This window comes from Motacilla alba, chromosome 17 (assembly GCF_015832195.1).
Source record: "Motacilla alba alba isolate MOTALB_02 chromosome 17, Motacilla_alba_V1.0_pri, whole genome shotgun sequence".
NCBI lineage: Eukaryota > Metazoa > Chordata > Aves > Passeriformes > Motacillidae > Motacilla > Motacilla alba.
In genome coordinates this window covers 8,576,399-8,807,825 of record NC_052032.1, presented here as the reverse complement: position 1 = coordinate 8,807,825, position 231,427 = coordinate 8,576,399, and the positions used below count along the sequence as shown (strand labels likewise).

Genomic DNA, 231,427 nt, shown 5'->3' with positions numbered 1-231,427 from the left:
AGAGGATGATAAGACAGGGAGAACCCAGAGGATGTCCCAGCTGTAGTTCTGCTCAGGGCTTCAAAAGCAAGGCAAAGCTTTGTCTGTTCCTGTAATTCCCTTTGTGAGTGCTGTGAAATTGGGTAAAATTCCTCGCTTTTCCCCTTATCCTCTCTTTGTTATTTAGCAAATAAAGAGGTGATGTGTTCACTGGGAAAAAAACAAACCAAGTGGAAGGTTTACATTGCTTTCAATGACAATATTCCCATGGAATTCAGCTGTAGAGGTGATGCACAGGCAGCTGAGAGAAAGAGATAAAGGTGTGTGACAGCAAGTGCTCCCTGAACTGCACATGCCACTGCTTTGGCTTCCTGGAGACTCTTCCAAGCCAAGGCCACAGCTGTGGAATCAAAAGATGAAAGATATTTTAGCATCTCTTCATTACTGACAGTTTCTCCTCATGCCCAAGCCAGATAAATCACTGAGCTGGTGGCTGAAACACAGAACTGCTCCTGAAAGATTGTGGCTGGGCTGCTTTTGTATCTCAGTGAGTGCTGAGTTCCATCAGCTCTCTGGGCTATGTTAGAGCTTATTCAGCCAAATTCTTGCTGATATTAGAACACTTTGAAAAAAGGACTGAGCTGAGTTTCCTATTTGTAGTAGTTGCTTTAAAATCCAGTAATTCAGTCCTATTTGTAGTAGTTGCTTTAAAAAAACCCCCAAAAACCAAAAAAACAAACAACACTCCAGGGCATCTCCTCACCTTCCCCTGTGGGCTCACCCAGTGTTTGATCCTGCTCTCAGTCACACCTGAATGCCTCCTTTCAAGAGAGCAAGAGGCTTCATTTTTGGGCTCTATTTAGGGGATTTTTTTTTTAAGTTTCTGGTCTTTATGATTATAAGCAAAAACTTGATAATATAAAATGAATGAATACTAGAGTCTCAGGTGAAGCTTTTGCCCCTTTGTGGGCATCACTTATTTTAAGCACCACAAATTTTTAAGTGTAAGTGTTTGAAATCTGGGCTGTGACCACTCAGGTTCTCCAGGTTTTGGGTTTTCCGGAGGGAACAGTCTGATAAACCAACAGCAGAGGGCAAACGCAGCCTGCACACTGGAGCTGCAGCACCCACGTTTGGAGCCTCCCGGCCCCAGCTTCTGCCGGGACAACCCAGGTGCCGCCTTCGACAAAGACAGCCTGGACATGGGAGCAGCAGCAAAACTCGCACAACAGCAACAATTCACTTGCCTTTTCGTTGTCATTCTTTTTATGGAGCATCGGATGGGCTTCAGTGGGCTGTGATGTCCTGGACTGAGACTTGACAGTGCATTTCTTACAACCCCTCAAAATTACCTCTGCAAAGCCAGAAAACACATTTCTTCTTACCCTGCTTACTGCTGTTGTGGGTTGAATTTCAGTGAGTACCCCGAGAAAAAGCTCTGTATCCTCTTCTCCCACCCCACAGCAGAGCAGAGCCAGCTGGTGCTGTTCCATCAGCATTTTGGTTTATATTGAATCTGACTCCTTTTTCTGGTTTATATCTCCAATTATTCGTTCATTCTTTATAGCTGTAGAAGGCAGATTTGCCTCTAGCAGCAATGCCAGGATTGTGAGTGTTGGTTATTTCTGGAAAGCACTCCGAGGGTGAGGTGAGACACTGGCACCACCTCCTTCCATGCCCACGGATCCCTGTGGTCTCTGAGAATTCCTCCTGAAGAAACAGGCTCAGCCTAATCTTACAAATGCCCCTGCTCAGAGCCTGTGCCCAGACATCCCCAGAATTTCATCTTTTCAAGCCTAACCAAACAAGGAATTCCAGACTGGAGTCACCAAGTTCCCTTTTCAAGCTGTTCCAAGCCAATGTTCTGGCCTGATTAGAGGTTTCAGTGCTGGGAATGCAGAGCCTGTCCAAGAGGGAGCCGCAGCTATTCTGGGTGCACGAGTGATAAGAGCCCTAATTGCAGACCCAGGGCTCAGGGATGGAACCTCCAAGAGGGGAGAGAACACAATGTGCAGCCTCAGCAGTGGGAGGACAACGCTCAGGGAAGATTTGGGAAGATGGGGAGCTGTGAGAGCTGCCAGGAAAGCCCAGGGCTGGTCCCAGCCTGCTGGGATGGTGGCAGAGCCAAGTGGAGCAGGAATGTCTGTGCTGTGACAGGCAGAGCTCTCCTCAGGCAATGATTCTGGGTCCCTCAGGCCGGACTGGTGCCTATTTTGGCTCCGTATTTTCTCAGCAAGCTGTTGGAGCTGACAAGAGCCAGGAGAGTGACAGATTGCCACTGTGTTATGCTGCACATCTTGGAGTGTTAGACCACAAATCTGCTGAGAGATGAAGTGAAACCTATCACTGGGCCAAATCCCACTTCTGCAGAGTGTGAAACTCCCAAGCGAGGGAGCCGAGGGTGAGCTGAGGCAAAGAGGAGCAAATCCATCAGGATTTGTATTTTAGATCTGCAGGAGCAACACGAGCCAGTCGTGTACAGTTCTGTCCTGCTGACTCCACAGCTCCTGTCTCATGGAAGCAAGGCAGGAAGAGGCCCTGGGTTTTCACTCCTAAAGCATTTTAGAGGCACCAGCCCCCAAAACACTGAATTTCCCCTCCTGAGACACTCCAATTACCACCTACTCATTTAAGCAAATCAGACAATGAGCCGTGGCCTATTCAGAGCAGGTTTTACAAAGGAATTTTAGCTTTTTTTTCTGGATAGGATATTGCAGAATTTCTCACCTAAGAACCTGCCAAGGGAGGTTCTGCTGACCCCCCATGTGGTGTTATCCCACGAGGAGCACATGGTCTGGGTTTGAGTCTTCTTTTTCCCAACCAGCCCTTCCCCCTTGCACACAGATGCTGAATGGGGCAAGAAGTGCCCAGCTCTGCCACGCTGTGGCACTCAGAGCTCCAGTGTGGGTTTCTGGTGGTTTTGCAAGGCAAAGGCAAGTGGCTTTGGGGTTTACTCAACTCTGTACGAGGCTGTTTGGACTCTGAAGGTTTGTTTGATACAGACTCGTTTCCCAGAGGCTTCAGTTTCTGCTGCTGTGCGCTGCCACTCTTTAGGAAATATTTCACCCAGTAACCCACAAGGTCTAGCAAAATTCAGGAAGTGCAGATGTATGTGATCCAAAACCAGAAATTCCTCCTAAGTCTCAGTGTTTTGAAATTTTTGCACCCTCCAGATGTGCTCCAAGAATCTTACAAACAGCCCACAGCTCTGACAGCCACAACCCTTTATTCTCTTGCTGGTGCCTGCCTTTGTGGGAGTGTTGTGAGTCCCCTCACTTCTGGGAAACATGTCCAGCTAAAAGGAAAGAAAATGGTATTTCATTGTTGCTTTTTTACAGTGCCTGACTAAGCAATTTTTATGGTAAACCATCTTCACAGCAATTCTCAGTTAGCAAACAATCGAAACCCAAATGTAGGCTTCGATTGCAAGCTGGATGTGACATGAATTTTGGAGTGAGCATATGGAGGGAAGAGGCAGCTGGTAAAAAAACCAAGTGCACTGCTCTGAAGTCTGACAGGCCCCACTCCTGCACCCCCTGGAATCTGTGACAAAACACTCCCTGAAGTTAAAAGGGACAAAGATAAAGACACTTAATAAATTGGGATTTGATTTGAACCTGCAAGGAGCTTAGGGGACCACTAAGCTTTGAAGTCATTCTTAGCAGTACTTATCATCTCTCAAATCAGCTGCATTATAAGACTGAGACAAATGGGCTGCCCCATTAATGGTGCCATGTCACAGTTGCTGAGATAAGACACAGATTTCTTCCTCCACAGGTAATGTTGTGAGCTATCAGTGTTCATGTAAAACACCCAGAGACAGGGGAGGAGTCTGATTTTTTGCTGGTACCGCTGATAACATTTCCTCTTTTTTTGTTTTCAGTCCTAGCAGACGAAATTCCTAATTCCTTCCCACGCTGCTGGGAAGCAGCAGATCCTTTTCCCATGGGCTGTGCCATCCCCTCAGTGGCTGAGAACAGCTTGGATGCAGGTGGGAGGCTGCCACGAGGCTGCCCAAGCTCAGGGAAGGATTTGCTGCAACAGAGACACGCTGCCTTTGCTTGGCCGGCAGCCAGAAACACAAGGGAATATCAAGCTCGTATTTTCCTACTGATGTCCTAAAATAACAGGAGTAATGTGTGTCAGGATAGAACTCGACCTTCAGAATATCTGGATTTTATGCTGCCTGCCAAGTGGTGTCTGGCAAAGGGCAAGTGTTCTCTTGATGTGCTAAAATACAGATCCATCATCCAGTTATTGGGGGAAAGTGTGTTAAGATAGCAAATAGCTATCCATGGCCCATTTGGGTTTTTTTCCTATCAATAGGAGACTGTGTGAATGGAATCTGAAGTGAGAAGGGGGGGCTGCCTGCACGGTGCAGTGGAATGTGAGAGAGCACAGCATTGCCATGGAAACCTGCTGTAGTAAACGGGGCTCTCCAGCTGCAGGAGAGGATTTATAGTGCCAGGCGGGAGTGGGCAGTTTAAATCACCAATCTACAGGTAAAATGGCACATTTCCTTCCACCTTGTCTCCCTGCACTGCCAAGTGAGAAAGGAAGGGTACGTGGGTGGTGAGAATTACAGTACAGAGTGATGAGGTGTCTTAAAGCCTGACCTAAAACACTCAGGAGCTGTTGCAAAGATTCTTGTGCCTCTTGGTGGGGGCAGGAGCAGCTCTGTGTTCCCTGTGCCCCAAACCAGAGCAGCAGGCACAATCCCTGTGTCCAACAACCTCACAGGGATGAGAAGCAGAGTCCGTTCCCTGCTTGCATAACCCACAGACTGGAGACTCCACAGCTCAGGGATGCTCCCAATTTGTTCTTTTGGTTTGGAGCTGGGGAAGAGTCCATCTGCTAAAGCTCCCAAACCAGCCTGTCACACCTGTAAGTGAGACAAAATTTGCAGTGAGCCTCAAGCCCTGCTCTGTAACAAGGGATCAGATAAATGGGAATGATTTACTGTGTTCAGATGCCCCAATTTATTGGCACTCAAGCACAGTGATCTGTGCAGTGCTGTGAGACAGCGACAACATTATTTTTGCAGTGCTGCCTTCATCACCATGTATTGCCAGGTCCTGAGTGCCTGAGTCCATAATTCCCTGGATCAGACAGCACACACCTGTGTGTTCCCATTCCCAGCTAAGGGTAGTGCTTCAATCTGACTTATGTGGAACCACCATGGGGCCAGATTGGACTTTAGCTCCTCCAAGTTTAACCAATTTGCCTTTTTGCCCTATCCTGTAAACCTCAAAATCTCATTTACCATGCCTTTGTGTGACTGGATTGAAATAGGCAGGTTGCTGCACACCTGGCTATATTTGTGTCACTAAATAGAAGAAGTAAAATTCCTTTTGAGCTGGAAATTCAGAGTCCTTGGTGGCAAAGTCTCAAAGCTCTGTGCACTCTGTGAGGGTGTTTTATTGTGCTCCACTGCTTTTTCTTCACATGTTACTTCATTCTGCTTCAACCTTTCAACAAGGCATCAAACAACTACCAAGAATGGCAAGATTTAGCCTGTTCCTTCAACAAGAATGATGTGTTCAAAATCCAAACAGTCCAATCAGAATCGGGGAATTGGGTCCTCCTGTAACCTCTGCTGCTGCCTGTTTTGAGTCCTGCCCACACAGCAGATGCTGCCAGCCAGAGTCCCACTTCCCTACTGCATTTATTCCTCTCTGGAGTGCTCTCCTTGGGCTTTCAGCCTTCAAATTCCCTCCTGCCACCTTTCAGCTCTTTCTATCTACTCAGCAATTTGCAGGCCATCAATCTCAGTCCTGGCATCAGAGCTGCTCTGCCCTGTCCCAGCTGGGACACCAGCACAACTAGCAGAGGTTATGAGAGCAGAGGGGCTCTATAAACCCCACTTGCTAAGAAAAGCCCCTGGGGTTGCTGACCCTCTGCTCATAAATTCACCTGATTCCCCTGGATTATATTTTTTTCCCCACTAAATGCCAGTCCAAAGGAGTGTCAGTGGAGAAGCAGCAGGCTAAGCCAACACAACAGGCCATCTCCTGCCTTGTTATGCTCTGTCAAATCAGGTTGCTCTCAGACTGGCTGGATTTTCATTCCTGCTGTCCCCTGGGATGCCAGGCAGCACAGTCATTTAACCCAAGATCATTTCTGACTGACTGGGATTTGTTTGTCTGGCCTTTATTTTTTTTTTTTCCTCTCTGTCTCTTCAGAAAATCATGCAAACCATCAAAAACATTGCCTTATTATTGACAAAACGAATCTATATGGAGATAAGTGCAAAGGAAAACAGATACCAGTGCCTGCCTCCATCTCCAATGGAAAATAAACCCTGCTTATGTTGAAGGCTCGATTCCCTGCTGATGTAAAGTGCTGCAGCAACCAGAGCTCTCCCAGTTTATGTAAGCAGGGAAGCTGACCTGAGGAGTTTCTGTCTGCTTGCAGCAAAGGGTGGGTGTAGAGAAACAGCAGATCCTGGGCACTTGGAAATGATGGTTATTTAGGGGGCAAGGAGTGCCAGCACTATGCAAGAATTTGGTAGGAGAATGTGGGCTCGATGAATTTTTCTGCTAGGAAGGCGTTGAGTTTGTAGAGACCAAGATGAGGAGAGGGAAATGTGCTGTCCTGTCCCAGCCAGGACTGAAAGGGTTCCCACATGCCCCTTTTTGGTTCCTATGACAACATCACTTCTGGAGGGAAAGTCAGCAGCCAGGAGGGACAGACACTGCTCCAAGGGGCCACTGTGTGGCATTTGCTGGGTTCCCAGGATGAAGGAGGAAATGATGAATCTGACTCCATGTTCTTAGAAGGCTAATTTATTATTTGAAGATATTATATTAAAGAATACTATACCAAACTATACTAAAGAATAGAGAAAGGATATAGACAGAAGGCGACAAAGAATGATAATGAAAACTCATGAGTCCTTCCAGAGTCCTGACACAGCCTGACTGTGATTGGTCATTAAATTAAAACAATTCCCATGAAACCATTGAAACAACCACCTGTTGGATGAACAATTTCCAAACCACATTCCAAAGCAGCAAAACACAGGAGAAGCAAATGAGATAATATCGTTTTCCTTTTTCTCTGAGGCTTCTCAGCTTCCCAGGAGAAAAAGTCCTGGCGAAGGGATTTTTCAGGAAATGTGACAGTGACACCGCTGCTTTTGCTTTTCCAAGGAAAAGAGGGGATGGAGATGGACAGACAAACGCTGCTCTGCCAGCCTGAACCTCTCCCTCAGAAGCAGGGCTGTTCTTTCCCTGGGGACAGCCAAGGACACCAATGTTTGATCGCAGTGAGCACTTGGAGCAAACGCTCCCATCCATCCCCCGGGCGTGCGGGCCGTTCATCAGCCGCGGATCGATGCGCCACAGACACGGCTCTGCAACTGCCAGGGAAAACCTCAAATATCGCTGGAGAACCCTGATCAATGGGCAAAACGAGAAGAGTGTTTTTACAGCTAACAGGGCAGATTGTCTAATTAAAGATCTGGGTTAACACAAGCACTGGGTGAGCGCTGCAGCAGCCCCGGAATTTGTGTTGGAACTGCAGCATTTTTAGGCACAGTTCTTCCAGACACCACCTAATGCAGGCTGCGCTCTGCTCCTGAGAAGTTAATTGTGCCACTGTTTAATTACCCTCATTTAAAAATCACATCTTCTTTCCAGGCTGAATTTGCCTTGCTGCAAGTTCAGGGTGTGCCACTTTCTCCTGGACTAAAACACTTCCTCTTCCCAGGACATTTCTTGTCTATAAAGCTAACTCTCACCTAAGATTAAGTCAGACTTTAAATGTCACTTAAGCAAGCAGAACCAATTCACCTGAAATTTTGCATCACTCCTGTAGGTGATATTCACAGTTCTGGCTGCAATGGTGCTTTGATAAAATGTTGGCTTGATAAAAGTGTTGGGATAACACTGTAGCAAGAGTAAATCCTTTTGGACACACTATTCCTTCATCAGATAATTACTTTTTGATGCATGCTACTAATTTTTCCGTCCATTTAAAATAAGCTACATTGATTTTTTTTTTCTTCTTTTTTCGGGGTACTATTTTTAACAGAATGTCATGCAAGATTAAGTCAATTGCTTTGCAGAAGTCTAAATACATTACGTCAGCAGAATTATCTTTATTAGCGGAAATGATATGAAAGATTGCTTCTTTGATGAACAGTTTTCTGGAGCAAGGGATTGACATTCCTCAGCCCTTTTGACTGCCTCCCATATTAGCATTGCACCAGTATTGGATTCATGAGGTACTTGGGTAATCCCACTTAACTTTCATTCTAAAATATTTAATAAAATCCCAGAATCACAGATGGGTTTGGGTTGGAAGGGACCTTAAAGCTCATCCAGGGACACCTTCCCCTATCCCAGAGTGCTCCAAGCCCTGGAATGGGGCAGCCACAGCTTCTCTGGGCACCCTGTGCCAGGGTCTCCCCACTCTCCCAGGGAAGGATTTTTTTTGGGCCTTTGAAACTTTCCTTGTGTTCTGCTATTTGCTCAAAAAATCAGCATTAATGGTGTCTGCCAGTTACCAGTCCTAAAACGAGAATTATTACTTTTATAACCGATAAATAGAAATGAAAATTATTACTTTTATGCTGCTTAATGTTGCTAAAATATTATCCTAATATTCAACTGGAATGCTAAGAACAGCCTTACCTTCAAATGTAGAAGAAATGTAAGAAAATGTGGATAAACTGAGAAGAAATGTAGAAAAATGTGGATAATTGAGCAGAGCTGAGCTATAAATGGTGGTATTTTTGCACTGCCTTTCATTGCTGATTAGAAACTCGATGGGTTCAGACCCGAGCCTGTGGTTTGATGCAGTTTTGGTGATAACCAGAATGTGCTTCCTGCCACCACGTGCTGGTTTGGGGACAGGAGGGGCTCTGCTGCAGGGGCCTTGGTGACCTTGTGGTTGGTGACAGTGTCACTTCAGCAGCAACTTCTGCTCTGCCTGCCTCTGGTTCACTGAATTGTTGGGAGCTGCACAGAAACAAGTTCCACTCTGAGTGTTTGGAAAGCACTTGCAGAAGCTTGACTAAATAATGAAATTACGCTGCAAATATTGACAGTCTGTTTAAAAACAAATCCAAACATGCTTGTAATTAATGTCAGTACCAACAGTTACAACTTAAAAGGAAATAAAGCCCCCTTCAAAGGTGAAAATGTTTATTTCCCCCTCTGGGCTTTCAATTCTTAACACAATATAACTCTTCATTTCAGTCAATGCCAACAGGAGGTTTTCCCAGACTTCCAGCAGAAGAAATTGGGGTTTTGTCTGTTGACTCTTGGAAATTGAAGTTGGTTAAACAAATCCACTGCCAACATTGTAAATAGAAACTGATCATGACTGAGCTCTGGGATATTTGTCTGAGCAATAGAGCTTTGATAAGGTGCCTCCAAGAAGAGCTCCCTGGTGCTGCCATCAGGGCTTCCAAGGTCAGAAAAATCCAACATATTTCTGGTGAGCCCCAAGAGAGCCTCCCAGCACCCCGCTGGGTTCTTGGTGGAAGCTCTCTTGGAAGAGGCACCACCAGGCTGTTGAATTCTGCTGCAGGAGCAGAAGAGCTGCTCCCAGGCACTGAGAAGGGGTGGGAATTCACCAAGGGATGAGAAAGAAGCAGAAATGTTCCTCGAGGATGTCCAGCTTGCTGCAGACACCACTGGGTGCCAGGGTGAGGTCCTTAGGAAGCTGCACCAGAGAGGAGATGCTGGGGCACAGAGGAGGTTGGCACGAGGCAGAACTCTGCCACAGCATCAGCTCCCGTGCTTGAACCTGGCTGAGTTCAAAAGCCTTCCCAGGCACCCTGCAGAGTCATTCTGCTCTGAGGCAGAGCAGGATTTCAGGGGAGGAGGAGCTGCTGGGTGGTGGATCCAAGGCACACATGACAGTAGCACAAAGGCATCAGGACAGTCCCTTCTGGCCCTGCCAAAAACATCCCCATCTCCCCAGCAGGTCAGTGCCAGCCCACGGGGCTCCATCTCATCAAACTCTCCACGAGGCTGGGAGCAAGGACATTTTAAGAGTCTCTTGCTATTTATTTAATGAAGCATTTGCAGCCAAGCCTGAAGGCTGAAGGAAGCGGATGAGCTCTGTCGCTTTGTTTGTCTCCTCTGAGGCCCAGAGGAGCATTAATGAAAAGGAAATTCAGGGACATCAGAGACAAAGGATGTATAAATATGCACAAAGCAAAGGCCAGATCCTCAGGTGCACCCAAACACGAGGGGATGGAACTTGTGGGAATCACTGAGGTCTTGATGAGTGTTTTCAATGCTGGACCAGCAGAGAGGGGTGGGCAGGAAAGGAAAGGTGAGAGCTCACTGGCTATGTCCCTGCCCAGGTTCTGGGAAGGGCTTGGATCCAGCTCATCCACCCCTAAACTGGGCAGCTGAGCTCTCCTGAGCCCCTCTGTGCTCAGCAGTTGGGGCTGGTTCAGGAGTGCCTGCACACAGCTGAATTATTCAGAGGAGCTCGTTACTCAGAGCTTTTCCTGAATGTCTGTGCTCCAAGAGGTTTTTAAAAGAGACAATCACAGTCAGCAAAACAACTCTTCACTCTCAGATGATCCTCTTTATTTCAGGTATGAATAATATTCCTGGCTGCGAGTCTCTATTACAGGTTATCTGCAGATTGTAATAACCTTTTGTGCTTCTACTTTGGAGATAAAATAATGGTTCCTCACTGAGTCCTTCCCTCTGATCAGAGGAGTTTTGTTGCCTTAGGATCAGACTCAGTGCAAGGAAGGATTGTAAAAGCCCTTGAAAACTGTAATTTCTTTCCAGCTCCTGAAAAAACAACTGTGTGGCACAGCAGTTTTATTTAGACCTGTTCAATCTTTCAGCAGCATGGAGGCTTCTGTTCCCCAAGCACAGACATTGAACCTTGTTCTTAATTTGTTGTTTTAACTAAAGGAATAGCTAAGCACTCCTGCTGAAACCCATCCCTGCTCCCTCCCCACTCTGGGCTCCTCTGAGGAGGATGTTGTTGCAACTCATGTAATTATGCTTTATGAAAACCCCAAAGCCAAGGCAAACGTTCCTGCTTCAGACAGGCCGTGTGTGGCCCCCATTTGCACACCAGCCCTCAGACCCTCCAGGGGCATTTTTATTATTCCTTTTTTCTTTCATAAAGCCAGCTCCTCTCTCACCCATCCTCACACTGCTGTCAGGCTGATTCAAGCTCCTGTGCTCACTGCTCAGTGACACATTAGAGATCTCCAGCCATTGTTCTTTCCCCAGGAGGGATGGGTAGAAGTTATTTTGTTATCTCCACTTTACAAACTGGCATGAGGCAGCACCAACAGTGATGTTCCACAGGAGAGCAGCCCTGGCCAAGGCTGCACATCGTCCCCTCCCCTCCAGCTCTGTGTGCTGGGCAAGAGCTGGATCCAGCTGGAAAATACCCACTGTGAGCTCTCATCTCCTGCACGCAAAGGAAGCTACATCCACTGGGGTATTTTGTTTTTAAAACAGGTGCAAACTTCCTCCAAGAGAAGTTTATCTCCATATAAATTCACAGCTGTGAAACTGATATAAGCCAAGATGAAGTTTCTTCAATTTTGCTGTGTGGTTCTTTTTTAGGCTGGTTCAAACCCAGAACTTCCTTGCAGGCAATGTTTAGAGGGATTTAGAAAATGGAATGCAGGACAATAGCAAGGTGCTTTTGGAACCTGCCAGCTTGGGAAAAAGAAAAAAAAAAAGCCAGTGCAAAGTCTGGTGATTAATCACAGCTGCTGCCAGAAAGAGACGACAATTACAGTGCCAGTTCTGCTGTGATTTCAGCTGGGGTCTGTCAGCTTCGGAGCCTGAATTGCAGAGCTCTTCTTGCACACAAACCCCAGCAGAGGCCCCCAGCAATCCATTCAGTGAGCTGCAGGAGAGCTGCCGTGCTAATTAAGATAAATCTTTGTGTTTTGGAGGGAGTGCCTGGCTCTGGTGTGTCTGGATGATGAAGACATGGAGGCAGCAGAGGGATGTTCCCATGTCCTGGCAATTCTTAGCTGATGGGTAAAATTTACTGTTGACTTCTGTCTCTCTGTCTTCCCTTGAGCTTTCTGTGCCTTCCTGCTCTCAAAGCTGTCTCTTCCAAGTGGAAGGAAATGTGGCAATTTATAAAAGAAATGTTAAAAATTACCCAGGAAGTCTTAAGGATCCTGTTGCTTAGAGCTGGGATTCTGCCTGTTTGTAAGTGAAGGTGTAGGGACAGCCAGGAACAGGGAGGAACAAGATTTTGAGCTTTAAGATTGCAGAAAAAGATGCTGGAGGTGCAGGGGTGTGTAAGGTCAAAGGAAAATGAACCCTGCCTTGCCTTTGCTGGATTCTGGCCCGGCTGTGTTGTACCCTGCCCTGTTCTTCAGGATCCACTCCTCCTTTTTTCCATTCTGCAGCAGCCCTTTTAACAGCTAAAGATTCCTGCTCCACTTCTTGATCTTATCTGCACCGAACAAATCAATTCTCATGCCTTTCTCTGGTAGGTCACACTTGTCACATTCATCTGGAGCCTCTCTAATTGCTCGGGGTCCTTCCCAGCACATGAGCACACAGTTCACCAGAGGAATTAGTGGCATTTCTGAAGCACTGGGGTTTCTTTCTCTCTCTACTCTTGTCATTTTCCTGTTTCATTGCAGCTGAGCAATGGATCTGAGCTGTGGCCGAGGTCCAAGTGCTTGCAAGGAGCTTCTTGGCATGAACATGTAGGGTTAACCAAACCCAACCCACAGCAAAGTAATTGAATTATTTCATCTGATGAATTCAAATCTATTGTGACCTATTTGCCACTTGTAGGAGAAGAAAGAGAAGCTGAGTTTGTCAGATGATAAATTATCCATTGCAAATTCATGAGTTTGAAGGCCAGAGGGGACCATTACCCTCATCTCAGCCTGACCTCCTGCACAACCCAGGCCTGGAATGTGCCCGAGCCATTCCTGTGTCATTAACGTGGGGGTGACCCGCTTGCCCAGAGCTCTGTGGAACACCAGGGAACTGGCTGGAGCCCAAAATGGAAGCTGGCCTCCTCCCTCCTTTCCTCTGCTCTCCTTTCCAGCATTGTTTCTCCAAAGGGCAATTCCTCTGTCTTCCCACACTCGCTGAATGCCAGCCCAGCGCTGGGGCCCAGCTCAGCCTGGCATCCTCAGTGCCTGGGGCTGAGGAAGGGCAGCAGCAGCAGCACAGGCTGGGTTTCATCTCATGCACTCATGTCCTCGTCTGGAAGAGGGAGAGGCAAGGACAAACATCCCCTCTGCAGTGCCAAAATGGTTCCATGGCTGAGCAGTCCCATGTTTCCATGGCTTTGAAAAGCTGCTTTGCACCAGGATGTTTGCTGCTGTCAGTGAAACCACAAACCTGGGTAAAAACTGGCTGGTGTGAGGCTCAGTGTCCCAGCCTGCTCCTTCCAGTGGGGGTTCTGGGGCTGGTTACTCAGGGCGTTCCTTTTTTTTGGGATAATAAGGCACCCAGGACAGCACCACACCTCTGTGGGTGAGGAGACAGCTCTCAGCAGGATGCTTTCAGCTTTCTCTGCTGTGGTTTTTCTACAGAATTGAGACTATTCCTAAGCTGAGACACAGACACAGGTTTGTTTATGGGGTTTTGTTTCCAATTTAAATGCCCAATCAATTAGCTCTTGGGAAAGAGGCTTTTGTGGTTTGCTAGTGGGGTGTTATTGATGATGTTCTTTCCTGAGCAGGATCTGGGTTTACTCCTGAGAGGGGTTTTCAGCAGGTCCCCAGGGTGAAAGAGGCAGTAAACAGGCATGGCTCTGGATTCCCACCGACCAGAGGGCTCTGTGTGTGCAGAGCAAGCTGCTGGAACCCAGGGAAAGCCTCAGTTTAGAGCTGTGCTTATTTGGGGGTGGGTCTGTGATGATAATGACGTTTAATTTGCTGTTGCTGGGTAAGCAGCCCTAACTTTCAGCCAGGTTTCTGCTGAGTGACCAACTCCCTAACTTTTCCAGGAGCATCTCAAGCCTTGGAGAACAGAGGGAGCTGGACGCAGTGCTTGAAGATGACCTGCATCCTTCTCTAGGTGGCTGGGTGGAAAGAAATATTTAAGGCCCCTAGTTCCAACAGGACGTAGTTAACTGAAAGAAACTGCTGTGGGCTGGAGGGAAAATCCCTTTTCCCGGGGGATTCCTCACTAGCACAGAGAGCAGCCAGACTTCGCTCTGTGGCTGTGGCACAGCCCTGCCAGGTCCTGCCTGGTCCCAGCTGCCCATCCTGCCTGCCTCCAGGTGCGGACACTTTCGAAGACAAAAGGGCTATGGCCAAGCCGAACCCGAGGCTCGTTACGGCTTTCCAGAGCTCCAGCCGGGCAGGAACCAGCGGTGCTGCTCCGCTTTCCCGGCCATAACGCGCAGGTGAAGCGTCCGGGGCCGCTCCCAGGTGAGCGCTGAGGCACTGCCGGGGATGTCCCCGGGGGGAGAATGTCCCGGGGGGGATGTCCCGGGGGCACAGGGGGGCTCTGCCAGCCCGGGGGATGCCGTGTCCGGGTCGGCGCTCCCGTCCCGCGGCGGGACCCGCCGTGCCGGGCGGGCGGGAGGGAGGCAGGCCGGGTGACATCAGCCGGAGGAGGGGCCTGCCCGCGAGTTTCTTTGCTCGGTGCATCACTTCCCGGCGCTGCCATACTCCGCTGCCCGCTCCCCGCCGCGGGGCCGGCGCCCATGGCGAGCCCGCCCGGCGGGGACAGCCCCGGCTCCGCCGCTCGGCGCTTCCACTGCAGGTGAGCGGGGCGGCGGCGGCCCGGAGCGGGGACAGCCCGGCCCCGAGCCGCCAGCCCCGGGGACAGCCCGGCCCCGCCGCTGTGCCCAGCCCCGAGCCCCGGGAGCGGGCGGCGGGAGCGCTCCGGCGGCGGCAGCCCGGGGCTGTTGCACGCTGGGGATGCTGCCCGAGGGGAGCCGGGAAGGACGCGGCGCTCCCTCCGCGGGGCAGCCCCCGGGCTCCGGGCGGCTCCTTGGCACTGCCAGGCGGCTCCTCCGCCGGGGAGGGTGATGCTCGAGGCTCCCCGGTATTCGCATGGGAGGCTCCTGGTCGCGCTGCAGAGACTTCGAGTCTCAGCTTTAGAACAATTTACACAGGGCTGGGGGTGGGGGAATAGCTCCAGGTTGTTTGGCGTTCGTGGCAAGGCTCATTCTCTTCATTTAGAGCGAAACTGGAAAACACGACACCCGAAGAAGACTGAATGAGTGACTTTGAGGCCTTACAGCGTGGTTCATGCTGTTCACCATGGTGTTTCATTTCTCCTCTAGCAGTCTGAAGTGGAGGTGGTGCAGTGGCTGGACGAGAGGCTAAAAAAGCCAAGAATGCTTCAAGTGTATGGGATACAGTAGCTTCTCACCAATTCTCTTTGCAGGCTCTGCAGTAATTAGCACGGCAGCTAGTGGGTTGTCTGCTTTAATGAGTGTTGGTTCATTAGGGTGGGCAGCAGGTGTTTCTTGGTTCTGTTGCGTTGTAGAGTAACTCCAGGGATAAGGAGGCAGCAGAGTTAATATCATTGCTCTGCCTACTCTGAGGGAGCTAGAGCTGGGGAGAAACCTGCTGGATTTTAACCAGACTTGGGCTGCTTCTTTCCTTCTCGTTGTTTTTCATGGAAACTTTTCAGGGAGTGGATTTTGGTTACTTTTGCAAAGGAAATTTTAGCAGGAGGCTGCTTATCACAAATGTGTGCCTGCACATGAGCTCTGCTCCCAGCTGCTGGGGAACAGAAATGGGAAGCATTTTCCTGTGGCTTTTCTGGGTGGCTCTGGCAGGGCATGTGGTTTTACAAGTCTCTGCTGTGCCTTTTAGGCCTTGAAAACAAGTGCTGGTGGAGCCTCTGTCCCTACCGCCCTGCAAAATAAGTGGTAACTTAGTTTCTTCCGTAATTTCACTTTTGTTGCAGTGCAGAAACTTGAGGGTGAATTCAGTGGCTCTGTCTGGTGTGATGGGTGGAATCTCAGGTGACTGGGACTGAAAATCCAGTAACTGCTACTAAAACCTTAATATGTGGGGTTTTCTTTTTGCCTGGGAGCGTTGAGGTGTAAGAACTGCAGAAGGTACCTGTGCAGGCAGCAGAGCTGGGGAAGATATTTTCCTTCTAGGAAACAGGGTGAGGTGTGGAGAAACATACCAAAAATGAAAGTGTTTGTTCATTTTATTGCCTCCTTTAGTGGTTCCCTAAATTCAACCCCTCCTAAACAAAGGCATGTGCTCTGTTCTGCTGGCAGCAAATAATCCGGGTGCTGACTGGGCCAAACATCTCTATTTACAGAGACTGGAGCTAAAACTTGCTACAGCAGTCATACACCAAAACCCGGGGTGTTCCTGCCCTGTGCAGCTCTGTGACTGCATTTGCTCACGTTTCTGATGCCGTTTGCTACAGAGAACTGTGGAGTTTCAGGCAGGACTTGTTGGAAGCCCGGGGCTTTGGAAGGTGTGACTCTGCAGGGCTGGTGTGTCTGTGGGGTCAGCTCCTGGTGTGAGGTCACTGCTGGCGCTTGCTGGAATTGTCCAGTTCTGTGATTGTGCCCCTCAAATTTGAGCTGGACAAGTTCTATGTGAGCCTGAATTACTGCTTTACCTGGGGTTTTGGGCTGGTATTAATTCAAGTGCATTAATTCAGCTGTGTGTAACCTCTGAGGACTTGTTGGGCAGAATAGGGCTTGTTGGAGCTGTGAAATGCCTGCTGGCAGCAGCTGTCCTGCTCTTCTCCACTGCTCCAGGTGCTCTGACCTGCCCTTTTGTGCTGGCTGGCTGATTTTGAAGGTGTAGGAAGCACCAAATCCATCCAATGGGTCCCCTGGACTGTGGACAGTGACAAGCTCGTGCTGGGGACACATCCACCATTGCCCAGAGAGCTCCCCTGGATTTGGGCCCTTGTTTGAAAAGGCTACTCTGGAGATTCTGGGTCTGGGAGGGAGACATGGACACGTCCTGGGGAGACCCTCCCTGTCCTGCACTGACATCATGGAGAGGTTATCGATCCCACACAGGAAGAACAGTAGACAATGCTGCAGTCAGTCCAGAAATGAATTAATCTGCCCTGAGAACTCAGATAAAAGCACACCTTTCCCTTCCCTTGCTCTCTGCTCTCCTGCAGTGTCTGTTTTCCAAAGCACTCCTGGCTTTTGTGATGTTTACAAACTTTCCTTGATTGTGTCACAAACAGTCCCCATCTCACTCATTAGTGTCACCAGGGTGAGGACCTGAGCTGAATGTGCATCGGGCAATTAGAGACTGCTCTGAGCACCACAGAGCTCGGGGAGAGGAGGCTCCTTCCTCCTCTTCTGATGGGAAAAATGGGATGCAGAAATTGCTGGCCTTCTGACACGGAAGGCAGTGAGAGGGCACAACTCAGCCTGGTGGTTGAGGCAGAGTAAACTGGGGTTTGCAAAGCAAATTGGGGAGAAAATCCACTTCTGGGGTGGATTTGTTCCTTGTTTTGTGTGTCACCAAGGGATAACAATGCCATGAAATACGTGGTATTTTCCCCAGTTCTTGTAAAGTAAACTCGCACAACTTCTGAATCTGGACTTTAGATAAGGCTGACAGCTATTTTCTTTCCAAGAGGTGGTATTTAATTGTATCTGCCTGAGGTGAAAATTAGCACCAGCAGCAGTGCTGGGTTTGGCAAAGTGCAGTCAGCTTTCTCTGTGGGATTGGGGAAGGGCTCAGGTGCACTACCAGAAAGCTGGGAATGACCACTTGGTCTCTGTTTACTCTGTAGATTAAACTTGAAATTGCTTTTTACATTTCTGAATGCTGGTTCAGAGGTTTCTGAAAGATTCTGATTTTTCTTCTGTTGGCAGTTTCCACCAGGCAGAAGGATGTGCAAAACAGGACAAACATTTCTAAAATAGCTGTGCTGCATAATAGCTGGCCTGAGCAAAAATTACATGATAGCTTAGCAGGCAGTGTTGGCTTTGTTGACATCTGTCTTGGGATGTTCTGAACCTCTCACTTGTCCTTTCAGCACTGGTGTGTCATGTAGGCATCCCAAAGTGGAGCCGGGCAGGACATTGAGTGTCCACCTCAGCAGGGAGAGGGATCCTGCTGGGCACACCTGGGCCTGGGGCTTGGTGCTTTGCAGGTTTCCCCAGGATTTGGGGTATTCTTTTTTGGTTCTTCTGTTTCATTTTGTGGCATGTGGGGAGAGCAGCTGTGTCCCTGCTGCCCCTGGTCTCCTGTGGGACGGGGCTGTGCTTTGTGCCTGGCACAGAGTGGTCCTGCTTTGCCTCTGCCCTGCAGGTGCTGCTGCCACACTTCTTGTCCTCGGGGCATTGGCTGGGCTGTGTGCACATGTAAACGGAGCTGAGCTGATGCTCTGCCCTCTCCTGAGCTGCCTTGCACTTCCCTGATCCAGGTGCTGCTTGCTGTGCCTCTCCTGGGTGCCAGCAGTGCCTCTGGATGCTTGATCCCCAAACCCCGTGCCTTGTACGGGGTGTTTGTGCCCGGCAGACCAGAAAGAGAATGCTGTGCCTTGGCCACGTGTTTGTGGTCATTCCAAGTTTGCCTCTGAATCAGCTGAAGTCAAATCAGTTTGTGACTTGGCTGCGGCCTGAGGACACCCCTCAAAGGCAGTTTTCTGTGAGATAAATGTTAATAATCACACCAGAGCTGGGTCTGGAAGCAGCTGTCACCCGTCCCACCTGGAACGTTGGCTGTGGGGCAGGAGGGAGCTGTGCTACCCAGAGCTCCATGCCCAGCTGCTGAGGTGCCTTTTGCTGCCTGTTGCATTGGTCACTGGCTGCTTCTCTCCTGGGAAGGTGTCTCCAGGAGCTCTCGGCCTGCAGGAGAGGAGGGACACTGGAAAGAGTTCCTGTAGCAGGAGATTGGTGTTGGGATCCTGGTGACTGGTGCAGCAGTTCTGTTCACCCCATGAGTGGTGGGTCCTGTCAGAGCTCTGGCTGATACCACAGCATGAGCTGCTTATGGCACAGGAAAATCCTGTGTGTGATTAATTCCTGTTTTCCTGGAGGATGTGGCCAATTAGGGATCTGCTGCCCCTTATTTTCAAAGTTAGGGGAAGCAGTGCCTGTTACACCGAAGGATGAAAACGTGTTATGAAAGCTGAGAAATTGATTTGTTATAGAAGAGTGATTTGTTATAGAAGAGTGATTTGTTATAGAAGAGTGATTTCCTTTTTGGTTCTTCCTCTCTTGAGCCAAATGCAGCTGGACCATGCCCACTCTGGTGACTGGGGACAGGAACAGGCTGCACAGCTCCCTTGGCATTCCCCTCCTCCAGCTCGGGGATGAGGGTCCGAGACATTGGATTTTCTCCTGATATATTACATAAACCACAGGGGAAAGCCTTGTCTTGGTGGTGCCTTGAGGATGAACAAAGCCATAGCCAGAAGCAGAAAGGCTTAAAATTGGAAATGCTGGTAAAAGTCTGGGGAATCAACTTCTCTCCTCTGATCCAGGCCTCAGGCTTGGAGGGAGCATCTTCGGGAGGCAGATAGGAGGGGATGTTTTTAGGGGCTGGCAGTGATAGAATGGCTTGGTTTGTTAAAGGAAGTTCCTCAGGATGGAAGATCCTGCCTGGGTTCAGACCTGTGGAGTGTCTGTGTGTTCCTGTTGAAGCAGGAGGGCTCCGGTGTGCCCTGAGGGCTGACATTCCCACCTCTGCCTCTCTGTGCTTGGAGCTGGAGTGAGGCAGGGGGTCCCTGCAGGCCCACCCTGCTGCCACCTGCCCTGAGCCTGGCCTGTGTCCTGGATCCAGGCACTTCTAGTTGTGGCTCCCTTCATCTGTGCTGCTTTAGCACATCCCCAGGACACAGCTCTGTCCCTGCTGTCTTTGCTTTGAGCTCCCCACAGAGCAGATGCTGCTCTGTCCCAAGCCCCATCTCCCCAGCTCTCATGTTCCTGTTTTCCCCTCTGTGCTCTCTTGCCTCCTCTCCAGCAGATCAGACTTTGGTGCTGGAGAACACAAACTGTATTTCTGTTGTGGTATGTGGATTTCTTGCTGTCTCATGGTTTTGCTCTCGAGGTGGTGTCCAGACTTGCTTGAAGAACAGGTTTGAGCTCTGTCAGGTCTTACACTGCAAGAAGCCACCAGCAGCAAGTTTCTGAAAGTGGAGAGAGGGATTTTACTTAACTCTTGATGCTCCTCTGCTTGAAGAGCAATTTTATCTCCAAATTGCTCTCAGGTGTATCTGGTGCTGTCCCTCCCATCCCAGTCCTGCTCTCTGTGCCCCTTCCATCAGCCAGCCCAGCTTCCAGAATTCCACTTCCCTCTTAGAAAGTCCTTTGCCAGCCAAAGCCATGAAACCCAAATTCCTGCTGCTCTGGGCACACAGGCTGAGTATCCCAACCACAAAGTGGGGCTGTTGAATTCTGGGCCTGGGCTATTTATATTGTCAGTGAGAAAGCTTTTCATTGACCAAGCTGCTCCCTCCCTAAAGATACATTTAATTAAATGTTATTTGACAGATCTGACTTTCTAATTGGCTTAGATTTAACTGGTATAAATGGGATTTTTTTTTTCCACTGAAAGCTGAAGAAAATAGGAATCATTTTGCTGGAAGGCTATTTGCATTCAGAGTCACATCCATCTGTTGTTTAATGTAATAAGCTAATAGAATGGGAAAAAAAAAAGCCAAAACCCCCCCCCACACAAGGAGAAAGTCAACATCCCTGCCAATGCTGGGTGAGGAGAGGGTGAAAGGGACACGGCTGCCTCAGCTTTGGAGCTCTCTAAACAATGCCCAGCAATGTTATGCAACTGCCTAGGGAAGGAAGTGAAAAATTATCATTACAGTGCAGTTTCAAGGGCAATATTAAATGAGCAATTTGCAGCACAGCTCTGTACTTAAGTCACTTAACTCGCTTCTCCTGAGATAAAATTAACAGGGCTGGTTGAGGACAATAGCCATGACCTCTGCTCCCTGAGGAGAGGGGCAGAGACAGGCTCTGTTTAGAGCTGGATCTGAGGCATGGGACTGAGAGCCTTCAAAGTGGGCAGCCAAACCCAAAGCAATGTAATGGCCTGGTCCTGGAAGTGCCTGAGGGATCCCTGTCCCACTGAAGCCTGGAAAAGGGGGGACAAGAATCTGCTGAAGCACCTCACTGCTATCTGCCCTTCCTTATTTCAGTGGAAGGGATAAGAAGACCTTCTGCAAGGCCCTGGATGCTGGAGCAGCAACAAACCCCTGAACTGATCATTTGGAAAGTGGTGCTGCTGTCTGTTCAGTGCCTCCAGGGTAGGAGTAAATAGCTTAAAAATGTATTCCCAGTTTGCTTTCAGCAAGAGGATTTTGCCCGAGGATGGCAGGCGCTGGAACCACAGGTGTTTCCTTTCTGACTCTGAGATGAGACAGGATCCATCCAAAGAAGCTTCACCTTCTGCTGTGAACCATAGCTCTGTGCAGCTGCTACCCCTGGAGGGATTTTTGGAAGAGGAATATTGGATTGTCTTGGCTCCCCTCAAGCTTTTCTGTTACCCTTTGCTCTTCCACCCTCTGGAGCAGCCAGAGGGGCTCCTCGCTGGGAGTTAGGGGCTAATGCAAGAGAAAGGCCAAGAAAAAGGACTTAAATGAGAAAAACACTAATAACACAGCTCAGTGGAAGAGCTGTTTCATGCTCCACCTGGGAGCAGATGTTTTGTCTTGGAAGCTGCTTTTAAAAATGCATGGGCAGGGCTGGGAGCTGTCAGTTCTGTCTGCAGCTGGCTCTGAGCTGCACAGGATGACTGCTGGAGGCTGCTCTGAGCACCCAGGGGCTGGCAGGGCTCCCTTCCTGCCCTGGGCACCCTGCTCTGTTCCCCTCACACTTTCTGGCTGCCAGGGAGCAGAGCTGGCTCCTGAGAAAGGGAGTTCTTTCCTGGGTGCTGTGGCTGCAGGTCCAGCTGCTGATCTGTGATGGGGTTTGGGACAGATTGCTTGATCTGCAGCCTGTCCCTGGGAGGATTGGGAGAGCCAAAGTGATCTGCAGCCTGTCCCTGGGAGGATTGGGACAGCCAGAGTGATCTGCAGCCTGTCCCTGGGAGGATTGGGACAGCCAGAGTGATCTGCAGCCTGTCCCTGGGAGGATTGGCTTCTCTTGTAGGATTGCAGCAGAGGAGATCAGCTTTGCCATCGGGCAGCACAAATAATGAGTAGTTGAGTTGTAGTTGAGCTGAGTTCCCCGGGGGAAGCCCTCCCCCACTGCTGGGACAGTGGTCCCTGTGTGTGGTGGAGTTTCCTGCATGCCCTGATGAACAGAGCTGCACAAATGTGTATTTCCAGGTAGAACAGAGAGGTTTGCTGGACCAAGTGCCTTCCCAGTTCTGTTTCTGGGACTTTCCTGATGCTGCTGTGGTTTTGCAGAGCACTGGGTGTGTTTGCTCTGGGGGATGTCACAGCAGGTGCCATTTGAGTCTTCACCTGTGCCTGGCGGTGCCTCCTTGGGCACTTGGGTGTGAATTGCTGCATTTTGCTGTGCTCTGGAGCAGCTTCAGCCCAAATGAGTTAGTTGTGGGAGAAGTTTCTTCTGTGATCCACGCTGCAGAGTTGAGGTGGCTCTTTGTGCACTCCATCTGTGGAATATCCGTTCATGCCTGAGAGCTGGGAAGTGCTGATTAATCCTCATCTCTCTGGGGCTATTTGTTAATTACTGTTCTTCATGGTTTGTGTGATGGTGCTGAGTGGATCCTGGCAGGGTTGCATCCGTTCCAGGGCTTCAGAGTGCATGGTAAACACCAGTATTTTCTTGCAGCTTTTCTGGGAAATACTGTTCCTGTTTTCAAGGGTGGGAAATTGTATATAGCCTTCAGGGTGAAAGAGAACAGAGGTGGTAAAACTGGGAGCTGAATGTCCTGACTCCCACTCCTTTCCTTCAGCACTTCCTTACCCACGTCACAGTGAGGATAATTGTGCTAATTGTGAATTGGAGACCTTGGCTTTGTCCTTCACTGAGCCCTGCTGGGCACTGCAGCACTGGTGTCACGCGAAATTACAGTGGCTCTGCTGTTCTAACAGGGAGCAGAAAGTTGTTTAGGAGGAAGTTATCAGCTGGTGAATTAAATTCCAGGCTCTGCCTGTTTACAAGGTGTCCCTTGCAAAGGGAACACTGGAGAAGGAGCAGCCTGGGTGGCCCTGGGCTCTGGTCACTGAGAAGAGCCCAGAGCCAGGGCTTGAGGAAAGCAGAACAGCCCTGAGTGCTCAGGCACCTGTGACTCCACTCTCAGGCTTTGAGAAGAAAGCAGTTAATTTAAAAAGGAGAGAGGGACACAGAGCACTGTTCACTGTCAGAAAATCCTGCAAGTTCAATTGTGGGAGCGAGTGGAGCTGCCCTGCCTTGGGGGTGGTTGTCTTTTGGGGTATGGTGAAAGATGGAGGGAGAAAAGCCCAAATCTGTAGTTCCAGTCGGGCAGGAAGGATTTGGGATGGGCAGGAGCTGCCAGGGCTTTGAGGAGGGTCCTGTCCTCACTGTCCTTGTGCACTCACCATATCCCAGCTGGTGCTGCAGCAGCAACAGCCCCTTTTTTTAGCAGCTGTCTGCAGAGATTTGTATGGAGGAAATGCTCTGGGGATTGGATCTTGCTGCAAAACACAGAGGCCATCAGATTGAGCTTGTTTATCAGCCAAGCCTGCTGCAGCATGAAGGCAGGAATACAAACCACCAGCGACCAGCATATGGAAATACTGAGCTTCCTAAGCCATGGGTGCTCCTCTTTTTCCCCTGACAAACAAGCCCTTGTGATTTCCAGCTTGGGAAGCCCACAGGCCAACATCTCGTGGTGCTTGAGTGCAGATTTACAGCCATAAAAGCAGCTGAATGTCCTGGAATTGTGATCCTCCACGTGCACCTCCAGGCATTTCCTGGCCTCCGAGTTCAGCCGAGTGTCTGAGCTCCTGCACGGGTCTAAATAATAAAACATATGAGTTCACTGCCATGTGCCCAGAATTTTAAGGTTGCAGCCCTTGGCCAGCTCTTGTATGAATTACTTCCATCAGGGCAGTAATCCAGGAAACCCCGAGCACGAACTGCTTGGCTGATGGAAGTCTGTGGTTTGGTGCCTTCCTGGGTAAGCCAGGGGAGAAAGGAAAGCTGCTGTTTTCTGTGTGGTCATCCCTTTGGTGTGCCCTGCTGGGAGGGCAGGCAGGGAGAGTTCCAGCAGGTACCACAGGCTCTGAGGAGATGCTGGTCCACAGGGAGCTTCTGCAGTGTGCTCAGGTGTCTGGGGAGTTAAGAATGAAATGACTGAAAATACCCACATTTTCCTCTGCTGTCTGAAGAAAAGAAAAACTCACTCTGCTAGATGTTCTCTTCAATAAAACCATCCTTTGGCACCGGTGGTTTTGGCAGAAGGTTGTCACCAGCTGTGCCAGTGAGTGACCACTCTGCAGAGGGGACCAGCAGCAAATCTGTCACGTAAGGATGAGGAGTGAGCAGAGAAAAATGTTGAGTTGTGTTCCCTGCACTGAGCAAAGTGATTTTCCTGTGGTGGTGGAAATCCCTGATCGGCCCTGGGTGACTCAGGAATTCCCCTCAGGTTTTCTGGGGGCTCCAGCTCTGCTCTGTGGAGCTCCAAGCCCACGTGCTGAGGGCAGAGCTGAGCTGCCCAGGGCAGCTGTGTGAGCAGCAGCTCAGGAGGGGAAGGGAAGGCAGGAGATGCTTTGCAGCCCTGGCTCCAGACAGAACTGAGTCATTTGTCGAGGCTCACACTCTCAGAGCTGCTTGCCTGAGGCTGGCATGGCTCAGGCAGGAGAGTGAGGATGCAGCCATCCAGATACACACAGAGGAGAGAAAAGTAACAGCTCCCAACGTGTGACTGCAATGGAAGTCAAAAAAAACCCATCCCAAATTAAAGCCATGTGTGTTGGTGGATGGAACTGCTCCTGGAAGGTTCGTGGAGGCTGTTTGTGCAGCACAAATGCAGCAGCTCTGGAATGCCCTGGATCAGAACAGGCAGGCTCCTCCAGCACACGAAATCCCTGTGGGAACAGAGCTGCTCCCCCAGCCCACCACCCTTAGGGGTTAAGGTAAGAGCTGTCTTGTCAGCTGTCTCCTCCTCCCTGTCCCTGCTCCTGAAGCACATTTTCCATGCAGCCTGGTGCTGTGCCATGTGTTTTTTTCACTGCTGGATGATGATGATGTCTCTGTGCTGGAGCAGAGATTTTCTTGTTCTGCAGACATGCATAATTCAGTTGTCAGGATAAATGGGCTCCCTGGATTTGGGCGTGTGTGTGAGCCTGATGCTGGATCCTCCCTTCCCTCACCAGTGTGAGGCAGGAGGGGAGCAGGGAATTCTCCCAGAGCTCCAGAGCAGCAGCTTGTGGTGTGTAAACTCATTGCAGTACCTATGAGACTGCAAGAAGGATCTAAATTAAACCCAAAATAGGCCTGTGGAGAGGAGCATTCTTGCTGGATTTGGGAAGACTTTCCAAGAAACATGATGTTGGTACAAACTCCTCCTGGGGGAGAACAGGACCAGAGCCCACTTCACACATAAAGGATGTGATCGACATGACAAACTCTCCTCAAAATACATGTTTGCTGCTGTTTCCACCTGTGATTGAGCTGCACTGTGCCACAGTGTCAGGGCCAAACTGAAGTGGTGTGTGGGGAAGAGCAGGACCTGCCTCCCTGTGCTGGGTTTGCACAGAAACGTTTCCAGGGTGGATGTTTTCCATGGAGCCGCGCTGGGACAGAAGTGCTAAAAACCTGGGGGGATGTGGTGGAGGGCTCGGTCCCACGGTGCTGTGGAAGCAGTGAGAGCAGCTGGCAGGGCGCTGGAGAGTTCCCTGAGAGGCAGCAGACACCCAGCACAGTGCCAGACAGCAGGGCTGCTCTCTGAGGAGTGAAGCTCAGTGGAATTCTCACCTTGTGTGGGACCACGTGCCTTTCTGGGACTCCTGCCATGCTTGGTTTTGGGGGGGCTTCCCACCTGGTGGGATACACAGATTTTTCCACAGTGCCACAGAGCGCCCTGAAGTACTTTTGGTGCTGGTCTGCTGGGTTTGGGTTTGCACCGAGGAGCTGGAGGAGCAGTTTCAGAGATGCTGGCAAGGGTTGCAGTGGACACCTGGCTGATATTTGAGCTCCTGGGGAGCCTCTTCCCTTGTTCTTCAGACAGATGTGGAATTATCTTTACAAAATCTGGAGGGATGCCCCGTGGCTGTGTAACAGCCAGGGGGAAGGGCAGTGTCCAGTGTGAGCTCTTGTTCTCTTGGCATTCTAAACCCATGAGTGTCTCTGGGCTGATGCCTGATTTTTGGCACCACTGGAATTTTCAGGGAGAGCACAACAATGCTTCAAACAGCCCTCTGAGCAGGAGACAGCTGCAGAAAAACAATGTCAAATTGGTGCAATCTGCTGTGCTGCAGCTCTGCCAACAGCAATCTGTCCTGGTGGCTGGCAGTGCTTCAGCCCTGGCAGGAGCTCTGCCCACGTGCCCTGTGTGACCTGGGAGAGCCACCTTTGTGACTCCCTCTGCTCTGGGCACTCGAGGCTCTAATCACTGAGGGAGGGACTAGCACAGGCTCTCCCTGGCTGGATTTCACCCTCCTCACAGGCTTTACCAGGTGGTCATTTGAAAAAGAACTTGCTGCATGTTTGGATTCCCTGGATTTGTCTGGTTCCTGCTATTTGCTCTTCAGAGAGCTCTGCAGGAAGTACAAGGGCCAGGTTTGTGCTGGCTCTGTCACTGAGGTCCCATCCAAGCCCCTTTCAGGTGCAGGTGCTGAGCATCCTGAGCATTCTCTGGTGAGCTGGGGTGGCTCAGCCCCTCCCTGGCTCACAGCCTCCGTGGCTCGGGGTGGGGTGTGAGTTCTCTGGTGGATCCCAAAGGCTCCTCTCTCTCTTGGACTGGAACCCTTGGCTTGGGGCTGGCGGAAGGACATGAGACAGGAAGGGAGCAGAACCAAATTGGCTCTAGGCTGCTGTGGAGTCAGTGGAAAAAGCTGTGGTGTGAACTTTGTCGTGGTTTCCTTTCTGCTGCATCACGGTGACGATCCCGTGGCCGTGCCCCGAGCCTGGGCTGTGGTTTGCAGGGGCTGTGGGCAGGAAGGAGGCACCACATGGGGACTGTGTGCAGCCTCCAGCTGCTGCAGGAGCTTTGGGATGAGGTGGAACATGGGCAGGAACCTGGGACAGCCAGAGGTGGCTCCTTTGGCTGCCTGGGCTTGGCTGTAACGCAGTCCCTGGTGTTTCTGAGGCTTGGCAGCACCTTTTCCAAACACAGTTGTTTTCCTGCTGCAGGCGGGAGCAACTGGCAGGCTGGGAGAGGAAGGAGAAGTGGGGGCTGCAGCTGGAGAGGTTTCCAGGCAGCTTGAATGGAGAATAGACTGGGGCCTGTGAGAAAACAAGCCTTGCTTTCACTCAAGGTTGTGCAGGAGAGGAAACCTCACACAGCCTGTGCAGCTGCCCAGAACAACTGGCACCATTGTGCTGGTGGCACTTGTGGGGCTGAGCTTCACCCTGCCAGCAGCTGGGGGTGGCAGGACCCTGGGGCAGGAATTGGGGGAGGCTGGGATGGTCTCAGTCTCTGGTCCTCACCTGCTCCCCTGCCCTGTTGGATCCACTGGGATCCATGGGGACTCATCCCTGGCTCAGGCAGCCCCTTCTCCCATCCCAGGGACAGCATCCAGGCTGCTCCCATGGGAGCTGGCTGAGCCCCCGCTGGGTGTCTGGTGCAGTTTTAGAGAGGTGATGTCTGTAAATCTGTCATTTATTGTTCTTCTGAATTTGGAATGAGCTCCCCGAACCAGGACTTGCCCATTTTCAGTGTTAAGTTTGACCTGAAGGAGCTCCTCTATACTGGTGGGTAATGGAAGCTGAATGGCATAAATAAAATAGGTAACAAATAAATTGATTCTTTGCATTGTGTGGCTGTGCAGAAAGCAATTACTTGTTTTTCTAATGGATGTGGTAATTGCAACCTGCTGGATTCTGCAGCATGTTGGTTTAAATCACAGCATATATTTTAGTGAGAGATGTGTTGACCCAATTGCCAAAGTAAGTTTGTCATGAAAAGCCTCTCAGCCTGCATGTCCTCTCCTGCTCTCTGGCTTCTGGAAGTGACTGAAGGAAGCAGCACTTCACTGCTGGTGAAACCATCCCCAGAGTGCTGTTTAATGGCACTGTGATGGATTAACTCATTAAGGGTGCTGGTGTTGTACAAGAAAGCAAAATACCCTTGGAAAACTCAGGAAGCTCCCTTCATTGTGCAGAGTTCATTCCTCTGTGACAAAATAGAAATGTCTAAAACCCCGTCCTGTTGCAGGTGCTGGTTTGCCTGCTGCTCTGCAGGGCACGTTTCAGGGGTCAGGTGCTGCAGGAGCAGCCCAAACTGCTGGGTTTTGTGTTTCTGGAAAGGAAAGAGCATCCTCAGGCATCAGCATCATGACTCCACTTGTGTTTGGCAAGCTGGTGCTCCTGGCCTCTGCATTTATTTCTGTTTTTCTCACACGGCTGCTGGTGGTTGGGTTTGTGCCCTGCTGATGAGCTGGGCACAGAAATTGTGTTCCAGGCTCATTTTGTTCTCACTCTTCTTGACAGTGAGTTCTCCTGCATAGTTCTCCTTCAGAGAATTTGATCAGTTCATGCACTTGCTGGATTCGTAATAATTTTTTTTTCCATTTGGGAGTCAGAACATGTTTTAATGAATTAATTTTCAAATTGATATCTCCTTAATCATCACTTCCTCAGACCCTGCAAAGTATTTGCATCTTATAATTTAAGTGCTTTGAAACTGGCTATCAAGTGAAACTGTTAACCAGGCTGAGATGAAATTCACATTTGCACCTTAATCTTGTCTGAGCATTTTCAAGTGCTGGAAGTTAATTACATCCATGGTAGTCCTTTGATACTTGAGTAATTTTGGAGCACAATGACTTAAATTTCTGCACATTGCCTGTTAGAAATTTCACTCCTCAGCTGACACAGAAAAATTTCCTTGTGCTCTCTGTTCTTCCTGTGGGTCCAGCTGGATTTGTGGGCAGCATTTGGGTCATGGATGCAAGATAATTGCTGCCAGGGTATCATTTACTGAGAGCCCAAACCTCCCAGGCGTGGGTCAGGTTTCTGCAGGTCAGGGATCTCCTCAGCTCCTGGAGTTGGGGGCTTTTCTTTGGTTGTTTGGTTGCTCCCAGGTCAGGGATCTCCTCAGCTCCTGGAGTTGGGGGCTTTTCTTTGGTTGTTTGGTTGCTCCCAGGTCAGGGATCTCCTCAGCTCCTGGAGTTGGGGGCTTTTCTTTGGTTGTTTGGTTGCTCCCAGGTCAGGGATCTCCTCAGCTCCTGGAGTTGGGGGCTTTTCTTTGGTTGTTTGGTTGCTCCCAGGTCAGGGATCTCCTCAGCTCCTGGAGTTGGGGGCTTTTCTTTGGTTGTTTGGTTGCTCCCAGGTCAGGGATCTCCTCAGCTCCTGGAGTTGGGGGCTTTTCTTTGGTTGTTTGGTGTGGGGCTGAGCTGGGAGCATCCCTGCTGGAAGGAAGGGGCTGCACCTCGTTCACCTCTTTCCCCTTGGGAGGGAGGGAAGGCCTGGCAGAGGCTCTGGAAGCCAGGGCTCCTGGGTTCCTTCCCTTCCCTACAGCTGACTCACAGCAAGGCATAATTTTCCCTCTGAGCCCCAGCTGCCTTTTTGAAAAATGGGGTAATTGCTGCCCTCGCACCTCTGCAAAACATTTTGGAGTCCTTAGCTTGAAGTTTCTGCACCTACCGACTCAGAGTCATAAAAAAACCCCAGCAAATAACTCTGAAAACAGCAAATAACTCCCATCTGTCCTCTGCTCCCCCATCCCCACAGATCAAAGGCACGGAGGTTGTGTAAGCAGGGGAATCTGGATGACTTTTGCTTTCCAGCAGGCAGTGGGGAGTTTGGATTTGGATTTCTGACAATGACGCAGCTTGTTGGAGCCATTCCCCATTGAAATGGGGTCTTATTCAGCGCTGCTAATGAGAGGGTAAAGGCAGCTAAATACAGCTGTCTTCCTCAGTGTCATTTGGGATTTATTAGCAAATATGCAGTGGAATTGAATCCCTTGTAAGTACTCTGCAGCTAATGGTAGATAGCAATTAGCTGAAATGACTACTGTGGAGCACTGATGCTGCATCAGTGAGGGGACAGGCAATCTGGAGCCAGCACACAGACCCAGCAGCTTCCAGAGCTCCCTGGAGTTTTTCCCTCTGGAGTTGCTGTTCTGTGCCTGTAGCAAAAGCCTGTGGTGAAAATTTCTGGGTCTGGGTAATCCCCAGAGCTCCAGCCTGAGCAAACACTTCCCCAGCAGCAGCGAGTGTGTGGATATTGTTATTTTCAGCTCAGGGGTCACTGAAAGGACTCACTGCAATGCTCCTAGCAGTGCGAGTGTGCAGTGGGAACCCTCTCCCCTCCAGATGTGCAGGGCTCTGGCCCAGATGCTTGGAGCCAGTTCAGAAGTTGGGGAGGTGCAGCATTCATGGTCTCATCTCTGACCTTTTCCTCTCCCAGCTCAACAGGAGGTTTTGTTTCCTTCCCCTCACTGAGGTGAGGTGTAGGTCAGGGTGTCCCAGGGGTTCTGCCCTTTGGCTGCAGGGGAACCAGCTCCCGTGTGCTCTTTCCACCTTCCAGAAGTGCTTTGAATCAGGCTCATTTCGTGTAGATCTTGGTTGGTTTGTCACCCTCCCTGCCAGCCTGTGCTTGAGACAGAAACCTGCTTGTCGGGAGGGGATTAGTGCTGAGGATGTGGTGTGGGTGGGGAGTGAGGGGCTGTGCTGGCCACGTTCCACCAGATCTGGCTTTGGGAGAGAGATAATTGAGTATTTTCATTATTCTCCTGCCAGGTTGCTGCTGGGTGTGTTGGGGATGGAGGGGAGCAGTGTGGCTGAGAGGGACTGGATGATGGCTGGGTGCAGTCCTGTGGCAAGGAGGTGGCATTTGAGGGTAGGAAGCTGAAATCACCTGTATTTAGGAGCAAGGAATGGGTTTTTCTTAAAGATTGGAGCTCATTGGGAGCAAATGAGAGAGAGAGAGGCAGGTGTGGATGTGCTGGACCCTGCCTGGGGCAGAATAAACAGGGAAAACTGCCCCAAACCTTTGGGAGAGTGCTCCAGGCAGAGAATAGCAGTGCCTGAGGCTAAATGGATATAAATTCATCATGAATAACTCGGGCTGTGCCTCAGGAGGGTCTGGAACAGCTTTCCTCAGGTAGGAAAGGAAAGGAAAATATTCAGACCACTCGCCATCAGTGGAGGGGACACATCCCCAAGGGTCTGAGGCCACCTGGACCTGGTGGCTCAGAGCCATCAGCTCCCTCTCAGGTACAGGAGCCATGCAGGGCTGGGAGAGGAAATTGCTGAAGGGGAATAATTCCCAGCTTGATTGACTGGCAGCACACCCTTAAAGACAGTAATTATTGAAATGCATATTTAGTTCGTTAAGGCAGTGAATATGCATTTACACTGAGCACCTGGTAAATCTGATCCTTTTTTGGTTCAGAAGAAATGTTTAATTGCCTGTCACCAGCGCTCTGGAATTAGATTTATTTTTGTAAAAACCTAATCAGATTGCAAGTAAGATGCTAAAATCTGTTGCTTAACTAACTCAAATCAATAGAAATACAAAGGGGGTTTTTTTACTACTCTTGGTGGTTTTGATGGGGTTTTTTTCTGCTTTACCTTCTGTTTAAAAGCCTGGAGCTTTGAACTACACGAGGTCTGATTGGGAATGAGCTCTGCAATCGCCCCCACTAACATGAATCAAATATCTATAAATACCTTTCCTTTTCCCTTCTCTCCTTTTTTTAAAGGCAGTTTCACCTTGCAGGCAGGAAGAGTTTCTCTTGCCCTGTGACATTTGCAATATTTAAGGCACAGACAGGTGACCCCAGGCTGTGTCTGGTGACATGATAATTTTCTGTGTGCCCTGATGGAGTTGTTGTCAGCAGTGACAGGTTGCTGTGAGCAAGGCAGCCCTGAGCAGGGTGTTGGGAGGTCTGGGTGTGTGGTGTTCCCCCTCTGGGGACCTCTATCATCACCCAGTTATTATATCCTAATTATGGTGTTTGACAGCAGTCATGGTGATCACTGATGATGGCACTGGTGGCCCCTTGTGCTGTTCCCTTTATTCCTCACAGTGTCCTTGGCTTCCCCAGTCTCCTGGGAACTGTCTCTGCCTTCTCCAAATCGCTGAAAACATTTGATATGTGAGAATCTTTCTATTTTACCTTTTCCAGAGGCACATTTTTGCTGTGGAGTTCTTTGAACGAGCTTGCAGCAGGCAAAAGGCAATCCGTGCCCCAGCTCCTCATTAGCTGCTGCCTGACAGTGATGGGTGACCCTGGGAATTCTTGTTCAAGGCTGCTCCTCCCGTTTTCCTCAGCTCTTTCTGCCTTCACATCAGTTATCCTTTAAAGAAGGACTTAAGGAGGAGGGAGGGAGGCCCTGCCCATGTTGGATTGGGCAGAGGTTTCCTCCTGCCTGTCACCGCACAGTGGAAGGAGGACCTGAGTGTGAGCAGTGACATCCCTGCCTGGCTGGAGCCTGGCAGGTGCCACACTGATGGGGACCAAGTCATCTGCCAGCATCGTGCCACCCCCTCATTCCCCTGGCAGATTTCTGGGCAGATTGCTGAGTGCATTATTGGCCAAACACTGCATTTATGTGTGGCTCAGCCCCACTGCTTCCTTCTGCCAGTGCCTTTGGAGCTGTGGGTGTATGCTCAGAAAATGCACAGAGAGCAGGAGAGGTAGGGCAGGGCTTGCACCTTGCTGTCGTTGACTGTTTTCCCTTCACTGCCTGGTTCAGGGTTGTGCTTTCAGCTGTGTTTTATGGGCAGTTGAGCTGTGGGCTTTGGAAGCTTTTTAAAGTGGAATTTTAGTGTGCTTGAGTTTGTTCCTTGACCTTTAGTTGATTCCTCTGCCCTTGGCATTGTTTTCCTGCGTGCTTTTGAGCCTGAAGTGATTGAACTGCAAGCAGAGGTGCTTCCCAAAAGCAGCTCTGGAGGGCAGGTGGGTTTTACAGGTGGGTTGTGTTCCTGTTAACAATTGCAGTCCTTGTGTGTTGTCCAAGGCAGCGAAGGCTTGGCAGAGCAGGACGCAGGGAAAAGCCCCCTGTGCCTTGCCCTTGTTTGCTCAGGTCCCAGGCTGAGCAGTGATGTTAATTAGCTAAGTCAGATACTCTGCAGAGCAGCCTGTCCAAGGACAAACAGATTTTAATTAAGGGCTGTGTGCAGTGGAAGGTCATGTCACTGCCTTGTGCCTGGACAGTTTCTATGGGAACACCAGGAAAGCACCCACAGAGTGTGAGAGGGTCACAAAGTGGGCTCGGGGGCACAAAATTCACTTTGGGGTGTGGCAGAAATAGTCCCACCCCTGCAATGTATACCTGGGTTTTGTTGCTGTGGGAATGGGAACCTTCAGTTCAAGCTCTTAAAATCACCCCAAAAATTCCACACAAGCTGTACAGCAATGCCATGGATTTGGGAAATTGGTCTCCACCCCAGTTTTTTGGACTGTTTACAGCTGGTGAACTCAATTTCTCAAAGACGACCTGGATATTGGAAAGACTTTTGTTTGGGTTGAAATTCAAGCTCAAGTTAGTTTCCTTCTGTCTCTGCCACCTTCTAACTGGAATGCAGTGGTCGTGGCTCATTCCTGCATTTCAGCCCCTCTCAAGGTTCATCCCCACTGAGCTGCCTGAAGTTAATCCTGCTGATTTGAGCACAAGCTGTTTCTTGTCTGCCTTCAGTCCCAAAGCTCCTTTTGTTTGGGATGCATCAGCAGAGACTTGTCAATACCTGAAGATGATGCAGAATCCACAAACCATGGATGTACCTTGGGACTGATGAAGTTTCAGTGGGATCCCCGGGTAGAAACTCATTTTTACCAATTTTCCTGTGGTCTAGCAAGAGGACCAGCAGAGAGAAGTTAAATGTTTTTAATCCTGATATTTTTATTCCTGCTATGGAACAGAAGCTGAGGCAGGGACAAATGCTGCACTGGCAGCACAAGCAGCTTTCTTGTGTAAATAAAATAGCCACTCAAATGTGGGCTTAGCTTTGGAATGAAATGTTTGTGTGGGAGTTTGAGGTGGGAGCTCACAAGAGCTGCTTCACAACCCCCTTCTCCCTCTTGTGGCTTTGGGGACAGATGAACAGCAAGCCAGGAGAGGTCACAGGTGTGTTTGGAGGGAGAGTTTCAAACCAAGTCTTGTGCTATTTTTCTTTTGTTTGGCCAGCCCTTGTGGTTGTCCTGCTTTGGAGGCTGCCAGGTGTTGAGTGTCTGGAGCCAAAGGGAGCAGGGACATCAGCGGGGAGATTGCCAGGGAAATGGGTTTGCATTTCAGGCAGTTCCTGAACTGCTCCTGGAGGGGCTGCCTTTGCTTGCTGGCAGCTGAGGAAGCCCTGTGCTGCCTGTTTGTAGGAGAACACGTCAGGTTGTGCCCCGTGGTGGAAGGGGAGGCAGAGCTGGTGTGGGGTGGCAGGAGATGGGAGAGCAAGGCCTGGAGCAGCAGGAGCTGTGTCCTGGAGCTGCAGTGTGCAGGGAGGATGTCCTTGCTCTGCAGAGCCCCTGCTTGCAGGGCTGGGCTGGGCTGGGGCTCCTGGGTGGCTCTGGGGAAGCCTCTCCCAGGGCTCAGCAGGAGTCAGCTGGGCAAGCTGTGCTCTTGGGCTGGGTACCACAAACTTCCTCCCAGTGGTCAGAACAGACTAGAAACCACCTGTGGGCATTTGTTATCTTCTGACAGACCCTTGCTGTTCTGCCTCTGGACAAGGGAGCTTTGTATTTTTCTCAGCAGATGTCCACCTTTGACCTAGATAATTTTGACTTTTAAAAATCAATTGAGCAGAAAGAGAGCAAAGAGAAGCATCAGGATAGAGGAGCAGGAACATGCTGTGTCCATCCCCCTTGGGAAGGGGCTGGCTTTGCAGCTGGCAGGACATTTCCAATGAAAGCTTGGGATAGGTGTGGTCTGATGGGGTCAGCTGTGACTTAGGGAGGGCTTGGAGCACTCAGAGGGGAGTGTTTTCTCTCTCTTGAAGCAGTGACAGCGCTCTCTCTGACAGCTTGGGGCATGCCAGTGCCAAAGGTGTCAGAAAATGCCCGGGAGGAAAGCTGCCCTGGAGGCCAGTGTGCTGAGTGCCTGTGGAAAACGTGACAGCAGGAGAGTTAATGGAAAGCAGACACCGAGCTGGGAGCTGCTCAGCCAAGAAAATCTGCACAGTCCAGGCTTTTCTCTGATATCCAGGAAAAACCTGTTACCATTTGGCTTCCCTCTCTGTTACCCCAGGGAAAATGGTCCAGGTATAAATTCCTGGATACGTGGCTTCTGCAGCACCTGGAGGAAAGCAGGTGTTACTGCTGTGATGATTCCATGCCTTGGGGCCAGGAGCCCTGAGCTTCTTGTCCAGATTCCTGCCAGGAGCCCAGGGGCTGCCTTTGGCTGCTTGCAGATGTGGTCTGTAAATCAGAGAATCTTAGGATGGTTTGGGTTGAAAAGGACTTAAAGACCACCTCATCCCAAACCCCTGCCATGGGCAGGGACAGCTTCCACTTGAAGGTGGAATCTGGATGCTCCTGGCTTCTGACCCCAGGGGAAAAATTAAAGGTGTGCAATGAAGCAAACTCTGTTAGCACTGCAGAGCAGAGTGGGAGCACTGCAGCCACACTCTTCTGGAAACAATTCCCTTGGTTTTGGCAGGATGGAGGCGTCCTGCCTGGAGCTGGCCCTGGAAGGAGAGCGCTTGTGCAAGGCTGGGGACTTCAAAGCTGGGGCAGCTTTCTTTGAAGCAGCAGTGCAGGTGGGGACAGAGGACCTGAAGACTCTCAGTGCCATCTACAGCCAGCTGGGCAATGCCTATTTCTACCTGAAGGAGTATTCCAAGGCCTTGCTGTACCACAAGCACGACCTCACCCTGGCCAGGTGAGTGTGTCAGCACTGCTTCATCCTCATCAGACACAGCCCTGAGTGAGGATGGGTTCTGTGGGGCCTGAACCCAGAAATACACATCCCAAAGAGGCCCTGAGGGTGGTTGTCCTGTGGAGAACCTGGGACTCACCAAGGATGGGACGGCTGCCTTCAGAGCAGGGAGGTGGAGAAAGGGATGTGGATGTGGGGAGGGTGCCTGGAGCAAGAGCAGTGTCCACTTCTGTCCCCAGCACTCCCTGCAATGACCTGCAGTCATTACAGCAGTTCTGAAACAGTAAACTGGGAGCAAGAATCTGCCTTCAGACTTGTGGGAGCCTGTGGGAAGCTCTCCAGCCAGATGTCTGTGCTAAGCTGTAGCTTAAGTCTGCCTCCAGCAGATATTTTTCATTTGGTGAATTAAAGTCTCTGAGCTCTTTAACATCTTCATCTTGTAGAACCATTGGGGACCGAATTGGAGAGGCCAAGGCAAGTGGCAACCTTGGGAATACCCTGAAAATCCTGGGGCAGTTTGATGAAGCTGTGGTTTGCTGCCAGAGACACCTGGACATTTCTCGGGAGCAGGGGGACAAGGTAATGGTTCCAGCAGGAAATATTTCCTGGCTTTAAAAATAACCTGTCTGCAAGTCAGTAAATGGGATCTGCTGAAGGTGGGCTTTGGGAGGAGCTGCAGGGTGAAGCTCTCCTTTCTGGCTGCCATCACACATCTCCTGCTGCTGTGAGGGTGAAGATGGGACAGGACAGAGTGGGCTCATGGTTCTGAAAGATGGGACGGGACAGTGTGGGCTCATGGTTCTGAAAGATGGGACGGGACACTGTGGGCTCATGGTTCTGAAAGGTGGGACAGGACAGTGTGGGCTCATGGTTCTGAAAGGTGGGACAGGGCAGTGTGGGCTCATGGTTCTGAAAGGTGGGACAGGACAGTGTGGGCTCATGGTTCTGAAAGGTGGGACAGGACACTGTGGGCTCATGGTTCTGAAGGATGGGACAGGACAGTGTGGGCTCATGGTTCTTGCCATCTCTGCCCAGCAGTGGAGATGTCCATGCTGGGATGTGAAGTGTGTTACCTTGGTGTTTCCTGTTCTTCCTCCCTTTAGGTAGGTGAGGCCAGAGCTCTCTATAACATTGGGAATGTTTACCATGCAAAGGGCAAGCACTTATCCTGGAACACATCCCAGGACCCGGGCTACCTGCCTCAGGAAGTCAAGGACACACTACAGAAAGCTTCAGAATATTATGAGTAAGTATCCAAGCTTGGCCAGCCCCTTCTCCTGCAGGGAACAGGGCCACTGGCTGAGAATTTGCAGGTTGTAATAGATTAGGAATATTTCCTGAGATGCCGAGCTGTGTTGGCAAATTAATCTCAAGGAAGGTGAGGAAAGGTCTTTATAAAATCTGAGCTGAAATCGATGCTGGCATTGGCTTTGTGAAACTCTCTGTGGGTCGAATCGTGATCATGCAATGAAGTGCAGCAGCCTGCTGCTTGCCAGTGTCGGGAGGCTGAACTCCCAGCTCCTGTGGCCCCTGCTGCTCTCTGCTGGCCTCTGTGAGGATGGATCCCTGTGTGTCTCCATCCCTCTCACCCAAGGGAGGAGGCACTTTGAAGTCTTGGTTCTTCTCGAGGATCTGCACGTTGTCTCACTTGTCACAACCTTCCTTTTCCTAAATCATTTCAAAGATCAGGCATGTGCCACAAGGGAAGGTCACCACCTGAATTTGGAGCTTGTGTTTTTTCCCTTGTGCTTCAGAGTTCTGCATTTGTGATGCAGTTTTTTTAATAGGCTTTTGAAGTGAAGAGAGTGATAAGATCTTTTATCCCTTCCCTCATATCTGAGGATGTGATAGTGCCTATGAGCAGCTCGCCACCCTTTTTCCAAGGAGTGGTAGCATAGCCACAGGGTGAATTTGTGCCAGTGGTGAGTGCTCCACCATCCTCTGTGTGCTGAGTAAAGGGTAAAAACAAGATAAAGAAATGCCAGGAGGCTCCCAGAGCAGAGCCCTGCCATGGCACTGTGGGTCTGGCCTCTCTCCCTGCAGCAGGGCAGGGAAATCTTCTTCCTGTGGCCCTGGTGCTGCAGTGGGGCCGTTTCTGGTTTAATGTGGGATGGATCAGACCAGGTGTGTGAGCACAGGTGTGGTTCTGCACAGAGCCACCCGCTGCCTGAGGGGACAGAGCAGCAGGACCTGCACCCCTGGCTTGGCTTGAGCTGCGTGGGGAGTCCAGCACAGGCCACCGGCCTGTCACCTGTGCTTGGGGGGAAAATGCCTTCTCCAGGGCTGCCTCTCCCTCCGTTCTGTGCAAGTCCCCTGCAGGGCCGTGCCTCACGGATGTTCTGCTGGTTTCTTTCAGGAGGAACCTGTCCCTGGTGAAGGAGCTGGGGGACAGAGCTGCACAGGGCCGTGCTTACGGCAACCTTGGCAACACCCAGTACCTCCTGGGCAACTTCAGTGAGGCCATCGCCTTCCACAAGGAGGTAGGAGACACCTCTGCTCCCTTCCTGGGCCTGGCAGCAGCTTTCCCTCTCACCCCAGCCCAGCAAGCACAGGGAGATGTTTCCCCCAGCTGTTTTCCTCCTCCTGTGTGAGCCCCCGGGTCTGCCCTGTTGTACCAACTCACACCGAGCAAATCTTCCTCCAGTGCCACCAGCACCTCGTGAGCAGCTTGAGGGAAGGGTGCTGTTGGCTTGGAAACCACAGGAGGTATCCAAGGGCAAATTGCAGCTGGGTCTAGCAAGGTTTTTTTTCTGCTCTTAATTTGTCTCAGTCTAGATTTTAATAAATGCAAGCCATGAATTTAATTAAGCTGCTGAAAGAGCTGTTGATCAAGAATAAATGCAGCTTGTAGAACACGATAACTTTCTGCAGAGCTTTACAGGGAGGTGAGGTGACAAAGTCCCTGCCCCAATTCAAATGCAATTTAGCTTCTGTGGCAGAGTGTGTATGGGTTTCCTGGCAGTGGAGGGTGGAAATTCACTGCTCCTCTGGTTTTTGAATGCTGGGGGGACAGCACTGGGGTGTTGTATTTGCTGGGTGCCTCGTGGCAGGAAGGAATGATGAATTTGACTCAGTGTTCTTAGAAGGCTAATTTATTATTTTATGATACTATATTATATTAAAAATTCTATACTAAATTATACTAAAGAAGACAGAAAATATATTTACAGAAGGTTAAAAAGATGATAATGAAAACCCGTGACTCTTTCCAGAGCCTTGACACAGCTTGGCCATAATTGGCCAGTGAGTGAAAACCCACCAAAAAACCAATGAAACAGCCACCTGTTAGATAAACAATCTCTAAACACATTCCACATGAGCAAAACAGAAGAGAAACAAAGAAGAATTTGTTTTCCTTTTTCTCTGAAGCTTCTCAGCTTCCCAGGAGCAAAATCCTGGGCAAAAAGATTTTTCAGAGAATGTAACACTGGGGTGCAGCATCACTCCCACTTTTCCAAGAGCCTTTCCTGATGCTGAGCTGCAGAAGAGGGAGAGGTTTCCTGCTGCAGGTTCAGCACCTGGCTGGGTGGGAGCTTTGCAGCCCTGGGAGCTGATCCCCCGGGAAGATTGTCACTGTCATATTTTCTGAAAAATCCCTTCTCCTGGCAAGTTGAGAGGCCTCAGAGAAAAATGTAAACAATAATTTTCTGATTGGCTTCTCCTGTGTTTGGCTGCTTTGGAGTGTGGTCTGGAGATTGTTCACCGACAGCTGCAGGTTTGATTGGTGTCATGGGAATTGGTTTAACTTAGTGACCAACCACCATCAGCTGAGGGGTGAGATTCTCAATTCCTCCTTCGTCCTGGGCGCCTCACAAACACCACACGAGATGAGCTGCTGTGGGGTGAGTGCTGACTGAGCTGTGTGTGCTGTGTCTCTGCAGCGCCTGGCCATTGCCAAGGAGTTTGGGGACAAGGCGGCCGAGCGCCGGGCCTACAGCAACCTGGGCAACGCCCACATCTTCCTGGGCAGGTTTGACATCTCTGCTGACTACTACAAGTGAGTGCGAGGGGCTAAATCCTAAATCCTGAGCTGTCACAGCCAGCCCTCAGCCCCAGGGGCTGCTCCTTCCTGGGGATCCTGAGCTGTCACAGCCAGCCCTCAGCCCCAGGGGCTGCTCCTTCCTGGGGATCCTGAGCTGTCACAGCCACCCCTCAACTCCAGGGGCTGCTCCTGTAATCCTGAGCTGTCACAGCCAGCCCTCAGCTCCAGGGGCTGCTCCCCTAAATCCTGAGCTGTCACAGCCAGCCCTCAGCTCCAGGGGCTGCTCCTTCCTGGGGATCCTGAGCTGTCACAGGCTCCCCTCAGCTCCAGGGGCTGCTCCTGTGAGTCCTGAGCTGTCACAGCCAGCCCTCAGCTCCAGGGGCTGCTCCTTCCTGGGGATCCTGAGCTGTCACAGCCAGCCCTCAGCTCCAGGGGCTGCTCCTTCCTGGGGATCCTGAGCTGTCAGAGCCAGCCCTCAGCTCCAGGGACTGCTCCTGTAATTCTGAGCTGTCACAGCCAGCCCTCAGCTCCAGGGGCTGTGACAAGGGACCTGGGGTGGCAGGGCTGCTGTGGTGGGTGATGCAGGGTGTTGCTGCAAGGGGTGACCTCCCTGTGGCCTGGCACTGACCAGGGCTCTTGGTTCCCACTGTTCCCTGCAGGAAAACACTCCAGCTCTCCAGACAGCTCAAGGACCAAGCAGTAGAAGCCCAGGCTTGCTACAGCCTGGGGAACACGTGTACACTGCTTCAGGACTATGAGAAAGCCATTGAATATCACCTGAGGCACCTGGTGATAGCACAGGAGCTGGGAGACAGGTAAGGGAGAGCCTCAGGTGAGGGTGGAGAGCCCTGACCCTTCCCTGACTTCTGTTCTCCCTTGCTGGGGTTAAGCACCAGTGATGTGTGTGCTTGAAAGGCATTAGAAATCTCTGGGCAGCCAGTCCTTAGTCCAATCATCTGTCAAAACCATGGCCTGATTATCCTTTCTCGTGTCACTCAAACCTGGAGATGGTGCCCCCAGTGCAGTGTCTGTGTGGGCTGAGTGAGATTTTTAACAAGGTACTTCAAGAAGATGCATTGTGCTCAGTGCTGCTGCTGTGTTGTCCCAGGAGGGCCTCTCAAGAGCTCCTTTTTGTTCACAAAAGTTGTATTTCTCTTAAAAGCTGTGTGTTTAGGGCATACAAGGTGTGCCACTTTGCCCCGTTGCTCTGGGTTGATGCTGGAAACCTCCACGTACAGATGATGTTGCATAGAGAGAGTGGAGATGATGTATCTTGGTCTTGCTCCTCGTTCTTTAGGAGGCTTGACCTTTTAATTTTTCTTAAATTTTAATTTTTTTTTTGAGAGGTTGGTTCCTTTTTCCAGGATATTCCAATCCTGAGCCCTGTTGCAGCTGCAGTGACTTTGCAGCCAGCTCGTTGAGCGTGGTGCTGAATTCCCTCGGAGCCTGGGTGTCCTCCACTAGATGGAGCAGGGACATCAGGATGGGAGAGCTGTGCCACCACCCGGGCAGCCTGTGCTCAGGGCAGGCACAATCCCACCCAAGGGTGAATCATGCTGTGGGGGTGCAGGCCTGTGGGCTCCTGCATTTCTGGGAACACACCCTGTGAGCAGAAGGTATTGAACAGGGTGACAAGAAAAACGGTGGAATGCTGATCAACCCGCCCAAACCTCTGAAAAGGGAGTTGCAGTCATGCTGAACCTCCCCCTGCGCCCCCAGGTGCTTTTTTTATCCCTTCTCCCCCCACATCTGCTCGTGTGCAGAGCTGAGCAGGCTCTGGGGAGCAGGAGGCTCTGCCTGCTCCTGCAAACAGCTGCTGCAGCTCCAGGAGCCAGGCTGGGGCTCGGGGCTGCACAGGCTCCACATCCCCCTGCTCTCCCTGGCTCCTGGAAACCAGCACAGTGCCCTGGAGACCTCGTGGAGCTCTGTGCCTGTCCCTGCTGGGTGCAGGTTCATGCTTTCACCCTGGTGATGCAGTGCTGGGGCTCAGTGGAGCTGCTGCCTGCCCGCAGTGTTCTCTCCTTGCTGGTTCAGCTCTGGGCTGCTGAGGAGCCAGAGCTGGACGTTGCATTCTGTCTGAGAGGAGCCCTGGTTGTGTGAGGTGGAAGCTGGGCAGGAGCTCTGGCTTCTCCTCTCAGGCTGGGGCTCAGCAGTGAAGCCAAAGCCTCCTGGCCCTCGCTGCAGTGCTTGCACTTTGTCCCTGTGGGTGCAGTCCTGCTCCCAGGCTGTTCATCCCCGGTGTAAGAGGAGTTGAAGCTGTCCAGCACGCTTCATTTCCACTGCAGAACCTCTGTGGAGGTGGGAGCAGAGCAAGGAGCCTGGCTGTCAGCGCTCTCCTGAAGGCCCTGCTGGGCTTTGCCCAGCATTTCTGTGCTTTGACAGTTTCCTGTCCTGCAGGGTGGGAGAAGGAAGAGCCTGCTGGAGTCTGGGAAATGCCTACGTGTCCCTGGGGAGCCACGAGCAGGCTTTGCACTTTGCAAGGAAACACCTTGAAATCTCCCAAGAGGTAAGAGAAGCTGGTGCAAACCAGAGGGAACCTGTGATCCCTGGTGAGAGCAAGACTGTTTTATGCCAATAAATGATATTGATGCTCTACCTGCCCTGGAAAGCCCTTCTCTCTGTGCAGGTTCAGTGTTCTTAGGAACTGCAGAGCTTGGCTGGAAAACACTTTCTTGATGGGAGACTCCCAGCCTTGCCCTTAATTACAGCAAGTGTTTAAGCTGGGCTTGCTCTTAACCAAAGTTCTGGGTGAGACAGGACCTGGGGACTTGTCCACTGCCTGGCCAAAGCGTTGTGCAGTCTCCAGTCTGTCAGATCCCACTTTGCTGAGCGCAGGGAGATTCCAGCCGAGCTGGAGCTGCAGTTGGATGCTGTCCCTGGCTGCACACAGCCTGCAGCCAGCCCTGTGCCACTGCCACCCCTCTGGGGCGTTGTGTGTGCAGCTTCTCTGGTTTCACTTTGGCCTGGTCCAGCTTTCCTGCTGATTTCAGATGGCTCAGAAGTGCAGAAAGCCAGAATTCCATTGTTTGCTCTTTTCAGTGTGTTGAGGAAATCTGCTGTGGCCTCTTTAGTCTTCCCCAGATGAAGAAATTGCCCTCTTGAAGCCCTAATTGAAATCACCATCTGTAAGTGTGCTGGGTGTTCTCCTGCCTGTCTCTTAGGTTGGCTAAATCTCCGAGTAGGGCTGACACAGCAGCCTAATTACAGATTTAATTATACTTATCAGACACACTGAAGAAATACTTTTCTTTGGCCCTGTACATTTTAAAACTTTCCCTGCCCTGCTCAGGCTGGGGCTGAGTCCTCAGAGCCAGACATCAGCTGAGGGGCCCTGGGAGGATCAGCCCTGGTGCTCCTGGGGCCTTTGGGGGGTAGAGGGGAGACCCAGCAGGGTGGGGGGTCCCAGAGTTGTCATTGCAGGGTGCTGGCTGTGGCTCCAGCTGTGCCAGCAGTGGGTTCCCCATGGCAGGTGGCTGATGAAGTCCCCCATCATGAATCATGGAGCAGTGCAGGGACTGTCCCTTTGACAAGCACCAGGGTTTTGGCCAGGAGAAGCCTTGTGGAATTCAACCTTTTCAGGCTGATGTTCGTAACTCACTTCCCGTCACCTTCTTCCCAACAAAAATCTAATGGTGGCATTTGAATCCAAATGAAACCAGCTCAGGGCAACCACACTGGAAGCTGCTGCAGGTTGCTCACACAATCCTACTGGAATAAAGGATGTGTACCTAAAAACCCTGGAAGCTGCCCCAGCTCTGGGCCACTGCTCTGGAGTATTTTTGTCATGTCAGAGTGCAGCTCCTGAGAGGCTGGGGGCAGGAATCAGGGCTCTGCTGTGGTGTGTGTGGCAGGTCCTGCCCGGGGTCATTGTCCTCCTGCCTGTCTGTTGCTGGTTGTTAATAGGAGATGATCTGAAATGAGTGGGACTCAGGGAAGCACTTAATAAATGAGCATCAAGGACTGTAAGACCTAACATGGACATAGTCATTTCTCTGGAGATGATGTCAACAGCAAATCTCCTGTAATTGGCAGGGGGATTTATGCCTGCTGATAAGCCCTTTGATCTGCCTCCCTTTACTGGAGCTTGGGGCTTTGTCATAAATAATGTGGGGATTTATGGTTTTGTTCCATGCTGCAGACTATGGCAGGGGACACAAAAGAGCTGTTGCCAGGCATTTAACAGGAGTTGGCCTCTCCAGGGGAGCAGCCAAGGTCTTCCTCTGTCACACAGGCTGCTCTTCCTCTGAAGATCAGAGGCTTTTCAGGGTGACCTCTGTGGTGTGCAGCACAGCCGTTCCCTGGCTGGGTTAAACTTTGAGGAGGATGCAGTGATGTGTCCCACAGCTCCTCATTTTGGACAGATCTCTGTCCAAACGTGTGCCATCAGCTTCCTTGGCCTCAGGCCAGCGAGAGGTGGGAATTGGGGAAAACGTGGACTTCTGAAAGCATTTTTGGAGCATTGTGTGGGTGGATCACCAGGAACAGCTCGAAGTTGTATGGCCGTGAGCCAGGAGAGAAGGGCTTCCAGGGCGCTGGTGTGTGCCCACGTGGCTGGTGGCAGCGTGGTGTCTGGTGCTCAGTAACTATGGAAATACTTGAGGAAGGGGGCTGGGAGTTCCAGGGCTCTCTGCCAAGCCATGTGTGCCTACAGGACAGCCCAGATGAGCCCATTTAGGCTCAGTCCTGTGGCAGTGGGTGAGCTGAGCCCTCTCCGTGCCTTGCGCTGAGCTGTTCTGAGCTGCAGCACAGACCCTCTCCCAAATTATCCCTGGGGAATAGTTCTGGAGAGCTGTGCGGTCTCTCAGGTGTCTCTGTGTTTGATTTTGGGGTGCCACTGGCAAACCCTTGGCTGGGGGCTGTGTGCTTGGAGCAGCCCATGCCTTTAACCAGTGCCCTGTTGGTTTTCCTGCTGCAGATTGGGGACAGGAGCGGGGAGCTGACAGCCCAGCTGAACATGGCCCAGCTCAGGGCAGCCCTTGGCCTGGGCCCTGGGGACGAGGACCTGGCTGCAGCCCATCCCTACTCTGGCTACGAGGCACAAGGTGAGTTCCTGGGGTTTTGGTGGTGTTGGGAAGTCTCAGGAGTTGTGTGGTGTGGGGAGGGGAAGGCGTTTGCAAGCGGGCGGGAAATAGAAACGCTAGAGCAGAATAAGGCTGTGGAGTGAGTGCCTTCACCACAAAGGGATGTTTGCTCTGTGCTTTCCACAAGCTGCAAAGGCAGGAAAGGATCCCCAAAAAAGGGCACAGAAGGAGTTAATGGAATTAATCTGTGTTGGGAATGAAATTCCACGTGCCATGCAGCAAACTGGCTTTTGTGTCTTTTAAAGCTCTGCAGGGCTCTTTTCTCTGATTTGACTGATACCTGAGGCTTTCGGGAGAGACTGGCAGGGATTTTTGGCTGCTCTTGTTCTGATTAGCACCCGGTAACGAGCCCAGGGCAGGGGCTGGAGGCAGGCTGGGACCATCAGCACACACTGGGTGGCATCTCACCCTTGGAACACCTGCAGCAGTGCTGAACGTGGAAACAAGATGTGGCAACTCTTGGTCCCAGCAGCCAGAGTGGCTTTGCTGGGCTCTGGGTCACTCTCTGTGCTGCCAGGGAGCAGCGTAGCACAGACAGGTCACCTCAGTGCTGCCAGCCTGACGTGGGGACTGTCCTGGAGCTGCCCACGGGTGGGTGCCTGGCACTGCCAGCTGGCAGCTCCGTGCTGGGGCAGAGTTATTAATTCACACACCCTGCATCCCAGGAGGTGTGCACTGATTAAATACGACCTTGTAGCACGGGCACATTGCCCTGTGGGTAGCACTGCCGTGGAGGGGGTGAGCTGGGACTGAGGCACTGTGCCCTGGAGGGGAAGGAGGGGCTGGCTCTGTGTGTGTGCCCTGTGTTCATCTCACATTGATAACCTGCTGGGTCACTGCTGGAGCCTCTCTTGGCATTGGTCTCACATTGATAACCTGCTGGGTCACTGCTGGAGCCTCTCCTGGCACTGGTCTCACATTGATAACCTGCTGGGTCACTGCTGGAGCCTCTCCTGGCATTGGTCTCACATTGATGACCTGCTGGGTCACTGCTGGAGCCTCTCCTGGCATTGATCTCACATTGATGACCTGCTGGGTCACTCCTGGAGCCTCTCCTGGCATTGATCTCACATTGATGACCTGCTGGGTCACTGCTGGAGCCTCTCCTGGCAGGTGGAGGTGTGGGGAGGGAGCAGCATGTCCTGCCGTGCCCCACTGGAGCTGAGCTGTTGCCTCGAAGGCTGAGGGGGCCACAGCAGCTTCCCCAGGCTCCCTGTGCACCTCATCTCCTCTCGTAACTCCTGCAGAACTCACGCCTGGCATCTCCTCAGGGGCTTCCTTCTGGCGGGTTCCTCTGTTGTGAAAGGGGGAGAGGAAATGAGCCTCAGTGCTGGTGCTGTGTCTGGGTCAGGAAGGGTGGATGTGCCCCACGGGCTGCTCAGTGCCCTCTGGACATCCAGATGTGCTGTGTTAACATCTGGAGCCAGCAGTGATGATGCTGCCGGAGGCAGAGCCGTGCAGGTCTGTGTGTGTGAGATCCCTGGAGGATGGGGAAGGGCTGAGCAGCTGCAGCCAGAGCTCTGGGGGTTGCAGTGACCCCGTTAATCCGTGGTGCTGCTCGCATTCCCAAGGCTGGGGCTGTTTGTTGAGAGGAGGACAAAGTGTTCTTGGGAGGAAGACCAGCAAACAACTGGGATTTGCAGTGCAGGGAGAGAAGGATCTCGAGAGCAGATTTCCCTTCTCCAGGTCCTGGGAATCTGCTGGGGAGGTAAAAATCAGCTCTGTGATGTTGGGCTGGGGCCACAGGGAGGGAGTGTGAGGTCACACCTGGCTGAGCTCTCAGTGCTTTACAGGTGGGGAAGGGGCTGGCCCTGTCACAGGGGATGTGGAGAGGAGCCTCCCTCCTTGATTTCTCCTTAGCTTTTATCCTTTTCAGCTCTCTTACTCCAAACTTCAGTGGAGGATGAGAGGCCACCAATGTGTCTCGGAGCCCTTGAGGGGAGGGAGATGTATTTTGTGACTGCCATTAATTTTGGTACCCTCGTGTGCACCTCTTAAATGATTAGAAGAGCATAATTATATTATTAATAGCAGCAATTTCCAGCCAGAGGAACATCTGTTTCTGTAATAGGAAGCAGGTGAGAGAGTTGAGATTTGAGTTGGCTTCTGAACCAGCCGTGCCTTTTGATGTTGAGAAATCTCATGGTGAGGAGATCTTTCCATTCAGATTATTTTTCCTGCTTAAGGTTACAAAATGGCTGCATGTTCCTAAGGATGCTAAAACCCTCTGATTAGGCAAACGTGATCAAACACATCAATTTCATCAAGCAGGTACAATAAAGCTTCCTGGCAGAGGCTGGGCCAGGTTTTCACTGTGGTGTCCTTCACAGGTTCCTTCTTGGTCATTGCCCTTCCCTGGGCTCTGGGGGTGGAAGGAGTGCCTGATGTTTCTCTCTGCTGTTCTGGCTCCCCTTGCTGAGCTCTTGATGATTTTAATTAATATTCTGAGAGTATTTGGATGGCAGGAGACAAAGCTGGAGGCTGGGGAAGTGGGGCAGTGCTGCAGGAGTCTTGTGAAAGCAGCGACCTTGTTGAGAAAGGCAAACACAGAGAGCTTAAAGCAACAAACTGAAGGAAGCTGGAGAGGAGCTGGAACACGAAGTAAATAAACAGGGGCTGGGTTTGCTTCTCCAAACAACCAAAAATGTGGCCCCGAATAAATCTCCTTCTCTTTCACACACTGCAAGCTGAGAGTTGAGTACTGGTAGGCTTTGCCTCTGGAGAGAATGAAGGACTTTTCTGTGGCTCCGTGGGGTGGTTTTTAGGGGTGAAGGCAGCCAGGGTGAGAATGAGCCCTGGGGGATGTCCTGGGGTGCAGACAGACAGCACTGGTGCCTTTTTGCAGATGAGTTGAAGCTGCAGATCTGCTCTGTGAGGAGCTGCCTGTCCCCAGCGTGGACTGGATGAGCTGACCCTTCCTGGTCCCTGCCTGGGTGGGGAATCAGGGCTGGGGATCTGCCCTGAGCCTCTGGGGGATCCTGCCAGCTGGGAGGGGAGCACAGGGACAGGGATCCCCCAGGGGCTGGAGGCACACAGGAGCTCTGGCCCCCTCAGTACCTCTCCACAGTGAGAAATGGCTCTGGGCTGCTTTTCTTCTGCTCTCCTCAGCCTCAGCCGTGCCTGCTGGCAGCAGCAGAGGCAGGAGACACGAGACAACCTCTGCTGGCAGCTGGCAGTGGGTGGGGAGGGCTGCAGGTGTTCAGGAGGCGTTGGCGTGGGGATGCTCCCAGGGCTGGCTGCTGGCAGGGTTTCTGTGCTGTTTGCAGAGCACTGACACCACTGCCCTGCTGTGCTTGCTCTGAGGCAGGGGAGGGCTCAGCCCTGAGCCTGGCTGGGAGCAAACCCAGGGCAGTGCTGCTGGGCAGGGGGGTCTCACAGCTCTGAGTGATTGCGATGCTGGGCACGCCTGGTTTTGGTGCCATGGGCATCAGCTTTTCTCTAAGCAGGGCTGGAGTGAGGCTTATTTACAGGTGAAGCCGTGTCAGTTTGGGTCAAAGAAGGAGCCTGACCTCCCTCTCTGCTGACCTCCTGCTGAGAAGTGGTAGGCACAAGGCTGCCCTGCTCGTCTGGCGTTCCAGAGGCTCCATGTGCTCATCCCTGTGTGAGGCAGCCCTGCTTCAGGTTGTGTTCTGCAGTGGGCACAGCACCCCACTCCTTCCTGAGCCCTGCTCAGCTCTGTGGGGCTTTGATTGTGGGGCTCTGCATCCTCAGTGCAGTTTTGAGCTCATCTCCTCACAGGAATCTTTGAACCCTTGGATCAATCAGACTAGAATAGAAAAAAAATCTGCTTTTATGTTTCCCAGCCTGTTTGTTGTTGTGTTTGTTTGCTCGCTTTAAATATCTTTGAAGTTCCTAAAAAGTGTTTAGGGCTGATAAACCAGGCAGGATTGACCATCCCTCTGCTGATGCCAGCAGGGAGGAGGTGATGCTGCTCCCCCTGCCAGCCTGTGCCTGGGGCTGGGATGCTGCCCAGCCCACAGGGATGTTCCTTCCTTGCAGTTTGCTCAATCTTCCTGCAGAAAACTGTCAGCTGAGAGCTGTGGCCGTGTGAGAGCAGCATCTTGCTGACAGTGGGCCAGCCCTGCTCCCTCAGGCTGTGATTTCACTGTCTGGGAAGCATTTGCCTTCCCTGGGGCAGGGTCGGGGTCACATCCCCAGCATGGAACCTGCCCATCCCTTCCAGTCACACTGAGCCAGGGCAGCAGTTAAAGTGCTTAATGTTAAATCTCCTCAGCTCGATTGGATTTTTTATTTTTTTGGGGCTGCAGCTCAGCCTTTTTTTCATTGTGAAAATGAAAGCCCGAGGCTGTGCTGGTTAATTGTACCTGCTGAGGCAGGGGGTGATGGATGAGGTGCTGCAGGAGCTGAGTGGCTTTTGGCCAAGGGGAAGGAAGGGTTGCTGGGCTGGTGGCTTTGCTGTGCTCCCAGGGAGAGCTGGGGCAGATATTCCCATGTGCCTGCAGGGGAGGTGCCCAAAAGACCTGTCTGTGTGGCCCTTCTGGGAGCAGAGCAGGAGCTGCTTCCACAGGGGGATTCTGCACTCAAGGCTCAGGACTTCTCAAGGATGCCTCTTCTTTATAATGAGTTTTTTCTAAATCCTCTGCTGTTACAGCTGTGAAGTCATTCCAGCAGCACTGGTGGGGGGGATGAACCTCTGAGTCATTTGGATTTTAAACTCAGTAATTTAGCACTCGCTTCAGACTGCCCCAGTATTGGCTTTAGGAAGTTTTAAAATGCTCTTCCCAAGGATTTAACGTTCCTCTCTCATCCTGCTGTGTACAGGAGCCTCCTTCCCAGCATTGGTGTCAAATACAGCAGGAGTTCTTGGCTCACAGCAGAGGAAATGCTCCAGGACTGGAGAAGATGATGTTGTGCTACTGAAATTTGTTTTATCTTGATGCCAGGGGAGATGGCAAGTGCTGGAAAAGAGGATGAGGAACAGGCCAGTTCTTGAAGCCTGTGGCAGAGAAGGCACAACGTGGCTTGTGGCAAAGCCATCCATCCAGTCGAGATTAGATCTCTTGTTGTGGGGAGGGAGAACTTTTTGGAAAGCATTGGCTCTGGGAAGGCTGAAGTTCCATTTGGCTGCAGCTCCAGACTCCAGCAGCACTCCCAGCTCTGCTGTGCTGTCTGGTTCCTGAGTGCACCTTCCCAGACAGTTTTCCTTGGTAGGAAATGCCCTGGCTGTGATGCTGCTCTGGCCTAGGGCACAGCACTGCCCTGAGGAACAAGATTCCTCTGCTTGCTGTACCTTCTGTGCAGCACAGAGCAAGAAAAGACAAGAAGGAAGTTCTCTTTCTTGCCCAGGTAGAATTGCTTTTTCTCTCTTAAAACTTTCTGTATGGATGGCCACGGTGTGCCTTGGCATTGCTCTGAGCAGGGCAAGGCCAGACCCTCAGCAGAGCCCCTGTCATCCCTGGGGTGACCTCAGGACCATTCCTGGCAGGGACAAACCCTGGGACAGCCAGCCTTGGCTTGGCAAAAACCCCTGGCAGAGCTCAGGAGCCTGGTCCAGCGTGGGCAGCGTGTGCTGGGAGCTGCTGGCTGATCACAGGAGGAGGGATCGAGTACATCCCCCCTCTTTTTTAGAGGATTTTACTGTGGGTGTTTGATGGCTGCTAAGCTGCCACGTGGCTGCTCCTTCTCTGCCCTCCCTGAGTCAGTCTGGAGGACAGAATCGTGTCCTTGGGCTTGTCTGGCTGCTGGAGATGTTGCCCCTGTTAATTATTGCGTGTCACTTTTAGCTAAACCCCGGGTTTGATCTCTGCTTGCTCAACACCAGCTGATAATGGATGGTGGGAGGTCATGAGACTCTGCTGCATCCTGGAGGGAAAATCCTGCCCTCAGAAACAAGCCAGGTGCTGCTGCCAAGTCCATCTCACCTCTGTTGAGTTAGCCCTGGGGCTATGAGCCTCCTCCCAGCCTGCTCCACCCAGTTCAGCTGATCTCCCAAAAGATCCCTCTGTCCCCACAAGTGTTCCTCTCCGAAGCAGACGATTGCCTGGGGGGGTTATGGTTACAGGAGGCTGTGCCTGACATGGCCCAGCCTTCCCACAGCCTCCAGGCTTGTCTTTGTCGAGTGTTTCAGGGTTGGGTGCTCGGTGTTTTCTGCAAAAACCCCTCCTAAATATTTCATTCTTTCACCCAAATTGCCAATGTTTTATTTGCAAGTCACCCTTGGTTAGAGAAAAGCTAATGCCTGTTGCACATTTGGGGGAAAACTGAAATCAAAGATGTGCCCAACACCACAGCAATTACTCAAGAGTTGTAAGGCTACAAATAAGATCCCCTTGTATTCCAAGACTGCAGCTTTCCTACCTTGAGTTTGCTCCTACTGGGGGAAATAAATAACAAATAAGAAAAAAAGTAGCTCCCTTGTGCCATTTCTACTCTTTTTCCAGGTTTTACCTCTTCCATCTGCATGTGAGGGTTCTTTGGCCAGTGATCCAGAGATCTCCTCATTCCCTCTCCCCATCCGAGGAGCCTCTGTGCCAGCTGCTCACCCTGAGCGCAGGCAGGAAATGCCCCAGGGGTGGCTGTGCAGCACTGCTGTTATTGCTCTTATTGCTGTTATTTTCAGCCCGTTGCTCAGCTGTCAGACTGGATTCTGGAGCTGCAGAGCTGGGGTGACACAAACCCAGAGCATCTTCTGCCAGATCAGCCAGACGAGCACCTTGATGCAAAGAGAACTTCTCTGTATTGCCACAGTTCTGTGTGCAGCTGCTGTAAAGGAACAGTTTTGCCACAGAGGAGAAAACTGCAGGATTCTTGTTCTGGAGCAGGGCTTTGTTGTGCTCAGGGCCTGTTGGGAGGTTGAGATTTGCTTGTGCTCTGGATAAAGCTCATCAGTGCCTCCCAGCAGAGCAGGGATGTTCCTCCCAGGGATCGTTCCCATCCTTGTGGTTCCCAGTTCTGCATCCTCAGACACACAAGGATCCAGAGCTGTTGGGATTCCCTGCTCCTTCCCTGCCTGCAGGAGCAGGGTGAGCAGATGGCCCTTCCCATGGATGGGCACACAGCAGCTTGGCACCAGCATTTTATGGCCCAGTCATTGTAAATAACTGATATTATTTGCTTTATTTAGAGAAAAGCATTGTCCTACCCCAGTAGCAACTGGGAAAACAAATGCCACCATTTATCAGGCGAGTGCTGACAATAATAGAGGTCAAGTGGATTTATAGTGCCAGAACCCATTATGTGTTTGAAGACTAATTAAAGCCTTAAATGAGATGCTTGTCCTACTGGAGGATGCTTTTTTTTTTTTTTCCCTTCTTTCTTTTCCTGCTGCTGTGCTTGTTCTCCCCCTCCCCCTTCCCTCTGGAAGAGCTTTGCTGTAATAAAGGAGCACGAGGCTGACAGAGCTCCCCTGATGAGATGTCAGCAGTGGATGATTGGAGATGCTCTGGGAGCACTGGACCCTATCTCCACTGTCACTTCGGGGCTGGGAAGGGTTTCCAGAGCAGCATTCCACCCCAGACAACTGCCTTGGCTGCTCTGATGTAATTATCCTGAGCAATATTTAGAGCTGTCTGCCAGGATCAAGGTTCAGGTCTGTACAGAGAGGGGGAGGCACTGTCCAGGGCTGAGAGAACTCCCCCAAAAGCCAAGTCACTCTCCTGGTTAATGCAGGTACAGGGGGAAATGACCTTTTCCTGAGAACACAGCAAGTCCTGATGTGGGATTTGCTGTGTTATTTGGGGTGCCCAGCCCGTGTTCTGTGGGGCTGCTCACCCCGGAGTGCTGCAGGCACCGGGGGCTGATGCTGGCTCCACAACCTTTCCCTGTTGGTTTTCCATGGAGTCGCTGTCAGGTTGAATTCTGCCTGCTCTGGCACAGCCCCCCAGAGGGCTCCAGCCTGTTCCAGCTGCAGATACAGACCTGCTGCTGTGGCTGGGGAGGGAGGCAGCAGCTCCTGGAGCTGTGGGAGAGGGGGCAGAGCTGGGGCTTATCAAAGCACATGTCAGCCTGATGAGAGCTCCTGCCAGGGCTCCCTGAGTCGCTGCTACACAGGTTCAGCTCCATCCTGTCAACTGCACTCTCTCCACAGGTTCAGCTCCATCCTGTCAACTGCAATCTCTACACAGGTTCAGCTCCATCCTGTCAACTGCAATCTCTCCACATGTTCAGCTCCATCCTGTCAACTGCAATCTCTTGGAGATGGAGCCTGTGCATGCAGGAACAAAGCTCTGTCTGCCCAACTTGCCCTAGTGCTCCTTTCCATGAGATGATCCCATCACCATCCTTGATAAACCCTCCTTGTGTTCTCTGTGGCTGCAGATTAAAGACAAGAATGTGAAAACGGTCAAACTCACCTCAGCAACCAAATTGCAAAAGCAAAAAGTTGAAAAACATTTTTTAAAAAATCCCCTTGGTTCACGGTGCTGTTGAGATCGTAGATGGGGAGGAGGAGAAGATTTTGAAGAAAAATATTTTAAAAAGGTACAACACCCCTGAAAAGAGCAACATCCCAGGAGCTGCAGGAAAACAGGGCATGAATGCAGCCAGTCAGGAGCGTTGCTCAGCTGATGTTCACAAGAAGGTTTCAACTTGCTCTCTTTGAGACCTCAGTAAACCTCTGAGACAGAGAGAGCATTTAGAAAGGCCCCTGAGGTTTTTCCATTTCTCTGCAGCAGGCTTGGTAAACATGCCAATAAATGCTGGAGAGAGAGAGAGAGAGGGGAAAAAAACCCTCCAGAGGAGCAGACCTGGGCTTTGAGCTGCTCAATCCTTCACATCCCCAGCTGCTGCTGTGGATCAGCCCTGGGGAGAAGGAGGCAGAGCTCAGCTTTGGTTGAGCATTAAGTGGTGCTGCAGGTATTTCTGGGCAAAAGAAGTTGGGAGAGGCTGAAAGTTACACCTGGAGCCATCTGAGGGAATGGAGACAGAAAGTTAGAGGGACTCCTCCTGTCGTGGGATGCTTGTGAGTATGGAAAGCTCTGCTCTCCTGGAAGGTGGATGAGGATGTGTGGGATGAGAAGGGGAGAAGCTCCCACAAGTCTGGTGGGAGTTGCTGCTGGTGTGGATGCAGTTTCTTGTAGCCCTGGGTGATAGGGACCCTGCTAATGCTGCTTGTTTCAGTGTGGTGAGCGGGGACAGTGCCCCCAGCACTGGCTGGGATTTCTGGAAGAAACAGCTGAGTGGAATGAAGTTTTTTTGTAATTCTGAACTTCTTCCTGTCTCACCTCAAGTGTGTGCAAACCCCACACAGTCACAGACAGCCACCAGCATCAGAGCAAGAGAAAAAGATGAGTTGTTCTGCTGGGTGGACTCAGCTGCCTGTGTCTATTAAATTAACAGCAGGCAGGTTTGCTCTGCTCGGAGATTGATGGCTGCTGGCCAGCAGTTCAGTGCTCTGGGAACACACAAAAGCACCTGGGGATGGAGGTGTGTAATTAATGACTCTTTAGACAGCTGGAAATGATGTGTGTTTATCTAACTGGGCACGCTTTGCTGCTTTCTTGTTTTCCTGGAAGTGGCTGTTAAACGGAGCCGTGACGCACGCTCACTTCCAGGGCTGGGCTCACCTCTGGAACCCAAATGTGCCTCTGGAACCCAAATGTGCCTCTGATCAGGGGTTTGTAGGTGACTTTTTCTCCAGATCCACCTTGCTGCTGTAGGTTGTTCTGAGGGAAGCCACGGGCAGCTGTAGCAGCGTGCAGAGGGTGTAACTGGGAGCCCCTGGGAACAGCCCAGCACTGCTGTCCCCTCCTGCCTGAGCGACGTGGCAGCGCCCAAAAGTCCTTCAGCCATCTCACAGCCCTCTCCTCCATGCTGAGGGTGCTGGGAATGTGGCAGAGCAAAGGGAATTTTCTTCAGGGATGGGGTTGTTGGGCATCAGAAGGGGCTGCCCAGGGAGTCACCACCCCTGGAGGTGCTCAAGGACGACTGGACGTGGCACTCGGTGCTCTGGTCTGGGTGACAAGGTGGGAATTGGTTGGATTTGAGGTCTTTGAGGCCTTTTCCAACACAAATGTTCTGAGCTGCTGACAGGTGGGCCCCTGGCATTGTGTGGAAGGGATGGGTTTGGTGGGAGCACTGACTGCTCCTCATGACGTGTGCTCAGTGTCTGTTCTCCACCTCCAGCCCTGATGTCAGCCCCCCTGAACTCAAAGCCTGGTAATGAATCACCTTCAAACAAAGCTGGTGCTGGTGTGCTTTTTGGAGGAGAGAGGCAGGAATGTGCGGGAATGTTTTGCTGATTGGAGTCTTCAAGGCTGCAAGCAGTAAATCCCTTCAGGGCGGTGAGGCACAGACATCAACTTCAGGTCACTTTTGGCCGAGCTGTGATGTGAGTTTGGACCCTTGGGGAGGTCCCAGCTGGTCTGAGCTTGTATCTTGTGAAGCTGAGCTTCTCCAAGCAGTGTTGTCCTTGGAGTTGGTGCAGTTTGGATCCAGCTGTGGTGGCATCTGGAGCCCTGGCTGAGCTGGCTGTGCTGGTGCAGGATCCCTGGAGCCTTTTCCTGGTTAATCCCCATGCTCTGCTTTCAGCCAGCCTTGATTGGTGAATTTTGTGCCTTTTCTCTGGTAGGTTTGCCCAGCGAGCAGCTCTGTGGCCCTGAGCTCAGAGGGGCACTGCTGCTGGGCTGGGGGCGCTGAGGAACGGTGGGGTTGGGGAGTTTGCAGCTGCAGGAACCACACAAAGCTCTGTGTTTGTGTTCTCAGGGCTCAGCACAGGGATCATCCCTCCCCAGGATTTCCCCTCGAGCCTGGAAGGTGTCCCAGGACCCTGAGTGCAGAGTTTTGGGCTCTGCCCTGTGTGGGGTTGCTGGAGTGGGGTGTCGCGTGGGGATCAGCTCAGCTGAGCCTTCAGGAGCCATCAGGGAAGGGCAGAAGCTCTCCCAGGGATGGTGAAAGCATCCAGGTACCAAATTGTGCATCCGGGCTGTTTGTCAGCAGGGCAGGAGCAGCTGGAAGGAGGTTGAAGGGAGACTGTGGAGGTGAAGAGGGTTTGGAAACCAGGAGTGAACTGTGTTTCACCCACTCTGTTGTTGTTGGAATCAAACATCAAAATCTTATGAAATCTCAATTAAATACCATAAATCCTGCCAAGTTTTGATTCCTCTTTCAGGTTCAAGGCAAGATTTTGTTCCCCTGAAGGCTGGGCCTGTGATAGTTAGAACACATTTGCTCCTTCACTTAGTTCTCCAGCCTCTGTGACTGTAGAGAAGAGCTCAAAGTTGAGTCCCAGAAACATTCTTTCAGCTAAAAACATGATGATAAAGCAGAAAATCCACAGATGTATTAAATTGTCTCTTTGTTATGACTTTTCTCAATGCCAGTCCCATGACTTTTGTGGTTCAGGGTGAGGTTTGTAACTCCTGAATTCCAGAGACCTTGTCTGAGATCAGGGTCGTGGTGTGACCTGGCTGCAGCTCGATGGCCCAAGCCTCACACAGCCCTGTGACAGTGCTTTAAAAAGACCCAAAACAATAAGAAAAAAACCTCCAAATTTGAATCTCAAGGCATCATCCCACCCCTCTGACTTTTAGTTAACCAGAACAGAGGATCTGCCGTGCTTTGGGCTCTCTCTGTGTGACATTTGTGTGTTGGTGCCACCCCCCTGATGCGAGAGTGTTTGTTTTGCAGGAGCCAGGCCAAAGAGACTCCAGAGGAACAGCATGGACAGCTTAGACCTCCTCAAGTTCCCTTCTGAAAAGGTAAGCAAAGACGTCTGGACTCAGAAATTGCCAGTGGGAATCTGTGCACAGATTGCAGTTGGTTTGTTGTTGACTGGCTTCATTTGCAGGGAAATCTGCAATTAGCAGATATCATTGGAGTCAATGGGATTAACCAAAGAGGGTTTCTGGAGAGCTTGGAGGAGAGGAACAGCTGGTCTGACTAAAAAGGCACTTAGCACTCAAAGCTGGAAAGTCACTTCTGGGCTTTTTTTGAAAAAGCAGCCCTTTATTGGAAGGATCCTGGTGAGCAGCTTAGCCCCTGAGTGGCAGCCAGTGCCTGTCACCCCAGTGGAGTGACACGGAGATGGCACGGGAGATGGAGCCCTGCAGGAGGCAGAGGGTTTGTTCTGGGGGCTCCAGGGATTGCTTTGCTCCTGGGAATGTCAGATCCAAGCAGATCAGCGTTTCCTCGTGTCCCCAGGGCTGCTCCTGCAGCAGCTGGAGGCACTGAGCCCTTCCAGCCGCAGGGATCATTTCAGCCTCTCAGCAAATCCTGCTGCTGCTGCCCAGGGCTCGGCTCTGCCCACAGGGGCTGGCCAGGCCTGCAGCCTTGCTGCCTTTTTGGAATGTTTTTGGCACAAATCGTCCCCATTCACCCAGTGCTTTCCGGGCACAGCATTTCCAGAACTCTGTCACAGAGGGAAAAAGCTCACCCAAGCTGCAGGTGAGGGCAGGTGGTCAATGGGACACAACCTCAGGCTTGAGAAACCATTTAGGCACCTAAAAATCCCATTAAACACTGGGAAGGCCAGGCAAAAGCTCCTCCCTGAACGAACTCTCTTTGGAAAATAAATTCCAAATGTCCTGATGTATTTTGATCAATTCTCCCAGTGGCCCTTGGCTGTTTTGGCTTTTGCTGCTGTCACCAGCGTGACTCCATCTCCGGGTGTCGATGGCAGGGACAGCAGTGCCCAAGGTCAGGGGACATTGGCTGTCCCCATGAGAGCAGCACAACCCCGAGGGCTGGCCAGGGGCTGTGCTGGTGTGTGACTGGCTGTTCTGCTGATGGTTCCTGCTCTTTGCTCTAGGAGCTGAGCAGTGGCTCAGGCAGGGCCGTGCATTTCAGGGGCTCTGGGGGAGGATGGGGCAAGCAGGAGCTGTGGGCTCGGGTGTGAGCACTCCTGTTCCCCCTGCGGTGTCCTTGGCAGGGTGTGAGGTCACCTCTCCTTCAGAGTGCTCTGGATGCAGGTCCCCTGCTCTGTCCCACTGGGTTACAGCCCTGGGAGGGGCTCCTGTGCTTGGTGCCGTGGTGGGAGTGAGAAGGAGCAAGGAGTGAACCCATGGGGTGAGCCCTGACCTCTCCAGCATCCTCTCAGTGTTGTCCCTGCCAGAGATGCCTTCAAAGCCAGCACAGCCCCCCTGGTACCCCACTCCCAGGAGCCTCTGTCCAGTGCCTCTCACAGAGCTGGGGCACAGGAGCACCCACCTTGGTTCTCCTGAACGCTGCTCCCTGCTCACCCTGCTCCCTCCAGCCTGTCTCTCACTCAGTTCATCTCTGGTTTTGTCTCCCAGCCTCTTGTTTATTCCTTTGTGTACCAGACTAAGATCTCTTTCTCACACTCTGGGTTTCACCCTGAAGGTGCCCACGTGCTGAAATTGAGTCATCCCTCCTGTTGTCATGCACTGAGCCCTGTGAGGGCTCTAACCAAGGCTCTGCAAGGCACTCTACTTCTGATTTATATTCCTGTGGCTGCTTTTTAAGGTGTGGGCACTGGCCTGGCTGTGCTGCTGCCATCAACATGGCAATGAATCTCTCCTTCCTTCTCACCGTTCCTGTTTGGGATCTCTGTCACCTCTGTTTCCCCACACCTGGGGTGGCAGTCCTGTATTTCTGTCCTGTGTTTCAGTTCTGTGTTTCCATCCTGTGTTTCAATCCTGTGTTTCCATCCTGAGTTTCAGTCCTGAGTTTCTGTGGCTGTGTGTGCCCTGAGCTCAAGCCCCACGTTAACTGTGCCCCTGTGCCTCTCCTGCTCTGTGGGTAGGAGCCAACAGAGCTCCACCAAAACCCGAGGCTGGCGATTGCTGCAGTGACTGTTTCTTGCTTTCCCAAGGACCAGAATGGGGACAGCCACCACGTGGGAGAGCTGAAGATCTCAGGGAAGGAGTTCTTGTCGTTACCTGCAAGAAACAAGAAGCACCGGGAGCACCAGGGCGGCTCGGAGAGGAAAGCCCAGGGATCCCCTCTGGATGCTGGGCAGGTCAGAGTGCAGGTGCCACAGTCGGTAGGAAGATGATTTTAATCTCCAGTGCTGATCTGGGAGTTCCTCATCTTTGTTCTTACCTCATTTCCAGCTGGGTGTGGGGGTGGCAGTGGGGATTTTTGGCTGGAAGGGAGATTGTGTAGCTGTGCTCTGTTTGCTGGCTCTGGGGGCAGCTGTGGGTAAATCCTTTTGCCTTTTTGAGCCTCAGCACCACTGTCCTTTTAGCAGAGCAGTGGAACCAGTCTCCATCACAAACTGTGTCTCGGTGGTGGCATTTAAAACCTTCTCTTGAGGGACAGGAGCCTCGAGCTGATCTTATCTGAGTTTACGGTTGTCAGGATGTGATGCCTTGAATTCCAGAAGAGCACAGCAGTTTGGGTGCTTTGTGGAGCTTGAATTGATCAGCTCCTGGGGCTCGTGAGGAGTGGGATTGGTGCCTTCAAAAAGCAGAGCCCTTCCCAGGTGTTTGGCAAGCAACCCAAAGTGCTGGTTTGCTGGTTGCCTTTGCCAGATGTGGGACTGTAGAAGCTCTACCTCCTGTTCTGATCACGCTGATGGTCAGTGTGCAGAGTGGTCTCAGAATTCATCAGAGATGGTAGAAATCATCATCCAGGAGCTCTTCTTTGGGAGCAGCACAGATGGAGCTCATTTCCTCCAGAGCTGGCCCTGGTGTTGGTGATTTCCAGGTCACTGCTCCTGTGAGGGGAGCTCTGATCAGTCTGTGCTTGGCTCCCCGGAGGAGGGTGAGGATCCCTGTCCTGGGGATCTCCCCAGATGCCTTTCTGCTGTTTTTAACCTGACACTTCTGCTGGGTTTGGGCCCTTCCCTTCCGCTGGTGTTGATGTTTGTGGTGACACGTGGCAAACACAAATCCTGGGGAGCTTTCCCGCAGCTGTGCTGGGTTTGTTCCCAGCCCTGGAAGCAGGGCTCACACCCACCACGATGGCACGTTCCTGCATCGTGGGAGGGGGCTTGGAGGTGTTTGAACTCAGTGATCTCAAGCGAGAAAGCCCCACATCCTCAGCTTGTTGCCAGGAGAGACAAAGTGTAACAGGAGCCATCAGTGATCTCATGGGTGCTGGGAAGTGTTCAGGTTTTTGCTTTACACCGGGTCTCTAACACACCATCACAGTGCTGTGATCGTGCAGTGATTCCAGATGGAATCAATCCAAGCCACAAAAGATAGGCCTGTTTTGGTTTTTTTTTTCCTTGGCATTTAAGAAAAAGAGAAATGAAATATTTTCATGCTGGCTAAGAAAGAGTCAGAGCTGCAGAGCTTGGGATGAAGCCTGGCTGTGGAGTGGGGATGCTTGAAGGTAATTCTGGCTCTGAGTCCTTTGTTCCTCAGCTGTGGATCATGGGGAGAATACCTCCTGCTGTACCTGTGTGCATGAGTGTGTGGACACATCCTTTTTTTACCACAGACATTCCTGCCTTTCAGTTCTCTGGCCACTGGAGACTGAATTTTTACACTAACTGGGGTTTTTAAAATTTTTTTAGACTTCTCTGAGCTCATTCTCTGTTCCCAACAGTGCTTGTGGAAATGGTCTGCTGGGGAAAACATTTCCTGCAGCTCACCGGTGCAAACGTGGTCAGTGAGAAGGAAAACAAAGCTCATCTGAGCCAGAGAGGAGACAGCAGCATGGGGGCACACAAGGCAACACAAAGAGAGAAAAAAAACCACTTCTGCCAGAAATAGCCTTGTATTTTTAACTCAGACATTCAGCCAGAGACCAAACAAGAGCCACGCTCCATCAGGAGCTGGGGAAGGCATTCCTGAGGAGTGGAGCTGTGGGTCCATGGGCTGTGGCTGAAAAATGGCCCTGTGGGGCTTTGCCAACCACTGGTGGCCCCTTGGCAGCACACCTGGCGTTTGGGGAGAGGGCTCTGGGGACACAGCAGGGTCACTTCAGGGCAGCTTTACTGCTCCCAGCTTTGCCAGGCTGACTGCAGCACGGGCCAGACCTCAGGATGTTCAAAGTCAGCGTCGTCCTCTGGGTTTTGCCATGAGCAAAGCAACCCCTCTGTGTTCTGCTGTCACGGGGGAGTTGAAAAGCTGCAATTCCATCCATGGGAGCCTTTGCAGTCAAAGGGAGCAAACCCCACCCCAGTGGGAGAGAAGCTCTTCCTGGTCGGGCTGCTGAGACAACAACTCCCCCAGATTCCTCATTTTGCAAGGAAAAAAGCAACAATTCTCTTTAATCCATTGCTAAACTGTGACTCCTTAGAGGTGATCTCTGCAGGTTGAGCTGAGGTGTTTGTCTGGGGTGTCACAATCCCTGCTGGACACGGCAGAGGAGAACCCAGAGTGTGAGCAGGGGAAAAACCAACCCCAGGTCCGGCAGTGTGACCTCTGGGTGAGCTGGAGCTCCAGCCCGAGGGCAACTGCCCGTGGTGCCCTGAGCTCCATCCCAGCAGTGCCCTGAGCTCCATCCCAAGGGCACATCCAGGCCGGGGAGGCTCTGGGGGTGAGGTGACTCAGAGCTCCTGCATTCACCCCCATCCCTGCCTGTTGTTTACCTCCCTCCTCCCCAGGGTGTGCTGGGGTAATGCTGCTCTCCTGCCTCCCCCGGGGAGGTTCCAGGGGCGTGATGATGGCTGTGTGGAGTTGTTGGAGCTTGGGATGGCAGGAGCCCTGGTGGTTGTTATTAGCGCTGGTGATGATGCTGCTAATTACCGAGCTGCTGGGAAACTCCCCTTGGGAGGAGGCGGAGGGGAGGCAGGCAAAAGGGGAGTGAGCAGGGGATGGAGAGGAGCCTGTCCCTCCTGGCAGCTCGGTGGGGCCCTGAGAGGAGGGCTCAGCCTGCAGGAGAAGCCGTGGGGATGCTGGCATGGATGGGAGAAGCCATGGCCCAGCTGCTGAGGAAGGTAGGAGAGTGTGGCAGGTCCCCTGCGCCTCAGACCTTCCTGCCACTGCTCTGCAAGAGGCTGCTGGTGAATGTGGTGCTCATGCAGGAGGGTCCTGACCCTGCTGGGGCAGACAGGGGCTTCCTTACCCTTCCCAGGGCCCCCTGAAGTGGGGAGATTTCCCAGCCGTGGCTGGTGGTCGCTTGGAGGAGAAGGACCAGCCCTGCCAGGGTGTGGGGATGAGCAAGGACAGGGTCCTGTTCACCTGGGAGCCCAGGTGTGCAGCTCCCCTGGGGACGCTCAGGGCTGTGAGTGCCCTGAGGAGGATTTGGTGTGGAGAAGCTGATGAGGGTGAGGTGCTTTTGGTCACGTTTGTGCTCTGGTGCAGCAGAGCCCTGAGCTAAAGTGGCTGCACTGAAGCTCTGTCCCTGTGCCTGCAGCTGTGGGCAGCCAGATCCAAGTCCCTCCAAATGCCTCCCTGGGACTCGTGCAGTGCACACCTTTCTGCGTTTCCTCTCTTCTAAAAGGAACATCAAAGCAGGGCTTTTGTACTACATGAAACTTGCAGACATCAAAGGCTTGCTCATAAATTTAACCCCTCTCTCCACTGTGCTGAAGGTCAGAATGCTCCAGCCTGGGTTTGACTTGGTAGCAGATGTGTTTTAGGGGGTTATTAGAAGGTTACAGGAAGGATGGGATTTTTCTAACACTTCAGAAATACCAGAGATTGTGTCCCTCACCCTCCTCTGTGCAGAAAGGAGAGGGCCCATGGAAGAAAGGGGCTGTGTATTCTGGAAAAGACTTCCTGGGGACCTGCCCCAGTTCTGGTGTTTAAGGTCAGAGGTCTTTGAGCATCAGCCAGAGCTCAAGGGCTAAACCAATTTATTGTGTCAAGGTCCAACAGCTGGAGCAAAACCCACGGAGCAAGGTAAGGCTCAAGCCCACCCCTCTCTGGACCTGTGCTCTGGAAATGTCCTGATCCTTGGGACTCTCCCCTTCCAGGGAGGGACTCCTCACTCTCCAGAGCTGTCCCCCAGCCTGTCCTCAGCCAGGCCCATTTATAGTCAAGGGCAAGAGGAGCTGTGTGTGATTGCAGTGATGACTTGCAGGGATGGCTTGCTGATGTATTTAGACACTGAACGATTTTCAAGCACTCTGCATCGCCAAACATTCCCTGGGACAAATGTTTTTATAAGGCCTTTTTTATGAGGACAGTGGGAAGCAGCCATAAAAGAAAGGAATTTTTTGTAGGTCATACATCCCCGCCCCAGAGGCAGGTTGCCAGAGTTGTTTTGGTGTTTTTCTGTCTCAGGATTTTTTGGGGGATTGTTGGGTTGCAGGATGCTCGTGGTTGACCCTCTGAGGGTCAGCCCTGAGGGTGCTGGCAGGGAGCAGATCTGGAGGATCCTGCCTGTCCCTGCTGAACCAGGGCTTGTCCAGGCACCTCTTGGCTGTCAGGTGTCCCCATCCCTCCCCCGTGTCTTCACTGGGAGCTGCAGAATGGGCTGGATGGGTGCTGGGGTGCAGGGATGTGTCAGCCTTGGAGGCTGCCAGCCCCGCAGCCTCATTTCCCTGGTTGAATTGTGCTGTTTGAGGGGAGACTGGCACTTCCCAATTCCCTCTGGAGCTGGCATGTGGGGTTTACACCAGGCAGCTTTCCCTGCTCTGTGGGGCCTGTGCATCTTCCCTGTTTTAACATCAGCTTGGTCCCTGCTGCATCTCCTTGGTGTGTGAATGCCACGGCACAGGGGCAGTGCAGATCACACCCTCCCTCATCCCACAGCCTCCTGCTCAGCTGCAGGGCTGTAATTATGCCATTAGTGCTGGTCAGACTTTCTGCTGTAAACGTGCTCGGGGAGGAAGGGAGAAGCCCGAGCCAGGGAGAGAGGAAAGGCAGCTGCTGCTAAATTTAAGACTGTTCCTATGACACCTGGAGGCTGCTGTGGTGGTGTCGGTCCTCTTGGAAGTGAGCAGGTAAACACAGAGCCTTGTTCTCAGAGTGCTTTATCTCCCTCTTCAGCTGGGGGGACCTTCCAAAGTGCTCGGGGCAGGGAGGCTGTGCTGGTTCCTGGCTGGAGGCGGGATGTGCAGGAAAACCTGGAGAGCTCCAGCCTGACAGGTATGGGGAGGCTCTTCCAGGGATCTGGGCTGTTGGGAGAAGCAGTCAGGGGCGTCTCCCCAGAGTCATCTTGAATTGTCTGACCTGTCTTTCTCTGTGAGGCTCTTGCTGAGCTGTAGGGTCCCCTCATCTCCTGTTCTCTGGCTCAGGTGGGCTCCTTGCACAGATGCTGCACAAGCCGGGAGAGGTGTAAGAACTGCTCCCCCAAATCTGGAGATGGAGCAGAGCCAGAGCTCTCAGGAGCTCTGCAGAGCCCTGACAGTAACTCTTCTGTGGGACTTTGGTCATGGGAGGCAGGGAAATAAACGTGGGGATAGAAAAGCTCTGCAAAAAGTGGCTGCATGGAGAAGGTGGGGGGAGGCAGCAGCGTTTTCTGGCTTGTGCTGCCTCTGCTGCATTCATTGCCTCAGAGGCAAATTATCAGTTTCTTCCTTGAATATGAACAGCTGCCAGGTAATGAATTCCCCCTCTCTGTTTTATAATGGCATTAAAATTGGGATTTGCCTTAGTTTTCTCTGTAATTATCCAATGAGCCCGTGTGAGTGAGAGGGAGGCAGGGCAGAGCTGGCTCTGCTGCAGGCAAGTGTCGTGCCTGGGGGATTGAACCTGGGAATGGCCCTTCCTGAGGGGCAGATCCCAGGGATTGAACCTGGGAATGGCCCTTCCTGAGGGGCAGATCCAGGATTTGAATTCCAGGGATTGAACCTGGGAATGACCCTTCCTGAGGGGCAGATCCCAGGGATTGAACCTGGGAATGACCCTTCCTGAGGGGCAGATCCCAGGGATTGAACTTGGGAATGGCCCTTCCTGAGGGGCAGATCCCAGGGATTGAATTTGGGAATGGCCCTTCCTGAGGGGCAGATCCAGGGTTTGAATTTCAGGGATTGAATTTGGGAATGGCCCTTCCTGAGAAGGCAGGAGACTTCCCTGTGCTCCCTGGAGCAGGGCTGCTGTTGGCAGGGCAGTTGGGGCTGCAGGGATCAGTGTCCCTGCTCTCCCTGGCTTTGGGATATCTCTGCTGCTTGCACGCCCTCTCTGTGTGTTTTCCCTCCTCCCAGGCTGAGGTCAGGCTGTGGATCAAAGCTGAGCCTGTGGAAGGGAGATGGCAGACAGGATTTGTGCGAGCCCGTGCCTGTGCATCAGGCACACACGGGGCAGGGAGCCCACGGGCTGTGCCACGTGCGGGAGGCTGCCCAAGCCCTGCCATCTGCAGGGGTGACACCAAGGACACCCAGGCTCTGGCTGTTGCTCTGGCTGAGGATCAGGGACTTCATATTCCATCCTGAACTGGCTCCATGTGGAGGCCAGCTCTGGAGCCAGAAAACTGTGAGGAAAAGCCTCTTACCAGAGGAGTCTGCTCGAGGAAGGAGGTAAAAGCTGAGCTGCTTGTGCAAGGCCACCCAGCAGACTCATGCTGGAGGTCTGAAGGTCGATGAGCCAGGCTGGAGGTGACAAACCAAGCTCTCCAAATCCATTCTTGACTCACTGTAACTGAGTTTGCAGATATTGGCACTTTGAAGCCATAATTGAGGTCTGCTTTCCTCCTTGCACAACCTTTTCTCCCGGCAAACTGTCAGCCATCAAGTGGGATGAGACAGTAAAAGAGATGTTACACTCACCATTTCCTAGAAACTGTCACTTTAAAGGGAACAGCACAGGGAAAAAAAAAAAAAAGGATGAATTGAAGCCAAATCCAGAGTGATAAGCCTCCAAATGTTTGATTTCTCTCAAAATCTGTAACTTTTCATTCCTTTCTTGGGTCTCTGCTGTGCCTGGGGCACCTTGTACCTTCACAGTTCTGGCCTCTGGCATGAAATAAACTTCACATGGCAGAAGAGCTTGAGAAAAATCATAGCCCAGGTTCTCTTTGGATGTAAATCAGCCTAATGGGGCTTAAATCCCTGGAGCTGGGGGGACACCAGATGACAAGGGGGGCTCTGGTGACTCGGGGCTGTGTTTGATTTTCTTGCACAAGCATCCCTGAGCTCCCAGCTGTGCCAGGTGGGGTCTGCCACGGATGGATCCAGCAGGTCCCTGTGCTGGGAAGGGCTCACGGTCTGGCTGTGCTTGCTGGGGCTAAAGGATCCTTTCTGTGCCAACAACTTGTGTTTCTCTTTCTGTAAATTCCGTTGAAACCCGGGAAATGCTGCTGCTGTTCAGTTTTCTGGGGTTTACTGAAGGACAGAGCAGCTCTGTCTGAGCCTTATCTTTGACTGTGGCTGTTTCCAGCTGCTGAGCAGTGGAGGCTCCCCCAGAGGACACAAACACAGCTCAGCCCTGGGGCAGGTTTTGTCTGTTATTGCCCAGTTTTGGGGACCCCAGAGAGCAGCCATGGGGCATCATGCCCAGAGGCCACCCTGCTGCCTTCACTGGCACCAGGCAGCTCCATCCCTGCAGTTTGTGGGCAGGGAGGAGGCAGTGACCTCCTCAGGGGACAGGTTGTTCCTTAAGTCACTGCTTTAGGGTAGACACTGTCCCATCAATGCAGTCCTCTCCTCTGGATTCGGGGTGGCCTTGGGGCGAGCAGAGGCTTTGGGGTCTCTCTGAGCTCTCCTTGATCTGTGTCTGCCTGGGAGCTGGCTGAGGGTCCCCCATGGCTGCAGGAGAAGGAGGGTTTAGGGGCTATTTCTTGGAGGGTTTAGGGGCTGTTTCTTGGAGCTCTCCTGATAAAACCTGCAGTGGCAGCAGGGAGGTTCCCCTGCCCCCAGATAGGTGTGAAGGCAGCTGAGGGGGTCAGAATTAGAGGTGCAGGCAGCAATTCCCAGCTGGGCAGAAGCTGTCCCTGCTTTGGGCACTGGCTGCAGGCTGGGCACAGCCTGTGTCAGGTTAACGTGGCCTCTGCTCACACCTCACCTTCAGCATCCACATGTTCCATTTACTGTGCTATTTTTAAGCCTCCCTAGGCAGTTAACACCAATTAATCTAAAGGCCCAAATAATGGTTTTTCAGAGCCCCTGGCTCCTTCCCCTTGCCCGTGTGGCCCCAGAAGCCCTGGCAGAGCTGAGCCCAGTGAGGTGCTCCGAGTGCAGGGGTGGCTGGAGAGGCTCCCCTGGGGAGATGTGCAATTAGAGCAGGGCCCCAAACCATCCCATGGATCCAACTTTTCCAGCCTGGATCGTGCTGTTTGTGCCCCAGGGGAAGTTCCAGCTCCCTGCAGTGCTCGTTGCAGAGCAGTCAATGCAGCCCTGCCTGGGAGCCAGCAGAGCCAGGCACTGCGAGTGCCAGGGTGCAGGAGGTGCCACTCCCTGGGACCTGCAGGAAAGTCCCAGGAGGGATTTTTGCCTGTGTCTGAAGCCACTTGAATCCCAGTGCTCTCTGGGCACTGTCACGTGGAGCGAACCCCAAACAGGGTGTAGTTTGTAGTTTCATCCTGCCCTTTGCAGCAGCAGGTACCAGAGCAGGAGATGCTTTTGGCTGATAGGAGAAGCTGCTCCTGCCTTTGCATGTGATTTTTGTCTTGCCTGTTTCAACTCTCCTGAGCAGGTCAGACAGACCGTGGCTGCAGTGGCAAACCCACAGGTACCAGCCCCAGCAGGGCCAGGATTTCGTGTTTTGTGGGGTGCCTTGCACAACAAAGCCTTGATCTCGAAGGCGGCCTTCAGGCATTTCTGGGCTGGGAGTAAATAATAATTAAGATCTGGGTGTGTGCTGAGCAGGGGGTGTTTATGTGCAGGCTGGATGTGTTATGGGTGCTGATGTGGATGGGTGTGCACAGCTCCACGACCAACTTCCCCCATCCCCACCACCCCTGAGGAAGGTGCTGCATCTGCTCAGCTCCCTCTGAAAACCTCACCGTGCTCAGAGCAAGTAGGTGTCTAAATAAAAGTCTGATTCAAGGAAGCAGCGCAGTTTTGGCAATCCAGAGACAAGCAGGCTTTTTTTTGCAAAGAGTTTTCAAAGCAAACTGTCAGGAAGATCCAGCGTGAGGTGCAGGGAGTGCAAGGGATGGGGAGAGCAGGGCACCTCTGCAGCTGGAGCACGGATTGTCTCCATCACCGAAGAGGAGCTCACCTGCCCTGCCCTGTGGGGCTTGGAGTGGGGAGGTGGATAGAAAAAGTGCTCTATATATTAACCTTGTGCTAATTAACCAGGAATATGGGTTATAGCCTTTCCAGCAACGGAGTTATTTCAGTTTAGCAAATTAGTGCTGCTCAGCTGAGACTCCACAGCTGAGCGTGGTCCTGGTTCCCCCTCTCCAAATGCAGGGTCAGTCACTGCAGTGAGCTGCAGCCAAACCCCTGTGTTTTACTGCTTTGGGTGTGTGCTGGTGTGCACAGCCAGGCACCACAGCCCTGGGTGAGAGCTACACCCCAAAAACTTACTGCTTGTTGTCATCCACCTCCAGCCTGAGTTGTTCCAAGTAGTAGTTCAGGTTCACTCCCAGTTTTGGTGTTTAAGGGATCCCCCAGGTTTTTGATTCTGACCTCTGCAGCCACTCATCTTCTCCAGAGACTGACCTGGAGTGAGAATGCTCCTGCCTTGTGTCCCTGGTTAGTAAAGCAAGCTCCAGGTGCTAAATCCAGGCTGGTGTGTTGCTGTTGAATAGTGCCAGGGAAACCCAGCCTGGCGTGGAAAATGCTGTTAAAACCCACGTGGAAAAGTTGCTGCATTAACTGCAGAGGATTGTGTGAGTAGACAGAAGAGAAACCAGGAGTAATTCCCCCTGGTCTCAGCAGTGAGGGCTGGACTGACCTGTGATCTCAGGACAGGTTGTTGTGGAGCTGAGGAAAAAGAGTAAATCCTGTGTTAAAGTGGCTGTGGGACAAAGTGGCCCAGTCTGGTCACGGTGGCAGTGGCTTCCAGACAGTCACATCAGCCCTGCAAGCAGCAGAGGTGTCAGTAACACCTGAGGCAGACACCCCTGGGGCTCCCCCACATGCAATCAGAAATGATATTGTCACCTGCTGTGAGGCACAGCCCTGTGCTTGAGCCGTGTGGGGCAGCAGGGCACGGTCCCAGCAGGTCAGCACTGAGTGTATTTCGGAAGGAGGGAGCGTGGGTGAGTTATTTTGATTTTGTTTGGAACAATAAAACCCGAGTTATTTGAAATCTTAACAACAGAACCGGCTTTTAGCACCGGCGTTTATAGGGATGAGTGGGCGAGTTGTTTAAAGGGAAAAAAATCTTTGAAAACTGTCCAAGTGAGGGTGATAATTTCATGCTCCAAGGGAAGCGTGTGCACGTCCTGGGCCTGGGCAGGGTGTGGATGGGCTGTGCCGGGGGCTGGGCGCAGCACAGGGCAGGGCACACGTGTGCCCAAGGCACGCTCAGCTCCCTGAGCTCCAGCCTGACGTGGTAGGTGGTGTCTCTGCAGATCACAGATGTCTCGCTCATTATTCTTTGCTGCATCCTAAACTCAGAGGGAAAATGTCATTTCCTCATGTTGTTCCAAGCACCTCATCCCTCTGTTGTACCCCTTTTCTGCCTTTCCCCCTATACCAGCTGCAGGTTCCCCCTTTCAGAGCTCTCCAAAGGCGGCTCAGCTCCTCAGATCAGGGGCAGAGTCCCCGTCCTGGTTCATTGCCCCTCTCTGTCCATGGATCCCTGATCTCAGCCCCAGTGGGAATGGGGCTGCAGCACAGCACTGAGCTCACAGGAGCTGTGGCTGTGCCCTGCCCTCCCTCACCCTGCTCTTCCTCTTCAGTCTGGGCCGGGTACCGAGCCAGGAGTCCTGATCTCAGGTCCCACACAGTTCCCATCTTTCTCTGGAAAATACTGGGTGGCTCCTGGAAATGAATTTACTGGTGTGGGGCAGCATGGGCAGTTCCCCAGAGCTGTTCAGGTTAAAGTGATTTCCTACTTTTGCAGTGAAAAATGAGAATGAAGGAGGAGTGTGGACAGAGAGCCGAGAGCGCCAGTGGGGCTCTGTCCCCGTTTTGCCCCTTTGGAAAAGTGCTTTTCTTCCCAGTGCCCCACTTCACTGTCAGTAATTCCCATCTCACAAACGTGAGGTAAGAACAGCTCTTTGGCTGCTGCGTGGCATTTCCATCTTTCCCTGTTGAAAACCCTGTTGCAATTAGAAATTTCCCTCTGTCGAGCAGCGTTACATTTAAATCAAGAGATGCTTATGGCTGAGCAGCCTAGGCTCTTGCAATAAGACAAAAAAACCACACACATCTAATAATACAAGGAGCAGGAGGACTATCAGGAGCTAAAAATGGTCCTTCAGTATTTTGGTGCTTTGAATCCAAACGATCAGAGTGTGTGTGTGTGTGCACAGAGCGTGTGCTGCCTGTGCCTGCGGAGCCGAGCGTGTTTGCAGATGTAGTTTGGGAGAATCGATCCCAATCTATTTTTGAGGTGAAGTGAGTGTGGCGGGTGGGAGGTGAGGAGGTGGAAGGGAAGCTAAATATTCACGTAGCTGCACTGTGCGTTTAAGAGCATCATCTAATAACGGGAGGATCGTGGCAGCGAGGTGAGGGAGCCAGGAGAGATCTCCGGAGCCCCCCCATCGTGCCAGGGCACGGAGCGGCTCCGGGGGGAGGAGGTGGCAGCGGGGCTGTCGCTTTAAGCCTCGGCTCGCAGCCGGCGGGTCGCTGGAGCCGGCGACGTTCTTCGCATCGCCCGGCACGGACAGGGCTCGGCACGGGCAGGGCTCGGCACGGACCGCGCTCGGCGGAGCCTCGGGCGGCCGGAGCAGCCAGCGCCGCTGCCCGCGGACATGTGAGAGCCGGAGCCCCGCAGGAGCCGCTGCTGAGGTCAGTGAGGGAAACGGGGTTTGTCCTGGGTCCTTCTTCCTCTGAAATGAGAGCATCGGGAGGAAGAGGAGGAGGTGGATGCGGAGGATTCGCTCGGGCCGGGATGTGCCGTGGGTGCGCTCGGGGGTTGAAAGTTTTCAGGTAGCTCCGGTGGGAAGTTTTTATTGTTGATAGCGGCGCAGCTGCGGCGGTGCTTGGGCTGCTCGGTGTGCTGTGTGGCACAGCAGAGGGTGGGCGGTGGGTCCCTGAGCCACCGGGGGAGGGACACGGGGTGTCTGTCACCAGCCCTGCCCCGCGGGGGGATTGGCACTGAAAGGGAAGCGCTGTCCTGAGCAAACACCGGGCGAGTTGTGCAGCTCTGCTGCCTCTGAAGCTGGGAGGAGTGGGGACTCCAGCCGAGGAGCTGCTGGCTGGGGACAGGGACAGCCCCGCTCCGGAGCACAGGGACGCTTCTGCAGGCATTTCAGCTCCTGGTAAAACAGGCTGTGGATTTCAGCCAGGGATTTCCTTCCACTCCTCTCCTCCAGCCCCCGCTTGCCTCTCTGCAAACCTCCCCCTCAGAGCCTTTCTCCAGGTGAGGCTGGGAAGTTCACTGCCTGATGGTTTTGGGGTTTGGGGTTGTGGCTGTGCCAGAGGTGCAGCCCCCACGGTGAGTTCTGTGGGGTGAGGTGTGGGGTGGTGCAGGATAGAGAAAAGCCGCGTGCGGGGAACTGACAGACAGCCCTGGCTGAGGTGCTCCTGGCACTGGTGGTCACCAGCAGCACCAGCCCTGCTCCTGTCTGGAGATTTTGAGGTCGGCTGCCTTGAAAAGAGCAGAGGTAAGGAGCGGTGGCATGTGTGGTTCACGGGGGAGAGGCAGATAGGGCAGGGCACGTGGGCACAGATGTGTGGGAATGGATAAATGCCAGGGCAGGTAAGCCCTGCTTGGGCAAGGACACAGATTTCCAGGGACTGTCCACAGGGGAGAACTTGGTTCTGGGGACTGATTGCTGGGTCCTGTTACTGTGGGACATGGTCAGGTCACTTCATCTCCAGGTTGTGTCCTTCCTGGGATAAGCTGGAATTGTGGTGGACACATTTAAATGCCGAGGCGGCGCGCTCTGAGGGGGTGACAGTGACAGCTGCTGAACCCGCCGCCCTCCTCGCTCGTCCCTGACCTGGGCACTCACCAGGCACCTTCAGGCAGCAGCTCCTGAGCTGGATATTCTGTACCAGACCCACCAGGGTCCATCCACCCCTGGGTCCTGCCTGCAGGTCCCAGCCAGCTGTCCCCTGGGAGCACTGCACAAAGCTGGAGTGAGCAGCCCTCGAGCCTGACGGCTCCATCCTGCACTGGCTCAGGGCTGCAAGAAGCTGAGCCTGGAGGAGAGGAGGGGAACCAAAGGCAGGTCAGTGCCCTGGGGACACCAGCTGTGAGAGAAGCTGCTCTGACAGAGGGACAAGGTTCGGCCCTTTGGGTGGCTCTTGGGGGTCTGTGGTTCGGTTTGGTGGGTGAAGCTCCCTTCGAAGGGGATGTCCCACCCGTGTTTGGTGACTATGGAAGCACTGAGGGATGTGCCACGACTTGGCCAGCACAGAAATACCTCCTGAGGTGCTTGGGGACCTCCGGGTTGCTGTCCCAGAGCAGATCTGACAGACTTTGGTGGGGCTGAGCAGCGCTGTGGGAAGAGCTGCATCCCGAGCTGCTGTGGGGGCAGCAGGAAGCTGTGGGAGAAGCCGCCACCAGAGCGTTGGGTTGAGGGATCTCTGGCAGCAGAAGTTGGTGTAGTGGGGGCACAGCTGGGGCTGGCTGGGGGTCTGGATTGCTCAGATGCCACAGAGAGATTGGGACAGGGTGCTGATCCCAGGATGGGGCTCGGCAGTGGGAACGTGGCTGGGAAAGGTTCTCTGCAGGGTCCCGGGTGGGCAGCGGGTCCAAGGGGGAAGCCCTGCAGGGCATTTGTGTGCTGAGCCTTCAGGTGTTGGGAGCTGGGAGGTGGTTTAGTTCTTGCGGCGAGGCTTTGTGCCTTTGTTTAATGGCTTTCCTGAATCCCAGTGAAAATGGCCAAGGGGGGTGAGGCACAGGAGTCAGTTCTGACTTTGTTTTGCCTCGCCTGGGATCGCTCCAGCCTCGGCCTCAGCTGCACATCTGGAGTGGTCAGACTGAGGGATTGCTGCGGGAGATGCTGCTCCTTGTCCTGCACCTCTGGGGCAGAGCTGGGCAGCCCAGGACCCTCTCATCCCAGAACTGTGGTGTGAGAACACAGGTGTTATGTGGTGTGAGAATTTATCAGAGAGGAAAATGGGTGGATTTGTGTTTCTCCATGGGGTGTAATGACCTTGGCTTGGGGCTCCTGAGGGAGCTGGTGGTCCCAGCTTGCAGGGAGAGGGGACAGTGGCAGAGTAGGCGCCTGTCACACTCTGCAGCTGCTTTTCGCTGCCTTTCCAACACCTCAGCTGTGGTTTTACACATCCTGGATCCACAAAGGCAGGTTAAACAGCCTGTTCCTCCAGCAAGGGAATGTGTGCAAAAAGCCTGGATTCCTTCCAGTGGCCTGTGTGAGGAGAGGGAGTCCTGCTCCCTGCCACTCTCAGAAAATGTGAACAAAGCTCTGACCCCCATGAGTGGGACCTCCACCTCCTTGGGATGGTGCCATCCCTGTCCTGCCCGAGGTCAGGGAGCAGGAGCAGAGGCTCCACACTTGTCCCTGTCCCTGTGTGGGCAGAGGTGGGAGTGTCTCTGTGCCCGTGCCAAGGACAAGTGTGTTTGCAGCCAAACCTGCCCTGGGGTGATCTCTGCAGTGCCAGCAGCCCCCGGGTCCCTCTGCCCCATTGGTTTTACTCCTTGTGACAGCGTCTGGCTGCCACAGGAAGGTGACAGTTGGCAGAATTTGGGCAGTTGCAGTGCTGGAGGCAGAGGATGGAGGATGAGGCCAGACAGGGACACCGGCCATGAGGTGAGAAGTGGTCTCGGGGCTGGACACTGAATCTGGTGCCCAGGAGCTGTCTGGGGATGTGGCTGTGTGTCTGTGCTGTGGCAGGGCATTGCTCAGCCCCACCAGGGGATGCCCTGGCTCCTGGGAAGCCTCCTGACCCTGGCTGTGCCAAGCCCCAGGCGAGCTTCGCTGGGAGCAGATGGCAGCCCCAGGGTGTGATCACACCTCCATCTGCCCTCACAGCTCCTGCCTCAGGGCTGGGAGCAGCCTGCCAGGGAAGGAGCCGAGCACTCAGTGGGCATTTTAATTAGAGAGGTCCAGGCCTGGGGCAGGGTTTGGCTGGAGGGAGCCTGGTGCCCGCAGCTGCTGCCCTGGGGCTGCCCATGGGCTGGCACAGCCCTGTCAGCACTAACATGGCCCATGGGCACTGACCTCCTGCCCCTCGGGTGCCTCTGGGAGGTACCAGGCACACAGCCAGCCCTGCCGCACACCTCCATGCTCTGGCTGCTCTTCCTACTGATTCAGAGCATCCTTTTCTCTGCCAGGTGCATCGGGAGCAGGATCCAGACACCCCAAACCGCAGGGTCTCTGCAGGATGTGCTCTGGGGGGGAGCTCTGAGCTGGGGGCTCTGGCACGCACTGCCAGGCTGCTCCTGGAAGCTGGAACTTCCCCCTGGATCCAGGACTGCTCTGCTTTACTCCAAGCAGTCGTGGAACAGCGGGAGGGAGGCTCGGTGTGAATGAACCGCTTTCCTCCTCTACCCTGAAATTTGGGTCACACAATCCAGCACAGCAGAGCTGTGAGAGATGTGGTTCACCCTCAGTTCAAGCCCAAGCCAGCTTTGATTTCCGAGGTGCAACTGTTGGTGGTTCAGAGGGTCCACTGGAGCTGTGGCTCCATTAGTGGATCAGCACGTGGCAGGCAGGAGGTGAGAGGGGTTTTTCCCCTCCCTGATCAGCTTCCACACTGCCAATGTTCCTCTCTGGCCTGCTGCTAATTTTGACGCTGCCCTAAATAGAAGCTGAGTGCATCTCATCTGCTTCGCTTAGCATACAGGAAAATTGTTTTCCTTCATCTACCCAATCCAACTTGTGGCTTTAACCCTGTCAGCACAAGTCTCTCCCCACTGCAGAGCTCCCCTGAAGGGCTTTGCCTGCCCCTGTCATGGGGAAGAGCTCTGGTGGGAGCAGCACCGTGTGTGGTGGGACTGGGAGGGCTCCCAGGCTGCCCAGAGGGGCCACCAGCAGAGCTGGGAGAGAGACTTTGCTTCACCAGCAGCCCAGGGAATCCCTTGCTCTGCAGGAAAGGCTGGCTGTGCCCTCTGTGTCTCTGATGGAATGTGCAGCCCCTCAGGAGGGACCGAGTGCCCCTTCCCAGACTGGCCTCTGCTAGAAAAAAGCTCAGACCCAGTTCTAACAGGTTTTGGTTGCTTTCTGTTGTGGCTTTTTTCCCAGCAACTGGTAGGACCAGCTCGGTGTGCAGGGAATATCCCCAAGCCTGGCAGATGCCCCTCTTATCACTGGCTAATTTTATTTCCCATTCCAAGTGACTCCTTGGAAGGATCTGTGGTTCCTGCTGCTCTGTCTGCTCCAGATCAGGACGCACAGCCCCTCTCCCTGCTGGAAGTGGCTTGGAGAGGCTGCCTCCAACGCGAGCCTCCTGCAGCACAACTTAAATATATCCCTGTCGAGTGCAAGGTGCTCATTTGGGGCTCTTGTGCAAGAGCTGTTGTCCTGAAAATCTGTAATTTTGTGGCATTTCAGCTGGGTGACTGCTACAAGTGCTGTGCTGGGGAGACGGGCACCGAGGGGAAGTGTTGGGGTGTGAGGGGCAGTGGCCTGGAAAGGTTGGATTTAGCTGGTGGAAAAAGCAAACCCTGAGCTTGGGCTGAGCCCTGGCTGGGCACAGGGCAGCACTTCAGCCAGGCTGGCTGCACGGCTCCCCCCGTCCTGCTCTGAGCCCAGCCCTGTCCAGCCCCAAAGCTCCCCTTGGAGCAGTGCCAGGGTAAATGCTGTCTCCTTTCCCCTCTTTCCCATTCAGCCTCCAGGTTCCTCTGGCTGCTCTGCAGTGACGGCGGCTGCACGAGGCTCATCCGTGCACGGGTTTGGGCTGTGGCAGTGCCCGGAGCCTCTGGGATCAGAGGGACCAAGGAGCAGAGAGCCCAGCAGGCTCCAGACTGTGGGGCTTGGCACGGCCAGGAGCCAGCCCCTGCCCAGAGCAGGAGAGGGCACGGCTATTCCCGAGGCTGCGCCAGGCAGAGCGATCGGACTCGGGGACTCATTCGGGGCATTCTGACTCTGACTCTCCTCTCTCTTCCCAGAAAATCAACCGGACCCCTTCGGACGAGGAATGCTTCTTTGACCTGTTGAGCAAATTCCAGAGCAACCGGATGGATGATCAGCGCTGCCCGTTGGAGGAGTGCCCAGCCGAGGCTGCCGAGGCGGCTGCCACGCGGGTCCCTGCCCTGGGAGAGCGGCTGTGTGAGCACCCATGCGTTCCCAATCCCCGGCTCCCGCGGCGTGCCCAGCTGTTGTGGTTTGGTGATGTTTGCCCTGAGCCTCAGCTCTCTGAACTTTAGCGGTTCCTCGGCGATCTCCGTCATTATTTAAGGAAGGAAAAAAAACATTCTTATGTAAATGGTTGCCGAGGAAAGGCTGGAGAATGTGAGCTAAGGTTTGGGGAGTAAATTAGCGAGAGAAATGCAGAATACGCTTGGATTTTTTTCAGTGTGGGTCTTCAGGTCTTGGATTCTGAACAAGGAGGTTGGCACAAGGACTTCTGCCACTTCCAGGAGGAAGATGATGGTGGTCATTGCTGAGGGAGCTGTGTGAGAACCTGGGGTCTGGGACATGCAGGGGCCGGGTCAGGCTTTCTCAGGCAAGTTAAAATATTGCCAGTTTTTGTAATAGCGTTGCCATGGAGGAAAAACTTCTGGATTTTGTACTGTTCTTGGATACGGAGGTGATAGGTGCTGCGTGAGGACAGAGGAGCCAGGAGGATGGATAAACAGTGGGAAGCTGCTCAGCCCTAGGAAGGACAGGGATAAATTGAGGAAGGCGCCTGACAAATAGGGCAGGAAAGGCAGGGCTGTGTTTGCACTTGGGTTTCGTGGCTTTTTCAGTGTTCAGGGCCTTTGTTTAACCCAAGCTGGGGAGAAGCTCTAAAATGCACAGATCACCCTCACACGCCTAATCACCAGCACGAAGGGCTCAAACCAGTTATTTAACCTGATGGATTTGTTCATCATCAGTTTCCAAATGAATACGAATTGCAAACGGGAGAGGAGCCCCGACACTGCTCCCAGAGCCGCAGCACAAGGAGCGTGTGCCAGGGCAGGGGCTGAAGCAGAGGTCAGGCTGTGGTAGGAAGGCAGCTTGGCTCTGAGGTGAGAGGGTATTTATTGTTGAAAAATAAGGTGGAAATGAGCATCGCTTTGTCAAGAGATGCATTTCTGACACACGAGTGCATTTGGCTGGAACAGCTGTGTAATTTAGGAGATGGGGTTGAAAATGTGGAGCTTTATAAAGAATGCACGAGCGGCCCCACATTCTGTTCGGCTCATTTGGGCTCTGAGCCTTTTGGACGTGTTATTTTTGAGGATTCTTTGTGAGCTGAAGGGGAGGAAACTCATCCCTGCGTCAGCACTGAGATTTTCTTGTGTTTCTGCAGCTCCATGAGCTGGGGCTCTAAGGACTTGTGTCGGGAGGCTCAGAGCTCTGCTCCAGTGCTTTGTGCTTAGGGAAAGTAACACCACTTGGGCTGGATTTCTGAGTTTTCCCTTGCTGGTGTGTTGTTTGGGAGCCTCTCCCTGCCCAGCAGTGCAGGAGCCAGCAGGCTCTTTCCAGGGAGCACTGCCCAGAGGTGTTTCCAAAGGGTCAACGGTGGATAGATGAATGTCCTGGTTCCGAACTGGGACCCCCCCAGCACCAGCACAGCCCAGGCTCTGCTCGGTGGGATGAGAAGCAGCAGAGCCCAGGAGCGTTTTGCTGGTTCTGCAGCCCGTGACAGCCGGGCTCGCCTCGGCAGTGCCTCTCTTGAGCAAACAGCCTGGATTTCTGGGGGCTCTGGGAAGCTGCTGCCAGGTGAGAGGCTCAGCCAGGCCTGGGCTTTGCTGATGGCCTGTTTGCAATTATTCCCAGCTGCTGGGAATGCATGGGTGCCTGTCACCGCCACAGGGGCCACCAGGAACTCTGTGCTCACCTGCCATTGCCCAGCTCTGCCTGCGCCTCTTGGTCCAGGCGGAAGCCAGAGTGGAAGTGGCAGTGCTGGAAACAGCAGGGATCACACACAGGCTGTGGTTCAGCCCGGGAACACTGGATTTCCTGGACTGAGGTGGCACCTTTGGTGGCCTCCAGGAGCTGGGCAAGCACAGGCAGGGAGCCCTGCAGGGCACCCAGCCGTGATCAAGGCACCTGATTCCCCCACTGCTGGGTTTGTGTGGGCTGGAGAGGGGTTTGGGGAGGGGATTGGGGCTCTGCAGCTCAGGCAGGGCAGGCAGAGCGGTGACCCTGCCCTGTGCTCCTCTCCCCCAGCACAGTCCACCCTGATGGCATCTCCACAGACAGAGGAGTTCTTCGACCTCATCGCCAGCTCCCAGAGCAGGCGCCTGGATGACCAACGTGCCAACGTGGGCAACCTGCCCGGCCTGCGGATAACCCACAACAACCTGGGCCACCTGCGTGTGGAGGGGGACGCCCAGGAGCCCGGGGACGAGTTCTTCAACATGCTCATGAAGTGCCAGGTACGGGCACAGGGCTGGGGGAGCTCTGACACCTCTGCTCCAGCCCCTTCCTCCCCGCCCGTGCTGATGCTAACGCCCCTCTCTCCCCTGCAGTCCTCCAGGATCGATGACCAGCGCTGTGCCCCCCCAGACTCCATCCCCCGTGGCCCCACCATGCCCGACGAAGACTTTTTCAGCCTCATCCAGCGTGTGCAGGCCAAGCGCATGGACGAGCAGCGTGTGGATTTGGCCTCAGGCCAGGAGGAGGCCGAGGAGGAGCAGCAGAGGCCTGGTTCCAGCTAAGAACTGGGCTTTGGGCTGGGGGGGTTGTTTCAGCTTTGTTTTTTAAAAAGGAAGAACAGAGTAGGTGGTTTCAAGCCCGAGTGCTCCTGTGCTCCCACTCTTGCACCTCCATCGTGTTCCTATGGGAGAGCCCAGTGGATGGGGGACAGTTTTTAAATAAGGTTTTTTTTTTTAGGACACTCGGCCACTGTAACTCTGGGCACAGCACCTGAGAGACTTTAGCAGCCCCTTGCTGATCACCTAACACCCCAGGAACTTGGAGGAGCCCACAGGGGGTAGCTAACTCCATCCTTGATTTATTTTATTGCCACAACACTTTTATTTAAACAGGGAAAGGGAAGAACACCTTTTCCATTTTGAAGTCCTCCTGTCTTCCCTGACACAAATGTTTCTGGATCCTTCTCTGGAACACCTTGTTCAGCTTTGTTCCTTCTACAGAAGAAAAAAAGCCCGAGTCCTTTAAACCTTATCCACCCCAGATGCATGGTGGTCCCACACACCTCAGTGTATTTTAGGTTTGCTGAGGACTCTCTGGAGAGCCCTGGACATTCTCTGTTCCAGCTGCAGCCCTGCAGGACCTCCTGAGCAGGGGAAAAGCCTCGCTGACCCTAAGCTTTAGAGGGATTTGTTACCTCTGGAACCCTCTGCAACCCCATGGCAGGGGCTGTTCCTGGGCAGAGGGAAGGAGGAAAGAGCTCTCTGCCCAAGTGTTCAGCCCACAGCAATCGGGGACAGCTCCTGGTGCCACTGAGCCGCTGTGAGGGTGTCCAAGACAGAACCTGTGTGTGACAGGGCCCTGCTTCAACAGCCAGCAAAGCTTTCTGCCCACAGCTCAGCCCTCCTTTCTTCTGTGTCCAACAGCAGCTCGGGCCAGTGGCCCTGCCCTCCTCTTGTTTCTCCCCAAGCCAGCACTGAGCTGCTCCCAGTGAGGCTCTCTGGTTCTGTCCACCTGTCTCCAGCCCCTGCAGCCTCAGGAGAGCCCCAGCCTGGGGAGCTGGCTGGGAACTCACATTTACTGTCATTCCTTCCCCTTGTGGACCAGCTGGAAAAGCTGGAGGAGGGGAGCAGGGACCTGCCTTGAGGAGGTGCAGTATTTTTCCTTTGCTTGACCAGAGACTATGCTGGACTTGAGCAGCTCCAGCACCAAAGCAGCGCCGCTCCTGCAGAGAATAAATCAGCACTTTGGATTTGAAATGATGGAAACGTTCCCAGCCAGCAGGGAGATATTTTCAGACCAGTGATGCTGCTCACGGGGCATTTACCCTGCCTGCACTGACCATGTGGAGAGGTAGCTGCAGTTTACCTGCTACCTGGGAGCACTCACCTGCTGCTTGGCCGAGGCTGGGCCTCCCTCCTGGGGCTGGGCAGAGCTCTGGAGAGGGGAGAGGAGGAGCTGCCCACCCCCTGCCTACCAGCCAAGCTGGCATTTGTAAAAGAGAAAAGCATTGATGATGATGACCTGACCAGCTACAGGCTCTCAGCCAGGTGGTGAACTGGAACCTGACCATTAAGCTTTCAGAGGTATTATTGAGGTATTATTTGCCATATACTTGAATGTATGAGCTTATTTATTTTTTACATGTGCATTTGCTAATGTCATTTTAATGGGGAATTTCCAACCCACAGGTACTTGGTTTTTTTCTAAAAAATAATCTGCCAAATGGATTAATATATTAGAAACGAATATACAGCTTAAGGGAAAGGGGTGGGGGGGAATTGTGCTTAATAAATATTTGTGTCTAAGCTTCAGTGCAAATACTCATTTCCATTTTTCCTGGCTGACAGCAGGGCTAATCCTGGCCCTTTGGAACAGGGATGGGGATAAATGGGGGGTGGTCTCTGGTAACAGACACCACCACATGTGCTAAGGAAAGTGTTGTGCACCCACCTCCACCTCACTTTACACTGTGAGCACACAGGTCTTGTGGCAGCCACCACCATCCCAGCTCTGCCTGCCTGCCAGCATGGAGGGAAGGCACAAAGCCCTGAGAATTCCCTGCCCAGAAGTTTCCAGGACGACGGGGCAGACAGAGCAGCCCTGCATGGCTGAGAAAAGGCCACTGGAAAAGGTTGAGGAGAGGCTGAGCTGTTCTTTTCAGGCCCTGCCTGGCTCTGCCCGCTCTCGGTGCCACCCCGGCGCCTGGCCCAAAGCTGGGTTGTTCCCCAGAGCCAGGGGACAAGGGCAGGGAGTGCTGGGCACAGCCCTGGCACCGTCCCTTGGAGTAGACACAAAGCAGCAGCAGGAGCAGCTCATTCCAGCACAGCAGGCATGAGCAGGCTGGTGGACTGGGCTGGAAGGCAGCCTGGGAGCAGCAGTTTGGATCCTGAGCCCTGTGAGGATAAAGCCAAGTCACAGCTGGGCTTCCCGTGCCTGGCTCCTTTGTGCTGGCCACTGCCAGCCCTGATCAAAGATTAATAAAGAGCCACCAGCTTGTTCTCATCAGGTGCTCTCACACCTCTGGGTGCCTGGGCACAGCAGCTCTGCATGTGACCTGGGGCCAGAACTGTGCCCTCGGGTGTGCAGAGGCTCAGATTCCCAGGAGCAGGCGATCCCTGGGAGAGAGTGATGGTGTCTCACCTCTGCTCTCTCCATCCTGAGCAGCACAGGCTCGTTCTGAGCTCCTGGGAGCAGAGCTACCATTGAGTCTCCAGAGCAGCCTGCAGCGGTGGCTGCTGAGCTGAATCCCCTCTCCCACGCTGCCAGGCTCGTTCCCACCTCGGGAAGAGCTCTCTGATGCTGACATCCGCTGGAGAGCCGCGGCACTGCCGGCCCGGCAGCTGCTGCTGCTGCAGCTGTGGAGTGTGAGCTACTGCGAGCAGGGCAGGTCCTCTTCACGAAGAACCCTAAAAATCCAGCAGAAACACGAGATCCTGCCCTGTCCTACCCAGCTGTACACAAGCACGCAGAGGCACTCGCAGGAAAGGCACTCAGGAGCAAGGCTGCTTCTCCTCACTCCCTTGTGCTTACCTGTGTCCCCTTTTCAGAGCAAACCCACTGCCCCATGACACAACATTCTTCAGAAAAAAAAACAGCTTCCAAAAGGAGGAAAAAATTCGGTTTCTTAGCTGCAATCTCTTAGCAGCAAATCTTTTTATATTATGTGCAAATTCCCTCCCCTGATGCTGGCCCAGATGTTCAGAGCAGCAGCAAGAACTGCCACCCTCCATGCTCAGAGCTGCAGAGGCAGCCCCAGGGCACAGGGACCTGTCTCTGTCCTGTCCCCAAAGAGCACCTGGTGACAGAGGGCACTGGAACAAGAAAACACTAAAATCTAGGAAGAGCCAACACAGATTTTGCTACATTTTGCTACATTTTTTACTATAACACAGCAAAAATTTGCACCACCTTCCTGGGACCTAATAACAGGTAAGAAAGGTAAGGAAAACAGTATAAAAAAGCCAGATTGTAAATGAGTTGTTTCCAAGGCAACACGGATCCTGCAACAGCTGCTCTGTTCCACCCCATCAAAGGCATCAGCACCATGGAAGCAGAATGCTGATTTTCAGATTAAAGGTAATAAAACAAACGCTTTTCCAGCAGTGCTAATAAGTGGCAGCAGCCCAGCTCAGGGGGAGAACACAGCAGTGCTCTGAGCTGCAGATTGCTGTTTGTCAGTCCTGGGTCACTCCAGCAGCTGGCTGTGGCAGGGAGAGCTGCATCTCAGCAGGACCTGAGCACACACGAGCTGGCTGATGAAGCTCCTGCCCCTGTTTCATCACTCTGCACTGACACACCCAGAGGAACACGACAACTTTCCTGGTGCTCTGACCCAACACAGTGCAACACGAATAAGATTGTTCTGAACACTCCAGATGAAGGACACTCGTCAATGCCTGCAATGCCCTCACTGAATCCGTGGCTGATGAAGCACCATAAGCACCTGGAGGTGCCAGGCTGAGAGAAGTGGGTTTGCTCAGCCCAAGACACAAAGGCTGAGAGAGGTTTTACAGCTTTCTGTGGCTCAGTGATGGGGAGGATCCACAGAGGTTATGATTCAAGATCCTGAATATCCTCCTTTGACAAGCAGATTGAACTGGAATCCTCCAGAAGGCTCTTCCAAACTGAAGTAGTCTTTGATTGCAAGCTCAAAACCCTAAGAAAGCAGGTATTCCACAGTGCACAGGGAACAAGCCCTAACAAAGCACAACATCATCATCTCAGTGCCTGATCCACCACTACCCCAGAGCTGCATGCTGACAAACTCCCACATCTGTCATTTATTTCTTTTTACATTTCTAACGAATCTCAACACACTGCAGTAGCACTCATAAGCCCCTCAATATCTGCCAAGACAACTTTCTGGGTCCTCTTCTTCTCTCCACATGCTCCACCACTATTAATTTTGCCTTCACACACTCCCCCTCACCAACAGTGGTAAAACCCCCATGCTGGAGCTCTGGTGCCATCAAAATACAAAACTGTCAGCCCTGACAGGAGGGACACAGAAACAAAACTCTGGAAGAGGTCAAAAGAACAGATAAAAGCAGCACTTGACTGCATTAAGAGCAGGTGATCTGACCCTCCTGCAGGGTCATTTTGGCTTTAGGATTCTGGGACCCATCTCCTCAGGTGGTTTAAATTGCCCCTTCTCCTCAGCAGCCACAGCTGAGCATCCCTAAAACCTCCAGCTCCAGCTGCACCTCACTAGGTCAAACACACAGAGAATTCCTGAGCAGGGAACAAAGCCAGGCATGGGACATTGCTGGGGCACTAGAAATTGCCTGAAAGTCAGCAAAACAAGTACCAGGAAAGATACCAACATATCTCTAAAGACATCAGCTTGATCAAGGGCAAAACTACACAAGGCAAAGACACACAACAGAGAAAACCCAACACCCGAGTTTATTTTAGAAACAGTTGAAATCAGGGAATGAAGGTGAAGAGTCTCTTGACGCAAGCAGAATGTCCCAAATCCCACATGGCAGGTCCGTCTCACAGGCCACAATCTCACGTGTCACATCTGTCCCACAGGCCACAATCCCTCGTGTCAGGTGTGTCCCTTGCTGCCAGGATCTGGGGGGGCTTCCCCGTCGTCCCCCTCGGCCAGCTGAGCTTGGGGCCTGGGCTCTGCCGAGCACTCCAGCAGCAGCTCCAGCGCCTCCTCCCCAGCCACACGTCTCACCTGCTCCCCTCTGGCTGCCAGGATCTCCTCGATATTCCTGGACAGGGATGTGAGAACCAGCAGTGACACCACAGCAAAGGCACACTGCACGCTGCCCTCCGGGCTGACACCATGCAGGGAACCACATCACCAGGAAAACCACCCAAAATTAACCACATAGAACCACCCAAACCTTCTGGGACCACTCTCATCCACTAGGATCAATGATTTAGCAATTACAGCTAAACAGAAGCTTTTAAAGGTATCTCAGGAAGTTTAAAATTACTGGAGTTCCACAGCAGATCAATCTACACACTTGAAACATCCAAGGAAACCCAGCAGTGAAGTGATAAAGCCTGAGGGGAACAGCAAATCACCCGCTGGCACCACTAAGGATCCCTGTGAAGTTTCTACTGCAGCTTCACACCAATTTATTTGGATCCTAGACAGCAACAGTCAAATTATAATGACTGAAAACACAGTCTGTGTGTTTTAATGAACTGGATGAAACTTTGTTTTTAGTATGAGCCACATTAGGAAAAAAATCACCGAAATAAGGCATCATCTCAGGAAGCTGCAGGCAGGAGCAGGGTGTCAGGAGGATGCTGCTGGCACACTCACCTCTTTCCCTCCAGGTCGGAGAACCAGCCCAGGTTGTCGGCGATAACGTGGTGGTTCCCGCAGCCGGGACAGGTCACGATCACCACCCCTCGGTGGTAGGCGGCCTTAGAGATGGATTTGGCTGAGCGGGTCTGGCACACCTGAAAAGCAAAGTGGATTTTATGGGTACCAAAACTGCAGCTCCTGGGACTTTTCAGACAAAAATACTTTTGATATTAAAAGCGTCTTCCCTCCCTCACCTCTAACTATCCCGAGCTCCATCATGTTAGGATGTCGTGAGTTCAGCCCAGGACACAAAGCCTGAGAGAGGTTCCACTGCTCTCCCTAATGAGGAGGATCCACAGAGCCTGTGGGATCTTCACCCCCAGAGATACTTACAAGACCCCGAACATCCTTCTCCAACACGGAGCTTGCACTTGAAACTCCAGAGGGCTCTTCCATTCTGAATTAATCTTGGCAAGTTTAAAACTAAGAAAACAGCTACACCAGGAGCCCCCAGTCCACCCCAGCGACGGTGCCCTCAGAGCGCCCCGGCCCCACGCTCACCTTGCAGGTGTACACCAGCCGATAGTGCGTGGCCGGCGGCGGTCCCGGGGCGGTGCAGAGCGGGCGGGCCGGGCCCCAGCGCTGTCCCGGGGCGGTAAGGGCCGGGCGGGCCGGGCCCCAGCGCTGTCCCGGGGCGGTGCGGGCCGGGCGGGCCGGGCCCCAGCGCCGTCCCGGGGCGGTGCGGGCCGGGCGGGCAGGCTCGCAGGCAGCTCCCGGGGCGGTGCGGGCCGGGCGGGCAGGCTCGCAGGCAGCTCCCGGGGCGGTGCGGGCCGGGCGGGCAGGCTCGCAGGCAGCTCCCGGGGCGGTGCGGGCCGGGCCCCTCAGGCCGGGCGGGGGGCGGCGGGGCCGCCATGGCGGCGGCTCCCGGAGCAGCGCCCTCAGCATCGCACGGCGCATGCGCGCGGGGCGCGCCCTGAGGCAGCGGCGGCCATGTTGGGTGCGGGCAGCGGCCATGGCGGTGTCGGGCATTAACCCGTAATTAACCAGCTCAGCCCGGCCCTGTGTCACACGCAGGCATTTAAACCTGTTTATTGACCGAGGGGCCGTCAGAGCCATACAATAGTGTCACTGTAGCGCTTTCCGTAAATGGGTGTTTGGATGGTTTCGAATCTAAACAGTCCGTAGTGAGTGAAATTGAGAGGCACAGGCACCCTGCAGAAGCTGGTGTTTCCCTCAGAGATTGGCTCCTGAGGAGCCTTTGGTGTCGGTGGTGTCCCTTTCCAAGTGCTGTCCCTCTCTCAGGAGCCCTCGGTGTCGGTGTTGTCGCTGCCAGAGGTGTTCTCCCAATCCGCCTCGTGGTGCCGGTCTTTGGGCGCCCTTCTCATTGCTCTTTTTCTGCAAACAACACCAGACATGGAACTTTCAGAAAGTGTTTTCTGCAAACAATCGGCATTTCATGCTGTTAGTATGCATCAGTCCCCTTTGTGGTTCATTTTGTGCCTTCCATGCATCAAGCTTGGGGACAGGAAAGGGGAAATACAAACGATGGATGTTTCCAGGTTAGCCCTGCTTACTGCAGCCCACACCTTCGGTAACGCTCAAAGCAGTCCTTCATCCTCCTCCTCTCCTTTTCTGCCAGCTCCTCGTTGGCCAAGCCACACTCCTTGAAATGGAAAAAAAAAAAAGAAAAAAATAACTAAAACCTCGTTGGCCAAGCCACACTCCTTGAAATGGAAAAAAAAAAAAAGAAAAAAAAAACCAAACTAAAATCCTACTAATTTATTCTTGATCAGATCACTGTTAACACCAGGCTGCTTCCTGCATCTGCAGAGTCAAGTACCAGCAGGTTCTTTACTGTGTGTGCAGAGTGGTAATGCTGCTGTTTCACACAGTTTTACTACATTTATTCCCTCAGCATCTGTAATTCTGGGAGTCTGTTTTCTGCAGCAACAGTAATTCTGCAGTAATTACACTGGAAAACATCCCCACTCAGAGATGAAGGGCAGAAAGTAATTAGAAGTTTTTATACACAGATGGAGAAATGTCCACTGTAAATGTTTTGCTGTTCAGAGCTCACCCTTTTTGGAGGGTGGATTCTGCACTAAATGCTCAGAGTTTGGAAAAGCAGGAGCTGCTGACATGCTTCTCCAAGCTGGTAAATCCATCCTTAATGAGAATATTAAAGATCACAAACCCCAGTCATAGTAAAGAAGAGCCCACAAAGATTCTCTTACACTTGGTGATTTTGGGGGCAGATGGCTCTCTTGAGGGCTGAGTTCCTGGTTTTGTACTTCCAGGCAATCTTCTGAAAGATTAAAAAAAAAATCAGATTTAGTCAGAGTTGCCATTGCAAAGTAACTTCTCCCTTCAGCAGTTCTTCCAACAGAAGAGCTGTGATGTAACTGCAGAGTCCACAGCAGAACTGAAACAAGCCCAAAGCACTCAGAACTCCTCCTGTTATCCATCACAAGTCACTTCTCATTTTAACTGAGCCCTGAATCTTGCTCAGGATGGTGGAGTTCCCCACCTCCCTCAGAAAGAGACAGAGCTTTCCACTTCCAACTTCAGCAGGAGCAAAACAAACCTCTGCCAAGCAGCTCCTCTGAAGCTACTGTGAGAAATGTGTTAATTGTTATTTTATCCATCATTTGTCCCTGCTCCCCAGCTTGTGAATATCATAGCCCTTCACACCAGACCCTATTTTGGTGAAACTCCTCCTGCAATGATCAGGTGTTACAATATATATTTTTGAACTGAGCAAGGCAGAATAATAAAAAAAAGCCTTTTTGGATCAGTGCTGTTTGGTTTTAGTGAAAAATCTCCCATCGCAATGAATGAAAAGATCATTTAGATCTTCCAGGAGAGCAAAACACAATGGACCATCCTCTCCAGAGCTCTACTCAAGTGTTTTCCCCTTACTTTTAGTTGTCTGTGTATCTTCATCCAGGTGACTGTGAAGAACAAGCTGTGGGGCAGAAAACAGAGCAAGAACATCAGACCTGCCCCTCAGTTTGTAGGAACAGATAAAGGAATATAAAAGCCAGGACATGCTAGAACCAACCTCTCTCTCCCTGTTGCTGCCAGCAAACAGCAGACAGCCAGGAGTTACAGATTTGCTCATGGATTTCTCCTCCATGAATAGATCCAGCTTCCTTTGGCCTCCAGACAATGTGACAATCACTCCCTCACTGAAGTTATGAACTAAGTGAAACTCTTTACTACAGGTGGCCCCAGGGTAAGACTTATTTTTGCCTTTTCTCACACAAGAGAGACAATTAAAAGCAACTCAAAAATAATTAAATTCCCTTGATTTGCTTAGACTCAACAAATCTTGCTGACTAATGCCATAGCTTTGTCCTGCACTTAGAACTTCAGGACACAGGGAGGTTCTGTCACTGTCCTGCTGCCTCTGGACTTTTTGACTGAAATGAGCCTGAGCCATTGAAAACTGCTGATACCTGGGGAGCTGAGCACATGTGAGGAACATGAAACCATCCCAGAGGAAAGGGAAAGGTAAACAAGGAACCCTACTCACTTCCTGGGAATCTCTGGAGGAGGAGTCATCCAGGTCAGAGGTCTGAAACAAAACCAGTAAAGACTGATCATTCCTCATAAGCAAGGTAGGGAACATACAGGAGACTTAGAGCTCCACAAAACACAGAACTCCTGCACTCCTGTCTGGCCACTCAAGAAAATTAATATGGCATCTTGTGCACTAAAATATATCTAATTTAGTTCCAGAAAACTTAGCTCCCCCTTTCATCCAAATGGCTCACATCCAGTTTCTAAATAGAGTCACTCTTTGGTAGTTGAGGAACCCCTCACCACCTTTGGAAATGCTCCAAACACAAACACAGATGGCCTGAGCTTGCATCTGTCCAGCTTTACCATGCTTGAAACCAGGGTGGGGTGATAGAGACCATCACATCTTTCATTTTCTAAACTCAGCATTTGCATGGCAATGGTTTGAATTAATTTTGGTGGTGGCTCAGGCAGGTGTTCACCCCCTGATGAGCTGGAGCTGCTCAGGCGCCAAGCCTGGAAACAGCCACAGTCTGACCCCATCCTCAGCTTCCCAATCCATCAAGGGGAGGAGAGCTATACCAGAGTGGGCAGCTCCAGCTGCAGCCTTTTCAGCTTGGCCTCGGTGGCCAGGAGCTGGCTCTCCTTCTGGAAGAGCTGCAGCTGCATCTCGTCACATCTCTCCCCCAGCTCCCGGATCTGCTTGCGGTAGGCGTCTCTCTCCACCAGGTTCTTGCAATACTGCATGTGGAACTGCTCCCGGGTCAGGAGAGCCTGTGCAGGGGGACAACACAGGGCAGTCAACAGCACACACAGGCTGGCACTGGCTGCCCAAAAAGCAGTGAAAAGCAGTGAGGAATATTTTATCACCTGGTCTCTCTCCGAAGCCACTTCCTCCATCTGCTGCAGGACAGCTTCAATCCGTTTTTTGTACATCTGGGAGTCCTTCCTCAGAGATGTGCACTGTAACTCCAGCACCTCTTTTTCCTCTGCAAACTGCTGAGACAAGTTTAAAAGCACCTGCCTGCGGGCAGAGCCTGAACCAGACTGTCCCCACCCCTGCTTTGTGCCACAGATTGCTCTGGCCAGAGCTCCATGGGCTGTCTGAGCTGTCAGCTGCCACAGAGTGCTGAAATACAGGTACTACAGCAGGGATTGCTCCTGAGCAGCTGCTCTGCTCCACAGGCAGGACACTGCAGGTGCTTCTCCTGCCTGTCTGATGCATGAGCCTCAGCAGGGACTGGAACAGCAGCACCTACTTTGTCCTGCAGCACCTTGGCTCGGCGCAGCTCCTTGCGCAGGCTGTAAATGGTGTTCACCAGCTCCCGGCGCTCCTCCACAGTCTGGCTGCTGTCATTCTCCAGAGTTTCCTTGGAGAGGCTCTTCTCCAAGTTCTGCTCCCTGGCAACCTGCAGGACAAAGGAAGAAATGAGACAGAGCCATCATCTAACTCCATATCAGTTCTCTCCCCTCAGGGCTCTTGGGCAACAGCTGATCCCCACCATCTTCACTGCAGCATTGCTGCCCCAGCTGCTACAAACAGTCCCTTGACTCAACCACCCCACCAACCTGGAGAGTGTTTTCCAGCTCCTGGTTCTTGGCCAAGAGCAGCTCCTTCTCCTGCTGGATCTCCCACACCACCTCGTGGCTGGGGCGCTGCTCTATGGCGTGTTTCAGCTTCATGGTGTGCTTCCTCTCCAGCTTGCAGTCATCCTCAGCCTTCATGAGGCTGTGCTTCAGCTGATCGATCTACGAGAAGGTTCAGAGCTCAGCAGGACCAAGGAGAGAGCTCTGGCCTGCAAAACCAGTTCTCTGTTCCCCAGCCAAATACAGGGCGGGTTTCTCCCCAGCTGTTTTCCTCAAAGTTTTGTGCCCAGAGTCCTGCCTGTGTGCTAACAGGTACATGTTCCTGTGCTGCCTTTGTGAGAGCAGCCTTGAGTGAGGGCAAGTCTGGTCATCATTCACAGCACAGCTTGTAAAATTCAGGCCTGCAGGGCTGAGCTAGGGACCACAAAGACACGTTCTAGAAAAGATGCTCAGTGCTTCCTGCTGGACTGGAGCATCCTTGGCAAAGACGAGGTGCTCAGCCCAGCCTTCCAGGGTCAGGTAGGAAGGGGAAGCTGGAGGAACTGTGACTGACCTCCAGCAGCAGGTCCCTGTTCTTCATGAGGGCCGCGCTCTTCTCCTCGCTCTGCTTGGCGTAGCTCAGGGCCAGGCTGTAGTTCTCGTCCTTGCACTTGCGCAGCTCCTTGCTCAGGCTGTCCCTCTCCTCCTTCATCCTCTGGGCGCGCTCCTGGTGCTTGCGGAGCAGGCTGTCCCTGACCCACATCTCCCTGAGGGTGTCCTCCTTGGAGTGCAGCCACACCGCCAGCTCCTGCGCCTTGCGCCGCTCCTCCTGCACCGCGCTCTGCAGCTTCATGATCTCGTTCATCAGCACCTGGCTCAGGCCAGACTCGCCAGCCGTGTCTGTTAGGGGGGCAGGGGTCACTCTCTGCTGTCCTGGCTAGGCACACACAGAGCTCAGCTTCCCCTCCATAGCACTGCAGCCAACCCTGACGGTGTTCGACCAAATTATCCCTGCTGTGCCTCTCTGCTCTGTGCCTTCCTGCACCAGAGTCACTGACACAACAGGCAGAAGGAAGAATTCATCCTTCTGCTTCCTCCTCCTCTTCCCCAGTCCAGCCCGTGGCACCAGGGCTGTTCTTCCCAGAACCCTTCAAAGCACACATGGAGCAAGGCAGGGAATGCTCCTGACTCTGCTCAGCAGCACCAAAGGAAGAGCTGTTGTTGAGAACACAAACATTACCTATAATCATGGAGAAAACCCTGCTGGGCTCTTTGCCAGTTATTTTCTTATACAGCTGGGGATAATAAAGCTCAAGACTCTCCATAAATGCCTCAAAGCCCTTGTGTCCTGTTCGTTGAAGAATGTCCAGGAGAACACCTGAAATCATGGCAACAGGATATTCTATTCAGTTATTTCCCTCTCTGTTTGTAACATTAAAAAAAAAAAATAGCTTCACTTCCTCCACATACAAAAGTCCCTGAGATCCAATCACAGAATAAATTAGGTTGGAAAAGACCTCTGGGATCATTAAGTCCATCCTGTGACTGAACCACCTTGTCAACCAGACCATGGCACCAAGTGTTTAAACACCTCCAGGGAGGGAAACACCAGCACCTCCCTGGGCAGCCCTTCCAGTGTCTGACTCCCCAGCCAATCCCAAACCAACGGCCTGGAAACTCCACAGAAGGATTTGAAGAGCTCCCACCTGCCTTCCGCTTGCGCATGACCAGGCTGGGGTCGTTGAGGACCTGCTCCTCATCATCAGGGCTGAGCACTTTGCACTGGCGCAGGTAAGGGGTGATCCGGGAAGGGTCAATCACTGAGATCAGCTTCACACGGAAGTTCTCCAGGTTATTCCAACAGGTCTCATCATTATCCTCTTCCAGCATGTCAGCAGCGAGGGGAATCAGTGAGCAACGTCGTCCTGTCTGGAAAAAAAACACCAAAAAACCCCAAGCAGCCCCTGAGGCCCTCGGAGCAGCGTGGCAGTGGTGGTGAAACCAAGGACTGAGAATGCAGAAGTGTCCTAATTAGCTGTTGACTCTGCTTTACGAGCAGCTCACTCTTCCTTCTCCACCTCCCAGCATGTGAGATCCCTGTGTCCTGTCTAACACCCACAGGAGCTGACACTTTACCTCAGAGCTGTGAAATAAACTTTTATTCCCTGTTGATATCGTTCTGTATCACCAACCTTCACCTCTGCAGTCACAAAAGCTTCCTCGATTCTCCTCCTGTGTCCTGGCTCTGAGAAAACCTGTCTGGGGTGCAGCCTCCCTCTGTATTCTGGCTAGAGAAAAGATAACTCCAGGAACAAAACTGCTTTGAGAAAAAAGGGGAAACTACTCAGCCATACCCTGAGACAGGAAAGGGAAGGAAAAGAAAAAGAGAGATAAATAAAAAAAGCAGAAGCCAGAATGGGTGAAAGGGGAGGAGAAAGATGGTAATGGCATTGTGAGTCAGCAGCCACACGTAAGCAGTGATTTTAGATTAATTCTGCTTTTGTTTTCTAATCTGTCCCACTGAGGGACCCGCTGGGGTGCAGAAGGTTTCCTTGGGCAGTGGAAAACGAAAAAAAGAACGAAAAAAAAGAACCAAAGTCACAGCCATAGGTGTGTGCAGCTGATTGCAGGGGACAAAACAAGCCACAAAATCTGAAGAAAGAGGCTCTTCGAAGGCTTTCCAGCTGTTAACATCTTCCTCCAGGAAAACATTAGGCAGCAAGAACTCACTCTCAGTTTAGACACAGGTCTCTTCAGCTGAAAAGGGTGATTTCTATATTGCTGCCTCTAATCTTGGATGTCCTCAAGCTTCCAGCATAATTATGACAAGAAAGGGAAAGGGAATCAAGTCCTGGCAAAGCAAGGAACAACACCCATGATTGCCAAATGACAGGCTGTGGCCATGGCAGCAGCAAAGGAGCCCAGCAAGCAGCTGGGTTATGAGATAATGCTGATAATGCCATTGTGATGATGCTGAGCAGCACCAGAAGACCTGAGCCTGCCTCCCCCCTTCCCACAGCCCTGGAGCTGAACTCAGATCTGTTTTTTTTTTTATATAAAAAGCCTGGAGAGCACACAGGCTCTGATGCCATGGCAGCGTGACACATGTTCCCGTCAGCTTCCCACTCCCCTCTTTGTTCTGCTTTCTAAGTTCATGGAGAGTTTTTCCATGTTATCCTTAGGAGTAGGGCAGAGATGCTCAGAGATTCTTCCAGCCTGTGTTTCTTGTCATTCAATTAGCTTTACACTAAAAAAAGATGCAGTACCTGTGTCAGCTGTGCCCTTGCTGGAGGTAATCAGTGTGTCTGTTAATTGATCAGTTTAGCCTGGGGAGGTTTTACTCTAGTGACAAATCAATTTCATCCTGAAAAAGGACAAAGCCAGCTGCTGCTTACGCAGTTTCCCCACAAATAAATGCCAAGGGCGTCTTTTCATCAGCATTTGCAAAGGCCAACAATCATTTAGAGCACAGCTCACCTTTCCCATCAGGTCCTCACTGTAACAGCCTGGGCACAGCACCCACAACTCTGGAGCAGCTCCTGCCACAGCTGAATTTCCTGGAAAACTGGTATCTACAGAGGCTTATGGAAAACAAAGTACACTGCAAGAGGAGAGCCTTCCACAGTCATTCCTTTTGCTCCATAAAGTCTTGACACCAAATTATAGCAGCACTGGCAGCCAGTGACCCTCTGCCCCAGCTCTGCCTGAAGAGCCCTCGTGGAAAAGCTCAAACTCCCAACTCCCCGCTGCACTCAGGGGAGCTCAGGCAGTGCAGTGGAATGAAGCTTCCACAGCACTTTCCCTCTAGATTTTATCAGCTTTGCCTCAGCTAACCTTGCACCTCTCTCTGCGAGACAGAAATTGCTGGGTTATAAATGAAGAAACAAGTTTTTTTAAAGTGATTTGTGATGTCTGTACAGGGCAGGCTGTGGAAGAATCAAGGAAGAATCCTAATTCATCCTGCAGTTTTAGGCACATGAATATTCATTCCCTCTATTTTCCCTGGTTTTCATGCAGCCTGAAAACTTCACTTTTCTCATTAGCAATCACTCTCATACCCACATTATTAAAAGCACTATTTATCAGGGAAAAAACCCACATAGAACACATCAGTAATTTTTAAGTGAGAAAAATAAAACATCTGTATTTCAACAAATACTTAAAGAGTCATTTTGATACAAAATTAATCTGCTGCTTATTCCACAGTATTCAGTCAGTTACCAAGCAAAGCCACTGCCACAGCACTAAAAACCACCCAATTAACATATTCTGAACATGGATAAACATTCACATAAACAACACAAGAAGGAAATAAATAACCACCATTGCTTGTTTCCCCACATTTCCAGCAATATCTCCCCTCAGAATCTATGGCAGGTGGGAGTTTGAAAGAGAAGAAGTCTGTGCCTGAAAGATTTCCCTCCAGCCAGTTTCCTTCATTTTTAAACCTTGCCCATAGATGCAGATTTTGTTGAGGGATGGGAAAATCAATCCAGCATTTTCCTCTTCCCCGGGTCCATCCAGTCAGCATTGGAAGTGGTAAAGGTGAACAGTGCAAAGATGATCTCCTCCTGCCATGCAAAAGGCAGAGCTCATGCCAGTGACCCCTGTAACAAAGGACAAAAAGCTATCAGTCACACATTTTTACAGGGAAGTTGCCCTTTTGGAGTTCCTAAAATGAATTTTCAAGAGAAAAAAAATCTCCAACCAGTCTCATCTGACAAGCATGTGAATCAAACACTGCTCATGTTCATTCCATCCAGTGCACCAAAAGCCCCAGCAGGTATCAGGACATCACCCATTTGAACCCTGCAGAAGGTGGCCTGTAATAACTGCACAGAAATGAAGCCAAATAGGGGAAATAAATCCCAAACCCCACCAAGATGCTCAAAAATGAAGTACTAAAGAAATTAACTTCACTGTCAAGCCTGTAGAGTGCTACCAACTAGGTGCATTCTAAGTAGGGTTCAGGGCATGAACTAAAAGGCTGCCAAATGTTTGAATTTCATGAGTTTATATATAATTTTATTGTAGAGACATCAACTTTCCCTCTCCCCAAAATATTATCAGCCTTAGGCTGTGCTTGATGGCGACTGCAGAACTCTGTGTCCTCGGGGAACAAGAGCAGAGATCATTTCAGTCCTTTCCTGGGGTCATGAGTCATTGTCTGAGCTGAACCGCAGACAAATGTGGTTCAGCTTCTCAGCAAGATGTACAAACCACTGAGGAGCTACTAACACATCTCCTTCTCATGTCCTCCTCCTCTTCCTGAAGCGGGTACTTCTCCTGCTTTGGGGAGCTCTGGCATCGGCCACATCAGTGCAGGAGCCCAGGGCAGACAGAGCAGGGCTCTCCTCAGCCCCCGTGCCCTGCAACAGAAGCAGGAGATGATCAACACCACGAGAATTACAAACAACCCCTTCAGCCACCTTCCTGATTTAGGGAGCTCAGCAAGATTCCTAAAACAGTCTTTGATGATGCATGGGACAACATTCCAATACCAATGGCAGAGAAGGCACAAAACATCAGTTCACAGAGTGAAAACAAAGGCCTGGTTTCAAAAAGGCAAGAGGAGATTATAAACAGAAAGGGGAAAGGAGCTTTGATACCCAGTTCTGGGAACTGTCATGGCAATTTTAAGGTGCTACATAAACCATGGGCTTTCACCCTCCCAGCTGAGCTGCAGAGCTTTTCCTTTCAGCAGTTGTAGAACTGTGTTTATTCAAAAAGCCCAAATTTCTGTTACACTTAAGAACAGTGGGGGCTTCCCCCTGGATTCCAGTGCAATATTTATCTGGCAGGAATTTTCTGCTTTTAGCCTCTGGAATTTGCTTTACCTGATTTAGTAAATCAGCATATTTGTCTCCAGGCTCATCCCCAAGTCTCCAGTCCTCCTGTACTCCTGTTAATCCATTCCCACAACTCTGTTCCTCAAACACTTTTTTCTCACGCTGCCACTCCTCGTCATCACTCTCCTCAAGCTGCTTCCCGATGGCTGACAGAGTTGTTGTCACTTTGGGAGGAGGCAGAGTTGCCAGGACAGCCGGGAGTGTGAAGGCTGCCAGGAACCTGGCTTTCAGCAGGAGGTAAGCAGGGTTGTCACCCAGTTTCTGCTGCACCAGTTCTCCAATAGCCTGGACAAGATCCCCAGTGCCCCCATCCCCAGTGGCCTCAGAGGGCAGGAGAGAGGCTGCTTGCTCCTCCAGAGCCGTTTTCTGCAGAAGGAGCCTTGAGAGGGTTTTTATGCTGCAGAGGAAAGGTGGCAGATAAGGCAGCCTGGTCTGCAGCGATGGCACCTGAACCCCTTGTTTCCCACTCAGCCACTCCTTCACCAGCCCCTGGTCCTCCAGGGAGATCAGGCTGAAGTCAAGGAGATTCTTCTGTGCACGGGAGGTGCTTGGCTGGGGGGGCACGTCAGCACTCGGTGGTTTGCAGGCAATGGGTCTGTTCCTCAGTGCCTGGGCCCCAGAGCAGGCAGAGCTCCCTGGGACACTGCTGTGAGGAGCTGCAGCTCCTGGCAAGAGCACAACCCCTCTCCTGGTGCTGCCTGGATTGGAGGATGATCCGTTTGTTGTGGTGGAGTCACTGCTCCTCCCCAGGCTGGTGGGACTGGGCACAGGCTGGGAATCAGAGCCCTGAGTGCTGGCAGGGGGCTGTGTCTGGGGCAGCAGCACGGCAAACAGGGCTGGGCTGGCAGCTGCAGGGGCAGCTGGAGCTGCAGAGGAGCCATCTGAACACGCAGGGGTTACAGCAGAAACGCTGGATGTGGTGTATCCAGGACTCACCAGGGTCACAGGTAAGAGATCTGTGGGCTGGTCAGCTGCTTTTCCCAAAGGAACTCCTGCCAGCTGGGAACTTGGCCCTTTTGTCTCTGCACTGCTGGGTTGAGGTGGATTTGCTTCAGCTGGTACAGGAGTCCCTCCCAAAGCAGAGACACTGCCATTGGAAGTCACAGCTGTCTGACCCTGGCTTCCCCCAGGAGCAGCTGGCATTCCCTGGGGAACACCCACCACAGTCTGCACAGTGCTGGGGATCAGGCCCTGGGGGGTTACAACCCACCTGAAGGGCAGGATGCTGCTGGGAATCAGGGGAGAAGCAGCTTCTGGAGCGACAAGAGCAGGCAGCAGGCTGACTGGCCTCTGCTGTGGCCCGTTACTCTTCAGCTCACAGGTGACTGGTGTGGAAAGGGACAAATTATTGGTGCCAGACTCCAGGCCAAGAGCCACCACTGCGATCTGCTGAGGCACAAAAGCCTGGTTTTGCAACACTGCTGAAGCTGAGCTGCTGGCTGTGCCCTGACCATTGCACCCTCCCTGGTCTGGGGCCTTCTCTGCTGCAGCTGGACTCGCACCTGGAGAACCCCTTCCTTCACGGCTGCTTTCCAGAACTTCCTTTTTTAGTTCCTTTCTTGACTGCAGATCTGTCCCTTGTGAGCAGCCAGGGCTCTCCCCAGTTTCTGGCACTGCTGAGGAATGGTTTTCAGGCCCAGGAGCAGAAGCAGAACCTGCAGCACAAGTCCTTGTGGGCACTGGTGAACCCTGTACTTGGCTATCTGTCGCTGCAGGTGTGCTCCCTGCTTGTGCAGAGGGCAAGATTGGCTGTGCTGGGTGCTGGATTATCAAAGGCCCTGAAAGCAGCACCTGTGGGGCAACCAGCACTGTCCTCTGCATGGCTGCCTTGGCCTGGGACGCCCTCAAACGCTTCTCTTGCAGCAATTCTGAGACAGTTTTCGGCTTCTGCCTTTGCCCCTGGGCTGGGGGAGCTCCCTGCACAGCGGGGGCACAGCTCTCCGAGGCCACGGTGGGGCTGGCCCGTGCTCTCCTGACAGCCCCCTTTGGGATGCCCTGCTGGGAATTCCTCTGAGAACAGGCTCGGGAGGAGCTGCCTGTGGAGGATAAGATGACAATGAATGAACATCATTTCCAGAAGCCATTTCTCATTAAACATCAAAGAACGTGGCAAAATTCCCGTTTGTGAGAATTCCTACAACACTCCAGTCCTGATTGAACCAAGCCATGTCCCCACAGCTGAACAAGGGGTAACTGCTCCCAGAAATCAGAGATGGGCCAGGAATGCACCCTAACAGCCCACTGAAGTGGTCCAGAGCCACTGATACCCCTGCCCTCCAAGGTTTTTTCCAGTCCTTACCAAAGGGGAACATGCTTAAAGATCCAAGAGCTAGCAAAAATGAGCATGACAATGCAGGTTTGTCCCCCAAAGTTCTCCTTCAGTTAAACTGGTTATTAATGTAACAGTGCTGAATTATGTGAAAGTTCTTGCACATCACAAAAATAAATGTTCTGGTAGGTACCTGAAGAAGTCTCTGTATTTTGGGAAGCCTGTAAAAAAAATATATATTATATTATACTTCTGATAAATTTAAAGATGATTAAAACAGCACAGATGTGAATCAAACTCACATCTGTCACCTCCTGAACAAATGGCCATACAGCCAGCATTTTATTCTGCCTCTGAACCAAAACAGCAAACACACATATAAATTAAAGTGCTTCTTTTAATCAAGATTTCAGTGGGGAAAGCTTAAAACCACAATACCTGCTGAGGGCTCCTTGCATTAGCCTTAAGCAGCTCCAACTCCCTCAGCTTCCTCTCCTGAATAATCTTCATACAGCCTTTGGTATCAATCTGGAGGAGCTGCAAGGTGAGAGCTTCATTAACATTCAAATGAGAACAAAAATGTATTGGTGGGGTCAGTGACAAAGCAAGGCAGATGGGACATGCTTCACATGCAAGATTCTGGGGATATTTTACAGAGGAAAAGCCCTGGCAGGATCAGACTCTGGATGCAGTACTTATTTAAGAAATTTCCTATACAAACCATGAGGGAGATTAGTCCAATAATTAGATTGTTAAAGAAACAAAGAGAAACCATTTATTTAAACCTCAAATAGTGAAAAAGAGACTCCCACTGTTTGAAAGCAGGTAATGCTATTGAGACAGTAAAACTTACCTGAATGAGCAGTGCAAACAGGGGAGTGCTGGTGAGACTGACTGACTTTAACTTCTCATGAATAGCAGCAGCTGGGAAGAAATCCAACACCAAAATCAGCTGGGAAATCACTCAGAAGACATCAGAAAGTAGGGACAAAGGCAGGATGGGTCTCCAGTACCTTTTGTCTGGTGGAAAGCCATCCTGCCAGCCTGCAGGGTGCGGGGCAGCAGCACATTGCCCACCCAAGGGGTCACTGCCATCAGCAGCTTCCTGTCCAGGCTCATCCTCCTCCACTGCTCCCTGTTCCAGCGCCAAGCTCTCCTGGGCAGCTCCTGCAGCCCCTGGGCATCCTGGCCAACAGCTGCACCCACTCCAGGGGGCTGGGCTAAAAGCCTGACAGGAGGTCTCAGCATCTTTAATTGCTATGAAGGAAAAAATACACAATTAAGAGTTCCCATGAGGAAGGTTCCGCCATTAGTCCCAGGACAAACCATTCACGGGACAAAAATCTGTGAGCTTTTCCTCTTGGGATTACAGTGCAATATCTGTGATTATATAAAAATAAATTCCTACTAAGCACAGCCTGGCAGTGCTCACATCATAAGAGCAGACAAGACACAAGAGGTTCTCACCAGTTTTCTCTGGAAGCTCGTGTTGTTCCTTAATATTGTCCTCACATCCTCCAGGCTAACCCGCAGCACGTGTTTTCCACACTGGGAAGCCTAAAGATGAAAGAACAGAAGAAAATACAGGAGGGAAAGTCACTCAGTAAAAATGATTTGCACTGGATATGCACAGCGGGTACCAGTTCTCAACATTCCTGCTGTTGAAGGTATCTTATTAAATGAAATCAACTCTGGAGACCTTCTCTTTTAATCCTTGTGCATCATCACAACATCATTTCTGTGAAATGCCCATTTCACAGAAGCTTTTGTGTGAGGAATCTACCAAACCCCAGAATTTACTGGGTAATTATCTTCACATTTTTTGACTTAACACCACAAGGGAATGAACAGCAAGATGTTATCTGCTCATCACATCCTGCCCTCACGGCAGCAGCTGCACTTCCCTTCTAACTCCTGATCCAAGCTCCCATCCCAGCTCACCTTGGCCATCACTTCTGCTGGATTCTCCACCAGCACATCTGTGGAATAGGCATGTGCAATGCCCCTCAGCACGGTGCTCAGCTCACATGATTTGTCAGCAGCTCTGTCTCCATCACACCCTGCCCTTGGAAGGTCACTGCAGCTGCTCCCTGTGCCAGCCCTGGCAGCAGAGAGGAGGGACTGGATTTGGTATCTGTCTCTGATTGCCTCCTGTGTGTCTGTCCTTGTTGGTATCCACAGGTCGATGCTGGGGACTGCAAAGTGCCCCTTTCTCGTGGTCACCTTCTCCTCCTCTGAGCTGTCTGCCAGCTCCAGCTCCACGTCCTCCTCGCTGCTGCTGCTCTCTGAAGGGCTGGAGCTCTCCTCAGCGTGGCGCCGTTTGGCTGCCCCAGATCTTTTCTTCTTCATCAAAACAAGCACACACAAGTTTTAGTCAGTGTTCACCCCTGCCTTGCAACTCTCTCAAATGTGAATGTTTCCCTTTCCCAAAGGAAGCAAGATTTTGGAAACAAGACCATCTTTAATATGGTCTTAAGCAGTCAGAATTTCTTGAGTGCCTGGGACCAAAACTGGCAACTCATGAGGTACAGACATGAAAACCTACATATATCCCATTCTTACAGGCATTTCAAGGCAGGAAAGGATTCTGGATAATACACAAATATACAGCAAATTAACTTCAGCCCTTCAGGGCAAAGGCTGCTTTACCCACCAAAAAATTAATCTGTGAAATCCACAACAAAACCTTTGATTGTATGAAATCAATGTCAATTTTTTAATTGATTTCACAGGATTCCACTTTTAGTTTAGAGAAACTGAATTGAAGAGATGGGACTGTGACATAGCAGGATGGCCACAATACCTCAGAGCCAATCATGAGTTTCCACTTGCTCAGGCATTGGGCACTAGTCCGATGTGGCAGCTCTGAAGCTATTTTACTCCAGCGACCTGAAAAGCATGCAGAGGGTGCAGAACATTTTGATTTGTGCCACAAACTGAGCAACAGGCCTTTCAATGCAGCCATTACACACATGTTATAGATCTCCCTGGATAAGAGAGTTACTGCATGAATGGATCTCAAATCCTTTATACCCACAACACACCACACAAAGAAGTTGCAATCATCAGTACAAAGCAGAGCCTGCAGGGCTTACAATGAAAGAAGAGAAAACCTCAATGACACCTCTAAACTTCTACAGATCAAGCCACAGAAACACCTACCCAGGCCGTGCTTTTGAACCAGTTCAATCAGCAGCTCCTCTTCCTCCAAGCTCCACTTGCCTTTCTTTACATCCCAGTGCAATACTTTTAAATACCTTCAGAATGAAAACATCACAGTCAGGAACATTCGATCCTGCTTGTAAAAACCAGACCATCCCTGGCTGAAGGAAGGCTGCAAGGCTGAACAAACCCAGCATTCCCAGGCACAGCTTTCCCTCGTGCAGGGGCTGGCACCTGGCCTGAACTCACCGGTCCCGGCACTGGGCGTCGCTCCTGCCCGGCACTTCCCTCCGGATTTTGTACCAGTCCTTCCCCCCGTACTTCTTAACTGCAGCCATCAGCATCTGTGTGCAGGCAGAGCAAGAGCTGAAATCCCCACCAGGATCAACCCTAACAGGCCTGAGACAGCAGCACTTCTGTTTGTTTCCTGTGCAAATCTCTGGACAAAACTGTTTAGAAGCTTCTAAGCGCTCTTGAGCTGAGGAGCGCCCACCTTGGTCTGTTCCACACTCCTCTGTGCCACTGCTAAAGCTCAGATCTACAGCCATGCCACAGCTCAGCAGTCCAACATTCCCACCCTGCAATTCCAGGCCCAGAGAATGGAGCTTACAGCATCTTCCTCTGCTGTCCAGGGTCCTTTCCTCAAGCTGGGGTCCACACTCTTCGTCCAGCGGTAAATCAGCTGAGCAGAATCTCTTCCCTCCATGTAATAAGCAACTGGAAATTACAAGGTTTATTTAACTCTCTTGTAATTAACATTTCTTTCTTTTTCTGGACAACAGTCGCAAGCAGTGATTGCCATAAGAAGCACTTTAATCTCTTAAAAAATGGTGCTCTGCCAGTTTCAACCAAATTTCCAGTATGGATAAAGGTTCCAAGAGATATTAAGTTCTTGCTGATATAATGAAACTTCCAGATAGGTACAGGAAAGGCAGAGATCACCAAGGAAAAGAGAATGGGAGAGTGAAGCATTGCAGTGAATGAAAGGTTTGTCACTTGTGGGCCACTTACTTTTCTTGTATGGGATATGGCTTCCCACTCTCATCTCCTGAACAAGCTCTAAAAGCATCCGATCCTCACGCTTGGTCCATTCTTTCCTTTTCAAGTCTTTGTTATAGATTTGGTATTTCTGCAAGCACTGGAAAGGTGTCCTGTTTGTCTTAATAGAGGGAAACCAGAGAGAAGCAGGTAATTAGTTATTTATGAGGGGAAAAAGCTAAAGCACCAAACCTTTTTGGTACTGTTCTTTACACTCCCCAGAAAGCATTAATTAACCCTGAATTAGCATTAACATTGTTTTTTAAACCTGACAAGAGGCAAAGTAAAGGTAGAATGAACCAACTCGCCAGCTCAGAGCTTACCCCCAGCTCCTGGGCAATGGCCTGCCAGTCCAGGTAGTCGTGTTCAGCAGCTATCTGCTTCAGCCTCTCCAGCTCCTCCTCAGCCCATTCGTTTTTGTTGATGCTTGGGTGCTCCCAGTTTTGCCAAAACCTCTTCAGTTCTTCTGAGCTACGTTGTCCATCAAACTAAAAAAACAACAAAAATATGTTTAGTGTCCTAGCTGGGATTAAGACACCTGGACAAACAGGAAAACCAGAATTTTGCATTCCAGATATGTCTTACTGCCAAGTTTTCCAGACTTGAATCACCAAATTTAACAAGTTGAGATCACTTAACAGTCAGCTTGGAGAAATGCAAGATGGAAACACTGGATGCAAACCAGATCAGGTGATTCTCAAGAGGAAGGACCCAGAGATCAGAAGCAATAAAACAGCTGATCTCCCAACTCACATGGATGTTTGAAATTTTGTCCCAGTCATGCTCGTCGAATCTGTTTCCTATTAAGTCACTTTCTGGGAGTTGGCTAAAGCAGAAGGTACAAAAAGGAAGAAAGAATCATATTAAATGGTTAATGAAACACTTTGTCTTCTTGATCCTGCCTCATCTTATGCCTCCCACAAGACCTGAACTCTCTGATTAGCAGGGCTAACAATTAATGCCATATCCAAACATGTTGCTCCAGATTTGTTCATGAGCAAAAGCTCAAAATTATGAAAAAAATCCGAGCTCTGCTCCTTTGTTGCTAAAGTAAGAACCATTTAAAGCAGCCCCTTTACACTGGGTGCAGGCACTTTGTGTATCAAGACCCAAACACATTTCTTAGTGAAGAACTGTGGAGATGAAGAGCTGCAGAGCCACAGCAGCACCTACATTTTACAACCCAACACCAACGACCCATCTGGAAGCAGGAGGAGGGAACTTTTCCAGCTAAACTCTAAGACATTTCATTTTCCTCCAAAAACATAGAAAGACTTCTTACTTAATTGCCTCTATTTCTTGCTCCAAGTCTTTGATTTGCTTTTCCAAGATTTCCTTTTCTGTTTCGGTCTTGATTTTCTCCAGTTTCTGATTCCAATAACTCAACCTGTTCAAAGACATTTTTATCACTACTTAAGAGGACAGAAGGGAATGAGGTCAATGGCATCAGGAGATGTACAGCAGAGACACCTTCCCCATCAGCATCATTCTTCCCTTCAGGTTTATTTCCACACTAAACTGTTCTCCCAGGATTTCCCACTCATTGCCATATTTTTTTCCTCTTCAATGCAAGCCCTGACCCACAGCAGGTTTCAGATAAACCATTTTGGTGTTCACACAGAGAACTACTGGTTGCTGCAACAGCCATAAAGACTGTGCCAGCCCCAGCACAGAAATCCCTTGCTGCACACACCACAATTTCAGCTCCAAGCCCTGCAAAGTATTTTAAAGTTACCCCACAGTGCCAATGGCAAGAATAGATGGTAAACCCCCCCACACACAAGCAATTAACACAGGAACTCGCTGGAGGAAGGGGAAATCTGCACATGTTCCTTCTCCTCCTTTGCCATGCAGGTTCTCAGCAGGAGGAGAGGGGATCTGGGGGCAGAACTCACCTGAGCAGCTTTGGCTGGAGCAGGCGCTGCAGGCGGTCGCTCACCACGGATTTCTGCAGCAGGGTCTTCTCTGCAGCTTTCCCTAAACCAGACAGAGCAGCCAGCCATCAGTGCAGAACCACGGCCAGGAGACAGCCAGGGCTCCCAGGGAATGGCCTGCAGCTCCCTGCATAAAGCACCGACGCTGTGTCAGACCTGGGCAAGGCACAGCCTCTGGCTCGGTGTTACTGGGATCTCCAAAGGGACCCCAAGAAAGGAATCACCCCGTGAGCATCTGGAGCTGCAGGTGTCCCTTGAACTGCCCTCACCCTCGCTGCACCACCTTACTTGGTTCAGGAGGGCTCACAGGAGCTGATCAGCAGAACAAATGATAAAAGGAGTCGTTACTGACTCGCTGAAATAATTTACAGAGCACCCCATTCCCTTGTAACAACTCTTTAGTGAGTCAGGCAGAGGTGCTGATGTTTAACTGCAAAGAGGAACACACGCACACGAGCACTATGAACACACACATTTTTTATATTAATACATACAGGTTATAGCTGTTCTAGAGCACTGAGCAGCAGCCAGACTTACTTACACTTGGCTGAATGCAGCTGTTCAAAGGATTTTATGCCCTGAGCTGCCTTTTCCTTGGCTTCTTCATTGGAAGGAGGGCCCTGATGAGGAGTAGAAGGGTTAGATACACTGAGAGTCAGACAGAATCACTGCTTCTTCTTAAAACTCCAGCATGAACTGCTACAAAAAGAACTGGAGACTCAAAGTTGCACAAACTGTCACACTCACACTGCTTAGTGAGCAAGAGCTCACAGGTACATCATTTAATTAAATTGAGATATTGCCAGTGATTGCTTGAATATATTAATATATGGATGATGATAGTTGACATCCTGGCTACCACAAAAAGCCAAGATCTCCTTTTTTGATGGCCTTTTAAAAACACATTAAAAAGTACTACTGATTGCTCCAGAAAATATTAAAAAAATACAGAAAATATCAGAAACTGAGAAAACTCAGCTTCACAGCCAATCACATTTCAGTGAGGGCTTTAAAGAGCACCATGGAATTGGGTGATGGAAATGAAGACAATTCAAGTTAAACCCAGGAATGCTCAAGCCCCTGGTGGCTGCAATTCCACTCCCCACACCTCACAGGGCTGAACAAACATTTCCAAAAGAGGGAGAGTGACAAGTGAGAGGGAAAAGGTTTCAGATGAGGAGTGACCATCAGTTACACACCTGAAATGAGAACAGGTCAAACACAGTTCACACACACAAACAGTACAACCAGCACTGAAGACACATCAGTCTGGAAGCTGCTTTTATTTACTTACAATTCCTGTTATTTTATCCTTAAAGTATGGCTTCATAAAATGACCCAAAAACACATTTGCTGGGAGATTTCTGCCATCTCCTGCCTTGGTTTTTTTTGAACCATCAAGCTCACCCATGATTTCCTTCTGCAAGACAAGAATGAATGAACAGCATCAGTGTCTGCTCCAAATTGCTGATTTCAGAGAGTGGAGGCTGAGCCCTCACAAACACCCCAGGCAGGGCTCACATCTGCAAAATCACTGCAGGAGTCAAAGGCAGGATTTGGAACTTGCTGAGTTTGCACAGTGCAGATGATTCTAAGTGTAGTAAAATACTAACTTGCCACAGCAAGCTGAAATATAACAAAAATACCCATTTTTTACTGAAGAAAGCATGGAATCATCAGCTAAACAAACCACCTGGGCTGGAGGGGAAGGGAGGATGGCAAAGAGCAACCCAGAAAAGCTCAGGAATGAGCATTTCACTCCTGCTGGGCTCACCTGCTGCGCTCTGTTCTGTGCAATGAGCAGCTCCACCTCCTCTATCTTTTCCTGGATAACGTCCTGGTACACGTGGTTCATCTGCAGGCAGGTTTCTGGATCCTGGGGCAGGCTTTCAATGTCATCATCATCATCATCACTGCTGTCTTCTTCTCCTTCCACTTCCACTTCCTTGAGGCAGATAAGGCATTTAGGGAGAAAGAGACAAAAGCAGCTGTTTGAAAAGCAGCTGTGTGACAAGCAGCGCTGCAGCTCAGCCCTTCCTCAGCTGAAGCTGCTGTGTGGGGGTGCAGGGAGGCCTCTGAGCCTGGATAACAAAGTCCTGAGCAGGAACACCCCAAATCCAGGTTTTACTGAGCTCAAAGCCAAGGCAAGTGCCTGGATTTCCCCAGAGCAGGGTGAGGTTTCCCTCCCTCCTGTTCCCTTCAAGAGAAGGAAATATATACTTAATATACTTAATATTAATATATTAATATATATTTAAAGAGGAAACAGTTACCATTTCAGCATAAGAATCTTCATCATCATCTTCATCATCACCATCTGTTAGATAAACAAAACACAAAAATGCTGATTGCAGTGGGATAAAAGGAAAGTTTTAAAATCTTTTCAATTAAAGCACAGAGGGAAAAGCACCAGAGGGAGCTCAGACATGACCATCAGTGGGTTTGGATACTGACAAGGATGTTAAGTAAAAAATGTATTGTTATAGTCCCTTTGTGCTTTTTGTTTCTTTGTTGTTGTTCTGGAGAAGGTAAAAACGAGCAGCTCAGGGTAAGCACAGCAAAGCTGAACGGTGGTCCTGCACATGAGAGGCTCCTGGGTGAGAGCCAAGTGACAATTCCAAGTCAAGACAACACAAACTTGGCACAGCAGCCCCTGGGCAGGAGCCGGGAGGGGCACAGAGGGCTGGCAGGGCAGGAGCCCGGTGTGGCACAGAGGGCTGGCAGGAGCCGGGAGTGGCACAGACTCCCGGCAGGAGCCCGGTGTGGCACAGACTCCCGGCAGGAGCCCGGTGAGGCACACACTCCCGGCAGGAGCCCGGTGTGGCACAGACTCCCGGCAGGAGCCCGGTGTGGCACAGAGGGCTGGCAGGGCAGGAGCCCGGTGCGGCACACACTCCCGGCAGGAGCCCGGTGTGGCACAGAGGGCTGGCAGGAGCCCGGTGTGGCACACACTCCCGGCAGGAGCCCGGTGAGGCACACACTCCCGGCAGGAGCCGCAGGAGCCGAGCCCCGGGGCTGCAGCCGCTCGGGCAGCGCCGCTCCCGCTGCACCAACCGCTCCGCTCCCACAGCGAGCGCTGGGCTCACACAGCGCTCTGTGAGGCCCGCTCGGGCCCCGCCATCGCACCGCTGCCGGTGTCCGGCTGCGGAAGGAACGAGCAAAGCGCCGGTACCGCCGCAGCGCCCCGAGCCCCCCGAACCCGTACCGGAGCTGAGGCTGGAGTCGGACACGGGCAGCTGGATGTCGGCCCCGCCGGGCTGCAGGCTGCGCTCCAGCTGCTCAATCTCGCGGCGGATCTTCTCCCGCTCCGCATCGAGGTCGCGGCCCTGAGGGGAGCGCAGGGCCCCGGCCGGGCCCGGCCCGCGGGACATGGCGGCACCGCCGCTCCCGGGCCGCGCCAGCCCCGCCCCCCGCTCCGCTCCGCCAATCGCTGCTGCGAGCGCGCGTCAGCTGACCCGGCACGTGACACTGCGCAGCCAATCGGGACGGGGCTCGGCGCACGTGCACGGCCGGAGGGGCGGGCCCGGCACCCGCAGAGATCGGCCCGGGCTGGGCCCGGAACGGCACCGGGACACGGCGGCACCGGGACACCGCCTGTAACGGCACCGCGGCACCGGGACACGGCGGCACCGGGACACGGCGGCACCGGGACACCGCCTGTAACGGCACGGCGGCACCGGGACACGGCGGCACCGGGACACCGCCTGTAACGGCACGGCGGCACCGGGACACGGCGGCACCGGGACACCGCCTGTAACGGCACGGCGGCACCGGGACACCGCCTGTAACGGCACGGCGGCACCGGGACACGGCGGCACCGGGACACGGCGGCACGGGGACACGGCGGCACGGGGACACCGCCTGTAACGGCACTGCGGCACCGGGACACGGCGACACCGGGACACCGCCTGTAACGGCACTGCGGCACCGGGACACGGCGACACCGGGACACCGCCTTCAGCGGCACCGGGACACCGCCTTCAGCGGCACCGCGACACGGCCTGTAATGGCACCGCGACACAGCGACACCGCGACACGGCCTTCAGTGGCAGCGGGACACGGCCTGTAACGGCACCGCGACACCGCGACACGGCCAGCGGCGGCCGGCCCACGGGCATTTCCCCTCCGCAGGCAGAGCACGGAGCGGCGGCGGGAGCCGAGCGCAGCCGGGGCACGGCGGGAGCCCGCGAGGAGGGGCCGCGCTCCGGCCCCGCAGCAGCAGCGCTGCCGCTCCCCTCCCGCTTCGGGGGTCTCTGCGATGGAGAAGCCGGGCGTGCGGTTTGACACGTCAAAATGAGGCCAAGTATCAAAAATTCACTTTTTAGTAATGGTTTCCATATGAAAACAAAGTCCTCGGTGCTGTGTGAGTCACTCAGAGCCCGTCCTCTGGCACCTCAGAGATTCTGTCGATGCATTTCAGGAGATCAGCCACGAGCTGCAGGGACTCTGCCCCAGAGAGCAGCTGCCTGGATGGGAGAGATGCAGGGTTACATGTGGGGACAGGCAGCCAGGCAGGTTTGGGGACAGCTTCCCCACATTCTGTGATTTATCAAGCAGCACTTTATCAGGACTGGAAACTCACAGAGACTCCCACTTCCCACTTATTTTTACCCTTGGAGGAAAACACATGGTGGGTAAAAACACAAACCCCCGAATCTCAACCCTAAAACACCCCCTGAGGACGTTTATCTGTGAGCCGGGAGCAGCCCCGTGCCTGGCAGGGTGTCAGCAGAGTTGTCCCAGCTGACCTGATGGACGCTCGGGAGCTGGCTGTCACCTGCAGCAGGTGCTGCTGGGCCACCTCGGCGTTCTGCTTGGCCGCGGCCAGTCCCGCCTGGCCCGCCCGAAGCTCCTCCTTCTCCAGCCTGGAATTCCTCAGCTCAGCCTGCGGCAAGGGGCAGAATCCATGAGAAACGAGCCCAGAGCCGCAGCAGATACTCCACAGCTATTCCCACAGCACTCAGTGGGTGGGAGGAACTGAAATGCGACCTCTTTTTGCTGAAATACTTATTGGTTAACAAAAATTTTACCACTGTGATAATTATAATTAAATGATAAAACAACATATTAAAACGGATGTGTGTAAAGAGAAATGGATTCACTGGTGGTGCCTGGGATTTGTTCAGTGTGTACTGAGCAAGGCAAGAATGTGAATGGAATGTAATCATTAACTGACACAAGGACAGGGAATGCAATAAATAACGCAATCAATAATGCAGCAAACAGTGCCTGGAGCCCGGAGCCAGCTGCCTGCAGGGAGGGTCTGCCCAGAATCACCGAACCAGCAGGGCTGGGAATGCTCTGCATGCATCCAGCACAGCCCCTGCCGAGGCAGTGGCACCGGAGCAGGGGGCAGGAACGATTCCAGCTGGGTTTGGATGTCTCCAGAGAGGGAGACTCTGAATTCCCTGGGCAGTTTGCTCCAGGGAATTCCCTCCAGTTTGCTCCAGGGCTCTGCCACCCTCCATGGAAGGAAGTTCTTATTTCAGTTTCTGGCCTTTGTTCCTCACCCCTGAAGGGCCTGGCACCATCCAGGCCCTGCCAGGACACCACACCCGAGGCTGTGCTGAGCCTGAAAACACAGCCAGCGTTCTCCTCGGAGCCTGCAAAAGCCCTGCAATCCTCCCCCCTGGCTCAGCTCCTGCAGCCCCAGCAGTGCTGCTGTACCTGCAGCTGAGCGTTCTCCTGCCTCAGTCTGGCAGCGCTGCTCTCAGCCTTGGCAGCCCTCTTCTGCAACACAACACAGATCATGGAATAGATGTGAAATAAGCAGAGATATTAAATAATAATGATAATAATAATAATAATAATAATAATAATAATTTATTACAGAATAATATTATTCTCTATAAAATAATTATAATTAATATATAAATCCATTCATTTTAATGATTTCTATATATAAATACTGTAAATTTATAGATAGGTAATTATTATATAATAGTGCAAATAATAATGATCAAATTTAATAATAATACAGAATAATATTATATATTATTCTATATAAAATAATTGTAATTAATATATATAAATCAATTTATTTTAACGATTTTTATAGATAAATAATGTAACTTTATAGATAGGTAATTATTATATAATAGTGCAAATAATAATGAGAAAATTTAATAAGAATAATTATTATAAAATTTACTAACAATGAGAAAATTTAATAATAATAATGAGAAAATTTAATAATAATAATGAGAAAATTTAATAATAATAATGATTAATAATAGTAATAATAATAACAACAACCCAGGCACATGGGAATGAGTGATTCCAGCACAGACCTTGGAGGGATAAGGTTTGTGTTACATCCCAGCATGCTCTGAATGTTTTAGGAGCTAGGAACAGCTCCCTCCTTCCCTCCTCACTGCTCCTTTCTGGGATCTGCAGAACCTCCCCCCCTCACAGGGGAGAACTTCTTCCTGAATCTGAGCTCAGCCTAAAGCCAACACTTACAGTCATCAGCTGCAGATTCTGCTCCACGTGCTGCACCATCGCTTCCAAATCCTGTGCTTCCTTTTCTTCTTTGATTTTGTTTTCCTCAAGCTTCTTCTCAAGCTTCCTCAACCTTAAAAAAATAAGAGATGGCACACAGTGAGCACCTGTACCATTAGGAAGGAAATTCTGGGAAGGGATCAAGAATCTCATGGTTTCATGTTACAAGGAAAGTTAATTCTTCTCACTCACTTGTCTGCTTGAGTTTCAGACAGAATCTGAAGCTTATTGATCTTGCTTCTCAAGATAGCATTCTCTTCTTTTAGCTGAAAAAAGAAATAAAAAATTCTTATTAGGACCGAGGTGCATTTTCGCAACAATCCAAGATCAACAGCAGAATGTTCAGCTTTAATACTGGAAATCCCTGTGCTTTCTAATACATTCAAGCTGAATTATACCTTCAGTTTACCCATCTGGAAACCACTGAGGGGCACAGGAACGTGGCACCAGTGAAAAAGTGACTAATTAATGCCGCGGATTGTAAACGAGCGCGACCCCAGGGGGCAGGAGCACGAGCAAGTCACCCGGGTCATGAGCAGGACAGCGGGACAGAGCGAGACCTGGCCCTGACCCTGCTGCAATGCACATTTCCAGAGCTTGCTCTGCAGCTCTCGGTGGCGGCAGCTGTGCCAAGACGAGCCGTGTCACCGCCGGGCTCCGAGCGGCTCTCCCGGAGCGGTGCCGGGCGCCGGGCCGCGCTCACCTGCTCGTAGCTCGGCTGCCGGGGGGGAACCCGGCCCGGCCCCGGGGCGGCTCCGGCGCTGCCCAGGTGGGCCTGCTCCACGGCCAGCGGCTGGTAGCTCTCGCTCCATTCCTCCTCCTCCTCCTCCTCGTCCTCCTGCTCGTCCCCCGGCTCCGCGGGCACTGCGGGCAGCGGGGGCACGGCGGGCCCGGCCCAAGCCGCCTGCGGAGGGGACAGCGGGCTGACGTGGGCGCCGTGACGGGACGGATCCCGGCCGCGCTGCCGCGCACGGCCTTACCTGCGTGTCAGCGCCCGCGCCGTCCCCGCCGCGGGCCTTGGAGCGGACGAACTCGCGGAAGGAGAAGGGGTTGGGCTCGGCCGGGCCCCCGGGCAGCGGCTCCGCCGCCATGGCCGCCTGAGGGCGGCGCGGGGCGGGGCCTGCCCGTGGCGGCGGGCCAATGAGCGCGCGTCCTCCGCCGCCGCGCCCACCCGCGGCCCCGCCCCCGAGGCGCGGCCCCGCCCCCTGACCCCGCGCTGCCGGTGGCGGCAAGATGGCGGCGGCCATGGCGTGGCTGCGGCGCGGCGCCTGCGGCCCGGCCCGGCGGTGAGCGCGGCCCTGCCCCGCGAGGGGACGGCACGGGCCGGGGACAGCGCGGGGACAGCGGGGGGACCGCGGCGGGACAGCACGGGGACAGCGGGGGGACGCGCGGCACCCGCTCTGGGGGGGAGCAGCGCTCGGTAGCGGCCGCGGCGGAGGGCGGCCCGTGACGGTGAGCGCGGTGTCCCGCAGGTGCGGGCTGGCGGCGGGCCGCAGCTACAGCGGCGGCGGCGCGTACCCCAGCGTGTCGCTGACGTGCCCGCTGCCCGGCGTGCCCAAGGCCGTGTTCGCGGCGGCGGAGAGCCGGGAGCGCTTCGAGACGCGGGTGACGGTGCTGGAGAACGGGCTCCGCGTCGCCTCGCAGAACAAGTTCGGGCAGTTCTGCACCGTGGGCGGTGAGTACCGGGGAGTACCGGGGACAGCCGCTGTCGCCGCAGCTCCCCCCGGGCCGGGCCAGGGTGTAAAAGTCACGCTGGTTTGTTCTCTTCTTCGCTGCAGTTCTGGTGAATTCGGGGTCGAGGCACGAAGCGAAATATCTCAGCGGGATCTCGCACTTCTTGGAGAAGCTGGCGTTCTCTGTGAGTACTGCGCCCAAAACTGCACAGGGGGGCCTGACCCTCTGCACCCCGGCTGTTAAACAGTGGTGACAGCATCAATAGAGTCGCAGAATCTTAATTGCTTATTCGTTATTGTGACTGTAATTATATTTTAAAAGCCTTTATGGTTTCGCCTCCAAGGTTGGCATGTAGTGATTGGACTGAAAGAATGTCAGAGATGCTCTGGGTTACACTGAAGGGTTATAAACAGTTATTGCTTTACTAATTAATAACGCTGGTATCTTCTTCCTTAGTCCACGGCTCAGTTTGGCAGCAAAGACGAAATTCTCCTCACCTTGGAGAAGCATGGAGGCATTTGTGACTGCCAGGCCTCGAGGTGGGCTGCTTCTTCTGCTCTTACCTGGCTGCTGCAGCACTGACAGCACTTTGAATCTCTTTTCCTGGTGTGGGGCAGGAAAAGCCACTTTGTGTTCCCAAGCAGCAGAAATCCATTTGTTTGGGCTGCTGGGAAGCTACAAAAGTGAGCCTGAAAAGGTTATAAAAATCAGATCTGTTTAATTTCAGTAGCATTTAATGATTAGAACAGCTTCATCTGTGATGTCCTGACGCTGAGATGACACTGAATGACCCCAGCAGTGGTGTCTCAGTGCAGACCCTGGTTTTGTGTTGCAGGGACACCATCATGTACGCAGTGTCTGCTGATGCCAGAGGCCTGGACACCGTGGTCAACCTGCTGGCTGATGTAGCCCTCCAGCCCAGGCTATCAGGTGTGGCAGCACAACCCTCTGCCTCAGAAAATCCATTTCCACCACATGGCTTGCTCCTAAGAGCTCAGAATTCTCTCAGGAGTGACCTTGCAGCAGCCGGGTGCTCTGTGTGGGGGTTGCCATGCCTTGCTTTGTCTCGTTGCAGATGAAGAAATTGAGATGACCCGAATGGCCATAAGGTTTGAGCTGGAGGATCTGAACATGAGACCCGACCCAGAGCCTCTCCTGACAGAAATGATCCACGCGGTAACGCTGGGCATTCCACCCTGCTGCATTCCTCCTGTGGTTTGGCAGCTTCAGGGTTTATTTCAGACTGTTCTAAAACCAGATTTTCTGTTATTCTGGGAGAATTTGGCTGTCCCTTCCCTTTGAAATCCAGCATTCTCCACATGTGGAAGATTCTAACCCAAACTAAAAAACAATTCTGTTTGTAATTTCCCTTTGTTGATGCCGGTGACAAAATGCTGACGAGTTGAAATCCTCTCAGGTTTTCCTCTCTCAGATGTGGGTTTAATTCCAAAGCAGAAAGATGTTTAGAGAAAAATGAAGTGATGTTTGTGACTTCAATGTGTCTGTTCCATTCTAGGCAGCCTTCAGAGACAACACGGTGGGACTGAACAGGTTCTGCCCCGTGGAGAACACAGACAAAATCGACCGGGCCGTGCTGCACTCGTACCTGAGCAGCTACTACACCCCCGACAGGATGGTGCTGGCTGGGGTGGGCATTGAGCACGAGCACCTGGTGGAGTGTGCCAGGAAATACCTGCTGGGGGTGCAGCCCGTGTGGGGCTCGGGGCAGGGCAGGGCTGTGGACAGGTCCGTGGCTCAGTACACCGGAGGCATCATCAAGGTACGTGGTGCAGGTGGCAGCCAGCAGCTTGCTGGGATTTGCTGATTTCTCTCCAGGCTTTTGCTTTTCTTAAGTTACATTTCATGAGCCTCAAACTGGCCATGACAGCTGTTAATTGGTGTTAATTGTATCAAGTTTATCAAACTGAGTACAAGAGCTGTGAAAATTGGTGGTGATGATCTGCCTGCCCTTCCCACAGGTTGAAAAAGACATGTCCGATGTGAGTCTGGGCCCTACTCCCATCCCAGAGCTCACCCACATCATGATTGGGTTAGAAAGCTGCTCGTTTCTAGTAAGTATTGACCTGAAATCCTTCCTTTTGTGTCCCCTGTTCTGTGGAGGATGCAGGAACACTGACTCGTTCCACAAACCCTGACATTTTTGCTGCTGCACATCAAAACAAGCAGCATTTTCCACGACACTCTGCCGAAGGCTTTGACCTTCACACTGCTCCTGTGCTGTGTTTTTTCCCCTCCCCTTTACTCGCCCCAGACCCTCCAGAGCTCTGCCCTTACCCGGGGTTGTCCTTGCAATGCAGGAGGACGATTTCATTCCCTTTGCGGTGCTGAACATGATGATGGGAGGTGGTGGCTCTTTTTCAGCTGGAGGGCCTGGCAAGGGCATGTTCACCCGGCTGTACCTCAACGTGCTCAACAGGTGGGCTTGTCTTGCTGCTTCAGGGCTGCCAGGAACAATCCTGTAGCGGGTTTACATGGAAAAAAGCAAATCCCACCAGGTTTTACATCAGTTTATTCTGCTTGGAACGTGGGACTGGTGTGTCAGTTGGCATTTTGAGAGGGTGAAAGTAAAGGGCAGAAGTGACCAGGAGTTGTGTTTTCTTCTGCTAGCACTGTCCATGCTTTAATCAGGGAATATTAACAGGATTGGCTCTGTATTGTCCTGGATTCAAGGATTCAAGGGGAGAGAAGGGAGTAGATGCCACGTGCATCAATTGTCAGAAGCAGGGATTGACAATTCTCACCGCACTGCTGAGAATCCTGAGATTGCACTGGGAGGGTGCTCACTGTCCATGTTTAATTTTCACATTGTAAATTCCGGGTTTTAAATTTTAAATTACTGTTTGTAAACTCGCAGGCACCACTGGATGTACAACGCCACCTCTTACCACCACAGCTATGAGGACACAGGTCTGCTGTGCATCCATGCCAGTGCAGATCCAAAACAGGTACAGAGTCCTGTACTCAGAGACAGGAGTCCCTGAACAGTGACCACATCAGTGCCAGAGTTCTGTGGACACAAGAAGCATTGTCCTGATCTTCTCTCCATGATCTGTTTTCCCCAGGTTCGGGAGATGGTGGAAATCATCACCAGGGAATTCATCCTCATGGCAGGAGCAGTGGGAGAGGTCAGCAGCACATTGGAGTTTGCAGATGGTCTTTGAGCTGAAATAATCCCTGGAAGTGTCCAAGGCCAGGCTGGACAGGGCTTGGAGCAACCTGGGATACTGGAAGGTGTCCCTGCCCGTGGCCGGGGGTGGCACTGGATGGGCTTTAAGGTCCCTTCCAACCCAAACCAGTCTGGGGTTCTGTGAATGCATTGCATTGACTGTGCTAGAATGGGTTTTTATAGATAATTTTGTTATATATTTCTGTAAAAGAACACAGCAACATTAGCAATGCATCCACAAAGAGAGAGGTGCCTGCAGAACTCTTCCATGTTACCCTGTACTACAGCAACCAGAGCAGCAACCAGAATTTTTTTAATTTCCTGCTCATTCACAGGTAGAACTTGAGAGAGCAAAGACACAGCTCAAGTCCATGCTCATGATGAACCTGGAGTCTCGGCCAGTGATCTTTGAAGATGTGGGGAGGCAGGTTCTGGCAACAAACACAAGGAAGCTACCTCATGAGCTCTGTGACCTCATCAGTGAGTAGACAATGCTTTGCCTTGCCTTGAGGGAGCTGTGGGTACAGTTAAAATGTGATAGCACTGATGAATTACCTCTGAAAGTCAGGGGGTATAAATACTCCAGAAATACATTTCAAACTGATCCTAATTGCTTTCACAGTTAACAGCACAGGGCTTATTTTAGTCAGAGGGAAGGGAAAACAAGAATCAGGGTGGAGAAGATACAGAGTTGGTTTTCTGAGCACGGGCCTAAAGCTGCTTTGTGCTGTTCACAGCGGAGGTGTCACAGCTCTGCCTTTCTTCTGCCTGCAGGTCAGGTGAAACCCAGTGATATCAAGAGGGTGGTGACTAAGATGCTGCACAAGAAGCCAGCAGTGGCTGCCCTGGGTGACCTGACAGACCTGCCCACGTACGAGCACATCCAGGCCGCGCTTTCCAGCAAGGACGGGCGGCTCCCGCGGCTCTACCGCCTCTTCCGATAGAGCAGCGCCTCCCGCCCTGCCTCAAATCCCTTCTTTTTTAATGGTTTTTTTTTTTCATTCTCACGTTGCTGTACCACCCTCCCTCCCCCCAGTGCTCCCAGGCGTTCTGTGCAAGCATGGAGCTGAGCAAAGCTGCTTTGGAGCACTGGACTGTGCAGAGCTCGTGTGAGGAGGCAGCGCTGGCTCTGGAGGAGGAGTTTGACCCTCTGAGTAGGTTACAAGAGAAGATGGGTGTTGACACCCTTCTCTTGGCTGTGGGCAGAACAGAGCAAGCCAAAATGTTCATCACTACAGTGCAAGCACATCTCTGAGCAGTCAGTCACTGCCTCTTCATCACCCCAGCAGGGGAAGTGGGGCTGTCCCCACTGTGCCCTTCCTGAGGAATGTTTGGCACCTTAAACAGCTTGGCTTTCATGTCTCAGTTCAGAGAATATTTATAACTGTTACCAGGGTGAACCACGGCTTGGTCAAACTGAATTAGGAAAATAATAGTTACTGTCCCTGTGAAGTTAGCCAAAAAGTTTCCTGCAATCCAGATTTTGTTCCAAATCATGGATCCATTTCATCAGTGTAATTCACCATCTGACAAGGAATCACCCAGCTGGGAATAACTTCATCATCTGGCTAGAGTTCCAAGGAAAGCAGCCCCATGACAGAACCAATTTTCTGTGGAGTTCCTCTGCAGAGCTACTGTACATAATGGACACTTGAGAATGAGGTTGATCCTATTCTTTAGGTTTTTCACTTGGACATGAACTGTGCTAAAGTATAATAAAAGTTCTTTTCCTCCAGAGTTGCTTTACAAACAGTTATTAAATGAGTTGCTGCTGCTGCACCCTTAACTCGTGCCTCATTTCCTCAGTGTCACCCAATTGGACTTATGGCCTTGCAAAAAGAAGACACAATCAGTCTCACAGCAGAGATGTGGCTCAGCTGCAAGTCAAGATTACAAAATCACAACATTTAGAAACACAATCTTGACTGACACCATGTCACAGAAAGCCAAGTGCCACGTGTGTGACATGCTAAAGAAATGGAGACTCAAATAAAACACTGGATTTATATAACCCCCCAATACATGGGTTTAAAAAGACAAGACAGCTGCACTGCAGCTCTTCACTGCTAGATGTGTTGGGTAAGGAGCAGTGCAGCTGGGAGCAGAGCACTGAGGCTGCTGTTACCTGCTTCACCCCATCCTTTCCTCGTGCAACTCCAGAGAAAATGCTGCATTGCTTCCTGCAGAGCCCACAGTGTGGGAGTCCTGTTCAGTTGTTGTGTATGCTTGTGAGGAAATAAAGAGACCTCTGAACAACTGAGCAAGTAGTAAGAGTTCTGAAATTCATCTGCCAAGGGTTCCCTGAGCTGGCCAGTGGAGCATGCTTTGTTCAGTGCAAACAGAACAGAGATTACAGAGAAATTACAGAGAACTCTGTCCCACCCCTCCAGCTGAAGGCCCAGGTCACCCAAACACACACCACAAACAAAGAACTCTGGTTCTGACAACAACAAAAGCTGGTTCTCACTTAAGGTATTGCATTAGTTTATTTTTATTCCTTTAAAAAGAAAGGAAATCCAAATACCTGATGGCTACAGACAGGTCAGTGCCATAAATGTACCGCAGAACAGGAGCCTGTCTTGGACAGGTTGCATAGTCAGCAGCACTTCCTCCAAGGTGTTTGCATGATGTTTTAGGTCCTAAGGTGATTAATGATCCCATCTGTGCCCATGAGGAGTTCTTAATTATTAGCTGTACTTAACATTTTACCAGTGCCGTACTGGTCCTTGTAGTATATATAGCCTTAAGACAACACTACCTCAGAAATAGCAAGTTATTCACAGTTTACTGATCTGGAAAAATAAAACCAAAAGGAATTGACTGTGACTGGAGGTAATGGAGCTGTGTGGAGCTGAGTGGCTGCAGTTGCTCTGCAAACCTCCCTGGTGCACTCACTGGGCATCGCTTTGGTGAAGCATCACACAGTGCCTGTTCTCAGATAAACTCCAGCTCCTGCTGCTGAAGGCAGGTAGTGCTTAATCAGCCCTGGGCAGGACAAGTGAGTTCAGGAAGGGATGGCTTCAAGCAGTCTCAGCAGACAAATATATGGCCTGAGAGTTTGGTATTTACCCCCTTAGTAACAGAAGGCCTATAGAATGATTATTGAAAGGCAATGTTTCTACACTTCGATGTACAGGAGTACATTCACAAACAATTTGCTGTAGAGGACCCAAAAAGCCCAACACAGGAGCACCATCCATCCACACAACTGCCATGAACTGGTCCCTTTACTCCTTGTACAGAATACCAACACTTGGCTACAGAGAAGGAGCAAACCCAACCCCACACTGGATGAAAGGTAATCTGACCAAACCGAAGAGACAAACAAAGGATTCACCTTTCTGCAGGCTTTTCTTAGGTCCCCTGCTCTGGGTGATGTCAGTCCAGCAGCTGTGCCCCTGCCCGGAGGGGAACCAAGGGTCTGCACCCAGTGGCTTCCTAAGATAGTCTGGTTAAAAATAAATCAATTACACCAGTTGGGATGGATGTCTTAAAGAACTGACTCCTTTCCTTAGGCAGAAGCGTTTGAGCTACATGGATTAGCTCATGCAGATGAATCCAGGATGAGGTTTAAGACATTCTTCACAAGCCACAGCAACTGCCAGAGGTGCTTATGCAGACAATTCCCTGCAGAGTTTGCCACGGTCTGAAATCCTCTTTCAGGGCACCTCTACCACAAGCACTGCAGAGCTTTCAGCTCAAGAAATGCTACATATGCTGCTGGATCTTTGGTCCTTCTGTTCCCGGCGTCTCAGGAGTTCCCTTGTGGCCCGCCTCCTTATTCCGATTAAATACAGATCTCTGTCAAACAGCCCTGCAGCCAGGGGGATGCTGCAACAGGAACACAAGCCAGCAGGTCAGGGCATAAAAAGGTTCTTGTTTGCCCAGCATTTCCCTGCTACCTCATACAACAAAGGCCACAAATCTGATTTTTACTTTCTTAAGGCATTCAGCGACTGTTGTGGGAGAAACAAGAGTTGTTCTTCCACAGCAACAAGTTAAGGTTTTTCACAATACTTTAAATGCTGGTTGTAAAAGGGAAATGTACTTTAAATTTTAGTATGAACTCACCTGCTTTCATATATAGAGGACTTTCTTAATGACTCTGAACTAAAACCCACTCATTTGAAAAGCTTTACCAGGTAACTGCTAACTTGGTGTACTCACTGTTGTGGTTCATCTCAACAATTCTTACCTTGGTCTCTTTTAGAGAGGAAACCTGAGCAGCCCATCACACACTGCTATTTAATGGGTATTTAATACCCTGAAACAAAAATTCCCATTGTAATTGCACTGCTGATCAAATACTTTGAGAAATCACTTTTTGAGATATTCAGGTCTTGAAATCCCTGACCATGTTACTCACGAAAAAGAGAAGAATTCCAAACCAAATTTCCTAAGGAGTTCTACTAATACAACAGCCTACAACAGCCTATGTAGGACATTAAGAACTTGGGAAGATCTCAAAATGCTCCACTGACATCCAAATGGGGATGGAAAACAGAACTGATCCTAAACAGGGAAAGAGGAAGAGAAGAGGAAAGCTGCCCATGCTGATAGGGAAAACAAAGAGCTGCATCTCAGATAAAACACAGATTTACATTCGATTCCAATGGGCTCTGTTTATCCCCCTCAGAAGGATTAAGAGACCTGGCAGCAGGGATTTCAGCTGTCAGGGCAAGGTTTAAGCTCTTACTGCTCTGCCCACCAGCATGTACTGGGTAAAACCCAGCAGGCTGCAGGGATAGACACAGGAGGATATCCTCGGGGTCACTGGGGCAATCAGTCATGGGGAGCTGCAGGAGGTACTCACTTGTCCCTGCCAGGCCTCACTTTGACACGAAACAAGGCAAACACAGGTCGGTGGTCTGAGGTTTTGATGACAGGACAAGAGGAGTATTTGACAGCCTGGATGTCATCCTTGTAGCGGCTGCGGAACACCACCCGGTCCTGGAGGCAGGGGCAGAGGGGACAGTGAGGGTGACTCCCTCTGCACATCACCCACCTGGCAAGCAGCACTGCTTCACAAGAGACAAATCCATTCATTCATCGCATGTAGGAATGTGCCCCCTATGGACAGAGTGACAGAACTTTCCTCTGTCCCCCAAAATGGAAAGAGCCAGAACTTTATCTCAGTGATCAGGTAGGAAAATCACTGATAGGACCTTGGGGGCTTCACCTCGAGTTTGGGGACAGCTAATTTGCCATAAGCCAAAAGGTCCAGCCTGGGCCATTTAGTAGAAAAGGACAGAACAAAGAAACCAAATGGCTTTTGTGAGGTGTCTTTACCAGGAGCACAAGCCTGTGGCACCTGGGTCGGTTTGAGTTTGTTATTTTGCCTTTATTAAACCTTTTTTGTTCCTGACGCTGTCACATCAGCCTCCTGCTCCTTTTATGCCTCCCAATGAATGCTGAGCTATTCTGGGGTGTAACGTTTGGGTGTTGAGAGCTTATCAGATCAGCTCCAAACCCCAGGAAAAAACGTTACAATCACACTCCACTTGGTGAAGTTAACGAGCCCTTGGATGGAGATCCATTCCTTGTCTGATCCCAACAGTTCTGTGCCAGCTCTGAGCACAGGGGAGAGCCCACTCAGACAGGATGTAAGGCAGGGAAAATAAGATTAACAGCCTGTGCCAAACTCTCCCTGTGCTCACAAATTCTACAGTCCTTTCTTCCACAAGTCCCAGCCGCCCTTAAGCAACAAATGTCAGCACAACTGAATCCCCTTTGACTCCTAATCGTCCCTTACCGTGTAGGAGGGAGTCCTTTGTTTGGAGGTGGTGTCATAGCTGTCCTTTCCTATGTCAAACTTGTAGGAAGGACGGAAATGGATATCAGCCTCTTGGAATCCTTTGAAAATAGACCCTGTAAGGGAAGGGGAGAATGGCATGAACAAACTCCTCCTTTCTGAGAACTGTGTAATGCTGGCTGGAAACAACAGCCATGTACATCCCAGAAAAACCTGGGCTTGGGCTCCAGAAAGGGAGCAAGCTCCAGTCCTGGCATGGAGAGGATAAAAAACAGCCAGTGGCTGTTTAGTCAGTGGTCAATTCAACAAAGAAGAACTGCTCCATGCACTTCCCCTTACACTGAAAGCTTGTGCTGCTTTGAAAAAGCTGTTCAAATCTAAATTCCCTGGACACTGGGACAGAAAGATGCCCAGGTTATGGAGGAGTCAGATGAAACAGCAGCAAATGGCTTGGGAGGTTACATTAAACAGAGCAAACTGCTACAGCAACAGGTCCCTTGACACACTGCCACTGTATTTGACAGCTGCTGACTCCTTTTTTTAGGGAACTTAACCAAAGAAAGCAGGAAAGGTCTCCAGGAAATGGGGACCGGGCTGACATTACTCCTGTGTGCAGGTAACTTTGTTTCTGGAGAGGAGGGAGATGAACAGCTGCCCCTTACCCCGACTCATCTCGCTGGTCAGCTGGTCATACACCAGGAGCTTGGACACGTCTGTGTCCGGGTTCTGGCTCAGGATGGAATCCACCGTCTCCCGATCCTTATTCAGCCGGAAGTTGAAATCCCCAAACCAGAAAACTTCATCAAACCGAGTTGTGACATCACCTGCAAATTCAAAATCACAGCACAAGTGCTCGAGGGATGCTGCTGAATGTGTTCGAGGGAGAAATTCTTTCTTTTCACTACCTGGACATGTGATTTTGGGTATGTTTTCTACCTGTGATCACCAATGAATATGGGAATTTAACACCCAGGAGAAAACAGAACAGAAATGTTAAAAACCACAGAAAAAGCTGAAAATAGACCAAACTATCTATAGGACCCAACACCAGAGGGAACACAAAGAGCTACACTGCAGATAAAGAGTATATTAAATTTCCTAGTAGAAGGACCTAATTATCTGTCTAGGTATCAAGTTGTCAGCACAGTATTAGGAAACAATAATGGACTTTGGCAAACAATGCTCTGACCTGTGTACATGCAAAGTGACATAAGGGTTATTCTCTTAAATTTGAAATAAAGTCATTCCTAATTGTTCTAGAAAATACCTGGAAAGTGAAACACATCTGTAATATTGATAATGATTAAACCAAAATTATCATATTGCTAAAAAAAATACATCATGTAAAAATTCCCTTTTGAATTTTCTCTCTCCCATTTCAATTTTTTTCTCAAATTCCCAGTTTCAAGGAAAAAAAAAATCATGGGAGTAATAACCATCCTCAGTCAAAAAGAGCTGTAGTTTCTTTTCACACAGTCTCAGATGATCACTGTTCTTGTCTCTTTCCCAGTGCAGACTGAGACAGTGCCCAGACTCTGCTGAGCTGGGCTCCCCCACGCTCATGGAGTCACACTTACTAGAGCTGGATCGATACGGATTTGTGTCCGGAACGTTCTTGGGAAGTGTAAGGGCTTGAATGGTTTTATTGTAGTCCAGTTTCCTCTCATTCACTTTACTGTCCCCAGCTGCAAGACAGAAACCACATTACTGCCCACAGGGAATCATTTTCATTCAACGATCATTTTTGGTTATACCAGGAGCTTCCAAAGGGTATCAGATGTTTTCCACATAAAAAACGTGACACTCTGGGAGTGTCTGCACGGAATGATGATGACAGAAAGTGTGGGAAAAGGGACACAATGGTGCAGAGCTCATTTCTGTTTCCACAATCACAGTTCTTTTGTAAGTTTGTTACCAAACAAACCTCCTCCCTTATCCTTCTCAGCTCAGCAATCCTGAGCTTTGGCTTCAGCTTGTCCAGCTTTTTACCCTCTGTACAGCTCCCTCCCTTCCTCCCTCAACCAGGACGCTCGTAGCAAGATTGCAAATATCTCACATGTGAAGTGGGAGGTGATGAAGAGAAAGGAGGTCCCAAAAAACGTGAAGCTGATTCCCAGAGCTCCCTTGGTTTTGATCTGAGACACGATTCGAGTTGTCACCGTGGCATACTCCACCTCTGGAAGGAGGGAGAGAAGATGCTGTTGCTGAAACGCTTCTGACAGTGAGCAGGGAGGTTAGGAGAGGGAGAAAAGGGCAGGGCACAGCGCCCTCAGCTCCCCACACACCCGAGCAGAACCAGATGAGGTCCCTGCGGATGAAGACGGACATGTAGAGCACCCCGTGAGCCGCCGAGTGCAGCAGGACGTAGTGGGGGCCCAGCGTCTCCTGCAGGCGGATCTCCCACTCCCTCCTGCAGGAGAGAACAAGAGCTGCATCACACAGCCAGCCAGGAGAGCACGTCAGCCTCGGGCTCACAGCAATCCCCCTCACACACAACATCCAGGCAGAAGCAAAACCTCCCTGCGCTCAGCTAAGGGGTGGCTGCTGAGGTGCCACGGAAATCAGCAGAGCTTTGGCATCAGGATGAAATTTTGTATGCACAGAGAAGCTGTTCCACCCCTGGGAGCGTCCAAGGCCAGACTGCACAGGGCCTGGAGCCCCCTGGTCTAGTGCAAAGTGTCTCTGCCCGTGGCAGAGGGTGGCACTGGGTGGGCTTTAATGTCCTTTCCAACCCAAACCATTCTGGGATTTTATGATTTACAGATCTCTGTGACTTTTCCCTCTAAATCCCATTTCCTCGGGTGCTCATGCAATAGAATTCAGTCCTGTTAAAGGGGTTGATTATTGAAAATATTAGGAATACAATGGAGACTATTTCTAGTCTAACTCAGAGCAAAATGATTAGTTAACAATAAAAGAAGATGGTTCATTACATTGTTTTTGCTACCTGTCTGGACAGCCTTCTTGAACCCCAATGACATACATGTCCTGGGCAAAGTCTGGATCTGTTGGCAATAAGAAGTCATCCAGATTCACTGGAAGTTCCTATTACACCAGAAATTTAAAAGGAAAGGGAAGAAAAGAAAAGCAGTATTAGTTATGCAAAGATTTTACTAGAAAAATACCTTGTGATTTGACAAAGATGACTGACAAGGAACACAATCTTGAACAGAAAAACATCACCCAGTCCTCTCAGCAGAGCTGGGGTAACTTTATTGCCAAGGGACCCTGCACTCACCTTCTGCCCCTGCATGTTCCAGGTGGCCACAAAGATTCCCATACTCCGATTAGGGAAATACCTGCTGAGTTCTTCTGCTCCCATTAAGGCACCGCTTGCCAGAAGGCTGCCTTCCAAATAGCTCCTGTGGACAGAAAACCCAAAAAAGAGCATCTAAGGAAAGGGCAGGGCAGCTGGGATATCGATGTGTAGTGTTTGCATCTTGAAGTAATCAAGAGTATACCTTTAAGAAGAAGGAATTTGATATTTATAAATCGTTCTGCTTGCCTGGAGTTCCTTCCAAAGCCAGGACGCAAGGGTGATGGTGAGGCTGATGCTGCTGAAGCCATCCAAAGTCTTCAGCCCCACTAAACTCATCCAGACACAGAACAAAGAAATTGGTTTGATAACCTCAGGGTGCCCAGAGGAGCCTTGGCTGCCCCTGGATCCCTGGAAGTGTCCCAGGCCAGGCTGGACAGGGCTTGGAGCAGCTTGGGCCAGTGGAAGGTGTCCCTGCCATGGCAGGGGTGGCACTGGATGGGCTTTGAGGTCCCTTCCAACCCAAACCATTCTGTGATTCCATTAAATTTGAGTGCCTTGAAGCAGCTCAGTTTACTTCCAACATAAAACCAGCTGCACCATTGCCAGTGTTCTGGCATCAGGTTTCTCCTAACCAAAAACTCAAACTCACAGCCCTCCTTCAGTTCAGCTCATCAAATCAGCTTCAAGAAAATAATTTATTGAGCCTGAGGTCTCAAAATATCCCCTTTGGGAAGGGCAGATGCATCCCACAGCACCTGCCTCTCTGAAGGACATGATTACAGAGGTGAGGGATGCTGGCACAGGGACTGCACGTCGAATAAGCATTTTTAATCTTGCTTAAGCTCTGCAAATAATGACCAGAGAATAATGTCAGGGAGCTCCGGGCAACCCAGCTGGCTCCAGCTGCTTCAGGGAGGAATGGGAAAGAAAACCCTTGTGGCAAACAAGTAACAATCTATCTTTGGGGCTTTTTTACCAGCTAGTAACACTTTATCTCAGAATTATTTCCTGCCTACTACTGACTCCCACGCTCTGGATCAATGATTAGATTTTTCCCTCCTGCAGAGGAGCTCCTGTGGGATACTGGAGTAGTTCCCAGATCATAATTTGATCCTGCCAGAAACCAAACGAGTGCAACCTCTGCTCAGCACCTCACAGGATTGTGATAATGCTGCATGACAATTTCAATTTAAAATACCTGGTGCTATTTTTTTTCTGTAATTTATCATTTTGGTTCAAGCCCAATGTACTTTTAAATTTTTCTAAAAAAAAACCAGTTTTCCCAACTGCTGGCATGCACAGCCACCACTTCTTAATTCTCCAACCAGATTATGTTAATATCACAAGCAAACTGACAGCAAACCAGACTCGTATTTATGAAAATACTTAGCTGAAAGGAGCAAATACAGATGATTGCACTGATCTCTTCATCTTGCTACTCTCTTCACAGCAGGTTAAATAACACAGAATGGCTTTTGAGCTCAGAAGTTCCCTGCCCAGCGGGGTTCTCCTCCCTGCTGACACCCCAGAAGCAGGAGAAAAGCTGGGGGAGCCCTACCTGCTGCGAACATCCTTGGCTCGGATGGGAGTGAGCACGCTGAAGGTGGATTTCATGGAGTCTGTGGAGCAGTTGTCATAGAGAGTCCCATTGCCCTGCAGCCTGGAGTCGCTGAGGCTGCTGCTCACCCTCCCAAACTTGTGCTGAGAATAATGTCGGTAATCCAGACAATCCGAGTCGATCCTATTAGCTGTCCTCAGGGAGTGCGAGGCCACGTTGAGCTCCATGGGGGGCAGGGGGCGGGCCGGCATGATTTGGGACAGCCGGGGTTTGCCCCCCGCGAACCCCTTCCCCCGCAGGAGCCCCCCAAAGGCACTGGAGATCTCGGAGGCTCGTTTGCCCAGGTCCGAGGCGCCTCCCCTGCTCTTCCCCCCGGGACTGGCTTCCAAGGCGTCTGGTGAACTGTGCAAGGAATCCTGCTGGCAGCAGGGATTGCAGGGGCTGGCCCTGCCCCGGGTGGGAGGGCTGGGCGACGCTTCCTGCAGGGAACCGTTGGAGGAGCTCGTCTCGTTGGGATCGGTCAGACTTTCCTGGCTTGTCCTAAATCGTCTCCACTTCCTCCAGCTCTTTTCATCCAGGGATGCAGCACGTTCCAGCCGGGGCTTCCGAGGGGGCCTTGGAGTGATCGATTTAATTTTCATATTGGCTTTGAGCTCTTCTGGCAGAAGCTTTAAGGTCTCACTTATGGGAGTGCCTATTTTCGGAGGTGCCCCATCACCTCCACCCTCCTTTTTGGCCGCTTTTCCAGCTTTTTTCGCCTGCAGGTCCTGTACTGCTCCACCCTCCATGCTCCGAGTAAGACACACCCTTGAGTGCTGCGGAAATCCATTTGGAGTGCTCATTGTCCCCCAGGTACCAGCTGTGGATGCTGCTCCAGATGAAAAGTTCCTCAAAGCATCGTTTCCTTCCCTTTATCACCCTGTGGGTTCACAGGGCTTTACTCAGCCAGCAAGGCATGGGAATTGCAGACAGCTCAGCCTTTAGCTGGGGATGAAGGGCAGGTGAACGTGCAGGCAGGTGCATTGTCTGCAAAATTCCAAGACGTGGGGTACCTGCATTCCCCCAGGAGAAAGAGGTAAGAATGAAAAGTTACCGAGCTGCCAAATGTACTCCTCGATCAGAAAGCATCTCCTTGCAGGACCTCCCTCTAGCACAACTCACACCTTAACGTGACCTTGTTAGAAAATCACTGTTCTTCCCCGTTTTTTACCCCAAAAGCAGAGCAGAGACCTCACGTACGGCTGTGTACGCCCTTCTTTAAGGAAAGCCTGCACGCCCTGTTAGCACGAAAGGGAATTTCAGCTGCACAGAAACCACAGCTCGTTGTCCTTGCTGTACACAGGCGTCACCAGCACGACCAGCCCGCAGCCCCGGTCGCCCGAGGCCAGGAAATTTCCAGCGATCCCTCAGCCGGGAAATCGCTGCCGCCTTTGCCTGCCTTGCACCAAGCCCGCTCCCCGCCGCTGACCCCGAGAAAACGCCCCGGGGGCGGCTCTAGGCTCCGGGACCGGGCTCCGGCTGCATTTCTACACGGGGGAAGCACCTCGTCATTCTGCGGCTACCGCGGACCAGCCTTCCCCCGGCCCTCGGGAGGGCGACCCGCGGTGATCGCAGCCCCGAGCGCGGGTTCGGCACCGAGGGGCGGCCGCCCGCATCCCCCGGCCGGCCGTGAGGGACCCGGCCCCGGCCCTCGCCCTCACAGCGGCCGCGCCCCCCGCCCGCCGGGGCCGCCCCTTCCCCGCCGCCGCGGGCAGGACGCAGCGCGGGCCCTTACCGGTTCCTCAGGCTCCTCGCCGGTATCCGCGGTCGCAGCGGCGCTGCCGGTGCCCGTTCCGCTGCCGGTGCCCGTTCCGCTGCCGGTGCCGCTGCTGCGGCCGCCCCGGCCCGGCCGTGGCAACGGGGGCAGCGCCGGCCCGGCCCGCCCGCAGCGCCCCCCGGCGGCCGGAGGAGCGCCCGGCAGCGCCCGCGCCGAGTCGCGGCTGTCGCGACACGGGGGGAAGGCGGCGTTTAAAAAGCAGCTTAAGATAAACGTGTGACACGGGAAGAACTTGAAAAGTTGCCTGTATTAAGCCTAAGGCTTCAGTTTTGAACATTTCAGTACAAACGGGGAGCGTAGAAGCATAGGCTGGGGGTGGTAGGGAGCTTGAGGCTCTCACCCAGTTGCCAGCCTGTGCCATGGATATGGACACACTGCTCCAAGCCCTGTCCAGCCTGACCCTGGACACTGCCAGGGATGGGACAGCCACAGCTTCTCTGGGAAACTGTGCCAGAGCCTCTTCACCCTCCTGGGAAAGGACTTCTTCCCAATACTGCATCTAAACCTGCTCTGCTGAAGCCGTTCCAAACCCCAAACACTTCACTTTCCTCACACAGATCATTCCCAGACTAACAGGAAAGGTCCCTTCACCCATCCCATTAAAGCAATAACCACAAGAAGAAAGTAAAATGTGAAAGTGCTCCAGAGCGCAAAATATTTTATTTAAGAATTTACAGTGTCAAATCTTACACCTAGGAAAGACAGCTACTCCCAGCTCAGGGGGAGCCTCCTTGAATGAAGTTGTTTGGCAGTCTCTACTGAAAGGAGAGAATAATCAGCAGCCTGGCTGGACTAGAGGAAAGCCAAGTGTCTGATTAGGTTTCAATTATAGAAAAGTAAACCACACTGACTGCTGCTGTCCATGTTGGGAATTGAGAATGGACCAGCACACAAAGGTTTCTAATCCCCCCCAAATAGTTTAACTTGGGCTGCATACAAACTTTTTGGGACATAGATAAGGCTATCACAATCTTAGAAAAGTGGTGTTATTCAGGAAAAGGAAAAAAACAAACAAAATACAACTGGGGACAAATACTGGCAATTTCACATTCATATTACTTCTACTCCTGGGCAGAAATTCAAGTAAAATCAAATAATTTGGTGGCAAGTTCTAAATAAAATATGGCCTAATGATTTAATAAATATTTAAAGTTTATTTCTCTCTTTGCAGATAATTCAGATTCTTCAGTGAATATAAATGCTGCATACCATGGTTTTCAAGATTTCCTATATTAAACCTAAAGATTTTGAAGTCCATCTGTAGAGGTCTAATCCATCTACTTTTAGTATGAAATTTAGCTGTTAGCTATTTAAGACCTTGGTTATTTTAGTAAGGGAGATTCAAGAACGGATTATTACACTGAATCTGGCACTCCCAAAAGGAAAAAATGAACAACTTTCAAGCTGTTACCCCCCAGCTGCAGAGTGCCAGCAGTTTGAGAGAAAGCAAAGTAACCGTATTGCACTTAAACGAACACTCACTCGTCAAGAGAACAGCGCTGGCTATGATACAGAGCTCCTTCCCACTATACACTTGGCTTTACAGGTAGTCTAAACCACAAACTACATACAGACTAGGAAAGATCCAAATCAAATCAGGATTAGATTACAGTCACAGTTTTCATTCAATAGAAGTCGATTTATTTGGATGAGCTGTGGCCCCCTCCCGCCTGCCCAAAGGCAAACCAGCACGAGGCAGCTCCTGGGGGAGCCTCTCCCAGGGGAACATCACTGGTTCCACACTCTGGCTGATTGTGCATGGTCCTCTTAAGGCCACAGTGTTATCTTACAATGTGGACATGTTTGTTTTGTTTTTTTTTTTACCCCTGCTGGGAGGGGAGCATCCTTCAGAAATTAAGGAATCCCTGAAACTACGTCTCAGAAGGTCACGCTAGTAAGGTTTAAAATAAACGTAAGGAATAAATTGCCTATGCAATTTACAAACAGGTTTTGTAACAGACAGCAACTATTTCCTCTCTTGTGCCTATTCTTTTCTCACAGCAAAGCTATTTCTAGCCAGGTTTTGAAAAGGAAAAGTTACATATATTTCATGTTTGGTAATGGTTTGCGTAGATGAGGTGCAAGCATGAAAAAGATCACCCATCATCAGATTTCTGTCCTGTCAACTGCAGCTGATAGCACGTGCCATAAGGCTGAAGAGTTCTGTGCATACTCAGAACGTGAGTAAGGACTCCAAACACAAAGCCATTGTATTCTACTTCAATGTTGGATACTTCCTCTGTCCAATTCTTCCCAGTCTTGAACTTCCAGTGGCTGCAGGAGACTGAAAGAAGAACAGGGATAAACAAAATGTTCTGTAAAAGTATCGTGCTGGAGACAAAAATGGAAGAAATCTGGAATAAAGCTTTGAATGGGAACTTGTTAAATTGAACAGGTGCCAGAGTGATCTTTGTGCACATTTAACACTCTGTGTGCAACAACCCAGATCAAGCTGATAAAGCACAAAATCATGTTTTGTTCAAAGCATGGAATCAGACTAGTTTGGGTCAGAAGGGACTTTAAAGCCCACCACATTCTACCCCCTGCCATGGGCAGGGACAATTTCTGCTCTCCCAGACTGCTCCAAACCCTGCCCAGCCTGGCCTTGGACCCTTCCAGGGATTCAGGGGAAGCCACAGCTTCTCTGGGAAATGTTGGATAAGGAAAAGGAAAGATGAGGCCTTCACTCACTTGTGCAAATTGAGAGGGGTTGTAGAACGGTACCGCCCCTGCTGAAGGTGCCCCCGAGGGTGGAACAGCAGCAGGCTGGGAAGAGAAAACACTGAAATGAGACAAGGGCTGAGAGGAACTCCAGTGCCTCTCAAATGTGGTCTGCTAAGTTATACAGAGCAAATATTCACAGGAATAATGCCAACAACATGGAGAGCACAGCCGATTGGAACAACTCCAGAGTGCTGGTACAGTTTGCATCCAGATCTAGAACAGGGCTGGCTTAATGTAGGAGTTGGCCAAACAGTGGCACATGCATCAACTGCAAGGAGCTCTGCAGGTCCAAAGCATGCAAAACCAACACAAGACACCAGTGCAACTCCACTCAATTAGTACCTTCTGCCTTTGTTAGTACACACCTCAGGACTTGCCCCAAAATAAACATTCTATGTCAGGTTTTGCTTTATTACAAAATATCAGAAAGGTTTGTGTCACCCCTCTGTGGTGACCCCACAGCTCTGGAACTTCCAGCAGAGATGAAGCATTCCTTTAATTCCTACAGGGACTTTTGCAAATGGTTTATTACCAATTTGAGACTGGCAGCAGCAGAATGACCAAGTTTTGCTTGTATTGAGACTTTTTAGGAGTTTGGTTTTGTTGGAGGATGTTTGTTTAGTTTGGTTTTTTTTTTTTTTTTGTTTAAAATCAACTGATTTCTTTAGTATCCCAGAAATAAGATGATGAAATTATGTGAATCTCTTAGGAACATAAATAAAAAGCATGCCTGGATTACATGCACTCCCATAAATACACAAAACTGAAGACCCTGTTTGAGTGTAAAAAGGAACACTACATCATGATCTACTTTTAATGGTAATTCTGTGAAATGAGGGGGAAATGACTAAAAGTAGCATTAGTATTTGAGCAAATGCAAAATAAAGAGGGGAGGGGGGAAAGTAAGTAAGTTAACATAAATGAGAATGGCCAGCCACATGTACCTGATTAAAATGCTGGCTTACTTCACGTGATAATGAACTCATTGAACTAGAGCGCGAAAGCTACAAAACAGCAAGAACACACAAATACAAAAAAACACAAATAAAAAAAGTCGTCATGCATGTCACTGCCCCAAGCTTTCAGTTGTTTTATTTCATTGTCAAAGTCTCACTGCCAAAGGTTAAACCAACTTCAAGTTAAAGAAACAAAAAACGAAAACAAACGTAAAGGCAGAAGTTAGTTTAAATCAAAAGGACTTCTTAAAGCACAGAATTATGTAGGTATAGAAAACATTTAGTAGGAACAAAGGTCATGTTACTCTGCCTGGCCACACAGCAACTTGCTCTCCTTGTGTCCTGCACTTAATATTAGTGAAATTAAATGCATGCATGGAGGCAAGAAGAGACCCTTCAACTGCTACTGATATTTTACTCTGAAAAAGGCTTTTAATTGTACTTCTATAGGAAAAGGAGATCACAGAATGTAGGACATGGAGGCTGAGCTTCTCATATGGCCTTAGAGGTCTTTTCTGTATAATTCTGGAGGCAGTCATATCACATCTTGCCTGCTTATCAGCAACTGAATTAGTTACTGGCTGTTTTAGATGGCCCATTGTAAGACCACTATAATTAACTGTAAAAAGTCATTGTTAAATACTTTGCATCAAGCCTTACCTCGCCTGACTGGGAGCCATCAGGGTTAGGAACAGGAAGTCCAGATCCAGGAGGAAGGGCTGCAGGGTTTATGTACTGAAGAAAAACAAGGCACTTCTGTTTATCATCATTACTACAAGGCTATTTCACATTTCCCTTAGAGATCCCACTGGGCAGAACAATGTTACAGCACAGCAGGCATTTGTAACCTGCAGTGTAAGACTCTCCCCAATTCTCAGTCCCTTTCCTGCACCCATGGAAGCTGCAGCCCTGTGAAATTAGGAAATGCAACCTCCCACTCCCCTTTCCACTTGTATTTCTCCTCTCCTGTTCTTTAGGTAAAATGTTAAACCACAACCCCCACAAACACGCTTTATGGACTGTGGCTGTCCCACTGCTGCTCACAATCCTGAGGGGGTTGAAATCAGAACTTCGGGCTCTGCCTACAAGACATTCCTTGGAACCCACCTCTGGTTCCACAGCTGCAGCAGGGTCTGTGTTGGTTTGGTTTGCAGCTGCTGTGTGCTCTGCTGCTCCACTCCCTTCCACGGGCTGGGATTCCCCTGGAACTACAGAGGAAATAGGATTTAGCCAAGCACACCCCATAAACAGCCACAAACCCCCCCCCCCAATCCTATGCACACACCTGAGTTTGGAACAAACACGTTGGCAGGAATGGGCATGGGTGCCAGGGGGGCAAACAGGTCTGATGGTGCAGGAACAGCACCACTCGCCTTGGTTCCTCCTGGATTCAGGACATCCACATAACGGGCTCTGCTTCCAGCTAAACCAGAAACATGCAGAAAAACAGAGAGAACCCTTGTGTTTATCATGCCTGTGTCTAATTTGAACAGCTGCTGGTTAAAGCATCTTTCAGGATCAGGAAATAACACTCCAGGGATACAAACAGCAGTACCCAAGTCATGGTACTGTGACAGCAGGGCAGGAGCTGGGCACGAGCAGAGCCAGCAACAGCCACAGCTTCACTGAGCTGCCAACTGCTCCCAAACAACCCAGGGAAAGCCAGAACTTCTGCCTTCATGTTTTATGCAGGAGAAAGTCTTCAAATATCAGCGCTGGCTGTTACCTGCTCTCCTGGAGAACACGTTGACAGAGGCACCAGGTGGGCCTCCAGGCCCCGGGGGAGCAGCCTGAGCAGCTTTAGGAAATCCTGTTGGAGGGGGTGGAGGAGGTTTACTCTGCAAGGAGACAAAAAAATTCCAATCACATCATGGTCTGATGTCACACATTTTAATCCAAATTCAGTGAAAAGCAGCTCTTAAGAGACAATAACAGGCTAAAGAAAATGGTGTGCCAAGTACAGATTTTTGCTTTCCACTTGGAGAAATCATGAGGACTTGGATTTTTACCTCTTCTTCAGGTTCATCCAGATTAACCCAACGTTGTTTCTGCTCATCCCAAACAATCTAAAAGAAAATCACAGTCAAAAACAAAGAGCTCAAAGCAAGCTGCTAAAAAAGTTTAAAATAACCCTAACTTTTATTTTTTAAAGCTAGTCTTAGAATAAGAATAATCTTCAAAGTTTTACAATCATCAAAACAATGTTCATCTGTCATCCAGGAGAACATTAGGAACAAATTCAAGTGTATAAAGGTTTTTGTGATTCTTGGGGTCTTACTGATTTATTCTTGTCATCTGGCAGGTGAGCCTCATTCTTTCCTTTTCCCATCAGCCAGCGAAACCAGGTTCCACCACTCTAAAAACAAATCAAATCTTCTCAGTTATTCCTCTCCCTCTCAGTTAATTCTTGCCTCATTTTATAGGCAAGTTAAAAGAAACTTTCATGCAACAACACATTTTCTGACAGGGACATCAACTCTGAGCCCAGAGTTGCAACTAATAAGTAGAAATAGTTTAGTCAGGACTTCTTAAGTGCAGTGAACCAGGAGATACCACATTTACCAACAAATCTCCCCCAGCTGTAGGTACCTTTCTAAGAAAGTTTACCTTTCTGGGTGCTGCCTCCTTTTTTGTTTCTTTTTTAGTGTCTTTCCCTGCAGGAGCAGAGGGAGGAGGAGAGGGTTGCTTGGCTGCAGAGTTGGATCTCTCTCGTCCCACAGAATGAGCAGAGGACTCTGAGGTTGTTCGGGACCTTCGCCCATAGCCCTGGGTGACAAACACACAGGAAAGCAAAAGCTGTCACTGCTGCAGTGATGGATCACATTCCACCTTGCTAAAAACAATCCTTCTTTGAAAAATCCATAAAACAGATCTAAAAGTTCATACAAAATAAACCTTAAGATGGATCTTGGTCCTGCTGCCTGGTTAGATATAAAGCCAGGACATAAATGCATAATAAACAAGCAGATAAATATCTGACACAGCATTAATTTTTTATCAAGATTTTCCACACAAAGACATTTAATCTGGTTCTTTGGGGACTTCCAAAAACCAAGCTTCAAGTCTTGCTGAAGAGCAATAGAGAGCCCCCAAATCCTCTTGCGCTTGCATTGTGCTGCAATGCAGCTGAAGAAATGTGTGAAATGACAGTACCATGTTAGCCATCCTGCCATAGAAATCATCCTCTCTCTGCTCAGGGAAGGAGTTTTGTGAAGGAGGCTCCGGGGCAACTCTCTGCATTCCTTAAAAAAAAAAATTAGATTATGTTAGCAGGGACACACACCAACAAAAAAACCCATAAAAAACACCAAAGCCCCCAAGCCCCACAATAGTTTTAAGGCAAAAGTTTTCACCAGTTAGCACCAGAGTCTTGTGCTAGGGAGAACCTGGTCTTTTAAAGAATAAGAGCTGCAATTGCTGTGGTTTTTTTCCTCTTCTGTCTGGGTTTGTGATCTAAACACAGGCCACAGCAGGCTGAGGGATGTAACCATCAGGATGGAGCAGTTAAAGGTTCCTCACATCTCAAACTCTGCCAAACTTAAATTTCCTTCTCTCCACATGTGTCAGGCTCTGCTGTCACAGAGTTAAAACTTATCAGGGTCCTAGAAACTCATGTCCAGAGGCAGAAATCCCTGATATGCCTTGGAAATCCCTTGGAAACAGAACTGCCAGTCTCACTGCACTCAGAGATTACCTGTCAAGGTCTAAATCATCATCTGCTGAATCTGACCTCTCTTTTAAAGCCAAAAAAGCAGGATGAACATTACAACTTTCTACAGATGTTTCTATACCATTACATGGTGTTTTTAAATTTAATTACCCAAAACACGACTATTTTTTAAATACTGAATTATTCTGAATTATTCCCAGAAACACTTCATTCCCTTTCTAAGGAAGGAAAGCTGTTTATTAAGATCCCAGACCTGTTTCCAGGTTTGTCTGCTCTTCTGGCTGTGATTCCATTTCTTGTGGTGGCCCTCCTGGGGGTAGTGTTGTTCCTAAATAGAGTGGGGCTGGTTCAGTTCCATAGGGATTTGAAAATCCTTGAGATGCAAAGCCAGGTCCTGGGCCAAGAGACTGAGGAGCCACTGGGTAGAAGGGGACACTTCCCTGGTCACCAGGAGGAATCATGGCAGCTGAGCCATCAAGGACAGCCTGAGGTACTGCAGCATGAATAAAAAACAGAGTTCAAATTCATTCCAGTGTGAACCTTTTACCCTAGGAATGACACAATGCAGAAGTGAAATCTCCCCACTCCATCCAGCCTCTCAAGTGGTTTCTTGTATCAGAAACCCAAACCCTTTGTTTTCTCTCGGTCATAAAGGATATGAAACACCAACCTGAAGGCATCAGCTGCACGCTCTGCATCTGTTGAGCCATATTGGGTAACAGGGATGCCAGCAAGGCATTTTCAGCACCTGGCCCCACGTCACGGGCACCTCCCCCATCACACTGACTGGCACGGTCCAGCTCAGAGCTGGGAGTGCTGCATTCATAGGGAGGGGGAGTGGATCTGTCTGTGTTATAGGCTATTGCACCCTCCTGCAGGAAAAAAACAGGTATTACTAACTCATCTGCACCAGACATTCAGTTCATAATCAAAGGAACACAGAGCAAAGGAAATCTTAGGTGTGAAAATGGTTTTTTAGCGTTCAGTCAAAGAAAAATGAGTTGTCAGCCATTTATAAGCCAAGATCAACCAATAATTTAAAGGGTTTATTTGTTTTTAAATTGAAACACAGTTAATTAGCTCAGGGCTCCAATTTCTAACACATCTCTTTAAATAGACAATAATTATTTCCACTGTTATAATCCAGCAACACCAATCCACACACGAGATATTTTTATGGCAAGCAGATCCCCTGATGACTGCAACCTAATGAGTCTTGCAGTTCTCTCTGCATCATGGTATTAAGAAAAGCCTGTCTCTCATAATTTTAATTATTCTGTATTGAATCTCAGGACACTGAAGTGTGGTAAATTCACTTGGTTTCCACCATAACATTTGCCATTTAGGACGTGAATATATAAGGTCACTCCCCGTGTTTCTGTGATTAGCAGTGTAAACAAAACCATTTTAAAAACTGGATTTGAGATATTTCTATGGCAAGCAGATCCCCTGATGACTGCAGCCTAATGAGTCTTGCAGTTCTCTTTGCATTATGGTATTAAGAAAAGCCTGTCTCTCATAATTTTAATTATTCTGTATTGAATCTCAGGACACTGAAGTGTGGTAAATTCACTTGGTTTCCACCATAACATTTGCCATTTAGGACGTGAATATATAAGGTCACTCCCCGTGTTTCTGTGATTAGCAGTGTAAACAAAAGCATTTTAAAAACTGGATGGACACTAATCCTTTACAGGGAATAATTCATGCTGAAAAGCACACACCATACCTTGATCTGTCCATCCACATGTCGAAGTGTCACTAACCAGGAGGGTTCAATAAAAGATTCCTGTTCTGGTTTTTCTTTTATCTGAGGGTCGAACAGGCGCAGCTGGGATGACATCTGAGGAAAGGAACCATTGCAAAGTGTGAGTTCATCAGCCACAGCTTCCCACCTACGATATCCAGCCACAAGCACTTCATTCTTCCTCATGTTACCTGGATTAGCTGGGCAATCAGCACAGGGGAATAGTAATGTGGATCTTTGAGGACAGTTCTGGAAATCACTTCACAGTAGTGGAAAGCCTGGGCAGCGAGGCCCATCTCAGCCAGCCGACAGGCATAGATGAACTTAAAAACCTGGGCAGGCAAGCAGGACAAATAAAACAAGTGATCACAACACCCTGGGTGGTAACAAATAAAAAGCAGAGTGACATTTCAGCTGAAAGCTCAGATATCTCATGATCACATCTAAAATTAAAGGAAAAAGCATTCAATTCTCCTCTTCCACCTAATGCATCCAGTGGAAGTTGTCTATTTATCTACAGCCAATGCCAGCAAATTCTGCTGGATTTTTCTTTTGGAATACAGAATTACAATTAATAAAACTAAAATTCAGAAGTTCAGGATGCAGAGATGAAAAAAGTGAGAACAAAAAGACAACAGGAAAACAGCTATATGGCATTACTATCCATGAACATTTCATGTTATAACAGAGAAAATATTTGCCCCACTGACTACAGCACATGAGAGATTAAAGCATGACATCTGCCAAAACAGAAACCAAACCAAAACAGGAACAGCTCCTCACCTGGAAATTGGGCAAGCAGCCAGGCTGACTTCCCAGGGACTGTGCATACTCATAAGCTTCTGTTCTTTGAATGGCTTCATTGGTGGCAAACTTTAAAAATGGCAAGCTGTTTCAAACAGGAGAAGAAAAATATTATTTGAGCTGATAAAGACAGATCTATCACTGTCAGACACACAGCTCTGTTAGACACAAAATATCAAACACTTCTACAAGACAGGACACCAAATAGTTATCTCAAAACCAGCTAGTGAGGATAAGGGGAACAGTGCAATTCAGTCTTTCAAATTTTCATTGCTGCATCAGGAAAGTTGGGTTTTAAAAAAAAGAAAGTCAAACCTGTGATTTGATCCAATTAGGACAAGCTTTGTTGTCTTCCTTGTGTAAACTCCAAACCCAACTTGGGCCATAAGGTAACAAAAATGAGCAGCATCCAGCAGGCCTTTAGAAGCTGTAGAGAAACAAAGGACAGAGCTCAGGATATTCCAGTGGCACACTCAGTGTCCTGTATTGCATTCAAATGCCTTCACAATAGAGACAAGCCCACATAAAACTGCTCCACTTTATATTTTATAAAGAAATTGCCTGTTTTCAAAAAAAAAAAAAACAGGCTGAGCAATCAGAGCTTTTCCTTCAGTCACCACCCTGTTCATCACCCCAGGTCACCACCTTCAGTGGTGACATTCAGTCACCACCCCAGAGTTACCCAGAGTGTCTCCCATGGTTGCAATGGTCCTGGATTCCAAGTCCACGTTATTGGTCAAGTTGGATAACACCATTGCTAGATGAGGCCTCCAGTCTCCCCACTTCTCATCTCCACAGCACTAAAATGACAAGAATTACTAGGTTAAATCAGTGATTTGAGCTCTGCATGGTTAAGTGTTTCAACCTAAAAAGGACCAAAACAACTTCTCTGACATTGTGGGAAAGGTTTCTGTTGGGAACTCCACTCCTCCCTGCAGCTCCCAGTGAATCTTACCGTGGATGCAGCTGGCATCCTTCCAGACATGAGCTGGTAAACAGTCTGCAGAGGGTCATTAATTGGGAGGCTGTTGGCAAATCTACAGAGACATGGCAGAGAAAAACAAAACACAGACGTGGGGTAAGCAGTTAAAATGTACTTCAGCTCTCAGTGGCAATTAATCTAACCTAGCTCAAGAGAAGGAAGTGCTGTGTGAAAACACTACACTGAAGAGGAAATTACCCAGTGGATGATGTTCAGAAGTAAAATATTACCAGTAAAATATTAACAAAATTGACAGGTGAGTTTTTGCCGTTTTTTCCAAGCAAGGCCACAGATGACATTGTTGAAATATTCCTTACATGAGTCAGGTGGCAGAGAACAACTTCTCAGGTGTAAATTTATAGCCAGAAGACCCCAGAATAAAAGGTAATCATTAACAAATAAATACACAGGTAAAATTAAACCATTAACTACTACGGATAACCCATGATTTTGACATTCACCACCTCATTAGCAGAACAGGCAGCCAAATGTCACTAATCAAAAGGCAACCCAGTACCTGGTCATCACTCTTGCATGTGTCCTGCTGTCCATTTTGCTGGCAAGGAGCAGAGCATGACCCCACAAACCATGCTTCATGGCAGACTCCAAAGCATCCTAATAAAAAACAGAGATGATTTTCCTGGGAATAACTTCACATATTACTCACAAAAACCAGTTTTACAGGAGTAATTTGTGATCAAACCAAAATATGTTTAGATAAAAGCTAACACACTGTACTTTTGTTTTAGATTATGAGCTGTAGGGTATGAATTTCTGTATCAGAGCAGTACAGTGCCATGAAATAGTGGATGCACTACAAAAATAAGTAGCAGCACAGGCACTCACTTTCTTACGGCCATAAAGCAGCAACTCCCTGAATCTCTCAGTCTCCTTCTCAAAACTGTCAACTGTGGTTACGAGATTATCAGTGAGGAACGAGAGCTGGGCTTCACCAGATTCCTCTTCCACTTGTTCCAAAGCCTCATTAGTGAAATCAATCAAATTTGCTTCATTAGGGGACTTCCCAGGAAGCCACACCGTTTTGTGATCTCGGAGCAGAAGTTCAGCCAGGTCTGTTCCCACGACGGTCTGTGTGTGTGCAGAGGAAACAAAAATTGAAAAAGCTGTTATTTCAGCACTGCCTGCATTTTATTTGGCACTTCAACAGCAATATGTGAACATCAGCACCTCCGAGCAGCTGAGGGTGAGTGCCCAGTTTAAACATTCCTTCAGTCTGTGCCATATTCAAAGATCAGTGACTGGAACACAAATTCCTGATCCTGGCACAAAAACTATTTGTGTACAAAACACTTTAGGATAGAGAAAAACTCCAGCAGTGAGACATACCCCATTCTGCCTGCACAACAGTACAATAAAGTCCCAAAGAAGACTCGCAGATTCTTTGTCAATTAAATTTTCATTCTTAAAGCACTGTGCAGCTTTACTTTGTGCAAAATTAATAACATCCACTTTATGGGTCTCATCCCTGAAAAAAAAAAAAAAGTTTTTAATGAGACAAATGTAAACATTCAGGTCATTATTTGTGATTACTCTGAAGAATAAATTTAAAGCTCATGTATTATTTAAGCAGGTGAAAAGCCACAAATATTTTAAGTCAGTTTAAATCCTGTAATTTGCAATGAAGAAATAATTTCTGAAAGTAGGAAAATTATTTCTGAAAACTGTGGGAACATACTTAGCAAGAGGACCAGGAAAGGCTCTCATCTCTTCTTGCTCTGGAGAATGTTGTAACATAGTCTAAAATACAAATATAATCCATAAGAAATTCTTGTAACTCCAAATTTTGCTTTTCACCAATAAAACCCCCAGAGCTGAACATGACCCATCATGTAACCAAGCCTCTTAAGCAAAATTTAAGGATGATTTTGTCACAACCTGCACAAGGATGATAAATTATGAAATCCACTTTACATGCAATTACTCTGTACATCTTCCTGAACAAAATTATAAGGAGCTGGATGATCTCATCATGACTAAGTCATCTCTCAGAGGAAAGGAACTTTTAAATTTACTGTTTTACTTATGATTACAGCCCAAACAGATAAAGATACATGCACTGACAAAAAAAAAGAGACATCAGGAAGTTATAGATTAAAATTCCCCCTTTCCCTTCCAAAAGGAAGACCTTTATTCCATTAGTTCCCATTTTTCCTTTCAAACTTTACCTCCATGCTGTGGATTTCAACCAGAGCTGGCTGACCCTCAGAAGGCAGGTTTGGCAGTGCTTTTATTAAGAAGCCCCCAGGCCCAAACCTGGCACAGATATGAGGCACTGAAAATTTCTCGGGTGTTGAGGGCCTTAAAGGTGCTGAAATGGGGAGAAAAGACAAAATAAGAACAGGTAACCTGCCCTGCAGCTAAGCAAACTTGCTGATGTATTTCCCCAATTCAATAATCCTGCAGTGTTAGTGGAGAACACCCCGTTATTGAATTTGGCTGAACTTTGTAAGAAACAATCAGCTCCTTCATAATCCCAAAGTCCCAAACCTGAAGATTTGCAGTGACTAGAACAAAACTAAACTCCAGAACTTTAAAATCCAGTTATTTTTTTGCAATGCAGGGGCTTTGACTGTTAGCATCAGACACATTCCTGTCACCTCTGTACCTTTACCACATCTTCAAAGAGCTAAACAGACATCAACGCTTTGGCCAAGCTTTTCCAGAGAAAGCGTTTCGTTCTATAGCAAGGCTTTCCCTCCCTCCCCGTGTTCCATACCTTGCTCCACAGCTGACCAGCCTGTTTCAGCAGGGTAGCCATAGTCTGGGAAAGGCTGCTGTCCATCAAAGCCGGGGTCATACCCTCCGTAGGGATAATCGGCGTGCAGCGGCACCGCCGGCGCAGCGGGCTCGTAGGCACCGCCCGTTAGATCCTGATTGCTCCTGTACAGCTGGCTCTGGGCAGGGCAGACAAGCCAGGTTAGCTGGGACTTACACAGAGCATTCCTTCCTGCCTGCTTCCACTCCTGAGCAACAGGCTCACTGCACCAAAGACCCCCGTGTGACCCTTCTGTGGTAATTAATCTTTGTGTCTACTCCCCCAGTGATTTTACCATGATTTGATCTGTTCACATCCAAGCATGATCAGTTCTCTCACAACAGAATTTCTATGTGCTTTCACACACAGAATTTCTGTGTGAAAAGTCAAGATTATAGCACCAGTTCTGTTACCAGCCACTGTGGGTCAGAATGAATGTTCACCTCTGCCATAACAGACAGAAAATCCCAACTGAAAAACCCCAACAAATGCCAAATGACAGCAAGTGCCTAAAGATTAATGCCTAAATGATTTCCAATGCTGCTTCAAACATTACTAAATGAATTGGAATTAGGACTGGAAAAGTACCTAAACTTCCAAGAAACACGATGAACCAAGTACAGGTGAAATGACCCATTACATGAGCAAAACCTGTACCTCAAAAATTAGCCAAATATTCTCCGAGCTTTTCACGTATCTGTATTTGTGGTGTAGGTGGATGAGTAATCATTTAGCTTTGGTTTTTGCTTTTAAAGTCCAAATAATGTCATACAAATATAGAGTTAGTTCTTTAATACATCCCAAGTTCAGCAACACAGCCAAGCTTGTGATGAGAAAAATGACACGACACAAAGCTAGCCATGCTGTCCACCACAGGCAAGCACAGGGATGGCAACGTTCTCACAAACAGCAAATGGATTCAGTAGAAGAAATTTTCCATTTTTGTGTGTGTGGCAACTTGCACAGCTGAGTGCTGATTTTGCTTAAAGTTCTCCTGACAACTGTGACAAACACTAAGTTCAAAACCGTATCACAAAACAGCCTCAGCTTACGAAAGTTTTCAAAACACGCATTCCCCGGCCTAACCCCTGAAATATTTTCTTATTTTCTAATGCTTCAGCCACCCCCAGGAGAACAGGAGGCAGGCTGGTGTGTGCAGCTGGAGCTGACCTGCTGGGAGCGAGAGCTGAAGCTGCTGTGGTGGCTGTGCACGCTGCGGGAGCTGCGCAGGCTGTGGCCCGAGTGCTCGCTGTGCACGCTGCGCCGCTCAAACTCGTCCCCGTAGGGATCCCTGGGGGGCTCCGTGTCATCGTCAAAGCTGCCGGTGAAACGGGGGTCGTACCTCCAGTTATCCTCGTATCGCTCGTTCCTGAGGGACACACGGAGCTGGAATGAGCTCAGACACCCACGGGACTGAGGGAGGAAAACTGGACCTTGCTCCAGAAGGCTCTGAAATCGCTGCCTACACCGAGGTTGTTGTTGCAGTAAACAAACTGACCTTCCTTCACGGAGTTCGTCCAGATTATTCAAGATCGAGACCAATGTTATACTCAGAGTGTGTTCTGAAAACCCACAGTGTTCAACTGGTCTAAAACAAGTGCTGCTACCTTCAGTCCCTCTCTCAGAGTGATGTGACAGCTCATCTGGCTCCCCTCAATGACCTACGTTAAAGCTACGGAAAGAACTAGCAACACACACACACACACACACACACACACACTAGCAACTACACTGTGAAATATGTGTAACACTGCATTCTAACTGCCTGCTCCAGAGAATCTGCTGCCCCAGCTCTGCAAAGAGCACTGGAGAACGTGGATTGACTGGACAAACCTGCTGCCATATGGATATGCTTCTCTCTTCTGGTAAGGGTTGTGTTCAGCATCATACCAGTACCTCTGGTCGTAACTTCTGGGGTCTCTGTACCTGGGGTCATATGGGTATCGTTCCCAGCGACTTGGATCTTTGGGAAACAAAAAGAAATGGTTCACATATTGGTAGGTTTTGCCTATAATCTTTTTCTGCTTCTTTCTCTCTAATTACAAGCTGGTTTGGTCCTGAAGCACACAGCAAACCCAAAGCAATGTACTTAAAGCTACATAAATATGTCCACTCCTTTTAACTTTAAAAAAAGCTTAAAAAATCAATTTCACACCTTTCAGAGAAACATGGCTGTTAGAGTTAGTTACTCCTGAGGGGTCAGTGTTTGCCACCAGATCTTTTCTAACATCTTTAAAACTCAATCCTACTATTTGTTATGACATTCACAGAATCCCTGTGATCAGTCTGCAGAATGCCAAGCAAAACATCTCAGGATGTGGACAGATGTTGCTTAAAACCCTCCCAGGCACTACACAAGCAATTACCTCCAGACTCCCAACGCCAGCATGTCTCAGAGAGCGCTTAGATAATGATGGACAAAACCAAAATCCAGTCGTGAGTCAACTGCTGCTTACACCCACCTAAAATCCACTTTACAGGTTTGCCTTCAGGTCACACACCAAGGACACACCCCAGTGACAGGGAGCCTTGCAACACGTGGAACAAAACTGTTCTGTACCCTTACAATGGAGGGTTTGCACCAAGGAAAGGCAAACTGAAGAGTCAAGTGAGGAAAATCTTATGGAAAAAAATCAGAGTTCTTTTGGACACCTTACCTCCATAGTCGTAGGAGTTGGGGTAATAGCCTGAATAATAATCACTCCATCCACCTTTTCCATAATAATCTTCTGTATAGCCTTGCCTGAAAGAAAGCACACAAGTATAAAAAAAAAAGTTATTATTCCTCCTTAATTTCTCCTAAATTCAGCAGGAGGTAGGAAAAACTCTATGCCACAATTGATTAGACAGAGTTGCAAAGTTTAAATAATGCATTTCCATGAAACCAAAGAATCATAAAATAAAGACTTTACAACCCAATATACCACTAAATTGTTGTGTGCCATTGAAAGCTGACAGCCCTTAGCATGCAATAATTTAGTGGCTTTATAAACTGCTTTGGTGATAAGTTTAATTACTTACAGACAATTAATCACAAAAACTACTGCTATAATTAGCATCCTTTGAACTGTCTCGACAGAGAAGTCAATAATTTAACAATTCATTAAGAAATAATAGCTCCCCCAAATTTAACAGAGTTTTATTATACAGCCCTGATGAAGAAAATACTCATTTACAGAGCTGATTGTCCAAACAAGCACAAAAGCCTGGCTAAAACCAACACAGCAAAGTAAGAGTCAGTGCACACAAAAAGATGATTGCTTTGATGAAAAAAAGAAAGATGTGGCCATTATTTGAAATACCATGAGCCTTTATTATACATTTTCAGATCATCCTAGAATTTCTGAAAAAAGCCAGAGGATGAATGTTGGATGAAAAATGCAGTGTGTACATGTATGTGCACACACATAAATGTGTATGTAAATATGTATATATCCATGTATGTTTGCACCTACACAGGTGCATGGATCTCACAAACACACCTGTGCACACACACAGCAGGGGAAGGCATTTAATGGCAGTTTGGAGTGATGGAAACTTCCACCTTTCCCTACAACTGGTCCTACAACTCAGAGTGCAAACTCCAAAGTGGCCCAGCGAGTCCAGGAGTGTGGGAAGTCTGCTAACACAGCACTCACTCTGCAGAGGAGGTCTGATCTTATCAGGTCAGGTGTAGCCACCCAACCAGTCTCCCCAGTCTCCTCCAGAGAGATCTTATTCCTCTCTCCGAGCAGAGTTTACAAAGCTGCTTCACCATCACAGCACATTCAGGGCAGTTTCACACACACACAGCTCTGCTGCCCTGCAGCTCCACACCTCAGGCCCTGTCTGAGTGCACTGGCACTCGCACAGCAGCCCTGACACAAACACTTCTAACAGGCTTTGATCTGCCCACTGCCACGTACAGAAGCTTCAACCCCTTCTAAAAATAGCACCTCAGGAGAGTGCACACCAGGAAGTGCTACTAGAGGTTATCATCTCATTTCAAGAGCTCACAGCACACTGAAATTCACTTAAGAAAATGGTAAAAGTTATCACGTGGAGCTACAGCCATTGTTTAGTTCTTCTCAAGACCAAAATACATCTATAATCTTCTGGAGATGGTAAACAAAATGTGAGATGTGTAATTTGATCACTGCTCCATGAGTGAACTACCAACAAGAGACAAACACTACAAAGGGTTTAATCATTTCCAGACAGGTAACAGGAATTTCTCTGTTAGAAACTGCAAACCTCTTAGCAGATAACAATAACATTTTGTCATTAATTTGAAGTTCATATGAAGAACTTATACAATTATCATCAGAAAGCAGCAATCTCTTCAAGGTAATTTGCTGCTTCTTGCTTGAGTAGAGATTTAATCCTGCTTTTATTTAACATTTTCAAGTAGCATCTGAACACATCGTTCCCCTCTCTGAAATGTCTTTATTTTGTATTCATCAGACAGATCAAAGCTTTCAAGTTTCCCTAGTCAGAAGCTGCAGTGAAATGAGTGGGTGGGACATGCCCACACAGCACTTCTGCCACCCAGACCACATTCTGGGAGCTTTGTGAGGAAAGCTGAGCCGCAGCTGAGGGAATTGTCACACAAATGGACCTGACACAGCACCAGGATGCTGTCACCTGACTCACCACTCTCTTCTGAGCACCTGAACCACTGTGTATCCATGGTGCTGCAAGGCAAATCCCACCCCGTGTGCAAAACTGCCATTCATTAACAGGGGCTCCTGCTTAAGTGCCAGGCAGAAAATAAACGAGTATCGATCAATAATGCCATGGCCTGCACTGCTCTTTCACAGCAAACATCAGCACTGAGGCTATCACAGTGCCTTCCTGCCTGGCAGAAACACCAACCACCCCCAGAGAACTGAATGAAAGGAACAACAAGCAAGAGAAAAGGCTGGGGAACTGTATCCTTCCCAGCCACAGCATTTGATACCATCCCTCCCTAGGGCAGCACACACAGAGGCTCTGAATTCCTCCCTGTGGTTTATGCTGCAAAACTTCAACGGGCACCACCACGCTCCCTGCTTTGGGGTACCCAAATGCTGCCTCAGCTGAGGAATCACACACCTGGAGGAAGGTCTGTCAGAGCAGTGGCTGGCCCTGGAGCTGGGCCGCTCGGGCTCGGGGTAGCGGTAGCTGCCGGGCTCCATGTAGGCAGTGCTGCTGTCGTAGTGCCGGTACCGGGGGTCGTACTGCCCATAGCTGTCCTCCTGCAAAAGCACAGGCAAGGGAAGAGGCTTCATGTGGTTGTGATATTTTATGAAAATCCCTTTGCTAGGATTTTCTTCTCCTGAGAAGCTGAAGGGCCTCAGCTTCAAGTGTAAACAGTTTGTGATCTGCTGCTGTGGGATGCAGCAGGTGCTTCCTCGGTTGGTCCATGTGGGATGTTTCTGCTTGGTGGCCAATCCAGGAGGCAGCAGCTCTCGGGCTCTCTGGGAGTCACAGAACTTTGTTATTCATTCCTTTCTATTCCTGTCTTGCCTTCTGATGAATCTTTCTCTCTGTTCTTTGTAGTACAGTTATAGTGTGGTTTTTTAATGTAATATCTATCATAATATAATAAACCAGCCTTCTGAAATGGAGGCAAGATCTCTCCTTCCCTTCACCAAGTCCTGACTGCCCTGAAGACCCACGGTAATAAACAGTGACCCCAGACGTGACAGTAGCTTCACACCTCCAAAACTAACAGTTCAAAGCAAAAAACATCACCATTCACACCACAGCAGTGACACCTGAAGAGAGGCAGGTTAATAAACTACAGCTTAGCTTTTATTACTTTTTGTGGCAGAACTTATAGTCAAGTTATTAATATCCTAAACTTAAGGGAAAAAACTCATTATCTCTGGGCTAAAGGCATTTCAACCTCTCCACTAAACCATCAATAATTCAGGCAGCAGATAGGAACCAAGTTTGAGCGCCTGGACTGCCAACTTTTTCCAAAGAAGCAAACAAACTGCTGTGAGCTGACATCTGTGCCAGCTGGAATTGGTATCAGCAACCACTTAAGTTTCCATGATCTTTGCAGTGTCACTTTTGTTGCTGCTGTCTGCATTTCCCCTGCACTTCAACACTTCACGTGGATGCTCTGCTGAATGTTGATCGTGACACGACTGCTTAAATTCCTAACTCCAAAATGAAAATGAATAATACATACTAAGGGGGAAGAAAGGGAAAACCAGAAACTTACCATGTAATAAAGGTGAGCTGCTGTCCTGGGGTCTGCAGGAGGATAAGGTGGTGGATATGGGGGCTGGTAAGCATCGTAAGGATGTCTGTAGTAGTAGTAAGGGTTCTGGGGTGGACCAAAGGCTTCCTGAGGGGTCTGAGGAGGGGGTGGACGCTGCAGGTCTTGCTGCCCGTTGGGTGGCACTGCCTGAGCAGTGGTGGCAGGAGGGGCTGCGGCAGCTGGAGCACCTGGAGGCTGTTCTGGCACCGGCTGCTTCCCGGGACTCGTCTGCTCGTACCTTGGCTGGCCTGAGCCTGCCTCTTGGGGCCCCCCAGGCTGGGGACGGTTACCCAGCGCCTGGCTGTCCCCCTGCTGCACGGCTTTGGCCCCTGTGGAAATCTGGGAGTCTGGAGGAACTGAGGACTGCCCAGATGTTGGTGGCTGCATTTGAGCCGCTTGCATTTGTGGCTGGGGTGGCAGCGCTCCCTGTGCAGCTCGGTCTGCTGCAGCCTGGTGCTGCACATCCTTTGTCACCTGTTGATAGAAATGTTGCTTGTCAGGCACCTCGGGACGCACCTGACCAGCACCAGCTGCCTGTTGGGCTGGAGCACCAGAGGGTGACTGATTGTGCACCTGGACAGAATTACTTGTGCTGCTTTTCTCCAACGTCCGTGGCACTGTGAAGTCCAGCACTCCAGCAGCTTCTTTGCTACTTGATTGATTTGCAGGATTATTAGCCTGTGCTATGGAATTAACAGGGGGGACTAGGCCACTTGCACTTCCACTGGGAAGATTTGTCCCAGGAGAAACAGACGAGTTAGATCCTGGCTTGCTAGCAAATTCAGGAACAAGGCCTTCCACATTAACATTCTTTTGCCCTTCTGGAGTCAAATTAAGAGGTGTTTTCATAAGCAAGTTTGCAGGCTGATTAGAAGCAGCATCAGAAGAATTAACAGGACTTTGCAATAAATTATGTTTTAACAGATTAGTATTTGGAAGTGCATTAACTAAGAGAGATCCAACTTGCATCACAGGTAACGGCATGTTTTCCCCACCAGCTTGTGAACTTTGGGGACCCACGGCAGGCTTGTCCCCTACTCCAGAGTCCTTCATTGGCTGATTGTTTTCATTGTTGCTTAGCTGATTAGATAGAGAAATAGAAAAATTAATTGGCTGAGCCAAGTTATAGCTTTGATTAGGCTGAGCAATCAGGATAGGCTGATTTTGCAAAGACTCTGTAGGTGGAGAAGACAATAAACTTGCATAACCAGAACTTGCCTGAGACTGAAGTGCTTCCTCCTCTCCCATTTTGGGAGGATTCTCAAGATTTTCAAAAGCTATATTTCCATCCTGGGAGTGCTGCACAGCAATAGTCCCTGGTTTACATGGCTGCTGATGAGACAGGCCTTCTTCTGGTGGCTGAATGACCTCCACAGTCTGTTTGGCAGGTACGTACACCGCAGGAGCAGCAGGAGCTAGGAGAACATTTCCCCCAAAATTTGGTAACTCATTGTGAGCCCATAAAGTTGTTGCTGGGCTATCACACTTCTTAACTGCTCCCTGAGCTCTGGTTGAGGAGCGTCTCTCAGAGACTGATTGTATATTTTCCACAACAGGTCCAGAGTGCAGCGTGTTTCCAGCCTCCCCAGCGCCTGCAAGAGGCCCTGGGTGCACCTGAGGCATGTAAATTGTTTCCAGATTATCTGGTGGCTGTTCAAGATTGCCAGGGGATGCAGCAGGCACTGCCGTGTTCTTCTTGATATTCTTTTGGTTTGAGTGGTTCTCTCTTAATTCAACCACCATCTTTGCTTGGTCAATCTCTGCAGGTTTTATACCAACTCCGTGGGACCTCACAGGTTCAAAAGAACTATTTGCACTTGTCTGAAACACTCCTGTAGGCTTAGGAGGACTTGGAGTGGGAGGCTGGGATAGATTGCCATGGTAGTTCTTGCTGAGGTTTAGCTCACCTGAATCACCTCCCAGAGGAGAGGAGTCAATCTGTTTGAAGAAGCTGGCAGAGGATTCCTCATCAGGCTTCCCGATCTCCTGCTGGATAAAGGTACCGACCTGCTCTGGGGGCCGTGCAGAGCTGGAAGTGCTCCTGTGGCTGATGTTGCTGTAGTTGGAAGAGACGCTGTCTGGTCGGACAGGGGGAGGGAAGGAATCAGGTGCCTCCAAGTTTGGTCCTCCTTCAGCATGGCTCACAGCAGCGTTCTTGGGAAGCATCTGACCCGGGAAGGATCCGTACCTGTACGGATCGGGACCAGCAGCAGGGGAAGTGTTGATGTTCTGTGGTTCACTTGGCAGCACTTCCTGATTCTGAATGCACTCCAGGTTCTCCACATTTTCGTACTGGGACCCAGCAGCTGGGTCACCTACCTGTGCCTTGTCCTCACCAGCAAACAGAGAGTGCTTAGCAGCCTGTGCCTCCTGATGGCTGACAAGTTTAGGGAAGTACTGGACATCCATTCCTTTCTGTACCATCTCACCAGCTGAACCCAGCTGTGCCTGAGAGAGAATATTGGTTGCCACCTGCTGAGGATGCACAGGCTGGTGATACAGGGAGGCCGAATTTTGCTGGCAGGCATCAAACTCTGTTTTCTCCATTACGTATTTTTTTTCAGATGAAAGTATTTCTTCATTTTCTGCCTCATCCCCTTTGAAAAACATGGAGAGAGTTCCTGTATCTCGATCTGTGGGAATAGATCTATTTGACATTTCAGACGTAGCCGGAGACTGGTTTTTGGGGTTGTTTTCCTGAGCTGTGGGAAGGACAAAACCGGAGTCTTGCAAAGGCGGCTGTGGGTAAAACTGTTCCTGGTAAGGTTGGTTTGACCAAGGGTTAGTCATGTCTGTGTTCTGCCTAAACACATTTCCAGGCTGCATGCTGTTCATGTGATGACTGCTGTTTGCAGGGCCGTTCCTGCCATTCTTCTCAGAAGCAGCGGATAAAGGCGCTTGCACGATGTTTTGTGGCATACCTTGGTGCCCGGGACCCTGTGGGACATTTGTGTGTGGAGGAGGGTGAGAAGTGCCGACGGAAGGCTGAGAAACGTTACGAACGTCAGTCTGAGGAGACGGCTCAGGATAGGGCACAAAATTCCGAACTGGAGACTGCAGATTCCCTGGGACAGGCCTCCACTGGGGCCCAGGCTGCTGGGGAGGCGGTGGGAAGAGTGCTGCCGTGTTGGGTGCTGGAGCCGCATCATTTGGATCTCTGCCAACGTCGTGTCTAGCCCCAGGTTTGCTCGCTGCAGACACCATTCCGGGATGCACACTGAACGCATTCTCCACTGCTGCTCCTGGGTTATAATGCAACGGCGCTGCGGGCCCGCGCAGTCCAGGATCGGCGCCGGGATCTGCAGCGCTATTTATAACGTACCCCGGGGACGGAGAAGGAGCTGCAACGCTGGGAAAGCCGATCCCCGCCTGAGAGCCGGGAGCTGGCAGGGAGCCGTGGGGTCCGTGCGGGCCGTCCCCGGCGCGGGCGGGCGGCGGATGCGCGAGGGCTGGCTGCGGGAAGGCCGGGGCGCTGCCCTTGGATGGATTGTCCAGGGGGGAGCCCTGCGGGGTTTGCCTGCCGAAGGCAAACGGGTCTGTCACGGGCTGCACCGGCGCAGCGGCGGCGTTTGCCCGCTTGCCCAGAGGGCTGTTCCTCCAGTACAGGTTGCGAGCCACGCCGGCGGGAGGAGGAGGAGCCGCCCCCGGAGGGACAGGCTGCGGTGGCTGCTGCATGGTGGCCTCCCGGCAGGGTCACACGGTGACAAACCACGCCGAGGCAGTTCAGAGATTTCTTCTTCTGGCCTGCTGAGACAAGACAGGTGTAAGTCAGTTTCCTTTCTCACAATACGTGCAGCACTTAAGCAAGTTCTATTTCAGAAACAAAATCACTTGAAGAATTTGATGAGGAAAGTATCTCCCTTTTCTTCAGAATGCATGAGGAACTGACAGACTCCATTGTACCTCTAAACCCAGTCCAGCACTAATGAAGTGTAACGCTGCGTGGTATCAATGCACATTATTTAACAATTCTATTAAATAGATCCAAGTAGGATTAATGAAACACAGTTCAGACCCACGCCAGTGTTAAACCCTCCAGTGGTATCCCACTGTTACATTTCCCAGAAATATGCATCACAGACAGGACAGCAACCAGGCTGGAACAGAGCCTGCAGCACCACGGCCTGCTCAATTCAATTACGAAGAGTTGAGAAGTCACTATCTAACTCTAATTCTGTTAGAGATGATCTTCAGCCCTGCTGCACTGGCACTCCATGAGACTGGGCCTTTTCACAGGTAAGATGAGAAGCATCTCTAGAAGGAATTCATCAGATGTTCTCACCCTCAAACGTTTGGTTTAACCAGGAAAACATGGCGTGGCACAGTATTGTTATTTATTTAGAGAAAGGCAAGAGCATCTTCATCACAAATATTCTCTCTTCTAGATCAATGCTGCTTAGCAAAAGTGCATTTAAGGATAGAAAAACAATCAGCTACCCCCACCTATCAATGGCCATTCTCACTTCGACACCAGTGGGACTCTGGCACAGGATCAAGCTGCACTTCAGGGTGGAAAGGACACGCTTGGAAGTAATCCAACCCCAGCTCCAAACAATACCAGGCAGGAATCTGGTACACAGGAAGTTCAGTAAATTCATCAGGGTGTCTTTTTCAATTTTGTCACCTCTTAACAATCTGGGGAGGATGGAGGCTGACAAACCAGAGGAATTCATCAATGCTTAGCCAGTGCAGCTCAGTGAAGCCTTAGCAGCACATGATAGTCTTGTTTCCTCACAGTACACAACAAATATTGTTTACAATATGCAGAGTGAAGTACCCACAGCAATTGCTCCAAAGCAGATGCACTTCTGCTTATAAAAGAAAAAAGCTGGGAAATTCTTATCTGGGGTTCTTCTAAGGTTCAGCATCTTGTCAGTAAGAGGAATAAAACGGGAAGCCAGAAAAGTCAGATGTTTGTAATCAGGACCAAACTGTAACAGTTACAGAGAAGTTCAAATGCAAAGCACTTCTGGTTTCTTGTTATCAAAAATTCTACATGTATTTAATAAAGATTTATACCTAAAAAATTCCAATAAAAAGCACACAGCCACAGCACACAGCCTTTACTGGACATCAGCACAACTTCTCCTAAAGAAAAATGCCTCCAACAGCCCCGTGTATAATCCAGTCCCTCTTTCAGAGTGAACAGAGACTCTCCATTTCTCCCCCATACCCAGACTCCATAAATCCATGTTTTATTAAGCTGGGAAGGACAACACCAAAGCTCCATCAGTTCCATGCATTACTTGCATGTGCCTTCACCGTTCTTTCCTTCACAGCGGCTGGATTCCACCACGGAATGCTTACGAAGAGCTTTCAGGACTCTGCCATCTTTTCTCCCGTTCCAATGCTGAGGTGAAGGGTTTCCAGCTGGCCATGCTGACCAGCCTTGCTGCCAACCACGTTCCCAGGAAATCCTGCCTGAACACCCACCCCAGTTTCCACATGCTTAAGGAACCTCTGGCTGTTCTGGGCATCCCCGTGTCTTTCCCATCACGTTCTTTGTTGTGTTAACCAGATCTCAAAAACTCCTCTCTGCCCTCCAAATAAACACATGGGTTCATGCAGCATACTTTGGGCTGGAGAGGGAAAAGCTAATTAAACCATCTGCCAAGGCATTTATGTCCTGGAAAGCACAAACTTTACTGACCAAAACATTGGTATCTACTAAATATCTCTGTTTGTCAGAGAAAAGTTGTTTCTGAAATACAGCTGAGCACAAAAGCCAACTCAAATACCCACTCCCAAATGTCTAATGTGGACTTTACTCCTTGCAGAGCCTTATTTTAAAAAAAATCCCAACACTTTACCATATTTTTGTGACAGCCAGCACGAGTAATTAGCTAATAAAAACAAGTGTAAAGTCCTACTTTAAGGCAGAACCTGCCATTCCTCGAACAGGATCTTTGATGGTGCATGACAGAGGTTCAACCTGAGGGATCAGCTTCCTCAGAAGCAAAGTTAATATTAACAGACTGCACACAGTAGTAAAAGCAAGCCAGATTTGAGGAACTGAGTCCAAATAAAATGAATGTGCCCATGCCAAGTAATTTAAACAGAAGATAACTCAGTGCTACTGACCCTCCCTCGTGCCTGACCCAGGATTAACAGAAATGCTGATTTTAAGGAATTTAGAAATAACTATAAAAGCTAAGAGCAACCCACCCCTGCTTTGTATCGTTTGGAAATTCTCATCTTTCAGCTGGTTTATTAATTGATAAAGCAGAGCAGCCTGCTCAACATGAGTAACCAGGAGTAACAGTTGCAGAAGGTGTTCCAGGTGTACCAAAACACCATTGCCAAAGAGGAAAAAACCATTAAAACCCTCTAGACAAGGCCATAAAATTCAGTTCATCTGATGAGCTCTATAGCTTCATCTATAAAGAAAAAAATTCCTTTGGGGGCAACTAATTTAAACCTCTTAAATTAATTTAATCTAAATAAATCACTCTGAAACAGAATAACTGTGTCCATAAAGCAGGTTACAGAGGACTGATATTAACTCTCATCCTCACACATGAATCAAACAATAAATAACACGTTCACACACACAGATTCCTAGTGACCAAAAAAACCCCAAACAAACCAAAAAACAACCTTCTGCAATCTCAAATACAGGAACAGCTGGGAAAAATGAGATTTGCAGCTTTAAAACCACCAAGTACTTTTTCAGTTTTATCTCGTGCAGACAGCTGCACATCTGCACACGTGCGGGTGACAGACTGAACACATTCTGCATCATTCACTCTCCTGACAGATTCCTACCGGGCTTTTCCTCAGAAATCCAGAGCTACAAATGTTATCCCGTTAAAATGTAGCAACAGGACAATTTTTAAACAGGGCACAGGGCAGGTTTAATGAGATATCAGGAATAAATCCTTCCCTGTGAGGGTGGGGATGCCCAGAGCAGCTGCGGCTGTCCCTGGATCCCTGGCAGTGTCCCAGGCCAGGCTGGACAGGGCTTGGAGCAGCCTGGGCCAGTGGAAGCTGTCCCTGCCATGGCAGAGGGTGGAATTTGATGATGCTTAAGGTCCCTTCCAACCCCAACCAGCCCGTACTCCATCAGAACAGCTTTTTGGGAACCAAAAGCACCGAGGCAGCACAAAGCATTCCCGTTTATTCTGAAGGGAACCCAGCTCTCCGGCCCAGCAGGTGCCGAGGCTCCCCGGCACTCCTGAGTCAGCACCAGTTGCACCGACCTGGGGCACCTGACAGCCCGCAAAAACAACCCTGACCCGCCACCGCGGCTGTCCCAGGGGATACGCGACAGCCAACAGCAGGCGGAACCTTCTCCCTGCCGCAGCCCCGGCGCCCCGCACAGCGGCCCTGTCCCGCCGCCCCACTCGAAACCCCCGAACCCTGCGGGAAAAGCCCCGGGCAGCGCGGCCCGCGACTGCGGCAGCGCCTTCGCCCCTCCTTGCGGCAGCACAGCCCGCCCCAGCCGGGCCGGGGCCGAGCCGGGGCTGCGGGACCCGCCGCTCCCGCGCTGCCACGGCCCCGAGGCCCTCGCTGAGGCACGGCGGGTGGGCACCGGGGACACCGGGGCCCGCACCTCAAGCCCGGCGCTGCTCACGCAGCCCACCCGCGGTCCCGCGGCCCTCCCTGCGGGCGCACCCCGCGGTACCTGGCAGCCCCCGCCGGCCGAGGCCCCTCAGCAGCGGGCGCGGGCGCCGCCGCCCCTCACGGCCCCAGCGCCGGCCGCCGCCATCTTGGCACATCCGGCTCGGGGTTCCGCCGCCGCCGCCGACGTGTCACGGCGCGGCGCGCGATGACGTCACGGCGGCGCGCGCAGCCGGCGGCGTCGCCGCTCGGCGGAGGGAGGGGCCGCGGGTTCGAGTCCCGGCTGGGGCGGCTTGCGGGATCCAAGATCGCGGGTTCGAGTCCCGCTCCGGGCGCCTCGTCCCGGTGCCTCCCCTGTGCCGCCGCGCTCTCGCCCCTCGGCCGGGGAGCGGCGGAGCGCGGTCCCGTGAGGGTTCCGTGGAGATCCCGGTGCCCTCGGTTGGCCGGTGCGGGTGCAGTGGCGCGGGTGGCCGCCAGGGCGGGACAGAGCTCCGCCGGTCCGGTGCCGGTGCCGGGGCAGCCGCTGCCCATCGCCGGTCGGGGGCTGCTGGAGCTGAGAAATCCGTGCTTCTAGACATGGAAAATGAGATTCTGCCTCGCAGAGCGAAGCTGTGGCTCGCTGCACAGCGACCTCCTGTCCTGCACGTCCGTGGGGGCCTAATTAGGAAAAGCGCATTAATTGGGGAAGGCTGGGGTCCCAGCACGTGTCCAAAAGCAGCAGAATCAGAAACGAATCCCAGGATCCTTAAGGCTGAAAAATCCCTCCAAGATTACCGAGTCAGCGCTAAAGTCACCTCCAAGATCACCGCGCTCACCGCTAAACCCCGTCCCCAAGTGCCACATCCGTGTGCCCTTCTGAGCACGCCGGGGATGACGATTCCAGCACTGTTCCAAGGCCTAGCCACCCTTTCTGCAAGGACATTTTCCCAAATAGCCAGTCTAAGCCTCCCCTGGCACAACCTGAGGCCGTTTCCTTTCACCCTGTCCCTTGTGTCCGTCCTCCTGTCCTAGAGCTGTGCGCAGGGAGAACGAGATGATGGACAGGGAGAATGAGATGATCTTGAAGGTCCTTTCCAACCCACGCCGCTCTGTGACTCCATGAAAACAGCTTTTTAGGAATCAAAAGTGGAGAATCAGCACAAAACATTCCCCCCTGAGCCTCCTTTTCTCCAGGCTGAGCCCCCACAGCTCCCTCAGCCACCCCTGGTGCTCCAGACCCTTCACCAGCTTCGTGGCTCCCTCAATTCAATATTTAACACAAACACGAAGCTTTTTTAGGGGGGGTTCAGCCCCCAGAAGAATGTCTCTCATTCCCCAGCATGGATAGCGTCGCACCCTGCACCCAACAAGCCTTGGAGAGGAAAACACCACGAGCTAAACAAACATCTTAATCAAGGGTCGCTATCAGTGCAGAGCTGCTCCTGCACTCCCGATCATTAAAGCAGGGGAATATCCTCAGAGCCCCGGCCGAGCAGGGGAAGCAGCACTTTGATGCTGGTGTGGGAACCAGAGGCAGCGCTGTGATTTTTAAGTGCCTTTCATCTCCCTCTTTTGTAGGAACATTCTTATAAACCAGGCCTGTCAAATACAATTTCCCTGCGCGGGCATGAGTTGCAGATAAAGCCCTGGTTCTCCCTTGATACTTCCCCCAACAGGTGTAATCTGAGGAAACATGATTTTAATTAGCCTGATTGGCTTTTTTGTGTGCTAAACAGCATCAAGAGCTCGCGTCTGTGTCTATAGTCAGATATTTATGTTACATATTTAACCCCCTTATACAGGGGGACACGATGCAAACACCAGCAGTGGGATCTCACCTTTGCTGTTCTCTCAATAAATACATGATTATAAAGAATTTCCACATTAAAGCATGCAATCCCTTTTTAACCTAAAGTTTTCCAGCTGGTTTGCTGTACTCAGCAGTAGTTCTGGACTTGAGTGACCCATTATAAACTAAAACCTTGGCCAGTGAGGACAGCATGTGTCCTTCTCTCCTGCTCCACAGAATCACAGAATGGTTTGGGAAGGACCTTAAAAACCATCCAATTCCACCCCCTGCCAGGGCAAGGACACCTTCCTCTACCCCAGGGTGCTCCAAGCCCTGTCCAGCCTGGCCTGGGACGCTTCCAGGGATCCAGGGGCAGCCACAGCTGCTCTGTTCCTCAGCTCACCTGGGATACAACACACGACTCTGACCTTTTCCTGGTAATTTATTCAGTCTTCAGGTTGCACACAACCAGAAACACAACCTTGCCCCACGGGCTTGCTATGAAAAGGATCATTCTTTGAGTTTAGAAACATGGAAAATGTTAAAGGAGAGTATCTTATCCCTTACCAATATCCTACACCATGTTGGCCAACCGGACAACCTGAGTTTTATTTATTTACTCATTCAGCTGCTGCGATTATTCAGACTACCCCAGCCACATTAACCCTGTGTGATTTGAGCCAGGCTAAACCCGATGAGGTGAATGAGATGAATTTGGCTCCTTTTGCACATTCTTCAGGGGCTGATTTCAGCTGCAGCAACAATTCCTCAGTCGGGGCAGGAGCAGCTGCGAGCAACAGCCCGGAGGGAGAGGCAATACAGAGTAGCAGTTTCTAAACGTCCCATCTAATTGAGCAGGAATAATGAAAACAAAGAGTGAAAAAAAAAACCCAAGAAAGCCCTGCAGCATGTAAACAAACAGTTCAGGTGCAGGGATTCCTCAGAGCACCGACAAACCTGCCGTGGCAATAGCCGGTGCTAATCTTGTTTGACACTCCTGAACCCTTCCCTCCGCCTGGGATGAGATTTTGGTGCTTCTCAGCCTTTTTCTCTTGGAATGCTGAGACGGCTGTGCTCGCCATGATCCAGCGCTCCTCGGCATCTCCTGGTGCTGGGAGAGCTTGACCTTCAGCTCCCAAAAATCTTGGTCCACACGAGGTGGAGATGAGCTTGCGGTGGGTTGGTTGGTGTGGGAAGAAGCCTTAAATGTGAGTTTGGAACTGGGGCCATTTCTCTCGTTTCTCCTTTAACTTAGCCTCCATCCCAGCTGGATCTGTGACACCACAATCATCTCTTGTGCCCCAGGTTGGTTGGTCACCAGATGTCTTCATAAATTGAATTCATTTGGGGCTAAGCACTTAAAACCTAAAATTGTGCATCCTTTCTCCTCTACTCCTTAAAAACCTTAACTGACTTCTAGTTTGAATCACCTTGTGGACAATCAATCAGTATCTATCCCTTTGCTTCTTTCCATGGATTTAGCCCCCTCTTTCCTCACCCTGTCCCTCTGACCATTCCTCATGGAAAATCCCATGCTTTGCAGCCCCTCTGTTTAAAGGAGCCCACGAGTGTTGCCTCTGCCAATGTCACATTGTTTTCCATGTCCTCATAAACACTTTTTTTTCATCTGTTCCAGCCAAATTCCTGCCTTGCCCATGAGTGACTTGGTTTTACAGTGGACCAGGCAGGAGAGGATCCTTCTAATGCCTCCTCAGTTTGGGATGAGCCTGTCCCAGCCCCATGGCAGCACCGGGGCCGTGCTGGGCTGGTTCTGGGATGGGATTTTGGGATGAGCCTGTCCCAGCACTGGGGCCATGCTGGGCTGGTTCTGGGCTGGGATTTTGGGATCAGCCTGTCCCAGCCCCATGGCAGCACCGGGGCTGTGCTGGGCTGGTTTTGGGATGGGATTTTGGGATGAGTCTGTCCCAGCACTGGGGCCCTGCTGGGCTGGTTCTGGGCTGGGATTTTGGGATCAGCCTGTCCCAGCACTGGGGCCGTGCTGGGCTGGTTCTGGGCTGGGATTTTGGGATCAGCCTGTCCCAGCACTGGGGCCATGCTGGGCTGGTTCTGGGCTGGGATTTTGGGATCAGCCTGTCCCAGCCCCATGGCAGCACCAGGGCTGTGCTGGGCTGGTTTTGGGATGGGATTTTGGGATGGGATTTTGGGATGAGTCTGTCCCAGCACTGGGGCTGTGCTGGGCTGGTTCTGGGCTGGGATTTTGGGATCAGCCTGTCCCATCACTGGGGCCGTGCTGGGCTGGTTCTGGGATTGGATTTTGGGATGAGCCTGTCCCAGCACTGGGACCGTGCTGGTTCTGGGATGTGGGATCAGCCTGGAAGGCTGGGCTGGCTGGGATTCCTGAGCAGCTCCCGTGGGAGTCACGCTGGAGGCAGACAAACTCCATCTCGTGCATTCCAGATGGGATGCAGCCACAGGCAGGGGCTGACACATCCTGGGAAGCCAGTTCCCTCCAGGATGTCCCTCTGGCTGTTGAGATCCTCACTGGTGGCACATTTTGCAGGGGGAAGAGGGGTTTGCTCTCCCTTAAATAAACGCTTTCAATGGAGTTTGAGGCTCCCTTTCCTGGAATGTCACCCCCCTGACCTCTGCAGGTGCATGTCACCGCTGTGGGTGGCACATTGATGCCACTGTCACAGCACCAGGAGCTGACCAGCGGCACAGCAGGTGTTTGGTGGCCCTGGATCTGTCTGGGGCTGGACACCGGGCCCGTGCACACACAAACCCTCTCCCGCCCCAGCCATGGAATGGAAAATACCAGCATTCCAGGCTTATGGGATTTGGGAGGAGGTCAATGGCTCTGCTATTTATATCCAGTTATTTGGGGACTTTGCAGCTGCATTTGCACTGCAGAGTCCCCGTGGGGTAGAGAAAGAATGAAATTAAATGAAATTAAATTACCTTAAAAATTCTTGAGCACAGCAAGGACAGCAAACATTCCTGGGTGGTGTTCGTGCCCGGAGTGGCACAAGTAGAACTGTCCCTCTGGTGCTGCTGCTCCTGGCTTTTGTTTTTTTTTTGAACATGCATGAGGGACATTCTTTAAAACAATTTTTCCATCTTTCCCCTTTTAGATCTTGACCCAATGGCCTGAGGATGTCAGAGCACCCACAGCAGATAAATGCTACCTGGGCAGAGCCCCTCCTGCCTTGCTCAGGTGTCTCAAGTCAGTGAGAGTTTAGCAGAAGAGAAGTTTTCATTGTCCAAAGCTCTCTTCTGAGTTTTTACACAGAGAACAGATGTTGAGGAAGCTCCAGCCCTCTGTGCAAGGAGCAGCTCTGAAAGACAGCAGGTGTCAAATCCAGAATTCAACTGACCCATAACAAAAACACCAAGTTCCAGTTTTAGTAAAATCTAGATGCCCAGAAGCATCATTTATTGCAAATCAGTTAACCAAAAAAAATACATCATTTTTGCAAACTACAACTTTGCATGTAGATAACTTTATTACAGAAGATATCTTTTCTTAAACTACACTCTAGTTTATAAAACATAGGAAGATTCAACACCACGTGATGTTTTTATCACTCATATTAGGCGTGTCACAATAACAACGGTCTGAAATGTTAACTAAGATGAGTGCTCAGCAAGGCACCGTGCCTTGAGAAATATTCATTTTATTTGGTGTTCTAATAGAAAGGAATGAGGAAAAGGAACCCTTTTCTTAGGTTTTCTTGATTAACTGCTCTCTATCTGCCTGTCCCATACTCATTATCTAGTCTTAGGGTGTCTGCTTGCTTTTGCACCCGAGTGAGTGATATTCCAACACCTCTATAAGGTGATAAATTTATGATATATTTAAGACTTGCTCATTTAGATTTTTGAAACAAAATCCACCTTTTCTTGAAAAAAACAAAACAAAACAAAACCAACCAAAACCAAAACCCCCCCCCCCCATATTTACAAACATTAAATCTGCCACAGGCTTATACTATATTTTACATGATACACAGAAGGAGTGCACATCAGTATAAAAAAAGATGCATCACTCCAGGCTAACGTCACGGAACAAAATGTCAACGTTTCACAGCACAGCTGTGCTGGCCCCTCAGCCTCCAGTTTGGCCAGTCCAGCCTCCCACCACAAGCAGCAGCACATCCCACTGGGCACCCAGTGAGGGCCCTGCCAGAGGAGCACGTGGGGGTGGCAGCGTGATGATGCTTTGTAATCTCACTCGGGGTGTCTGCACGGCCAGACACACCTTCTCCTAAAAAAAAAATAGGCAGGCCATCCTTAAAATAAGGATGCGGTTTACAAAGTTTATATTGGCATTTGTTTCTTAAAGACAGTTACTCAAACACGAAAACGAAACGAAACAAAAGATCAGTAAAGATATTCAAAGTAAAATTAAGTCTCCTTTGTGTATATAATCCATAGTCGTGGGCTTGCTCTCTTGGAAGTTTGGTAAATAGATTTCTTTTTGATGGGGGACAGTATTCATGTTTTGTAGGGTTTTTTTTTTAGCTTAGAAACTGTTCTTACAGGTCTACAATCCTGATTTTCTTTTTCTTCTTTTTTTTCTTTTTTGATCATAAAAATCATTTAAATATATATATTTTTATATATATATATAAAAACAAGAGAGAACAAAAATTTCTATTATCAAGGCAAATGTACAACTATATAATACTGAAATTTAAACAAAGATTCATGACTGGTACCATAAAATGTCCTCTCATATAATTGCAAAGGAAACATTTTAAAGTACATTTAAAAAATTTGTCCATACTTAATTTTTTTCCCCTTAAGGAGTGGTATTTAGTCAATTTTTCTTTCCCCTCCTCTTTCTCACCTCTCTTTCTGAGTTGAAAGAGAAAAAAAATAAATTAATGGCATTTCAGAATCACAAATCGTTGCTTATAGCTTTACATAAACATCTCCTCTCAAATCAAACACAATGAACCCCCTCCAAACAAAAGAGAACGTCCTATAAAAACCTAATTTGTTGATTTCTCGAGACACAACTGGTGTCCCACACTGAGTTCTTAACAATAGAACATATAAATAAAAAGGCAGTGTTCTCATGTAAAATAAAAAGTACATAAATAAATACTAAAAAAAAAAAAAAAAGGAATTAATTTGTCTTTTTCTTGTCTTTTTTTTTTCTTTTTTTATAAAAACATATTTAAAAAGGATCCTTTAATAAAAGCATCCGACGTCCTTTTAAAAAAAGATAAAGCTCTCCCTCGAGCTTCTGGCTCGCAGCGAGCGTCTCTAAAACACCTTTTTCCTTTTTGTTTTGTTTTTTTTTTTTACTTGAAGGCCTCGGGGATGTGTCCCATCTGTGACTGCATACTCGTGGGAGGGCTGGAGATGCCCTCGGACCAGTCGGACACGTTGGAGTGAGGAGAGGAGCTGGACCACTGGTCGGGCGACTCCGGCGACGGCGTCAGGAAAGGGTGGTCGGGCACCTGCAGCTGGTGGCTGGGGGTGTTGTCCAAGGGGGAGGAATAACTGTGCTGGGAAGGGGGGGTCAGGAACTGCGTGCTGGTCATGGGCTGGGCGAGGGAGGAGGGCAGGGAGGTGGGCAGCATCTGGGAATCCTGCGGCAGGATGGTGTGCACGGCCATGGCGCCGCCGCTCACCGGCTGCAGCTCGGGCTGGCTCAGCTCCGTACCGAGGAAATTCTGGCCCAGGTGGGCGCTGCCGCCGGAGCCGCCGGGGTTGTGGTGCTGCTGCGGCTGCTGCTGGGGCTGCTGCTGCTGCTGCTGCTGCTGCGGCGGCTGCAGGTTGGGCTGCTGGAGCTGCTGCTGCTGCTGCTGCTGCATCTGCTGGAGCTGCTGGCTCTGCATCAGGTGGGGCTGGGAGGCCAGCCGGGTGTTGGGCATGGCCTGGTAGCTCATCATCTGCGACAAGCTGGTGGTGGGCAGCCCGTTGTGCAGAGAGGTCATCATGCCGTGCTGCAGGTTTTGGGGCTGCTGGTGCGCCCCGGGCTGCAGGTTGCCTCTCAGGGGGTTGTACTGGCTCTGCACCATCCCGTTCTGCAGCCGGGTGAGCCAGTCACACTGCCCGTTCAGGCTGGCCCCGCTGCCCACCGAGAAGCTCATGGGGGCACTGCTCATCGCCGTGCTGGGGCTGGACACCGGCAGGTGCGACAGGCGCGGTGGCACCGACTCGAAGCCCATCCTGCTGGAGTTGCCCATGGCCATATCCTGCTTGCCCGCCATGTTGAGGTGGTTGATGCTCAGGTGGGCGTCGGGCATGCCTGGCAGGTGGTTCAGAGGCATGGAAGGGGACTGCTGGAACGGGGAGGTCATCAGCGGGGGAGAGGCCACGTCCGAGAGGTACCCGTGCGGCGACTCCAGCGAGTCCACCGGCGACAACACCCCGGAGCTGTCCAGCAGACACCCTTTTCCATCCTGCGACTTTTTCCTCCGGGCTTTGAGGTCTTTGGCGTCCTTGCCGTTGCAGCTCAGCCCCTTGGTGCTCGGCTTCCTGGCCTTCTTGCCCTGCACGGCGGGTTTGAGGTTGCCGATGTAGCTGTTGGGGGAGCAGAGCGGGGGGGACAGGGTGGGAGCCCCCAGGGGCCCGTTGTGCAGCGTGGGGCTCCTCACCAGGTTGTACTCGTCCAGCAGGCGCACGATGTCGTGGTGCATGCGCTCCTGGGCGATGTCCCGCGGCAGCCGGTCCATGTGGTCCGTGATGTCCCGGTTGGCAAAATGGTCCAGCAGGACCTTGGCAGTTTCGTAGCTGCCTTCTCTGGCTGCCAGGAACAGCGGGGTCTCCTCCTGGAAAGCCAGCAAGGTTTGGTTAGGGTTGTGTTCTCAGATTCTCCCGGCTAGCGCTGCCCTGAGCTCCACACCCATGTCTTTGGCTGGCCATCATCCCTCCTCTGGTGAGGGTTTGCTCCTTCTTTTTCCCACCCTGCTGAGCCATGTCCTTGTACTGATATCAAACCAGGAGCCCTGTGAGTGACCCAGAACGTGCTGGAGGTGGCCACGAAGTCACAGCTCACCAGGCACTGCGTGGCCCCTCAACATCACCCCTACAAGCAAATCCCACAGTGCTCCTTTGAGATAAATCCACTTCATTCACAGCAGAACAATCAAATCAGAGTCCCAGTGCCAGACATCTGTATTTTAGCCAGAAATGACTCTTTAACAGACTCCCCAAATGGTTCTTCACATATATCAGCCTAGGAGATCCTACCTTATTATTCTGCATGTCCTTATTGGCACCATTCTTCAGGAGGACCATTGCAGCTTCCACATTGTTCACAGCAGCTGCCCAGTGCAGGGCTGACTTGCCTGGAGAGGAAAACCACGAAACACAACACACATTAGAGAGTGCTGAGGTCAACAGCAAGCAGCCCTTTTGTCCCATGTCTGGGTGAACTGGTGTTTTAGCTGCCTCGGTACCTAAATCATCCACGGCGTTGACGTCAGCGTGGCAGTTGATGAGGTCATCCAGCATCCCCTCCACAGCCAAACGAGCAGCCAGGATCAGGGGAGTGGTCCCGTCGTGCATTCGGGCATCCAGGTCTGTCGCCCTGTTCCTGATCAGGATCTGCCACAAGCAGGGCCAAAGCAGAGGGACACAAACGTTAGGAGGGGCAGACAGCAGGGCACCCCAGTTACCCAGGTCTCAGGATCTGCAATGCCCTTTCCAAAGGTTCATCTCTGCAGTTCTGCTCCCAGTCTGGGGCTGCTGTGGGGTTGCTGTTTTGCTGCTCCCCAATACAGCTGTGCTGAGAAGGCCCCGATGAAGGAGGAATGATGAGGAGGACTCCATCTTATCAGAAGGCTAATTAATTACTCTATTACACTATTTATTCTATACTATATTACATCTAAACTGAATCTGCCAAGCATCCAACCCTGCACACTCCAACTGCACAGAATCTCGTGACTGTCCTGACAGTCCCAACACAAACACACACACACACACACTTGGCCCTGACAGGCCAAGGAAACAAACCACCATCCCTTTGGGTAAACAATCTCCACATTGCACTCTACTTTTGCACAAACACAGCCACAGCAAACGAGATAAGAATATTCTTGGGAAGAATTGTGCCTTGCTTTTCTCCGTGAAGAGAAATGTGGGGCTACACCCCAAGACAACAAGGGCTTCATTTTTTAGGACTGTCACCCCACACCTTACCCAGGCGAGCAGGAGACGCTGTGACAACACCCTTCACACAGCACCACAATTTCCCCTGAAAAACCCCAAAACTGGCGGCCAAAGCATCCCTTACCTGGAAGACTCCTTGGGCGTCGGCGGAGACGGCGGCGTGCAGCGGCGTGCGGCCCATGTTGTCCTGGATGTTGGCGTCAGCGCTGGCCTCCAGCAGGCGCTTGGCAGCGTCCGAGCGCGAGTACCTGGCGGCCAGGTGCAGGGCGGTCTCGCCCGTGCGGTCGGTCTGGTTGTGCAGGCTGGCCCCCTGGTAGATGAAGTCGGAGATGACGGCGGGAGCGTCGTCCTCCTCCTCGCTGTTGCCGGTTTCCAGCCCTCCTCCGCTGCACGAGGCGATCATGAGGGGGGTGAAGCCATCTGAAAGCACAGGGGAGCCCAGGATGAAAAAGGCTTTTTACCCTCTCTAATGCAGGAGGCTCTGCCAGATGCTCTGCCTGCGATAGATGCTTACTCTCCTGGGTGCACCAAGACTGAGTTCCTGACTAGTTCTGAACATCAAACACGAATATGCTTCCTCTGATATGGATCTGAAATTCCTTAGTGGTATCTCACTGCTTTTCCTATTTCATCTGCTCCATGTAAGGTGCAGTTTGTGAGGAAGGCTGCTCAAAGCAAATAATGAAGGTATTTACCATACTCTATTTCAGAGGACAATTTCACAGACGTGGGGAAGACCAAGTGTTTGTAAGAATTTAAAAAGCTACTAACCGTTGTAAAAAAACCTTAAAGGAGGACTGTGAATTGTACAGTTGGGTGAGAGGAGAAGAATACAGGAGCAGCAGAGAGATAACCTGGGTGATTTAATAGGTACTTCTGTAATTTCCACCTCAGTTACTGAACAAAAAAAGCTCTCATGGAAAGCAAAACGTGACAGGGTCTCTCTAAATCACACACAACAGCAACCCTGTGGTGCAGAGCTTGTAGCAGCGACTCTGCACCAGCAAGGCACAGGAGGACTGTGGGGCTGCTCCTCTGCAGGGGCTCAGGGAGGGTTCCACACGAGCTGCCAGCCAGTGCAGAAGTGCAAGGGGTCCTTACCCGGCCCTCTGACGTTGACATCCATGCAGTCAGCATCGATTTCCCCCTGCGGAGGCGTCGGGGCCATGGAGGAAATGCGCAGGTCAGCGGCGTCCAGGTGCTGCTGCGTCCACTGCCTGTGATCCGTCTGGTCATCCGTGTCGGGCAGCATCGCCTGCTCCTCATACTGGGGGCAAACAGCAGGGAGTGAGCTCCCAGGAAAGCACCCCGGGCTGAGCTCCAGCCTGGGAAGCTCTGCGAGGCTCTAAGGTGTGTGTTTGTCACAGGCAGGTTTGCAAAGGAGCTGAGAGCAGCAATGAGGGGCCCTGAGGGTCCCTCTGCTCCTTGTGTGACAAACCCAGGAGCGACTGCCTGCAGCACAGGGCAGGGAACGTGGCAGAGGGCTTACCCTGAACTTCTTGGTGTCCAAGGTCTCCTCATCACCCCACTCATTCTGGTTGTCATCCATCAGCGTGCCGTCCGAGGCATTTTTGAGGGGTCTTTAAAAATAAAACCACAGAAAAAGTTATCTCCTCTGCAGGAACTGTTTGTGATGTTTGCCCACGTACAGGCACAAACTGAAAGAAGAATCAACCAATTTCCAGGAGGTTCCCCTCAGGCTGAATTTCATTTTTTACCAAGTGCAAAAAGATTACAAAGCACAGAACATACAGAACACTGCTTTTTTCCCCCCATGCAGAACTTTAAGACCCCTGATTCTTCTCCTCCCTGCCACACCACTACGATGCACTAGAGCACAAAACTCCAGCAGTCTCTCCCAGAAGAGCCCTGAGCAGCCCCGCCACCGGCTTAGCAAGCAAACTACTCACTTCAGTCCAACAGAATCCTCCCCGAGGGGCTCCCGTCGCTTCTTCTTGCTGGACTCTGTCACTTTGAAGCCTTCTGGGAACCAGAGCTGCCCATGCTCCCTGCGGCGCTTGCGGTTCACCAGCACTCCCAGCCCGATGAAGGCCAGCAGGACCAGCGCGGCGCCCACCACGTACATAGGATACAGCTGGGAGTTCTTCGTGGGCTCGGCTGTTTCACCTGCACAACCGTGGGGCACAAAGAGATGCTGAGACATTAAGCTGCATAGCAAACCGGGGACGGAGTGGAAATGAAGGAAAATTTGTTAATAGAGGTACCTAAGTCTGATCTAAATCAGCCCCCCCCCCCCAAAATAAGGTCATTTTATACGCTATTAATCAGAATTGCAAACTATCGGCAAATTCTCGGCTGCACAAGGCAGCCTGCACCAGGAGACAGCTCCACTTTTTTCTCCTTTAAGGAAAAGGATTAGCAAACTTCAAATCATTGCGCTTGCATTGAGCTGTTAAGACAAAAGGATTTAGGGGGGATTTTCAAGATACAAACTTCAACTCCTTGCATGTCACTGATTGATTGGAGCTGCTTGGGTTTTCTTTTTCTTTTCTTTTTTTTTAATAACTTTTAGAGTGATAATGATTTTGAAATAAAACCTGGAATAAGCAAAAATAATAAAGTGGGCTTGCAATTCTTTTAAAGAAAAGACTTAAAGGAAAAAATATATATCTATGTGAGGTTATTAAAACCAGACTGTGCTCAAGAGCAGCCAATTGACAGATAACTGAACTCAGAGAAGGCTGGAAAGTTTTGGCTGTCCCTCCTCCCCAAGTGACCAGCTGTACTTACTTTTGACAGCTTCTATCTTGTAGGGTATGTTCAGGTTGCCGAGGGAGGCCAAGGCTCCCAGGAATGCTGCCACATCAGTGGCACTCTGGAAGCACTGGGAAGACGACTGGATGCACTGGCGGTTATCAATTTCCAAGTAGACAATGGATCTGTGAGAGAGAAGAGTCAATAAGGACCAGGGAGAGATGACCACACCGAGGACACGGGCAAGCCCTGTCTCCCTTCCCTCTTTAACCCCCATCAGTGGGAATTAGAAGGTGGGAACCCATCTCCTTGCTCCCCTGTGGCCCAAAGCCTGCAGCTCACACTCATGGTCTGCTGGATTTGCCTCAGTGAATGCTGTAAAATCCAGCTCTTTATCTACAGCAGTGGAAGGGAGTCTCTGCTTCACAATGTTTTATAATTACCCAGACACTACAGTATCTTAATGCTGTTTGGGAGCCTTCAGATATTCTCATATCAGTTTCCCTGCTCTAACTCCTTTGCTTTCAGGGGTTTTTTGATTGAGTCCACGGAGAGGGAGCAGGTTGGATGTGTATGTTTACACCAAAGATCTCCAAACATAGATTGCAGTAATTGAGTTTTACAACAAAGCTCTAGAAAGCATTTCCCAGGGAGAAAATGAGGCTTAACTTAATGACTTCCTGAAGTCAGACAGTCGGTCAGGCCAGCCTCTGCTTCCAGGTCCCACCCAGCCCAGCCCTGGCTCCCAACAATGCACAGGACTCCTTCAATCGTGAGAGTCGGGCAGCATTGTATCAGGGACTCCTGAATGATCACTCTGCTTTCCCACATGAGAGCAAAATCCGGTTTCTGTTCACACAGAAAGCCACATCTAAATACAATTATCTGGCCTACATCCTTCCCTTCCTAGCGTGTTACTATTATCAACACAGAGAACACGCTCTGAGTGCTGCTCAGGGGAAATGGAACCCTCTTACCCTCTGATGTCCATCTGGTCGAGCTCCCTCTTCTGCCTCCTGCCAGCCCTGGAGTAGAGGCTGCTCTTCACTTTGTTGATGACAGCACTGGACATATCTGACCAGTCCTCTGTGGACCTCTTGATGTAATGCTTTTTCAGCTCCTCCTCGTTGCCGTAGTATGGGAAGATCATGTACTCCCCCTTGGGGTTCTTCTTGAAGACCACGTTGGTGTGCAGCACACGGCTCAGCTCCCGCAGGAAGTTGAAGGAGTTGTTCTTCAGGTTCTCGGGGGTGATGAGGACCACCACCACCAGCGTGCCATCTGCCAGCTTCTCTGGCATGTTGTTTGCACAGTCCAGACCATCCCACTCGCACTCAAAATTGTTGCAGCCCTGGTCGCAGTGACCATCTGAGAAGTGATCTTTGCAGTACTGGTCGTACAGAGGGCTGGGTGGAGGAAGAAGCAAGGCAGAAGAAAGAATTAGACCAAGCAGTGCAAATAACACCTATCTGCTGAGAAAAGCAGTGGTGGTCTCTCTTTTGCATAAATATTTTTCACCCTGACAGACACTAAACCAGTGTACATAGAAAGCAGCTGTTTCATGCAGCACTGTGAAGCATTCACTGCTGCAGGTGAGAGAGAGCAGCTGTTAAATTATAAAAGAAAAAGGGATAAATTACTGTGACTCAGAGGAGGCATGGGGACACAGAATAGTTACTAAGACCACAGTTGGTCCAGGAATCTGGGACTAAGTTCCTGCTGTTGCCAAAGACAATGTTTGGGAAATGCTTGGATGTTAACATCATCATGTTTCCTGGCTGCTTTTCCATCTGGGGTCTCCCTGCCTTGAAACTGACTGTGTTACTGCTGTGAGTTGGAGAATTCACCTCTGCGGAGTGATACAAGCAAGGACAGGGAAGCCATCTGCAATGAGTCAAACCCAGAGAGCTTCCAAGTAGATGTAAACTCAGAAGGACCACAGGGAGATGCGATTGCTTGAGTTGCAGCCCCACAGGCAGCAGACCAGAATGTTGGGAATGAACAGCAGGAGTTTTACCAGATACAATCAGAACAACCAGAGGGTCACCAGAGATGGTGACCCTGATGGGCCTCAAAACAGGAAGGTTTTAAAGAAGCCACTTACTTGCACTGCCCCTCGTACTTCTGGCAGTCGAACCCATCGTAGAGGCAGCCAGCATTATTGCACTGAGAGTCACACTTGCCATCGTTGAAGTACTTCCAGCACTGCAGGGACTGGGAGCAGTTCTTCCAGGGGTCGTTGAAGTTGAGGGAGCAGTCGCCGCCGTCCCAGCCGCAGGCGTGGTTGTTGCATTTCCCGTCGCAGATCTTGTTGCCGGCGTAGCCCGCGCACACGGCGATCTCGCACTTCTCCTCAATCTTGGGGGGGATGATGTCCTGCCCGATGCCGCCCTGGAAGTCGAAGTCCAGGATGTGGCAGTTGAGGCCGTTGAAGTTGGCGGGGCAGTTGCAGCGGTAGTAGGGGGAGGCGTCGCTGAAGAACTCGCAGGTGCCCCCGTTGTAGCAGGGGTTGGAGGTGCAGGGGCTGCTGGCCGGGTACTGGCACTCGGGGCCCGTGAAGGCCGGCGTGCACATGCACTTGGAGCTCTTGTGGATGGAGATGCAGGTGCCACCGTTCAGGCAGTGCAGGTTCCCGCAGGTGCGGGAGTCGTTCTCGCAGGTGGCACCCACGAATCCCTGGGGAAGGCACAGCAAGGAGGGAGTCAGAAGCACTGATGCTGTGCTATGAGCGGCATTAACACGCGTGTGTCCTGGGAAACTAAAACTCACCCTCTAAAACTGGTGATGGGCAAGAGTAATCTTGAATGTAAAGCTCGTTAGAGCATCCCCCAGGTGAAGGGAGCTCCTCCACAGCTACCTGTCCCACTTTGTGTAGGGCAAAGAACATTCAGCCTGTTCTACCTTCAGGCCTGAGCCACCTTCTCCTTAACTCTATTCCAGAATCCTTGCAAGCATGGAGGATGCACCTTTATGGACGCACCCACAGCAAAGCATCCTCCCATTCCTGCCTATCCCAGCTGGGGAAGCCTCAGGGACTGAACTGGCCTCTTGACCACCCCTCATGCTCACGCTCACTCCCTCCTCCTGGAGAGGAGCAGGCACCTACCGGGGGGCACTTGCAGATGAAGCCACGGCCAGTGTTGCTGGCAACAGCACAGGTTCCCCCGTTCCTGCAGGGTTTGCCTTTACAGCCGTCCACCACGGTGTCACAGCGACGGCCTGCGAGGGAGAGGAGCGTGTGAGGAGCAGACGAAGGCGTGCAGGGATGCCTGGGGGGGTTGGGGGCTGCAGGCTGGGCTCTGGGAGCAGAGGGCATGCAGTGCTCACCTGCATAGCCAGGTCTGCACTCGCATTTGTAGTCGTTGACCCGCTGCACGCAGTTCTGGGTGCCGCGGGCGTCGCAGGGGTTGGACAGGCACTCGTTGACATCTCCCTCGCAGCGCTCCCCTACAAAGCCAGGGGGGCAGATGCAGCTGTAGCCACCTACCCGATCCTTGCACTTGCCATTGTTAAAGCACTTGGGCCCCAGGGTGACAGGATCAAAGAAAGGGCTGCAGTCATCCACATTGATCTCACAGTGCACCCCTAGAGAGAGGGGGGAACAACCCACACAGCTCATCAAACAGTATCGGGGGGCCCGCTGCTCCCTTGTGTGAGCCTGCCCTGCCCAGGGGCTGAGCCTGGCCACGTCAGTGGCAGCCTGAGCCACCTCTCAGGCACGAGGGACACGGCACCACGAGGCCAAGGCCGCGTGGCCTTGATGGCTGAGCCCACGAGCAAACACAAACCTCGCCCACTGCGTTTGCTGCTGCCAGCCTGAGCAGCTAATGAGCAGAATCCAAGGATATCTGCACTCAACCCACTAATGCCCCAGCCTGGGGAATTAATTTACCTTGAGTTCCTCTGGGGCAGGAGCATTTGTAGGTATTGATGAGATCGATGCAGGTTCCTCCATTCTGGCATGGGTGGGACAAGCATTCATTGATCTCCTCTGAGCAGTTAACTCCATGATAACCAGCCACACACTGCAAGGAGGAAAGAGGGGAACTATCAGAGAGGTTCCTTCCATTCCCACACAGCTCTAGGAGCATAGCCAGCACCCGAGTCTCTAACTTGGTAAAGGGGCATCATCTCGGGCAGGAGAAAGGCAGTAACTGAGGCTTTTCCCCTGGGAATTCCTGCCCCCCAGGCACCCACCTCGCAGGAGTAGCCTCCCAGGTAGTCTGTGCAGGTGGCTCCGTTCTGGCAGGGGTTGGGGGAGCATTCATCCACCTGCTCCTCGCAGTAGCTGCCGGTGTAGCCGGCTTGGCAGCGGCAGAAATGAGTGTTGCCAGTGTCAACACAGAGCCCCGAGTTCCTGCAGAGGTGTGCTACATCGATACCTGTCAGGGAGAGCAGAGTGAGACGCAGGGACCTTGGGGACACCCACACACCACAGGGCCATGAGCTGGCCACGCACACCCCACAGGGAATCACAGCCTTGGGCATGCATTGCTGGAGCAATCCTTGAGGTTGCTGTCCCAGAGATCCCCACCAAGAGAACCGGCCACATCCCTGCTCAGTGCCCAGCACGGGGGACACCTGGGGCCCCAGCCTGGCCCTGTACACATGGCAAGGCCTCACCTTGCTGCTTAGCAGCCACCTCGCAGGACACGCTGGGGACATCGCAGTAGAGCCCTGTCCAGCCGCTGTTGCACTCGCAGTGGTACAGGTTACTGGTCTGCCAGCACTTGCCTCCGTTTTTGCAGGGTGAGGAGTCACACCAACGCACCAGGTTCTGGGGAGCAGAGCAAGACATGAGGGTGAGGACCCAGCATGGCTCCTGCAGGAGTGGAGAGTGCAGTGACCCCCACAGCAGCATCCACCCGAGGTGCCTGTACCTGGCAGTTGAGCCCGGTGTACCCCTGGGGACAGGTGCACTTGTACGTCCCGTAGCTGTCCTGACACGTGCCCCCGTTCAGGCACGGCTTGGAGTCACACTCGTTGATGTTGTGCTCGCAGTAGCTGCCCGTGAAGCCGGGCAGGCAGACGCAGGTGAAGGTGTTGATGCCATCCACGCACGTGCCACCGTTGAAGCAGGAGCTGGGGACACAGGCACCGCGCCCCAGTGAGTCACAGCTGGCCGTGCCCCACGCCAAAGGCCCCACACACCAACCCAGGGCTATGGGGCAGCACGGGGACCTCAGCCCCGTGCCCCGGCTGGCAGGACTGTACCTCTCTGTGCAGTCAGGGGTGTTGTTCTCGCAGTGGATGCCGCTGAAGCCGGAGGGGCAGGTGCAGGTGTAGCTGTTGACGCAGTCGGTGCAGTTGGCCCCGTTCTTGCAGGGGTTGCTGGCGCACTCATTGATGTCCTCCTCGCACTTGGGCCCACGGAAACCAGCCAGGCACTCGCAGAAGAAGGTGCCAATGCCATCGGAGCAGGAGCCACCATTGTGGCACGGATCTGGAGAGAAGGGATGTGCACGTGAAGATGTGATGGGTCCAGCTGTGGTGCTGCAACCCAGCCCGGGAGCTGCCCTGCAGCACCGTCCCCATAGACATTCCCTGGCCATGTGGAGATATGGGATGGGACTGAGCCCATGGACTGGGCAGGAGCCACACCAACCCCTCCAGGATACTGGGCACAAGGAGAACCCATGGCACACACTGTCCCCCAGCCTCCTTCCTCCTGCCTTGGACTGACACAGCCCAACAGGGACGTGCCTGAGGTGGCCCAAAAGCCAAGCAGGGCTCGCAGCACAGCCCAGGGCACAGCGGCAGCCAGGGCTGGTCCATGAATGGGGAGGAGAATCCCAGCCCCAGGAAGGGTGATGAGGCCCAGGGCTGGGCTGGGTGCAGTCAGGGGCAGCCCCTGCTCTTACTGGGCTTGCAGTCGTCGATGTCGGTGTCGCAGTTGCGGCCGGAGAAGCCGGTCCGGCAGGCGCAGCGGTAGCTCCCGTTGGTGTTCTGGCACGTGGCCCCATTCCTGCAGGGGCTCTTCACACACTCATTGATGTCAATTTCACAGGTCTGACCTGGGGACACAGCAGGACAGGGATTGTGTGGGCTGGGGGTGCTGGTGAAAGCCCCAGGGGTGACGATGACATCCTGGGCACCGCTCACACCAGGGCAGAAGCCAAGGAACACAGGCAATGGTTGTGTCCCATCCACCCAGCTGAACCGTGGGGCAGCTCAGGACCCTCCCCAAGGCCTAGCTCCTCCCCTGTGCCTTTCCCTCCCTGAGGGGAGCAGGGGGTTCTAACCCCCAAAAAGGCCATGTCCATACCTTGCCAGCCAGGGGGGCAACTGCACGAGAAGCTCTTGTAGTCCTCTGACTCCTGGCACTCGCCACCGTTCTTGCAGGGGCTGCCAGCACAGGGGGCCAGCACATCCTCACAGGTGGCTCCTGCACAGGCACAAGAACTCGCTGACACCCTCCAAAAGGACAGGTGGCCAAGACCCCGCTATCCCTGCCCCCTGCCCAGGGCTGCTGCCAGTCTGGGGATGGCTCTGGACTTCCCCAGCACCCCAGAGCAGCCCAGCTGGGGCTGTCTCCTCCATTCCTGGTCACCCATGACCCCAAACCCCCACAAACTTTTAAGCCCTGGCTATCTGGGCTGCATGACAGCAATGCACACTTCCTTTGGCAGGGAAATGCTGCTAGGGGTGTCTTTTCCCCCTTGCACTCCCTCCCCCCTTCCCTCTCCGCTGCTTTTCCTGTTTACGTCCAGCCAAGGGACACGTTCCCTCCGAACCCTTATCTTCCCTGTCAGCCAATATCTCCTGAACCGGCCTTTGCTATTTTCCAGAGCCTTCCCCTCCCTGCCTGCCCATTCCCTGTCCCCCCCCAGGGGTTTCTATGGCCACTGGCAAGGGCAGGAAACAGCTCACGGCTTCCTGCAATTGTGCCGGGCTGCGCGAGCGGAAGCGCAGGGCCGGCAAACAGGAATCGGCTCAGCAGAATCCCCCGGCCCCTCGGCCTCGAATCGCCTCCTCCAGCACAGGCATCATGGCTGGGGAACGCTGGGGTGTCAGTGGGGCAAGCCCCTGGGTGCTGCTGCACCCGAGGCACCCTCCAGGAGGAGGAGGAAGAGGAGGAAGGGAGGAAGCCGCTGCAAATTTCCTCCAGCTGCGCCGCGGAGAGGTGGAGCCGTGGCTGTGGGCAGCCCCTCGGCAGGGCAGAGCGAGGGAAGCCTTCATGAGCTCAGTGCCAGCTCACTGGGGACCAGTTTGGTGTCACGTGTGAAGCAGAAACTCCCCAGAGCTGTGGCGGGGCACAGGGTGCTCCCCTCACCTGTGTAGGGCAGAAGGCAGTTGCAGGTGTAGCCGGCAACATCATCAATGCACGTGCCCTGGTTCAGGCACGGGTTGGAAGCACATTCGTTGATATTGGTCTGGCAGTTGGGGCCTGTGTTAAGAAAAACAGACAGAAGTGGCTGTGATGGAGGTGTGCTGGTGGCAGGGGGCTGAGGGCACAGTGGGGACACGGTGGCAATGACAACAGCACACCCAGTGCCCTGGGAAAGCCTGCTGTGCTCAGCTCCAGCCCTGAACTCTGCTGAAGGTCTCCAGGACGGCTGCACTGCCACAGCTCCCAGCCACACCTGGGGCTCCACTGTCCTCAAAATGAAGCTTCCAGCCCACCCAGCATCATGGAACACCCACCCACAGCTCCCACCCAGGCCTCAGTGTGGGGGAAACATGGCAGCATCCCTGGCTGCACCCTCAGAATCATGGAATCACAGACTTGCCAATGCTGGAAAAGCCCTCTAAGATCACCAAGTCCAACCATTAACCCAGCATCACCATGTTCCACATCCACACCCCTTTTGAACACTTCCAGTCATGGTGGTGACTCCACCACTTCCCTGGGCAGCATGTTCCAGTGCCTGACCAGCATTTCCAGGAAGAAATTTTTCAGAATATCCAATCTAACCCCCCCCACTTACCGCTGAAGCCCTCCCTGCAGGTGCAGATGTAGCCACTGGTCATGTCCTTGCAGGTGCCACCATTCATGCAGGGGTTGGATTCACACTCGTTGTTGTTGATGTCACAGTTTGTCCCACTCCAGCCAGGGTCACAGTCACACTTGTAGCTTTGGGGAAAAATTGGGGCATGAAGAGCTAGTCCATCCTGGCCCTCTAGGCTGCATCAGCCATCATTTATCCAGCAAATCCTGTCCCTTCAGGGAAATCCCCTGGCACTGGCTCAGAGCATGGACAAACACCAGCTTGGGGGACAGATGCTCACCCTCCTCTAACCCTGACTTTGTGGGGACCCTTTGGTCCCTGCAGCCCCCCAGCAGCCCCGGCACCCTCCAGCCTACCCATTCAATCCATCATGGCATTTCCCATGGATGCAGGGGTTGCTGTTGCACTCGTTCACTTCAGACAGGCACTTGGGGTCGTGGAAGCCCTCGGGGCAGAGGCAGGTGAAGCCATTGATGCCATCCTTGCAGGTGCCCCCGTTGTGGCAGGGGTTGCTGGCACACTCATCGATGTTGATGTTGCACATGCGCCCTGGCGAAGGGGGAGCGAGGATACAGTTACCCCACAAGCACGAACAGCACTGCCTGGGGAGTGCACCCACCAGGCAGCTCCCCCTCCAGCCACCCAGGAATGTCTGCTGGAGGCTGGGATCTCCTCAGGACACACTGGGCTGGCTGCAGAGGAGCGGGCTGCCCTGCAGGCAGGGTGACTCCACTCCCTGCACTGCCTGCCTGCCTTCATTAAATGGGACTGGAAGAGGCCGTGCCCTGGGCTGCTTTGGCCCAGGAGGGAGCACCGAAGGGAGGAGGTTTCAGCCTGAAACCCTACCTGCCACGGCCGACAAAGCCGGGCTTTATTGCAGCTCCCACCGGGCCCGAGGACAAGGGGCCGCGCGAGCGGGGAGCGGCGGGGGCTGCTCCCATCAAAGCCCTCCACCATTTCCAGCAGCCATCAAACAAACCAGTCGGACAAGGCAGCAACCTGATACCCATGGGAGTGGGCGCAGCAGGAGTCGAATTCGCAGCACCAGACACCCCTTTGATTTCAGACTGAGCCGGGGTCACCCTCCTGAACAAGCAGGAGCGCTGGAGGGTGTAAAACCTCCTACAGGCGGGATGGCAGCATCCCCCCACCTTACTGCACCCTTGTCCTGGTTTTGTGAGGCACCAGCAGCTGCAGGTCCCCAGGGTGTGAGGCCCTGCTCTCACCTGTGTACCCCGGCTCGCAGGTGCACTCGTAGCCATTGATCTTGTCGATGCACTTGCCATAGTCACAGGGGTTGCTGGCACAATCATCCAGGTTGATCTCGCAGTTGGAGCCTGGGGAGGAGAGGGAGATTGTTAGGGGGTCCCCAAGAGGAGAGGAGTGTCATTAGGAGGTCCCCAGACCCATCAAAGCAGTAAAATGAGCCCTGCTGGCACCAACTGCCACCGCCGCCCCACAACAAAGCGCCTCCACTGTGGGCAGCTCCCGGCTGGGGTGTGGTTCGTGCCTGAGCTGGGCACCAAACTGGGAGAACTCGCCCTCACCCAGGATGCCCCAGGCTGGCCCCGGCACCAGGGTGGCTGCTGGTGGTGGCCCAGGGCCAACCTGCCCCAGGAAGAGGACGGGAGTGGGATGCTGCACCGGCACTGCTGACCCATGTGGAGCTGCAGGGGCTCCCTCCTGCTCACCTGTGGTCCCTTTGAGGCAGATGCAGTTGTAGGCGTTGTTCCTGTCCTGGCAGGTGCCCCCATTTTTGCAGGGCTGGCTCTGGCACTCGTTGATGTTGATGTCGCAGCGGTGGCCCGTGTAGCCGGGCTGGCAGAGGCAGGTGAAGGAGGCGATGCTGTCCTTGCAGGTCCCGTAGTGGCACGGGTCAGGGTCGCACTCATCGATGTCGATCTCACAGTGAGCACCTGTGAAACCTGCCACCAGCAGGAGAGACACGGGGTGACAATGGGGACACGGGCTGGGGATGGGGGACACTCCTTCCTGCCCTCTCCAGGTGTGAGGCAGTGCTCCAGGGTGGCTTTACCTGCCCCACTGTGATCTCTGGGACCCCCAGGAGCAGGGTGCAGGCAGGGAGCACCCCGATGTGCTGGTGGGGGGGCTGGTCAGACCCCAGCCCGGGGGTCTTTGTCCCAGGGTGCACAATGACCTGCATTAAAGCAGCCTGGGCTGCAAGCGGGGCCCCGCGCTCGTCCCGGCGCGCACGGGGGGGCCGGCCGCAAGCACCCCCCAATCATAACCCCCCCGGCAGCTCCTATTCTCCTGGCCGGCACCCTCCCCGCCGGGTTTGGGGGTGGAGAGCCGAGGACAAAGTACAGCTTTGACTAGACCCCGCCAAGCCCACATAGCAGCTTTTCATCGGGGCTTGGCATTAGCAAGACACTAATTAGAGGCCATTCAGCTGGAAGATTTCTGGCGGGAGCTGCTCCACAAAAGAGCCACTGTTTGCCACCAGGGCTCAAGTCATCATTTTGTGCAACTGCTCCTTGGGTTTCGGTCGGCGAGCCCCCGCGGCCCTGCACCTTGCATCCCCATAGAGGCAGCTTTATTCCTTCCTTCCTGCCTTCCCCCTCGGCGGGTGGGAGCACGGTGGGACGGCTGCTGCGGGGCCACACCTAAGGAGTGCCAGGCTCCTTACACCTGGCTCCGGGGCCAGCAAGCCTCCAGAGCTCGACTTGTTCTGCCACCACCAGAGAAAGGGACATCCTGCCCCACGGGAGTCACATCAGCAGGGACCAACCTCACCGATGGACAACTCGGGGACACCTGCCACAGCAGGTGCTTGCAGAGGTGGGCACTAAATGATTTGTCAGTGTGGTTTTATGGCACATCACAGGGCAGGACCCCCCACAGCCCCCCAAGATCCCCTCACCTTCAGTGCACTCGCAGCTGTAGGTGTTGGGGCCATCCACGCACTTGGCACCGTTCTTGCAGGGGGTGCTGGCACACTCGTCGATGTCAAACTGGCACAGGTGCCCGTTGAAGCCTGCAATGGAGGGAGAAGCCTCGTCCCTGCACACGGCCGGACCCGCCAGGCTCCCCTCCCTGCCAGGCTCCCCTCCCTGCTGCCGGGCAGCTCCCGCTGGGCCCCCCCTGCCCCGCCGGCCCCCCGCATCCCGGCTGGGGCGCCGGGTTTCCATGGGGACGGCTGCTGGGGGCCCTGAATGCGGGGCTGCGACCCACCATTGAGAGCATCTTATTTACATCTCTAGAGGAGCAAAGTCTCTGAACTTCAAAACCTCCTTTCACAGATTAACCGTCTCCCCATTCTCTGCTCCACCCCGTGACTTTGACACCGCATTCAAAGCCGCTGGTGCGGCCCCCCCCAGCCCCCAGCCCTCCTTCCCAAAGAGGGGCCTTTTCAAGTGCAAAGCCGTGGGGTTTAATCCTCCTTCCCCTCTCCCATGGGCGGGAGCTGGAGCAGCATGCCCTGCACGGGGCTCAGCCCCACGCTGCCATTGGAGACGCTCCCTCCAAAGCGCCAAGAGGTGCTCGCTACACTCTCCCCATTTCGGAGGGCTGTGAAATTTAAGGAGCCCGTTCTTGGCTCGAGCCAGGATGCATCCTGGCTTTGTTTCCACCACAGTGGCAGTGGGACGGCTGCTGGCAGTGGGAGGGGTGCCACGTACCAGTGGGGCACTCGCAGTGGAACTCGTTGATCTTGTCCAGGCAGTTGCCGTTGTGCAGGCAGGGGCTGCTGGCGCACTCGTCCGTGTTGATCTCGCAGTAAACCCCCTCGTACCCTGCCGAGAGACCCAGCACCGTCAGCACCATGGCACAGGGCTGGCACAGCCCCACAGTGGGTGTGTTAAACCTGGGCACACCTGGATGCCCTGTCTTTAAAAGGCAGCTCAGGGGATGTTCTACACGTGGTAGGATTTGATGCACAAGCTGCTCCTTGGATCAACAGGTTTTGGCTCAATCCAAGCCAAGGTTGGCAGGAGGAGGAGTTCAGTATAGGGCTGATGGTGCCCAAATCTCACTGCTTGTGCCCCCACCACACAACCTTTACTGCTCCTTCTTTTCGGTGCTGTCCCCAGGCACGCAGGAGCTGTTGACCCAACCCCGCACTGAGCTGAAGCTCAGGGACATTCAAAACCCTCCCACTGCCCACCACCAACACCAAGGCTGAGTCCACAGGGCTGCCCACACACCAGGCATGCAGATGCACTGGAACTCCCCGATCTGGTCCAGGCAGGTGGCATCATTCTGGCAGGGGTTGGAGAGGCACTCATTGACATCAATCTCGCAGCGAGGGCCTGAGTAGCCCTGCAGACACTGGCACTGGAAGGACCCTTGAGTGTTGATGCACTTTCCTGCGTGCTCACATGGGTTGGCTCCTGTAAAACACCAGCACAGCTCTCAGGACTCGCTCCTGGCTGTGCCAGAGCCCTCCCCAGCCATGCTGCTGTCACCCATGTGAGCTCACCCAGAGAGCACTCGTCCACGTCCTGGTTGCAGGCTGGTCCCATGTACCCCGAAGGACACGTGCAGATGGCTTTGCCATTGACGGGGTTGGTGTCGCAGTTGGAGCCCTCGTTGCAGGGGTTGCTGATGCAGGCATCATCCAGGTGGCACAGCAAACCTGGGCACCCAAAGGCACGTCAAGGACGATGGGCACACGAGTCATCGCCAACCGAGGCTGCACCGAGGAGCCAGGGGACACGCAGGGCAGGGGACAAGGTGGGACAGGGCCTCACCTGTGCGGCCGTGGGGGCACTCGCAGTAGAAGGAGGCCACCCGGTCGTGGCAGGTGGCCCCGTGGAAGCAGGCGGCCATGGCGCAGTCGTCGATGTTCTCGCTGCAGTCCTCGCCCGTCCAGCCATTGACACAGACACAGTTGTAGCCGCCGTGGTTGTTGTGGCAGGTGCCACCGTTCTGGCAGGCGTTGGGCATCAGCTGGCACTCGTCCACGTCCTCAGTGCAGTACTGACCTGCCAGGGGACAGGGCACCTGCATGAAGCTGGCACTGACCACTCCCGACGTGAAGCTCTGCCCATGCTGTGCCCATCATCCCCCCGAGCAGGACCCGTCCTCCCAGCCCAGCCCTGTGCCACCCTCACTCCCTCATTACCTGTCCACTCAGGTGGGCACTGGCAGTTGTAGGTGTTGACGCCATCCACGCAGGTGCCCCCATTCTTGCAGTTGTTGCCCGGGCAGTCGTTGATGTTCTCCTCACAGTTCTGACCCGTGAACCCTGCGCAGAGGAGACGCCTGCCGTGATGCCAGCTCACCCAGTGGCTGCGTCACCACCGTGCCCCTCGCCACCCCCACCTCCAGCAGGCTGTTCACTATCAGGTGCTGAGCGTGTGCCAGGTGGCTTTGAAGCAGCTGCCTGGTTTGATCTTCATCCCCATTCCGCCTCTGCTGGGGCCCGGCAGGCAGCAGCTTCCTCTGCCCAGGGCAGGCTGGCCCTGCTGCCAGAGCCTCCAGCCCCCAGCAGCGGAGGATCTGACTCCACACAAGCCAGAACGAAGCAGGGCTGCTCCCACGAAGGCTTGTGGCACCCGGTGCTGAATCACCAGCGTTTCATTTCACTTGTAAAGAGCCTCAGCAGCAGTGCTTGCCCCTGAGGGGGATCCAAGTCCCTGCCAGGGCGAGCCAACGTCCCACACGGGCGCTGGGCTCATCCCAGCCCACCTCCTGCTTGGGTTTGTTATCACCTCCAGCTGATAGCATGGAAACCCTGCCGCCCCCAGCCTCTGCAGCAGGAGCACAGCAGCCAGGCCCTCCTCAGGACATCTGCCAAGCCACCTCTGACTGACATTCGTGTTAAAAGCTGCATTTACTGTATGACCCTCAAAGCTCTCAACCCAGCTGCTTGGGGTTTGGGATGGCAATGCCAGCCCACAGTGCCAGTGTCCATCTGCAGCTCCCTCAAACTCCCCAGGGCATTCTGCAGGTCCAGAGCAGGCTGCTCCCCACCCAGGCACCAAAAAAGGTCACCTGCACAGGTAAGGACCAGGTGCCCAGACTCATCCTCTGTGGGACCCCAGACCCTGGCCCAGCTGGGAGCTTTCCCCTCACTCTCTCCACATTCTCTTCTCCCCCTCTCCATCACATGGGGAGCAGCCACAGCTTTTTATGATTGCCACAGATTTTTATGATTGGTAGGAGTGCAGAGCAGGTAACATGGATTTGCACCACATTTTTAAGCAGAGGGGCTGAGCCTGAGCAGCCATAGCTCACAATGTCCTAGATACCAGGATTAACTCATTTTGAACCATCCAAATGAGTAATTAGTACGGCAATTACTTTAAACTCGGGGTTGCATTCTGCAGCGATGGCACGATAAAACAGCCAAGATTAGTTTAACTTGAAGAAACCCGGCAGAGCCAGGCCTCTCCAGGAATGAAAAGGGGACATTGTTCCACGTTTGCTGTGCCACATACCAGCATATCAATCACCCCCTTATCATGAGCAACAGCCCCCTGTCCCTCTGCCTCTGCTGCCGTGCAGCTCCTGCATTGTGTGAGATGAAGGAGGTGCTGAGGCACCCCCTGTTCCCTGGAGCAGGGGCTGTGCCACCCCACGGGAGGTGAAGCAGCTCCTGCAGGATGCAAATCTCCTGGAAGCGGCCCACGGAGCCGCAGCAGGGTGTGACAGCGCCGATCCTGCCGGGAGCAGGGCTCTCCCCCGGGCTGTGCCTCACCCCGCCGTGCCCGACGCTCAGTGAAAGTGCCTCGTCAGCAGAACGGCAGGGCAGGGCCAGCACAGCTCCTCCTGCCACCTCCACCTGCCCATCCCTGCGGGACAGGGCTCGGAGCTGCTCCAAAGGAGCGTCGCTGCCGGGAGCTCCTCCTGGAAGGAAAGGCTTCCTTCCTGGCACCGCTGGGCCGGTCAGCCCCACACCTCCCTGCCCCTAAGGACAGGAGCTTTGCTCCAGCCTGGGTGAGCTGCAGTGGGGGTGAGGCAGGAGATCCTGCAGGGCTCTGTCTGTCCTGGATGGTTGGTGAGATTGCTGAGGTACTGCAGCCGAAAGCTTTGGGAAGGGGGTGGAACCTCTGAACCTATGTCAGACACCAAGACAAGATCCCCCACACAGCTCACAGGGATCACTTCTCTTCCCTAACCCAGGCTGGGCTGCCAGCAGGGCGTGGGTGTCTGTGCCATCTGGGAGACCCCATGCCCACCTTGATGCCACGTCCCTGGCAGAGATGGGGCAGGAGCTACAGGGAGGGAGGCTGGAGCTCGCCATGGCAATGCCAGCCCTGCCCAGGGTGCAGAGCAGAAAAGCCACCCAACCCTCACCCTGCTCTGGCCACTGCTGGGCTACGGGTGACCAGAGGATCAAACCAACCCCAAAAGAGACTCCTCAGGCAGTGCAGTGCTGCCCACAGCTTCCTCCCCAGGGACAGGGCGGGTGCCTCCCCTCCACATCTGCCACAGCTGGCCAGTGTGGCTGGCTCGGGTGAGGACAGCACTCATCCCAGGAAACACAACCTGGTCTGAGCGTGGCTCTGGGCTGAAACTCCAGTTTCATTTCTCTAGCTGACCCAGGGATGGGGTGGAGCTGCTCAATCTCTTCTGCTCCCTGCCCTTACTGCACTGCAGACCCACTGTCTGAGGGCAGAAGTGAAAGGGCTTGCTGGGGTCAGGGGCCCTTTCACAGCTGCTGTTCTTCTCCGGGGTTTGCAGGGTGCCAAGCTCCTTTCCAGGGTTCCAAGATCCCTTCCAGGGCTCTGAGCTCCCAGGACAGTGCCCACCAGGCCCCTCCAGAGCAGCTCTCCATGCCAGAGGCTGCAATCCTGCTGCAGAGTTTGCCAGAGGGAGCAGCAGCGAGCACAGAGAGGGTCTTCCTTCCCCAGCTCCATTAGCACTCGGAAACTTTCCAAAATAGCTATTCCGGGCTAATTATTCCACTCTGGAAGTGGATTAAGCTAAAGCGGAAAAAGGCACTCTTATTCTGGAATATGAGCATCCGCACAGGGGCCTCTGCTCAAACAGTTGTTTTGGAAGAGCTATTTTGGTGAAGCACAAAGTCTATAAAGCCCCCAGATGAACTCTCCTCCTCAGGCATCGCCGCCCAACGTCTTCCCTAAAGCACAACCAGCCCATAACCAGACAGTTCTGCCTCTCCCAGACTCACAACCTGCGGGAAATTCAGGCACTACTCATTTAGGGTGCACCAAGCTGCCGCCCCATGCCTTCCCCTCCGTACCTGGCAGGCAGGTGCAGTCGTAGGTGGTGTCCCCGATCTGGCGGCAGGTGCCCCCGTTCTGGCAGGGCGAGGGGTTGCAGGGCACGTAGAGGTGCTCGCAGTTCTGCCCGGTGTAGGCTGGCTTGCAGGAGCACTGGTAGGTGCCCACCTCGTTGGTGCAGCTGCCCCCGTTCTTGCAGACGGGCGGCGAGATGTTGCACTCGTTGACGTCCTGCTTGCAGTTGGCGCCGTGGAAGCCGGCGGTGCAGCGGCAGATGTAGTGGGCTTCGAAGGGCACGCACTGGCCCCCGTTGGCACAGGGGTTGGAGGCACAGGGGTCGGCCTGCTGGCAGGTTTTGCCTGGGGAAAGCAAGGAGGGAGGGTGAGGATGCAAACAGCAGCGCAGCTCTTGGTGGCAGCGATCTACGCCAAGGTGCAGACCTGCATCTGCGACTGGCTGTAACTGATCCCCCCACCTCAAACCCACACCGTGCAGTAGGGGCCTGCATTGTGTGCCATGGAGGAGCTGCTGAGGCACCCCCTGTTCCCTGGAGCAGGGGCTGTGCCCTCCATAGGAGGTGAAGCAGCTCCTGCAGGATGCAAATCTCCTGGAAGCGGCCCACGGAGCCGCAGCAGGGTGTGACAGCGCCGATCCTGCCGGGAGCAGGGCTCTCCCCGGGGCTGTGCCTCACCCTGCCGCAGCTCCCTCAGCTGCCACCCACCCACCCACCCCCAACCAGCTTTGCAGACCACCCTCCCCACCTCTAGGAAGCCAAAAATCACAGGCAGCCGTCCACCCCTGCGGCAGCCCATCCCTCCCTGGCCGAGGTGGCACCGCTCACCTGACCAGCCGGGCGGGCAGCGGCACTTGTACTCGCTGAGCGTCAGCAGGTCGCAGGTGCCGCCGTTGCGGCAGGGGTTGCTGAGGCACACGTTGTCGCGGGGCGTCAGGCACAGCTCATCGGTGAAGCCCAGGCGGCAGGCGCAGGTGTAATCCACGGTGCTGCCGCGCACCAGCGCCGTGCAGGTGCCCGCGTTCTTGCAGGGGGAGCTCAGGCACGGGTTGGGCAGCTGGCACCTCTCGCCCACGTAGGCACCGCTACACCTGGCAGGGGCGAGACACGCCGTCGGTGGGGTGGCCCCGAGAGGCCCGAGGGCACCGTGAGCCCCGGGGACCGGCCCAGCCCCGCGCGGCGGGTTTGGCAGCGCTGAGGATCTGCCCCGGCTGGGAAGGGGAGGATGAAAGAGGTGCTGGGAACAAAGGCGTCCCCCATGGAGGGGCCTGTGCTGGCTTGCAGAACCGCAGCCGCGGCGCTGACATCCTGCGGCTCATGGCAGGGAGATTCTTCTCCCTCCCCTCCCTGCTGAAGGGGAAATCGAGGCACAAGGGACACATGGTAGCGGCAAGAGGAGCATCCCCATGCCCACACCAAATCCATGGGGCCAGGCAGCATGGGGATAGCCCTGCTCCCTGCCCAAGCTGGAGTCTCTGCTGCACCAGGGCTATTTTTATCCTCCCTCCATCCCAAATCACTTAAACACAAGCAGGGGCTCAGCACTGACTGGCAACAGGTGGGACAAGTTCCTGCTCCTCCAGGTCAGCTGAGAGCTTCCCCAAAGCCAAACCCTGCACAAGGAGGGCGAGTGCCCCCGGCTGCATCCCTCTGTATGGGGGCCCTGAGAAAAGAACCCCTGATGCCACCACCAGCTTCGCCATCTGTCACCACTGGCCACCTGGGCTGGAGCAGGACTGGAGCTGGCACCAGAGATATGCCCTGAGGGCAAAGCCTACCAGCCACCCTGGGCAGGATGTGTGGCTGGCAGGATCCCGCAGAGGGGGCAGGATGAGGACGGACCAAGGCTGTGCACCTGACACAAAAAAAAAGCCCCAGGGATGAGGCACAAAGCTCCCTGCTCGGGGGTAAGGCAACTCCAGCTGGAGGTGATGGGTGGGGAAGGTGACAGCACCAGGGCACCGGGGGTCCCCAGGGTGCTGCGGCAGCTCAGGCTCAGGGCACCACAATCTCACACCTGTTGCCATCAGAGCTGGTGGGACATGGCATTCCTGAGCCTCCTGCACGCCTCCGAGGCTGCTGTGGCAAGGGGGCGAGCAGGGGGGTCCCAGAGGATGCTGCAGAGCACAGCGGTCACCTGCAACCCCCAAAACAAGCCCGTGGGGCTCCTCTAGTGAAGCACAACCAGCAAACCCCACCCTCAGCCACCCCAGCCCGGAGCCACAGCGCTTTCCCGGCGGCAAGACCACGTTTCAGCCCCGCTCTCCCTCTCCTCCTACTTCTTTTTTTTTTTTCCTTTTTCTTTCCTTTTTTTTTTTTTTTTTTTTTTTTTAACCCAATTCTGATTTCATTGTTGGGGGGGGATTGTGTGAGAATTTGTCAGGATTCGGAGACATTTTGAGTTAATGAGACGGCATTATCCAGGCCAAATGAAAAAGAAAATGTGTATAATAATAAATCAGGGCATCTGCTCGGCACACAAAGGGCGGCGGGGAGCAGGTGTGCATCCTAATGAGGCGCAGCAGCTGCCGGCGCCCGCGGACCGTGCCCGGCTCGCCGGCGGCTCCGAGCCCCGGGCGCCGCGGCCGCGGAGCGACGGCGCTTCTGGGTGGCTGCGCGGGGGAATGCGGAGCTCGAAGGGCTCTTTGTGCGGGGCAGGGCACGGGCACAGCGACAGGGAGAGGGGCAGGCACAGGCACGCCGCTCGGCTGCGCAGTCATCTGGCAAAACCCCCGCCCGGCCGCACCGCACACGCTTTTTTTCCTAAAGCAATCCCCCACCACCACCCCGAGGATGGTGGAGCGTCACGGGAGGCTCCAGAGGGAGGGGAAGGAGGGGAAAAAAAAAGGGGATAAGGAGAGGGGAAAAAAAAGGGGAATAAGGAGAGGGGAAAAAAAAATGATGCTGGACAAAGAGGTGCGGTGGCAGCGCGGGAAGCGGCGCCGCCGCGGGAGAGGGACACGGTGATGCTGGGGGACACGGTGATGCTGGGGGACCAGAGGGGATGCTCGGCATCCCAGGCCGAGGCAGGAGGCCAGTGGGGCTCTCTGGAATTGGGGTTCCGGCGCTGTGAGGTCGGGGAGAGAGGGGCACACAGCCCAAAGCCCTCCCACCAAATTAATTTTCGGACTGACTCCAATTCCAGCGCAGGCAAGTGGGGGTTAGAACGCATGGATGGGAAACCAAAGCACATCCCAGCCTGAAGCTGGGCGGGGTTATTAGCCAGGAGGTTAATTAGTGATGCGAAGAACCCTGAGGGACAGGGAAGCCCCTGCCTGAAGGCACGGGGTGGGTTGGGGTCACTGGCAGTGCCCGGGTTGGGGGCTGCATCACACCTGGCTGGGCTGCTCAGGGGCTTTCCAGGCTGGTGCTTCAGGAAACCCCTCAAGTTTCATGGAGTTGGTAGATTATTTTAGAATTCATTTCTATTTGTTTAAGAGCTGATTTATGGTCACAATCAGCTCCACAAGTGCGGCAGATGGCAGGGAAGAGTTCAGCTTGGGAGGGCTGAGATGGGCACAGGTGGGCCATCAAGTCCAGGGTACACTCACACTCCATATTTCTCTTCCCAAAAGGGGCATTCCCAGCAAATCTTCAGGAAAAAAAGCACCACAGCACAGGCACCCTTCCAATCCAGCAGTCACTGCTCTAACCCAGGGAGGAGTTTCTATCATTGCACGTGGGGCTGTGCAGCACAGACCCTCTGATGTGCCCAGCAACTCCCAACCTCAGACACCCGCTGCACACACAGCTCCCAGCACGGGAACCTCCCAAATCTTCCCATGGTTTCTAAGTCAGCTTGGTTTCTTTGTGCCCAGGACATCCTCCTCCCTCACACCTGGTGGGTTCCACACCCCTCCTGCATCTTCTGCAGATGCTTCAGCAGAGAATGGGGCTGTTCCTGCTCTCTCTGCAACAGCGGGTCTGGGACAAGCAGGGGAGAGCACATTCCCAGCTGTGGATGGAGCCACAGGATGAATTTCACTGTTCTCCCCCTTCACGGGTCCTGGAGCTCACTCACTCACAGAGACTGGAGCTGCATTTCAAAGCCCAGCGACCTCAGCAGATCCAGAGAGTCCTGGCTGCAGAGGAAAGCCTGCAGACAAGTCTCGCATGCAAAGCAAGAGATCAAAAACCAGGTGAAGAACCAGGGCAATCCCAGTTGTAGTTATTTTTCAACCTTTCCAGGTCTGGAAAGGCTGGATTCAGCAGAGCTAAGTTCAACTCCCAGCTTTGCTACAACCTCACCATGCAGACACCTATTTCTCCAAGGACTAAAAACCTCTCCTAAAGCTCAGCCCAAGGAGCTGAGCTTTATTTTCTGTAAAATAACATGAGGTGGTGGCAGGGATTCCAGGAGAGCAGACGTGGAGGATGCGACGTCCCCGCGGGCTCAGCCAGGTGAAGATCACCCTGTGGTTTTTCCTTTGGCATTTCCCAAGCCAGGGCTACCCAAACCAAACCCCGAGCAGCTCACGGAAATTAGCATAGGAGACATTAAAGCTCGGCTTTAATTACAGATATACGTGTTGGCAGAGGACAGGGCGGCTGCTGCAGGATCAAAACAGCTCAGGAGGGCCATTAGAAAGCAGCTTTGAGGCAGTGAAATGTGGCCAAGCTGCCTGGGGTCCTGAGGAGCCTCCATGACAGCCTCAGTTAGGCCAGTGTGGTCACAGTCCCACTCCAGGCATGATGAGCACCCTGTTCCCAAACCAGGCAGGAATGGCTAAAAATACCCCTGAATCTCCCTCACTGTTTCCATTGACTCATTTATGCACTGAGGAAGCATCAAGGGCTCCATTTTAGCCACTGATGGAGGGTGATGGCATCCCCATCCTAATCCCCATCCCATTTCCCATCCCCATCCCAGTGGTGGCCAAGCCCTGCTCCAACACACAATCCTCCCTCTCTCAGCACCATTCCAGCAGGCAATCTCACAGCTCCACACTTCTGGGGTGTGCTCCACCACGGGAGCAGGCGGGACAGGGACAGCAGCCAGTCCCCATCCCTGTGGACGGGGGTGCTCCTCGCAGGGGTGAACACACTGATTTACACCCCCTGGGTGTCTGGGGCTGCTGGCCATCCCGGTGGCTTTTTTTTGTTTCTGGGGGTCAGGCAGAGGCTGGGAGCTGGATTCCCACAGCACCAGGCTGGGATGTGTCTTCCCCCTTGGAATGAGCACCGAGTGCAAACTGTGGTGAGGGGGGACAGGATTAATAATGCCCTGAGCTGCCGGCCATAAATCTGCATGATTCATGGCCAGTGTGAAGGGTGATGGAGAAGGCCTTGTCCAAGGTCAGACAGCAGTCCCTGGGGACAGCCTGGGAACAGCAGCAGCAGCCTGAATTCCCACTCTGCTCCCAGCACCGAGCCTGGGCCAAATCTGGATCTGCTCAGCACGGGCACGTGCATTTGTTGTGTCTGCTGCACATCCTTGAGGAGCTACAACCAATGCTGCAGCTATTCCAGCAGGGCTCCAGGAGAGCTCAGCAGATCAGAAAATCAACAGCGTGAACGAGCTGCAGGAGCATCAGAGCCAACTGCTGCCTCAGCTCTGCTCCACGCCTCTGCTCGCTGGGCCGCCACAGCTTCCAGCACCTCTGGCACAGGTGCCAGAGCTGGGGTGCCCATCCCAGCCCCCCCAGCCTGTGCTTTCTGCTCTGGGTGCTCCCCGTGTGTGGCTCCGGTGCTGCCAGCCCTTTGTTGGCTCTGTCCCCGCTCGTGGTGCACAAGGCTTTTCCTCCGAGCCACCAGCAACAGGTTTTGTGCCTCCGCAGCAATGCGGGCACTGAAAGCATCCCGAGGCAGATGTTTCTGTGACCTCTGACCCAAGACTAATGTTTTCCTTTCTGCGCTGAGCTGCCATCTGCCACGGCCAGCACAGATGACACCCAGGCGTTCCCGCACGGCAGCACGGGGGCTTTGTTCCAGTTCAGGATGCACAGCCCTGCAGCACAGCCCGGGGCCAGCGCGTGTCCCCGGGGTGCTGGATGTGGCATCACCCACCATCTCACACCGTGTCCTCCCAAGGGACACCGAGACCCGTGGCAGGGCTGGAGGTAAAACCCACGCTGGGCTTAAAATGTACAAAAAACCCAACAAGCAAAGTGGAAACCAGGTGTGAACTGCAGCACACGCACGGCTGTCCCCCATGCCCATCCTTTGGAGAGGGAGGTTCAGGGGACAGCCCCCCACTGCAGGAGGGGACAGGGGGCTGGTGGGGAGCCCCAGCCTGGCCCCACATCCAGGCTGCCTCTTATCTGCTCTGCTATCACCTAACCTCTTCCTCACCCTCAGCTGCTGGAAGCACAAACGGCTGTGGTTGTTTTCCCCAAGGTACGAGCAGCGTGGGAAAGCTGAGCAGGGCAGGCTCGGGTCTTTACTGAAGCACCATTTTGGGGGCACTTGAAATGAATGGGAACAGGACACTCCCTGGTGCTGGCTGTAGGGTCTCCCACCATGGGGAGAAGCCCCCACCCTGACAGGCTGGGCTGGGGGATGCCATTCTCTGCTCCGTGGCTCAGAGCAGCCACCTCAGACGAGCCCCAGAGTCTCAGGCAGAGCCACCCCAGCACAGAGAAGGTTCAGGAGCACAACTGTGACCTTGAGTGGTGCAGAGGGTCCCCCGCTTGGGACCTTCACGCCCCCAGAGCCCCGTGCAGCAGCAAATGTGCTGTGTGACCTGTGGGTGGCTGTGCCAGCGTGGTCGGGACCCCATGGAGCGAAGCGAGTGGCCGAACGTGAGCAGGACGCTCAGATTTCACATGTTTGCTGGCAACAGCTGAGGGAAGGAGAACCAACCCTAGGAGAGCCTCCCTCAGCTGCACAAGGGCCCAGAGGCAGTGCAGGCTGCTCCCAGGTGCAGAGCAGTGACACGGCCCTGCAGCTCTCGGGGTAACCGTCACCCCCGGGCCGACAGTGGGAACCACAGCCTCCTGCCCCACACCTTCCCCTGTGCCCCAGCAGCTGGGAGCCTGCTTTCCAGCAGGCTGCCACACACAGGAGTCACCTTTCCAGTTGTGCCAGTGGCTCCCTGCCTGGCACAGCCTGGGAGCGACACCCCGGCTTTCTCCTGGAGTTACACCCTTTCCCGTAAGACACGTTTGCTCGCTGCCAGCCCAGGGAAGCCTGAGCTCCCCTGGCTCCTACCTGACCAGAGAAAAGGCCAGTGCTTGGGGATATGTCTCCCTGAGAGAAGAAACCTGCTTCTTACTCCAGCTCGTTCCATTCATTCTCGCTCCACTGCCTCCCCAAGAATCCCTCCCGTGATGCACGGAGCAACAGGTGCACACTGTGGTCTCCAGGATGGCTTCCTGCCTCGGGAACCTCCTGCTGACACAGGAGCACACTCTGGAGCCAGGGGAAGGCAGGGAGGTCTGCAGAACAATCCTGCTGGGGAGTCAGAGCTCAGGACCCTGCTCTCTGCCCCAGCCTCCTCACCAGCAGCACACGGAAGGAAACGGGTGCAGGGAGATGAGGAATACTTTTGGGTGCTGCCCTGACCTCCCTGGAGCACACGGGGCTGTGGGTGCTCCCCGTTCCCTGGCAGCCAGGGGCTGGGGGGCTGCTTGAGCCACCTCTGGCTCCACACCTCACCTGCAGCTTGGCTCGGGGGCTCCTGGCACGTGTGGCTGTTAACAAACCAAAGGCTTCACCACAGCTCCCAGGAGAGCCAAGGCATGAAGGCAGAGCTGCCCTCACCCATGTGGGGCACCCCGACTGGCTGATGCACCCTAAAGCTGCCCCGGTGCCAGCACAGCCCCACAGAAACCTCCAGCAGCCACGACAGAGCTCCCAGGACCAAAACCCAGCTCAAGACCTAAGTGGTGGTTTTTTAAGAAGTCTCATCCAGGTTCTGCTTTATTAAACACTCTGGGACACCAGCCTGGGAAAAAAGCAGAGTTTCACACAGGGAGGTGGTTGGCAAAGCAGCAGGTTACTCCAAGTGACATCAGGTTAATAAAGCAAGAGCAGATCTCCATTCTTGTTTAATTAAAAAAGCAAACTGCAATCCCAAGTCTTTGATGTGTTTTTTTTTTTTTTTTCTCTTGTTCCATTTCATTTTTGACCTAGCCCAAGTCATCTAATTGAGATTTAAAGATCCAGACTTTCATCTGGAGAGAAACTAAAGGAATTCCCAAAGCTGGATATACTCGTGGACAGGAGAGGGGAAAAAAAACATGCTAGAGCCCTGTTCCTCCTATGAAGGAAAAAAAAAATGGCTTTGTTTCTTAAGCAGACATTAGTCAGGACAGTTTGGGAATCAAAGTTCCCATTGTAATGAAAAACAATATAATCCCATTACTAAGCAGAGTGGCCAGGCTATTCAGGGTGGTAACTGGCTACCTGGGAAGGAGCTGCCTTTCAATGGAGCTTCATTCACAACAAACATGAAAGATGTCCGAAGGAAGAGCCCAAGACAAAACTCGCCTCATTCCCACCCTCAACAATGGCTGCTATGAAATATTTGTTTTCCCCAGTGGATGTTTTTTATATCCTCTGCTGGTGTGAAGCTGCACAGCCCCATTGTTTGTGGGAGCCCAGCTCACTCTGCTCACCCTGGCCCCCGCTCCTTCTCCTGCAGGAGCCCATTTATGGGGTGACCACGAAGGATGTGCTTCCAGCACAGCATCCCCAGGGAACACAGCCTAGGCTGGGGCTGGCACGTGGTCCTGTCACCCACCTGTGTGACATTCCTGGGGCAGGTCCCCCAGCGGGCAGCCACAGTGCCCATCAGACACTGGAACAGCACCTGGCCCCTGTTGAATCTGAGAACACCCCCTGCAACTGCTCCCTGCTTCTGCCCTCTAAAAATGTTTCATTCTTTAAGCCAGCAGAAGAAAAAGTCAGAATTTGGGGGAGATGAAGAATTTCTACCTCCACAGGCTGCCTGCCAGCCCAGCACTGCCTGAGGTCACTCTTTCCTCACCACCCCTTTTGGGGTAACTTCTGGTTTTCCCCCGCTCCGGAGCCAGCACTTGCTGCCCATGCAGGCAGAATTCACTCTGCTGTGCTCCCAGAGCTCTGGCACACACACAGCCCCAGCGTCACCATCTCAGTGATGATGGACTCCCTCCTTTTTCCCCTTTCCCCCTCAAACCAAGTTCTGGCTAAACACCGTGCTGCCCCAGAGCCAAATATGGAAAACTCCCACTCGTGACCCCACCATCCCACTCGTCTAATCCTGAACTTCAAACCTACGATTAGGATCTGAACAGCCACCAAAAGTTTAAACAAGCTAAATTTAGCCCTGATATTTATAAACAAGGAGGAGAGGGGGGGTTTTGCAGAGCACACGGGTGCCCCGTGGCACAAAGCCAACAGAAAGCCAAAGAAATTCCTGCTGCGGATGCTTCAGTGGGATGGGGAGTGGGCAGAGGTGGCAATGGCCAGACAGGGATGATCCAGCTCCCCTCAACCTCACAGCCATGGAGCTGCTGGTCTCCCTTTGCAAGCAAAACTCCCAGAAAGAGTTATCAGCAACAAAACTCTTGCCCACTTGGAAACCATGTGCTTAAGGACCTGAGAGCGGATGGGTATCAGCTCCTGGGATCTGTTATCAGGGGTATCAGCTCTGGGATCTGTTATCTGGGGTATCAGCATCCCGGGGTATCAGCTCTGGGATCTGTTATCTGGGGTATCAGCTCCTGGGATCTATTATCCGGGGTATCAGCTCTGGGATCTGCATCCTGGGGTATCAGCATCCCGGGGTATCAGCTCTGGGATCTGTTATCTGGGGTATCAGCTCCTGGGATCTGTTATCCGGGGTATCAGCTCTGGGATCTGCATCCTGGGGTATCAGCATCCTGGGGTATCAGCTCTGGGATCTGTTATCCGGGGTATCAGCTCCTGGGATCTCCATCCTGGGGTATCAGCTCTGGGATCTGTTATCTGGGGTATCAGCTCTGGGATCTGTTATCCGGGGTATCAGGGGATCTGTTATCCGGGGTATCAGCTCCTGGGATCTCCATCCCGGGGTACTAGCTCTGGGATCTGCATCCCGGGATTTCTGCTGCTGCCGAGTTTAACCAAGGAGACGGCGAGAGAGGGAGGGAAGCCTCTGCCTCCGACACCTTTTGCCGGCAGAAATCCCTGTGTCAACATGACGCCCTCGCCGAGGGAGCAGGGACAATGGTGGCGGCTCTGCCCTCCGGCCGCAGCCCGCATTCCTGCCCCCCTCCCCTGGAAACCCCCCTTTTGTGGGGAGCAGCAGGCCCTGTGAAAGGGCCGTCTGTCGCCCTGCCTTTTGACTTGCAGGTCTGTGTCTAACATTTTAATAGGGGCTGGGGGCCGGGGACAGCCCCTCCCCGTCCCTGCTGCTCCCCCGTGGGGTCACTCTCCCAGCCCGCCCCAAAGCATCCCAGAGGACAGGCACATTCCTCCACCTGCTCCAGAGGAGCCAGCCCATGGGTTAACCAGCCAGGAGAGCCTTTGGGAGGGTCTCATCAAGCAGGGATGCTCCAGCAGGCCGGGAGCGCTGGGGACATGCTCTCCTCCATGGCTGCTCACTGACAGCAGAAAATTCCTGAAATAAACCACGGGACACTCACAAATGCTCCATCCCCCGGCAGTGATGCCAGCAGGGAGTGTGTGTGGCCCTTGAGGTCCCCATCACCCCGCTGACAAAGCCAAAAGCCACAGGGCCAAGGGCTCCTTGCCATGCTCCTCTTGGGGACAGGTGTGACAGGCACAGGTAGCATCACATCACAACACAGGGGACGAGGAGGAACTGGCAGCAGGATGCCAAACTCGGGCCTGACAACAGCCCAGGGGGTAGAACAAAGCTGGCACTGCCACTCTCAGCCATGGTGGCCTTAAATCAAGCCCAAAGCCACAGGTCCCCCACCCCTGGGTGCCCCTGTGGCACCCAGCCCTGCCAGCCCACCACCACCAGGCCACTTGCCTGCAGGGTGCCCCTTCTATTAAATAAGGGCAACGTTATAGCATCATTAAAACTTAATAAATCCATTTCCCATATAAATACCATTAAATCCAGGTTTTGGGGAAGGGAATTAGGGTGAAAACTTGTTAAAAGAAAATTACTTCGGCGCAAATAAATTTTTGCAACTTGACTGAGCATGAAAGTTTCCCATTAAAATGCGACTCGGCTCCCTTTGCTGGAAATGTGCAAGAGCCTAATAACCATGGCCTAAACATTAACTGTTTAACTGGCTTTTCCAATATTAACTCCAGGCTGCCATGGGGGGAAGGGGAGGACGTGACGGGTGAGAGCTTAAAGCAGACATTAATTACTGCTGTGTGAGGGAGGCACACCCTGAGCTCACCAGCATCCTGCTCCCATGGCACACACTGGGATTTTTGGGGTTGTTCTGTGCAGGGCCAAGAGTTGGACTCAGTGATCTTTGTGGGTCCTGTCCAGATCAGGGTGTTCTGGGATGCCCAACAGAACTGATTTTGGGTATGGCTGGCTTTAAGCACAGCATGAACTCTGCTGCATGTGGTAGGCTGATCATGGTAGGTTCCTTCCAACTGAAAATATTCTTTCTGGGGGCAGAGCTCCCCATACAGCCCAGCCAAACATCTCACCCCCATCCCCAACACCTTACAGAGGTTTTATTCCTGCATCTCTCACAACAAGCACTGCATTTTCCAATGGGAACCTCCAGCACCATCGGGGTCCCCAGAGCAGCTGTGGCTGCCCCTGGATCCTTGGAAGCGTCCCAGGCCAGGTTGGACAGGGTTTGGAGCAGCCTGGGCCAGTGGAAGGTGTCCCAGCCCATGGCAGGGAGTGGAACAAGGTCCTTTCCAACCCAAACTATTCCACAGTTCCATGGTCACCCTTTTAACCACCACCAAATTGTTTGAGATACGTGGAAACCCTTTTAACCACCCTGTACCACAGACCTGCCCATGGGGGACCTGCCAGCACGAGGAGGTGACAGGAGAGGACCTGACCCACCAGATGTGCACGAGAGGAAGGCAGAGTCCAGATGTGGGTGTCCAGGTGTGAACAGGCACCATCACACCTGGCCAGATGCTCAGCTGGAAGCAGCACTGAGCTGCTCTACAGCACAACCCAGGTGTTAAATAAACCCTGGGGAGCTCCCAGGTGGGCATCTCTAACTGACCTGGGGAGCTGCCATGGTCTGGTGTCACTGGGACCAGCAGGGTGCTGCAAAGACCTCCCAACATCACACACAGGAGCTCTGCTATAAAGTCCAGTCAGCAGGGCCTGACCCTCACACCTCCCTGCTCCTGGGCGCCTCCACACTCAGAGACCCAAAGAAATCAAGAACCTGGCATTTCCCCTTGACACCAGAGCAGATTTCTGTCCTTATTCCAGAACTCTGGCTGCAAAGCCAGGCTCATGAGGGCACCCTGCAGCCAGGCAGCACCAGGGACTGATGGGATTTGGGCACAGCTGCTGGGATGGGGGGATGCAGCAGCACCCTTCAGGCATGGGGCTCAGCACCTTGTGCCAGGGGCATGTAGTGAGATGAAAACACCATTTGGGAAGAAGCTGGAATCATCCCAAACCATCACTTCTCCAGACTGCTGATCTTTCCAGCTCTGAACACAGAGCAGAGCTGCAGGAAAAGCCCAGCTTGGGGAGTGGTGAGTGAGCAGCCCGAGTGCCCCTTGGTGCTGCCCCATCCCAGGCAGCAGAAGGAGCCTGGCAGGTCCTCAAGGATGCCTGCACACAGCCCTGAGTGCAGCAGGGGACCCTGAATACCTTCTTGGCTATGGGAAGAAGGCAGGACCCAACCAAGACCCCACAGCAGGTCTGCTTTCCCAGGGGGGTTTAAGTTATAACCCAGAGGCTCTTCCACTCTGCAGCCCCATCACCATGGTGCAAAACCTTCACCTGGCAGCACGTTAACCACAGAGAAGTCTCCATCCAGATCCAGAGCTCACCAGCTCTCCCTAAGTGCACCCTGGGGCTACTCCCTCGTTAAACACGCTGATGCTCTATAAAATTCACATTCCACTCATGTACACACGCCACCACTGCTTGGGACACTGACCAACACGAGCAAAACAAGGGTCACCACACCTCCAGGCCTGGAAAAAGCAGGTTAATTTCCAAACAATGTTATTTTAAAACTTGCTAACTGCCTCCTGATTATGTTGTCCGAGCCCTTAATTGGTGAATAGCCTGGTCTAGCAGTGACTTATACGTGTCACCCTCATGCTACATACAATAAACCATAATGGCCGGGGAGGTGAGGCCAGGTGTGAGGTATCAGCTGGAACAAATGGACGCGCTGTGGCTGCCAGCAGGAAGGAAGACAGCGAGTCAGGTGTTGAGATGGAAGAGATTTTGGTGGAATAAAACATAGCCCATACCACGGAGTGAGTGACCTCCAGCCCCAGGGAGCAGAGCCCCGTGCACTGCTTCACACCACGAGACCGTGGAAACTGAAGATGCTCCTGCTCACTGCAGAGGACCTTTAAAGGTCCTTTCTGACCCAAACTGTTCTGTGAGCACACATCTTCGAGGGCCTGGTGGGGAACAGCACCACTAACGTGAGGTGATGAACACCACTGTGAGCTCCTGATCCCCTCTGCATCACCCCATCTCTCCTGCTCACCTCTGTGCTGTGGGACCTGCTGAGATATCTCCTCCTCAAACACTTGCCATGCTCGTCACACTGGACAACCCTCTGGCCACCACAGGTACCCAAGCCATGAGAAAAACCAAGCAAAAAAACCTCAGCCCGAGCAGTAAAATCCCAAGGACACAGAGCAGAAGTGAGTGGGACCACCTGAGACAACTGATAACCATCGAGACACCTTGCAGAGAGCAGAGACACGAACAGACTCTCTCAGACAAGAGCTAAAACCCCCACTGCTGTCCCAATGACCTCAGCAGCTGGGCTTCAGTTTCTATTCCACTGGAATCCGCAACAGGTGACACTTTGGTATTTTTAATCTCCCCTCTTACCCATTTCCACCTTGTTCTTTCCGAGAATGAGCTCAGACTCGAAAGGGCCAACAAGAGTTCTCAACATGGCTGAATCACTGCTCGTCTACTCCTTTTAAGAGCTTCCTCTGGTTGATTGTTCAACACTCCACCCTCTTCCTCTCCAGCACCGAGACTGCATTTTTTCTTTGTTATTATTTCATGGAAATAACGTTGGGTTAAAGCACATGAGAAAAACCAAACCAGAAGGAAACTTCCGCCCTTTACAATGAGATAACAATGACTGAGCAGTTGAATAACTTGAAGGGCACAGAAACTCGCGGGGCTCACATCACTCCTCTGCCTTCCTGGTTGTCTCCTGAAAGAGTTTTGAGCTAAAATAATCACCTCTTCCCGCTACGGTCCCCTCAGAATGTTTCTTCCCATGTTTCTGGCCCGCTGCCCGTGGAAGCTGGTGGTGGCAACGGGCACCGGCTCAGGAGCCACTGCCCTGGCTGAACGACAACGCCGTGCTGATTCATAAACAGAGGAAGTACTTTAGCAAACCGACTTTTCCCCCTTTTCAGCACAAGCCCAGTGATTAATTTAACTTATTCCCTCCCTCCACCATCTCTTTCGCTTCTCTGAGCAAGAGGAGAACCCAGGCACGGCTCCTCTGGCTTTGATGGTGAGAGGCTGGTGGAGCAGGGCTGGAAGCTCAGCCCTCTTTCAATGCCATCTGCTTTTAACTAGCAGAGCAAGGGAGGTCCTGGGAATAAATGTCACATGGCACAGGGAGCTAAAATCAGCCCGACTCATTTGCAGGGATGCCAGTCAAAACCAGGGTTATCCAACAGTCTAATTAGGAGCTATCACTAGAAGTCAAAAACGACCTCTTGGAAAAACCTCATTTAGTCTGGGAAAATGCCTTAGTCCAAGGCTAAGTGCCTTTAGTCCAAGTGCCTTTTCTGGAATGCCACAGCTCCCCAGCACCACGGAACCTCCCACCAAGCCCTGCAGCAGCCACCAAATCCAGCCTGGACCTTTTAAAGCTCCAGCTCTGGGACAAAAGCACCCAGAGCCTTCAGCTGGGGTCTGTGCAAGACCCACAAACTGCTGCTGCTCTGCCTGCCCTGAAAGACCCGGATAACCCTGCCAAGATGGAAAGCAGCTCCAAAGGAGCCTAATCAGGGTGCTTCTGTCCCAAGCCCTCCAATCCAATGCTTGGTCCCTCCACTCACACCCTGTGTGCCCTGCACCACCTGGCAAAGGGACAAGCAAGATAAGGCACCTGGAGCTTTACAAACTATCCCTGTAAAATAATAAAGAGCAGAGAAAGCTCCCGGTCTCGCACTGACGGTTTCCTTTCCATGGCAGGGCTGATAACCTGGGCTTGGAGTTATCAGAGTTGGCTCCACGAGCTCTGTCCTGCCACAAGTGCCGGGACACTCGTCCTCTGGAGCAGCATCCCCCTCGTACACTATTAATTTCACTCCACTTTCTAATTGGATTTGTGGGGGCAGCACAAAGGGGCTTTATGGCCAAACTTTGTTAAGTGCCAGGCCGAGCAGAGATGTGGCCAGCAGCCAAAATGGTGCATTTCACGCAGGCGCCAAAGGGCAGTGCCAAGCTTTCCTGCGTCTGCTATCTTGTGCTCTTGGCTCTGCTTTGTTTAAGAAGCTTGCAAGCAAAGCTCCTCGTCAAGAGATATTCAAACAAAGTGAAAAACCGGGATTCTGTGAGTTGCTATCAGGTAACTTGGGAAGTTGCACCTCCTTCAGTGTGGCTGTACCTCCAATATCTGCTCCCATCGCCCTGCACGGGACAAGAGCTTTAACACACCCAGAGCACACACCTTGTGCTCCTGCAAAAATAACTCACACACGCTCACAAGGCATCTGCAGCCAAGAGAGAAGTGGTTATTCACAGCCAGCAACTAAGAACTTCTTTAAAGTTAACTTTTTCTCTTAAAAAAAACCCCAAAAAACAACCCAGCCCGAGCCTACTTTTGGAGGCTTCTCCAAATAGAGCTCGCACACATCAGATCTAATTAGATTCCATCACCATCTGCACATGAAATGTAAATCAGGAGTTGCAGAGACTTAAGAAAAAAAGGAAAGAATGACCACAAGGAAAAGGAGGGGTGTAAGGTTGGGGAGGGGGTGGAGGGTTGGGCATTCTGGGAAGCCATACATGATTAGTCACACAGCATTAATCTGCCTCCCTTAACAATAGCTGCCGAATTTCGACCGAATCCCAGCTGTCGCTCTTTGAATGAAAGAAAACAAGATTTAGAGCGTCAAGCGTTGGTAAGGGCTTCTGTGCAAAAAAAAGTGGCGTGCATTCATTAGTGCCTCACAAAGGGACCCAGCCTTTGTCCATTAAATTGCTCATGTGCCTGATTGATTTGCTGATTTATTTGCACCAAAGGGTTGGGGGGCTCAGCTTGGAGAAGGGGGCGGGAGGTGCCCGGCTACTGGGCAGAGTAACGGCACCCAGGCGGATTTGCAAAAAAAAAAGCAACACACATTGTCAAGGGAAACTGCCATTCAACAGGTTGGGGTTGGAAATGCCTTCAGGTTCCTCCGCCGAGGACTTCCTATTTGGAAATTTGGGGTGGGTGGGAACGTCTCCCCGCCTGCTCGCGGCTCAGGCCATGTTCAACAGGCAGAGGGGAAATCTGGCCGGAAAACAGAGCCTTGCCCATTCACATTTCTTTTATGGAATAGTTTTAAAAAGGGAGCTGGAGTCTTATTCATTTCTCTTGGTTATTGTTCCCTGGGAGCCTGGAGTGAATCGGCCATCGCTGCGGTGGGTCGGTTGGTCCTTCAAAGAGTCCCAACGCTTTACACATCCGTTTCCCCACAATCAGCTTGGAGAAAGACCCAGTCTGGGTGCCAGGTCCCACCAGGAACGCCAGGCTAGACCACGGCTTGGCACCAGCACTGGCAGGGCTGCAGGAGGAGGTGCCCTGCTCCCCTGGTGATGCCTCATCGGCCCACAGACACCACTGGGGCAGCCCCAGCAGCCAGAGCCATGCCATGGAACCTCTCTCGAGTGTTTATTGGAGGTGTACCGGTCACCCTAGTGTGCAAGGGACTGAAAGGCAACGCTTCAGGGCCAGGAGGGAGTAGCTGGAAAACAGACAGACAGACAGCCTCCCTCCCCGCCCGACGGTCCAAGGAGCGCCGCAGGCTGGCCCTACCTCCTGCTCCATCAGCAGGGCAGTCTGCATAGGCTAACACCAGCAAAACATGGCCCTTTGCCCATGTTTTTCCACCCAGCCAGGAACAAAGCCCGATCCTGCCAAACTCGCGGTGACTCCTACACAAGCAGGTTATTCTTGCCACTCAAGGAAAGAAAACGCATCTTGCCCTATTAAATCCAGAGCCTTCAAAGCAAAGTCAACATGAATGTCAATAACTTTGGTCGGGGGAGATGAAAATCCTCTGGCTGTTCCATACTTACTGGCACACCTCCGTCCCGTTGGGAAAAGTTTCACACTTGCCCCCGTTGAGGCAGGATTCGGCAAGCTGCGAGCACCGTAAACCTGCAAACAGAGGGACAGCATTAGCCACAGCTCAGGGCCCTGGTGGCAGCAGGGGGGCTGCATCCCCTGGTGTCACCTGGGCTGGGGACAGGCTCTCTGAGACCCCCAGAGCCCCTGTGCCTGCACAGCCTGGCGAGGTGGGCTCCAGCACCCGGCACCCTGACCCGCAGGGTGATGGACGGGGCAGGGACTGTGCGGCCCCTGCGCTGAGAGGCTCACCTAAAAATAAACCCAGGGTGGGTTTGAGGGTAGGCTGCGCCTGCTCCTCCAGCAGGAGGACTGACAGAGAGAAACCCCAGATCAGACCCTTGACTGACAAATGCCATTTGGGAAAAAACATCCAGCCCGGGGCCCATTAGTTACCGTGAGCTCGGTAACGAAATGAGTCGCCCGTCACAACTTGCTATGAGTAAAGGTTTCATTGTCTGGCCCTCAGAGCCAAATTCTGCAGAGTTACCACAGCAACTCGCTGAAAGTACCAGAATCGCTTCCGATTTCCACCCCGGCTCGCTCTTCCCCTTCTCTGCCCGCTCGCTCTTCACGGTAACTGGTTCTGCGACACGCGTGTGCAGCCGGGCCAGTTTCACATCGAGCGGCTGCAGCTTCGCACCGCCACCGCCACAACCCCGATCCTGCCCCGGGTCACCCCGCTGGGGCTCCGTGTTCCACGGCACACGGCCTGGGGTGCTGGGGGCCCCTCCGGCCGGGCACAACTTTCTGCAAACTTTGCCTCCGACGGCTCCCGGCTCTGCTGTGGGAGCAGCACCGCTGCCTTCGCTCCCCAAAATCCTCTCAGGGCTCTCCAGACGGGGCTACTAGCTCGGTCCCGGGGCAGGGGGGCACTGCAGGGTCCCGACCCCCTGGAATGGGCTGCTCCCCGCTCCGTCCCGCACCCCCGGCCGCTTTAGGGGCTCTTTTCCCGTGCCCCGACCCGCTGCCCCCGACGGTCGCGCAGCGCTTTGCGGCGGAGCACCCGGACCCGCCCCGGAGGGGGGGCCCCGGGGGGCCCCGACTTTCAAGAAACAGGAAACCGAGAAAAATTTGCAAAACGGTCGAAAGCTCTCGCAGAACAGCAGCGGGAGCGCGGCCGCCTTGCGCGCCCCTCCGCCGGGCCGAGCCCCGGCTGCCCCCGGCACCGAGCGCCGCTCCCCCGGACGGCAGCGAGCGCCGCTCCCCCCGGCTGCCCCGGGCACCGAGCTCCGGCTCCCGGCGGCCCCGAGCGCCTCCTTCGGGGCACCGAGCCCCGGCCCCGCCGCGCTCCCCCGCGCCGTCCCGGCTCCGGCCACCCCCGCGGGGCTCAGCCCCGCTCTCCCAACCCGGTTCCGGTCCCGGTTGTCCCGCTGGCAACGAGCTCCGGTTCTGCCGCAAGAGCCGAGCCCAGTCCCGGCGCATCCCGCGGCACCGAGCCCCGGTTCCCACGAGGACCCCGCGCCCGGACCCCCCCCCCCCCCCCCGCCCCGTCCCCCGAGGGCGCCGCGCTCCGGTCCCGCCGCAGAAGCCGAGTCCCGGTTCCCACGGGAACCCCCCGGCCCGGACCCCCGACGGCGCCGGGCTCCGGTGCCCGCCGTGCCCCGCTGGGCTCCGGTGCCCGCCGCTCCCGGCCCCGCTCCCGGCAAACTTCCTGCGGGGCGGCCGGTGCGGGGCCCGCGGCGGCGGCGGCCCTCACCTCGCGTCAGGGCGGGCAGCAGGAGCACCAGGAGGCCGGGCGCCAGGAGCCGCTCCATCCCGCTCTGCTCCCGCCGCTCAGAGCCGCATAGATCCGCGGGGCCTCGGCCGAGCCGAGCCGAGCCGGTGCCGGTGCCGGTGCCTGTGCGGGTCCGCGCCGCCCCGCCGGGAGCCCCAAACACAGCGCGCCCGAGCGCAGCGACTCCGAACGCGGCGCCTCCCGCGGCTGCTCAGCCCCGGCGGGCCGGGCCGGGCGGCGGGGGGCGGGACGGGACCGTGCGGGGCGGGCCGGGCGCCACGGGACGGGAGGGGATGGGACGGGACGGGCGAGACGCTCCTCCCTGCCCAGCCCCGGGGGCCGCCGCTGGGAGCCCCCTTCCCGCCGCGGAGGGTCCCCGAGTGGGGCTGCGGGGTTCGCGGAGCCCCTACGTGCAGCCCCGGGGCAGCCGCGTCCCTCTGTGCGGCCACCGGGCGCCCCCGGTGCAGCCCCCGCATGCAGACACGGATGCACCGGGTGCAGCTTCTTCTCTCCGTGCAGCCACCGCACACCCCCGGTGCAGCCTTCTCCTGCAGTCCCCCAAACCCAGCAGGGCAGCCCCCCGTTCCCAGGGCAGCTCCAGCACAGCTCTCACGTGCAGCCGCTGCAGAGCCCCAGCACAGCTCTGGACACCTGCATGCAGCCCCCACAAGTGGCCCTGAATTTCCCCAGTGCAGCTCCGGACACCCCCAGTTCAGCCCCCACCCCAGTGTGGATGCAGCCCTCCCCCATGCGCACCGTGCATAATCCCAGTGTAGCTCCTCCATGGTCCCAGTGCAGCCCCTGCACAGCTTCCCCAGTGCAGCCCCCCAGTCCCTGCACAGCTTCCCCGGTGCAGCCCCCCAGTCCCTGCACAGCTTCCCCGGTGCAGCCCCCCAGTCCCTGCACAGCTTCTCCCAGTGCAGCCCCCCAGTCCCTGCACAGCTTCCCCCAGTGCAGCCCCCCAGTCCTTGCACAGCTTCCCCCAGTGCAGCCCCCCCAGTCCCTGCACAGCTTCCCCAGTGCAGCCCCCCCAGTCCCTGCACAGATTCCCCAGTGCAGCCCCCCCAGTCCCTGCACAGCTTCCCCCAGTGCAGCCCCCCAGCCCCTGCACAGCTTCCCCAGTACAGCCCCCCAGTCCCTGCACAGCTTCCCCCAGTGCAGCCCCCCAGCCCCTGCACAGCTTCCCCAGTACAGCCCCCCAGTCCCTGCACAGATTCCCCAGTGCAGCCCCCCAGCCCCTGCACAGAGTGACCACAGGAGGCCCCAGGCCCAGCCTGACCCACGGTGTGTCCCTGCAAGGACCTGGGGCACACAAAGCACGGGACACAGGGCAATGGGGTGGCTGTACCGGGGGACCAGGACACGGACTGCCCATCCCCTGGGTGCAGGGAGGTGCAGTGTGGGGTTCCCCTGCTTGACCCCACCAGGACTCAGGTGTGTGCAGGTACGCGGAGCCGTTTCCCACCCAGCTCCCCTGCAGGTGCCCGCAGCTGGGTCGGATGTTGTTTGTTTTGTGCTGTGAACTCATGAACTCCCAGGCAGAGCCTGGCCAGCCCCGCGCGCTGCATCCACAAATAAACAAACACTCTGGGAGGAATGGGGAAGCCAAACCCAGGGGCAGCCCCACAACCCCCTCACGTGTGCAGGTTCCTATTAGAGCAGCGGTGACCGGGGTCCCCATGCCCTCATCCCCAGATCCCCACTCCTGCCCCAGCTGCCACTGGGCCAAAAAGCCTGAAAAAAATAAAAAAAGCCAAGCTGGAATGCCCCACCTGAAATCCACCCAGGCCTTGAGCCCAGGACAGGTTGAAGCCCTTAATCCAGTGTTTGTGGGTATCTCCTGCGAGCCATGGCTGCAGGGGGTGCTCAGGGCTGCACCCACAGAGCACCACTGATGGGAACAGCCTGTGTGAGGGTGCTTAAAAATGAGATTTCCTCACGGGGCTTTGGGGGCCAGCCCTGCTCAGTGAGGCTGCAGTGCCTGCAAAAGTGGGGAGCAAAAACTCAGTGTGGAGAATTTGGGGTATCAGCTCTTCCAGGGATGTGCGTACTTAAAATCCCATTGCACTCCTGTGTCTACCTCAAGGCTGTTGGAGGGTATTGGATGGTGCTTTTACAGCTCCCAAACGTGAGGACATGGAGGGATGGCTGCCAGCCTCTGGCTGAAAGCTTGGGAAAGAGGAAGAGGAAGGAGGATCAGCAACGGGTTAATGGGAAGGAGGTGACACTGTGGTCATCTGTGTCTCTCATCTCAGGGTATCTCTCCACCAGCCCCCGGGCTCATCCCATCCCATGCCAGCCCTGCTGTTATCCCACTGCTTCCTGTTGTAAACTATTTCCAGAGCAAGTGTGAAACAATTAAACAAACCGAAGGGCAGAGTCTGCTCACCAGATCAAAGGCGTGAGCCCTGCAGCGGTACCTCGCTCCCGCGGCTCCCTCCTTCCCTGCTCCTCCTGCCTTCGCCACTCTGGGCTCTAAAGCAGTGCCCTGACTGGGGCTGGGGAGCCAGGGCCCTGTGTGGAGCCCGGTGACACTCAGGGTCCAGGCGCCCCTGTAGCTCAAGGCTTGAACAGTTCCAGAATGTGGGTGCTGCCTGTTCTATCCTCCCTGCAGACACCAGTGTGGTGACAACAACTGGGCAGTGGGATGTGACCCCGGCTGTGCCACCACAACCTTGTCACCATCCTCAGCCTCATCTGGAGGTGTGAGGACAGCCTGAGGTTCCTCCACTTGGCCACCCTTACTGATGGAGACCCTGTGCTCTTTCTCCATCTCCCCCCTTTCCCCCTCCCCATCTCCAGAGCTCCTGGAGCAGGGAGCATCTCAGCTCCACTGCCTGGAAATACCGGCCGAAGCTTTGCCCGGGCTTGTTCTCCATGCGCAGAAAGCACTGTGCGTTCAGCTCAGCTGAGCTCTGGGACTTGATCCCTGAGACTTGGGAGAGACCCCCGTGCCCCTCTGGACTACCATGGGCACGCCGGGGGACACGGGGCTGTCAGGCTGCCACGCCTGTGCCATCTGGGGATGGAGAGGTGGTGATGCTGAGGGACGTGCACGGTGGTGGAGACACTGCATAACTGTGTGTGGCTGCTCCTGGAGGTGCTGGACTGGATGGGAAGCCAGGAGAGAGCCCCGGCCCTGGGTTTCCTCCGTGGCTGGAAGGGTCTGTGTGGTGTCCCCAGCACAAACACGGCCAGACCGGGCGTGCGGCCGCGCAGCCGCGTCGCCTCGTCCCCCGAGCACAGAAGGTCAAATACATCTATTTATTGCCATCACCCTGGGGCTCTGTGGCCCCGCAGCTCTGGGGCTCTGCTTGGGGAAAAGGCTCTGCTGGGAGGGAGCTAAAAGGGTCCTCTGAGGTTTCCCATGGAAGCCTGAACACGAGGGTGGCTCCCCCAGCCAGGCGCTGCTGCGAGATGTCCCGCTTTAATCTGGTTCCATCCTTCCCCTGGTACTGAGGGATCTGCTGCAAGATCCTCGTGGGGAACCTCCTCAGGTTTCCTTCTCCCAGACGCCTCCTCCAGAGACTCCTACCAGCAAAAGTAAAAAAGGGAGGAAGGCAGCAGTCAGGGCCCGGCATAAATCTTTTTGCAATAAGAAGTGAATAAGACATAAATCCAAAGAAACTTTTTCTTTTGAGTGGTCTTCAGGGGTTAAAAATAATGGGATTTTAGGCCCTTTTTAAAATAGTGTTTGTAAAAGGCTTTAATAGAAACCTTGGCAACTGTCCATGTGATTAGTGATTTAAAAACATGAAACCTCCACACATGTTTAAAAGTTTTAATAAGTTAAAATTAAATGAGTGAAACTCTGGGAATATTTTTTTGTTACTGCAAGCTAAGAAAATCATGTCCGTTAAGCAAAACTTAATACAAATATAAACAGGTAATGCACATCTGTAAATTATTTTCATGTCTCCAGGGGCTGGAAAAAAACCTAAGTGAGACCAGCATTCTTATATATATTTTGCCTTGACAGCTCAGGAAAAAATTTGCCAAAAACCAGAGTTAGAGCACTGGGCTGGCGTGGGAAAGTTGGTTTAGTGAGAAATTTGCCCGAGGCTATTTAAATAAAAACAGGCGTTTTTCTTTAATGGCAAATGCCTGTTAAATACAACCAAGGCGGCTTCCAATCGCCTGAGTAACTTGTGTGCCTATTCCTTCTTGACACTTTCATCTCTTTATCATCACAATCAATATTTTGCTCTTATACCTTCGGTGCAATAAAAATAAGACTGATAAGGCAGACATCAAACTGGATCTCTCCTGCTTTCCCCACCGTGCTTGGCTTGGCATTGCTCTGCCTGCTGGATTTTGGAGCAGCACGGAGGGTTAGCCCTCCTCATGCTGGTACATGCACCCCCACCCTCCCTCATGCTCTGAAAAAAACCTAATTTTTAGTAATTAAGTGTGAATCAAAGCAGGTAGAGCATCCTGGAAAGTCTGAGCAGATAAAAGTGCACTGGTCATGGAGTCTGTGAGGTAAAACTATCCCCAAACTTCTCCATAATGGGATTAAGGCATGATTCTCTGGGGCACCAGAGGAAAGAGGCTGGATTTGCAAGAACGGTTTAAATCCTGATTTGTTTTAATCTTATCTTTCTTAAATAGCTGAGCGGAGGATCGTGCCTGAACAGTCCCAGGTTAAATCACAGCGAGTGCCATCCCTCTACCACAGAGCTCTGGCAGCACGTCCCCGTGGAGGACGACTTTCCTCCCACCAGTGCAGTGGGATTTGGTCCCATCAGGATGTCCAGGGCTGGGATGGGACAAAGGACAATCAGTCCTCGCTGCCATGGGCAGAGATTGGTGCCATGTGTGTCCCTGCCCTGGCACGGCTGCTGCACCGGGCTTGGCACACACGGAGTTTTCCTCCTCACGGGCTGCTGAAACTGGTTTTAATTGCAGGGTTGCTCCTGGCCATCATTTCTCAGAGTGTAAAGTCAGCTCAGGAACTCTCACCTGGGGATTAGTGACAGGCGGGAAGACGTCCCCGAGGAGCAGCTTTGCCTGCACCGTTTGTACCTGGGTGAAAGGTGCTGCTGCGGAATTGCGCTATAAAATCTGTGTCACATTTAAAATAAAATGTCTTTATGGGCTGCGAGGGGAGAGCAGGTGCTGGGCAGGCATTGCTCAGCCTGGCCCTGGCCCCTTGGTCCCCGTGTTGTTCCTATCCACCTCCATAAAACAACTGAAACATTCTCTGTTGTGTAAACAGAGCCTGCTGGGGTTTATGGAGCCGCGAGTGACAATGTGCTTGTCCCCAGGCCCGTCCCAACCACATGGGCTGCTGGAAATGCAGTTCTCCCTGTCCTCTGGTGCGTGTCCCTATTCCCTCCATGCCTTTGTCTGCACCCTGGTGCTGCAGGTCCTGTGTGTCCCTCTCCTGTCCCTCGATTCCTCAGGGTGTCACAGACACCCAGCTCAGGGATGGGGACAGCTCTGCGCACACCAGCTCTCACCCACAGAGGAGATGCAGGGGGTGACCCTGACTCTCTGGAGTGCAGTCCCCAGCCCAGCTTTGTCCTGGTCCTGGGGACATGTGGGACACGTTTGTATTTCTCGTGCATCTTCCTTCAAGGCCATCCGTTCTTTGCTTTTTCTTCCATTCCCCTTTTCCTGCCGAGGCAGTTTTCATCACCTCAGCAAGTAAATTGCTCACCGGAGTGTGTGGAAGGGCCAGGACCAAACCTCCTCTGATATCTCCATTAAATAATCTAAAACCATCGCTCACAGCAGTGAAAACCCAAGTGTGATTCTCTGTGCACAAGCCCGGGCATGAACCTGATACTGGATTTCTGGACCGTGGTGCAATGCCAAGCTCATCCCAGTCACGCTGGCATCCCCGCAGTTTCACCCTGCTGGGATTTGCCTCTCCTGGGGCACATGCTCAAGAAAAACGTCATGCCATGCGGACACTTGCCCCACAGAGGTTTCGGGCAGGTTTTCTGGGAGACATCACTCACGGAGATCTGGGCGTGCCCCTTCTCGCTGAGCTGGCCCGGGGGGGCTGGGTTGCAGGGTCCTGGGATGCCACTGATACCAGCAGGGAGTTTCAGGGGTAGTTCAGTGCCAGCTCTGTTCTCACAGCTCTGGGATTTGGGACTCCTGTGCTGGGATGAAGACAGCTGAAATTCTTAAGCGATTACAAAAAGACAGTAAAAAAGGATTTTCTGCACCGCAGCCTTTGCTGATGCTCCGTTCTCGGGCACTCCCACCCACCGCCCCCTCTTTCCTTCCTCATGGAAACGGGAAGACTGGGAGATGTTTCACTTTCCAGAACGGCTGCAAAGCAGTACTTTGCCCCCTGAAACACACACAGGGAGGACCACACATCCTGTGCACTGCTGCAGGGTGTGCTGGGCTGTTGCACTCGCAATGGCAGACCCGTGCTGGGGTGCCGGGGGTGCTCCTTTGTCCCCCCCTGCCATGGCTGGGCACATGTGTGAGGGCTGCTGTCGGGGAACGCTTCCCACCCAGCTCTGACCTTGGTGCCTCCCAGCAAAAACACCTCCTGGAGAGGGGCCAAACACAATAGCCAGTTCCTTCTACTCCCTTCCTTCCCAGGCAGCCACATTATCACAGGGCTCGGCCGCCAATCAAAGCCAGGCACACGAAGACGGGAACCAGCAGATATCAGCCCAAAGATGCCATTTCCTCTCGGAGAGCAGCGGCTGCGGGGCACTGTGTGTCCCATCATAGTCTGGCAGGGAGGGAGCACCCCTGCAAACCATTCTCGGGGTACCCAGGAGCTGCAGAAAGCCCCGTCATGCCCAGGGCACCCCATGGGCCGGGGCACTGGGGCCACAGCGGCTCCCGTGGTGCTGCCTGTGGGGTTTGGGGGTGCCACAGCCGGTTCCAAAGGGTTTGGAGGAGCCCCAGAGCCCATTCCCAGATCTCTGCTCATGGGCAGCTCTACGTGAGTGATTTCTTTCCCAGAAAATCATGGTGGGTTTTGACAGAATCATAGAGTGTGCTGAGTTGGAAGGGACCTGTCAGGATCATGGAGTTCAGCTCTGGAGCCTGTACATGATACTGGGAGAGGTTATCAAAAGCTTTGCTGAAGTCCCCAATGATTACACCTACTGGCTTTAATAGATAATTATTGTTTTTCTTTAGCTTTAGGCTGGAAAATAAATTTAACTCCAAGTCCCTGCCATGCCGGGATCCTTTGTCTCCCCTTCACGGGCAGAGGTCACGCCTGTTCGGCGAGGCTGCTGCCTCCAGGGGATGGGGGCTCGGGGTTCCCTGGCTCTTCCCCCATCTACAAGCACGGGGACGCTGCCGTGGGCACAGCGCGGTGGCACGGGCCGGCCGTGTGCCGTTCCACCCCCGGCAGCACCTCCGCCCGCGGGTGGCGGGCTGGGAACCGGCCGGCCGGGAGATGCCAGCAAGGTGTGATCCCTCCTCTGCCGCCCGGAGCCGCCGACTTCAAAGCCCGGTGACCTTTCAAATGCAGCAGCTCCCGCGCAGGGCGGGGAGATTCCCAGCCGGGGAGGAAGCGGGGACTGCAAGAGGGAAAGAAACCACACACACCTGGAGCCCAGGACGGATGGGACCGACCCCCCGTCCCAGCACATGGGGACAAGGTGATGCTGCCTGGTGCCACCACCAGCTCCCCACTCCCGGCAGGATTCTGTGCCTTTGGAGCCTGCTCCTGGCGCGGCTGGGCTGGGCTGGTGCTGTCACCTGGACTTTGGAGCACAGAAGCTGCCGAGGGTGGTGATGTCCTGCGGTGGCACCTCGCTCAGCTGTGCCCCTGTGGCACTTGGGTTCTGCCAAGGCCTGGATGGAGGCACGGCCCTGCCCCACAGAGCAGGGAGCTGCGGGAGCCCCGGGACGATGCTCCCACGGATGTCCAGCAGCATAAACACATCAAAGCGTGTCCTGATGGCAGCGAGTAAACAGGAAGGGACAGAAACACAAACACGGCTCCTCGCAACTGGCGGGGGAGAAAAACAACTCTCTCTCCAGGCGGGAGAAGCTTTGCTGCCCGCTCAGCTGTGACCCCGTGGAGAAACGAGCCAAATGAGCCAAATGAGCCAAATGGGCCAAAAGGGCTTGGGGCCACCTGCTCCAAATGCTGTTGGGTGGGTGGCTGTGGGGGGCTGAACCCTGCCAGGGGGGGCTGCAGGGGTTGTGGATGCCCGTGTGCCCCTTGTGCCCGTGCATACCAGGGCATCGTGCTCGGTGCTCGGAGCAAAGCACATTTGGGAGAACTGGCTCTTCCCAGAGAAGAAGAGAGAACTGCCGGAGACGGGGCCGAGCGGGATGGTGGCAGCACGGGGTGTTGCAGGCTGCTGCTTCCCCGGAGCCCAGGCCGGTTCCCAGGGCTGGGCCAGGATCCCTAATGGGATTAAGGGCCTCCTTGCCGGTCATCCCATCCTAATCCCGCTGGGAGGCGAAAAGTCAGGCTGGGACAAAAGGCATTAGCTGTCCGCGCCTGGCCGTGGCCGCTGACTTCTGTGCTGGTGGTGGGGCCGGGGCAGCAGCCACAGACCCCTCACTGCTGCCTCGTGGGTGGTCACAGCCACCGGCCCACTCCCTGGACACTGCTGGGGACACATGGGGACCCCAACCATGCCAGCCCTGGACGTGGGAGCGCGGCGCTGGCACGGCTCCGCTGGGCGTCGGTGGGACGAGCTGATTCACGGCCTCGGAGCAGCTGCTGTCCAGCAAAGTTCCTGTTTTTCAGTGAAATCCCTAACTCCATGCCTGGAACAAACAAATGAGAGCGGAGCAGGTGCCTGGCCCTGTGCAGGGTGGCTGCAAGGGCACAGCCTTGGCTGGCTGTTGGAAACACAAACTCCAGAGCTGGGCTGGTCCACAGTCAGAAACTGAGGAAACAACTCCAAAAAAATCCTCTCTCCAAAGAAATCTCAGACTCAGGGATTTGGGACGGAGTCAAACCCTCCTGCTTTGGGGCATGAGACAAAGTGAAAAGGTGAGAAAATAAAAATTAAATTTTCCCTGGAGAGGGATTATCCCTCCCCTCTGTCCCCTGCTGTCCCCCAGGCAGCCCAGCAGGTCCCTGTCCCTGCAGAGTCCTGGGCAGTGCGACCAAAACCACCTCTGCACCCATGGGAGATGACTCTAAGGGTCAGACCTGGGCTGTGCTAAGTGTTCAGGGGTTTTAAATGAAAACATTATTTAAATGAAGACATTAATGTGCTTCTCTGCTCAGGCACAGCAGCGCGGGAGCAACAAGCAGCGCTCAGGAGAGGGGAGCTCATCCCACCCCACAGCACTCCCTGGGGAGAGCCCAAAGTGCCTCCAGCAAAGGGAACAGGAGGGTGAGGGGCCCACCCAGGCTATCCTTGCCCCCCAAACCACAACCATGCCGGGGTGGCACCCAGCACAGCCCCACGGGGCACCGGGGGCAGGGGGGCAGCGCTCCCCCGTGCGAGAGCGGGCTGGCTTCGGTTTGCTGAGCGGGATGTTTTCAAACCTGCTCTTGAGGGAGGAGGTTTGCCAACGGAAATATGTAACTGACTGTAAATAATGGCTTTTATCTGCAGTGAAAATGAATAAGCTGCCGGCAGCAGCAGGGCAGAGCCAGCGGGGCCGTGCAGGTGACAGCTCAGGGTGTTGGGTTACGGGCTCCCCATCAGCACCCGAGCCCCCCGATGGCTTGTGACAGGTTCATAAGCTGAGAAATGTGATGCTTTGCAAGGTTCAGTAAATATTAGGACTACTCCTCCCTCCTTCTGGTGCAGGTTTAATTGTGAGGATAATTCATGAGAGCACAAGGAAGGAAAAAAAAAAAAACAACAACTGGGAAAATCGGACCTGTTAAATAGAATCCATTAATAACGAAATGATTGTTCCTCTGCATGTGATTCAGACAGCTGCCTAATTGTTAATTACCTCGATATGAGAATAACAGGTAATTACGGGGCTGCATCACGAGGAGCTGACTTTTTTTCCCCCTGCTTCTTTTCTCTTGGTGAATGCTGGAGCTGGAGCGTGCCCCGGCAGGTCACACCAGGACTCAGAGGAGAGGCACTCCCCAGGCAGGGCTGCTCCTGAGGTGGAAGCTCTGGGTTCCAGCCACGTCCTGAAGGTATTCCTGCTCTTGGACACAGATCTCAAGACACACAGCTTTTCCTCAGGGTGCTGGGGACCAGACACCCCCCTCAGCCATGGGGCCCTGCCCGGGCAGAGCCCAGCCCTGGCTCCACACTGAGCAAACAAGAACCAAAAGTCATTGGTGACCTTGGCTGTCAAATTCCCCAAGATTACTTGATTTAAGAGACATTCTTGAAATATTTCATTCCCATTTGTCTGTTGCAAAATGTGCTTTCTGCACACACACACACACAAACACACTCAAACCCAGAGGCACACACACAGGCAGGTACTGAGCAGGCATCTGGCAAGGACAGGGCTCTGCTTTAAGTTTTTCTGCACCAAGAAACATTTCTGGGTCCCAGTTTCCAGAGGTGAGAGGATGCAGAGACAGACAGGCACTGCTGGGGGCTGATAACATCTGTGCAATTAGTGACGCTGCTGCTGGGGATTTGCCACTGATGGTTCCTGGTTCTGGGCAATTTTTGCTTTTGGCTTCTTCCAGGGAAGTGATGCCAGCCAAGACACAGCTGAGCAAGGAGGCAGTCAGGACAGAGAGAGCTGTCTGAGACCTGATCAGAGAGGAGGCAGCCCCAGCGGTGCCTCCCACACTGGCTGGGCTTCCCAGGCCTCATCCAGTGCTAGTGTTTCCCATGCAGGAGGAGCAGGACATCGCTCAGACCTCCGTGGGGTGTGGAGCTGATTCAGTCCTGCAGAAGGCAACACATCTATTCCATCAGCTTCCCAAACACATCTATTCCATTAGCTTCCCAAACACATCTATTCCATTAGCTGCCCACCAGAGGGTACTGGGGAACATGACAGGGTCCAGTGGCTCTGGGGTGACCCACCACAGGCTCTATCCCAGCCATCCCATCACCTGGAGATGATGGGAAGCAGCCTGGAACCCCGCACCCTCTGCCAGAGGCAGTCCTGGCCCTGGGCACGTCCCACTGCCAGCAACGTGCTGGGGAGGGAGGGATGCTCTCCTTCTCATCCCGGCTTCCTGAGGCAAAAATAGCCCTGGGTTCCTGTGCATGTGGTGTATTTGCAGTGCGGGAGGCTCTGGGAGTGCTGCCCTTCTGGCTCTCACCCGTGTTTCAGGGGGGAAACACCATCTCCCTGCCGTGTGGTCATGCGTGGCTTCCACACCAGAGAGGCCCCAGAGCTTCCCACGGGCGCGGCACAAAGCAGGTCCCACCCGTGGGACCTTTGTGACCGTGTCCCCGCTGAGGGGACAGCGCTGGCCCCAGCTGGGATGCCAGGTGGGATCACCCATGGCCCGGGGATGTGGGAGACACAGAGGGTGCCTGGTGCTGCCCTCAACACCTGCACAGCGAGGGCACAGTCTGCGGGATGGGTGGCAAGATCCTTCCGAGAAGCAAAAGAGAAGGAAGGCTGGAATCCAGCTCCTAACTCTGTGAACTCTGTGCTGTCCAGGAGATCCAGGGCTGAGGGCTCCAGCTGTGAGGTGGGCGATGCCTCCCAGCACTGGCAAGGGCAGGGCTGGCACAAATCACCACCCACAACAGTGACAGGAGCTTATTTTTCTAAGCATATCACCAAAGAAGCTAAATATACATTTTCCATTCAATTACCCAAAGCAGCGATAGCCCAGAGCCTAAAAATAAATCCCTTTGGATTGTGCCTGGGCCAGGATTAGACTGCCTTCAGACCAAACCCTGTTGAGCTTCATCTCAGCTCGAGTCTCTGCCTCTGGGCTCCCAGGGGCACGGGACACGGTGGCTCTGTGTGCCCCCAGCTCCTCCAGCTCCAGCCCAGAGGCTCTGTGGTGGCACATCCCAAGGAGGGGTGGTGAGCAGAAGACTCCCAGCAGCTGCTGCCTGTTGCAAGACTGACCTGCTGGAAAAATCCATGTTTTGCAAGGCTTTTCCCAGCCCAGGGTATGCCAAGTGTTGGCCCAACCCCCGGTGTGTTCCCCATCCCACCGGCCTCCCATCCTGGCTGCTGCCTCAGCATCAGTTGCCCATGGCTCACATCCCCACTTCCAACCCCTCTCCAGCCCTGATTTTAGCCCCTCTCCACCCCCGCAGGTTTTTCCTGCACCCAAATCTGCAACTGCTGCTCCTGCCTGTGGTGCATGCCCACTTTGGAGAGCTCTGAGGACACACAGGCCAGGCACTGATGCCTTGGCCACCCCAGCCAGACCCAGCTCGCCCTTCCCTACTCTGTAACTCATAACCACTGCTCCAACTCAGTGAAATAACACATTTGAAAGAAACAGGGGGAAAAAAAAACCACCCCAAACCCTGTAAAACTGAAATTGTAGTTCTCCCGGGATGCAGAGTCTGAAATATTCCCACAACCTTTGCATAATGCATTGCTCATGTCAGACCTCGGGAGACAGAAATTAATAGCTAACAGCAAGCAGGCATGGCACACACGTGGGCTTCCCTTCGTTCCCTGCTCCCAGGGGCTCCACGCTCGGGGGATGCTTTTCCTTTACATTCAACTCAAATAATTCTCATTTAAAGACCCGAGAAGAAAAAGGCTGCAGAGGACTCGCAGAGAATTTGTGCCAAACAGGAAATATTCAATAAATGTTTATCCTCTCGCACAATGGTGGGGTTTCAAAAGTTTGCTGTGGATGAGATTTAAGGCTGGAGGGGTGGAAGGGCTTTTCCTCCCCCTCAGGGCTCTGGACGAGAGGCAGATGAGTTTGGGTTCTGCCTGTGGCACCAAATTCCTTGTCTGGGCAGTCGCCCCCGCTGATGGAAGTGGGATCTGGACTGTGCTGTCCCCTAATTGCATTGAGGGCAGGATTTAAAGGATTTAACTCCTGGGGCAGGAGGCAGAGTTCACTGTCAGCCAGGACACTGCCCTGGTGGGCTGCTCCGTGCCTCAGTTTCCCTGCCAAGCCCTCCATTCCCTGCAGAAACGGGGCAACGCTAACCGGCCCCTCTTCCAAATCCTCTCCTTCCCTCTGCTTTCCTGGTCCCGGCAGCTTTTTCCCAAACCTTCCTCCCCTCCCCCCCAAAAATGTGAAAAAATAGCTCCATCTGGATGCTGTTTCCACCCAGGCACAGGCCCCGGGGCCGGGAGCCAAGAGAGCAGCGCCTGTGAACGGCAGACGTGGGAGCCGGGGAGGATGTGATGGGGAAGCTGTGAGAAAAGCCTGAGGTCGGCAAACCTTCGGCCTCGCCGTGGGAGCCTCTTCCTCGCAGGAGAGGGCTCCGGGGCGATGCCAGCCCCTGCCAGAGGGGTGGTGGCTGTCCGGGCTGGGGGATGGCATGGAGAGGGATGGAGAGAGGAGAGACAGAGCTGCCCAGCTGAGCCAGAGCCACGCTGTGCTCCGGAGTGGGACATCCCATGGGAGCGCGGCTGGTGCGGAGCAGCCTCGGGGATGTTGCATCACTCCTCCAGCAGCAGCTCCAGACTCCCCGGCCTCAGCCAGGGGAGGGGATGGGCTGCCTTCCCGCTTCCCAGACTTCCCACGCCAGCACGTGTTATTTATGACCCGCAGGTTTTCAAATTAAACATAAATTAGCGGGGGCGGGGGAAGCGGGGTCCCGCTCGTGGCCACCGCCGCGTGTCCCCCGCAACGACCTCGCTGGGGACATGGTGGGGACAGTCCCAGCCGGCACGGCAGGAGTTAAACCGCCGGCGTGGGGAAGCCACCTCCATCCTCCAAAATACAATCGACCAGGAAATAAACAGGAGCTTGTGTTTGTTTCAGTGCGCAAGTGAAAAATAAAAGGATTTCCTGCGGGCCGGGGCGCCCGGGGTCCCGCAGCCCGGCCGCCCAGCCGCCCCGCGCCCATTGTTCCCCCCAGCTCTGCCGTGGGGACATTGTTCCCTGGAAATGTCCCTTCAGATAAAGGAGCTGCGCTGCCCGTGGCCACCAGCACAAGCCCGGGGGGTTTATGCAGAATTTGGGAGCAGCACCCAGCTCATGTCCTGCCCGCAGAGAGGGAGTCGCACCCTCCTTTCCAGCCCGGGCGGGCAGTGACACCCTGGCGTCTTTGTGGGTGTCCTCCCCACCCCAAGTGTGGCTTCAGCCGGGCCAGACCCTGCTCAGATCTTGGGGTTCGAGCCGTGGAGGGCTGCGGGGTGGCACACGAGGGCTTCGCAGCCTCTCAGGGAGGGTTTCTCTCTTCCCCTTTTCATCAGCCGAATCTCACTGAAGCAGTAAAACCTCACGTTTCCTACTGCTCAATGATATTTGCTGACGGCAGTGTCACAACAACCGTACCGGATGAGTGGGGAAAAAAAAAAGAGAAACGTTAGAAAAATAACCCTGCGTGGAGGCACGTGGGAATGCTGAGCCCTGGCAGCCACAGGAGCAGAAACCCCTGGCTGGGGCTGCTCCTGGAAAGCAGCAGAGCCCGAGGGAATCCTCCCTGCAGCCTCTGGCCAGTCCCACTGCCGGGATCTGGGGCTGCTGGCGGTGCTGGGGATGGCACATGGCTGCACACTTGGGTGTGAAGTGCTCGGCAGGGCTGCCCACGCTTTCCCTGCCGGCCCGAGTGAGGTGTTAAGAGCATCTGAAAACAAGGGAGATTTTGCATTTCAGGTCATTCCCCACCTGCTGCCCCTGAAAGGGGTGAAAGCAGGGTCAGGGATCCACCTGGGGCTCCCTAGGAAACCCCCCATGCCCCAGCAGGAGGCATTTCAGTGGAAAAATGAAGTAAGAAAAGTAAAAATGATGTGGAGGCAGCCACCAGCCTTTGCTGCCTTTTGCTTTTGAGCAGCCTGGCCATGCTGGGGTGGCTCTGACCTCTTCTGCGTTGCCTTACAAAACTCAAGTGGGCTGGACTCACTTTTGGGTGCCCAACCAGCCCCTCCCCAGCTCCTCTGGTCGAGCACGTGAAATTTGGGCTCCCACTTAACCAGCGCCGCTCTGCCGAGACGCTGCTGGTGGTGACAGCTTGCAGTGCTCAAAAACCACCTGGAAAAGCTGGGAACCACCACCTGGAAGTGGAGGAACCACCACGGCACCACTGCAGCCTCTGGAAACGCCGCGCTCCCCGGCCAGGACGCCGGTGCCGGGTGGTGCCGGGAGAAGGTCCCAGAGGGATGAGGGAGCCAGGATCGCTGGGAGAAGGTCCCAGAAGGAGGCAGGATGGCCGTGGCAGCTGCAGCAGCTCCAGGGACTTGCCAGGAGCCGCCGGCTCCGAGCGCTTCCTGCGATTTGGCCCTCGGTGAATAAATAACCACGCACAGAAGCGAAGGCAGCGAAGGATCTCGGGCAGAGTAAATATAGTTCATAACTCCTTTTCTTTCCTGCCTTCGGTCTGATCCCAAGCTCTGTCTGTTTGTACTCTTGCCTTTGTTTTGAGGGTTTTTTTTTTTTTCTGCCGTGTTTTTTTAACCAGCGTTTGATGGCAACTTCCCAACGACACGTTCAGGCTGCTGAAAGTGCCTCATTTTGCTGCGGCCGGGGCAGCAGCTTTCATTGATGGTTCAAATCACCAGGCAGGCTCTGGGTTGCAAAGAGACAACAATACTACAGCACTCAGAGGTTTTTCAGAGCAAAACTTGCCAAAAAGGGATAAAAAGAATGGTTTGGGCTTGACTTTTTATAATTTTTTTTTTGGATTTCACAACTGTAAACTAAAACCGCTCTGGGTCGGGATCACATCTGGGCTGGTGGGAGCACGGCTCTGTGGGCAGTGCTGGCAAACCTCTGCTGGATGTTGCTTTGCCTCTCTGGTTTCCAGCTCACCAAACCAAGCACCAAACCCAACGCCTGGTTAACCAACACTCAGCTGGTGTTCAAGGATGTTTTCCTGGGAAATGAACCTAATTGCCACATTGGTGCAGCGCTTGCTGAACTCTTCCCAGCACTCCTGGCTGCAAACTGCAGTGCCTGGCTTTGGCTGATTCATTTTCAGGCATTTCCCACGGCTCCTTTGGGGGTGTTTCTTGGTTTTCCTTATCAGCAAAGCTAAAAATTTAAAGGAAAAAAAATATTTCCAAGGTGGTGGCCAGGTGATCGGACCCTTCCTGACGTCCCTCTTGGAGGTTTCTCCTGGGAATGCCGCAGGATTTGGGGGTAATGGGGCGTGCAAGGTTCTGGCAGAGGGCTTGGTCTCCTCAGGCTCACGTTCCAGTGTGAGTGGGGTGTCCCAGGGGTGGCTGGGCCAGAGCTGTGTCCACATGGATTGTGCTGGGGGCAGCTGTCCCAGCTGCTCTTCACAGGCAGGTGAGAGATTTCTCATCCCTGGGCAAATCAGGGCCTCCAGGGGGGGATAAAAACACCCGGAGTGCTGTCACCTGTGGGAATGCTCATCCCAGCAGCTGGAGCAGCCCCTCTTCCCTCTGCTGCACATCCCCTGCGCCCGTGGGACCCCAGCCCGGGGTGGGAATGTGCTCTTCATGGGGCTGCCAGCACAGACAGGTGGGGAGCAGCCCCGCTCTGCTCCCAGACGATCCCAGGAGGAACTGAAACCTGCCCGTGCTGGCTGCAAACGCTCCTGTCACGGCAGCACAGCCGCCACCAGCCCGCCTGTCCCTCGTCCTTCCCACAGCTGGTTCCTAGAAAACCAGCTCCCAGACAGTCCCAGAAATTGGATTTTGCCCAGTGCAGCTTTGCAAACAAACCCAGGAATGATAATAGGGAAGCAGCCAGTCCCTCTTTGGTGTCATTTTGCTTTATTTTTCTTGCGTGTTGCAGCTTCCCACCCCGGTCTGGCGGTGGCTGGAGGCTGCATCAGCCCCTCTGAATGAAAGGTCTCCATATCAGAGCAGAAAGCACCAAATATTGTGTCAGGTGCTGGTGAAACCGAGCCTTTTCTGCCCTTCTGAGGCACCACTTTTCCCCTGGCAGGGGGCTGGGACAGATGTGCCAGCCCAGAAGTTCAGCAGCCCCTCACCTCACCTGCTGGTCCCAGCAGGGCCTTGCTGCACCAGCTGGCAGGTGAGGAAATACCTAAAGATGAGCACCATGGAAAGGGAAAAGTGACTCTAACACATCACACAGATAACACAAGAAATCTCCTGGGACAGACGCGGAGGAGTGGGGGGAGAGGAAGCCAGGGGCATCCCCATGGGAAAACACATACATGTTTGGGCAGCGAGAACAGAAGTGCTCATTACTCATGAAAAAAACCCCACAGAAGTTCTTTTCAGGCATCAGCTTCCAGTAACAAAGCCAGATTGATGGAAAAAAAAAAAAAAGTGCTTTTATTTTTCATTCGCCAACGGAGAAGCTAAAAAAAAAAAAAAAAGAAGAATAACTGGGGGAATAGAAAGAGTCAGCTGAGGGAGCTGGGTCCCAGGGGCACTCAGACAATGCCTCCTGCCCCCGGGCTTTTAATTATTGTGCTCAGGAAATCAAACAAGTGTGCTATTATTTATTTGGAGGAGGCATTGGTTTCCGTGTGTTTTACAGGGGTTTGCCCGTGGGCACAGAGGAACCGTTCCTCAGGGCATGAGGAGGGACCGGCCAAACTGCTTGTGGGCTGGCACTGGGCAGGGGGCAATGGGAGAGCAGCCCCCCAGGCGGGCAGCACAGGCAGTTTTGGGGTGCTGAGGGCGAGCAGAGCCACGCTTGGTGCCGGTGCAGCCCCGATCCCAGCGGCTCGGCCGCTGCTGCTGCTGGCCACGGCGTGCTTGGGGCTGCAGGATGCTCCCCGTCCCAGCTCCACATCCCAGTGCCCGCTGGCGTGTCCTGCCCGCCCCGCTCCCTCCTGCTCCCCATCCTCCCCTGCTCTGCTCTCCCCCTCCTCTCGCCCCGCCGAGCCCCGAAAGGAGCCCTTGGTATGTTGTGTGAGTTGCAGCTCAAGTGAGTTTTATTCAGCTCCACTAACCTTGGCAGACAGACCCCAGGGAAAGGGACAAAAGGACAATTGTTTGCAGCAATTTTGCCCTCAATTGGTTTCCCCATCAGCTTGCAGAGCGGCACAGCCAGCCAGGCCCTGCCTGACTAACAACATTAAATTCAACTCGCGCTGCCTGCGAGAAGGGAGGGGAAGGGGGGGCGCGGAGGAAAATCAAACTTTTGGGGGCCTCTTCTTGCCTTTCCAAGCACAAACCCCCAAGGTGCGGCAGGGAGAAGCGGGGGTCTGAGCCGCTCCGGCCTCAGCGCCCTGTCCCCAGCTGTGCCACCGCCGCGTCCAGCTGTGCCACCGCTCCCCCCGGCCCGGGGCCGCCTGCCCGCACGCCGGCCGGGCTGCGGGGCTGCTCTCGCTCCAGCTGGAGCCATCCCAGCCCCGGGGCAGCGAGCCGGGAGCTGCTCGTGCCTCCGCAGCCGCCGCCGCTCCCGCCGCGCCCCGCTGGCTGCGGTGCGGGCATCCCCGGTGCCGAGAGGGTTTGCGCTCCCCGAGTCACCTGGCACAGAGACCCTTGCCGGGCTCCGGGGAGTCTTTCCAAAGTCTCGGCTCTGCGGAGGCCGCTGGGGTAATTCAAGCCGCCTTCCTGCACGCCCCCGGCTCGCCGCCGGCCCCTCGGAGCCTCCTCGGGGCTTGAGCAACCCGCGCGTTTGTGCCAAAGGCGTTTTTGTAAAGCGCAGGGATCCCAGCGGAGGGAGGGAGGGTTTGAGATGTCTTTCCCTGGTCCTCATCCCCCCAGTCCCAGCCTGAGCGTTTCCTGCGCTCTCCCTGCCACCCCGCCGGGCTGGGGTTTGGCTCCTGAGGATCCCCGCGGGAGCAGGATCCGCTGTGCCTCCACCACGAGGCTTTCGTGGGAGCAGGAAATCCTCTCCCATGGCTAAATCAGCGCAGTCCCACCCTCTGCTCTGCCACCGGAGCTCTGGCACCGCAGCTCCGGAGCAGGCTCTGGGGGCACGCAGGCCGGGGAGGGCAGGAGCCGTGGGTTTGAGCATCCCCCCGCTCTGTGGGTGCTGTAAAGCCCAGCCTGAGATCCGGACTGTAACGAATGGGTTGGTTTTGGCTGGGCCCCAGCTGGAGCCCTGCCTGCTCCATGAAACCGGCTGCGGGAACGCGGGGCTCGGCCGGCTCGGGGAGCTCGGGCACCCTGCGCCCCCTGCCCACGCACCCCCACGGGCACCTCAGCGGGGTTTGGCACCACGAGGAGGCCTGGCCATGCCGGAGTGAGGGGTGGCTGGGATTATCCCAGCTGGGATCCTTCCTTCCCAGCTCCAGAGGGTTGGTGGAGCTCCCGAGGGAGGCACGAGGACCCCACGCGCGGGCGACGTGTCGGCACAGTCCCCTCCGCGTGCGCCCCAGGACATCCCTGCACGTTTGAACTCCAGCAGAGCGAGTTTTGGGTGGCTGCATCGAGGCCAGGGGGATCTGCCCGGGCACATCTCAGCGGCGGGAGGTGCGGGAAGCAGCCGCCCTTTGTCTCAGCACCACGGGATGGGGCAGCAGGTGGATGTGGAAGCACCTGTGGAGCTGGGGTGGTGCATCCCAGGCTCCTTGGACCCACACGTCCCACACCCCACAGCCCCACGCCGGGGACGTGGGTGTTTGCAAAGCTCACAGATGTGAAGGGAACCTGGCTGCAGCAGCGAGGAGGAATCCTAATTCACGTGGCCCTGCAGGCCAAATTCCTTTCCTGGCCCCGGCGGGTGGGAGTTGAGCTGTTGCCCAGCTCAGCAGCAGTGCCCCTTGCACAAGGCACCCCAAAATCGATCTGCTGTGCCATGGGTGGGCTCAGAGGCCAGAGGGATCTGACATCCAACGCACTGAAAGGCCCCCAAGATGCTCTCTGTTGTTTATCTCCAGGGTAATTAGGTAATTAACAAAGCAAATGAATTTCGGTTTCTGTCTTCAGGGCTGGATTTGGCATGGTGCTTGCCCTCATTTTGGAGCTCTGTGAGGAGCACAGGGTGGACCAGGGTGTGTAAATGCTCCCAGCCATCCCTGCCATCCTTCCAACCCCTCCCTGCACTGCAGCAGACACCGTCTGTGGCTGGGGGTGACCCCAGGAGCTGTGGGGCAGCTCAGCATCCAATAAAAGCCCCTGGTTTTCCATGAGGGAATATTCTGCTCCAACACACTGGCTGCAGGAGGGACAGGTCCTTGGGACAGGGCAGTATTTCCAGCAAGCCCAGGTGCCCTGAGCTGGGGTTTGGGGGTTTCTCAGGTCATCAAGACTTCCAGCATGGAGTTTTTGAACAGTTTGTTCCCATGCCTTGGGAAGCAGGAGCTCCTCTGGCTCTGCTACAGAGGAGTCTGCAGAAGTGCATGCCTGAAATCTTGGCTGTGGATTCCTACGGAACAGACTTTTCACTTCCCTGCTCGGCTCCTCTTCCCTGGGTCTGTGGGAGGGGGAGAGGTGGGAAGTGGAGCCTGGTGCCGTCCTGAGCCCATCACTGATGGAGATTTTGGGGAGAGACAGGATCTTCCTTGCCAAACCACGTTACATCAACAGTCAGCCCAGACTGCCTTTGCTGCAGGGACTGGCAGAGGGAGAGGCTGCTGAACAAAGGAGGAACTTCTCCACACATACCACACACAAATATTTGCCGTAGCAGCAGGAACAAAATAGCAAATTAGCAGCAAACGAGCTGATCCTGTGCTTGGTCCAAGTTAGCCAGGTAGGAAAGTCCCAGGTTTCACCAGGCAGGTGAAACACATCCTTGGAGCAGCTGCCATCGGGTCAATGAATTCCTGCCCGCAGCTTCCATCCCCAACGGCTGCTCCTGGTCCAGCCCGGAGGAGAGGAGGGAGGGAGGGAGGGAAGGAGGCTCGACTGGGCTCAGGCAGCAGCAGGCACGGAGGGGCCGGCATTGGGGCAGGAGCTGGCTGGGGTTGGCAGGGAAATGCCATGGAAACCCGCCGGCGTGATGCTGAGCCCCGCGCGTCCTCCCGCGAAGAAAAGGGGACAATGGGGCCGGGCAGGAAGAGCTGCCTCCCCAAGCTGTCCTACTTTGCTGCTCTGCCCCATCTGTGAGCTGTCAGGCACCCGCCTGGCTTCTCCCCCTGGCTGGAACCCCCCGCAGGCAGCAGGTCCCGAGCAGGAGGAGGGGGCTGCGCCGGCAAAAGTCACCGGGGCCGGGGGGATGCCGGGGGAAGGCGTCTCTGATAAGCGTGGATGGCCTTTTATCTGTCACCAGGGTGTGCAAACAGCAGCCATGATCCCCGGCGTCTTCTTGGCGTTGATATTTTTCTTTTTTTTTAAAAGTTTTTACGCACCGACACGCAGCCATGCGTGGCTATCAACTCAAGTGGAAAACCCTGGAAGGAAAAGGCACCTCCAACCAGCCTCCAGTCTCAGCCTTCAACAGCTGATGAAGATTTTCCCATCCTGGGTCCTGTTTTACCACGCCTGCCCCATGTGTGGTGCCACGTCACGGTGTTCAGGGAGGCACAGGGACCCCCTGACTCGGGGGGGTTTTGCACCCACCACCCCCAGGATCTGTGGGTGTAGGGCAGGAGGAGTGGGTGGGTGCTGGGGGAGGCTTGCACGCCCCAGCAGGAGCTGCACGGGGTGCAGGAGCACGCCCAAATCAAAGGCGGTGTTTAATTAAGATTTCCGACGGGGCGAGATAGTGAAATGAGCAGATCTGGGCCCTCACCGACAGACACGGGGTGACTCCCTCGGTCTGCACCAGCACGCCAGGAAGCATTTGCATCCTCCAACAGAGAGGGTTTTAATTGATATTGTGCTGGGATAACAGCAGGAAGAAGAAAGCACAGAGCTCTTTTCATGTCTGGGCCCCAGCTCTCCCGCAGAACCCCGGGCCCCTGGGTGCTGCTGGGGTCAGGCTGTGGGGTGGGCAGGCTAAGATCCCCCAGAGTCGGAGCAGGGCTTTGCTGTGCTTGTCCCTCTGCGTGCCCAGCGCTCAGGGAGGATGCAGGGAGGTCACTGTGTGTTTTTGAAGCAATTTGGGGTAAATGTGAGCCTCTGCAGCGAGTCCCACCAGCAGTTCACTCCTTGCACACACCCCACCATCCTCCCTGGGCGCTGGCAAACCACTTGGCCTCTCCCCCAAAAATGCTGAGGTGTCCCCCAGGCATCTGCAGGGGGATCCCCCAGAGCTGTGACCCTCACCTGCTGCCGCAGCAGCACCGGGGCCGTGCCAGCAGCAGCAGGAGGGGGAGCGGCAGCACGGACACGCTCGCGGGGCGGAAAAACCGTTTGAGGAAACGAGGCCAGATAAATCAGGCGGATTCATTCAGCTCCCATGCTGCCTGGGAGAAAGGGGAGCCTTTGTGGGGAGCGAGGCGGCCGAGCCAGCCGTCCACCTGCCCCCGGCCCGCGCCGCCGGCTCTGGCGCCAGCGGCAGCAGCTGGGCCGGCCGCGCGCCCCGGCGCCTGCCAAGGGTGCCAGCATGGCCCTAAATGCTCCCTTTCACCACAGCTCCCGGGGCTGCCGTCGGCAGAGAGGCTGAGGGCTGCTGGCCGCTCCTCAGCAGCTCCCGGAGGGGTTTGTGGGGTGCTCTGAAGGTGTGGGGTGCTGCCCCCCAACCTGGCTCCGCTCAGCATCCCATCCAAGAGCTCTGTCCCTGATTTCTATCTTTAACCGCCCCGCCGAGGGCAGGGCACGCAGCCCCCCGCCATTTGCTCCGATTCTTGGGATGCTCCACGTGCCGCAGAGCCCGGAGCCCGCGGGGGCTCCCCGGGGGCTGGGAGAGGGGCTCTTGGAGGGTCTTTGATCCGCCCCACATCTCCCCTGCTCCGGGCACAGCTGAGCCTGCGGGGCCCAGCACGGCCCCGGCACAACTGCGGCCGCATCCTCCCCGCGTGGCGGGCAGCTGGGATGGAGGGGGACAGGGGAAAGGAGGCACTGCTCATTTTCCTTCCCCCTCTGGCTGCTCCCCTTGTTCTCCTCGTGGTTTGGGGACCCAGAGAGGTCGGGGACCCGGGACGTGCCGGGGAAGGAGCCTCCCCCTCGGCCCCGCCAGCTGTGACACCCGGGAGCATGCGCCGTTTCCGGAGAGGAAAATGACATAATTCATACCCAGAATAATTCCCTCCTCAGAGCAAACCCGGCTCTATCTCCTGGCTGACAGCGAGGCCCCAAACCCCTCTCTTGTTTCCTAATCTCCAGCCCGAGCCGTGAGAGGTGGTGGGAAGCAGAGGAGAGGGCCAGGCCGGTGGTGTTTAGGACGTGGATGTTGCAAATCAGCGCCGAGCAGGGGGGTAACAGCTCCAGGAATGACAGAGTCCCTAATTACAAATGCTTAGCCAAGATTTTTGGCAGCAACATCAGAAAGGAGTTAAGGCTGCCTAATTCCTGCTTACCCCCAAAATAGCCTCAAACAGACAGGAGCGAGGTGGGGACACGGCCTGGAGCTGTGCCTGTGGGGGTGGCACTGCTGGGGGACCCCAAGAACCCCCTCCCCGAGTTACTCCAGCTCTGAGGGGGGTGACGGGGGTGGGTTTCGGTGTCTGAGCCCCCCCACAGCTGCCCAGCTGCAGAGGGACATTTCCCACCGGGGCCAGGCTGGGTCTCACACGGCGGAGGGGCTGTGCCTGGTTATCTCCCCAATGAGGGGCCTGGAGCCATCAAGATCTGCTCCAAACAATCGCTTCCTTTCCCAGGCACCTTCCGAAAAAAAAAAAAAGAAGAACAAAAAAACCCCAACAATAATAAAAGAAAAAAAAAAAAAAGCGCTGACTTTTCCCAGTGCTGCCACATTTCCCTGCCTTGTGTTTTCCTGCCCCCACACATCTTCCTCGCCCAGGGATTGTCCCCAGCTGCCTCGAGCAGCTCCTCACTGCTCCAGGGCCAGGATTTATCCTGCTGTAAGCCAGCACAGGGACTCCACACTCAGACCTGTGGGACTGGGTGTGAAAACCCCAAACCCCAACGGGACACTTTGGCCCTGGCACAGGGATGAATCCTTCACTGTGGATCCAATCCTACACATGGGCATGGGGCTGCTGAGTTTTGGGAGCCCTTGTGCAGCTCCCCACACCTCCCCCCAGCTGAACACAGCACTCCGGTGACTTTAACCATGACATCTATGGAAAGAGTGATGAAGCACTGGAATGGTCTGCCCGGGGAGGGGGTGCAGTCACCATCCCTGGACGTGTTTAAAAACAGACTGGATGTGGCACTGGCTGCCAGGGTTTAGTTGAGGGGTAGGGGCTGGGTTGGACTTGCTGGTCTTGAAGGTCTCTTCCAACCTGGTGATTCTGTGATTATCTGATCTTCCCAGATTTTTTTTTTCAGCTAAAACTGATAGATTTATGGGATGGATTGCCCTTTCCCAGCTACAGGACCCCCGTGGGCTGCGGTGGGAGCACGAGCAGCTCTGGGGTGGCTCTGCAGCACTCCGGATGCTGTGCCTCACCTCATGGCATGGCAGAGATGCTGCCAGGGCAGAGCAGCAGCTGCAGGTCCCATCCTGGGATGGCTGAGCTCCCCCCGTGCCCGTTCCCAGGGCTGCCATCCCCAGGGAGCCCTGGGGAGGCAGCTGTGAGGGCTGAACCCAAGCAGCGCCTTCTGCCGCGGGGAGCGGCGCTCGAGGTGTCCATAACTCAGGGCAGCCCCAGCCGAGCTGCTGGTGATTGTTCCCAGGGCTGGCTTTGTCACTGGGGGCCACGCCAGCATCCGTCCCTGCCCCTTCCCAGCTCCTGGGCTTCACAGCCTGTGCGGGGAAGGGCTTGACCTGGGCTCTGACCTCCTGCCTGCTGCCAGTGACATCCCATGGTGAGCACGCTCACCTGCCCCTGCACACTCACCTGTACCTGTCACACCCATGACACGGCTCTCCCTTCGCTGTGGTTTGGGCACAGCGGTGGGATTCACGACTCTGCTCAGAAACGTGAGATTTCGGGTTTTTGGGGTCAAATCTTTCCCCATCAGGCCCCTGCAGGGGGTGTCTGGCAGAGGTTTGGGGCCACGTGGGCAGTGTGGTCATGGGCACAGCCAAAGATGGTTTGGAGGGAAGGCTGAGGCTTGTCCCAGCTGTGTCTTGGGGCACTGTCCATCCAGGGCCAGCCCGTAGCGGGGCCATCAGCTCTCCTCCTTTTTGGGGGTAACACTGGCCCGGGAAGAAGCATCCATGCACAGACCAGGCTTTGCTCCAGAGGGCTGGGGCTCTCCCTCTAATCAATACACGGGTTCTGGTGTTAATCAGGCTAATTGATGCCAGGGTGGATGAGCTGTGGGCTGGAGGGGCTGCAGGGTGGGTGGAGGGCTGCGCGTGCTGCAGGAAGTGTGGCTCTATCTGCCCTTGGGCACTATCTTTGTCACACTCACAGTTTCCCACGCTGGTTTTGGGCGATAGGGCTGGAGCAAAGCAGAGGGAAAACACCCCAAATCCCAGCCTGGGGGCTTTGGTGTGCGTGGTCCCCCCTCATTTATGAGTCAGGCTGGACCCCGCACCTCTCCAGCTGGAGCCTGCATGGCCTCTGCTCCTTGGGAGCAGCTCTCTGGCTTGGCTCTGCCCCACACGGGTGCCCAGGGATGAATCCTTGGGATGTCAAACTGCTTCTGCCCCCTGCAGTTGTGTTTTGCACCCCCATAATCACCCCGGGGTGTGGTGATGCCCTGTGGGAGGGCTGTGCCTGGTGCTGGGGTTCCCCGCTGCAGAAGATTCATCTCCTGGTGATTCATCTCCCCTTCCGTGGGAGCTGGAGCCCTTTTGGAAGCGTGCATCCCAGCTGCCCACAGCTGCACGTGGTGCTTTCCAGGGATGTGGGGTCAGGATTGGCCTCCTCCTCCGCTGTCTGCCGCCTCATTTGTCACTAATCAAAATCAGCGCTCTGAATCTGCACTGTGGGGTGGGGAGGGAAGGTTTTCCCGAGCCCCTGGGCCAGGGCTGGGTGCCAGACTGGGAGCAGGACCGGGAGCAGGGCCACAGCCTGAGCCTCGTGGCACTGGCTGCTCCCCCAGCTGAAGGGGAAACTGAGGCACGAGCCGCCCTCGCCGCTGGTGTGGAGGGGAAGTCAGAGCCAGACACCTTAAGTGTGGTTTCTCTTTACCATTTGTTTATTTTCTCTCGTGCTCCCAAGGCCCTGCTCTTTTGCAAGCCGAGGGTCTTTCGTAAGAGGAGGGCTGGGGAAGTTCTGCAAGCGCGGAGAACCTGCACGCGCCTTTTGAAACGGAGCCTGACCTCGGGGGCTGCTGCCTGCTCCTGTCACTGCCACCTTCCCCTTTCTGCCTGCAGGGACAGCCTGCGATGTCACTCGGGCTGGCCTGGAGGCAGGAAGGCACAGCCTTGCCTGGGTGTGGGCAGGGAGGTGAATCACTCCCGCTAGGAGCTCCAGCACGGGGGGCTGGGGCATGGTGGGGTGGTGAACCCAAAACCATCTTCGAGGCATCTCTGGACACTCTGAGGGAGCCTCTGTGCTGCTGAGCTGGGCGGGGAGGCGTGATCCAAGGTGTGCCCCATGCCCACAGAAGCACTGAGCCCCCTGGGGATGCGTCTGGGGCTGTGTTTGGATGTACTCTGAATTTCAGAGCAGCAGGATCCGGCTGTGCCCGCTGACCCGCAGCAGAGCTGCACCTTGTGGGTGCTGCTGTGCACCTGGCTGGTGTGGGGCTGGTTCCTGCACAGAATTCCCTGTGCCACATCCCATCCTCCTCCCCCTGTGGCACTGGGGGAGCTGAGCACTCTGGAAGGACCCAGTTACCTAATAGGAAGGGGTGGGGGTGGGCGTGGGTGTGATAAATACACACAGATAATTTTACTTCATGGTAAGTCAATAAATTACTAAAGAGCCTTTGATTGTGCTCTCAGTGGTGCATGTTGATTCAAAAACCTAAGACATTTAGCCTCAATTATGTCTATTTGTGTGTCTTTCCTGCCTGGCTTCTCTGCAGAGCAGGGGAAATAACCCTGCCTTGTCTGCGTTCCCACACCTCTCCCACCTCGGCCGCGCTCCAGATTTCACTCCTGTCCTGATAACCCTTCCAGAGGCGAGTGGGAGAGGACCAGCTCTTGGCACGAACCCTCTCCAGCTCTCCGTGCTTGACCAAAAGCACTTGGAGCAAACTCTCCCTGGATGTGGCCAGCCCCAAGGGTGCCAGCTGAGGCAGTGGCATGGGTTGAGGCCTGCCAGGATTGTGGTTTCCCCCATTCTGGGAGGATGCAAAACCACCCTCGGGAGTGCAAACCACGCGTGTGGGGACCCCCTGGCCCTGAGAGTGGCTCCTTTCAGCATTTCCAGCCCTGGCACCGTGCAGCCTGGCGTGCTGGGAGCGAGCCCCCGTGGGGCAGCCTCGCCGTGATGCTGGGACCACACAGCTCCCTTCAGCCTCTTTAAAGAGAATTCAGCTGTGAAGAGGAGCTGGCACCGGCGCTGCCTGCGCTGGGTGGTTCGGCTGGGGACGTGTCGCCACGCGAGGGAACAGCTCGCTGTCAAAGGAGAGAGGGGCTGAGCCAGGGATCAGCTCTGCTCCGCTCCAGGGCGATGCGTGTGGATTCCTGAGTGCCCCGGGGCACCGCAGGGATGGAGGGACTGGCAGTGTGGATTCCTGAGTGCCCCGGGGCACCGCAGGGATGGAGGGACTGGCAGTGTGGATTCCTGAGTGCCCCAGGGCACCGCAGGGATGGAGGGACTGGCAGTGTGGATTCCTGAGTGCCCCAGGGCACCGCAGGGATGGAGGGACTGGCAGTGTGGATTCCTGAGTGCCCCGGGGCACCGCAGGGATGGAGGGACTGGCAGTGTGGATTCCTGAGTGCCCCGGGGCACCGCAGGGATGGAGGGACTGGCAGTGTGGATTCCTGAGTGCCCCGGGGCACCGCAGGGATGGAGGGACTGGCACTGCTGCTGGTCCCGAGTCGGGAATGCACAGCCAGCCTGCGGGGTGGGAGTTCACGGTCAAAGCCCCTTTGGGACGGATGGCGGGAGCTGTCAGGGCTGTGTGTTGGAAATGAGCTCCTTCCAATGGGAAGACGCTGGTTTCCTTCTGGGAAATCTCAGCAGAGGGTCATTAATCAGCGGGCAGGGCAGCTCTGTCCGTCCTGTGATGGGATGAGGGCTCAGCACTCGGCCATGGAGCATCCACTGAGCACTCCGGGCCGGCTCGGCTGCTCCCTGGGTGTGCAACAGGCACTGGGATGGCTCTGGAAAGCAGAGGGCACCATTCCTGTTCCTGGCCTGCCTACATGTTTGTGCATGCAAATTTGACAGCGGCTTTTCAAGTGCAAATCTCCCGTGGAAACAAAAGGCAGTCCTGAAACTGGAGCGTAGGGGGGCACCGAATTGAGCCGGTCTTGCAACATCTCCCCGGATCCTGCTTCCCGTGCCCTGCGCCGCTGAGGTGCACCCAGCACCTTGTTCTTTGAGCTCTGCCACCTATTTTTAGCTGGCAGGGAGGAAGCACGATTTCCCCGCGGGGACACCTCGCCCTTCTGCTCGGCTGAGCTGACACACGGCCCAGCGTGCCCGGCTGCTCGGGGCTCTGCTTCAGTGGAGCTTGGGGCCTGATGGGATCAGACAGGGAAAGGGAACAGCGCGGGGATGTGGCAGGGACACGCAGTGCTCACGCGAAGGGTCTGGCCCCCCTCCAGTGCCAGCCTGCGGGCAGGGAGGGACGGAGCTGCTGGCTGCAGGTGTTTGCATCCGGAGGTGAAGTGTAATCCCCAAACGTTCCCGAGGTCCAGCCTGGCTTCTTGCAGGTCCCTGCTGCTTTCCCAGGCAGGGTGTGAAGCTCCTGGGAAGGCAGCCCCCATCCATGGGCACGGCTGGACGTGGGCATCAGCTCCGGGGAGCTGGGTCACACCTGGAGCCCCCACCATGCAAACTGTCCCCTCTCCGCACGCCTGGACGCCTCGGGAAGATCCTCATCCGGCGCATCAGTGTGGGACACACATGGGCAGGACAGGAGGAGGGCACAGAGGGTGACACAGGCTGTGGCCGCGTCCCCAGCCGGGAGCGTGTCCCCAGCCTGGGGCTCCGCTCACCGCAGAAGTGAGTCACTCGCCAGGGCTATTTTTACCCCCTGGGGCAGCCTGGCTGGGTCATTCCCGGTTCCTAATTGCTGTGATCAGACCTCCATAAATCTCACCCGAAAGGGGAAGTCTGGGAAATCGAAATCTGCCGCTGCGAGCGAGGCGGGCTGGGCTGGGCTGCGCTGAGCTAGGCTGGGCTTGACTGGGCTGGGCTTGGCTGGGCTGGGCTTGGCTGGGCTGGGCTTGGCTGGGCTGGGCTGGGATGGGCTGGCACAGCTCAGGGGGTGCTGTGGCTGGGGAAGGCTGAGGACAGAGAGCCCCG

The 231,427-nt window shown here is 53.0% G+C and overlaps 9 protein-coding genes across 23 annotated transcripts; 2 read left to right on the top strand and 7 right to left on the bottom strand.

The window, feature by feature from the left end:
• The first annotated feature begins 14,551 nt into the window (after nt 1-14,551).
• Nucleotides 14,552-80,042, top strand: GPSM1 (G protein signaling modulator 1). Of its 9 annotated transcripts, none has more exons than XM_038156047.1 (14): nt 14,552-14,675; nt 35,523-35,744; nt 36,185-36,320; nt 36,845-36,987; nt 38,098-38,221; nt 39,623-39,738; nt 40,383-40,538; nt 42,121-42,229; nt 44,639-44,765; nt 56,391-56,461; nt 58,534-58,680; nt 75,584-75,743; nt 77,796-78,004; nt 78,098-80,042. In XM_038156047.1, the coding sequence occupies exons 1-14, from the start codon at nt 14,617-14,619 to the stop codon at nt 78,284-78,286; spliced, it is 1,968 nt and encodes a 655-aa protein (XP_038011975.1). In that variant the 5' UTR covers nt 14,552-14,616; the 3' UTR covers nt 78,287-80,042. The 9 variants fall into 9 exon arrangements, with proteins under 9 accessions (XP_038011975.1, XP_038011974.1, XP_038011976.1 ...); XM_038156046.1 differs by having other exon boundaries at nt 58,534-58,704; XM_038156048.1 differs by lacking the exons at nt 14,552-14,675; nt 35,523-35,744; nt 36,185-36,320; ... (4 more) ...; nt 42,121-42,229; nt 44,639-44,765 and adding an exon at nt 53,401-53,724 and having other exon boundaries at nt 58,534-58,704.
• A 3,068-nt stretch (nt 80,043-83,110) lies between these two features.
• DNLZ (DNL-type zinc finger) lies at nt 83,111-85,145 on the bottom strand. The gene is made up of 4 exons (XM_038156059.1): nt 84,847-85,145; nt 84,556-84,678; nt 84,010-84,149; nt 83,111-83,446 (listed from the first exon to the last, which is right to left on the bottom strand). Exons 1-4 carry the CDS (start codon nt 85,108-85,110, stop codon nt 83,275-83,277), a joined length of 699 nt encoding a protein of 232 aa, XP_038011987.1. The 5' UTR covers nt 85,111-85,145; the 3' UTR covers nt 83,111-83,274.
• Nucleotides 85,146-85,250: 105 nt separating this feature from the next.
• On the bottom strand, nt 85,251-91,672 carry CARD9 (caspase recruitment domain family member 9). Of its 2 annotated transcripts, XM_038156056.1 has the most exons (13): nt 91,275-91,672; nt 90,789-91,011; nt 90,323-90,460; nt 89,657-89,982; nt 89,086-89,265; nt 88,776-88,925; nt 88,387-88,515; nt 88,099-88,290; nt 87,530-87,571; nt 86,914-86,959; nt 86,229-86,299; nt 85,581-85,657; nt 85,251-85,389 (listed from the first exon to the last, which is right to left on the bottom strand). In XM_038156056.1, exons 2-13 carry the CDS (start codon nt 90,970-90,972, stop codon nt 85,293-85,295), a joined length of 1,632 nt encoding a protein of 543 aa, XP_038011984.1. In that variant the 5' UTR covers nt 90,973-91,011; nt 91,275-91,672; the 3' UTR covers nt 85,251-85,292. The 2 variants fall into 2 exon arrangements, with proteins under 2 accessions (XP_038011984.1, XP_038011985.1); XM_038156057.1 differs by having other exon boundaries at nt 88,387-88,512; nt 90,789-91,460.
• A 1,528-nt stretch (nt 91,673-93,200) lies between these two features.
• On the bottom strand, nt 93,201-106,767 carry SNAPC4 (small nuclear RNA activating complex polypeptide 4). Its single transcript, XM_038156058.1, has 23 exons — nt 106,540-106,767; nt 105,608-105,651; nt 105,109-105,279; nt 104,629-104,754; nt 103,876-103,954; nt 103,296-103,377; nt 102,683-102,787; nt 102,154-102,226; nt 101,724-101,888; nt 101,374-101,521; nt 100,973-101,079; nt 100,612-100,706; nt 100,363-100,457; nt 100,004-100,089; nt 99,142-99,543; nt 98,668-98,757; nt 98,214-98,457; nt 98,054-98,124; nt 97,639-97,737; nt 97,394-97,421; nt 94,920-96,967; nt 94,321-94,451; nt 93,201-93,689 (listed from the first exon to the last, which is right to left on the bottom strand). Exons 1-22 carry the CDS (start codon nt 106,703-106,705, stop codon nt 94,332-94,334), a joined length of 4,644 nt encoding a protein of 1,547 aa, XP_038011986.1. The 5' UTR covers nt 106,706-106,767; the 3' UTR covers nt 93,201-93,689; nt 94,321-94,331.
• An 871-nt stretch (nt 106,768-107,638) lies between these two features.
• On the bottom strand, nt 107,639-111,102 carry ENTR1 (endosome associated trafficking regulator 1). 2 transcript variants are annotated; one of them, XM_038156144.1, is made up of 7 exons: nt 110,816-111,102; nt 110,539-110,739; nt 110,028-110,101; nt 109,797-109,908; nt 109,002-109,064; nt 108,083-108,219; nt 107,639-107,800 (listed from the first exon to the last, which is right to left on the bottom strand). In XM_038156144.1, exons 1-7 carry the CDS (start codon nt 111,080-111,082, stop codon nt 107,707-107,709), a joined length of 948 nt encoding a protein of 315 aa, XP_038012072.1. In that variant the 5' UTR covers nt 111,083-111,102; the 3' UTR covers nt 107,639-107,706. The 2 variants fall into 2 exon arrangements, with proteins under 2 accessions (XP_038012072.1, XP_038012073.1); XM_038156145.1 differs by lacking the exon at nt 108,083-108,219.
• Nucleotides 111,069-116,956, top strand: PMPCA (peptidase, mitochondrial processing subunit alpha). Its single transcript, XM_038156143.1, has 13 exons — nt 111,069-111,121; nt 111,308-111,510; nt 111,614-111,693; nt 111,966-112,048; nt 112,345-112,439; nt 112,585-112,685; nt 113,026-113,289; nt 113,489-113,581; nt 113,828-113,946; nt 114,385-114,475; nt 114,593-114,655; nt 115,032-115,176; nt 115,471-116,956. Exons 1-13 carry the CDS (start codon nt 111,069-111,071, stop codon nt 115,638-115,640), a joined length of 1,560 nt encoding a protein of 519 aa, XP_038012071.1. The 3' UTR covers nt 115,641-116,956.
• Nucleotides 116,957-117,163: 207 nt separating this feature from the next.
• On the bottom strand, nt 117,164-127,172 carry INPP5E (inositol polyphosphate-5-phosphatase E). The gene is made up of 11 exons (XM_038156142.1): nt 127,040-127,172; nt 125,266-126,317; nt 123,687-123,810; nt 123,396-123,493; nt 122,734-122,858; nt 122,505-122,624; nt 122,026-122,133; nt 121,111-121,272; nt 120,449-120,564; nt 119,510-119,646; nt 117,164-118,527 (listed from the first exon to the last, which is right to left on the bottom strand). The coding sequence occupies exons 2-11, from the start codon at nt 126,105-126,107 to the stop codon at nt 118,395-118,397; spliced, it is 1,965 nt and encodes a 654-aa protein (XP_038012070.1). The 5' UTR covers nt 126,108-126,317; nt 127,040-127,172; the 3' UTR covers nt 117,164-118,394.
• Nucleotides 127,173-127,706: 534 nt separating this feature from the next.
• Nucleotides 127,707-154,731, bottom strand: SEC16A (SEC16 homolog A, endoplasmic reticulum export factor). 4 transcript variants are annotated; one of them, XM_038156141.1, is made up of 32 exons: nt 154,597-154,731; nt 148,191-150,719; nt 146,934-147,446; nt 145,814-145,956; nt 143,398-143,483; nt 142,574-142,703; nt 141,911-142,109; nt 140,702-140,879; nt 140,151-140,293; nt 139,661-139,722; nt 139,312-139,450; nt 138,811-139,053; nt 138,482-138,579; nt 137,938-138,019; nt 137,665-137,782; nt 137,298-137,409; nt 136,962-137,067; nt 136,370-136,510; nt 136,161-136,274; nt 135,102-135,303; nt 134,685-134,924; nt 133,915-134,003; nt 133,369-133,527; nt 133,040-133,117; nt 132,771-132,827; nt 132,488-132,599; nt 132,047-132,184; nt 131,869-131,969; nt 131,422-131,496; nt 130,750-130,809; nt 129,773-129,847; nt 127,707-129,365 (listed from the first exon to the last, which is right to left on the bottom strand). In XM_038156141.1, the coding sequence occupies exons 2-32, from the start codon at nt 150,645-150,647 to the stop codon at nt 129,297-129,299; spliced, it is 6,519 nt and encodes a 2,172-aa protein (XP_038012069.1). In that variant the 5' UTR covers nt 150,648-150,719; nt 154,597-154,731; the 3' UTR covers nt 127,707-129,296. The 4 variants fall into 4 exon arrangements, with proteins under 4 accessions (XP_038012069.1, XP_038012065.1, XP_038012066.1 ...); XM_038156137.1 differs by having other exon boundaries at nt 146,934-150,719; XM_038156138.1 differs by having other exon boundaries at nt 146,934-150,716.
• Nucleotides 154,732-159,660: 4,929 nt separating this feature from the next.
• NOTCH1 (notch receptor 1) lies at nt 159,661-202,540 on the bottom strand. 2 transcript variants are annotated; one of them, XM_038156350.1, is made up of 34 exons: nt 202,299-202,540; nt 200,551-200,632; nt 184,047-184,309; nt 183,226-183,564; nt 180,139-180,261; nt 179,765-179,998; nt 179,494-179,649; nt 179,219-179,404; nt 178,694-178,807; nt 177,937-178,050; nt 176,747-176,980; nt 176,282-176,392; nt 175,412-175,604; nt 175,035-175,180; nt 174,380-174,493; nt 173,372-173,491; nt 172,968-173,120; nt 172,321-172,549; nt 171,987-172,188; nt 171,730-171,883; nt 171,304-171,488; nt 170,999-171,131; nt 170,434-170,691; nt 170,213-170,325; nt 169,211-169,782; nt 168,084-168,512; nt 167,143-167,291; nt 166,302-166,518; nt 165,881-165,971; nt 165,493-165,658; nt 164,516-164,811; nt 163,677-163,824; nt 163,468-163,565; nt 159,661-163,046 (listed from the first exon to the last, which is right to left on the bottom strand). In XM_038156350.1, the coding sequence occupies exons 1-34, from the start codon at nt 202,354-202,356 to the stop codon at nt 161,571-161,573; spliced, it is 7,656 nt and encodes a 2,551-aa protein (XP_038012278.1). In that variant the 5' UTR covers nt 202,357-202,540; the 3' UTR covers nt 159,661-161,570. The 2 variants fall into 2 exon arrangements, with proteins under 2 accessions (XP_038012278.1, XP_038012279.1); XM_038156351.1 differs by having other exon boundaries at nt 170,434-170,553.
• Between the last annotated feature and the right edge of the window lie 28,887 nt (nt 202,541-231,427).

Bases quoted from the DNA above. Each gene is read 5' to 3' on its own strand.
- GPSM1 (XM_038156046.1), top strand. From the start codon at position 14,617: ATGGCGAGCCCGCCCGGCGGGGACAGCCCCGGCTCCGCCGCTCGGCGC. The intron at 36,988-38,097 runs GTAAGTATCCAA...GGTTTCTTTCAG, and splicing joins AAAGCTTCAGAATATTATGA to GAGGAACCTGTCCCTGGTGA. The intron at 78,005-78,097 runs GTACGGGCACAG...TCTCCCCTGCAG, and splicing joins ACATGCTCATGAAGTGCCAG to TCCTCCAGGATCGATGACCA.
- DNLZ (XM_038156059.1), bottom strand. From the start codon at position 85,110: ATGGCTCTGACGGCCCCTCGGTCAATAAACAGGTTTAAATGCCTGCGT. The intron at 84,679-84,846 runs GCCTGCGAGCCT...GCCCCGGGACAG, and splicing joins CCCGCACCGCCCCGGGAGCT to CGCTGGGGCCCGGCCCGCCC. The intron at 84,150-84,555 runs GTGAGCGTGGGG...TTTGCTTTTCAG, and splicing joins GGCTGGTGTACACCTGCAAG to GTGTGCCAGACCCGCTCAGC.
- CARD9 (XM_038156056.1), bottom strand. From the start codon at position 90,972: ATGCTGGAAGAGGATAATGATGAGACCTGTTGGAATAACCTGGAGAAC. The intron at 90,461-90,788 runs GTGGGAGCTCTT...CCATGATTTCAG, and splicing joins CATGCGCAAGCGGAAGGCAG to GTGTTCTCCTGGACATTCTT. The intron at 89,983-90,322 runs GTAATGTTTGTG...CCCCCCTAACAG, and splicing joins GGTTTTCTCCATGATTATAG to ACACGGCTGGCGAGTCTGGC.
- SNAPC4 (XM_038156058.1), bottom strand. From the start codon at position 106,705: ATGTCCCGCGGGCCGGGCCCGGCCGGGGCCCTGCGCTCCCCTCAGGGC. The intron at 99,544-100,003 runs GTATTGTGGCCA...GTTTTGATGAAG, and splicing joins AACTCATGATTGGCTCTGAG to AAGAAAAGATCTGGGGCAGC. The intron at 97,422-97,638 runs GTATTGTGGTTT...TTTTTTTTACAG, and splicing joins ATGCAAGGAGCCCTCAGCAG to GCTTCCCAAAATACAGAGAC.
- PMPCA (XM_038156143.1), top strand. From the start codon at position 111,069: ATGGCGGCGGCCATGGCGTGGCTGCGGCGCGGCGCCTGCGGCCCGGCC. The intron at 112,440-112,584 runs GTGTGGCAGCAC...GTCTCGTTGCAG, and splicing joins CCTCCAGCCCAGGCTATCAG to ATGAAGAAATTGAGATGACC. The intron at 115,177-115,470 runs GTGAGTAGACAA...TTCTGCCTGCAG, and splicing joins TGAGCTCTGTGACCTCATCA to GTCAGGTGAAACCCAGTGAT.
- ENTR1 (XM_038156144.1), bottom strand. From the start codon at position 111,082: ATGGCCGCCGCCATCTTGCCGCCACCGGCAGCGCGGGGTCAGGGGGCG. The intron at 110,102-110,538 runs GTGAGCGCGGCC...TTCTTTTTTCAG, and splicing joins GGCAGCCGAGCTACGAGCAG to CTAAAAGAAGAGAATGCTAT. The intron at 109,065-109,796 runs GTAAGTGTTGGC...GTTGTGTTGCAG, and splicing joins AGAATCTGCAGCTGATGACT to AAGAGGGCTGCCAAGGCTGA.
- INPP5E (XM_038156142.1), bottom strand. From the start codon at position 126,107: ATGAGCACTCCAAATGGATTTCCGCAGCACTCAAGGGTGTGTCTTACT. The intron at 122,134-122,504 runs GTGAGATATTTG...TCTGTCTTGCAG, and splicing joins CATCACCTCCCACTTCACAT to CTGGGGACAGTAAAGTGAAT. The intron at 119,647-120,448 runs GTAAGGGACGAT...CCCTGCCTCCAG, and splicing joins AAAGGACTCCCTCCTACACG to GACCGGGTGGTGTTCCGCAG.
- SEC16A (XM_038156137.1), bottom strand. From the start codon at position 150,647: ATGCAGCAGCCACCGCAGCCTGTCCCTCCGGGGGCGGCTCCTCCTCCT. The intron at 139,723-140,150 runs GTAAAGTTTGAA...TTTGTATTTTAG, and splicing joins TTGAAATCCACAGCATGGAG to ACTATGTTACAACATTCTCC. The intron at 130,810-131,421 runs GTAAGGCTTGAT...GCTGTTTTGTAG, and splicing joins ATGGCTCCCAGTCAGGCGAG to CTTTCGCGCTCTAGTTCAAT.
- NOTCH1 (XM_038156350.1), bottom strand. From the start codon at position 202,356: ATGGAGCGGCTCCTGGCGCCCGGCCTCCTGGTGCTCCTGCTGCCCGCC. The intron at 170,692-170,998 runs GTAAATTAATTC...CCCTCTCTCTAG, and splicing joins CTGCCCCAGAGGAACTCAAG to GGGTGCACTGTGAGATCAAT. The intron at 164,812-165,492 runs GTAAGGACCCCT...CTGTGCTTTCAG, and splicing joins TGTCAACGTCAGAGGGCCGG to ATGGCTTCACCCCCCTCATG.